We start from the raw sequence: 284,002 nt of genomic DNA, 5'->3' as shown, positions 1-284,002 counted from the left end.
TAGGTTAGGGGTTAGGGTTCGGGTACGCGTTAGGGTTAGGGTAGTTATTAAACCTATCCCACTCTCTAGATTCCCCTTAGCACGTAAAGGAATATTATTTGGGGGTCCAGCCATGGAGAAGAGTTTAGACACTAGGATAAGATAAGGAACACACCCATTATAAAGAAATCACATTAGGATTCTCTTTTTAAGCTGTTCCTTAAAACAATAGTGCTTAGGAAATCTATTGGAGGCAGAAGCAATCAAGGGTAGCCTAGGGTTAGGGTTAGGCTTAGGGTTAGGGTTAGGGTACGGCTTAGGGTACGGGTTCGGGGAGGGGTGTGGGTACGGCGTAGTGTATGGGTTAGGGTTAGGGTTAGGGTTAGTGTTAGGGTTAGGGCTCGGTTTAGGGTACGGGTTAGGATTAGGGTACGTGTTAGGGTTAGGGTAGGGGTTAGGGTTAGGGTTAGGGTACGCGTTAGGGTTAGGGTAGTTATTAAACCTATCCCACTCTCTAGATACCCCTTATCACGTAAGGGAATATTATTTGGGAGTCCAGCCATGGAGAAGAGTTTAGACACTAGGATAAGATAAGGAACACACCCATTATAAAGAAATCACATTAGGATTCTCTTTTTAAGCTGTTCCTTAAAACACTACTGCTTAGGAAATCAGTTGGAGGCAGAAGCAGTCAAGGGTAGCCTAGGGTTAGGGTTAGGCTTAGGGTTAGGCTTAGGGTACGGTTTAGGGTACGGGTTCGGGGAGGGGTTCGGGTACGGCGTAGGGTATGGGTTAGGGTTAGGGTTAGGGTTAGTGTTAGGGTTAGGGCTCGGTTTAGGGTACGGGTTCGGATTAGGGTACGTGTTAGGGTTAGGGTAGGGGTTACGGTTAGGGTACGCGTTAGGGTTAGGGTAGTTATTAAACCTATCGCACTCTCTAGATACCCCTTAGCACGTAAAGGAATATTATTGGGGGTCCAGGCATGGAGAAGAGTCTAGACACTAGGATAAGATAAGGAACACACCCATTATAAAGAAATCACATTAGGATTCTCTTTTTAAGCTGTTCCTTAAAACACTAGTACTTAGGAAATCTATTGGAGGCAGAAGCAGTCAAGGGTAGCCTAGGGTTAGGGTTAGGCTTAGGGTTAGGGTTAGGGTACGGCTTAGGGTACGGGTTTGGGGAGGGGTTCGGGTACGGCGTAGGGTATGGGTTAGGGTTAGGGTTAGGGTTAGTGTTAGGGTTAGGGCTCGGTTTAGGGTATGGGTTAGGATTAGGGTACGTGTTAGGGTTAGGGTAGGGGTTAGGGTTAGGGTACGCGTTAGGGTTAGGGTAGTTATTAAACCTATCCCACTCTCTAGATACCCCTTAGCACGTAAGTGAATATTATTTGGGGGTCCAGCCATGGAGAAGAGTTTAGACACTAGGATAAGATTAGGAACACACCCATTATAAAGAAATCACATTAGGATACTCTTTTTAAGCTGTTCCTTAAAACACTAGTGCTTAGATCTATTGGAGGCAGAAACAGTCAAGGGTAGCCTAGGGTTAGGGTTAGGCTTAGTGTTAGGCTTAGGGTACGGCTTAGGGTACGGGTTCGGGGAGGGGTGCGGGTACGGCGTAGTGTATAGGTTAGGGTTAGGGTTAGGGTTAGTGTTAGGGTTAGGGCTCGGTTTAGGGTACGGGTTAGGATTAGGGTACGTGTTAGGGTTAGGGTAGGGGTTAGGGTTAGGGTACGCGTTAGGTTTAGGGTAGTTATTAAACCTATTCCACTCTCTAGATACCCCTTAGCACGTAAGGGAATATTATTTGGGGGTCCAGCCATGGAGAAGAGTTTAGACACTAGGATAAATAAGGAACACACCCATTATAAAGAAATCACATTAGGATTCTCTTTTTAAGCTGTTCCTTAAAACACTACTGCTTAGGAAATCTATTGGAGGCAGAAGCAATCAAGGGTAGACTAGGGTAAGGGTTAGGCTTAGGGTACGGCTTAGGGTACGGCTTAGGGTACGGGTTCGGGGAGGGGTTCGGGTACGGCGTAGGGTATGGGTTAGGGTTAGGGTTAGTGTTAGGGTTAGGGCTCGGTTTAGGTTATGGGTTAGGATTAGGGTACGTGTTAATGTTAGGGTAGGGGTTAGGGTTAGGGTACGCGTTAGGGTTAGGGTAGTTATTAAACCTATCCCACTCTCTAGATACCCCTTAGCACGTAAAGGAATATTATTTGGGGGTCCAGCCATGGAGAAGAGTTTAGACACTAGGATAAGATAAGGAACACACCCATTATAAAGAAATCACACAAGGATTCTCTTTTTAAGCTGTTCCTTAAAACACTAGTTCTTAGGAAATCTATTGGAAGCAGAAGCAGTCAAGGGTAGCCTAGGGTTAGGCTCAGGCTTAGGGTTAGGCTTAGGGGACGGCTTAGGGTACGGGTTTGGGGTAGGGGTTCGGGTACGGCGTAGGGTATGGGTTAGGGTTAGGGTTAGGGTTAGGGTTAGGGCTCGGTTTAGGGTACGGCTTAGGATTAGGGTACGTGTTAGGGTTAGGGTAGGGGTTAGGGTTAGGGTACACTTTAGGGTTAGGGTAGTTATTAAACCTATCCCACTCTCTAGATACCCCTTAGCACATAAAGGAATATTATTTGGGGGTCCAGCCATGGAGAAGAGTTTAGACACTAGGATAAGATAAGGAAGACACCCAGTATTAAGAAATCACATTAGGATTCTCTTTTTAAGCTGTTCCTTAAAACACTAGTGCTTAGGAAATCTATTGGAGGCAGAAGCAGTCAAGGGTAGCCTAGGGTTAGGGTTAGGCTTAGGGTTAGGCTTAGGGTACGGCTTAGGGTACGGGTTCGGGGAGGGGTGCGGGTACGGCGTAGGGTATGGGTTAGGGTTAGGGTTAGGGTTAGTGTTAGGGTTAGGGCTCGGTTTAGGGTACGGGTTAGGATTAGGGTTCATGTTAGGGTTAGGGTAGGGGTTAGGGTTAGGGTACGCGTTAGGGTTAGGGTAGTTATTAAACCTATCCCACTCTCTACACACCCCTTAGCACGTAAAGGAATATTATTTGGGGGTTCAGCCATGGAGAAGAGTTTACACACTGGGATAAGATAAGGAACACACCCATTATAAAGAAATCACATTAGGATTCTCTTTTTAAGCTGTTCCTTAAAACACTAGTGCTTAGGAAATCTATTGGAGGCAGAAGCAGTCAAGGGTAGCCTAGGGTTAGGGTTAGGCTCAGGGTTAGGCTTAGGGTACGGCCTAGGGTACGGGTTCGGGAAGAGGTTCGGGTACGGCGTAGGGTATGGGTTAGGGTTAGGGTTAGGGTTAGTGTTAGGGTTAGGGCTCGGTTTAGGGTACGGGTTAGGATTAGGGTACGTGTTAGGGTTAGGGTAGGGGTTAGGGTTAGGGTACGCGTTAGGGTTAGGGTAGTTATTAAACCTATCCCACTCTCTAGATACCCCTTAGCACGTAAAGGAATATTATTTGGGGGTCCAGCCATGGAGAAGAGTTTAGACACTAGGATAAGATAAGGAACACACCCATTATAAAGAAATCACATTAGGATTCTCTTTTTAAGCTGTTCCTTAAAACACTAGTGCTTAGGAAATCTATTGGAGGCAGAAGCAGTCAAGGGTAGCCTAGGGTTAGGGTTATGCTTAGGGTTAGGGTCAGGGTACGGCTTAGGGTACGGGTTCGGGGAGGGGTGCGGGTACGGCGTAGGGTATGGGTTAGGGTTAGGGTTAGGGTTAGTGTTAGGGTTAGGGCTCGGTTTACGGTACGGGTTAGGAATAGGGTACGTGTTAGGGTTAGGTTAGGGGTTAGGGTTAGGGTACGCGTTAGGGTTAGGGTAGTTATTAAACCTATCCCACTCTCTAGATACCCCTTAGCACGTAAAGGAATATTATTTGGGGGTCCAGCCATGGAGAAGAGTTTACACACTGGGATAAGATAAGGAACACACCCATTATAAAGAAATCACATTAGGATTCTCTTTTAAAGCTGTTCCTTAAAACACTAGTGCTTAGGAAATCTATTGGAGGCAGAATTAGTCAAGGGTAGCCTAGGGTTAGGGTTAGGCTTAGGGTTAGGCTTAGGGTACGGCTTAGGGTACGGGTTCGGGGAGGGGTGCGGGTACGGCGTAGGGTATGGGTTAGGGTTAGGGTTAGGGTTAGTGTTAGGGTTAGGGCTCAGTTTAGGGTACGGGTTAGGATTAGGCTACGTGTTAGGGTTAGGGTAGGGGTTAGGGTTAGGGTACGCGTTAGGGTTAGGGTAGTTATTAAACCTATCCCACTCTCTAGATACCCCTTAGCACGTAAAGGAATATTATTTGGGGGTCCAGCCATGGAGAAGAGTTTAGACACTAGGATAAGATAAGGAACACACCCATTATAAAGAAATCACATTAGGATTCTCTTTTTAAGCTGTTCCTTAAAACACTAGTGCTTAGGAAATCTATTGGAGGCAGAAGCAGTCAAGGGTAGCCTAGGGTTAGGGTTAGGCTTAGGGTTAGGGTCAGGGTACGGCTTAGGGTACGGGTTCGGGGAGGGGTGCGGGTACGGCGTAGGGTATGGGTTAGGGTTAGTGTTAGGGTTAGGGCTCGTTTTACGGTACGGGTTAGGAATAGGGTACGTGTTAGGGTTAGGGTAGGGGTTAGGGTTAGGGTACGCGTTAGGGTTAGGGTAGTTATTAAACCTATCCCACTCTCTAGATACCCCTTAGCACGTAAAGGAATATTATTTGGGGGTCCAGCCATGGAGAAGAGTTTAGACACTGGGATAAGATAAGGAACACACCCATTATAAAGAAATCACATTAGGATTCTCTTTTAAAGCTGTTCCTTAAAACACTAGTGCTTAGGAAATCTATTGGAGGCAGAAGCAGTCAAGGGTAGCCTAGGGTTAGGTTTAGGCTTAGGGTTAGGCTTAGGGTACGGCTTAGGGTACGGGTTCGGGGAGGGGTGCGGGTACGGCGTAGGGTATCGGTTAGGGTTAGGGTTAGTGTTAGGGTTAGGGCTCAGTTTAGGGTACGGGTTAGGATTAGGGTACTTGTTAGGGTTAGGGTAGGGGTTAGGGTTAGGGTACGCGTTCGGGTTAGGGTAGTTATTAAACCTATCCCACTCTCTAGATACCCCTTAGCACGTAAAGGAATATTATTTGGGGGTCCAGCCATGGAGAAGAGTTTAGACACTAGGATAAGATAAGGAACACACCCATTATAAAGAAATCACATTAGGATTCTCTTTTTAAGCTGTTCCTTAAAACACTAGTGCTTAGGAAAACTATTGGAGGCACAAGCAGTCAAGGGTAGCCTAGGGTTAGGGTTAGGCTCAGGGTTAGGCTTAGGTTACGGCGTAGGGTACGGGTTCGGGGAGGGGTTCGGGTACGGTGTAGGGTATGGGTTAGGGTTAGGGTTAGGGTTAGTGTTAGGGTTAGGGCTCGTTTTAGGGTACGGGTTAGGATTAGGGTACGTGTTAGGGTTAGGGTAGGGGTTAGGGTTAGGGTACGCGTTAGGGTTAGGGTAGTTATTAAACCTATCCCACTCTATAGATACCCTTTAGCACGTAAAGGAATATTATTTGGGGGTCCAGCCATGGAGAAGAGATTAGACACTAGGATAAGATAAGGAACACACCCATTATAAAGAAATCACATTAGGATTCTCTTTTTAAGCTGTTCCTTAAAACACTAGTGCTTAGGAAATCTATTGGAGGCAGAAGCAGTCAAGGGCAGCCTAGGGTTAGGGTTAGGCTTAGGGTTAGGCTTAGGGTACGGCTTAGGGTACGGGTTCGGGGAAGGGTGCGGGTACGGCGTAGGGTATGGGTTAGGGTTAGGGTTAGGGTTAGGGCTCGGTTTAGGGTACGGGTTAGTATTAGGGTACGTGTTAGGGTTAGGGTAGGGGTTAGGGTTAGGGTACGCATTAGGGTTAGGGTAGTTATTAAACCTATCCCACTCTCTAGATACCCCTTAGCACGTAAAGGAATATTATTTGGGGGTCCAGCCATGGAGAAGAGTTTAGACACTAGTATAAGATAAGGAACACACCCATTATAAAGAAATCACATTAGGATTCTCTTTTTAAGCTGTTCCTTAAAACACTAGTGCTTAGGAAATCTATTGGAGGCAGAAGCATTCAAGGGTAGCCAAGGGTTAGGGTTAGGCTTAGGGTTACGGTTAGGGTATGGCTTAGGGTACGGGTTCGGGGAGGGGTGCGGGTACGGCGTAGGGTATGGGTTAGGGTTAGGGTTAGGGTTAGTGTTAGGGTTAGGTCTCGGTTTAGGGTACGGGTTAGGAATAGGGTACGTGTTAGGGTTAGTGTAGGGGTTAGGGTTAGGGTACGCGTTAGGGTTAGGGTAGTTATTAAACCTATCCCACTCTCTAGACACCCCTTAGCACGTAAAGGAATATTATTTGGGGGTTCAGCCATGGAGAAGAGTTTAGACACTGGGATAAGATAAGGAACACACCCATTATAAAGAAATCACATTAGGATTCTCTTTTTAAGCTGTTCCTTAAAACAGTAGTGCTTAGGAAATCTCTTGGAGGCAGAAGCAGTCAAGGGTAGCCTAGGGTTAGGGTTAGGCTTAGAGTTAGGCTTAGGGTACGGCTTAGGGTACGGGTTCGGGGAGGGGTGCGGGTACGGCATAGGGTATGGGTTAGGGTTAGGGTTAGTGTTAGGGTTAGGGCTCGGTTTAGGGTACGGGTTAGGATTAGGGTACGTGTTAGGGTTAGGGTAGGGGTTAGGGTTAGGGTACGCGTTAGGGTTAGGGTAGATAGTAAACCTATCCCACTCTCTAGATACCCCTTAGCACGTAAAGGAATATTATTTGGTGGTCCAGCCATGGAGAAGAGTTTAGACACTAGGATAAGATAAGGAACACACCCATTATAAAGAAATCACATTAGGATTCTCTTTTTAAGCTGTTCCTTAAAACACTAGTGCTTAGGAAATCTATTGGAGGCAGAAGCAGTCAAGGGTAGCCTAGGGTTAGGGTTAGGCTTAGGGTTAGGGTCAGGGTACCGCTTAGGGTACGGGTTCGGGGAGGGGTGCGGGTACGGCGTAGGGTATGGGTTAGGGTTAGGGTTAGGGTTAGTGTTAGGGTTAGGGCTCGGTTTAGGGTACGGGTTGGGAATAGGGTACGTGTTAGGGTTAGGGTAGGGGTTAGGGTTAGGGTACGCGTTAGGGTTAGGGTAGTTATTAAACCTATCCCACTCTCTAGATACCCCTTAGCACGTAAAGGAATATTATTTGGGGGTCCAGCCATGGAGAAGAGTTTAGAAACTAGGATAAGATAAGGAACACACCCATTATAAAGAAATCACATTAGGATTCTCTTTTTAAGCTGTTCCTTAAAACACTAGTGGTTAGGAAATCTATTGGAGGCAGAAGCAGTCAAGGGTAGCCTAGGGTTAGGGTTAGGCTTAGGGTTAGGCTTAGGGTACGGCTTAGGGTACGGGTTCGGGGAGGGGTGCGGGTACGGCGTAGGGTATGGGTTGGGGTTAGGGTTAGGGTTAGTGTTAGGGTTAGGGCTCGGTTTAGGGTACGGGTTAGGATTAGGGTACGTGTTAGGGTTAGGGTAGGGGTTAGGGTAAGGGTACGCGTTAGGGTTAGGGTAGTTATTAAACCTATCCCACTCTCTAGATACCCGTTAGCACGTAAAGGAATATTATTTGGGGGTCCAGCCATGGAGAAGAGTTTAGACACTAGGATAACATAAGGAACACACCCATTATAAAGAAATCACATTAGGATTCTCTTTTTAAGCTGTTCCTTAAAACACTAGTGCTTAGGAAATCTATTGGAGGCAGAAGCAGTCAAGGGTAGCCTAGGGTTAGGGTTAGGCTTAGGGTTAGGCTTAGGGTACGGCTTAGGGTACGGGTTCGGGGAGGGGTGCGGGTACGGCGTAGGGTATGGGTTAGGGTTAGGGTTAGGGTTAGTGTTAGGGTTAGGGCTCGGTTTAGGGTACGGGTTAGGATTAGGGTACGTGTTAGGGTTAGGGTAGGGGTTAGGGTTAGGGTACGCGTTAGGGTTAGGGTAGTTATTAAACCTATCCCACTCTCTAGATACCCGTTAGCACGTAAAGGAATATTATTTGGGGGTCCAGCCATGGAGAAGAGTTTGGACACTAGGATAAGATAAGGAACACACCCATTATAAAGAAATCACATTAGGATTCTCTTTTTAAGCTGTTCCTTAAAACACTAGTGCTTAGGAAATCTATTGGAGGCAGAAGCAGTCAAGGGTAGCCTAGGGTTAGGGTTAGGCTTAGGGTTAGGCTTAGGGTACGGTTTAGGGTACGGGTTCGGGTACGGCGTAGGGTATGGGTTAGGGTTAGGGTTAGGGTTAGTGTTAGGGTTAGGGCTCGGTTTAGGGTACGGGTTCGGATTAGTGTACGTGTTAGGGTTAGGGTAGGGGTTACGGTTAGGGTACGCGTTAGGGTTAGGGTAGTTATTAAACCTATCGCACTCTCTAGATACCCCTTAGCACGTAAAGGAATATTATTAGGGGTCCAGGCATGGAGAAGAGTCTAGACACTAGGATAAGATAAGGAACACACCCATTATAAAGAAATCACATTAGGATTCTCTTTTTAAGCTGTTCCTTAAAACACCAGTACTTAGGAAATCTATTGGAGGCAGAAGCAGTCAAGGGTAGCCTAGGGTTAGGGTTAGGCTTAGGGTTAGGCTTAGGGTACGGCTTAGGATACGGGTTCGGGGAGGGGTGCGGGTACGGCGTAGGGTGTGGGTTAGGGTTAGGGTTAGGGTTAGTGTTAGGGTTAGGGCTCCGTTTAGGGTATGGGTTAGGATTAGGGTACGTGTTAGGGTTAGGGTAGGGGTTAGGGTTAGGGTTAGGGTACGCGTTAGGGTTAGGGTAGTTATTAAACCTATCCCACTCTCTAGATACCCCTTATCACGTAAGGGAATATTATTTGGGGGTCCAGCCATGGAGAAGAGTTTAGACACTAGGATAAGATAAGGAACACACCCATTATAAAGAAATCACATTAGGATTCTCTTTTTAAGCTGTTCCTTAAAACACTACTGCTTAGGAAATCTATTGGAGGCAGAAGCAGTCAAGGTTAGCCTAGGGTTAGGGTTAGGCTTAGGGTTAGGCTTAGGGTACGGTTTAGGGTACGGGTTCGGGGAGGGGTTCGGGTACGGCGTAGGGTATGGGTTAGGGTTAGGGTTAGGGTTAGTGTTAGGGTTAGGGCTCGGTTTAGGGTACGGGTTCGGATTAGGGTACGTGTTAGGGTTAGGGTAGGGGTTACGGTTAGGGTACGCGTTAGGGTTAGGGTAGTTATTAAACCTATCGCACTCTCTAGATACCCCTTAGCACGTAAAGGAATATTATTGGGGGTCCAGGCATGGAGAAGAGTCTAGACACTAGGATAAGATAAGGAACACACCCATTATAAAGAAATCACATTAGGATTCTCTTTTTAAGCTGTTCCTTAAAACACTAGTACTTAGGAAATCTATTGGAGGCAGAAGCAGTCAAGGGTAGCCTAGGGTTACGGTTAGGCTTAGGGTTAGGGTTAGGGTACGGCTTAGGGTACGGGTTCGGGGAGGGGTTCGGGTACGGCGTAGGGTATGGGTTAGGGTTAGGGTTAGGGTTAGTGTTAGGTTTAGGGCTCGGTTTAGGGTACGGGTTAGGATTAGGGTACGTGTTAGGGTTAGGGTAGGGGTTAGGGTTAGGGTACGCGTTAGGGTTAGGGTAGTTATTAAACCTATCCCACTCTCTAGATACCTCTTAGCACGTAAGTGAATATTATTTGGGGGTCCAGCCATGGAGAAGAGTTTAGACACTAGGATAAGATTAGGAACACACCCATTATAAAGAAATCACATTAGGATACTCTTTTTAAGCTGTTCCTTAAAACACTAGTGCTTAGATCTATTGGAGGCAGAAACAGTCAAGGGTAGCCTAGGGTTAGGGTTAGGCTTAGGATTAGGCTTAGGGTACGGCTTAGGGTACGGGTTCGGGGAGGGGTGCGGGTACGGCGTAGGGTATAGGTTAGGGTTAGGGTTAGGGTTAGTGTTAGGGTTAGGGCTCGGTTTAGGGTACGGGTTAGGATTAGGGTACGTGTTAGGGTTAGGGTAGGGGTTAGGGTTAGGGTACGCGTTAGGGTTAGGGTAGTTATTAAACCTATCCCACTCTCTAGATACCCCTTAGCACGTAAGGGAATATTATTTGGGGGTCCAGCCATGGAGAAGAGTTTAGACACTAGGATAAGATAAGGAACACACCCATTATAAAGAAATCACATTAGGATTCTCTTTTTAAGCTGTTCCTTAAAGCACTAGTGCTTAGGAAATCTATTGGAGGCAGAAGCAGTCAAGGGTAGCCTAGGGTTAGGGTTAGGCTTAGGGTTAGGGTTAGGGTACGGTTTAGGGTACGGGTTCGGGGAGGGGTTCGGGTACGGCGTAGGGTATGGGTTAGGGTTAGGGTTAGGGTTAGTGTTAGGGTTAGGGCTCGGTTTAGGGTACGGGTTCGGATTAGGGTACATGTTAGGGTTAGGGTAGTAGTTACGGTTACGGTACGCGTTAGGATTAGGTTAGGGGTTAGGGTTAGGGTACGCGTTAGGGTTAGGGTAGTTATTAAACCTATCCCACTCTCTAGATACCCCTTAGCACGTAAAGGAATATTATTTGGGGGTTCAGCCATAGAGAAGAGTTTAGACACTAGGATAAGATAAGGAACACACCCATTATAAAGAAATCACATTAGGATTCTCTTTTTAAGCTGTTCCTTAAAACACTACTGCTTAGGAAATCTATTGGAGGCAGAAGCAGACAAGGGTAGCCTAGGGTTAGGGTTAGGCTTAGTGTTAGGCTTAGGGTACGGGTTAGGGTACGGGTTCGGGGAGGGGTGCGGGTACGTCGTAGGGTATGGGTTAGGGTTAGGGTTAGGGCTCGGTTTAGGGTACGGGTTCGGATTAGGGTACGTGTTAGGGTTAGGGTAGGGGTTACGGTTAGGGTACGCGTTAGGGTTAGGGTAGTTATTAAACCTATCGCACTCTCTAGATACCCCTTAGCACGTAAAGGAATATTATTTGGGGGTCCAGCCATGGAGAAGAGTTTAGACACTAGGATAAGATAAGGAACACACCCATTATAAAGAAATCACATTAGGATTCTCTTTTTAAGCTGTTCCTTAAAGCACTAGTGCTTAGGAAATCTATTGGAGGCAGAAGCAGTCAAGGGTAGCCTAGGGTTACGGTTAGGCTTAGGGTTAGGCTTAGGGTACGGCTTAGGGTACGGGTTCGGGGAGGGGTGCGGGTACGGCGTAGGGTATAGGTTAGGGTTAGGGTTAGGGTTAATGTTAGGGTTAGGGCTCGGTTTAGGGTACGAGTTAGGATTAGGGTACGTGTTAGGGTTAGGTTAGGGGTTAGGGTTCGGGTACGCGTTAGGGTTAGGGTAGTTATTAAACCTATCCCACTCTCTAGATTCCCCTTAGCACGTAAAGGAATATTATTTGGGGGTCCAGCCATGGAGAAGAGTTTAGACACTAGGATAAGATAAGGAACACACCCATTATAAAGAAATCACATTAGGATTCTCTTTTTAAGCTGTTCCTTAAAACAATAGTGCTTAGGAAATCTATTGGAGGCAGAAGCAATCAAGGGTAGCCTAGGGTTAGGGTTAGGCTTAGGGTTAGGGTTAGGGTACGGCTTAGGGTACGGGTTCGGGGAGGGGTGTGGGTACGGCGTAGTGTATGGGTTAGGGTTAGGGTTAGGGTTAGTGTTAGGGTTAGGGCTCGGTTTAGGGTACGGGTTAGGATTAGGGTACGTGTTAGGGTTAGGGTAGGGGTTAGGGTTAGGGTTAGGGTACGCGTTAGGGTTAGGGTAGTTATTAAACCTATCCCACTCTCTAGATACCCCTTATCACGTAAGGGAATATTATTTGGGAGTCCAGCCATGGAGAAGAGTTTAGACACTAGGATAAGATAAGGAACACACCCATTATAAAGAAATCACATTAGGATTCTCTTTTTAAGCTGTTCCTTAAAACACTACTGCTTAGGAAATCAGTTGGAGGCAGAAGCAGTCAAGGGTAGCCTAGGGTTAGGGTTAGGCTTAGGGTTAGGCTTAGGGTACGGTTTAGGGTACGGGTTCGGGGAGGGGTTCGGGTACGGCGTAGGGTATGGGTTAGGGTTAGGGTTAGGGTTAGTGTTAGGGTTAGGGCTCGGTTTAGGGTACGGGTTCGGATTAGGGTACGTGTTAGGGTTAGGGTAGGGGTTACGGTTAGGGTACGCGTTAGGGTTAGGGTAGTTATTAAACCTATCGCACTCTCTAGATACCCCTTAGCACGTAAAGGAATATTATTGGGGGTCCAGGCATGGAGAAGAGTCTAGACACTAGGATAAGATAAGGAACACACCCATTATAAAGAAATCACATTAGGATTCTCTTTTTAAGCTGTTCCTTAAAACACTAGTACTTAGGAAATCTATTGGAGGCAGAAGCAGTCAAGGGTAGCCTAGGGTTAGGGTTAGGCTTAGGGTTAGGGTTAGGGTACGGCTTAGGGTACGGGTTTGGGGAGGGGTTCGGGTACGGCGTAGGGTATGGGTTAGGGTTAGGGTTAGGGTTAGTGTTAGGGTTAGGGCTCGGTTTAGGGTATGGGTTAGGATTAGGGTACGTGTTAGGGTTAGGGTAGGGGTTAGGGTTAGGGTACGCGTTAGGGTTAGGGTAGTTATTAAACCTATCCCACTCTCTAGATACCCCTTAGCACGTAAGTGAATATTATTTGGGGGTCCAGCCATGGAGAAGAGTTTAGACACTAGGATAAGATTAGGAACACACCCATTATAAAGAAATCACATTAGGATACTCTTTTTAAGCTGTTCCTTAAAACACTAGTGCTTAGATCTATTGGAGGCAGAAACAGTCAAGGGTAGCCTAGGGTTAGGGTTAGGCTTAGTGTTAGGCTTAGGGTACGGCTTAGGGTACGGGTTCGGGGAGGGGTGCGGGTACGGCGTAGTGTATAGGTTAGGGTTAGGGTTAGGGTTAGTGTTAGGGTTAGGGCTCGGTTTAGGGTACGGGTTAGGATTAGGGTACGTGTTAGGGTTAGGGTAGGGGTTAGGGTTAGGGTACGCGTTAGGTTTAGGGTAGTTATTAAACCTATTCCACTCTCTAGATACCCCTTAGCACGTAAGGGAATATTATTTGGGGGTCCAGCCATGGAGAAGAGTTTAGACACTAGGATAAATAAGGAACACACCCATTATAAAGAAATCACATTAGGATTCTCTTTTTAAGCTGTTCCTTAAAACACTACTGCTTAGGAAATCTATTGGAGGCAGAAGCAATCAAGGGTAGACTAGGGTAAGGGTTAGGCTTAGGGTACGGCTTAGGGTACGGCTTAGGGTACGGGTTCGGGGAGGGGTTCGGGTACGGCGTAGGGTATGGGTTAGGGTTAGGGTTAGTGTTAGGGTTAGGGCTCGGTTTAGGTTATGGGTTAGGATTAGGGTACGTGTTAATGTTAGGGTAGGGGTTAGGGTTAGGGTACGCGTTAGGGTTAGGGTAGTTATTAAACCTATCCCACTCTCTAGATACCCCTTAGCACGTAAAGGAATATTATTTGGGGGTTCAGCCATGGAGAAGAGTTTAGACACTAGGATAAGATAAGGAACACACCCATTATAAAGAAATCACATTAGGATTCTCTTTTTAAGCTGTTCCTTAAAACACTAGTGCTTAGGAAATCTATTGGAGGCAGAAGCAGTCAAGGGTAGCCTAGGGTTAGGGTTAAGCTTAGGGTTAGGCTTAGGGTACGGGTTAGGGTACGGGTTCGGGGAGGGGTGCGGGTACGGCGTAGGGTATGGGTTAGGGTTAGGGTTAGGGTTAGTGTTAGGGTTAGGGCTCGGTTTAGGGTACGGGTTAGGATTAGGGTACGTGTTAGGGTTAGGTTAGGGGTTAGGGTTAGGGTACGCGTTAGGGTTAGGGTAGTTATTAAACCTATCCCACTCTCTAGATACCCCTTAGCACGTAAGTGAATATTATTTGGGCATCCAGCCATGGAGAAGAGTTTCGACACTAGGATAAGATAAGGAACACACCCATTATAAAGAAATCACATTAGGATTCTCTTTTTAAGCTGTTCCTTAAAACACTACTGCTTAGGAAATCTATTGGAGGCAGAAGCAGTCAAGGGTAGCCTAGGGTTAGGGTTAGGCTTAGGGTTAGGCTTAGGGTACGGTTTAGGGTACGGGTTCGGGGAGGGGTTCGGGTACGGCGTAGGGTATGGGTTAGGGTTAGGGTTAGGGTTAGTGTTAGGGTTAGGGCTCGGTTTAGGGTACGGGTACGGATTAGTGTACGTGTTAGGGTTAGGGTAGGGGTTACGGTTAGGGTACGCGTTAGGGTTAGGGTTAGGCTTAGGGTTAGGCTTAGGGTACGGCTTAGAATACGGGTTCGGGGAGGGGTGCGGGTACGGCGTAGGGTATGGGTTAGGGTTAGGGTTAGGGTTAGTGTTAGGGTTAGGGCTCGGTTTAGGGTACGGGTTCGGATTAGTGTACGTGTTAGGGTTAGGGTAGGGGTTACGGTTAGGGTACGCGTTAGGGTTAGGGTAGTTATTAAACCTATCGCACTCTCTAGATACCCCTTAGCACGTAAAGGAATATTATTAGGGGTCCAGGCATGGAGAAGAGTCTAGACACTAGGATAAGATAAGGAACACACCCATTATAAAGAAATCACATTAGGATTCTCTTTTTAAGCTGTTCCTTAAAACACCAGTACTTAGGAAATCTATTGGAGGCAGAAGCAGTCAAGGGTAGCCTAGGGTTAGGGTTAGGCTTAGGGTTAGGCTTAGGGTACGGCTTAGGATACGGGTTCGGGGAGGGGTGCGGGTACGGCGTAGGGTGTGGGTTAGGGTTAGGGTTAGGGTTAGTGTTAGGGTTAGGGCTCCGTTTAGGGTATGGGTTAGGATTAGGGTACGTGTTAGGGTTAGGGTAGGGGTTAGGGTTAGGGTTAGGGTACGCGTTAGGGTTAGGGTAGTTATTAAACCTATCCCACTCTCTAGATACCCCTTATCACGTAAGGGAATATTATTTGGGGGTCCAGCCATGGAGAAGAGTTTAGACACTAGGATAAGATAAGGAACACACCCATTATAAAGAAATCACATTAGGATTCTCTTTTTAAGCTGTTCCTTAAAACACTACTGCTTAGGAAATCTATTGGAGGCAGAAGCAGTCAAGGTTAGCCTAGGGTTAGGGTTAGGCTTAGGGTTAGGCTTAGGGTACGGTTTAGGGTACGGGTTCGGGGAGGGGTTCGGGTACGGCGTAGGGTATGGGTTAGGGTTAGGGTTAGGGTTAGTGTTAGGGTTAGGGCTCGGTTTAGGGTACGGGTTCGGATTAGGGTACGTGTTAGGGTTAGGGTAGGGGTTACGGTTAGGGTACGCGTTAGGGTTAGGGTAGTTATTAAACCTATCGCACTCTCTAGATACCCCTTAGCACGTAAAGGAATATTATTGGGGGTCCAGGCATGGAGAAGAGTCTAGACACTAGGATAAGATAAGGAACACACCCATTATAAAGAAATCACATTAGGATTCTCTTTTTAAGCTGTTCCTTAAAACACTAGTACTTAGGAAATCTATTGGAGGCAGAAGCAGTCAAGGGTAGCCTAGGGTTACGGTTAGGCTTAGGGTTAGGGTTAGGGTACGGCTTAGGGTACGGGTTCGGGGAGGGGTTCGGGTACGGCGTAGGGTATGGGTTAGGGTTAGGGTTAGGGTTAGTGTTAGGTTTAGGGCTCGGTTTAGGGTACGGGTTAGGATTAGGGTACGTGTTAGGGTTAGGGTAGGGGTTAGGGTTAGGGTACGCGTTAGGGTTAGGGTAGTTATTAAACCTATCCCACTCTCTAGATACCTCTTAGCACGTAAGTGAATATTATTTGGGGGTCCAGCCATGGAGAAGAGTTTAGACACTAGGATAAGATTAGGAACACACCCATTATAAAGAAATCACATTAGGATACTCTTTTTAAGCTGTTCCTTAAAACACTAGTGCTTAGATCTATTGGAGGCAGAAACAGTCAAGGGTAGCCTAGGGTTAGGGTTAGGCTTAGGATTAGGCTTAGGGTACGGCTTAGGGTACGGGTTCGGGGAGGGGTGCGGGTACGGCGTAGGGTATAGGTTAGGGTTAGGGTTAGGGTTAGTGTTAGGGTTAGGGCTCGGTTTAGGGTACGGGTTAGGATTAGGGTACGTGTTAGGGTTAGGGTAGGGGTTAGGGTTAGGGTACGCGTTAGGGTTAGGGTAGTTATTAAACCTATCCCACTCTCTAGATACCCCTTAGCACGTAAGGGAATATTATTTGGGGGTCCAGCCATGGAGAAGAGTTTAGACACTAGGATAAGATAAGGAACACACCCATTATAAAGAAATCACATTAGGATTCTCTTTTTAAGCTGTTCCTTAAAGCACTAGTGCTTAGGAAATCTATTGGAGGCAGAAGCAGTCAAGGGTAGCCTAGGGTTAGGGTTAGGCTTAGGGTTAGGGTTAGGGTACGGTTTAGGGTACGGGTTCGGGGAGGGGTTCGGGTACGGCGTAGGGTATGGGTTAGGGTTAGGGTTAGGGTTAGTGTTAGGGTTAGGGCTCGGTTTAGGGTACGGGTTCGGATTAGGGTACATGTTAGGGTTAGGGTAGTAGTTACGGTTACGGTACGCGTTAGGATTAGGTTAGGGGTTAGGGTTAGGGTACGCGTTAGGGTTAGGGTAGTTATTAAACCTATCCCACTCTCTAGATACCCCTTAGCACGTAAGGGAATATTATTTGGGGGTCCAGCCATGGAGAAGAGTTTAGACACTAGGATAAGATAAGGAACACACCCATTATAAAGAAATCACATTAGGATTCTCTTTTTAAGCTGTTCCTTAAAACACTACTGCTTAGGAAATCTATTGGAGGCAGAAGCAGTCAAGGGTAGCCTAGGGTTAGGGTTAGGCTTAGGGTTAGGCTTAGGGTACGGTTTAGGGTACGGGTTCGGGGAGGGGTTCGGGTACGGCGTAGGGTATGGGTTAGGGTTAGGGTTAGGGTTAGTGTTAGGGTTAGGGCTCGGTTTAGGGTACGGGTACGGATTAGTGTACGTGTTAGGGTTAGGGTAGGGGTTACGGTTAGGGTACGCGTTAGGGTTAGGGTAGTTATTAAACCTATCGCACTCTCTAGATACCCCTTAGGACGTAAAGGAATATTATTAGGGGTCCAGGCATGGAGAAGAGTCTAGACACTAGGATAAGATAAGGAACACACCCATTATAAAGAAATCACATTAGGATTCTCTTTTTAAGCTGTTCCTTAAAACACTAGTACTTAGGAAATCTATTGGAGGCAGAAGCAGTCAAGGGTAGCCTAGGGTTAGGGTTAGGCTTAGGGTTAGGCTTAGGGTACGGCTTAGGATACGGGTTCGGGGAGGGGTGCGGGTACGGCGTAGGGTATGGGTTAGGGTTAGGGTTAGGGTTAGTGTTAGGGTTAGGGCTCGGGTTAGGGTACAGGTTAGGATTAGGGTACGTGTTAGGGTTAAAGTAGGGGTTAGGGTTAGGGTACGCGTTTGGGTTAGGGTAGTTATTAAACCTATCCCACTCTCTAGATACCCCTTAGCACGTAAAGGAATATTATTTGGGGGTCCAACCATGGAGAAGAGTTTAGACACTAGGATAAATAAGGAACACACCCATTATAAAGAAATCACATTAGGATTCTCTTTTTAAGCTGTTCCTTAAAACACTACTGCTTAGGAAATCTATTGGAGGCAAAAGCAGTCAAGGGTAGCCTAGTGTTAGGGTGAGGCTTAGGGTTAGGCTTAGGGTACGGCTTAGGGTACGGGTTTGGGGAGGGGTTAGGGTTAGGGTTAGGGTTAGTGTTAGGGTTAGGGCTCGGTTTAGGGTACGGGTACGGATTAGTGTACGTGTTAGGGTTAGGGTAGGGGTTAGGGTTAGGGTACGCGTTAGGGTTAGGGTAGTTATTAAACCTATCCCACTCTCTAGATACCCCTTAGCACGTAAGTGAATATTATTTGGGGGTCCAGCCATGGAGAAGAGTTTAGACACTAGGATAAGATAAGGAACACACCCATTATAAAGAAATCACATTAGGATACTCTTTTTAAGCTGTTCCTTAAAACACTAATGCTTATATCTATTGGAGGCAGAAGCAGTCAAGGGTAGCCTAGGGTTAGGGTTAGGCTTAGGGTTAGGCTTAGGGTACGGCTTAGGGTACGGGTTCGGGGAGGGATGCGGGTACGGCGTAGGGTATAGGTTAGGGTTAGGGTTAGGGTTAGTGTTAGGGTTAGGACTCGGTTTAGGGTACGGGTTAGGATTAGGGTACGTGTTAGGGTTAGGTTAGGGGTTAGGGTTAGGGTACGCGTTAGGGTTAGGGTAGTTATTAAACCTATCCCACTCTCTAGATACCCCTTAGCACGTAAAGGAATATTATATGGGGGTCCAGCCATGGAGAAGAGTTTAGACACTAGGATAAGATAAGGAACACACCCATTATAAAGAAATCACATTAGGATTCTCTTTTTAAGCTGTTCCTTAAAACACTAATGCTTAGGAAATCTATTGGAGGCAGAAGCAGTCAAGGGTAGCCTAGGGGTAGGGTTAGGCTTAGGGTTAGGGTTAGGGTACGGCTTAGGGTACGGGTTCGGGGAGGGGTGCGGGTATGGCGTAGGGTATGGGTTAGGGTTAGGGTTAGGGTTAGTGTTAGGGTTAGGGCTCGGTTTAGGGTACGGGTTAGGATTAGGGTACGTGTTAGGGTTAGGGTAGGGGTTAGGGTTAGGGTACGCGTTAGGGTTAGGGTAGTTATTAAACCTATCCCACTCTCTAGATACCCCTTAGCACGTAAGGGAATATTATTTGGGGGTCCAGCCATGGAGAAGAGTTTAGACACTAGGATAAGATAAGGAACACACCCATTATAAAGAAATCACATTAGGATTCTCTTTTTAAGCTGTTCCTTAAAGCACTAGTGCTTAGGAAATCTATTGGAGGCAGAAGCAGTCAAGGGTAGCCTAGGGTTAGGGTTAGGCTTAGGGTTAGGGTTAGGGTACGGTTTAGGGTACGGGTTCGGGGAGGGGTTCGGGTACGGCGTAGGGTATGGGTTAGGGTTAGGGTTAGTGTTAGGGTTAGGGCTCGGTTTAGGGTACGGGTTCGGATTAGGGTACGTGTTAGGTTTAGGGTAGGGATTACGGTTAGGGTACGCGTTAGGGTTAGGTTAGGGGTTACGGATAGGGTACGCGTTAGGGTTAGGGTAGTTATTAAACCTATCCCACTCTCTAGATACCCCTTAGCACGTAAGTGAATATTATTTGGGGGTCCAGCCATGGAGAAGAGTTTAGACAATACGATAAGATAAGGAACACACCCATTATAAAGAAATCACATTAGGATTCTCTTTTTAAGCTGTTCCTTAAAACACTAGTGCTCAGGAAATCTATTGGAGGCAGAAGCAGTCAAGGGTAGCCTAGGGTTAGGGTTAGGCTTAGGGTTAGGCTTAGGGTACGGCTTAGGGTACGGGTTCGGGAAGGGGTGCGGGTACGGCGTAGGGTATGGGTTAGGGTTAGGGTTAGGGTTAGTGTTAGGGTTAGGGCTCGGTTTAGGGTACGGGTTAGGATTAGGGTACGTGTTAGGGTTAGGGTAGGGGTTAGGGTTAGGGTACGCGTTAGGGTTAGGGTAGTTATTAAACCAATTCCACTCTCTAGATACCCCTTAGCACGTAAAGGAATATTATTTGGGCGTCTAGCCATGGAGAAGAGTTTAGACACTAGGATAAGATAAGGAACACACCCATCATAAAGAAATCACATTAGGATTCTCTTTTTAAGCTGTTCCTTAAAACACTGGTGCTTAGGAAATCTATTGGAGGCAGAAGCAGTCAAGGGTAGCCTAGGGTTAGGGTTAGGCGTAGGGTTAGGCTTAGGGTACTGCTTAGGGTACGGGTTCGGGGAGGGGTGCGGGTACGGCGTAGGGTATGGGTTAGGGTTAGGGTTAGTGTTAGGGTTAGGGTTAGGGCTCGGTTTAGGGTACGGGTTAGGATTAGGGTACGTGTTAGGGTTAGGGTAGGGGTTAGGGTTAGGGTACGCGTTAGGGTTAGGGTAGTTATTAAACCTATCCCACTCTCTAGATACCCCTTAGCACGTAAGTGAATATTATTTGGGGGTCCAGCCATGGAGAAGAGTTTAGACACTAGGATAAGATAAGGAACACACCCATTATAAAGAAATCACATTAGGATACTCTTTTTAAGCTGTTCCTTAAAACACTAGTGCTTATATCTATTGGAGGCAGAAGCAGTCAAGGGTAGCCTAGGGTTAGGGTTAGGCTTAGGGTTAGGCTTAGGGTACGGCTTAGGGTACGGGTTCGGGGAGGGATGCGGGTACGGCGTAGGGTATAGGTTAGGGTTAGGGTTACTGGTAGGGTTAGGGCTCGGTTTAGGGTACGGTTTAGGATTAGGGTACGTGTTAGGGTTAGGGTAGGGGTTAGGGTTCGGGAACGCGTTAGGGTTATGGTAGTTATTAAACCTATCCCACTCTCTAGATACCCCTTAGCACGTAAGGGAATATTATTAGGGGGTCCAGCCATGGAGAAGAGTTTAGACACTAGGATAAGATAAGGAACACACCCATTATAAAGAAATCACATTAGGATTCTCTTTTTAAGCTGTTCCTTAAAACACTACTGCTTAGGAAATCTATTGGAGGCAGAAGCAGTCAAGGGTAGCCTAGGGTTAGGGTTAGGCTTAGGGTTAGGCTTAGGGTACGGTTTAGGGTACGGGTTCGGGGAGGGGTTCAGGTACGGCGTAGGGTATGGGTTAGGGTTAGGGTTAGGGTTAGTGTTAGGGTTAGGGCTCGGTTTAGGGTACGGGTACGGATTAGTGTACGTGTTAGGGTTAGGGTAGGGGTTACGGTTAGGGTACGCGTTAGGGTTAGGGTAGTTATTAAACCTATCGCACTCTCTAGATACCCCTTAGCACGTAAAGGAATATTATTACGGGTCCAGGCATGGAGAAGAGTCTAGACACTAGGATAAGATAAGGAACACACCCATTATAAAGAAATCACATTAGGATTCTCTTTTTAAGCTGTTCCTTAAAACACTAGTACTTAGGAAATCTATTGGAGGCAGAAGCAGTCAAGGGTAGCCTAGGGTTAGGGTTAGGCTTAGGGTTAGGCTTAGGGTACGGCTTAGGGTACGGGTTTGGGGAGGGGTTCGGGTACGGCGTAGGGTATGGGTTAGGGTTAGGGTTAGGGTTAGTGTTAGGGTTAGGGCTCGGTTTAGGGTATGGGTTAGGATTAGGGTACGTGTTAGGGTTAGGGTAGGGGTTAGGGTTAGGGTACGCGTTAGGGTTAGGGTAGTTATTAAACCTATCCCACTCTCTAGATACCCCTTAGCACGTAAGTGAATATTATTTGGGGGTCCAGCCATGGAGAAGAGTTTAGACACTAGGATAAGATTAGGAACACACCCATTATAAAGAAATCACATTAGGATACTCTTTTTAAGCTGTTCCTTAAAACACTAGTGCTTAGATCTATTGGAGGCAGAAACAGTCAAGGGTAGCCTAGGGTTAGGGTTAGGCTTAGTGTTAGGCTTAGGGTACGGCTTAGGGTACGGGTTCGGGGAGGGGTGCGGGTACGGCGTAGTGTATAGGTTAGGGTTAGGGTTAGGGTTAGTGTTAGGGTTAGGGCTCGGTTTAGGGTACGGGTTAGGATTAGGGTACGTGTTAGGGTTAGGGTAGGGGTTAGGGTTAGGGTACGCGTTAGGTTTAGGGTAGTTATTAAACCTATTCCACTCTCTAGATACCCCTTAGCACGTAAGGGAATATTATTTGGGGGTCCAGCCATGGAGAAGAGTTTAGACACTAGGATAAATAAGGAACACACCCATTATAAAGAAATCACATTAGGATTCTCTTTTTAAGCTGTTCCTTAAAACACTACTGCTTAGGAAATCTATTGGAGGCAGAAGCAATCAAGGGTAGACTAGGGTAAGGGTTAGGCTTAGGGTACGGCTTAGGGTACGGCTTAGGGTACGGGTTCGGGGAGGGGTTCGGGTACGGCGTAGGGTATGGGTTAGGGTTAGGGTTAGTGTTAGGGTTAGGGCTCGGTTTAGGTTATGGGTTAGGATTAGGGTACGTGTTAATGTTAGGGTAGGGGTTAGGGTTAGGGTACGCGTTAGGGTTAGGGTAGTTATTAAACCTATCCCACTCTCTAGATACCCCTTAGCACGTAAAGGAATATTATTTGGGGGTTCAGCCATGGAGAAGAGTTTAGACACTAGGATAAGATAAGGAACACACCCATTATAAAGAAATCACATTAGGATTCTCTTTTTAAGCTGTTCCTTAAAACACTAGTGCTTAGGAAATCTATTGGAGGCAGAAGCAGTCAAGGGTAGCCTAGGGTTAGGGTTAGGCTTAGGGTTAGGCTTAGGGTACGGGTTAGGGTACGGGTTCGGGGAGGGGTGCGGGTACGGCGTAGGGTATGGGTTAGGGTTAGGGTTAGGGTTAGTGTTAGGGTTAGGGCTCGGTTTAGGGTACGGGTTAGGATTAGGGTACGTGTTAGGGTTAGGTTAGGGGTTAGGGTTAGGGTACGCGTTAGGGTTAGGGTAGTTATTAAACCTATCCCACTCTCTAGATACCCCTTAGCACGTAAGTGAATATTATTTGGGGATCCAGCCATGGAGAAGAGTTTCGACACTAGGATAAGATAAGGAACACACCCATTATAAAGAAATCACATTAGGATTCTCTTTTTAAGCTGTTCCTTAAAACACTAGTGCTTAGGAAATCTATTGGAGGCAGAAGCAGTCAAGGGTAGCCTAGGGTTAGGGTTAGGCTTAGGGTTAGGCTTAGGGTACGGCTTAGGGTACGGGTTCGGGGAGGGGTGCGGGTACGGCGTAGGGTATAGGTTAGGGTTAGGGTTAGGGTTAGTGTTAGGGTTAGGGCTCGGTTTAGGGTACGAGTTAGGATTATGGTACGTGTTAGGGTTAGGTTAGGGGTTAGGGTTCGGGTACGCGTTAGGGTTAGGGTAGTTATTAAACCTATCCCACTCTCTAGATACCCCTTAGCACGTAAAGGAATATTATTTGGGGGTCCAGCCATGGAGAAGAGTTTAGACACTAGGATAAGATAAGGAACACACCCATTATAAAGAAATCACATTAGGATTCTCTTTTTAAGCTGTTCCTTAAAACAATAGTGCTTAGGAAATCTATTGGAGGCAGAAGCAATCAAGGGTAGCCTAGGGTTAGGGTTAGGCTTAGGGTTAGGGTTAGGGTACGGCTTAGGGTACGGGTTCGGGGAGGGGTGTGGGTACGGCGTAGGTTATGGGTTAGGGTTAGGGTTAGGGTTAGTGTTAGGGTTAGGGCTCGGTTTAGGGTACGGGTTAGGATTAGGGTACGTGTTAGGGTTAGGGTAGGGGTTAGGGTTAGGGTACGCATTAGGGTTAGGGTAGTTATTAAACCTATCCCACTCTCTAGATACCCCTTATCACGTAAGGGAATATTATTTGGGGGTCCAGCCATGGAGAAGAGTTTAGACACTAGGATAAGATAAGGAACACACCCATTATAAAGAAATCACATTAGGATTCTCTTTTTAAGCTGTTCCTTAAAACACTACTGCTTAGGAAATCTATTGGAGGCAGAAGCAGTCAAGGGTAGCCTAGGGTTAGGGTTAGGCTTAGGGTTAGGCTTAGGGTACGGTTTAGGGTACGGGTTCGGGTACGGCGTAGGGTATGGGTTAGGGTTAGGGTTAGGGTTAGTGTTAGGGTTAGGGCTCGGTTTAGGGTACGGGTTCGGATTAGTGTACGTGTTAGGGTTAGGGTAGGGGTTACGGTTAGGGTACGCGTTAGGGTTAGGGTAGTTATTAAACCTATCGCACTCTCTAGATACCCCTTAGCACGTAAAGGAATATTATTAGGGGTCCAGGCATGGAGAAGAGTCTAGACACTAGGATAAGATAAGGAACACACCCATTATAAAGAAATCACATTAGGATTCTCTTTTTAAGCTGTTCCTTAAAACACTAGTACTTAGGAAATCTATTGGAGGCAGAAGCAGTCAAGGGTAGCCTAGGGTTAGGGTTAGGCTTAGGGTTAGGCTTAGGGTACGGCTTAGGATACGGGTTCGGGGAGGGGTGCGGGTACGGCGTAGGGTATGGGTTAGGGTTAGGGTTAGGGTTAGTGTTAGGGTTAGGGCTCCGTTTAGGGTATGGGTTAGGATTAGGGTACGTGTTAGGGTTAGGGTAGGGGTTAGGGTTAGGGTTAGGGTACGCGTTAGGGTTAGGGTAGTTATTAAACCTATCCCACTCTCTAGATACCCCTTAGCACGTAAGTGAATATTATTTGGGCATCCAGCCATGGAGAAGAGTTTCGACACTAGGATAAGATAAGGAACACACCCATTATAAAGAAATCACATTAGGATTCTCTTTTTAAGCTGTTCCTTAAAACACTACTGCTTAGGAAATCTATTGGAGGCAGAAGCAGTCAAGGGTAGCCTAGGGTTAGGGTTAGGCTTAGGGTTAGGCTTAGGGTACGGTTTAGGGTACGGGTTCGGGGAGGGGTTCGGGTACGGCGTAGGGTATGGGTTAGGGTTAGGGTTAGGGTTAGTGTTAGGGTTAGGGCTCGGTTTAGGGTACGGGTACGGATTAGTGTACGTGTTAGGGTTAGGGTAGGGGTTACGGTTAGGGTACGCGTTAGGGTTAGGGTTAGGCTTAGGGTTAGGCTTAGGGTACGGCTTAGAATACGGGTTCGGGGAGGGGTGCGGGTACGGCGTAGGGTATGGGTTAGGGTTAGGGTTAGGGTTAGTGTTAGGGTTAGGGCTCGGGTTAGGGTACAGGTTAGGATTAGGGTACGTGTTAGGGTTAAAGTAGGGGTTAGGGTTAGGGTACGCGTTAGGGTTAGGGTAGTTATTAAACCTATCCCACTCTCTAGATACCCCTTAGCACGTAAAGGAATATTATTTGGGGGTCCAACCATGGAGAAGAGTTTAGACACTAGGATAAATAAGGAACACACCCATTATAAAGAAATCACATTAGGATTCTCTTTTTAAGCTGTTCCTTAAAACACTACTGCTTAGGAAATCTATTGGAGGCAGAAGCAGTCAAGGGTAGCCTAGTGTTAGGGTGAGGCTTAGGGTTAGGCTTAGGGTACGGCTTAGGGTACGGGTTTGGGGAGGGGTTAGGGTTAGGGTTAGGGTTAGTGTTAGGGTTAGGGCTCGGTTTAGGGTACGGGTTAGGATTAGGGTACGTGTTAGGGTTAGGGTAGGGGTTAGGGTTCGGGAACGCGTTAGGGTTAGGGTAGTTATTAAACCTATCCCACTCTCTAGATACCCCTTAGCACGTAAGGGAATATTATTTGGGGGTCCAGCCATGGAGAAGAGTTTAGACACTAGGATAAGATAAGGAACACACCCATTATAAAGAAATCACATTAGGATTCTCTTTTTAAGCTGTTCCTTAAAACACTACTGCTTAGGAAATCTATTGGAGGCAGAAGCAGTCAAGGGTAGCCTAGGGTTAGGGTTAGGCTTAGGGTTAGGCTTAGGGTACGGTTTAGGGTACGGGTTCGGGGAGGGGTTCGGGTACGGCGTAGGGTATGGGTTAGGGTTAGGGTTAGGGTTAGTGTTAGGGTTAGGGCTCGGTTTAGGGTACGGGTACGGATTAGTGTACGTGTTAGGGTTAGGGTAGGGGTTACGGTTAGGGTACGCGTTAGGGTTAGGGTAGTTATTAAACCTATCGCACTCTCTAGATACCCCTTAGGACGTAAAGGAATATTATTAGGGGTCCAGGCATGGAGAAGAGTCTAGACACTAGGATAAGATAAGGAACACACCCATTATAAAGAAATCACATTAGGATTCTCTTTTTAAGCTGTTCCTTAAAACACTAGTACTTAGGAAATCTATTGGAGGCAGAAGCAGTCAAGGGTAGCCTAGGGTTAGGGTTAGGCTTAGGGTTAGGCTTAGGGTACGGCTTAGGATACGGGTTCGGGGAGGGGTGCGGGTACGGCGTAGGGTATGGGTTAGGGTTAGGGTTAGGGTTAGTGTTAGGGTTAGGGCTCGGGTTAGGGTACAGGTTAGGATTAGGGTACGTGTTAGGGTTAAAGTAGGGGTTAGGGTTAGGGTACGCGTTAGGGTTAGGGTAGTTATTAAACCTATCCCACTCTCTAGATACCCCTTAGCACGTAAAGGAATATTATTTGGGGGTCCAACCATGGAGAAGAGTTTAGACACTAGGATAAATAAGGAACACACCCATTATAAAGAAATCACATTAGGATTCTCTTTTTAAGCTGTTCCTTAAAACACTACTGCTTAGGAAATCTATTGGAGGCAAAAGCAGTCAAGGGTAGCCTAGTGTTAGGGTGAGGCTTAGGGTTAGGCTTAGGGTACGGCTTAGGGTACGGGTTTGGGGAGGGGTTAGGGTTAGGGTTAGGGTTAGTGTTAGGGTTAGGGCTCGGTTTAGGGTACGGGTTAGGATTAGGGTACGTGTTAGGGTTAGGGTAGGGGTTAGGGTTAGGGTACGCGTTAGGGTTAGGGTAGTTATTAAACCTATCCCACTCTCTAGATACCCCTTAGCACGTAAGTGAATATTATTTGGGGGTCCAGCCATGGAGAAGAGTTTAGACACTAGGATAAGATAAGGAACACACCCATTATAAAGAAATCACATTAGGATACTCTTTTTAAGCTGTTCCTTAAAACACTAATGCTTATATCTATTGGAGGCAGAAGCAGTCAAGGGTAGCCTAGGGTTAGGGTTAGGCTTAGGGTTAGGCTTAGGGTACGGCTTAGGGTACGGGTTCGGGGAGGGATGCGGGTACGGCGTAGGGTATAGGTTAGGGTTAGGGTTAGGGTTAGTGTTAGGGTTAGGACTCGGTTTAGGGTACGGGTTAGGATTAGGGTACGTGTTAGGGTTAGGTTAGGGGTTAGGGTTCGGGTACGCGTTAGGGTTAGGGTAGTTATTAAACCTATCCCACTCTCTAGATTCCCCTTAGCACGTAAAGGAATATTATTTGGGGGTCCAGCCATGGAGAAGAGTTTAGACACTAGGATAAGATAAGGAACACACCCATTATAAAGAAATCACATTAGGATTCTCTTTTTAAGCTGTTCCTTAAAACACTACTGCTTAGGAAATCTATTGGAGGCAGAAGCAGACAAGGGTAGCCTAGGGTTAGGGTTAGGCTTAGTGTTAGGCTTAGGGTACGGGTTAGGGTACGGGTTCGGGGAGGGGTGCGGGTACGTCGTAGGGTATGGGTTAGGGTTAGGGTTAGGGCTCGGTTTAGGGTACGGGTTCGGATTAGGGTACGTGTTAGGGTTAGGGTAGGGGTTACGGTTAGGGTACGCGTTAGGGTTAGGGTAGTTATTAAACCTATCGCACTCTCTAGATACCCCTTAGCACGTAAAGGAATATTATTTGGGGGTCCAGCCATGGAGAAGAGTTTAGACACTAGGATAAGATAAGGAACACACCCATTATAAAGAAATCACATTAGGATTCTCTTTTTAAGCTGTTCCTTAAAGCACTAGTGCTTAGGAAATCTATTGGAGGCAGAAGCAGTCAAGGGTAGCCTAGGGTTACGGTTAGGCTTAGGGTTAGGCTTAGGGTACGGCTTAGGGTACGGGTTCGGGGAGGGGTGCGGGTACGGCGTAGGGTATAGGTTAGGGTTAGGGTTAGGGTTAATGTTAGGGTTAGGGCTCGGTTTAGGGTACGAGTTAGGATTAGGGTACGTGTTAGGGTTAGGTTAGGGGTTAGGGTTCGGGTACGCGTTAGGGTTAGGGTAGTTATTAAACCTATCCCACTCTCTAGATTCCCCTTAGCACGTAAAGGAATATTATTTGGGGGTCCAGCCATGGAGAAGAGTTTAGACACTAGGATAAGATAAGGAACACACCCATTATAAAGAAATCACATTAGGATTCTCTTTTTAAGCTGTTCCTTAAAACAATAGTGCTTAGGAAATCTATTGGAGGCAGAAGCAATCAAGGGTAGCCTAGGGTTAGGGTTAGGCTTAGGGTTAGGGTTAGGGTACGGCTTAGGGTACGGGTTCGGGGAGGGGTGTGGGTACGGCGTAGTGTATGGGTTAGGGTTAGGGTTAGGGTTAGTGTTAGGGTTAGGGCTCGGTTTAGGGTACGGGTTAGGATTAGGGTACGTGTTAGGGTTAGGGTAGGGGTTAGGGTTAGGGTTAGGGTACGCGTTAGGGTTAGGGTAGTTATTAAACCTATCCCACTCTCTAGATACCCCTTATCACGTAAGGGAATATTATTTGGGAGTCCAGCCATGGAGAAGAGTTTAGACACTAGGATAAGATAAGGAACACACCCATTATAAAGAAATCACATTAGGATTCTCTTTTTAAGCTGTTCCTTAAAACACTACTGCTTAGGAAATCAGTTGGAGGCAGAAGCAGTCAAGGGTAGCCTAGGGTTAGGGTTAGGCTTAGGCTTAGGCTTAGGGTACGGTTTAGGGTACGGGTTCGGGGAGGGGTTCGGGTACGGCGTAGGGTATGGGTTAGGGTTAGGGTTAGGGTTAGTGTTAGGGTTAGGGCTCGGTTTAGGGTACGGGTTCGGATTAGGGTACGTGTTAGGGTTAGGGTAGGGGTTACGGTTAGGGTACGCGTTAGGGTTAGGGTAGTTATTAAACCTATCGCACTCTCTAGATACCCCTTAGCACGTAAAGGAATATTATTGGGGGTCCAGGCATGGAGAAGAGTCTAGACACTAGGATAAGATAAGGAACACACCCATTATAAAGAAATCACATTAGGATTCTCTTTTTAAGCTGTTCCTTAAAACACTAGTACTTAGGAAATCTATTGGAGGCAGAAGCAGTCAAGGGTAGCCTAGGGTTAGGGTTAGGCTTAGGGTTAGGGTTAGGGTACGGCTTAGGGTACGGGTTTGGGGAGGGGTTCGGGTACGGCGTAGGGTATGGGTTAGGGTTAGGGTTAGGGTTAGTGTTAGGGTTAGGGCTCGGTTTAGGGTATGGGTTAGGATTAGGGTACGTGTTAGGGTTAGGGTAGGGGTTAGGGTTAGGGTACGCGTTAGGGTTAGGGTAGTTATTAAACCTATCCCACTCTCTAGATACCCCTTAGCACGTAAGTGAATATTATTTGGGGGTCCAGCCATGGAGAAGAGTTTAGACACTAGGATAAGATTAGGAACACACCCATTATAAAGAAATCACATTAGGATACTCTTTTTAAGCTGTTCCTTAAAACACTAGTGCTTAGATCTATTGGAGGCAGAAACAGTCAAGGGTAGCCTAGGGTTAGGGTTAGGCTTAGTGTTAGGCTTAGGGTACGGCTTAGGGTACGGGTTCGGGGAGGGGTGCGGGTACGGCGTAGTGTATAGGTTAGGGTTAGGGTTAGGGTTAGTGTTAGGGTTAGGGCTCGGTTTAGGGTACGGGTTAGGATTAGGGTACGTGTTAGGGTTAGGGTAGGGGTTAGGGTTAGGGTACGCGTTAGGTTTAGGGTAGTTATTAAACCTATTCCACTCTCTAGATACCCCTTAGCACGTAAGGGAATATTATTTGGGGGTCCAGCCATGGAGAAGAGTTTAGACACTAGGATAAATAAGGAACACACCCATTATAAAGAAATCACATTAGGATTCTCTTTTTAAGCTGTTCCTTAAAACACTACTGCTTAGGAAATCTATTGGAGGCAGAAGCAATCAAGGGTAGACTAGGGTAAGGGTTAGGCTTAGGGTACGGCTTAGGGTACGGCTTAGGGTACGGGTTCGGGGAGGGGTTCGGGTACGGCGTAGGGTATGGGTTAGGGTTAGGGTTAGTGTTAGGGTTAGGGCTCGGTTTAGGTTATGGGTTAGGATTAGGGTACGTGTTAATGTTAGGGTAGGGGTTAGGGTTAGGGTACGCGTTAGGGTTAGGGTAGTTATTAAACCTATCCCACTCTCTAGATACCCCTTAGCACGTAAAGGAATATTATTTGGGGGTTCAGCCATGGAGAAGAGTTTAGACACTAGGATAAGATAAGGAACACACCCATTATAAAGAAATCACATTAGGATTCTCTTTTTAAGCTGTTCCTTAAAACACTAGTGCTTAGGAAATCTATTGGAGGCAGAAGCAGTCAAGGGTAGCCTAGGGTTAGGGTTAAGCTTAGGGTTAGGCTTAGGGTACGGGTTAGGGTACGGGTTCGGGGAGGGGTGCGGGTACGGCGTAGGGTATGGGTTAGGGTTAGGGTTAGGGTTAGTGTTAGGGTTAGGGCTCGGTTTAGGGTACGGGTTAGGATTAGGGTACGTGTTAGGGTTAGGTTAGGGGTTAGGGTTAGGGTACGCGTTAGGGTTAGGGTAGTTATTAAACCTATCCCACTCTCTAGATACCCCTTAGCACGTAAGTGAATATTATTTGGGCATCCAGCCATGGAGAAGAGTTTCGACACTAGGATAAGATAAGGAACACACCCATTATAAAGAAATCACATTAGGATTCTCTTTTTAAGCTGTTCCTTAAAACACTACTGCTTAGGAAATCTATTGGAGGCAGAAGCAGTCAAGGGTAGCCTAGGGTTAGGGTTAGGCTTAGGGTTAGGCTTAGGGTACGGTTTAGGGTACGGGTTCGGGGAGGGGTTCGGGTACGGCGTAGGGTATGGGTTAGGGTTAGGGTTAGGGTTAGTGTTAGGGTTAGGGCTCGGTTTAGGGTACGGGTACGGATTAGTGTACGTGTTAGGGTTAGGGTAGGGGTTACGGTTAGGGTACGCGTTAGGGTTAGGGTTAGGCTTAGGGTTAGGCTTAGGGTACGGCTTAGAATACGGGTTCGGGGAGGGGTGCGGGTACGGCGTAGGGTATGGGTTAGGGTTAGGGTTAGGGTTAGTGTTAGGGTTAGGGCTCGGTTTAGGGTACGGGTTCGGATTAGTGTACGTGTTAGGGTTAGGGTAGGGGTTACGGTTAGGGTACGCGTTAGGGTTAGGGTAGTTATTAAACCTATCGCACTCTCTAGATACCCCTTAGCACGTAAAGGAATATTATTAGGGGTCCAGGCATGGAGAAGAGTCTAGACACTAGGATAAGATAAGGAACACACCCATTATAAAGAAATCACATTAGGATTCTCTTTTTAAGCTGTTCCTTAAAACACCAGTACTTAGGAAATCTATTGGAGGCAGAAGCAGTCAAGGGTAGCCTAGGGTTAGGGTTAGGCTTAGGGTTAGGCTTAGGGTACGGCTTAGGATACGGGTTCGGGGAGGGGTGCGGGTACGGCGTAGGGTGTGGGTTAGGGTTAGGGTTAGGGTTAGTGTTAGGGTTAGGGCTCCGTTTAGGGTATGGGTTAGGATTAGGGTACGTGTTAGGGTTAGGGTAGGGGTTAGGGTTAGGGTTAGGGTACGCGTTAGGGTTAGGGTAGTTATTAAACCTATCCCACTCTCTAGATACCCCTTATCACGTAAGGGAATATTATTTGGGGGTCCAGCCATGGAGAAGAGTTTAGACACTAGGATAAGATAAGGAACACACCCATTATAAAGAAATCACATTAGGATTCTCTTTTTAAGCTGTTCCTTAAAACACTACTGCTTAGGAAATCTATTGGAGGCAGAAGCAGTCAAGGTTAGCCTAGGGTTAGGGTTAGGCTTAGGGTTAGGCTTAGGGTACGGTTTAGGGTACGGGTTCGGGGAGGGGTTCGGGTACGGCGTAGGGTATGGGTTAGGGTTAGGGTTAGGGTTAGTGTTAGGGTTAGGGCTCGGTTTAGGGTACGGGTTCGGATTAGGGTACGTGTTAGGGTTAGGGTAGGGGTTACGGTTAGGGTACGCGTTAGGGTTAGGGTAGTTATTAAACCTATCGCACTCTCTAGATACCCCTTAGCACGTAAAGGAATATTATTGGGGGTCCAGGCATGGAGAAGAGTCTAGACACTAGGATAAGATAAGGAACACACCCATTATAAAGAAATCACATTAGGATTCTCTTTTTAAGCTGTTCCTTAAAACACTAGTACTTAGGAAATCTATTGGAGGCAGAAGCAGTCAAGGGTAGCCTAGGGTTACGGTTAGGCTTAGGGTTAGGGTTAGGGTACGGCTTAGGGTACGGGTTCGGGGAGGGGTTCGGGTACGGCGTAGGGTATGGGTTAGGGTTAGGGTTAGGGTTAGTGTTAGGTTTAGGGCTCGGTTTAGGGTACGGGTTAGGATTAGGGTACGTGTTAGGGTTAGGGTAGGGGTTAGGGTTAGGGTACGCGTTAGGGTTAGGGTAGTTATTAAACCTATCCCACTCTCTAGATACCTCTTAGCACGTAAGTGAATATTATTTGGGGGTCCAGCCATGGAGAAGAGTTTAGACACTAGGATAAGATTAGGAACACACCCATTATAAAGAAATCACATTAGGATACTCTTTTTAAGCTGTTCCTTAAAACACTAGTGCTTAGATCTATTGGAGGCAGAAACAGTCAAGGGTAGCCTAGGGTTAGGGTTAGGCTTAGGATTAGGCTTAGGGTACGGCTTAGGGTACGGGTTCGGGGAGGGGTGCGGGTACGGCGTAGGGTATAGGTTAGGGTTAGGGTTAGGGTTAGTGTTAGGGTTAGGGCTCGGTTTAGGGTACGGGTTAGGATTAGGGTACGTGTTAGGGTTAGGGTAGGGGTTAGGGTTAGGGTACGCGTTAGGGTTAGGGTAGTTATTAAACCTATCCCACTCTCTAGATACCCCTTAGCACGTAAGGGAATATTATTTGGGGGTCCAGCCATGGAGAAGAGTTTAGACACTAGGATAAGATAAGGAACACACCCATTATAAAGAAATCACATTAGGATTCTCTTTTTAAGCTGTTCCTTAAAGCACTAGTGCTTAGGAAATCTATTGGAGGCAGAAGCAGTCAAGGGTAGCCTAGGGTTAGGGTTAGGCTTAGGGTTAGGGTTAGGGTACGGTTTAGGGTACGGGTTCGGGGAGGGGTTCGGGTACGGCGTAGGGTATGGGTTAGGGTTAGGGTTAGGGTTAGTGTTAGGGTTAGGGCTCGGTTTAGGGTACGGGTTCGGATTAGGGTACATGTTAGGGTTAGGGTAGTAGTTACGGTTACGGTACGCGTTAGGATTAGGTTAGGGGTTAGGGTTAGGGTACGCGTTAGGGTTAGGGTAGTTATTAAACCTATCCCACTCTCTAGATACCCCTTAGCACGTAAAGGAATATTATTTGGGGGTTCAGCCATAGAGAAGAGTTTAGACACTAGGATAAGATAAGGAACACACCCATTATAAAGAAATCACATTAGGATTCTCTTTTTAAGCTGTTCCTTAAAACACTACTGCTTAGGAAATCTATTGGAGGCAGAAGCAGACAAGGGTAGCCTAGGGTTAGGGTTAGGCTTAGTGTTAGGCTTAGGGTACGGGTTAGGGTACGGGTTTGGGGAGGGGTGCGGGTACGTCGTAGGGTATGGGTTAGGGTTAGGGTTAGGGCTCGGTTTAGGGTACGGGTTCGGATTAGGGTACGTGTTAGGGTTAGGGTAGGGGTTACGGTTAGGGTACGCGTTAGGGTTAGGGTAGTTATTAAACCTATCGCACTCTCTAGATACCCCTTAGCACGTAAAGGAATATTATTTGGGGGTCCAGCCATGGAGAAGAGTTTAGACACTAGGATAAGATAAGGAACACACCCATTATAAAGAAATCACATTAGGATTCTCTTTTTAAGCTGTTCCTTAAAGCACTAGTGCTTAGGAAATCTATTGGAGGCAGAAGCAGTCAAGGGTAGCCTAGGGTTACGGTTAGGCTTAGGGTTAGGCTTAGGGTACGGCTTAGGGTACGGGTTCGGGGAGGGGTGCGGGTACGGCGTAGGGTATAGGTTAGGGTTAGGGTTAGGGTTAATGTTAGGGTTAGGGCTCGGTTTAGGGTACGAGTTAGGATTAGGGTACGTGTTAGGGTTAGGTTAGGGGTTAGGGTTCGGGTACGCGTTAGGGTTAGGGTAGTTATTAAACCTATCCCACTCTCTAGATTCCCCTTAGCACGTAAAGGAATATTATTTGGGGGTCCAGCCATGGAGAAGAGTTTAGACACTAGGATAAGATAAGGAACACACCCATTATAAAGAAATCACATTAGGATTCTCTTTTTAAGCTGTTCCTTAAAACAATAGTGCTTAGGAAATCTATTGGAGGCAGAAGCAATCAAGGGTAGCCTAGGGTTAGGGTTAGGCTTAGGGTTAGGGTTAGGGTACGGCTTAGGGTACGGGTTCGGGGAGGGGTGTGGGTACGGCGTAGTGTATGGGTTAGGGTTAGGGTTAGGGTTAGTGTTAGGGTTAGGGCTCGGTTTAGGGTACGGGTTAGGATTAGGGTACGTGTTAGGGTTAGGGTAGGGGTTAGGGTTAGGGTTAGGGTACGCGTTAGGGTTAGGGTAGTTATTAAACCTATCCCACTCTCTAGATACCCCTTATCACGTAAGGGAATATTATTTGGGAGTCCAGCCATGGAGAAGAGTTTAGACACTAGGATAAGATAAGGAACACACCCATTATAAAGAAATCACATTAGGATTCTCTTTTTAAGCTGTTCCTTAAAACACTACTGCTTAGGAAATCAGTTGGAGGCAGAAGCAGTCAAGGGTAGCCTAGGGTTAGGGTTAGGCTTAGGGTTAGGCTTAGGGTACGGTTTAGGGTACGGGTTCGGGGAGGGGTTCGGGTACGGCGTAGGGTATGGGTTAGGGTTAGGGTTAGGGTTAGTGTTAGGGTTAGGGCTCGGTTTAGGGTACGGGTTCGGATTAGGGTACGTGTTAGGGTTAGGGTAGGGGTTACGGTTAGGGTACGCGTTAGGGTTAGGGTAGTTATTAAACCTATCGCACTCTCTAGATACCCCTTAGCACGTAAAGGAATATTATTGGGGGTCCAGGCATGGAGAAGAGTCTAGACACTAGGATAAGATAAGGAACACACCCATTATAAAGAAATCACATTAGGATTCTCTTTTTAAGCTGTTCCTTAAAACACTAGTACTTAGGAAATCTATTGGAGGCAGAAGCAGTCAAGGGTAGCCTAGGGTTAGGGTTAGGCTTAGGGTTAGGGTTAGGGTACGGCTTAGGGTACGGGTTTGGGGAGGGGTTCGGGTACGGCGTAGGGTATGGGTTAGGGTTAGGGTTAGGGTTAGTGTTAGGGTTAGGGCTCGGTTTAGGGTATGGGTTAGGATTAGGGTACGTGTTAGGGTTAGGGTAGGGGTTAGGGTTAGGGTACGCGTTAGGGTTAGGGTAGTTATTAAACCTATCCCACTCTCTAGATACCCCTTAGCACGTAAGTGAATATTATTTGGGGGTCCAGCCATGGAGAAGAGTTTAGACACTAGGATAAGATTAGGAACACACCCATTATAAAGAAATCACATTAGGATACTCTTTTTAAGCTGTTCCTTAAAACACTAGTGCTTAGATCTATTGGAGGCAGAAACAGTCAAGGGTAGCCTAGGGTTAGGGTTAGGCTTAGTGTTAGGCTTAGGGTACGGCTTAGGGTACGGGTTCGGGGAGGGGTGCGGGTACGGCGTAGTGTATAGGTTAGGGTTAGGGTTAGGGTTAGTGTTAGGGTTAGGGCTCGGTTTAGGGTACGGGTTAGGATTAGGGTACGTGTTAGGGTTAGGGTAGGGGTTAGGGTTAGGGTACGCGTTAGGTTTAGGGTAGTTATTAAACCTATTCCACTCTCTAGATACCCCTTAGCACGTAAGGGAATATTATTTGGGGGTCCAGCCATGGAGAAGAGTTTAGACACTAGGATAAATAAGGAACACACCCATTATAAAGAAATCACATTAGGATTCTCTTTTTAAGCTGTTCCTTAAAACACTACTGCTTAGGAAATCTATTGGAGGCAGAAGCAATCAAGGGTAGACTAGGGTAAGGGTTAGGCTTAGGGTACGGCTTAGGGTACGGCTTAGGGTACGGGTTCGGGGAGGGGTTCGGGTACGGCGTAGGGTATGGGTTAGGGTTAGGGTTAGTGTTAGGGTTAGGGCTCGGTTTAGGTTATGGGTTAGGATTAGGGTACGTGTTAATGTTAGGGTAGGGGTTAGGGTTAGGGTACGCGTTAGGGTTAGGGTAGTTATTAAACCTATCCCACTCTCTAGATACCCCTTAGCACGTAAAGGAATATTATTTGGGGGTCCAGCCATGGAGAAGAGTTTAGACACTAGGATAAGATAAGGAACACACCCATTATAAAGAAATCACACAAGGATTCTCTTTTTAAGCTGTTCCTTAAAACACTAGTTCTTAGGAAATCTATTGGAAGCAGAAGCAGTCAAGGGTAGCCTAGGGTTAGGCTCAGGCTTAGGGTTAGGCTTAGGGGACGGCTTAGGGTACGGGTTTGGGGTAGGGGTTCGGGTACGGCGTAGGGTATGGGTTAGGGTTAGGGTTAGGGTTAGGGTTAGGGCTCGGTTTAGGGTACGGCTTAGGATTAGGGTACGTGTTAGGGTTAGGGTAGGGGTTAGGGTTAGGGTACACTTTAGGGTTAGGGTAGTTATTAAACCTATCCCACTCTCTAGATACCCCTTAGCACATAAAGGAATATTATTTGGGGGTCCAGCCATGGAGAAGAGTTTAGACACTAGGATAAGATAAGGAAGACACCCAGTATTAAGAAATCACATTAGGATTCTCTTTTTAAGCTGTTCCTTAAAACACTAGTGCTTAGGAAATCTATTGGAGGCAGAAGCAGTCAAGGGTAGCCTAGGGTTAGGGTTAGGCTTAGGGTTAGGCTTAGGGTACGGCTTAGGGTACGGGTTCGGGGAGGGGTGCGGGTACGGCGTAGGGTATGGGTTAGGGTTAGGGTTAGGGTTAGTGTTAGGGTTAGGGCTCGGTTTAGGGTACGGGTTAGGATTAGGGTTCATGTTAGGGTTAGGGTAGGGGTTAGGGTTAGGGTACGCGTTAGGGTTAGGGTAGTTATTAAACCTATCCCACTCTCTACACACCCCTTAGCACGTAAAGGAATATTATTTGGGGGTTCAGCCATGGAGAAGAGTTTACACACTGGGATAAGATAAGGAACACACCCATTATAAAGAAATCACATTAGGATTCTCTTTTTAAGCTGTTCCTTAAAACACTAGTGCTTAGGAAATCTATTGGAGGCAGAAGCAGTCAAGGGTAGCCTAGGGTTAGGGTTAGGCTCAGGGTTAGGCTTAGGGTACGGCCTAGGGTACGGGTTCGGGAAGAGGTTCGGGTACGGCGTAGGGTATGGGTTAGGGTTAGGGTTAGGGTTAGTGTTAGGGTTAGGGCTCGGTTTAGGGTACGGGTTAGGATTAGGGTACGTGTTAGGGTTAGGGTAGGGGTTAGGGTTAGGGTACGCGTTAGGGTTAGGGTAGTTATTAAACCTATCCCACTCTCTAGATACCCCTTAGCACGTAAAGGAATATTATTTGGGGGTCCAGCCATGGAGAAGAGTTTAGACACTAGGATAAGATAAGGAACACACCCATTATAAAGAAATCACATTAGGATTCTCTTTTTAAGCTGTTCCTTAAAACACTAGTGCTTAGGAAATCTATTGGAGGCAGAAGCAGTCAAGGGTAGCCTAGGGTTAGGGTTATGCTTAGGGTTAGGGTCAGGGTACGGCTTAGGGTACGGGTTCGGGGAGGGGTGCGGGTACGGCGTAGGGTATGGGTTAGGGTTAGGGTTAGGGTTAGTGTTAGGGTTAGGGCTCGGTTTACGGTACGGGTTAGGAATAGGGTACGTGTTAGGGTTAGGTTAGGGGTTAGGGTTAGGGTACGCGTTAGGGTTAGGGTAGTTATTAAACCTATCCCACTCTCTAGATACCCCTTAGCACGTAAAGGAATATTATTTGGGGGTCCAGCCATGGAGAAGAGTTTACACACTGGGATAAGATAAGGAACACACCCATTATAAAGAAATCACATTAGGATTCTCTTTTAAAGCTGTTCCTTAAAACACTAGTGCTTAGGAAATCTATTGGAGGCAGAATTAGTCAAGGGTAGCCTAGGGTTAGGGTTAGGCTTAGGGTTAGGCTTAGGGTACGGCTTAGGGTACGGGTTCGGGGAGGGGTGCGGGTACGGCGTAGGGTATGGGTTAGGGTTAGGGTTAGGGTTAGTGTTAGGGTTAGGGCTCAGTTTAGGGTACGGGTTAGGATTAGGCTACGTGTTAGGGTTAGGGTAGGGGTTAGGGTTAGGGTACGCGTTAGGGTTAGGGTAGTTATTAAACCTATCCCACTCTCTAGATACCCCTTAGCACGTAAAGGAATATTATTTGGGGGTCCAGCCATGGAGAAGAGTTTAGACACTAGGATAAGATAAGGAACACACCCATTATAAAGAAATCACATTAGGATTCTCTTTTTAAGCTGTTCCTTAAAACACTAGTGCTTAGGAAATCTATTGGAGGCAGAAGCAGTCAAGGGTAGCCTAGGGTTAGGGTTAGGCTTAGGGTTAGGGTCAGGGTACGGCTTAGGGTACGGGTTCGGGGAGGGGTGCGGGTACGGCGTAGGGTATGGGTTAGGGTTAGTGTTAGGGTTAGGGCTCGTTTTACGGTACGGGTTAGGAATAGGGTACGTGTTAGGGTTAGGGTAGGGGTTAGGGTTAGGGTACGCGTTAGGGTTAGGGTAGTTATTAAACCTATCCCACTCTCTAGATACCCCTTAGCACGTAAAGGAATATTATTTGGGGGTCCAGCCATGGAGAAGAGTTTAGACACTGGGATAAGATAAGGAACACACCCATTATAAAGAAATCACATTAGGATTCTCTTTTAAAGCTGTTCCTTAAAACACTAGTGCTTAGGAAATCTATTGGAGGCAGAAGCAGTCAAGGGTAGCCTAGGGTTAGGTTTAGGCTTAGGGTTAGGCTTAGGGTACGGCTTAGGGTACGGGTTCGGGGAGGGGTGCGGGTACGGCGTAGGGTATCGGTTAGGGTTAGGGTTAGTGTTAGGGTTAGGGCTCAGTTTAGGGTACGGGTTAGGATTAGGGTACTTGTTAGGGTTAGGGTAGGGGTTAGGGTTAGGGTACGCGTTCGGGTTAGGGTAGTTATTAAACCTATCCCACTCTCTAGATACCCCTTAGCACGTAAAGGAATATTATTTGGGGGTCCAGCCATGGAGAAGAGTTTAGACACTAGGATAAGATAAGGAACACACCCATTATAAAGAAATCACATTAGGATTCTCTTTTTAAGCTGTTCCTTAAAACACTAGTGCTTAGGAAAACTATTGGAGGCACAAGCAGTCAAGGGTAGCCTAGGGTTAGGGTTAGGCTCAGGGTTAGGCTTAGGTTACGGCGTAGGGTACGGGTTCGGGGAGGGGTTCGGGTACGGTGTAGGGTATGGGTTAGGGTTAGGGTTAGGGTTAGTGTTAGGGTTAGGGCTCGTTTTAGGGTACGGGTTAGGATTAGGGTACGTGTTAGGGTTAGGGTAGGGGTTAGGGTTAGGGTACGCGTTAGGGTTAGGGTAGTTATTAAACCTATCCCACTCTATAGATACCCTTTAGCACGTAAAGGAATATTATTTGGGGGTCCAGCCATGGAGAAGAGATTAGACACTAGGATAAGATAAGGAACACACCCATTATAAAGAAATCACATTAGGATTCTCTTTTTAAGCTGTTCCTTAAAACACTAGTGCTTAGGAAATCTATTGGAGGCAGAAGCAGTCAAGGGCAGCCTAGGGTTAGGGTTAGGCTTAGGGTTAGGCTTAGGGTACGGCTTAGGGTACGGGTTCGGGGAAGGGTGCGGGTACGGCGTAGGGTATGGGTTAGGGTTAGGGTTAGGGTTAGGGCTCGGTTTAGGGTACGGGTTAGTATTAGGGTACGTGTTAGGGTTAGGGTAGGGGTTAGGGTTAGGGTACGCATTAGGGTTAGGGTAGTTATTAAACCTATCCCACTCTCTAGATACCCCTTAGCACGTAAAGGAATATTATTTGGGGGTCCAGCCATGGAGAAGAGTTTAGACACTAGTATAAGATAAGGAACACACCCATTATAAAGAAATCACATTAGGATTCTCTTTTTAAGCTGTTCCTTAAAACACTAGTGCTTAGGAAATCTATTGGAGGCAGAAGCATTCAAGGGTAGCCAAGGGTTAGGGTTAGGCTTAGGGTTACGGTTAGGGTATGGCTTAGGGTACGGGTTCGGGGAGGGGTGCGGGTACGGCGTAGGGTATGGGTTAGGGTTAGGGTTAGGGTTAGTGTTAGGGTTAGGTCTCGGTTTAGGGTACGGGTTAGGAATAGGGTACGTGTTAGGGTTAGTGTAGGGGTTAGGGTTAGGGTACGCGTTAGGGTTAGGGTAGTTATTAAACCTATCCCACTCTCTAGACACCCCTTAGCACGTAAAGGAATATTATTTGGGGGTTCAGCCATGGAGAAGAGTTTAGACACTGGGATAAGATAAGGAACACACCCATTATAAAGAAATCACATTAGGATTCTCTTTTTAAGCTGTTCCTTAAAACAGTAGTGCTTAGGAAATCTCTTGGAGGCAGAAGCAGTCAAGGGTAGCCTAGGGTTAGGGTTAGGCTTAGAGTTAGGCTTAGGGTACGGCTTAGGGTACGGGTTCGGGGAGGGGTGCGGGTACGGCATAGGGTATGGGTTAGGGTTAGGGTTAGTGTTAGGGTTAGGGCTCGGTTTAGGGTACGGGTTAGGATTAGGGTACGTGTTAGGGTTAGGGTAGGGGTTAGGGTTAGGGTACGCGTTAGGGTTAGGGTAGATAGTAAACCTATCCCACTCTCTAGATACCCCTTAGCACGTAAAGGAATATTATTTGGTGGTCCAGCCATGGAGAAGAGTTTAGACACTAGGATAAGATAAGGAACACACCCATTATAAAGAAATCACATTAGGATTCTCTTTTTAAGCTGTTCCTTAAAACACTAGTGCTTAGGAAATCTATTGGAGGCAGAAGCAGTCAAGGGTAGCCTAGGGTTAGGGTTAGGCTTAGGGTTAGGGTCAGGGTACCGCTTAGGGTACGGGTTCGGGGAGGGGTGCGGGTACGGCGTAGGGTATGGGTTAGGGTTAGGGTTAGGGTTAGTGTTAGGGTTAGGGCTCGGTTTAGGGTACGGGTTGGGAATAGGGTACGTGTTAGGGTTAGGGTAGGGGTTAGGGTTAGGGTACGCGTTAGGGTTAGGGTAGTTATTAAACCTATCCCACTCTCTAGATACCCCTTAGCACGTAAAGGAATATTATTTGGGGGTCCAGCCATGGAGAAGAGTTTAGAAACTAGGATAAGATAAGGAACACACCCATTATAAAGAAATCACATTAGGATTCTCTTTTTAAGCTGTTCCTTAAAACACTAGTGGTTAGGAAATCTATTGGAGGCAGAAGCAGTCAAGGGTAGCCTAGGGTTAGGGTTAGGCTTAGGGTTAGGCTTAGGGTACGGCTTAGGGTACGGGTTCGGGGAGGGGTGCGGGTACGGCGTAGGGTATGGGTTGGGGTTAGGGTTAGGGTTAGTGTTAGGGTTAGGGCTCGGTTTAGGGTACGGGTTAGGATTAGGGTACGTGTTAGGGTTAGGGTAGGGGTTAGGGTAAGGGTACGCGTTAGGGTTAGGGTAGTTATTAAACCTATCCCACTCTCTAGATACCCGTTAGCACGTAAAGGAATATTATTTGGGGGTCCAGCCATGGAGAAGAGTTTAGACACTAGGATAACATAAGGAACACACCCATTATAAAGAAATCACATTAGGATTCTCTTTTTAAGCTGTTCCTTAAAACACTAGTGCTTAGGAAATCTATTGGAGGCAGAAGCAGTCAAGGGTAGCCTAGGGTTAGGGTTAGGCTTAGGGTTAGGCTTAGGGTACGGCTTAGGGTACGGGTTCGGGGAGGGGTGCGGGTACGGCGTAGGGTATGGGTTAGGGTTAGGGTTAGGGTTAGTGTTAGGGTTAGGGCTCGGTTTAGGGTACGGGTTAGGATTAGGGTACGTGTTAGGGTTAGGGTAGGGGTTAGGGTTAGGGTACGCGTTAGGGTTAGGGTAGTTATTAAACCTATCCCACTCTCTAGATACCCGTTAGCACGTAAAGGAATATTATTTGGGGGTCCAGCCATGGAGAAGAGTTTGGACACTAGGATAAGATAAGGAACACACACATTATAAAGAAATCACATTAGGATTCTCTTTTTAAGCTGTTCCTTAAAACACTAGTGCTTAGGAAATCTATTGGAGGCAGAAGCAGTCAAGGGTAGCCTAGGGTTAGGGTTAGGCTTAGGGTTAGGCTTAGGGTACGGTTTAGGGTACGGGTTCGGGTACGGCGTAGGGTATGGGTTAGGGTTAGGGTTAGGGTTAGTGTTAGGGTTAGGGCTCGGTTTAGGGTACGGGTTCGGATTAGTGTACGTGTTAGGGTTAGGGTAGGGGTTACGGTTAGGGTACGCGTTAGGGTTAGGGTAGTTATTAAACCTATCGCACTCTCTAGATACCCCTTAGCACGTAAAGGAATATTATTAGGGGTCCAGGCATGGAGAAGAGTCTAGACACTAGGATAAGATAAGGAACACACCCATTATAAAGAAATCACATTAGGATTCTCTTTTTAAGCTGTTCCTTAAAACACCAGTACTTAGGAAATCTATTGGAGGCAGAAGCAGTCAAGGGTAGCCTAGGGTTAGGGTTAGGCTTAGGGTTAGGCTTAGGGTACGGCTTAGGATACGGGTTCGGGGAGGGGTGCGGGTACGGCGTAGGGTGTGGGTTAGGGTTAGGGTTAGGGTTAGTGTTAGGGTTAGGGCTCCGTTTAGGGTATGGGTTAGGATTAGGGTACGTGTTAGGGTTAGGGTAGGGGTTAGGGTTAGGGTTAGGGTACGCGTTAGGGTTAGGGTAGTTATTAAACCTATCCCACTCTCTAGATACCCCTTATCACGTAAGGGAATATTATTTGGGGGTCCAGCCATGGAGAAGAGTTTAGACACTAGGATAAGATAAGGAACACACCCATTATAAAGAAATCACATTAGGATTCTCTTTTTAAGCTGTTCCTTAAAACACTACTGCTTAGGAAATCTATTGGAGGCAGAAGCAGTCAAGGTTAGCCTAGGGTTAGGGTTAGGCTTAGGGTTAGGCTTAGGGTACGGTTTAGGGTACGGGTTCGGGGAGGGGTTCGGGTACGGCGTAGGGTATGGGTTAGGGTTAGGGTTAGGGTTAGTGTTAGGGTTAGGGCTCGGTTTAGGGTACGGGTTCGGATTAGGGTACGTGTTAGGGTTAGGGTAGGGGTTACGGTTAGGGTACGCGTTAGGGTTAGGGTAGTTATTAAACCTATCGCACTCTCTAGATACCCCTTAGCACGTAAAGGAATATTATTGGGGGTCCAGGCATGGAGAAGAGTCTAGACACTAGGATAAGATAAGGAACACACCCATTATAAAGAAATCACATTAGGATTCTCTTTTTAAGCTGTTCCTTAAAACACTAGTACTTAGGAAATCTATTGGAGGCAGAAGCAGTCAAGGGTAGCCTAGGGTTACGGTTAGGCTTAGGGTTAGGGTTAGGGTACGGCTTAGGGTACGGGTTCGGGGAGGGGTTCGGGTACGGCGTAGGGTATGGGTTAGGGTTAGGGTTAGGGTTAGTGTTAGGTTTAGGGCTCGGTTTAGGGTACGGGTTAGGATTAGGGTACGTGTTAGGGTTAGGGTAGGGGTTAGGGTTAGGGTACGCGTTAGGGTTAGGGTAGTTATTAAACCTATCCCACTCTCTAGATACCTCTTAGCACGTAAGTGAATATTATTTGGGGGTCCAGCCATGGAGAAGAGTTTAGACACTAGGATAAGATTAGGAACACACCCATTATAAAGAAATCACATTAGGATACTCTTTTTAAGCTGTTCCTTAAAACACTAGTGCTTAGATCTATTGGAGGCAGAAACAGTCAAGGGTAGCCTAGGGTTAGGGTTAGGCTTAGGATTAGGCTTAGGGTACGGCTTAGGGTACGGGTTCGGGGAGGGGTGCGGGTACGGCGTAGGGTATAGGTTAGGGTTAGGGTTAGGGTTAGTGTTAGGGTTAGGGCTCGGTTTAGGGTACGGGTTAGGATTAGGGTACGTGTTAGGGTTAGGGTAGGGGTTAGGGTTAGGGTACGCGTTAGGGTTAGGGTAGTTATTAAACCTATCCCACTCTCTAGATACCCCTTAGCACGTAAGGGAATATTATTTGGGGGTCCAGCCATGGAGAAGAGTTTAGACACTAGGATAAGATAAGGAACACACCCATTATAAAGAAATCACATTAGGATTCTCTTTTTAAGCTGTTCCTTAAAGCACTAGTGCTTAGGAAATCTATTGGAGGCAGAAGCAGTCAAGGGTAGCCTAGGGTTAGGGTTAGGCTTAGGGTTAGGGTTAGGGTACGGTTTAGGGTACGGGTTCGGGGAGGGGTTCGGGTACGGCGTAGGGTATGGGTTAGGGTTAGGGTTAGGGTTAGTGTTAGGGTTAGGGCTCGGTTTAGGGTACGGGTTCGGATTAGGGTACATGTTAGGGTTAGGGTAGTAGTTACGGTTACGGTACGCGTTAGGATTAGGTTAGGGGTTAGGGTTAGGGTACGCGTTAGGGTTAGGGTAGTTATTAAACCTATCCCACTCTCTAGATACCCCTTAGCACGTAAAGGAATATTATTTGGGGGTTCAGCCATAGAGAAGAGTTTAGACACTAGGATAAGATAAGGAACACACCCATTATAAAGAAATCACATTAGGATTCTCTTTTTAAGCTGTTCCTTAAAACACTACTGCTTAGGAAATCTATTGGAGGCAGAAGCAGACAAGGGTAGCCTAGGGTTAGGGTTAGGCTTAGTGTTAGGCTTAGGGTACGGGTTAGGGTACGGGTTCGGGGAGGGGTGCGGGTACGTCGTAGGGTATGGGTTAGGGTTAGGGTTAGGGCTCGGTTTAGGGTACGGGTTCGGATTAGGGTACGTGTTAGGGTTAGGGTAGGGGTTACGGTTAGGGTACGCGTTAGGGTTAGGGTAGTTATTAAACCTATCGCACTCTCTAGATACCCCTTAGCACGTAAAGGAATATTATTTGGGGGTCCAGCCATGGAGAAGAGTTTAGACACTAGGATAAGATAAGGAACACACCCATTATAAAGAAATCACATTAGGATTCTCTTTTTAAGCTGTTCCTTAAAGCACTAGTGCTTAGGAAATCTATTGGAGGCAGAAGCAGTCAAGGGTAGCCTAGGGTTACGGTTAGGCTTAGGGTTAGGCTTAGGGTACGGCTTAGGGTACGGGTTCGGGGAGGGGTGCGGGTACGGCGTAGGGTATAGGTTAGGGTTAGGGTTAGGGTTAATGTTAGGGTTAGGGCTCGGTTTAGGGTACGAGTTAGGATTAGGGTACGTGTTAGGGTTAGGTTAGGGGTTAGGGTTCGGGTACGCGTTAGGGTTAGGGTAGTTATTAAACCTATCCCACTCTCTAGATTCCCCTTAGCACGTAAAGGAATATTATTTGGGGGTCCAGCCATGGAGAAGAGTTTAGACACTAGGATAAGATAAGGAACACACCCATTATAAAGAAATCACATTAGGATTCTCTTTTTAAGCTGTTCCTTAAAACAATAGTGCTTAGGAAATCTATTGGAGGCAGAAGCAATCAAGGGTAGCCTAGGGTTAGGGTTAGGCTTAGGGTTAGGGTTAGGGTACGGCTTAGGGTACGGGTTCGGGGAGGGGTGTGGGTACGGCGTAGTGTATGGGTTAGGGTTAGGGTTAGGGTTAGTGTTAGGGTTAGGGCTCGGTTTAGGGTACGGGTTAGGATTAGGGTACGTGTTAGGGTTAGGGTAGGGGTTAGGGTTAGGGTTAGGGTACGCGTTAGGGTTAGGGTAGTTATTAAACCTATCCCACTCTCTAGATACCCCTTATCACGTAAGGGAATATTATTTGGGAGTCCAGCCATGGAGAAGAGTTTAGACACTAGGATAAGATAAGGAACACACCCATTATAAAGAAATCACATTAGGATTCTCTTTTTAAGCTGTTCCTTAAAACACTACTGCTTAGGAAATCAGTTGGAGGCAGAAGCAGTCAAGGGTAGCCTAGGGTTAGGGTTAGGCTTAGGGTTAGGCTTAGGGTACGGTTTAGGGTACGGGTTCGGGGAGGGGTTCGGGTACGGCGTAGGGTATGGGTTAGGGTTAGGGTTAGGGTTAGTGTTAGGGTTAGGGCTCGGTTTAGGGTACGGGTTCGGATTAGGGTACGTGTTAGGGTTAGGGTAGGGGTTACGGTTAGGGTACGCGTTAGGGTTAGGGTAGTTATTAAACCTATCGCACTCTCTAGATACCCCTTAGCACGTAAAGGAATATTATTGGGGGTCCAGGCATGGAGAAGAGTCTAGACACTAGGATAAGATAAGGAACACACCCATTATAAAGAAATCACATTAGGATTCTCTTTTTAAGCTGTTCCTTAAAACACTAGTACTTAGGAAATCTATTGGAGGCAGAAGCAGTCAAGGGTAGCCTAGGGTTAGGGTTAGGCTTAGGGTTAGGGTTAGGGTACGGCTTAGGGTACGGGTTTGGGGAGGGGTTCGGGTACGGCGTAGGGTATGGGTTAGGGTTAGGGTTAGGGTTAGTGTTAGGGTTAGGGCTCGGTTTAGGGTATGGGTTAGGATTAGGGTACGTGTTAGGGTTAGGGTAGGGGTTAGGGTTAGGGTACGCGTTAGGGTTAGGGTAGTTATTAAACCTATCCCACTCTCTAGATACCCCTTAGCACGTAAGTGAATATTATTTGGGGGTCCAGCCATGGAGAAGAGTTTAGACACTAGGATAAGATTAGGAACACACCCATTATAAAGAAATCACATTAGGATACTCTTTTTAAGCTGTTCCTTAAAACACTAGTGCTTAGATCTATTGGAGGCAGAAACAGTCAAGGGTAGCCTAGGGTTAGGGTTAGGCTTAGTGTTAGGCTTAGGGTACGGCTTAGGGTACGGGTTCGGGGAGGGGTGCGGGTACGGCGTAGTGTATAGGTTAGGGTTAGGGTTAGGGTTAGTGTTAGGGTTAGGGCTCGGTTTAGGGTACGGGTTAGGATTAGGGTACGTGTTAGGGTTAGGGTAGGGGTTAGGGTTAGGGTACGCGTTAGGTTTAGGGTAGTTATTAAACCTATTCCACTCTCTAGATACCCCTTAGCACGTAAGGGAATATTATTTGGGGGTCCAGCCATGGAGAAGAGTTTAGACACTAGGATAAATAAGGAACACACCCATTATAAAGAAATCACATTAGGATTCTCTTTTTAAGCTGTTCCTTAAAACACTACTGCTTAGGAAATCTATTGGAGGCAGAAGCAATCAAGGGTAGACTAGGGTAAGGGTTAGGCTTAGGGTACGGCTTAGGGTACGGCTTAGGGTACGGGTTCGGGGAGGGGTTCGGGTACGGCGTAGGGTATGGGTTAGGGTTAGGGTTAGTGTTAGGGTTAGGGCTCGGTTTAGGTTATGGGTTAGGATTAGGGTACGTGTTAATGTTAGGGTAGGGGTTAGGGTTAGGGTACGCGTTAGGGTTAGGGTAGTTATTAAACCTATCCCACTCTCTAGATACCCCTTAGCACGTAAAGGAATATTATTTGGGGGTTCAGCCATGGAGAAGAGTTTAGACACTAGGATAAGATAAGGAACACACCCATTATAAAGAAATCACATTAGGATTCTCTTTTTAAGCTGTTCCTTAAAACACTAGTGCTTAGGAAATCTATTGGAGGCAGAAGCAGTCAAGGGTAGCCTAGGGTTAGGGTTAAGCTTAGGGTTAGGCTTAGGGTACGGGTTAGGGTACGGGTTCGGGGAGGGGTGCGGGTACGGCGTAGGGTATGGGTTAGGGTTAGGGTTAGGGTTAGTGTTAGGGTTAGGGCTCGGTTTAGGGTACGGGTTAGGATTAGGGTACGTGTTAGGGTTAGGTTAGGGGTTAGGGTTAGGGTACGCGTTAGGGTTAGGGTAGTTATTAAACCTATCCCACTCTCTAGATACCCCTTAGCACGTAAGTGAATATTATTTGGGCATCCAGCCATGGAGAAGAGTTTCGACACTAGGATAAGATAAGGAACACACCCATTATAAAGAAATCACATTAGGATTCTCTTTTTAAGCTGTTCCTTAAAACACTACTGCTTAGGAAATCTATTGGAGGCAGAAGCAGTCAAGGGTAGCCTAGGGTTAGGGTTAGGCTTAGGGTTAGGCTTAGGGTACGGTTTAGGGTACGGGTTCGGGGAGGGGTTCGGGTACGGCGTAGGGTATGGGTTAGGGTTAGGGTTAGGGTTAGTGTTAGGGTTAGGGCTCGGTTTAGGGTACGGGTACGGATTAGTGTACGTGTTAGGGTTAGGGTAGGGGTTACGGTTAGGGTACGCGTTAGGGTTAGGGTTAGGCTTAGGGTTAGGCTTAGGGTACGGCTTAGAATACGGGTTCGGGGAGGGGTGCGGGTACGGCGTAGGGTATGGGTTAGGGTTAGGGTTAGGGTTAGTGTTAGGGTTAGGGCTCGGGTTAGGGTACAGGTTAGGATTAGGGTACGTGTTAGGGTTAAAGTAGGGGTTAGGGTTAGGGTACGCGTTAGGGTTAGGGTAGTTATTAAACCTATCCCACTCTCTAGATACCCCTTAGCACGTAAAGGAATATTATTTGGGGGTCCAACCATGGAGAAGAGTTTAGACACTAGGATAAATAAGGAACACACCCATTATAAAGAAATCACATTAGGATTCTCTTTTTAAGCTGTTCCTTAAAACACTACTGCTTAGGAAATCTATTGGAGGCAGAAGCAGTCAAGGGTAGCCTAGTGTTAGGGTGAGGCTTAGGGTTAGGCTTAGGGTACGGCTTAGGGTACGGGTTTGGGGAGGGGTTAGGGTTAGGGTTAGGGTTAGTGTTAGGGTTAGGGCTCGGTTTAGGGTACGGGTTAGGATTAGGGTACGTGTTAGGGTTAGGGTAGGGGTTAGGGTTCGGGAACGCGTTAGGGTTAGGGTAGTTATTAAACCTATCCCACTCTCTAGATACCCCTTAGCACGTAAGGGAATATTATTTGGGGGTCCAGCCATGGAGAAGAGTTTAGACACTAGGATAAGATAAGGAACACACCCATTATAAAGAAATCACATTAGGATTCTCTTTTTAAGCTGTTCCTTAAAACACTACTGCTTAGGAAATCTATTGGAGGCAGAAGCAGTCAAGGGTAGCCTAGGGTTAGGGTTAGGCTTAGGGTTAGGCTTAGGGTACGGTTTAGGGTACGGGTTCGGGGAGGGGTTCGGGTACGGCGTAGGGTATGGGTTAGGGTTAGGGTTAGGGTTAGTGTTAGGGTTAGGGCTCGGTTTAGGGTACGGGTACGGATTAGTGTACGTGTTAGGGTTAGGGTAGGGGTTACGGTTAGGGTACGCGTTAGGGTTAGGGTAGTTATTAAACCTATCGCACTCTCTAGATACCCCTTAGGACGTAAAGGAATATTATTAGGGGTCCAGGCATGGAGAAGAGTCTAGACACTAGGATAAGATAAGGAACACACCCATTATAAAGAAATCACATTAGGATTCTCTTTTTAAGCTGTTCCTTAAAACACTAGTACTTAGGAAATCTATTGGAGGCAGAAGCAGTCAAGGGTAGCCTAGGGTTAGGGTTAGGCTTAGGGTTAGGCTTAGGGTACGGCTTAGGATACGGGTTCGGGGAGGGGTGCGGGTACGGCGTAGGGTATGGGTTAGGGTTAGGGTTAGGGTTAGTGTTAGGGTTAGGGCTCGGGTTAGGGTACAGGTTAGGATTAGGGTACGTGTTAGGGTTAAAGTAGGGGTTAGGGTTAGGGTACGCGTTTGGGTTAGGGTAGTTATTAAACCTATCCCACTCTCTAGATACCCCTTAGCACGTAAAGGAATATTATTTGGGGGTCCAACCATGGAGAAGAGTTTAGACACTAGGATAAATAAGGAACACACCCATTATAAAGAAATCACATTAGGATTCTCTTTTTAAGCTGTTCCTTAAAACACTACTGCTTAGGAAATCTATTGGAGGCAAAAGCAGTCAAGGGTAGCCTAGTGTTAGGGTGAGGCTTAGGGTTAGGCTTAGGGTACGGCTTAGGGTACGGGTTTGGGGAGGGGTTAGGGTTAGGGTTAGGGTTAGTGTTAGGGTTAGGGCTCGGTTTAGGGTACGGGTACGGATTAGTGTACGTGTTAGGGTTAGGGTAGGGGTTAGGGTTAGGGTACGCGTTAGGGTTAGGGTAGTTATTAAACCTATCCCACTCTCTAGATACCCCTTAGCACGTAAGTGAATATTATTTGGGGGTCCAGCCATGGAGAAGAGTTTAGACACTAGGATAAGATAAGGAACACACCCATTATAAAGAAATCACATTAGGATACTCTTTTTAAGCTGTTCCTTAAAACACTAATGCTTATATCTATTGGAGGCAGAAGCAGTCAAGGGTAGCCTAGGGTTAGGGTTAGGCTTAGGGTTAGGCTTAGGGTACGGCTTAGGGTACGGGTTCGGGGAGGGATGCGGGTACGGCGTAGGGTATAGGTTAGGGTTAGGGTTAGGGTTAGTGTTAGGGTTAGGACTCGGTTTAGGGTACGGGTTAGGATTAGGGTACGTGTTAGGGTTAGGTTAGGGGTTAGGGTTAGGGTACGCGTTAGGGTTAGGGTAGTTATTAAACCTATCCCACTCTCTAGATACCCCTTAGCACGTAAAGGAATATTATATGGGGGTCCAGCCATGGAGAAGAGTTTAGACACTAGGATAAGATAAGGAACACACCCATTATAAAGAAATCACATTAGGATTCTCTTTTTAAGCTGTTCCTTAAAACACTAATGCTTAGGAAATCTATTGGAGGCAGAAGCAGTCAAGGGTAGCCTAGGGGTAGGGTTAGGCTTAGGGTTAGGGTTAGGGTACGGCTTAGGGTACGGGTTCGGGGAGGGGTGCGGGTATGGCGTAGGGTATGGGTTAGGGTTAGGGTTAGGGTTAGTGTTAGGGTTAGGGCTCGGTTTAGGGTACGGGTTAGGATTAGGGTACGTGTTAGGGTTAGGGTAGGGGTTAGGGTTAGGGTACGCGTTAGGGTTAGGGTAGTTATTAAACCTATCCCACTCTCTAGATACCCCTTAGCACGTAAGGGAATATTATTTGGGGGTCCAGCCATGGAGAAGAGTTTAGACACTAGGATAAGATAAGGAACACACCCATTATAAAGAAATCACATTAGGATTCTCTTTTTAAGCTGTTCCTTAAAGCACTAGTGCTTAGGAAATCTATTGGAGGCAGAAGCAGTCAAGGGTAGCCTAGGGTTAGGGTTAGGCTTAGGGTTAGGGTTAGGGTACGGTTTAGGGTACGGGTTCGGGGAGGGGTTCGGGTACGGCGTAGGGTATGGGTTAGGGTTAGGGTTAGTGTTAGGGTTAGGGCTCGGTTTAGGGTACGGGTTCGGATTAGGGTACGTGTTAGGTTTAGGGTAGGGATTACGGTTAGGGTACGCGTTAGGGTTAGGTTAGGGGTTACGGATAGGGTACGCGTTAGGGTTAGGGTAGTTATTAAACCTATCCCACTCTCTAGATACCCCTTAGCACGTAAGTGAATATTATTTGGGGGTCCAGCCATGGAGAAGAGTTTAGACAATACGATAAGATAAGGAACACACCCATTATAAAGAAATCACATTAGGATTCTCTTTTTAAGCTGTTCCTTAAAACACTAGTGCTCAGGAAATCTATTGGAGGCAGAAGCAGTCAAGGGTAGCCTAGGGTTAGGGTTAGGCTTAGGGTTAGGCTTAGGGTACGGCTTAGGGTACGGGTTCGGGAAGGGGTGCGGGTACGGCGTAGGGTATGGGTTAGGGTTAGGGTTAGGGTTAGTGTTAGGGTTAGGGCTCGGTTTAGGGTACGGGTTAGGATTAGGGTACGTGTTAGGGTTAGGGTAGGGGTTAGGGTTAGGGTAGTTATTAAACCAATTCCACTCTCTAGATACCCCTTAGCACGTAAAGGAATATTATTTGGGCGTCTAGCCATGGAGAAGAGTTTAGACACTAGGATAAGATAAGGAACACACCCATCATAAAGAAATCACATTAGGATTCTCTTTTTAAGCTGTTCCTTAAAACACTGGTGCTTAGGAAATCTATTGGAGGCAGAAGCAGTCAAGGGTAGCCTAGGGTTAGGGTTAGGCGTAGGGTTAGGCTTAGGGTACTGCTTAGGGTACGGGTTCGGGGAGGGGTGCGGGTACGGCGTAGGGTATGGGTTAGGGTTAGGGTTAGTGTTAGGGTTAGGGTTAGGGCTCGGTTTAGGGTACCGGTTAGGATTAGGGTACGTGTTAGGGTTAGGGTAGGGGTTAGGGTTAGGGTACGCGTTAGGGTTAGGGTAGTTATTAAACCTATCCCACTCTCTAGATACCCCTTAGCACGTAAGTGAATATTATTTGGGGGTCCAGCCATGGAGAAGAGTTTAGACACTAGGATAAGATAAGGAACACACCCATTATAAAGAAATCACATTAGGATACTCTTTTTAAGCTGTTCCTTAAAACACTAGTGCTTATATCTATTGGAGGCAGAAGCAGTCAAGGGGAGCCTAGGGTTAGGGTTAGGCTTAGGGTTAGGCTTAGGGTACGGCTTAGGGTACGGGTTCGGGGAGGGATGCGGGTACGGCGTAGGGTATAGGTTAGGGTTAGGGTTACTGGTAGGGTTAGGGCTCGGTTTAGGGTACGGGTTAGGATTAGGGTACGTGTTAGGGTTAGGGTAGGGGTTAGGGTTCGGGAACGCGTTAGGGTTATGGTAGTTATTAAACCTATCCCACTCTCTAGATACCCCTTAGCACGTAAGGGAATATTATTAGGGGGTCCAGCCATGGAGAAGAGTTTAGACACTAGGATAAGATAAGGAACACACCCATTATAAAGAAATCACATTAGGATTCTCTTTTTAAGCTGTTCCTTAAAACACTACTGCTTAGGAAATCTATTGGAGGCAGAAGCAGTCAAGGGTAGCCTAGGGTTAGGGTTAGGCTTAGGGTTAGGCTTAGGGTACGGTTTAGGGTACGGGTTCGGGGAGGGGTTCAGGTACGGCGTAGGGTATGGGTTAGGGTTAGGGTTAGGGTTAGTGTTAGGGTTAGGGCTCGGTTTAGGGTACGGGTACGGATTAGTGTACGTGTTAGGGTTAGGGTAGGGGTTACGGTTAGGGTACGCGTTAGGGTTAGGGTAGTTATTAAACCTATCGCACTCTCTAGATACCCCTTAGCACGTAAAGGAATATTATTACGGGTCCAGGCATGGAGAAGAGTCTAGACACTAGGATAAGATAAGGAACACACCCATTATAAAGAAATCACATTAGGATTCTCTTTTTAAGCTGTTCCTTAAAACACTAGTACTTAGGAAATCTATTGGAGGCAGAAGCAGTCAAGGGTAGCCTAGGGTTAGGGTTAGGCTTAGGGTTAGGCTTAGGGTACGGCTTAGGGTACGGGTTTGGGGAGGGGTTCGGGTACGGCGTAGGGTATGGGTTAGGGTTAGGGTTAGGGTTAGTGTTAGGGTTAGGGCTCGGTTTAGGGTATGGGTTAGGATTAGGGTACGTGTTAGGGTTAGGGTAGGGGTTAGGGTTAGGGTACGCGTTAGGGTTAGGGTAGTTATTAAACCTATCCCACTCTCTAGATACCCCTTAGCACGTAAGTGAATATTATTTGGGGGTCCAGCCATGGAGAAGAGTTTAGACACTAGGATAAGATTAGGAACACACCCATTATAAAGAAATCACATTAGGATACTCTTTTTAAGCTGTTCCTTAAAACACTAGTGCTTAGATCTATTGGAGGCAGAAACAGTCAAGGGTAGCCTAGGGTTAGGGTTAGGCTTAGTGTTAGGCTTAGGGTACGGCTTAGGGTACGGGTTCGGGGAGGGGTGCGGGTACGGCGTAGTGTATAGGTTAGGGTTAGGGTTAGGGTTAGTGTTAGGGTTAGGGCTCGGTTTAGGGTACGGGTTAGGATTAGGGTACGTGTTAGGGTTAGGGTAGGGGTTAGGGTTAGGGTACGCGTTAGGTTTAGGGTAGTTATTAAACCTATTCCACTCTCTAGATACCCCTTAGCACGTAAGGGAATATTATTTGGGGGTCCAGCCATGGAGAAGAGTTTAGACACTAGGATAAATAAGGAACACACCCATTATAAAGAAATCACATTAGGATTCTCTTTTTAAGCTGTTCCTTAAAACACTACTGCTTAGGAAATCTATTGGAGGCAGAAGCAATCAAGGGTAGACTAGGGTAAGGGTTAGGCTTAGGGTACGGCTTAGGGTACGGCTTAGGGTACGGGTTCGGGGAGGGGTTCGGGTACGGCGTAGGGTATGGGTTAGGGTTAGGGTTAGTGTTAGGGTTAGGGCTCGGTTTAGGTTATGGGTTAGGATTAGGGTACGTGTTAATGTTAGGGTAGGGGTTAGGGTTAGGGTACGCGTTAGGGTTAGGGTAGTTATTAAACCTATCCCACTCTCTAGATACCCCTTAGCACGTAAAGGAATATTATTTGGGGGTTCAGCCATGGAGAAGAGTTTAGACACTAGGATAAGATAAGGAACACACCCATTATAAAGAAATCACATTAGGATTCTCTTTTTAAGCTGTTCCTTAAAACACTAGTGCTTAGGAAATCTATTGGAGGCAGAAGCAGTCAAGGGTAGCCTAGGGTTAGGGTTAGGCTTAGGGTTAGGCTTAGGGTACGGGTTAGGGTACGGGTTCGGGGAGGGGTGCGGGTACGGCGTAGGGTATGGGTTAGGGTTAGGGTTAGGGTTAGTGTTAGGGTTAGGGCTCGGTTTAGGGTACGGGTTAGGATTAGGGTACGTGTTAGGGTTAGGTTAGGGGTTAGGGTTAGGGTACGCGTTAGGGTTAGGGTAGTTATTAAACCTATCCCACTCTCTAGATACCCCTTAGCACGTAAGTGAATATTATTTGGGGATCCAGCCATGGAGAAGAGTTTCGACACTAGGATAAGATAAGGAACACACCCATTATAAAGAAATCACATTAGGATTCTCTTTTTAAGCTGTTCCTTAAAACACTAGTGCTTAGGAAATCTATTGGAGGCAGAAGCAGTCAAGGGTAGCCTAGGGTTAGGGTTAGGCTTAGGGTTAGGCTTAGGGTACGGCTTAGGGTACGGGTTCGGGGAGGGGTGCGGGTACGGCGTAGGGTATAGGTTAGGGTTAGGGTTAGGGTTAGTGTTAGGGTTAGGGCTCGGTTTAGGGTACGAGTTAGGATTATGGTACGTGTTAGGGTTAGGTTAGGGGTTAGGGTTCGGGTACGCGTTAGGGTTAGGGTAGTTATTAAACCTATCCCACTCTCTAGATACCCCTTAGCACGTAAAGGAATATTATTTGGGGGTCCAGCCATGGAGAAGAGTTTAGACACTAGGATAAGATAAGGAACACACCCATTATAAAGAAATCACATTAGGATTCTCTTTTTAAGCTGTTCCTTAAAACAATAGTGCTTAGGAAATCTATTGGAGGCAGAAGCAATCAAGGGTAGCCTAGGGTTAGGGTTAGGCTTAGGGTTAGGGTTAGGGTACGGCTTAGGGTACGGGTTCGGGGAGGGGTGTGGGTACGGCGTAGGTTATGGGTTAGGGTTAGGGTTAGGGTTAGTGTTAGGGTTAGGGCTCGGTTTAGGGTACGGGTTAGGATTAGGGTACGTGTTAGGGTTAGGGTAGGGGTTAGGGTTAGGGTACGCATTAGGGTTAGGGTAGTTATTAAACCTATCCCACTCTCTAGATACCCCTTATCACGTAAGGGAATATTATTTGGGGGTCCAGCCATGGAGAAGAGTTTAGACACTAGGATAAGATAAGGAACACACCCATTATAAAGAAATCACATTAGGATTCTCTTTTTAAGCTGTTCCTTAAAACACTACTGCTTAGGAAATCTATTGGAGGCAGAAGCAGTCAAGGGTAGCCTAGGGTTAGGGTTAGGCTTAGGGTTAGGCTTAGGGTACGGTTTAGGGTACGGGTTCGGGTACGGCGTAGGGTATGGGTTAGGGTTAGGGTTAGGGTTAGTGTTAGGGTTAGGGCTCGGTTTAGGGTACGGGTTCGGATTAGTGTACGTGTTAGGGTTAGGGTAGGGGTTACGGTTAGGGTACGCGTTAGGGTTAGGGTAGTTATTAAACCTATCGCACTCTCTAGATACCCCTTAGCACGTAAAGGAATATTATTAGGGGTCCAGGCATGGAGAAGAGTCTAGACACTAGGATAAGATAAGGAACACACCCATTATAAAGAAATCACATTAGGATTCTCTTTTTAAGCTGTTCCTTAAAACACTAGTACTTAGGAAATCTATTGGAGGCAGAAGCAGTCAAGGGTAGCCTAGGGTTAGGGTTAGGCTTAGGGTTAGGCTTAGGGTACGGCTTAGGATACGGGTTCGGGGAGGGGTGCGGGTACGGCGTAGGGTATGGGTTAGGGTTAGGGTTAGGGTTAGTGTTAGGGTTAGGGCTCCGTTTAGGGTATGGGTTAGGATTAGGGTACGTGTTAGGGTTAGGGTAGGGGTTAGGGTTAGGGTTAGGGTACGCGTTAGGGTTAGGGTAGTTATTAAACCTATCCCACTCTCTAGATACCCCTTAGCACGTAAGTGAATATTATTTGGGCATCCAGCCATGGAGAAGAGTTTCGACACTAGGATAAGATAAGGAACACACCCATTATAAAGAAATCACATTAGGATTCTCTTTTTAAGCTGTTCCTTAAAACACTACTGCTTAGGAAATCTATTGGAGGCAGAAGCAGTCAAGGGTAGCCTAGGGTTAGGGTTAGGCTTAGGGTTAGGCTTAGGGTACGGTTTAGGGTACGGGTTCGGGGAGGGGTTCGGGTACGGCGTAGGGTATGGGTTAGGGTTAGGGTTAGGGTTAGTGTTAGGGTTAGGGCTCGGTTTAGGGTACGGGTACGGATTAGTGTACGTGTTAGGGTTAGGGTAGGGGTTACGGTTAGGGTACGCGTTAGGGTTAGGGTTAGGCTTAGGGTTAGGCTTAGGGTACGGCTTAGAATACGGGTTCGGGGAGGGGTGCGGGTACGGCGTAGGGTATGGGTTAGGGTTAGGGTTAGGGTTAGTGTTAGGGTTAGGGCTCGGGTTAGGGTACAGGTTAGGATTAGGGTACGTGTTAGGGTTAAAGTAGGGGTTAGGGTTAGGGTACGCGTTAGGGTTAGGGTAGTTATTAAACCTATCCCACTCTCTAGATACCCCTTAGCACGTAAAGGAATATTATTTGGGGGTCCAACCATGGAGAAGAGTTTAGACACTAGGATAAATAAGGAACACACCCATTATAAAGAAATCACATTAGGATTCTCTTTTTAAGCTGTTCCTTAAAACACTACTGCTTAGGAAATCTATTGGAGGCAGAAGCAGTCAAGGGTAGCCTAGTGTTAGGGTGAGGCTTAGGGTTAGGCTTAGGGTACGGCTTAGGGTACGGGTTTGGGGAGGGGTTAGGGTTAGGGTTAGGGTTAGTGTTAGGGTTAGGGCTCGGTTTAGGGTACGGGTTAGGATTAGGGTACGTGTTAGGGTTAGGGTAGGGGTTAGGGTTCGGGAACGCGTTAGGGTTAGGGTAGTTATTAAACCTATCCCACTCTCTAGATACCCCTTAGCACGTAAGGGAATATTATTTGGGGGTCCAGCCATGGAGAAGAGTTTAGACACTAGGATAAGATAAGGAACACACCCATTATAAAGAAATCACATTAGGATTCTCTTTTTAAGCTGTTCCTTAAAACACTACTGCTTAGGAAATCTATTGGAGGCAGAAGCAGTCAAGGGTAGCCTAGGGTTAGGGTTAGGCTTAGGGTTAGGCTTAGGGTACGGTTTAGGGTACGGGTTCGGGGAGGGGTTCGGGTACGGCGTAGGGTATGGGTTAGGGTTAGGGTTAGGGTTAGTGTTAGGGTTAGGGCTCGGTTTAGGGTACGGGTACGGATTAGTGTACGTGTTAGGGTTAGGGTAGGGGTTACGGTTAGGGTACGCGTTAGGGTTAGGGTAGTTATTAAACCTATCGCACTCTCTAGATACCCCTTAGGACGTAAAGGAATATTATTAGGGGTCCAGGCATGGAGAAGAGTCTAGACACTAGGATAAGATAAGGAACACACCCATTATAAAGAAATCACATTAGGATTCTCTTTTTAAGCTGTTCCTTAAAACACTAGTACTTAGGAAATCTATTGGAGGCAGAAGCAGTCAAGGGTAGCCTAGGGTTAGGGTTAGGCTTAGGGTTAGGCTTAGGGTACGGCTTAGGATACGGGTTCGGGGAGGGGTGCGGGTACGGCGTAGGGTATGGGTTAGGGTTAGGGTTAGGGTTAGTGTTAGGGTTAGGGCTCGGGTTAGGGTACAGGTTAGGATTAGGGTACGTGTTAGGGTTAAAGTAGGGGTTAGGGTTAGGGTACGCGTTAGGGTTAGGGTAGTTATTAAACCTATCCCACTCTCTAGATACCCCTTAGCACGTAAAGGAATATTATTTGGGGGTCCAACCATGGAGAAGAGTTTAGACACTAGGATAAATAAGGAACACACCCATTATAAAGAAATCACATTAGGATTCTCTTTTTAAGCTGTTCCTTAAAACACTACTGCTTAGGAAATCTATTGGAGGCAAAAGCAGTCAAGGGTAGCCTAGTGTTAGGGTGAGGCTTAGGGTTAGGCTTAGGGTACGGCTTAGGGTACGGGTTTGGGGAGGGGTTAGGGTTAGGGTTAGGGTTAGTGTTAGGGTTAGGGCTCGGTTTAGGGTACGGGTTAGGATTAGGGTACGTGTTAGGGTTAGGGTAGGGGTTAGGGTTAGGGTACGCGTTAGGGTTAGGGTAGTTATTAAACCTATCCCACTCTCTAGATACCCCTTAGCACGTAAGTGAATATTATTTGGGGGTCCAGCCATGGAGAAGAGTTTAGACACTAGGATAAGATTAGGAACACACCCATTATAAAGAAATCACATTAGGATACTCTTTTTAAGCTGTTCCTTAAAACACTAATGCTTATATCTATTGGAGGCAGAAGCAGTCAAGGGTAGCCTAGGGTTAGGGTTAGGCTTAGGGTTAGGCTTAGGGTACGGCTTAGGGTACGGGTTCGGGGAGGGATGCGGGTACGGCGTAGGGTATAGGTTAGGGTTAGGGTTAGGGTTAGTGTTAGGGTTAGGACTCGGTTTAGGGTACGGGTTAGGATTAGGGTACGTGTTAGGGTTAGGTTAGGGGTTAGGGTTAGGGTACGCGTTAGGGTTAGGGTAGTTATTAAACCTATCCCACTCTCTAGATACCCCTTAGCACGTAAAGGAATATTATATGGGGGTCCAGCCATGGAGAAGAGTTTAGACACTAGGATAAGATAAGGAACACACCCATTATAAAGAAATCACATTAGGATTCTCTTTTTAAGCTGTTCCTTAAAACACTAATGCTTAGGAAATCTATTGGAGGCAGAAGCAGTCAAGGGTAGCCTAGGGGTAGGGTTAGGCTTAGGGTTAGGGTTAGGGTACGGCTTAGGGTACGGGTTCGGGGAGGGGTGCGGGTATGGCGTAGGGTATGGGTTAGGGTTAGGGTTAGGGTTAGTGTTAGGGTTAGGGCTCGGTTTAGGGTACGGGTTAGGATTAGGGTACGTGTTAGGGTTAGGGTAGGGGTTAGGGTTAGGGTACGCGTTAGGGTTAGGGTAGTTATTAAACCTATCCCACTCTCTAGATACCCCTTAGCACGTAAGGGAATATTATTTGGGGGTCCAGCCATGGAGAAGAGTTTAGACACTAGGATAAGATAAGGAACACACCCATTATAAAGAAATCACATTAGGATTCTCTTTTTAAGCTGTTCCTTAAAGCACTAGTGCTTAGGAAATCTATTGGAGGCAGAAGCAGTCAAGGGTAGCCTAGGGTTAGGGTTAGGCTTAGGGTTAGGGTTAGGGTACGGTTTAGGGTACGGGTTCGGGGAGGGGTTCGGGTACGGCGTAGGGTATGGGTTAGGGTTAGGGTTAGTGTTAGGGTTAGGGCTCGGTTTAGGGTACGGGTTCGGATTAGGGTACGTGTTAGGTTTAGGGTAGGGATTACGGTTAGGGTACGCGTTAGGGTTAGGTTAGGGGTTACGGATAGGGTACGCGTTAGGGTTAGGGTAGTTATTAAACCTATCCCACTCTCTAGATACCCCTTAGCACGTAAGTGAATATTATTTGGGGGTCCAGCCATGGAGAAGAGTTTAGACAATACGATAAGATAAGGAACACACCCATTATAAAGAAATCACATTAGGATTCTCTTTTTAAGCTGTTCCTTAAAACACTAGTGCTCAGGAAATCTATTGGAGGCAGAAGCAGTCAAGGGTAGCCTAGGGTTAGGGTTAGGCTTAGGGTTAGGCTTAGGGTACGGCTTAGGGTACGGGTTCGGGAAGGGGTGCGGGTACGGCGTAGGGTATGGGTTAGGGTTAGGGTTAGGGTTAGTGTTAGGGTTAGGGCTCGGTTTAGGGTACGGGTTAGGATTAGGGTACGTGTTAGGGTTAGGGTAGGGGTTAGGGTTAGGGTACGCGTTAGGGTTAGGGTAGTTATTAAACCAATTCCACTCTCTAGATACCCCTTAGCACGTAAAGGAATATTATTTGGGCGTCTAGCCATGGAGAAGAGTTTAGACACTAGGATAAGATAAGGAACACACCCATCATAAAGAAATCACATTAGGATTCTCTTTTTAAGCTGTTCCTTAAAACACTGGTGCTTAGGAAATCTATTGGAGGCAGAAGCAGTCAAGGGTAGCCTAGGGTTAGGGTTAGGCGTAGGGTTAGGCTTAGGGTACTGCTTAGGGTACGGGTTCGGGGAGGGGTGCGGGTACGGCGTAGGGTATGGGTTAGGGTTAGGGTTAGTGTTAGGGTTAGGGTTAGGGCTCGGTTTAGGGTACGGGTTAGGATTAGGGTACGTGTTAGGGTTAGGGTAGGGGTTAGGGTTAGGGTACGCGTTAGGGTTAGGGTAGTTATTAAACCTATCCCACTCTCTAGATACCCCTTAGCACGTAAGTGAATATTATTTGGGGGTCCAGCCATGGAGAAGAGTTTAGACACTAGGATAAGATAAGGAACACACCCATTATAAAGAAATCACATTAGGATACTCTTTTTAAGCTGTTCCTTAAAACACTAGTGCTTATATCTATTGGAGGCAGAAGCAGTCAAGGGTAGCCTAGGGTTAGGGTTAGGCTTAGGGTTAGGCTTAGGGTACGGCTTAGGGTACGGGTTCGGGGAGGGATGCGGGTACGGCGTAGGGTATAGGTTAGGGTTAGGGTTACTGGTAGGGTTAGGGCTCGGTTTAGGGTACGGGTTAGGATTAGGGTACGTGTTAGGGTTAGGTTAGGGGTTAGGGTTAGGGTACGTGTTAGGGTTAGGGTAGTTATTAAACCTATCCCACTCTCTAGATACCCCTTAGCACGTAAAGGAATATTATATGGGGGTCCAGCCATGGAGAAGAGTTTAGACACTAGGATAAGATAAGGAACACACCCATTATAAAGAAATCACATTAGGATTCTGTTTTTAAGCTGTTCCTTAAAACACTAGTGCTTAGGAAATCTATTGGAGGCAGAAGCAGTCAAGGGTAGCCTAGGGGTAGGGTTAGGCTTAGGGATAGGGTTAGGGTACGGCTTAGGGTACGGGTTCGGGGAGGGGTGCGGGTATGGCGTAGGGTATGGGTTAGGGTTAGGGTTAGGGTTAGTGTTAGGGTTAGGGCTCGGTTTAGGGTACGGGTTAGGATTAGGGTACGTGTTAGGGTTAGGGTAGGGGTTAGGGTTCGGGAACGCGTTAGGGTTAGGGTAGTTATTAAACCTATCCCACTCTCTAGATACCCCTTAGCACGTAAGGGAATATTATTAGGGGGTCCAGCCATGGAGAAGAGTTTAGACACTAGGATAAGATAAGGAACACACCCATTATAAAGAAATCACATTAGGATTCTCTTTTTAAGCTGTTCCTTAAAACACTACTGCTTAGGAAATCTATTGGAGGCAGAAGCAGTCAAGGGTAGCCTAGGGTTAGGGTTAGGCTTAGGGTTAGGCTTAGGGTACGGTTTAGGGTACGGGTTCGGGGAGGGGTTCAGGTACGGCGTAGGGTATGGGTTAGGGTTAGGGTTAGGGTTAGTGTTAGGGTTAGGGCTCGGTTTAGGGTACGGGTACGGATTAGTGTACGTGTTAGGGTTAGGGTAGGGGTTACGGTTAGGGTACGCGTTAGGGTTAGGGTAGTTATTAAACCTATCGCACTCTCTAGATACCCCTTAGCACGTAAAGGAATATTATTACGGGTCCAGGCATGGAGAAGAGTCTAGACACTAGGATAAGATAAGGAACACACCCATTATAAAGAAATCACATTAGGATTCTCTTTTTAAGCTGTTCCTTAAAACACTAGTACTTAGGAAATCTATTGGAGGCAGAAGCAGTCAAGGGTAGCCTAGGGTTAGGGTTAGGCTTAGGGTTAGGCTTAGGGTACGGCTTAGGATACGGGTTTGGGGAGGGGTTCGGGTACGGCGTAGGGTATGGGTTAGGGTTAGGGTTAGGGTTAGTGTTAGGGTTAGGGCTCGGTTTAGGGTATGGGTTAGGATTAGGGTACGTGTTAGGGTTAGGGTAGGGGTTAGGGTTAGGGTACGCGTTAGGGTTAGGGTAGTTATTAAACCTATCCCACTCTCTAGATACCCCTTAGCACGTAAGTGAATATTATTTGGGGGTCCAGCCATGGAGAAGAGTTTAGACACTAGGATAAGATTAGGAACACACCCATTATAAAGAAATCACATTAGGATACTCTTTTTAAGCTGTTCCTTAAAACACTAGTGCTTAGATCTATTGGAGGCAGAAACAGTCAAGGGTAGCCTAGGGTTAGGGTTAGGCTTAGTGTTAGGCTTAGGGTACGGCTTAGGGTACGGGTTCGGGGAGGGGTGCGGGTACGGCGTAGTGTATAGGTTAGGGTTAGGGTTAGGGTTAGTGTTAGGGTTAGGGCTCGGTTTAGGGTACGGGTTAGGATTAGGGTACGTGTTAGGGTTAGGGTAGGGGTTAGGGTTAGGGTACGCGTTAGGTTTAGGGTAGTTATTAAACCTATTCCACTCTCTAGATACCCCTTAGCACGTAAGGGAATATTATTTGGGGGTCCAGCCATGGAGAAGAGTTTAGACACTAGGATAAATAAGGAACACACCCATTATAAAGAAATCACATTAGGATTCTCTTTTTAAGCTGTTCCTTAAAACACTACTGCTTAGGAAATCTATTGGAGGCAGAAGCAATCAAGGGTAGACTAGGGTAAGGGTTAGGCTTAGGGTACGGCTTAGGGTACGGCTTAGGGTACGGGTTCGGGGAGGGGTTCGGGTACGGCGTAGGGTATGGGTTAGGGTTAGGGTTAGTGTTAGGGTTAGGGCTCGGTTTAGGTTATGGGTTAGGATTAGGGTACGTGTTAATGTTAGGGTAGGGGTTAGGGTTAGGGTACGCGTTAGGGTTAGGGTAGTTATTAAACCTATCCCACTCTCTAGATACCCCTTAGCACGTAAAGGAATATTATTTGGGGGTTCAGCCATGGAGAAGAGTTTAGACACTAGGATAAGATAAGGAACACACCCATTATAAAGAAATCACATTAGGATTCTCTTTTTAAGCTGTTCCTTAAAACACTAGTGCTTAGGAAATCTATTGGAGGCAGAAGCAGTCAAGGGTAGCCTAGGGTTAGGGTTAGGCTTAGGGTTAGGCTTAGGGTACGGGTTAGGGTACGGGTTCGGGGAGGGGTGCGGGTACGGCGTAGGGTATGGGTTAGGGTTAGGGTTAGGGTTAGTGTTAGGGTTAGGGCTCGGTTTAGGGTACGGGTTAGGATTAGGGTACGTGTTAGGGTTAGGTTAGGGGTTAGGGTTAGGGTACGCGTTAGGGTTAGGGTAGTTATTAAACCTATCCCACTCTCTAGATACCCCTTAGCACGTAAGTGAATATTATTTGGGGATCCAGCCATGGAGAAGAGTTTCGACACTAGGATAAGATAAGGAACACACCCATTATAAAGAAATCACATTAGGATTCTCTTTTTAAGCTGTTCCTTAAAACACTAGTGCTTAGGAAATCTATTGGAGGCAGAAGCAGTCAAGGGTAGCCTAGGGTTAGGGTTAGGCTTAGGGTTAGGCTTAGGGTACGGCTTAGGGTACGGGTTCGGGGAGGGGTGCGGGTACGGCGTAGGGTATAGGTTAGGGTTAGGGTTAGGGTTAGTGTTAGGGTTAGGGCTCGGTTTAGGGTACGAGTTAGGATTATGGTACGTGTTAGGGTTAGGTTAGGGGTTAGGGTTCGGGTACGCGTTAGGGTTAGGGTAGTTATTAAACCTATCCCACTCTCTAGATACCCCTTAGCACGTAAAGGAATATTATTTGGGGGTCCAGCCATGGAGAAGAGTTTAGACACTAGGATAAGATAAGGAACACACCCATTATAAAGAAATCACATTAGGATTCTCTTTTTAAGCTGTTCCTTAAAACAATAGTGCTTAGGAAATCTATTGGAGGCAGAAGCAATCAAGGGTAGCCTAGGGTTAGGGTTAGGCTTAGGGTTAGGGTTAGGGTACGGCTTAGGGTACGGGTTCGGGGAGGGGTGTGGGTACGGCGTAGGTTATGGGTTAGGGTTAGGGTTAGGGTTAGTGTTAGGGTTAGGGCTCGGTTTAGGGTACGGGTTAGGATTAGGGTACGTGTTAGGGTTAGGGTAGGGGTTAGGGTTAGGGTACGCATTAGGGTTAGGGTAGTTATTAAACCTATCCCACTCTCTAGATACCCCTTATCACGTAAGGGAATATTATTTGGGGGTCCAGCCATGGAGAAGAGTTTAGACACTAGGATAAGATAAGGAACACACCCATTATAAAGAAATCACATTAGGATTCTCTTTTTAAGCTGTTCCTTAAAACACTACTGCTTAGGAAATCTATTGGAGGCAGAAGCAGTCAAGGGTAGCCTAGGGTTAGGGTTAGGCTTAGGGTTAGGCTTAGGGTACGGTTTAGGGTACGGGTTCGGGTACGGCGTAGGGTATGGGTTAGGGTTAGGGTTAGGGTTAGTGTTAGGGTTAGGGCTCGGTTTAGGGTACGGGTTCGGATTAGTGTACGTGTTAGGGTTAGGGTAGGGGTTACGGTTAGGGTACGCGTTAGGGTTAGGGTAGTTATTAAACCTATCGCACTCTCTAGATACCCCTTAGCACGTAAAGGAATATTATTAGGGGTCCAGGCATGGAGAAGAGTCTAGACACTAGGATAAGATAAGGAACACACCCATTATAAAGAAATCACATTAGGATTCTCTTTTTAAGCTGTTCCTTAAAACACTAGTACTTAGGAAATCTATTGGAGGCAGAAGCAGTCAAGGGTAGCCTAGGGTTAGGGTTAGGCTTAGGGTTAGGCTTAGGGTACGGCTTAGGATACGGGTTCGGGGAGGGGTGCGGGTACGGCGTAGGGTATGGGTTAGGGTTAGGGTTAGGGTTAGTGTTAGGGTTAGGGCTCCGTTTAGGGTATGGGTTAGGATTAGGGTACGTGTTAGGGTTAGGGTAGGGGTTAGGGTTAGGGTTAGGGTACGCGTTAGGGTTAGGGTAGTTATTAAACCTATCCCACTCTCTAGATACCCCTTATCACGTAAGGGAATATTATTTGGGGGTCCAGCCATGGAGAAGAGTTTAGACACTAGGATAAGATAAGGAACACACCCATTATAAAGAAATCACATTAGGATTCTCTTTTTAAGCTGTTCCTTAAAACACTACTGCTTAGGAAATCTATTGGAGGCAGAAGCAGTCAAGGTTAGCCTAGGGTTAGGGTTAGGCTTAGGGTTAGGCTTAGGGTACGGTTTAGGGTACGGGTTCGGGGAGGGGTTCGGGTACGGCGTAGGGTATGGGTTAGGGTTAGGGTTAGGGTTAGTGTTAGGGTTAGGGCTCGGTTTAGGGTACGGGTTCGGATTAGGGTACGTGTTAGGGTTAGGGTAGGGGTTACGGTTAGGGTACGCGTTAGGGTTAGGGTAGTTATTAAACCTATCGCACTCTCTAGATACCCCTTAGCACGTAAAGGAATATTATTGGGGGTCCAGGCATGGAGAAGAGTCTAGACACTAGGATAAGATAAGGAACACACCCATTATAAAGAAATCACATTAGGATTCTCTTTTTAAGCTGTTCCTTAAAACACTAGTACTTAGGAAATCTATTGGAGGCAGAAGCAGTCAAGGGTAGCCTAGGGTTACGGTTAGGCTTAGGGTTAGGGTTAGGGTACGGCTTAGGGTACGGGTTCGGGGAGGGGTTCGGGTACGGCGTAGGGTATGGGTTAGGGTTAGGGTTAGGGTTAGTGTTAGGTTTAGGGCTCGGTTTAGGGTACGGGTTAGGATTAGGGTACGTGTTAGGGTTAGGGTAGGGGTTAGGGTTAGGGTACGCGTTAGGGTTAGGGTAGTTATTAAACCTATCCCACTCTCTAGATACCTCTTAGCACGTAAGTGAATATTATTTGGGGGTCCAGCCATGGAGAAGAGTTTAGACACTAGGATAAGATTAGGAACACACCCATTATAAAGAAATCACATTAGGATACTCTTTTTAAGCTGTTCCTTAAAACACTAGTGCTTAGATCTATTGGAGGCAGAAACAGTCAAGGGTAGCCTAGGGTTAGGGTTAGGCTTAGGATTAGGCTTAGGGTACGGCTTAGGGTACGGGTTCGGGGAGGGGTGCGGGTACGGCGTAGGGTATAGGTTAGGGTTAGGGTTAGGGTTAGTGTTAGGGTTAGGGCTCGGTTTAGGGTACGGGTTAGGATTAGGGTACGTGTTAGGGTTAGGGTAGGGGTTAGGGTTAGGGTACGCGTTAGGGTTAGGGTAGTTATTAAACCTATCCCACTCTCTAGATACCCCTTAGCACGTAAGGGAATATTATTTGGGGGTCCAGCCATGGAGAAGAGTTTAGACACTAGGATAAGATAAGGAACACACCCATTATAAAGAAATCACATTAGGATTCTCTTTTTAAGCTGTTCCTTAAAGCACTAGTGCTTAGGAAATCTATTGGAGGCAGAAGCAGTCAAGGGTAGCCTAGGGTTAGGGTTAGGCTTAGGGTTAGGGTTAGGGTACGGTTTAGGGTACGGGTTCGGGGAGGGGTTCGGGTACGGCGTAGGGTATGGGTTAGGGTTAGGGTTAGGGTTAGTGTTAGGGTTAGGGCTCGGTTTAGGGTACGGGTTCGGATTAGGGTACATGTTAGGGTTAGGGTAGTGGTTACGGTTACGGTACGCGTTAGGATTAGGTTAGGGGTTAGGGTTAGGGTACGCGTTAGGGTTAGGGTAGTTATTAAACCTATCCCACTCTCTAGATACCCCTTAGCACGTAAAGGAATATTATTTGGGGGTTCAGCCATAGAGAAGAGTTTAGACACTAGGATAAGATAAGGAACACACCCATTATAAAGAAATCACATTAGGATTCTCTTTTTAAGCTGTTCCTTAAAACACTACTGCTTAGGAAATCTATTGGAGGCAGAAGCAGACAAGGGTAGCCTAGGGTTAGGGTTAGGCTTAGTGTTAGGCTTAGGGTACGGGTTAGGGTACGGGTTCGGGGAGGGGTGCGGGTACGTCGTAGGGTATGGGTTAGGGTTAGGGTTAGGGCTCGGTTTAGGGTACGGGTTCGGATTAGGGTACGTGTTAGGGTTAGGGTAGGGGTTACGGTTAGGGTACGCGTTAGGGTTAGGGTAGTTATTAAACCTATCGCACTCTCTAGATACCCCTTAGCACGTAAAGGAATATTATTTGGGGGTCCAGCCATGGAGAAGAGTTTAGACACTAGGATAAGATAAGGAACACACCCATTATAAAGAAATCACATTAGGATTCTCTTTTTAAGCTGTTCCTTAAAGCACTAGTGCTTAGGAAATCTATTGGAGGCAGAAGCAGTCAAGGGTAGCCTAGGGTTACGGTTAGGCTTAGGGTTAGGCTTAGGGTACGGCTTAGGGTACGGGTTCGGGGAGGGGTGCGGGTACGGCGTAGGGTATAGGTTAGGGTTAGGGTTAGGGTTAATGTTAGGGTTAGGGCTCGGTTTAGGGTACGAGTTAGGATTAGGGTACGTGTTAGGGTTAGGTTAGGGGTTAGGGTTCGGGTACGCGTTAGGGTTAGGGTAGTTATTAAACCTATCCCACTCTCTAGATTCCCCTTAGCACGTAAAGGAATATTATTTGGGGGTCCAGCCATGGAGAAGAGTTTAGACACTAGGATAAGATAAGGAACACACCCATTATAAAGAAATCACATTAGGATTCTCTTTTTAAGCTGTTCCTTAAAACAATAGTGCTTAGGAAATCTATTGGAGGCAGAAGCAATCAAGGGTAGCCTAGGGTTAGGGTTAGGCTTAGGGTTAGGGTTAGGGTACGGCTTAGGGTACGGGTTCGGGGAGGGGTGTGGGTACGGCGTAGTGTATGGGTTAGGGTTAGGGTTAGGGTTAGTGTTAGGGTTAGGGCTCGGTTTAGGGTACGGGTTAGGATTAGGGTACGTGTTAGGGTTAGGGTAGGGGTTAGGGTTAGGGTTAGGGTACGCGTTAGGGTTAGGGTAGTTATTAAACCTATCCCACTCTCTAGATACCCCTTATCACGTAAGGGAATATTATTTGGGAGTCCAGCCATGGAGAAGAGTTTAGACACTAGGATAAGATAAGGAACACACCCATTATAAAGAAATCACATTAGGATTCTCTTTTTAAGCTGTTCCTTAAAACACTACTGCTTAGGAAATCAGTTGGAGGCAGAAGCAGTCAAGGGTAGCCTAGGGTTAGGGTTAGGCTTAGGGTTAGGCTTAGGGTACGGTTTAGGGTACGGGTTCGGGGAGGGGTTCGGGTACGGCGTAGGGTATGGGTTAGGGTTAGGGTTAGGGTTAGTGTTAGGGTTAGGGCTCGGTTTAGGGTACGGGTTCGGATTAGGGTACGTGTTAGGGTTAGGGTAGGGGTTACGGTTAGGGTACGCGTTAGGGTTAGGGTAGTTATTAAACCTATCGCACTCTCTAGATACCCCTTAGCACGTAAAGGAATATTATTGGGGGTCCAGGCATGGAGAAGAGTCTAGACACTAGGATAAGATAAGGAACACACCCATTATAAAGAAATCACATTAGGATTCTCTTTTTAAGCTGTTCCTTAAAACACTAGTACTTAGGAAATCTATTGGAGGCAGAAGCAGTCAAGGGTAGCCTAGGGTTAGGGTTAGGCTTAGGGTTAGGGTTAGGGTACGGCTTAGGGTACGGGTTTGGGGAGGGGTTCGGGTACGGCGTAGGGTATGGGTTAGGGTTAGGGTTAGGGTTAGTGTTAGGGTTAGGGCTCGGTTTAGGGTATGGGTTAGGATTAGGGTACGTGTTAGGGTTAGGGTAGGGGTTAGGGTTAGGGTACGCGTTAGGGTTAGGGTAGTTATTAAACCTATCCCACTCTCTAGATACCCCTTAGCACGTAAGTGAATATTATTTGGGGGTCCAGCCATGGAGAAGAGTTTAGACACTAGGATAAGATTAGGAACACACCCATTATAAAGAAATCACATTACGATACTCTTTTTAAGCTGTTCCTTAAAACACTAGTGCTTAGATCTATTGGAGGCAGAAACAGTCAAGGGTAGCCTAGGGTTAGGGTTAGGCTTAGTGTTAGGCTTAGGGTACGGCTTAGGGTACGGGTTCGGGGAGGGGTGCGGGTACGGCGTAGTGTATAGGTTAGGGTTAGGGTTAGGGTTAGTGTTAGGGTTAGGGCTCGGTTTAGGGTACGGGTTAGGATTAGGGTACGTGTTAGGGTTAGGGTAGGGGTTAGGGTTAGGGTACGCGTTAGGTTTAGGGTAGTTATTAAACCTATTCCACTCTCTAGATACCCCTTAGCACGTAAGGGAATATTATTTGGGGGTCCAGCAATGGAGAAGAGTTTAGACACTAGGATAAATAAGGAACACACCCATTATAAAGAAATCACATTAGGATTCTCTTTTTAAGCTGTTCCTTAAAACACTACTGCTTAGGAAATCTATTGGAGGCAGAAGCAATCAAGGGTAGACTAGGGTAAGGGTTAGGCTTAGGGTACGGCTTAGGGTACGGCTTAGGGTACGGGTTCGGGGAGGGGTTCGGGTACGGCGTAGGGTATGGGTTAGGGTTAGGGTTAGTGTTAGGGTTAGGGCTCGGTTTAGGTTATGGGTTAGGATTAGGGTACGTGTTAATGTTAGGGTAGGGGTTAGGGTTAGGGTACGCGTTAGGGTTAGGGTAGTTATTAAACCTATCCCACTCTCTAGATACCCCTTAGCACGTAAAGGAATATTATTTGGGGGTTCAGCCATGGAGAAGAGTTTAGACACTAGGATAAGATAAGGAACACACCCATTATAAAGAAATCACATTAGGATTCTCTTTTTAAGCTGTTCCTTAAAACACTAGTGCTTAGGAAATCTATTGGAGGCAGAAGCAGTCAAGGGTAGCCTAGGGTTAGGGTTAAGCTTAGGGTTAGGCTTAGGGTACGGGTTAGGGTACGGGTTCGGGGAGGGGTGCGGGTACGGCGTAGGGTATGGGTTAGGGTTAGGGTTAGGGTTAGTGTTAGGGTTAGGGCTCGGTTTAGGGTACGGGTTAGGATTAGGGTACGTGTTAGGGTTAGGTTAGGGGTTAGGGTTAGGGTACGCGTTAGGGTTAGGGTAGTTATTAAACCTATCCCACTCTCTAGATACCCCTTAGCACGTAAGTGAATATTATTTGGGGATCCAGCCATGGAGAAGAGTTTCGACACTAGGATAAGATAAGGAACACACCCATTATAAAGAAATCACATTAGGATTCTCTTTTTAAGCTGTTCCTTAAAACACTAGTGCTTAGGAAATCTATTGGAGGCAGAAGCAGTCAAGGGTAGCCTAGGGTTAGGGTTAGGCTTAGGGTTAGGCTTAGGGTACGGCTTAGGGTACGGGTTCGGGGAGGGGTGCGGGTACGGCGTAGGGTATAGGTTAGGGTTAGGGTTAGGGTTAGTGTTAGGGTTAGGGCTCGGTTTAGGGTACGAGTTAGGATTATGGTACGTGTTAGGGTTAGGTTAGGGGTTAGGGTTCGGGTACGCGTTAGGGTTAGGGTAGTTATTAAACCTATCCCACTCTCTAGATACCCCTTAGCACGTAAAGGAATATTATTTGGGGGTCCAGCCATGGAGAAGAGTTTAGACACTAGGATAAGATAAGGAACACACCCATTATAAAGAAATCACATTAGGATTCTCTTTTTAAGCTGTTCCTTAAAACAATAGTGCTTAGGAAATCTATTGGAGGCAGAAGCAATCAAGGGTAGCCTAGGGTTAGGGTTAGGCTTAGGGTTAGGGTTAGGGTACGGCTTAGGGTACGGGTTCGGGGAGGGGTGTGGGTACGGCGTAGGTTATGGGTTAGGGTTAGGGTTAGGGTTAGTGTTAGGGTTAGGGCTCGGTTTAGGGTACGGGTTAGGATTAGGGTACGTGTTAGGGTTAGGGTAGGGGTTAGGGTTAGGGTACGCATTAGGGTTAGGGTAGTTATTAAACCTATCCCACTCTCTAGATACCCCTTATCACGTAAGGGAATATTATTTGGGGGTCCAGCCATGGAGAAGAGTTTAGACACTAGGATAAGATAAGGAACACACCCATTACAAAGAAATCACATTAGGATTCTCTTTTTAAGCTGTTCCTTAAAACACTACTGCTTAGGAAATCTATTGGAGGCAGAAGCAGTCAAGGGTAGCCTAGGGTTAGGGTTAGGCTTAGGGTTAGGCTTAGGGTACGGTTTAGGGTACGGGTTCGGGTACGGCGTAGGGTATGGGTTAGGGTTAGGGTTAGGGTTAGTGTTAGGGTTAGGGCTCGGTTTAGGGTACGGGTTCGGATTAGTGTACGTGTTAGGGTTAGGGTAGGGGTTACGGTTAGGGTACGCGTTAGGGTTAGGGTAGTTATTAAACCTATCGCACTCTCTAGATACCCCTTAGCACGTAAAGGAATATTATTAGGGGTCCAGGCATGGAGAAGAGTCTAGACACTAGGATAAGATAAGGAACACACCCATTATAAAGAAATCACATTAGGATTCTCTTTTTAAGCTGTTCCTTAAAACACTAGTACTTAGGAAATCTATTGGAGGCAGAAGCAGTCAAGGGTAGCCTAGGGTTAGGGTTAGGCTTAGGGTTAGGCTTAGGGTACGGCTTAGGATACGGGTTCGGGGAGGGGTTAGGGTTAGGGTTAGGGTTAGTGTTAGGGTTAGGGCTCGGTTTAGGGTACGGGTTAGGATTAGGGTACGTGTTAGGGTTAGGGTAGGGGTTAGGGTTAGGGTACGCGTTAGGGTTAGGGTAGTTATTAAACCTATCCCACTCTCTAGATACCCCTTAGCACGTAAGTGAATATTATTTGGGGGTCCAGCCATGGAGAAGAGTTTAGACACTAGGATAAGATAAGGAACACACCCATTATAAAGAAATCACATTAGGATACTCTTTTTAAGCTGTTCCTTAAAACACTAGTGCTTATATCTATTGGAGGCAGAAGCAGTCAAGGGTAGCCTAGGGTTAGGGTTAGGCTTAGGGTTAGGCTTAGGGTACGGTTTAGGGTACGGGTTCGGGGAGGGATGCGGGTACGGCGTAGGGTATAGGTTAGGGTTAGGGTTACTGTTAGGGTTAGGGCTCGGTTTAGGGTACAGGTTAGGATTAGGGTACGTGTTAGGGTTAGGTTAGGGGTTAGGGTTAGGGTACGCGTTAGGGTTAGGGTAGTTATTAAACCTATCCCACTCTCTAGATACCCCTTAGCACGTAAAGGAATATTATATGGGGGTCCAGCCATGGAGAAGAGTTTAGACACTAGGATAAGATAAGGAACACACCCATTATAAAGAAATCACATTAGGATTCTCTTTTTAAGCTGTTCCTTAAAACACTAATGCTTAGGAAATCTATTGGAGGCAGAAGCAGTCAAGGGTAGCCTAGGGGTAGGGTTAGGCTTAGGGTTAGGGTTAGGGTACGGCTTAGGGTACGGGTTCGGGGAGGGGTGCGGGTATGGCGTAGGGTATGGGTTAGGGTTAGGGTTAGGGTTAGTGTTAGGGTTAGGGCTCGGTTTAGGGTACGGGTTAGGATTAGGGTACGTGTTAGGGTTAGGGTAGGGGTTAGGGTTAGGGTACGCGTTAGGGTTAGGGTAGTTATTAAACCTATCCCACTCTCTAGATACCCCTTAGCACGTAAGGGAATATTATTTGGGGGTCCAGCCATGGAGAAGAGTTTAGACACTAGGATAAGATAAGGAACACACCCATTATAAAGAAATCACATTAGGATTCTCTTTTTAAGCTGTTCCTTAAAGCACTAGTGCTTAGGAAATCTATTGGAGGCAGAAGCAGTCAAGGGTAGCCTAGGGTTAGGGTTAGGCTTAGGGTTAGGGTTAGGGTACGGTTTAGGGTACGGGTTCGGGGAGGGGTTCGGGTACGGCGTAGGGTATGGGTTAGGGTTAGGGTTAGGGTTAGTGTTAGGGTTAGGGCTCGGTTTAGGGTACGGGTTCGGATTAGGGTACGTGTTAGGTTTAGGGTAGGGATTACGGTTAGGGTACGCGTTAGGGTTAGGTTAGGGGTTAGGGTTAGGGTACGCGTTAGGGTTAGGGTAGTTATTAAACCTATCCCACTCTCTAGATACCCCTTAGCACGTAAGTGAATATTATTTGGGGGTCCAGCCATGGAGAAGAGTTTAGACAATACGATAAGATAAGGAACACACCCATTATAAAGAAATCACATTAGGATTCTCTTTTTAAGCTGTTCCTTAAAACACTAGTGCTCAGGAAATCTATTGGAGGCAGAAGCAGTCAAGGGTAGCCTAGGGTTAGGGTTAGGCTTAGGGTTAGGCTTAGGGTACGGCTTAGGGTACGGGTTCGGGAAGGGGTGCGGGTACGGCGTAGGGTATGGGTTAGGGTTAGGGTTAGGGTTAGTGTTAGGGTTAGGGCTCGGTTTAGGGTACGGGTTAGGATTAGGGTACGTGTTAGGGTTAGGGTAGGGGTTAGGGTTAGGGTACGCGTTAGGGTTAGGGTAGTTATTAAACCAATTCCACTCTCTAGATACCCCTTAGCACGTAAAGGAATATTATTTGGGCGTCTAGCCATGGAGAAGAGTTTAGACACTAGGATAAGATAAGGAACACACCCATCATAAAAATATCACATTAGGATTCTCTTTTTAAGCTGTTCCTTAAAACACTGGTGCTTAGGAAATCTATTGGAGGCAGAAGCAGTCAAGGGTAGCCTAGGGTTAGGGTTAGGCGTAGGGTTAGGCTTAGGGTACTGCTTAGGGTATGGGTTCGGGGAGGGGTGCGGGTACGGCGTAGGGTATGGGTTAGGGTTAGGGTTAGTGTTAGGGTTAGGGCTCGGTTTAGGGTACGGGTTAGGATTAGGGTACGTGTTAGGGTTAGGGTAGGTGTTAGGGTTAGGGTACGCGTTAGGGTTAGGGTAGTTATTAAACCTATCCCACTCTCTAGATACCCCTTAGCACGTAAAGGAATATTATTTGGGGGTCCAGCCATGGAGAAGAGTTTAGACACTAGGATAAGATAAGGAACACACCCATTATAAAGAAATCACTTTAGGATTCTCTTTTTAAGCTGTTCCTTAAAACACTAGTGCTTAGGAAATCTATTGGAGGAAGAAGCAGTCAAGGGTAGCCTAGGGTTAGGGTTAGGCTTAGGGTTAGGCTTAGGGTACGGCTTAGGGTACGGGTTCGGGGAGGGGTTCGGGTACGGCGTAGGGTATGGGTTAGGGTTAGGGTTAGTGTTAGGGTTAGGGCTCGGTTTAGGGTACGGGTTAGGATTAGGGTACGTGTTAGGGTTAGGGTAGGGTTTAGGGTTAGGGTACGCGTTAGGGTTAGGGTAGTTATTAAACCTATCCCACTCTCTAGATACCCCTTAGCACGTAAGTGAATATTATTTGGGGGTCCAGCCATGGAGAAGAGTTTAGACACTAGGATAAGATAAGGAACACACCCATTATAAAGAAATCACATTAGGATACTCTTTTTAAGCTGTTCCTTAAAACACTAGTGCTTATATCTATTGGAGGCAGAAGCAGTCAAGGGTAGCCTAGGGTTAGGGTTAGGCTTAGGGTTAGGCTTAGGGTACGGCTTAGGGTACGGGTTCGGGGAGGGATGCGGGTACGGCGTAGGGTATACGTTAGGGTTAGGGTTACTGTTAGGGTTAGGGCTCGGTTTAGGGTACGGGTTAGGATTAGGGTACGTGTTAGGGTTAGGTTAGGGGTTAGGGTTAGGGTACGTGTTAGGGTTAGGGTAGTTATTAAACCTATCCCACTCTCTAGATACCCCTTAGCACGTAAAGGAATATTATTTGGGCGTCTAGCCATGGAGAAGAGTTTAGACACTAGGATAAGATAAGGAACACACCCATCATAAAAATATCACATTAGGATTCTCTTTTTAAGCTGTTCCTTAAAACACTGGTGCTTAGGAAATCTATTGGAGGCAGAAGCAGTCAAGGGTAGCCTAGGGTTAGGGTTAGGCGTAGGGTTAGGCTTAGGGAACTGCTTAGGGTATGGGTTCGGGGAGGGGTGCGGGTACGGCGTAGGGTATGGGTTAGGGTTAGGGTTAGGGTTAGTGTTAGGGTTAGGGCTCGGTTTAGGGTACGGGTTAGGATTAGGGTACGTGTTAGGGTTAGGGTAGGTGTTAGGGTTAGGGTACGCGTTAGGGTTAGGGTAGTTATTAAACCTATCCCACTCTCTAGATACCCCTTAGCACGTAAAGGAATATTATTTGGGGGTCCAGCCATGGAGAAGAGTTTAGACACTAGGATAAGATAAGGAACACACCCATTATAAAGAAATCACTTTAGGATTCTCTTTTTAAGCTGTTCCTTAAAACACTAGTGCTTAGGAAATCTATTGGAGGAAGAAGCAGACAAGGGTAGCCTAGGGTTAGGGTTAGGCTTAGGGTTAGGCTTAGGGTACGGCTTAGGGTACGGGTTCGGGGAGGGGTTCGGGTACGGCGTAGGGTATGGGTTAGGGTTAGGGTTAGGGTTAGTGTTAGGGTTAGGGCTCGGTTTAGGGTACGGGTTAGGATTAGGGTACGTGTTAGGGTTAGGGTAGGGGTTAGGGTTAGGGTACGCGTTAGGGTTAGGGTAATTATTAAACCTATCCCACTCTCTAGATACCCCTTAGCACGTAAAGGAATATTAGTTGGAGGTCCACCCGTGGAGAAGAGTTTAGACACTAGGATAAGATAAGGAACACACCTATTATAAAGAAATCACATTAGGATTCCCTTTTTAAGCTGTTCCTTAAAACACTAGTGCTTAGGAAATCTATTGGAGGCAGAAGCAGTCAAGGGTAGCCTAAGGCTAGTGTTAGGCTTAGGGTTAGGGTTAGGGTACGGCTTAGTGTACAGGTTCGGGTTAGGGTTAGGGTTAGGGTTAGGGTTAGTGTTAGGGTTAGGGCTCGGTTTAGGGTACGGGTTAGGATAAGGGTACGTGTTAGGGTTAGGGTAGGGGTTAGGGTTAGGGTACGCGTTAGGATTAGGGTAGTTATTAAACCTATCCCACTCTCTAGATACCCCTTAGCACGTAAGTGAATATTATTTGGGGGTCCAGCCATGGAGAAGAGTTTAGACACTAGGATAAGATAAGGAACACACCCATTATAAAGAAATCACATTAGGATACTCTTTTTAAGCTGTTCCTTAAAACACTAGTGCTTATATCTATTGGAGGCAGAAGCAGTCAAGGGTAGCCTAGGGTTAGGGTTAGGCTTAGGGTTAGGCTTAGGGTACGGCTTAGGGTACGGGTTCGGGGAGGGATGCGGGTACGGCGTAGGGTATAGGTTAGGGTTAGGGTTACTGTTAGGGTTAGGGCTCGGTTTAGGGTACGGGTTAGGATTAGGGTACGTGTTAGGGTTAGGTTAGGGGTTAGGGTTAGGGTACGTGTTAGGGTTAGGGTAGTTATTAAACCTATCCCACTCTCTAGATACCCCTTAGCACGTAAAGGAATATTATATGGGGGTCCAGCCATGGAGAAGAGTTTAGACACTAGGATAAGATAAGGAACACACCCATTATAAAGAAATCACATTAGGATTCTCTTTTTAAGCTGTTCCTTAAAACACTAGTGCTTAGGAAATCTATTGGAGGCAGAAGCAGTCAAGGGTAGCCTAGGGGTAGGGTTAGGCTTAGGGATAGGGTTAGGGTACGGCTTAGGGTACGGGTTCGGGGAGGGGTGCGGGGATGGCGTAGGGTATGGGTTAGGGTTAGGGTTAGGGTTAGTGTTAGGGTTAGGGCTCGGTTTAGGGTACGGGTTAGGATTAGGGTACGTGTTAGGGTTAGGGTAGGGGTTAGGGTTCGGGAACGCGTTAGGGTTAGGGTAGTTATTAAACCTATCCCACTCTCTAGATACCCCTTAGCACGTAAGGGAATATTATTTGGGGGTCCAGCCATGGAGAAGAGTTTAGACACTAGGATAAGATAAGGAACACACCCATTATAAAGAAATCACATTAGGATTCTCTTTTTAAGCTGTTCCTTAAAACACTACTGCTTAGGAAATCTATTGGAGGCAGAAGCAGTCAAGGGTAGCCTAGGGTTAGGGTTAGGCTTAGGGTTAGGCTTAGGGTACGGTTTAGGGTACGGGTTCGGGGAGGGGTTCGGGTACGGCATAGGGTATGGGTTAGGGTTAGGGTTAGGGTTAGTGTTAGGGTTAGGGCTCGGTTTAGGGTACGGGTACGGATTAGTGTACGTGTTAGGGTTAGGGTAGGGGTTACGGTTAGGGTACGCGTTAGGGTTAGGGTTAGGCTTAGGGTTAGGCTTAGGGTACGGCTTAGAATACGGGTTCGGGGAGGGGTGCGGGTACGGCGTAGGGTATGGGTTAGGGTTAGGGTTAGGGTTAGTGTTAGGGTTAGGGCTCGGGTTAGGGTACAGGTTAGGATTAGGGTACGTGTTAGGGTTAAAGTAGGGGTTAGGGTTAGGGTACGCGTTAGAGTTAGGGTAGTTATTAAACCTATCCCACTCTCTAGATACCCCTTAGCACGTAAAGGAATATTATTTGGGGGTCCAACCATGGAGAAGAGTTTAGACACTAGGATAAATAAGGAACACACCCATTATAAAGAAATCACATTAGGATTCTCTTTTTAAGCTGTTCCTTAAAACACTACTGCTTAGGAAATCTATTGGAGGCAGAAGCAGTCAAGGGTAGCCTAGTGTTAGGGTGAGGCTTAGGGTTAGGCTTAGGGTACGGCTTAGGGTACGGGTTTGGGGAGGGGTTAGGGTTAGGGTTAGGGTTAGTGTTAGGGTTAGGGCTCGGTTTAGGGTACGGGTTAGGATTAGGGTACGTGTTAGGGTTAGGGTAGGGGTTAGGGTTCGGGAACGCGTTAGGGTTAGGGTAGTTATTAAACCTATCCCACTCTCTAGATACCCCTTAGCACGTAAGGGAATATTATTTGGGGGTCCAGCCATGGAGAAGAGTTTAGACACTAGGATAAGATAAGGAACACACCCATTATAAAGAAATCACATTAGGATTCTCTTTTTAAGCTGTTCCTTAAAACACTACTGCTTAGGAAATCTATTGGAGGCAGAAGCAGTCAAGGGTAGCCTAGGGTTAGGGTTAGGCTTAGGGTTAGGCTTAGGGTACGGTTTAGGGTACGGGTTCGGGGAGGGGTTCGGGTACGGCGTAGGGTATGGGTTAGGGTTAGGGTTAGGGTTAGTGTTAGGGTTAGGGCTCGGTTTAGGGTACGGGTACGGATTAGTGTACGTGTTAGGGTTAGGGTAGGGGTTACGGTTAGGGTACGCGTTAGGGTTAGGGTAGTTATTAAACCTATCGCACTCTCTAGATACCCCTTAGGACGTAAAGGAATATTATTAGGGGTCCAGGCATGGAGAAGAGTCTAGACACTAGGATAAGATAAGGAACACACCCATTATAAAGAAATCACATTAGGATTCTCTTTTTAAGCTGTTCCTTAAAACACTAGTACTTAGGAAATCTATTGGAGGCAGAAGCAGTCAAGGGTAGCCTAGGGTTAGGGTTAGGCTTAGGGTTAGGCTTAGGGTACGGCTTAGGATACGGGTTCGGGGAGGGGTGCGGGTACGGCGTAGGGTATGGGTTAGGGTTAGGGTTAGGGTTAGTGTTAGGGTTAGGGCTCGGGTTAGGGTACAGGTTAGGATTAGGGTACGTGTTAGGGTTAAAGTAGGGGTTAGGGTTAGGGTACGCGTTAGGGTTAGGGTAGTTATTAAACCTATCCCACTCTCTAGATACCCCTTAGCACGTAAAGGAATATTATTTGGGGGTCCAACCATGGAGAAGAGTTTAGACACTAGGATAAATAAGGAACACACCCATTATAAAGAAATCACATTAGGATTCTCTTTTTAAGCTGTTCCTTAAAACACTACTGCTTAGGAAATCTATTGGAGGCAAAAGCAGTCAAGGGTAGCCTAGTGTTAGGGTGAGGCTTAGGGTTAGGCTTAGGGTACGGCTTAGGGTACGGGTTTGGGGAGGGGTTAGGGTTAGGGTTAGGGTTAGTGTTAGGGTTAGGGCTCGGTTTAGGGTACGGGTTAGGATTAGGGTACGTGTTAGCGTTAGGGTAGGGGTTAGGGTTAGGGTACGCGTTAGGGTTAGGGTAGTTATTAAACCTATCCCACTCTCTAGATACCCCTTAGCACGTAAGTGAATATTATTTGGGGGTCCAGCCATGGAGAAGAGTTTAGACACTAGGATAAGATAAGGAACACACCCATTATAAAGAAATCACATTAGGATACTCTTTTTAAGCTGTTCCTTAAAACACTAATGCTTATATCTATTGGAGGCAGAAGCAGTCAAGGGTAGCCTAGGGTTAGGGTTAGGCTTAGGGTTAGGCTTAGGGTACGGCTTAGGGTACGGGTTCGGGGAGGGATGCGGGTACGGCGTAGGGTATAGGTTAGGGTTAGGGTTAGGGTTAGTGTTAGGGTTAGGACTCGGTTTAGGGTACGGGTTAGGATTAGGGTACGTGTTAGGGTTAGGTTAGGGGTTAGGGTTAGGGTACGCGTTAGGGTTAGGGTAGTTATTAAACCTATCCCACTCTCTAGATACCCCTTAGCACGTAAAGGAATATTATATGGGGGTCCAGCCATGGAGAAGAGTTTAGACACTAGGATAAGATAAGGAACACACCCATTATAAAGAAATCACATTAGGATTCTCTTTTTAAGCTGTTCCTTAAAACACTAATGCTTAGGAAATCTATTGGAGGCAGAAGCAGTCAAGGGTAGCCTAGGGGTAGGGTTAGGCTTAGGGTTAGGGTTAGGGTACGGCTTAGGGTACGGGTTCGGGGAGGGGTGCGGGTATGGCGTAGGGTATGGGTTAGGGTTAGGGTTAGGGTTAGTGTTAGGGTTAGGGCTCGGTTTAGGGTACGGGTTACGATTAGGGTACGTGTTAGGGTTAGGGTAGGGGTTAGGGTTAGGGTACGCGTTAGGGTTAGGGTAGTTATTAAACCTATCCCACTCTCTAGATACCCCTTAGCACGTAAGGGAATATTATTTGGGGGTCCAGCCATGGAGAAGAGTTTAGACACTAGGATAAGATAAGGAACACACCCATTATAAAGAAATCACATTAGGATTCTCTTTTTAAGCTGTTCCTTAAAGCACTAGTGCTTAGGAAATCTATTGGAGGCAGAAGCAGTCAAGGGTAGCCTAGGGTTAGGGTTAGGCTTAGGGTTAGGCTTAGGGTACGGTTTAGGGTACGGGTTCGGGGAGGGGTTCGGGTACGGCGTAGGGTATGGGTTAGGGTTAGGGTTAGTGTTAGGGTTAGGGCTCGGTTTAGGGTACGGGTTCGGATTAGGGTACGTGTTAGGTTTAGGGTAGGGATTACGGTTAGGGTACGCGTTAGGGTTAGGTTAGGGGTTACGGATAGGGTACGCGTTAGGGTTAGGGTAGTTATTAAACCTATCCCACTCTCTAGATACCCCTTAGCACGTAAGTGAATATTATTTGGGGGTCCAGCCATGGAGAAGAGTTTAGACAATACGATAAGATAAGGAACACACCCATTATAAAGAAATCACATTAGGATTCTCTTTTTAAGCTGTTCCTTAAAACACTAGTGCTCAGGAAATCTATTGGAGGCAGAAGCAGTCAAGGGTAGCCTAGGGTTAGGGTTAGGCTTAGGGTTAGGCTTAGGGTACGGCTTAGGGTACGGGTTCGGGAAGGGGTGCGGGTACGGCGTAGGGTATGGGTTAGGGTTAGGGTTAGGGTTAGTGTTAGGGTTAGGGCTCGGTTTAGGGTACGGGTTAGGATTAGGGTACGTGTTAGGGTTAGGGTAGGGGTTAGGGTTAGGGTACGCGTTAGGGTTAGGGTAGTTATTAAACCAATTCCACTCTCTAGATACCCCTTAGCACGTAAAGGAATATTATTTGGGCGTCTAGCCATGGAGAAGAGTTTAGACACTAGGATAAGATAAGGAACACACCCATCATAAAGAAATCACATTAGGATTCTCTTTTTAAGCTGTTCCTTAAAACACTGGTGCTTAGGAAATCTATTGGAGGCAGAAGCAGTCAAGGGTAGCCTAGGGTTAGGGTTAGGCGTAGGGTTAGGCTTAGGGTACTGCTTAGGGTACGGGTTCGGGGAGGGGTGCGGGTACGGCGTAGGGTATGGGTTAGGGTTAGGGTTAGTGTTAGGGTTAGGGTTAGGGCTCGGTTTAGGGTACGGGTTAGGATTAGGGTACGTGTTAGGGTTAGGGTAGGGGTTAGGGTTAGGGTACGAGTTAGGGTTAGGGTAGTTATTAAACCTATCCCACTCTCTAGATACCCCTTAGCACGTAAGTGAATATTATTTGGGGGTCCAGCCATGGAGAAGAGTTTAGACACTAGGATAAGATAAGGAACACACCCATTATAAAGAAATCACATTAGGATTCTCTTTTTAAGCTGTTCCTTAAAACACTACTGCTTAGGAAATCAGTTGGAGGCAGAAGCAGTCAAGGGTAGCCTAGGGTTAGGGTTAGGCTTAGGGTTAGGCTTAGGGTACGGTTTAGGGTACGGGTTCGGGGAGGGGTTCGGGTACGGCGTAGGGTATGGGTTAGGGTTAGGGTTAGGGTTAGTGTTAGGGTTAGGGCTCGGTTTAGGGTACGGGTTCGGATTAGGGTACGTGTTAGGGTTAGGGTAGGGGTTACGGTTAGGGTACGCGTTAGGGTTAGGGTAGTTATTAAACCTATCGCACTCTCTAGATACCCCTTAGCACGTAAAGGAATATTATTGGGGGTCCAGGCATGGAGAAGAGTCTAGACACTAGGATAAGGTAAGGAACACACCCATTATAAAGAAATCACATTAGGATTCTCTTTTTAAGCTGTTCCTTAAAACACTAGTACTTAGGAAATCTATTGGAGGCAGAAGCAGTCAAGGGTAGCCTAGGGTTAGGGTTAGGCTTAGGGTTAGGGTTAGGGTACGGCTTAGGGTACGGGTTTGGGGAGGGGTTCGGGTACGGCGTAGGGTATGGGTTAGGGTTAGGGTTAGGGTTAGTGTTAGGGTTAGGGCTCGGTTTAGGGTATGGGTTAGGATTAGGGTACGTGTTAGGGTTAGGGTAGGGGTTAGGGTTAGGGTACGCGTTAGGGTTAGGGTAGTTATTAAACCTATCCCACTCTCTAGATACCCCTTAGCACGTAAGTGAATATTATTTGGGGGTCCAGCCATGGAGAAGAGTTTAGACACTAGGATAAGATTAGGAACACACCCATTATAAAGAAATCACATTAGGATACTCTTTTTAAGCTGTTCCTTAAAACACTAGTGCTTAGATCTATTGGAGGCAGAAACAGTCAAGGGTAGCCTAGGGTTAGGGTTAGGCTTAGTGTTAGGCTTAGGGTACGGCTTAGGGTACGGGTTCGGGGAGGGGTGCGGGTACGGCGTAGTGTATAGGTTAGGGTTAGGGTTAGGGTTAGTGTTAGGGTTAGGGCTCGGTTTAGGGTACGGGTTAGGATTAGGGTACGTGTTAGGGTTAGGGTAGGGGTTAGGGTTAGGGTACGCGTTAGGTTTAGGGTAGTTATTAAACCTATTCCACTCTCTAGATACCCCTTAGCACGTAAGGGAATATTATTTGGGGGTCCAGCCATGGAGAAGAGTTTAGACACTAGGATAAATAAGGAACACACCCATTATAAAGAAATCACATTAGGATTCTCTTTTTAAGCTGTTCCTTAAAACACTACTGCTTAGGAAATCTATTGGAGGCAGAAGCAATCAAGGGTAGACTAGGGTAAGGGTTAGGCTTAGGGTACGGCTTAGGGTACGGCTTAGGGTACGGGTTCGGGGAGGGGTTCGGGTACGGCGTAGGGTATGGGTTAGGGTTAGGGTTAGTGTTAGGGTTAGGGCTCGGTTTAGGTTATGGGTTAGGATTAGGGTACGTGTTAATGTTAGGGTAGGGGTTAGGGTTAGGGTACGCGTTAGGGTTAGGGTAGTTATTAAACCTATCCCACTCTCTAGATACCCCTTAGCACGTAAAGGAATATTATTTGGGGGTTCAGCCATGGAGAAGAGTTTAGACACTAGGATAAGATAAGGAACACACCCATTATAAAGAAATCACATTAGGATTCTCTTTTTAAGCTGTTCCTTAAAACACTAGTGCTTAGGAAATCTATTGGAGGCAGAAGCAGTCAAGGGTAGCCTAGGGTTAGGGTTAAGCTTAGGGTTAGGCTTAGGGTACGGGTTAGGGTACGGGTTCGGGGAGGGGTGCGGGTACGGCGTAGGGTATGGGTTAGGGTTAGGGTTAGGGTTAGTGTTAGGGTTAGGGCTCGGTTTAGGGTACGGGTTAGGATTAGGGTACGTGTTAGGGTTAGGTTAGGGGTTAGGGTTAGGGTACGCGTTAGGGTTAGGGTAGTTATTAAACCTATCCCACTCTCTAGATACCCCTTAGCACGTAAGTGAATATTATTTGGGGATCCAGCCATGGAGAAGAGTTTCGACACTAGGATAAGATAAGGAACACACCCATTATAAAGAAATCACATTAGGATTCTCTTTTTAAGCTGTTCCTTAAAACACTACTGCTTAGGAAATCTATTGGAGGCAGAAGCAGTCAAGGGTAGCCTAGGGTTAGGGTTAGGCTTAGGGTTAGGCTTAGGGTACGGTTTAGGGTACGGGTTCGGGGAGGGGTTCGGGTACGGCGTAGGGTATGGGTTAGGGTTAGGGTTAGGGTTAGTGTTAGGGTTAGGGCTCGGTTTAGGGTACGGGTACGGATTAGTGTACGTGTTAGGGTTAGGGTAGTGGTTACGGTTAGGGTACGCGTTAGGGTTAGGGTTAGGCTTAGGGTTAGGCTTAGGGTACGGCTTAGAATACGGGTTCGGGGAGGGGTGCGGGTACGGCGTAGGGTATGGGTTAGGGTTAGGGTTAGGGTTAGTGTTAGGGTTAGGGCTCGGGTTAGGGTACAGGTTAGGATTAGGGTACGTGTTAGGGTTAAAGTAGGGGTTAGGGTTAGGGTACGCGTTAGGGTTAGGGTAGTTATTAAACCTATCCCACTCTCTAGATACCCCTTAGCACGTAAAGGAATATTATTTGGGGGTCCAACCATGGAGAAGAGTTTAGACACTAGGATAAATAAGGAACACACCCATTATAAAGAAATCACATTAGGATTCTCTTTTTAAGCTGTTCCTTAAAACACTACTGCTTAGGAAATCTATTGGAGGCAGAAGCAGTCAAGGGTAGCCTAGTGTTAGGGTGAGGCTTAGGGTTAGGCTTAGGGTACGGCTTAGGGTACGGGTTTGGGGAGGGGTTAGGGTTAGGGTTAGGGTTAGTGTTAGGGTTAGGGCTCGGTTTAGGGTACGGGTTAGGATTAGGGTACGTGTTAGGGTTAGGGTAGGGGTTAGGGTTCGGGAACGCGTTAGGGTTAGGGTAGTTATTAAACCTATCCCACTCTCTAGATACCCCTTAGCACGTAAGGGAATATTATTTGGGGGTCCAGCCATGGAGAAGAGTTTAGACACTAGGATAAGATAAGGAACACACCCATTATAAAGAAATCACATTAGGATTCTCTTTTTAAGCTGTTCCTTAAAACACTACTGCTTAGGAAATCTATTGGAGGCAGAAGCAGTCAAGGGTAGCCTAGGGTTAGGGTTAGGCTTAGGGTTAGGCTTAGGGTACGGTTTAGGGTACGGGTTCGGGGAGGGGTTCGGGTACGGCGTAGGGTATGGGTTAGGGTTAGGGTTAGGGTTAGTGTTAGGGTTAGGGCTCGGTTTAGGGTACGGGTACGGATTAGTGTACGTGTTAGGGTTAGGGTAGGGGTTACGGTTAGGGTACGCGTTAGGGTTAGGGTAGTTATTAAACCTATCGCACTCTCTAGATACCCCTTAGGACGTAAAGGAATATTATTAGGGGTCCAGGCATGGAGAAGAGTCTAGACACTAGGATAAGATAAGGAACACACCCATTATAAAGAAATCACATTAGGATTCTCTTTTTAAGCTGTTCCTTAAAACACTAGTACTTAGGAAATCTATTGGAGGCAGAAGCAGTCAAGGGTAGCCTAGGGTTAGGGTTAGGCTTAGGGTTAGGCTTAGGGTACGGCTTAGGATACGGGTTCGGGGAGGGGTGCGGGTACGGCGTAGGGTATGGGTTAGGGTTAGGGTTAGGGTTAGTGTTAGGGTTAGGGCTCGGGTTAGGGTACAGGTTAGGATTAGGGTACGTGTTAGGGTTAAAGTAGGGGTTAGGGTTAGGGTACGCGTTAGGGTTAGGGTAGTTATTAAACCTATCCCACTCTCTAGATACCCCTTAGCACGTAAAGGAATATTATTTGGGGGTCCAACCATGGAGAAGAGTTTAGACACTAGGATAAATAAGGAACACACCCATTATAAAGAAATCACATTAGGATTCTCTTTTTAAGCTGTTCCTTAAAACACTACTGCTTAGGAAATCTATTGGAGGCAAAAGCAGTCAAGGGTAGCCTAGTGTTAGGGTGAGGCTTAGGGTTAGGCTTAGGGTACGGCTTAGGGTACGGGTTTGGGGAGGGGTTAGGGTTAGGGTTAGGGTTAGTGTTAGGGTTAGGGCTCGGTTTAGGGTACGGGTTAGGATTAGGGTACGTGTTAGGGTTAGGGTAGGGGTTAGGGTTAGGGTACGCGTTAGGGTTAGGGTAGTTATTAAACCTATCCCAATCTCTAGATACCCCTTAGCACGTAAGTGAATATTATTTGGGGGTCCAGCCATGGAGAAGAGTTTAGACACTAGGATAAGATAAGGAACACACCCATTATAAAGAAATCACATTAGGATACTCTTTTTAAGCTGTTCCTTAAAACACTAATGCTTATATCTATTGGAGGCAGAAGCAGTCAAGGGTAGCCTAGGGTTAGGGTTAGGCTTAGGGTTAGGCTTAGGGTACGGCTTAGGGTACGGGTTCGGGGAGGGATGCGGGTACGGCGTAGGGTATAGGTTAGGGTTAGGGTTAGGGTTAGTGTTAGGGTTAGGACTCGGTTTAGGGTACGGGTTAGGATTAGGGTACGTGTTAGGGTTAGGTTAGGGGTTAGGGTTAGGGTACGCGTTAGGGTTAGGGTAGTTATTAAACCTATCCCACTCTCTAGATACCCCTTAGCACGTAAAGGAATATTATATGGGGGTCCAGCCATGGAGAAGAGTTTAGACACTAGGATAAGATAAGGAACACACCCATTATAAAGAAATCACATTAGGATTCTCTTTTTAAGCTGTTCCTTAAAACACTAATGCTTAGGAAATCTATTGGAGGCAGAAGCAGTCAAGGGTAGCCTAGGGGTAGGGTTAGGCTTAGGGTTAGGGTTAGGGTACGGCTTAGGGTACGGGTTCGGGGAGGGGTGCGGGTATGGCGTAGGGTATGGGTTAGGGTTAGGGTTAGGGTTAGTGTTAGGGTTAGGGCTCGGTTTAGGGTACGGGTTAGGATTAGGGTACGTGTTAGGGTTAGGGTAGGGGTTAGGGTTAGGGTACGCGTTAGGGTTAGGGTAGTTATTAAACCTATCCCACTCTCTAGATACCCCTTAGCACGTAAGGGAATATTATTTGGGGGTCCAGCCATGGAGAAGAGTTTAGACACTAGGATAAGATAAGGAACACACCCATTATAAAGAAATCACATTAGGATTCTCTTTTTAAGCTGTTCCTTAAAGCACTAGTGCTTAGGAAATCTATTGGAGGCAGAAGCAGTCAAGGGTAGCCTAGGGTTAGGGTTAGGCTTAGGGTTAGGGTTAGGGTACGGTTTAGGGTACGGGTTCGGGGAGGGGTTCGGGTACGGCGTAGGGTATGGGTTAGGGTTAGGGTTAGTGTTAGGGTTAGGGCTCGGTTTAGGGTACGGGTTCGGATTAGGGTACGTGTTAGGTTTAGGGTAGGGATTACGGTTAGGGTACGCGTTAGGGTTAGGTTAGGGGTTACGGATAGGGTACGCGTTAGGGTTAGGGTAGTTATTAAACCTATCCCACTCTCTAGATACCCCTTAGCACGTAAGTGAATATTATTTGGGGGTCCAGCCATGGAGAAGAGTTTAGACAATACGATAAGATAAGGAACACACCCATTATAAAGAAATCACATTAGGATTCTCTTTTTAAGCTGTTCCTTAAAACACTAGTGCTCAGGAAATCTATTGGAGGCAGAAGCAGTCAAGGGTAGCCTAGGGTTAGGGTTAGGCTTAGGGTTAGGCTTAGGGTACGGCTTAGGGTACGGGTTCGGGAAGGGGTGCGGGTACGGCGTAGGGTATGGGTTAGGGTTAGGGTTAGGGTTAGTGTTAGGGTTAGGGCTCGGTTTAGGGTACGGGTTAGGATTAGGGTACGTGTTAGGGTTAGGGTAGGGGTTAGGGTTAGGGTACGCGTTAGGGTTAGGGTAGTTATTAAACCAATTCCACTCTCTAGATACCCCTTAGCACGTAAAGGAATATTATTTGGGCGTCTAGCCATGGAGAAGAGTTTAGACACTAGGATAAGATAAGGAACACACCCATCATAAAGAAATCACATTAGGATTCTCTTTTTAAGCTGTTCCTTAAAACACTGGTGCTTAGGAAATCTATTGGAGGCAGAAGCAGTCAAGGGTAGCCTAGGGTTAGGGTTAGGCGTAGGGTTAGGCTTAGGGTACTGCTTAGGGTACGGGTTCGGGGAGGGGTGCGGGTACGGCGTAGGGTATGGGTTAGGGTTAGGGTTAGTGTTAGGGTTAGGGTTAGGGCTCGGTTTAGGGTACGGGTTAGGATTAGGGTACGTGTTAGGGTTAGGGTAGGGGTTAGGGTTAGGGTAGGCGTTAGGGTTAGGGTAGTTATTAAACCTATCCCACTCTCTAGATACCCCTTAGCACGTAAGTGAATATTATTTGGGGGTCCAGCCATGGAGAAGAGTTTAGACACTAGGATAAGATAAGGAACACACCCATTATAAAGAAATCACATTAGGATACTCTTTTTAAGCTGTTCCTTAAAACACTAGTGCTTATATCTATTGGAGGCAGAAGCAGTCAAGGGTAGCCTAGGGTTAGGGTTAGGCTTAGGGTTAGGCTTAGGGTACGGCTTAGGGTACGGGTTCGGGGAGGGATGCGGGTACGGCGTAGGGTATAGGTTAGGGTTAGGGTTACTGGTAGGGTTAGGGCTCGGTTTAGGGTACGGGTTAGGATTAGGGTACGTGTTAGGGTTAGGTTAGGGGTTAGGGTTAGGGTACGTGTTAGGGTTAGGGTAGTTATTAAACCTATCCCACTCTCTAGATACCCCTTAGCACGTAAAGGAATATTATATGGGGGTCCAGCCATGGAGAAGAGTTTAGACACTAGGATAAGATAAGGAACACACCCATTATAAAGAAATCACATTAGGATTCTCTTTTTAAGCTGTTCCTTAAAACACTAGTGCTTAGGAAATCTATTGGAGGCAGAAGCAGTCAAGGGTAGCCTAGGGGTAGGGTTAGGCTTAGGGATAGGGTTAGGGTACGGCTTAGGGTACGGGTTCGGGGAGGGGTGCGGGTATGGCGTAGGGTATGGGTTAGGGTTAGGGTTAGGGTTAGTGTTAGGGTTAGGGCTCGGTTTAGGGTACGGGTTAGGATTAGGGTACGTGTTAGGGTTAGGGTAGGGGTTAGGGTTCGGGAACGCGTTAGGGTTAGGGTAGTTATTAAACCTATCCCACTCTCTAGATACCCCTTAGCACGTAAGGGAATATTATTAGGGGGTCCAGCCATGGAGAAGAGTTTAGACACTAGGATAAGATAAGGAACACACCCATTATAAAGAAATCACATTAGGATTCTCTTTTTAAGCTGTTCCTTAAAACACTACTGCTTAGGAAATCTATTGGAGGCAGAAGCAGTCAAGGGTAGCCTAGGGTTAGGGTTAGGCTTAGGGTTAGGCTTAGGGTACGGTTTAGGGTACGGGTTCGGGGAGGGGTTCAGGTACGGCGTAGGGTATGGGTTAGGGTTAGGGTTAGGGTTAGTGTTAGGGTTAGGGCTCGGTTTAGGGTACGGGTACGGATTAGTGTACGTGTTAGGGTTAGGGTAGGGGTTACGGTTAGGGTACGCGTTAGGGTTAGGGTAGTTATTAAACCTATCGCACTCTCTAGATACCCCTTAGCACGTAAAGGAATATTATTACGGGTCCAGGCATGGAGAAGAGTCTAGACACTAGGATAAGATAAGGAACACACCCATTATAAAGAAATCACATTAGGATTCTCTTTTTAAGCTGTTCCTTAAAACACTAGTACTTAGGAAATCTATTGGAGGCAGAAGCAGTCAAGGGTAGCCTAGGGTTAGGGTTAGGCTTAGGGTTAGGCTTAGGGTACGGCTTAGGGTACGGGTTTGGGGAGGGGTTCGGGTACGGCGTAGGGTATGGGTTAGGGTTAGGGTTAGGGTTAGTGTTAGGGTTAGGGCTCGGTTTAGGGTATGGGTTAGGATTAGGGTACGTGTTAGGGTTAGGGTAGGGGTTAGGGTTAGGGTACGCGTTAGGGTTAGGGTAGTTATTAAACCTATCCCACTCTCTAGATACCCCTTAGCACGTAAGTGAATATTATTTGGGGGTCCAGCCATGGAGAAGAGTTTAGACACTAGGATAAGATTAGGAACACACCCATTATAAAGAAATCACATTAGGATACTCTTTTTAAGCTGTTCCTTAAAACACTAGTGCTTAGATCTATTGGAGGCAGAAACAGTCAAGGGTAGCCTAGGGTTAGGGTTAGGCTTAGTGTTAGGCTTAGGGTACGGCTTAGGGTACGGGTTCGGGGAGGGGTGCGGGTACGGCGTAGTGTATAGGTTAGGGTTAGGGTTAGGGTTAGTGTTAGGGTTAGGGCTCGGTTTAGGGTACGGGTTAGGATTAGGGTACGTGTTAGGGTTAGGGTAGGGGTTAGGGTTAGGGTACGCGTTAGGTTTAGGGTAGTTATTAAACCTATTCCACTCTCTAGATACCCCTTAGCACGTAAGGGAATATTATTTGGGGGTCCAGCCATGGAGAAGAGTTTAGACACTAGGATAAATAAGGAACACACCCATTATAAAGAAATCACATTAGGATTCTCTTTTTAAGCTGTTCCTTAAAACACTACTGCTTAGGAAATCTATTGGAGGCAGAAGCAATCAAGGGTAGACTAGGGTAAGGGTTAGGCTTAGGGTACGGCTTAGGGTACGGCTTAGGGTACGGGTTCGGGGAGGGGTTCGGGTACGGCGTAGGGTATGGGTTAGGGTTAGGGTTAGTGTTAGGGTTAGGGCTCGGTTTAGGTTATGGGTTAGGATTAGGGTACGTGTTAATGTTAGGGTAGGGGTTAGGGTTAGGGTACGCGTTAGGGTTAGGGTAGTTATTAAACCTATCCCACTCTCTAGATACCCCTTAGCACGTAAAGGAATATTATTTGGGGGTTCAGCCATGGAGAAGAGTTTAGACACTAGGATAAGATAAGGAACACACCCATTATAAAGAAATCACATTAGGATTATCTTTTTAAGCTGTTCCTTAAAACACTAGTGCTTAGGAAATCTATTGGAGGCAGAAGCAGTCAAGGGTAGCCTAGGGTTAGGGTTAGGCTTAGGGTTAGGCTTAGGGTACGGGTTAGGGTACGGGTTCGGGGAGGGGTGCGGGTACGGCGTAGGGTATGGGTTAGGGTTAGGGTTAGGGTTAGTGTTAGGGTTAGGGCTCGGTTTAGGGTACGGGTTAGGATTAGGGTACGTGTTAGGGTTAGGTTAGGGGTTAGGGTTAGGGTACGCGTTAGGGTTAGGGTAGTTATTAAACCTATCCCACTCTCTAGATACCCCTTAGCACGTAAGTGAATATTATTTGGGGATCCAGCCATGGAGAAGAGTTTCGACACTAGGATAAGATAAGGAACACACCCATTATAAAGAAATCACATTAGGATTCTCTTTTTAAGCTGTTCCTTAAAACACTAGTGCTTAGGAAATCTATTGGAGGCAGAAGCAGTCAAGGGTAGCCTAGGGTTAGGGTTAGGCTTAGGGTTAGGCTTAGGGTACGGCTTAGGGTACGGGTTCGGGGAGGGGTGCGGGTACGGCGTAGGGTATAGGTTAGGGTTAGGGTTAGGGTTAGTGTTAGGGTTAGGGCTCGGTTTAGGGTACGAGTTAGGATTATGGTACGTGTTAGGGTTAGGTTAGGGGTTAGGGTTCGGGTACGCGTTAGGGTTAGGTTAGTTATTAAACCTATCCCACTCTCTAGATACCCCTTAGCACGTAAAGGAATATTATTTGGGGGTCCAGCCATGGAGAAGAGTTTAGACACTAGGATAAGATAAGGAACACACCCATTATAAAGAAATCACATTAGGATTCTCTTTTTAAGCTGTTCCTTAAAACAATAGTGCTTAGGAAATCTATTGGAGGCAGAAGCAATCAAGGGTAGCCTAGGGTTAGGGTTAGGCTTAGGGTTAGGGTTAGGGTACGGCTTAGGGTACGGGTTCGGGGAGGGGTGTGGGTACGGCGTAGGTTATGGGTTAGGGTTAGGGTTAGGGTTAGTGTTAGGGTTAGGGCTCGGTTTAGGGTACGGGTTAGGATTAGGGTACGTGTTAGGGTTAGGGTAGGGGTTAGGGTTAGGGTACGCATTAGGGTTAGGGTAGTTATTAAACCTATCCCACTCTCTACATACCCCTTATCACGTAAGGGAATATTATTTGGGGGTCCAGCCATGGAGAAGAGTTTAGACACTAGGATAAGATAAGGAACACACCCATTATAAAGAAATCACATTAGGATTCTCTTTTTAAGCTGTTCCTTAAAACACTACTGCTTAGGAAATCTATTGGAGGCAGAAGCAGTCAAGGGTAGCCTAGGGTTAGGGTTAGGCTTAGGGTTAGGCTTAGGGTACGGTTTAGGGTACGGGTTCGGGTACGGCGTAGGGTATGGGTTAGGGTTAGGGTTAGGGTTAGTGTTAGGGTTAGGGCTCGGTTTAGGGTACGGGTTCGGATTAGTGTACGTGTTAGGGTTAGGGTAGGGGTTACGGTTAGGGTACGCGTTAGGGTTAGGGTAGTTATTAAACCTATCGCACTCTCTAGATACCCCTTAGCACGTAAAGGAATATTATTAGGGGTCCAGGCATGGAGAAGAGTCTAGACACTAGGATAAGATAAGGAACACACCCATTATAAAGAAATCACATTAGGATTCTCTTTTTAAGCTGTTCCTTAAAACACTAGTACTTAGGAAATCTATTGGAGGCAGAAGCAGTCAAGGGTAGCCTAGGGTTAGGGTTAGGCTTAGGGTTAGGCTTAGGGTACGGCTTAGGATACGGGTTCGGGGAGGGGTGCGGGTACGGCGTAGGGTATGGGTTAGGGTTAGGGTTAGGGTTAGTGTTAGGGTTAGGGCTCCGTTTAGGGTATGGGTTAGGATTAGGGTACGTGTTAGGGTTAGGGTAGGGGTTAGGGTTAGGGTTAGGGTACGCGTTAGGGTTAGGGTAGTTATTAAACCTATCCCACTCTCTAGATACCCCTTATCACGTAAGGGAATATTATTTGGGGGTCCAGCCATGGAGAAGAGTTTAGACACTAGGATAAGATAAGGAACACACCCATTATAAAGAAATCACATTAGGATTCTCTTTTTAAGCTGTTCCTTAAAACACTACTGCTTAGGAAATCTATTGGAGGCAGAAGCAGTCAAGGTTAGCCTAGGGTTAGGGTTAGGCTTAGGGTTAGGCTTAGGGTACGGTTTAGGGTACGGGTTCGGGGAGGGGTTCGGGTACGGCGTAGGGTATGGGTTAGGGTTAGGGTTAGGGTTAGTGTTAGGGTTAGGGCTCGGTTTAGGGTACGGGTTCGGATTAGGGTACGTGTTAGGGTTAGGGTAGGGGTTACGGTTAGGGTACGCGTTAGGGTTAGGGTAGTTATTAAACCTATCGCACTCTCTAGATACCCCTTAGCACGTAAAGGAATATTATTGGGGGTCCAGGCATGGAGAAGAGTCTAGACACTAGGATAAGATAAGGAACACACCCATTATAAAGAAATCACATTAGGATTCTCTTTTTAAGCTGTTCCTTAAAACACTAGTACTTAGGAAATCTATTGGAGGCAGAAGCAGTCAAGGGTAGCCTAGGGTTACGGTTAGGCTTAGGGTTAGGGTTAGGGTACGGCTTAGGGTACGGGTTCGGGGAGGGGTTCGGGTACGGCGTAGGGTATGGGTTAGGGTTAGGGTTAGGGTTAGTGTTAGGTTTAGGGCTCGGTTTAGGGTACGGGTTAGGATTAGGGTACGTGTTAGGGTTAGGGTAGGGGTTAGGGTTAGGGTACGCGTTAGGGTTAGGGTAGTTATTAAACCTATCCCACTCTCTAGATACCTCTTAGCACGTAAGTGAATATTATTTGGGGGTCCAGCCATGGAGAAGAGTTTAGACACTAGGATAAGATTAGGAACACACCCATTATAAAGAAATCACATTAGGATACTCTTTTTAAGCTGTTCCTTAAAACACTAGTGCTTAGATCTATTGGAGGCAGAAACAGTCAAGGGTAGCCTAGGGTTAGGGTTAGGCTTAGGATTAGGCTTAGGGTACGGCTTAGGGTACGGGTTCGGGGAGGGGTGCGGGTACGGCGTAGGGTATAGGTTAGGGTTAGGGTTAGGGTTAGTGTTAGGGTTAGGGCTCGGTTTAGGGTACGGGTTAGGATTAGGGTACGTGTTAGGGTTAGGGTAGGGGTTAGGGTTAGGGTACGCGTTAGGGTTAGGGTAGTTATTAAACCTATCCCACTCTCTAGATACCCCTTAGCACGTAAGGGAATATTATTTGGGGGTCCAGCCATGGAGAAGAGTTTAGACACTAGGATAAGATAAGGAACACACCCATTATAAAGAAATCACATTAGGATTCTCTTTTTAAGCTGTTCCTTAAAGCACTAGTGCTTAGGAAATCTATTGGAGGCAGAAGCAGTCAAGGGTAGCCTAGGGTTAGGGTTAGGCTTAGGGTTAGGGTTAGGGTACGGTTTAGGGTACGGGTTCGGGGAGGGGTTCGGGTACGGCGTAGGGTATGGGTTAGGGTTAGGGTTAGGGTTAGTGTTAGGGTTAGGGCTCGGTTTAGGGTACGGGTTCGGATTAGGGTACATGTTAGGGTTAGGGTAGTGGTTACGGTTACGGTACGCGTTAGGATTAGGTTAGGGGTTAGGGTTAGGGTACGCGTTAGGGTTAGGGTAGTTATTAAACCTATCCCACTCTCTAGATACCCCTTAGCACGTAAAGGAATATTATTTGGGGGTTCAGCCATAGAGAAGAGTTTAGACACTAGGATAAGATAAGGAACACACCCATTATAAAGAAATCACATTAGGATTCTCTTTTTAAGCTGTTCCTTAAAACACTACTGCTTAGGAAATCTATTGGAGGCAGAAGCAGACAAGGGTAGCCTAGGGTTAGGGTTAGGCTTAGTGTTAGGCTTAGGGTACGGGTTAGGGTACGGGTTCGGGGAGGGGTGCGGGTACGTCGTAGGGTATGGGTTAGGGTTAGGGTTAGGGCTCGGTTTAGGGTACGGGTTCGGATTAGGGTACGTGTTAGGGTTAGGGTAGGGGTTACGGTTAGGGTACGCGTTAGGGTTAGGGTAGTTATTAAACCTATCGCACTCTCTAGATACCCCTTAGCACGTAAAGGAATATTATTTGGGGGTCCAGCCATGGAGAAGAGTTTAGACACTAGGATAAGATAAGGAACACACCCATTATAAAGAAATCACATTAGGATTCTCTTTTTAAGCTGTTCCTTAAAGCACTAGTGCTTAGGAAATCTATTGGAGGCAGAAGCAGTCAAGGGTAGCCTAGGGTTACGGTTAGGCTTAGGGTTAGGCTTAGGGTACGGCTTAGGGTACGGGTTCGGGGAGGGGTGCGGGTACGGCGTAGGGTATAGGTTAGGGTTAGGGTTAGGGTTAATGTTAGGGTTAGGGCTCGGTTTAGGGTACGAGTTAGGATTAGGGTACGTGTTAGGGTTAGGTTAGGGGTTAGGGTTCGGGTACGCGTTAGGGTTAGGGTAGTTATTAAACCTATCCCACTCTCTAGATTCCCCTTAGCACGTAAAGGAATATTATTTGGGGGTCCAGCCATGGAGAAGAGTTTAGACACTAGGATAAGATAAGGAACACACCCATTATAAAGAAATCACATTAGGATTCTCTTTTTAAGCTGTTCCTTAAAACAATAGTGCTTAGGAAATCTATTGGAGGCAGAAGCAATCAAGGGTAGCCTAGGGTTAGGGTTAGGCTTAGGGTTAGGGTTAGGGTACGGCTTAGGGTACGGGTTCGGGGAGGGGTGTGGGTACGGCGTAGTGTATGGGTTAGGGTTAGGGTTAGGGTTAGTGTTAGGGTTAGGGCTCGGTTTAGGGTACGGGTTAGGATTAGGGTACGTGTTAGGGTTAGGGTAGGGGTTAGGGTTAGGGTTAGGGTACGCGTTAGGGTTAGGGTAGTTATTAAACCTATCCCACTCTCTAGATACCCCTTATCACGTAAGGGAATATTATTTGGGAGTCCAGCCATGGAGAAGAGTTTAGACACTAGGATAAGATAAGGAACACACCCATTATAAAGAAATCACATTAGGATTCTCTTTTTAAGCTGTTCCTTAAAACACTACTGCTTAGGAAATCAGTTGGAGGCAGAAGCAGTCAAGGGTAGCCTAGGGTTAGGGTTAGGCTTAGGGTTAGGCTTAGGGTACGGTTTAGGGTACGGGTTCGGGGAGGGGTTCGGGTACGGCGTAGGGTATGGGTTAGGGTTAGGGTTAGGGTTAGTGTTAGGGTTAGGGCTCGGTTTAGGGTACGGGTTCGGATTAGGGTACGTGTTAGGGTTAGGGTAGGGGTTACGGTTAGGGTACGCGTTAGGGTTAGGGTAGTTATTAAACCTATCGCACTCTCTAGATACCCCTTAGCACGTAAAGGAATATTATTGGGGGTCCAGGCATGGAGAAGAGTCTAGACACTAGGATAAGATAAGGAACACACCCATTATAAAGAAATCACATTAGGATTCTCTTTTTAAGCTGTTCCTTAAAACACTAGTACTTAGGAAATCTATTGGAGGCAGAAGCAGTCAAGGGTAGCCTAGGGTTAGGGTTAGGCTTAGGGTTAGGGTTAGGGTACGGCTTAGGGTACGGGTTTGGGGAGGGGTTCGGGTACGGCGTAGGGTATGGGTTAGGGTTAGGGTTAGGGTTAGTGTTAGGGTTAGGGCTCGGTTTAGGGTATGGGTTAGGATTAGGGTACGTGTTAGGGTTAGGGTAGGGGTTAGGGTTAGGGTACGCGTTAGGGTTAGGGTAGTTATTAAACCTATCCCACTCTCTAGATACCCCTTAGCACGTAAGTGAATATTATTTGGGGGTCCAGCCATGGAGAAGAGTTTAGACACTAGGATAAGATTAGGAACACACCCATTATAAAGAAATCACATTACGATACTCTTTTTAAGCTGTTCCTTAAAACACTAGTGCTTAGATCTATTGGAGGCAGAAACAGTCAAGGGTAGCCTAGGGTTAGGGTTAGGCTTAGTGTTAGGCTTAGGGTACGGCTTAGGGTACGGGTTCGGGGAGGGGTGCGGGTACGGCGTAGTGTATAGGTTAGGGTTAGGGTTAGGGTTAGTGTTAGGGTTAGGGCTCGGTTTAGGGTACGGGTTAGGATTAGGGTACGTGTTAGGGTTAGGGTAGGGGTTAGGGTTAGGGTACGCGTTAGGTTTAGGGTAGTTATTAAACCTATTCCACTCTCTAGATACCCCTTAGCACGTAAGGGAATATTATTTGGGGGTCCAGCCATGGAGAAGAGTTTAGACACTAGGATAAATAAGGAACACACCCATTATAAAGAAATCACATTAGGATTCTCTTTTTAAGCTGTTCCTTAAAACACTACTGCTTAGGAAATCTATTGGAGGCAGAAGCAATCAAGGGTAGACTAGGGTAAGGGTTAGGCTTAGGGTACGGCTTAGGGTACGGCTTAGGGTACGGGTTCGGGGAGGGGTTCGGGTACGGCGTAGGGTATGGGTTAGGGTTAGGGTTAGTGTTAGGGTTAGGGCTCGGTTTAGGTTATGGGTTAGGATTAGGGTACGTGTTAATGTTAGGGTAGGGGTTAGGGTTAGGGTACGCGTTAGGGTTAGGGTAGTTATTAAACCTATCCCACTCTCTAGATACCCCTTAGCACGTAAAGGAATATTATTTGGGGGTTCAGCCATGGAGAAGAGTTTAGACACTAGGATAAGATAAGGAACACACCCATTATAAAGAAATCACATTAGGATTCTCTTTTTAAGCTGTTCCTTAAAACACTAGTGCTTAGGAAATCTATTGGAGGCAGAAGCAGTCAAGGGTAGCCTAGGGTTAGGGTTAAGCTTAGGGTTAGGCTTAGGGTACGGGTTAGGGTACGGGTTCGGGGAGGGGTGCGGGTACGGCGTAGGGTATGGGTTAGGGTTAGGGTTAGGGTTAGTGTTAGGGTTAGGGCTCGGTTTAGGGTACGGGTTAGGATTAGGGTACGTGTTAGGGTTAGGTTAGGGGTTAGGGTTAGGGTACGCGTTAGGGTTAGGGTAGTTATTAAACCTATCCCACTCTCTAGATACCCCTTAGCACGTAAGTGAATATTATTTGGGGATCCAGCCATGGAGAAGAGTTTCGACACTAGGATAAGATAAGGAACACACCCATTATAAAGAAATCACATTAGGATTCTCTTTTTAAGCTGTTCCTTAAAACACTAGTGCTTAGGAAATCTATTGGAGGCAGAAGCAGTCAAGGGTAGCCTAGGGTTAGGGTTAGGCTTAGGGTTAGGCTTAGGGTACGGCTTAGGGTACGGGTTCGGGGAGGGGTGCGGGTACGGCGTAGGGTATAGGTTAGGGTTAGGGTTAGGGTTAGTGTTAGGGTTAGGGCTCGGTTTAGGGTACGAGTTAGGATTATGGTACGTGTTAGGGTTAGGTTAGGGGTTAGGGTTCGGGTACGCGTTAGGGTTAGGGTAGTTATTAAACCTATCCCACTCTCTAGATACCCCTTAGCACGTAAAGGAATATTATTTGGGGGTCCAGCCATGGAGAAGAGTTTAGACACTAGGATAAGATAAGGAACACACCCATTATAAAGAAATCACATTAGGATTCTCTTTTTAAGCTGTTCCTTAAAACAATAGTGCTTAGGAAATCTATTGGAGGCAGAAGCAATCAAGGGTAGCCTAGGGTTAGGGTTAGGCTTAGGGTTAGGGTTAGGGTACGGCTTAGGGTACGGGTTCGGGGAGGGGTGTGGGTACGGCGTAGGTTATGGGTTAGGGTTAGGGTTAGGGTTAGTGTTAGGGTTAGGGCTCGGTTTAGGGTACGGGTTAGGATTAGGGTACGTGTTAGGGTTAGGGTAGGGGTTAGGGTTAGGGTACGCATTAGGGTTAGGGTAGTTATTAAACCTATCCCACTCTCTAGATACCCCTTATCACGTAAGGGAATATTATTTGGGGGTCCAGCCATGGAGAAGAGTTTAGACACTAGGATAAGATAAGGAACACACCCATTATAAAGAAATCACATTAGGATTCTCTTTTTAAGCTGTTCCTTAAAACACTACTGCTTAGGAAATCTATTGGAGGCAGAAGCAGTCAAGGGTAGCCTAGGGTTAGGGTTAGGCTTAGGGTTAGGCTTAGGGTACGGTTTCGGGTACGGGTTCGGGTACGGCGTAGGGTATGGGTTAGGGTTAGGGTTAGGGTTAGTGTTAGGGTTAGGGCTCGGTTTAGGGTACGGGTTCGGATTAGTGTACGTGTTAGGGTTAGGGTAGGGGTTACGGTTAGGGTACGCGTTAGGGTTAGGGTAGTTATTAAACCTATCGCACTCTCTAGATACCCCTTAGCACGTAAAGGAATATTATTAGGGGTCCAGGCATGGAGAAGAGTCTAGACACTAGGATAAGATAAGGAACACACCCATTATAAAGAAATCACATTAGGATTCTCTTTTTAAGCTGTTCCTTAAAACACTAGTACTTAGGAAATCTATTGGAGGCAGAAGCAGTCAAGGGTAGCCTAGGGTTAGGGTTAGGCTTAGGGTTAGGCTTAGGGTACGGCTTAGGATACGGGTTCGGGGAGGGGTTAGGGTTAGGGTTAGGGTTAGTGTTAGGGTTAGGGCTCGGTTTAGGGTACGGGTTAGGATTAGGGTACGTGTTAGGGTTAGGGTAGGGGTTAGGGTTAGGGTACGCGTTAGGGTTAGGGTAGTTATTAAACCTATCCCACTCTCTAGATACCCCTTAGCACGTAAGTGAATATTATTTGGGGGTCCAGCCATGGAGAAGAGTTTAGACACTAGGATAAGATAAGGAACACACCCATTATAAAGAAATCACATTAGGATACTCTTTTTAAGCTGTTCCTTAAAACACTAGTGCTTATATCTATTGGAGGCAGAAGCAGTCAAGGGTAGCCTAGGGTTAGGGTTAGGCTTAGGGTTAGGCTTAGGGTACGGTTTAGGGTACGGGTTCGGGGAGGGATGCGGGTACGGCGTAGGGTATAGGTTAGGGTTAGGGTTACTGTTAGGGTTAGGGCTCGGTTTAGGGTACGGGTTAGGATTAGGGTACGTGTTAGGGTTAGGTTAGGGGTTAGGGTTAGGGTACGTGTTAGGGTTAGGGTAGTTATTAAACCTATCCCACTCTCTAGATACCCCTTAGCACGTAAAGGAATATTATATGGGGGTCCAGCCATGGAGAAGAGTTTAGACACTAGGATAAGATAAGGAACACACCCATTATAAAGAAATCACATTAGGATTCTCTTTTTAAGCTGTTCCTTAAAACACTAGTGCTTAGGAAATCTATTGGAGGCAGAAGCAGTCAAGGGTAGCCTAGGGGTAGGGTTAGGCTTAGGGATAGGGTTAGGGTACGGCTTAGGGTACGGGTTCGGGGAGGGGTGCGGGGATGGCGTAGGGTATGGGTTAGGGTTAGGGTTAGGGTTAGTGTTAGGGTTAGGGCTCGGTTTAGGGTACGGGTTAGGATTAGGGTACGTGTTAGGGTTAGGGTAGGGGTTAGGGTTCGGGAACGCGTTAGGGTTAGGGTAGTTATTAAACCTATCCCACTCTCTAGATACCCCTTAGCACGTAAGGGAATATTATTTGGGGGTCCAGCCATGGAGAAGAGTTTAGACACTAGGATAAGATAAGGAACACACCCATTATAAAGAAATCACATTAGGATTCTCTTTTTAAGCTGTTCCTTAAAGCACTAGTGCTTAGGAAATCTATTGGAGGCAGAAGCAGTCAAGGGTAGCCTAGGGTTAGGGTTAGGCTTAGGGTTAGGGTTAGGGTACGGTTTAGGGTACGGGTTCGGGGAGGGGTTCGGGTACGGCGTAGGGTATGGGTTAGGGTTAGGGTTAGGGTTAGTGTTAGGGTTAGGGCTCGGTTTAGGGTACGGGTTCGGATTAGGGTACATGTTAGGGTTAGGGTAGTGGTTACGGTTACGGTACGCGTTAGGATTAGGTTAGGGGTTAGGGTTAGGGTACGCGTTAGGGTTAGGGTAGTTATTAAACCTATCCCACTCTCTAGATACCCCTTAGCACGTAAAGGAATATTATTTGGGGGTTCAGCCATAGAGAAGAGTTTAGACACTAGGATAAGATAAGGAACACACCCATTATAAAGAAATCACATTAGGATTCTCTTTTTAAGCTGTTCCTTAAAACACTACTGCTTAGGAAATCTATTGGAGGCAGAAGCAGACAAGGGTAGCCTAGGGTTAGGGTTAGGCTTAGTGTTAGGCTTAGGGTACGGGTTAGGGTACGGGTTCGGGGAGGGGTGCGGGTACGTCGTAGGGTATGGGTTAGGGTTAGGGTTAGGGCTCGGTTTAGGGTACGGGTTCGGATTAGGGTACGTGTTAGGGTTAGGGTAGGGGTTACGGTTAGGGTACGCGTTAGGGTTAGGGTAGTTATTAAACCTATCGCACTCTCTAGATACCCCTTAGCACGTAAAGGAATATTATTTGGGGGTCCAGCCATGGAGAAGAGTTTAGACACTAGGATAAGATAAGGAACACACCCATTATAAAGAAATCACATTAGGATTCTCTTTTTAAGCTGTTCCTTAAAGCACTAGTGCTTAGGAAATCTATTGGAGGCAGAAGCAGTCAAGGGTAGCCTAGGGTTACGGTTAGGCTTAGGGTTAGGCTTAGGGTACGGCTTAGGGTACGGGTTCGGGGAGGGGTGCGGGTACGGCGTAGGGTATAGGTTAGGGTTAGGGTTAGGGTTAATGTTAGGGTTAGGGCTCGGTTTAGGGTACGAGTTAGGATTAGGGTACGTGTTAGGGTTAGGTTAGGGGTTAGGGTTCGGGTACGCGTTAGGGTTAGGGTAGTTATTAAACCTATCCCACTCTCTAGATTCCCCTTAGCACGTAAAGGAATATTATTTGGGGGTCCAGCCATGGAGAAGAGTTTAGACACTAGGATAAGATAAGGAACACACCCATTATAAAGAAATCACATTAGGATTCTCTTTTTAAGCTGTTCCTTAAAACAATAGTGCTTAGGAAATCTATTGGAGGCAGAAGCAATCAAGGGTAGCCTAGGGTTAGGGTTAGGCTTAGGGTTAGGGTTAGGGTACGGCTTAGGGTACGGGTTCGGGGAGGGGTGTGGGTACGGCGTAGTGTATGGGTTAGGGTTAGGGTTAGGGTTAGTGTTAGGGTTAGGGCTCGGTTTAGGGTACGGGTTAGGATTAGGGTACGTGTTAGGGTTAGGGTAGGGGTTAGGGTTAGGGTTAGGGTACGCGTTAGGGTTAGGGTAGTTATTAAACCTATCCCACTCTCTAGATACCCCTTATCACGTAAGGGAATATTATTTGGGAGTCCAGCCATGGAGAAGAGTTTAGACACTAGGATAAGATAAGGAACACACCCATTATAAAGAAATCACATTAGGATTCTCTTTTTAAGCTGTTCCTTAAAACACTACTGCTTAGGAAATCAGTTGGAGGCAGAAGCAGTCAAGGGTAGCCTAGGGTTAGGGTTAGGCTTAGGGTTAGGCTTAGGGTACGGTTTAGGGTACGGGTTCGGGGAGGGGTTCGGGTACGGCGTAGGGTATGGGTTAGGGTTAGGGTTAGGGTTAGTGTTAGGGTTAGGGCTCGGTTTAGGGTACGGGTTCGGATTAGGGTACGTGTTAGGGTTAGGGTAGGGGTTACGGTTAGGGTACGCGTTAGGGTTAGGGTAGTTATTAAACCTATCGCACTCTCTAGATACCCCTTAGCACGTAAAGGAATATTATTGGGGGTCCAGGCATGGAGAAGAGTCTAGACACTAGGATAAGATAAGGAACACACCCATTATAAAGAAATCACATTAGGATTCTCTTTTTAAGCTGTTCCTTAAAACACTAGTACTTAGGAAATCTATTGGAGGCAGAAGCAGTCAAGGGTAGCCTAGGGTTAGGGTTAGGCTTAGGGTTAGGGTTAGGGTACGGCTTAGGGTACGGGTTTGGGGAGGGGTTCGGGTACGGCGTAGGGTATGGGTTAGGGTTAGGGTTAGGGTTAGTGTTAGGGTTAGGGCTCGGTTTAGGGTATGGGTTAGGATTAGGGTACGTGTTAGGGTTAGGGTAGGGGTTAGGGTTAGGGTACGCGTTAGGGTTAGGGTAGTTATTAAACCTATCCCACTCTCTAGATACCCCTTAGCACGTAAGTGAATATTATTTGGGGGTCCAGCCATGGAGAAGAGTTTAGACACTAGGATAAGATTAGGAACACACCCATTATAAAGAAATCACATTACGATACTCTTTTTAAGCTGTTCCTTAAAACACTAGTGCTTAGATCTATTGGAGGCAGAAACAGTCAAGGGTAGCCTAGGGTTAGGGTTAGGCTTAGTGTTAGGCTTAGGGTACGGCTTAGGGTACGGGTTCGGGGAGGGGTGCGGGTACGGCGTAGTGTATAGGTTAGGGTTAGGGTTAGGGTTAGTGTTAGGGTTAGGGCTCGGTTTAGGGTACGGGTTAGGATTAGGGTACGTGTTAGGGTTAGGGTAGGGGTTAGGGTTAGGGTACGCGTTAGGTTTAGGGTAGTTATTAAACCTATTCCACTCTCTAGATACCCCTTAGCACGTAAGGGAATATTATTTGGGGGTCCAGCCATGGAGAAGAGTTTAGACACTAGGATAAATAAGGAACACACCCATTATAAAGAAATCACATTAGGATTCTCTTTTTAAGCTGTTCCTTAAAACACTACTGCTTAGGAAATCTATTGGAGGCAGAAGCAATCAAGGGTAGACTAGGGTAAGGGTTAGGCTTAGGGTACGGCTTAGGGTACGGCTTAGGGTACGGGTTCGGGGAGGGGTTCGGGTACGGCGTAGGGTATGGGTTAGGGTTAGGGTTAGTGTTAGGGTTAGGGCTCGGTTTAGGTTATGGGTTAGGATTAGGGTACGTGTTAATGTTAGGGTAGGGGTTAGGGTTAGGGTACGCGTTAGGGTTAGGGTAGTTATTAAACCTATCCCACTCTCTAGATACCCCTTAGCACGTAAAGGAATATTATTTGGGGGTTCAGCCATGGAGAAGAGTTTAGACACTAGGATAAGATAAGGAACACACCCATTATAAAGAAATCACATTAGGATTCTCTTTTTAAGCTGTTCCTTAAAACACTAGTGCTTAGGAAATCTATTGGAGGCAGAAGCAGTCAAGGGTAGCCTAGGGTTAGGGTTAAGCTTAGGGTTAGGCTTAGGGTACGGGTTAGGGTACGGGTTCGGGGAGGGGTGCGGGTACGGCGTAGGGTATGGGTTAGGGTTAGGGTTAGGGTTAGTGTTAGGGTTAGGGCTCGGTTTAGGGTACGGGTTAGGATTAGGGTACGTGTTAGGGTTAGGTTAGGGGTTAGGGTTAGGGTACGCGTTAGGGTTAGGGTAGTTATTAAACCTATCCCACTCTCTAGATACCCCTTAGCACGTAAGTGAATATTATTTGGGGATCCAGCCATGGAGAAGAGTTTCGACACTAGGATAAGATAAGGAACACACCCATTATAAAGAAATCACATTAGGATTCTCTTTTTAAGCTGTTCCTTAAAACACTAGTGCTTAGGAAATCTATTGGAGGCAGAAGCAGTCAAGGGTAGCCTAGGGTTAGGGTTAGGCTTAGGGTTAGGCTTAGGGTACGGCTTAGGGTACGGGTTCGGGGAGGGGTGCGGGTACGGCGTAGGGTATAGGTTAGGGTTAGGGTTAGGGTTAGTGTTAGGGTTAGGGCTCGGTTTAGGGTACGAGTTAGGATTATGGTACGTGTTAGGGTTAGGTTAGGGGTTAGGGTTCGGGTACGCGTTAGGGTTAGGGTAGTTATTAAACCTATCCCACTCTCTAGATACCCCTTAGCACGTAAAGGAATATTATTTGGGGGTCCAGCCATGGAGAAGAGTTTAGACACTAGGATAAGATAAGGAACACACCCATTATAAAGAAATCACATTAGGATTCTCTTTTTAAGCTGTTCCTTAAAACAATAGTGCTTAGGAAATCTATTGGAGGCAGAAGCAATCAAGGGTAGCCTAGGGTTAGGGTTAGGCTTAGGGTTAGGGTTAGGGTACGGCTTAGGGTACGGGTTCGGGGAGGGGTGTGGGTACGGCGTAGGTTATGGGTTAGGGTTAGGGTTAGGGTTAGTGTTAGGGTTAGGGCTCGGTTTAGGGTACGGGTTAGGATTAGGGTACGTGTTAGGGTTAGGGTAGGGGTTAGGGTTAGGGTACGCATTAGGGTTAGGGTAGTTATTAAACCTATCCCACTCTCTAGATACCCCTTATCACGTAAGGGAATATTATTTGGGGGTCCAGCCATGGAGAAGAGTTTAGACACTAGGATAAGATAAGGAACACACCCATTATAAAGAAATCACATTAGGATTCTCTTTTTAAGCTGTTCCTTAAAACACTACTGCTTAGGAAATCTATTGGAGGCAGAAGCAGTCAAGGGTAGCCTAGGGTTAGGGTTAGGCTTAGGGTTAGGCTTAGGGTACGGTTTCGGGTACGGGTTCGGGTACGGCGTAGGGTATGGGTTAGGGTTAGGGTTAGGGTTAGTGTTAGGGTTAGGGCTCGGTTTAGGGTACGGGTTCGGATTAGTGTACGTGTTAGGGTTAGGGTAGGGGTTACGGTTAGGGTACGCGTTAGGGTTAGGGTAGTTATTAAACCTATCGCACTCTCTAGATACCCCTTAGCACGTAAAGGAATATTATTAGGGGTCCAGGCATGGAGAAGAGTCTAGACACTAGGATAAGATAAGGAACACACCCATTATAAAGAAATCACATTAGGATTCTCTTTTTAAGCTGTTCCTTAAAACACTAGTACTTAGGAAATCTATTGGAGGCAGAAGCAGTCAAGGGTAGCCTAGGGTTAGGGTTAGGCTTAGGGTTAGGCTTAGGGTACGGCTTAGGATACGGGTTCGGGGAGGGGTTAGGGTTAGGGTTAGGGTTAGTGTTAGGGTTAGGGCTCGGTTTAGGGTACGGGTTAGGATTAGGGTACGTGTTAGGGTTAGGGTAGGGGTTAGGGTTAGGGTACGCGTTAGGGTTAGGGTAGTTATTAAACCTATCCCACTCTCTAGATACCCCTTAGCACGTAAGTGAATATTATTTGGGGGTCCAGCCATGGAGAAGAGTTTAGACACTAGGATAAGATAAGGAACACACCCATTATAAAGAAATCACATTAGGATACTCTTTTTAAGCTGTTCCTTAAAACACTAGTGCTTATATCTATTGGAGGCAGAAGCAGTCAAGGGTAGCCTAGGGTTAGGGTTAGGCTTAGGGTTAGGCTTAGGGTACGGTTTAGGGTACGGGTTCGGGGAGGGATGCGGGTACGGCGTAGGGTATAGGTTAGGGTTAGGGTTACTGTTAGGGTTAGGGCTCGGTTTAGGGTACGGGTTAGGATTAGGGTACGTGTTAGGGTTAGGTTAGGGGTTAGGGTTAGGGTACGTGTTAGGGTTAGGGTAGTTATTAAACCTATCCCACTCTCTAGATACCCCTTAGCACGTAAAGGAATATTATATGGGGGTCCAGCCATGGAGAAGAGTTTAGACACTAGGATAAGATAAGGAACACACCCATTATAAAGAAATCACATTAGGATTCTCTTTTTAAGCTGTTCCTTAAAACACTAGTGCTTAGGAAATCTATTGGAGGCAGAAGCAGTCAAGGGTAGCCTAGGGGTAGGGTTAGGCTTAGGGATAGGGTTAGGGTACGGCTTAGGGTACGGGTTCGGGGAGGGGTGCGGGGATGGCGTAGGGTATGGGTTAGGGTTAGGGTTAGGGTTAGTGTTAGGGTTAGGGCTCGGTTTAGGGTACGGGTTAGGATTAGGGTACGTGTTAGGGTTAGGGTAGGGGTTAGGGTTCGGGAACGCGTTAGGGTTAGGGTAGTTATTAAACCTATCCCACTCTCTAGATACCCCTTAGCACGTAAGGGAATATTATTTGGGGGTCCAGCCATGGAGAAGAGTTTAGACACTAGGATAAGATAAGGAACACACCCATTATAAAGAAATCACATTAGGATTCTCTTTTTAAGCTGTTCCTTAAAACACTACTGCTTAGGAAATCTATTGGAGGCAGAAGCAGTCAAGGGTAGCCTAGGGTTAGGGTTAGGCTTAGGGTTAGGCTTAGGGTACGGTTTAGGGTATGGGTTCGGGTACGGCGTAGGGTATGGGTTAGGGTTAGGGTTAGGGTTAGTGTTAGGGTTAGGGTTCGGTTTAGGGTACGGGTTCGGATTAGTGTACGTGTTAGGGTTAGGGTAGGGGTTACGGTTAGGGTACGCGTTAGGGTTAGGGTAGTTATTAAACCTATCGCACTCTCTAGATACCCCTTAGCACGTAAAGGAATATTATTAGGGGTCCAGGCATGGAGAAGAGTCTAGACACTAGGATAAGATAAGGAACACACCCATTATAAAGAAATCACATTAGGATTCTCTTTTTAAGCTGTTCCTTAAAACACTAGTACTTAGGAAATCTATTGGAGGCAGAAGCAGTCAAGGGTAGCCTAGGGTTAGGGTTAGGCTTAGGGTTAGGCTTAGGGTACGGCTTAGGATACGGGTTCGGGGAGGGGTGCGGGTACGGCGTAGGGTATGGGTTAGGGTTAGGGTTAGGGTTAGTGTTAGGGTTAGGGCTCGGGTTAGGGTACAGGTTAGGATTAGGGTACGTGTTAGGGTTAAAGTAGGGGTTAGGGTTAGGGTACGCGTTAGGGTTAGGGTAGTTATTAAACCTATCCCACTCTCTAGATACCCTTTAGCACGTAAAGGAATATTATATGGGGGTCCAGCCATGGAGAAGAGTTTAGACACTAGGATAAGATAAGGAACACACCCATTATAAAGAAATCACATTAGGATTCTCTTTTTAAGCTGTTCCTTAAAACACTAATGCTTAGGAAATCTATTGGAGGCAGAAGCAGTCAAGGGTAGCCTAGTGTTAGGGTGAGGCTTAGGGTTAGGCTTAGGGTACGGCTTAGGGTACGGGTTTGGGGAGGGGTTAGGGTTAGGGTTAGGGTTAGTGTTAGGGTTAGGGCTCGGTTTAGGGTACGGGTTTGGATTAGGGTACGTGTTAGGGTTAGGGTAGGGGTTAGGGTTAGGGCACGCGTTAGGGTTAGGGTAGTTATTAAACCTATCCCACTCTCTAGATACCCCTTAGCACGTAAGTGAATATTATTTGGGGGTCCAGCCATGGAGAAGAGTTTAGACACTAGGATAAGATAAGGAACACACCCATTATAAAGAAATCACATTAGGATACTCTTTTTAAGCTGTTCCTTAAAACACTAATGCTTATATCTATTGGAGGCAGAAGCAGTCAAGGGTAGCCTAGGGTTAGGGTTAGGCTTAGGGTTAGGCTTAGGGTACGGCTTAGGGTACGGGTTCGGGGAGGGATGCGGGTACGGCGTAGGGTATAGGTTAGGGTTAGGGTTAGGGTTAGTGTTAGGGTTAGGACTCGGTTTAGGGTACGGGTTAGGATTAGGGTACGTGTTAGGGTTAGGTTAGGGGTTAGGGTTAGGGTACGCGTTAGGGTTAGGGTAGTTATTAAACCTATCCCACTCTCTAGATACCCCTTAGCACGTAAAGGAATATTATATGGGGGTCCAGCCATGGAGAAGAGTTTAGACACTAGGATAAGATAAGGAACACACCCATTATAAAGAAATCACATTAGGATTCTCTTTTTAAGCTGTTCCTTAAAACACTAATGCTTAGGAAATCTATTGGAGGCAGAAGCAGTCAAGGGTAGCCTAGGGGTAGGGTTAGGCTTAGGGTTAGGGTTAGGGTTAGGGTACGGCTTAGGGTACGGGTTCGGGGAGGGGTGCGGGTATGGCGTAGGGTATGGGTTAGGGTTAGGGTTAGGGTTAGTGTTAGGGTTAGGGCTCGGTTTAGGGTACGGGTTAGGATTAGGGTACGTGTTAGGGTTAGGGTAGGGGTTAGGGTTAGGGTACGCGTTAGGGTTAGGGTAGTTATTAAACCTATCCCACTCTCTAGATACCCCTTAGCACGTAAGGGAATATTATTTGGGGGTCCAGCCATGGAGAAGAGTTTAGACACTAGGATAAGATAAGGAACACACCCATTATAAAGAAATCACATTAGGATTCTCTTTTTAAGCTGTTCCTTAAAGCACTAGTGCTTAGGAAATCTATTGGAGGCAGAAGCAGTCAAGGGTAGCCTAGGGTTAGGGTTAGGCTTAGGGTTAGGGTTAGGGTACGGTTTAGGGTACGGGTTCGGGGAGGGGTTCGGGTACGGCGTAGGGTATGGGTTAGGGTTAGGGTTAGGGTTAGTGTTAGGGTTAGGGCTCGGTTTAGGGTACGGGTTCGGATTAGGGTACGTGTTAGGTTTAGGGTAGGGATTACGGTTAGGGTACGCGTTAGGGTTAGGTTAGGGGTTAGGGTTAGGGTACGCGTTAGGGTTAGGGTAGTTATTAAACCTATCCCACTCTCTAGATACCCCTTAGCACGTAAGTGAATATTATTTGGGGGTCCAGCCATGGAGAAGAGTTTAGACAATACGATAAGATAAGGAACACACCCATTATAAAGAAATCACATTAGGATTCTCTTTTTAAGCTGTTCCTTAAAACACTAGTGCTCAGGAAATCTATTGGAGGCAAAAGCAGTCAAGGGTAGCCTAGGGTTAGGGTTAGGCTTAGGGTTAGGCTTAGGGTACGGCTTAGGGTACGGGTTCGGGAAGGGGTGCGGGTACGGCGTAGGGTATGGGTTAGGGTTAGGGTTAGGGTTAGTGTTAGGGTTAGGGCTCGGTTTAGGGTACGGGTTAGGATTAGGGTACGTGTTAGGGTTAGGGTAGGGGTTAGGGTTAGGGTACGCGTTAGGGTTAGGGTAGTTATTAAACCTATCCCACTCTCTAGATACCCCTTAGCACGTAGAGGAATATTATTTGGGGGTCCAGCCATGGAGAAGAGTTTAGACACTAGGATAAGATAAGGAACACACCCATTATAAAGAAATCACTTTAGGATTATCTTTTTAAGCTGTTCCTTAAAACACTAGTGCTTAGGAAATCTATTGGAGGAAGAAGCAGTCAAGGGTAGCCTAGGGTTAGGGTTAGGCTTAGGGTTAGGCTTAGGGTACGGCTTAGGGTACGGGTTCGGGGAGGGGTTCGGGTACGGCGTAGGGTATGGGTTAGGGTTAGGGTTAGTGTTAGGGTTAGGGCTCGGTTTAGGGTACGGGTTAGGATTAGGGTACGTGTTAGGGTTAGGGTAGGGGTTAGGGTTAGGGTACGCGTTAGGGTTAGGGTAGTTATTAAACCTATCCCACTCTCTAGATACCCCTTAGCACGTAAGTGAATATTATTCAGGGGTCCAGCCATGGAGAAGAGTTTAGACACTAGGATAAGATAAGGAACACACCCATTATAAAGAAATCACATTAGGATACTCTTTTTAAGCTGTTCCTTAAAACACTAGTGCTTATATCTATTGGAGGCAGAAGCAGTCAAGGGTAGCCTAGGGTTAGGGTTAGGCTTAGGGTTAGGCTTAGGGTACGGCTTAGGGTACGGGTTCGGGGAGGGATGCGGGTACGGCGTAGGGTATAGGTTAGGGTTAGGGTTAGTGTTAGGGTTAGGGCTCGGTTTAGGGTACGGGTTAGGATTAGGGTACGTGTTAGGGTTAGGTTAGGGGTTAGGGTTAGGGTACGCGTTAGGGTTAGGGTAGTTATTAAACCTATCCCACTCTCTAGATACCCCTTAGCACGTAAAGGGATATTATATGGGGGTCCAGCCATGGAGAAGAGTTTAGACACTAGGATAAGATAAGGAACACACCCATTATAAAGAAATCACATTAGGATTCTCTTTTTAAGCTGTTCCTTAAAACACTAGTGCTTAGGAAAACTATTGGAGGCACAAGCAGTCAAGGGTAGCCTAGGGTTAGGGTTAGGCTCAGGGTTAGGCTTAGGTTACGGCGTAGGGTACGGGTTCGGGGAGGGGTTCGGGTACGGTGTAGGGTATGGGTTAGGGTTAGGGTTAGGGTTAGTGTTAGGGTTAGGGCTCGTTTTAGGGTACGGGTTAGGATTAGGGTACGTGTTAGGGTTAGGGTAGGGGTTAGGGTTAGGGTACGCGTTAGGGTTAGGGTAGTTATTAAACCTATCCCACTCTATAGATACCCTTTAGCACGTAAAGGAATATTATTTGGGGGTCCAGCCATGGAGAAGAGATTAGACACTAGGATAAGATAAGGAACACACCCATTATAAAGAAATCACATTAGGATTCTCTTTTTAAGCTGTTCCTTAAAACACTAGTGCTTAGGAAATCTATTGGAGGCAGAAGCAGTCAAGGGCAGCCTAGGGTTAGGGTTAGGCTTAGGGTTAGGCTTAGGGTACGGCTTAGGGTACGGGTTCGGGGAAGGGTGCGGGTACGGCGTAGGGTATGGGTTAGGGTTAGGGTTAGGGTTAGTGTTAGGGTTAGGGCTCGGTTTAGGGTATGGTTAGGAATAGGGTACGTGTTAGGGTTAGGGTAGGGGTTAGGGTACGCGTTAGGGTTAGGGTAGTTATTAAACCTATCCCACTCTCTAGATACCCCTTAGCACGTAAAGGAATATTATTTGGGGGTCCAGCCATGGAGAAGAGTTTAGACAGTAGGATAAGATAAGGAACACACCCATTATAAAGAAATCACACAAGGATTCTCTTTTTAAGCTGTTCCTTAAAACACTAGTGCTTAGGAAATCTATTGGAAGCAGAAGCAGTCAAGGGTAGCCTAGGGTTAGGGTCAGGCTTAGGGTTAGGCTTAGGGGACGGCTTAGGGTACGGGTTTGGGGTAGGGGTTCGGGTACGGCGTAGGGTATGGGTTAGGGTTAGGGTTAGGGTTAGTGTTAGGGTTAGGGCTCGGTTTAGGGTACGGCTTAGGATTAGGGTACGTGTTAGGGTTAGGGTAGGGGTTAGGGTTAGGGTACACGTTAGGGTTAGGGTAGTTATTAAACCTATCCCACTCTCTAGATACCCCTTAGCACGTAAAGGAATATTATTTGGGGGTCCAGCCATGGAGAAGAGTTTAGACACTAGGATAAGATAAGGAACACACCCATTATAAAGAAATCACATTAGGATTCTCTTTTTAAGCTGTTCCTTAAAACACTAGTGCTTAGGAAATCTATTGGAGGCAGAAGCAGTCAAGGGTAGCCTAGGGTTAGGGTTAGGCTTAGGGTACGGCTTAGGGTACGGGTTCGGGGAGGGGTTCGGGTACGGCGTAGGGTATGGGTTAGGGTTATTGTTAGGGTTAGTATTAGGGTTAGGGCTCGGTTTAGGGTACGGGTTAGGATTAGGGTACGTGTCAGGGTTATGGTAGGGGTTAGGGTTAGGGTACGCGTTAGTGTTAGGGTAGTTATTAAACCTATCCCACTCTCTAGATACCCGTTAGCACGTAAAGGAATATTATTTGGGGGTCCAGCCATGGAGAAGAGTTTAGACACTAGGATAAGATAAGGAACACACCCATTATAAAGAAATCACATTAGGATTCTCTTTTTAAGCTGTTCCTTAAAACACTAGTGCTTAGGAAATCTATTGGAGGCAGAAGCAGTCAAGGGTAGCCTAGGGTTAGGGTTAGGCTTAGGGTTAGGCTTAGTGTACGGCTTAGGGTACGGGTTCAGGGAGGGGTTCGGGTACGGCGTAGGGTATGGGTTAGGGTTAAGGTTAGGGTTAGTGTTACGGTTAGGGCTCGGTTTAGGGTACGGTTTAGGATTAGGGTACGTGTTAGGGTTAGGGTAGGGGTTAGGGTTAGGGTACGCGTTAGGGTTAGGGTAGTCATTAAAACTACTCCACTCTCTACATACCCCTTAGCACGTAAAGGAATATTATTTGGGGGTCCAGCCATGGAGAAGAGTTTAGACACTAGGATAAGATAAGGAAGACACCCAGTATTAAGAAATCACATTAGGATTCTCTTTTTAAGCTGTTCCTTAAAACACTAGTGCTTAGGAAATCTATTGGAGGCAGAAGCAGTCAAGGGTAGCCTAGGGTTAGGGTTAGGCTTAGGGTTAGGCTTAGGGTACGGCTTAGGGTACGGGTTCGGGGAGGGGTGCGGGTACGGCGTAGGGTATGGGTTAGGGTTAGGGTTAGGGTTAGTGTTAGGGTTAGGGCTCGGTTTAGGGTACGGGTTAGGATTAGGGTTCATGTTAGGGTTAGGGTAGGGGTTAGGGTTAGGGTACGCGTTAGGGTTAGGGTTGTTATTAAACCTATCCCACTCTCTACACACCCCTTAGCACGTAAAGGAATATTATTTGGGGGTTCAGCCATGGAGAAGAGTTTACACACTGGGATAAGATAAGGAACACACCCATTATAAAGAAATCACATTAGGATTCTCTTTTTAAGCTGTTCCTTAAAACACTAGTGCTTAGGAAATCTATTGGAGGCAGAAGCAGTCAAGGGTAGCCTAGGGTTAGGGTTAGGCTCAGGGTTAGGCTTAGGGTACGGCCTAGGGTACGGGTTCGGGAAGAGGTTCGGGTACGGCGTAGGGTATGGGTTAGGGTTAGGGTTAGGGTTAGTGTTAGGGTTAGGGCTCGGTTTAGGGTACGGGTTAGGATTAGGGTACGTGTTAGGGTTAGGGTAGGGGTTAGGGTTAGGGTACGCGTTAGGGTTAGGGTAGTTATTAAACCTATCCCACTCTCTAGATACCCCTTAGCACGTAAAGGAATATTATTTGGGGGTCCAGCCATGGAGAAGAGTTTAGACACTAGGATAAGATAAGGAACACACCCATTATAAAGAAATCACATTAGGATTCTCTTTTTAAGCTGTTCCTTAAAACACTAGTGCTTAGGAAATCTATTGGAGGCAGAAGCAGTCAAGGGTAGCCTAGGGTTAGGGTTAGGCTTAGGGTTAGGGTCAGGGTACGGCTTAGGGTACGGGTTCGGGGAGGGGTGCGGGTACGGCGTAGGGTATGGGTTAGGGTTAGTGTTAGGGTTAGGGCTCGTTTTACGGTACGGGTTAGGAATAGGGTACGTGTTAGGGTTAGGGTAGGGGTTAGGGTTAGGGTACGCGTTAGGGTTAGGGTAGTTATTAAACCTATCCCACTCTCTAGATACCCCTTAGCACGTAAAGGAATATTATTTGGGGGTCCAGCCATGGAGAAGAGTTTAGACACTGGGATAAGATAAGGAACACACCCATTATAAAGAAATCACATTAGGATTCTCTTTTAAAGCTGTTCCTTAAAACACTAGTGCTTAGGAAATCTATTGGAGGCAGAAGCAGTCAAGGGTAGCCTAGGGTTAGGTTTAGGCTTAGGGTTAGGCTTAGGGTACGGCTTAGGGTACGGGTTCGGGGAGGGGTGCGGGTACGGCGTAGGGTATCGGTTAGGGTTAGGGTTAGGGTTAGTGTTAGGGTTAGGGCTCAGTTTAGGGTACGGGTTAGGATTAGGGTACTTGTTAGGGTTAGGGTAGGGGTTAGGGTTAGGGTACGCGTTAGGGTTAGGGTAGTTATTAAACCTATCCCACTCTCTAGATACCCCTTAGCACGTAAAGGAATATTATTTGGGGGTCCAGCCATGGAGAAGAGTTTAGACACTAGGATAAGATAAGGAACACACCCATTATAAAGAAATCACATTAGGATTCTCTTTTTAAGCTGTTCCTTAAAACACTAGTGCTTAGGAAAACTATTGGAGGCACAAGCAGTCAAGGGTAGCCTAGGGTTAGGGTTAGGCTCAGGGTTAGGCTTAGGTTACGGCGTAGGGTACGGGTTCGGGGAGGGGTTCGGGTACGGTGTAGGGTATGGGTTAGGGTTAGGGTTAGGGTTAGTGTTAGGGTTAGGGCTCGTTTTAGGGTACGGGTTAGGATTAGGGTACGTGTTAGGGTTAGGGTAGGGGTTAGGGTTAGGGTACGCGTTAGGGTTAGGGTAGTTATTAAACCTATCCCACTCTCTAGATACCCTTTAGCACGTAAAGGAATATTATTTGGGGGTCCAGCCATGGAGAAGAGATTAGACACTAGGATAAGATAAGGAACACACCCATTATAAAGAAATCACATTAGGATTCTCTTTTTAAGCTGTTCCTTAAAACACTAGTGCTTAGGAAATCTATTGGAGGCAGAAGCAGTCAAGGGCAGCCTAGGGTTAGGGTTAGGCTTAGGGTTAGGCTTAGGGTACGGCTTAGGGTACGGGTTCGGGGAAGGGTGCGGGTACGGCGTAGGGTATGGGTTAGGGTTAGGGTTAGGGTTAGGGCTCGGTTTAGGGTACGGGTTAGGATTAGGGTACGTGTTAGGGTTAGGGTAGGGGTTAGGGTTAGGGTACGCATTAGGGTTAGGGTAGTTATTAAACCTATCCCACTCTCTAGATACCCCTTAGCACGTAAAGGAATATTATTTGGGGGTCCAGCCATGGAGAAGAGTTTAGACACTAGTATAAGATAAGGAACACACCCATTATAAAGAAATCACATTAGGATTCTCTTTTTAAGCTGTTCCTTAAAACACTAGTGCTTAGGAAATCTATTGGAGGCAGAAGCATTCAAGGGTAGCCAAGGGTTAGGGTTAGGCTTAGGGTTACGGTTAGGGTATGGCTTAGGGTACGGGTTCGGGGAGGGGTGCGGGTACGGCGTAGGGTATGGGTTAGGGTTAGGGTTAGGGTTAGTGTTAGGGTTAGGTCTCGGTTTAGGGTACGGGTTAGGAATAGGGTACGTGTTAGGGTTAGTGTAGGGGTTAGGGTTAGGGTACGCGTTAGGGTTAGGGTAGTTATTAAACCTATCCCACTCTCTAGACACCCCTTAGCACGTAAAGGAATATTATTTGGGGGTTCAGCCATGGAGAAGAGTTTAGACACTGGGATAAGATAAGGAACACACCCATTATAAAGAAATCACATTAGGATTCTCTTTTTAAGCTGTTCCTTAAAACAGTAGTGCTTAGGAAATCTCTTGGAGGCAAAAGCAGTCAAGGGTAGCCTAGGGTTAGGGTTAGGCTTAGGGTTAGGCTTAGGGTACGGCTTAGGGTACGGGTTCGGGGAGGGGTGCGGGTACGGCATAGGGTATGGGTTAGGGTTAGGGTTAGTGTTAGGGTTAGGGCTCGGTTTAGGGTACGGTTTAGGATTAGGGTACGTGTTAGGGTTAGGGTAGGGGTTAGGGTTAGGGTACGCGTTAGGGTTAGGGTAGATAGTAAACCTATCCCACTCTCTAGATACCCCTTAGCACGTAAAGGAATATTATTTGGTGGTCCAGCCATGGAGAAGAGTTTAGACACTAGGATAAGATAAGGAACACACCCATTATAAAGAAATCACATTAGGATTCTCTTTTTAAGCTGTTCCTTAAAACACTAGTGCTTAGGAAATCTATTGGAGGCAGAAGCAGTCAAGGGTAGCCTAGGGTTAGGGTTAGGCTTAGGGTTAGGGTCAGGGTACCGCTTAGGGTACGGGTTCGGGGAGGGGTGCGGGTACGGCGTAGGGTATGGGTTAGGGTTAGGGTTAGGGTTAGTGTTAGGGTTAGGGCTCGGTTTAGGGTACGGGTTGGGAATAGGGTACGTGTTAGGGTTAGGGTAGGGGTTAGGGTTAGGGTACGCGTTAGGGTTAGGGTAGTTATTAAACCTATCCCACTCTCTAGATACCCCTTAGCACGTAAAGGAATATTATTTGGGGGTCCAGCCATGGAGAAGAGTTTAGAAACTAGGATAAGATAAGGAACACACCCATTATAAAGAAATCACATTAGGATTCTCTTTTTAAGCTGTTCCTTAAAACACTAGTGCTTAGGAAATCTATTGGAGGCAGAAGCAGTCAAGGGTAGCCTAGGGTTAGGGTTAGGCTTAGGGTTAGGCTTAGGGTACGGCTTAGGGTACGGGTTCGGGGAGGGGTGCGGGTACGGCGTAGGGTATGGGTTAGGGTTAGGGTTAGGGTTAGTGTTAGGGTTAGGGCTCGGTTTAGGGTACGGGTTAGGATTAGGGTACGTGTTAGGGTTAGGGTAGGGGTTAGGGTTAGGGTACGCGTTAGGGTTAGGGTAGTTATTAAACCTATCCCACTCTCTAGATACCCGTTAGCACGTAAAGGAATATTATTTGGGGGTCCAGCCATGGAGAAGAGTTTGGACACTAGGATAAGATAAGGAACACACCCATTATAAAGAAATCACATTAGGATTCTCTTTTTAAGCTGTTCCTTAAAACACTAGTGCTTAGGAAATCTATTGGAGGCAGAAGCAGTCAAGGGTAGCCTAGGGTTAGGGTTAGGCTTAGGGTTAGGCTTAGGGTACGGCTTAGGGTACGGGTTCGGGGAGGGGTGCGGGTACGGCGTAGGGTATGGGTTAGGGTTAGGGTTAAGGTTAGTGTTAGGGTTAGGGCTCGGTTTAGGGTACGGGTTAGGATTAGGGTACGTGTTAGGGTTAGGGTAGGGGTTAGGGTTAGGGTACGCGTTAGGGTTAGGGTAGTTATTAAACCTATCCCACTCTCTAGATACCCCTTAGCACGTAAAGGAATATTATTTGGGGGTCCAGCCATGGAGAAGAGTTTAGACACTGGGATAAGATAAGGAACACACCCATTATAAAGAAATCACATTAGGATTCTCTTTTTAAGCTGTTCCTTAAAACACTAGTGCTTAGGAAATCTATTGGAGGCAGAAGCAGTCAAGGGTAGCCTAGGGTTAGGGTTAGGCTCAGGGTTAGGCTTAGGGTACGGCCTAGGGTACGGGTTCGGGAAGAGGTTCGGGTACGGCGTAGGGTATGGGTTAGGGTTAGGGTTAGGGTTAGTGTTAGGGTTAGGGCTCGGTTTAGGGTACGGGTTAGGATTAGGGTACGTGTTAGGGTTAGGGTAGGGGTTAGGGTTAGGGTACGCGTTAGGGTTAGGGTAGTTATTAAACCTATCCCACTCTCTAGATACCCCTTAGCACGTAAAGGAATATTATTTGGGGGTCCAGCCATGGAGAAGAGTTTAGACACTAGGATAAGATAAGGAACACACCCATTATAAAGAAATCACATTAGGATTCTCTTTTTAAGCTGTTCCTTAAAACACTAGTGCTTAGGAAATCTATTGGAGGCAGAAGCAGTCAAGGGTAGCCTAGGGTTAGGGTTAGGCTTAGGGTTAGGGTCAGGGTACGGCTTAGGGTACGGGTTCGGGGAGGGGTGCGGGTACGGCGTAGGGTATGGGTTAGGGTTAGTGTTAGGGTTAGGGCTCGTTTTACGGTACGGGTTAGGAATAGGGTACGTGTTAGGGTTAGGGTAGGGGTTAGGGTTAGGGTACGCGTTAGGGTTAGGGTAGTTATTAAACCTATCCCACTCTCTAGATACCCCTTAGCACGTAAAGGAATATTATTTGGGGGTCCAGCCATGGAGAAGAGTTTAGACACTGGGATAAGATAAGGAACACACCCATTATAAAGAAATCACATTAGGATTCTCTTTTAAAGCTGTTCCTTAAAACACTAGTGCTTAGGAAATCTATTGGAGGCAGAAGCAGTCAAGGGTAGCCTAGGGTTAGGTTTAGGCTTAGGGTTAGGCTTAGGGTACGGCTTAGGGTACGGGTTCGGGGAGGGGTGCGGGTACGGCGTAGGGTATCGGTTAGGGTTAGGGTTAGGGTTAGTGTTAGGGTTAGGGCTCAGTTTAGGGTACGGGTTAGGATTAGGGTACTTGTTAGGGTTAGGGTAGGGGTTAGGGTTAGGGTACGCGTTAGGGTTAGGGTAGTTATTAAACCTATCCCACTCTCTAGATACCCCTTAGCACGTAAAGGAATATTATTTGGGGGTCCAGCCATGGAGAAGAGTTTAGACACTAGGATAAGATAAGGAACACACCCATTATAAAGAAATCACATTAGGATTCTCTTTTTAAGCTGTTCCTTAAAACACTAGTGCTTAGGAAAACTATTGGAGGCACAAGCAGTCAAGGGTAGCCTAGGGTTAGGGTTAGGCTCAGGGTTAGGCTTAGGTTACGGCGTAGGGTACGGGTTCGGGGAGGGGTTCGGGTACGGTGTAGGGTATGGGTTAGGGTTAGGGTTAGGGTTAGTGTTAGGGTTAGGGCTCGTTTTAGGGTACGGGTTAGGATTAGGGTACGTGTTAGGGTTAGGGTAGGGGTTAGGGTTAGGGTACGCGTTAGGGTTAGGGTAGTTATTAAACCTATCCCACTCTCTAGATACCCTTTAGCACGTAAAGGAATATTATTTGGGGGTCCAGCCATGGAGAAGAGATTAGACACTAGGATAAGATAAGGAACACACCCATTATAAAGAAATCACATTAGGATTCTCTTTTTAAGCTGTTCCTTAAAACACTAGTGCTTAGGAAATCTATTGGAGGCAGAAGCAGTCAAGGGCAGCCTAGGGTTAGGGTTAGGCTTAGGGTTAGGCTTAGGGTACGGCTTAGGGTACGGGTTCGGGGAAGGGTGCGGGTACGGCGTAGGGTATGGGTTAGGGTTAGGGTTAGGGTTAGGGCTCGGTTTAGGGTACGGGTTAGGATTAGGGTACGTGTTAGGGTTAGGGTAGGGGTTAGGGTTAGGGTACGCATTAGGGTTAGGGTAGTTATTAAACCTATCCCACTCTCTAGATACCCCTTAGCACGTAAAGGAATATTATTTGGGGGTCCAGCCATGGAGAAGAGTTTAGACACTAGTATAAGATAAGGAACACACCCATTATAAAGAAATCACATTAGGATTCTCTTTTTAAGCTGTTCCTTAAAACACTAGTGCTTAGGAAATCTATTGGAGGCAGAAGCATTCAAGGGTAGCCAAGGGTTAGGGTTAGGCTTAGGGTTACGGTTAGGGTATGGCTTAGGGTACGGGTTCGGGGAGGGGTGCGGGTACGGCGTAGGGTATGGGTTAGGGTTAGGGTTAGGGTTAGTGTTAGGGTTAGGTCTCGGTTTAGGGTACGGGTTAGGAATAGGGTACGTGTTAGGGTTAGTGTAGGGGTTAGGGTTAGGGTACGCGTTAGGGTTAGGGTAGTTATTAAACCTATCCCACTCTCTAGACACCCCTTAGCACGTAAAGGAATATTATTTGGGGGTTCAGCCATGGAGAAGAGTTTAGACACTGGGATAAGATAAGGAACACACCCATTATAAAGAAATCACATTAGGATTCTCTTTTTAAGCTGTTCCTTAAAACAGTAGTGCTTAGGAAATCTCTTGGAGGCAGAAGCAGTCAAGGGTAGCCTAGGGTTAGGGTTAGGCTTAGGGTTAGGCTTAGGGTACGGCTTAGGGTACGGGTTCGGGGAGGGGTGCGGGTACGGCATAGGGTATGGGTTAGGGTTAGGGTTAGTGTTAGGGTTAGGGCTCGGTTTAGGGTACGGGTTAGGATTAGGGTACGTGTTAGGGTTAGGGTAGGGGTTAGGGTTAGGGTACGCGTTAGGGTTAGGGTAGATAGTAAACCTATCCCACTCTCTAGATACCCCTTAGCACGTAAAGGAATATTATTTGGTGGTCCAGCCATGGAGAAGAGTTTAGACACTAGGATAAGATAAGGAACACACCCATTATAAAGAAATCACATTAGGATTCTCTTTTTAAGCTGTTCCTTAAAACACTAGTGCTTAGGAAATCTATTGGAGGCAGAAGCAGTCAAGGGTAGCCTAGGGTTAGGGTTAGGCTTAGGGTTAGGGTCAGGGTACCGCTTAGGGTACGGGTTCGGGGAGGGGTGCGGGTACGGCGTAGGGTATGGGTTAGGGTTAGGGTTAGGGTTAGTGTTAGGGTTAGGGCTCGGTTTAGGGTACGGGTTGGGAATAGGGTACGTGTTAGGGTTAGGGTAGGGGTTAGGGTTAGGGTACGCGTTAGGGTTAGGGTAGTTATTAAACCTATCCCACTCTCTAGATACCCCTTAGCACGTAAAGGAATATTATTTGGGGGTCCAGCCATGGAGAAGAGTTTAGAAACTAGGATAAGATAAGGAACACACCCATTATAAAGAAATCACATTAGGATTCTCTTTTTAAGCTGTTCCTTAAAACACTAGTGCTTAGGAAATCTATTGGAGGCAGAAGCAGTCAAGGGTAGCCTAGGGTTAGGGTTAGGCTTAGGGTTAGGCTTAGGGTACGGCTTAGGGTACGGGTTCGGGGAGGGGTGCGGGTACGGCGTAGGGTATGGGTTAGGGTTAGGGTTAGGGTTAGTGTTAGGGTTAGGGCTCGGTTTAGGGTACGGGTTAGGATTAGGGTACGTGTTAGGGTTAGGGTAGGGGTTAGGGTTAGGGTACGCGTTAGGGTTAGGGTAGTTATTAAACCTATCCCACTCTCTAGATACCCGTTAGCAAGTAAAGGAATATTATTTGGGGGTCCAGCCATGGAGAAGAGTTTGGACACTAGGATAAGATAAGGAACACACCCATTATAAAGAAATCACATTAGGATTCTCTTTTTAAGCTGTTCCTTAAAACACTAGTGCTTAGGAAATCTATTGGAGGCAGAAGCAGTCAAGGGTAGCCTAGGGTTAGGGTTAGGCTTAGGGTTAGGCTTAGGGTACGGCTTAGGGTACGGGTTCGGGGAGGGGTGCGGGTACGGCGTAGGGTATGGGTTAGGGTTAGGGTTAAGGTTAGTGTTAGGGTTAGGGCTCGGTTTAGGGTACGGGTTAGGATTAGGGTACGTGTTAGGGTTAGGGTAGGGGTTAGGGTTAGGGTACGCGTTAGGGTTAGGGTAGTTATTAAACCTATCCCACTCTCTAGATACCCCTTAGCACGTAAAGGAATATTATTTGGGGGTCCAGCCATGGAGAAGAGTTTAGACACTGGGATAAGATAAGGAACACACCCATTATAAAGAAATCACATTAGGATTCTCTTTTTAAGCTGTTCCTTAAAACACTAGTGCTTAGGAAATCTATTGGAGGCAGAAGCAGTCAAGGGTAGCCTAGGGTTAGGGTTAGGCTCAGGGTTAGGGTTAGGGTACGGATTAGGGTACGGGTTCGGGGAGGGGTGCGGGTATGGCGTAGGGTATGGGTTAGGGTTAGGGTTAGGGTTAGTGTTAGGGTTAGGGCTCGGTTTAGGGTACGGGTTAGGAATAGGGTACGTGTTAGGGTTAGGGTAGGGGTTAGGGTTAGGGTACACGTTAGGGTTAGAGTAGTTATTAAACCTATCCCACTCTCTAGACACCCCTTAGCACGTAAAGGAATATTATTTGGGGGTCCAGCCATGGAGAAGAGTTTACACACTGGGATAAGATAAGGAACACACCCATTATAAAGAAATCACATTAGGATTCTCTTTTAAAGCTGTTCCTTAAAACACTAGTGCTTAGGAAATCTATTGGAGGCAGAATTAGTCAAGGGTAGCCTAGGGTTAGGGTTAGGCTTAGGGTTAGGCTTAGGGTACGGCTTAGGGTACGGGTTCGGGGAGGGGTGCGGGTACGGCGTAGGGTATGGGTTAGGGTTAGGGTTAGGGTTAGTGTTAGGGTTAGGGCTCGGTTTAGGGTACGGGTTAGGATTAGGCTACGTGTTAGGGTTAGGGTAGGGGTTAGGGTTAGGGTACGCGTTAGGGTTAGGGTAGTTATTAAACCTATCCCACTCTCTAGATACCCCTTAGCACGTAAAGGAATATTATTTGGGGGTCCAGCCATGGAGAAGAGTTTAGACACTAGGATAAGATAAGGAACACACCCATTATAAAGAAATCACATTAGGATTCTCTTTTTAAGCTGTTCCTTAAAACACTAGTGCTTAGGAAATCTATTGGAGGCAGAAGCAGTCAAGGGTAGCCTAGGGTTAGGGTTAGGCTTAGGGTTAGGGTCAGGGTACGGCTTAGGGTACGGGTTCGGGGAGGGGTGCGGGTACGGCGTAGGGTATGGGTTAGGGTTAGTGTTAGGGTTAGGGCTCGTTTTACGGTACGGGTTAGGAATAGGGTACGTGTTAGGGTTAGGGTAGGGGTTAGGGTTAGGGTACGCGTTAGGGTTAGGGTAGTTATTAAACCTATCCCACTCTCTAGATACCCCTTAGCACGTAAAGGAATATTATTTGGGGGTCCAGCCATGGAGAAGAGTTTAGACACTGGGATAAGATAAGGAACACACCCATTATAAAGAAATCACATTAGGATTCTCTTTTAAAGCTGTTCCTTAAAACACTAGTGCTTAGGAAATCTATTGGAGGCAGAAGCAGTCAAGGGTAGCCTAGGGTTAGGTTTAGGCTTAGGGTTAGGCTTATGGTACGGCTTAGGGTACGGGTTCGGGGAGGGGTGCGGGTACGGCGTAGGGTATGGGTTAGGGTTAGGGTTAGGGTTAGTGTTAGGGTTAGGGCTCAGTTTAGGGTACGGGTTAGGATTAGGGTACTTGTTAGGGTTAGGGTAGGGGTTAGGGTTAGGGTACGCGTTAGGGTTAGGGTAGTTATTAAACCTATCCCACTCTCTAGATACCCCTTAGCACGTAAAGGAATATTATTTGGGGGTCCAGCCATGGAGAAGAGTTTAGACACTAGGATAAGATAAGGAACACACCCATTATAAAGAAATCACATTAGGATTCTCTTTTTAAGCTGTTCCTTAAAACACTAGTGCTTAGGAAAACTATTGGAGGCACAAGCAGTCAAGGGTAGCCTAGGGTTAGGGTTAGGCTCAGGGTTAGGCTTAGGTTACGGCGTAGGGTACGGGTTCGGGGAGGGGTTCGGATACGGTGTAGGGTATGGGTTAGGGTTAGGGTTAGGGTTAGTGTTAGGGTTAGGGCTCGTTTTAGGGTACGGGTTAGGATTAGGGTACGTGTTAGGGTTAGGGTAGGGGTTAGGGTTAGGGTACGCGTTAGGGTTAGGGTAGTTATTAAACCTATCCCACTCTCTAGATACCCTTTAGCACGTAAAGGAATATTATTTGGGGGTCCAGCCATGGAGAAGAGATTAGACACTAGGATAAGATAAGGAACACACCCATTATAAAGAAATCACATTAGGATTCTCTTTTTAAGCTGTTCCTTAAAACACTAGTGCTTAGGAAATCTATTGGAGGCAGAAGCAGTCAAGGGTAGCCTAGGGTTAGGGTTAGGCATAGGGTTAGGCTTAGGGTACGGCTTAGGGTACGGGTTCGGGGAAGGGTGCGGGTACGGCGTAGGGTATGGGTTAGGGTTAGGGTTAGGGTTAGTGTTAGGGTTAGGTCTCGGTTTAGGGTACGGGTTAGGAATAGGGTACGTGTTAGGGTTAGTGTAGGGGTTAGGGTTAGGGTACGCGTTAGGGTTAGGGTAGTTATTAAACCTATCCCACTCTCTAGACACCCCTTAGCACGTAAAGGAATATTATTTGGGGGTTCAGCCATGGAGAAGAGTTTAGACACTGGGATAAGATAAGGAACACACCCATTATAAAGAAATCACATTAGGATTCTCTTTTTAAGCTGTTCCTTAAAACAGTAGTGCTTAGGAAATCTCTTGGAGGCAGAAGCAGTCAAGGGTAGCCTAGGGTTAGGGTTAGGCTTAGGGTTAGGCTTAGGGTACGGCTTAGGGTACGGGTTCGGGGAGGGGTGCGGGTACGGCATAGGGTATGGGTTAGGGTTAGGGTTAGTGTTAGGGTTAGGGCTCGGTTTAGGGTACGGGTTAGGATTAGGGTACGTGTTAGGGTTAGGGTAGGGGTTAGGGTTAGGGTACGCGTTAGGGTTAGGGTAGATAGTAAACCTATCCCACTCTCTAGATACCCCTTAGCACGTAAAGGAATATTATTTGGTGGTCCAGCCATGGAGAAGAGTTTAGACACTAGGATAAGATAAGGAACACACCCATTATAAAGAAATCACATTAGGATTCTCTTTTTAAGCTGTTCCTTAAAACACTAGTGCTTAGGAAATCTATTGGAGGCAGAAGCAGTCAAGGGTAGCCTAGGGTTAGGGTTAGGCTTAGGGTTAGGGTCAGGGTACCGCTTAGGGTACGGGTTCGGGGAGGGGTGCGGGTACGGCGTAGGGTATGGGTTAGGGTTAGGGTTAGGGTTAGTGTTAGGGTTAGGGCTCGGTTTAGGGTACGGGTTGGGAATAGGGTACGTGTTAGGGTTAGGGTAGGGGTTAGGGTTAGGGTACGCGTTAGGGTTAGGGTAGTTATTAAACCTATCCCACTCTCTAGATACCCCTTAGCACGTAAAGGAATATTATTTGGGGGTCCAGCCATGGAGAAGAGTTTAGAAACTAGGATAAGATAAGGAACACACCCATTATAAAGAAATCACATTAGGATTCTCTTTTTAAGCTGTTCCTTAAAACACTAGTGGTTAGGAAATCTATTGGAGGCAGAAGCAGTGAAGGGTAGCCTAGGGTTAGGGTTAGGCTTAGGGTTAGGCTTAGGGTACGGCTTAGGGTACGGGTTCGGGGAGGGGTGCGGGTACGGCGTAGGGTATGGGTTGGGGTTAGGGTTAGGGTTAGTGTTAGGGTTAGGGCTCGGTTTAGGGTACGGGTTAGGATTAGGGTACGTGTTAGGGTTAGGGTAGGGGTTAGGGTAAGGGTACGCGTTAGGGTTAGGGTAGTTATTAAACCTATCCCACTCTCTAGATACCCGTTAGCACGTAAAGGAATATTATTTGGGGGTCCAGCCATGGAGAAGAGTTTAGACACTAGGATAACATAAGGAACACACCCATTATAAAGAAATCACATTAGGATTCTCTTTTTAAGCTGTTCCTTAAAACACTAGTGCTTAGGAAATCTATTGGAGGCAGAAGCAGTCAAGGGTAGCCTAGGGTTAGGGTTAGGCTTAGGGTTAGGCTTAGGGTACGGCTTAGGGTACGGGTTCGGGGAGGGGTGCGGGTACGGCGTAGGGTATGGGTTAGGGTTAGGGTTAGGGTTAGTGTTAGGGTTAGGGCTCGGTTTAGGGTACGGGTTAGGATTAGGGTACGTGTTAGGGTTAGGGTAGGGGTTAGGGTTAGGGTACGCGTTAGGGTTAGGGTAGTTATTAAACCTATCCCACTCTCTAGATACCCGTTAGCACGTAAAGGAATATTATTTGGGGGTCCAGCCATGGAGAAGAGTTTGGACACTAGGATAAGATAAGGAACACACCCATTATAAAGAAATCACATTAGGATTCTCTTTTTAAGCTGTTCCTTAAAACACTAGTGCTTAGGAAATCTATTGGAGGCAGAAGCAATCAAGGGTAGCCTAGGGTTAGGGTTAGGCTTAGGGTTAGGCTTAGGGTACGGCTTAGGGTACGGGTTCGGGGAGGGGTGCGGGTACGGCGTAGGGTATGGGTTAGGGTTAGGGTTAAGGTTAGTGTTAGGGTTAGGGCTCGGTTTAGGGTACGGGTTAGGATTAGGGTACGTGTTAGGGTTAGGGTAGGGGTTAGGGTTAGGGTACGCGTTAGGGTTAGGGTAGTTATTAAACCTATCCCACTCTCTAGATACCCCTTAGCACGTAAAGGAATATTATTTGGGGGTCCAGCCATGGAGAAGAGTTTAGACACTGGGATAAGATAAGGAACACACCCATTATAAAGAAATCACATTAGGATTCTCTTTTTAAGCTGTTCCTTAAAACACTAGTGCTTAGGAAATCTATTGGAGGCAGAAGCAGTCAAGGGTAGCCTAGGGTTAGGGTTAGGCTCAGGGTTAGGGTTAGGGTACGGATTAGGGTACGGGTTCGGGGAGGGGTGCGGGTATGGCGTAGGGTATGGGTTAGGGTTAGGGTTAGGGTTAGTGTTAGGGTTAGGGCTCGGTTTAGGGTACGGGTTAGGAATAGGGTACGTGTTAGGGTTAGGGTAGGGGTTAGGGTTAGGGTACACGTTAGGGTTAGAGTAGTTATTAAACCTATCCCACTCTCTAGACACCCCTTAGCACGTAAAGGAATATTATTTGGGGGTCCTGCCATGGAGAAGAATTTAGACACTAGGATAAGATAAGGAACACACCCATTATAAAGAAATCACATTAGGATTCTCTTTTTAAGTTGTTCCTTAAAACACTAGTGCTTAGGAAATCTATTGGAGGCAGAAGCAGTCAAGGGTAGCCTAGGGTTAGGGTTAGGCTTAGGTTTAGGGTTAGGGTACGGCTTAGGGTACGGGTTCGGGGAGGGGTGCGGGTACGGCGTAGGGTATGGGTTAGGGTTAGGGTTAGGGTTAGTGTTAGGGTTAGGGCTCGGTTTAGGGTACGGGTTAGGATTAGGGTACGTGTTAGGGTTAGGGTAGGGGTTAGGGATAGGGTACGCGTTAGGGTTAGGGTAGGGGTTAGGTTTAGGGTACGCGTTAGGGTTAGGGTAGTTATTAAACCTATCCCACTCTCTAGATACCCGTTAGCACGTAAAGGAATATTATTTGGGGGTCCAGCCATGGAGAAGAGTTTGGACACTAGGATAAGATAAGGAACACACCCATTATAAAGAAATCACATTAGGATTCTCTTTTTAAGCTGTTCCTTAAAACACTAGTGCTTAGGAAATCTATTGGAGGCAGAAGCAGTCAAGGGTAGCCTAGGGTTAGGGTTAGGCTTAGGGTTAGGCTTAGGGTACGGCTTAGGGTACGGTTTCGGGGAGGGGTTCGAGTACAGCGTAGGGTATGGGTTAGGGTTAGGGTTAGGGTTAGTGTTAGGGTTAGGGCTCGGTTTATGGTACGGGTTAGGATTAGGGTACGTGTTAGGGTTAGGGTAGGGGTTAGGGTTAGGGTACGCGTTAGGGTTAGGGTAGTTATTAAACCTATCCCACTCTCTAGATACCCCTTAGCACGTAAAGGAATATTATTTGGGGGTCCAGCCATGGAGAAGAGTTTAGACGCTATGATAAGATAAGGAACACACCCATTATAAAGAAATCACATTAGGATTCTCTTTTTAAGCTGTTCCTTAAAACACTAGTGCTTAGGAAATCTATTGGAGGCAGAAGCAGTCAAGGGTAGCCTAGGGTTAGGGTTAGGCTTAGGTTTAGGGTTAGGGTACGGCTTAGGGTACGGTTTCGGGGAGGGGTGCGGGTACGGCGTAGGGTATGGGTTAGGGTTAGGGTTAGGGTTAGTGTTAGGGTTAGGGCTCGGTTTAGGGTATGGGTTAGGAATAGGGTACGTGTTAGGGTTAGGGTAGGGGTTAGGGTTAGGGTACGCGTTAGGGTTAGGGTAGTTATTAAACCTATCCCACTCTCTAGATACCCCTTAGCACGTAAAGGAATATTATTTGGGGGTCCAGCCATGGAGAAGAGTTTAGACACTAGGATAAGAAAAGGAACACACCCATTATAAAGAAATCACATTAGGATTCTCTTTTTAAGCTGTTCCTTAAAACACTAGTGCTTAGGAAATCTATTGGAGGCAGAAGCAGTCAAGGGTAGCCTAGGGTTAGGGTTAGGCTTAGGGTTAGGCTTACGGTACGGCTTAGGGTACGGGTTCATGGAGGGGTGCGGGTACGGCGTAGGGCATGGGTTAGGGTTAGGGTTAGGGTTAGTGTTAGGGTTAGGGCTCGGTTTAGGGTACTGGTTAGGAATAGGGTACGTGTTAGGGTTAGGATAGGGGTTAGGGTTAGGGTACGCGTTAGGGTTAGAGTAGTTATTAAACCTATCCCACTCTCTAGATACCGCTTAGCACGTAAAGGAATATTATTTGGGGGTCCAGCCATGGAGAAGAGTTTAGACAGTAGGATAAGATAAGGAACACACCCATTATAAAGAAATCACACAAGGATTCTCTTTTTAAGCTGTTCCTTAAAACACTAGTGCTTAGGAAATCTATTGGAAGCAGAAGCAGTCAAGGGTAGCCTAGGGTTAGGGTCAGGCTTAGGGTTAGGCTTAGGGGACGGCTTAGGGTACGGGTTTGGGGTAGGGGTTCGGGTACGGCGTAGGGTATGGGTTAGGGTTAGGGTTAGGGTTAGTGTTAGGGTTAGGGCTCGGTTTAGGGTACGGGTTAGGATTAGGGTACGTGTCAGGGTTATGGTAGGGGTTAGGGTTAGGGTACGCGTTAGTGTTAGGGTAGTTATTAAACCTATCCCACTCTCTAGATACCCGTTAGCACATAAAGGAATATTATTTGGGGGTCCAGCCATGGAGAAGAGTTTAGACACTAGGATAAGATAAGGAACACACCCATTATAAAGAAATCACATTAGGATTCTCTTTTTAAGCTGTTCCTTAAAACACTAGTGCTTAGGAAATCTATTGGAGGCAGAAGCAGTCAAGGGTAGCCTAGGGTTAGGGTTAGGCTTAGGGTTAGGGTCAGGGTACGGCTTAGGGTACGGGTTCGGGGAGGGGTGCGGGTACGGCGTAGGGTATGGGTTAGGGTTAGTGTTAGGGTTAGGGCTCGTTTTACGGTACGGGTTAGGAATAGGGTACGTGTTAGGGTTAGGGTAGGGGTTAGGGTTAGGGTACGCGTTAGGGTTAGGGTAGTTATTAAACCTATCCCACTCTCTAGATACCCCTTAGCACGTAAAGGAATATTATTTGGGGGTCCAGCCATGGAGAAGAGTTTAGACACTGGGATAAGATAAGGAACACACCCATTATAAAGAAATCACATTAGGATTCTCTTTTAAAGCTGTTCCTTAAAACACTAGTGCTTAGGAAATCTATTGGAGGCAGAAGCAGTCAAGGGTAGCCTAGGGTTAGGTTTAGGCTTAGGGTTAGGCTTAGGGTACGGCTTAGGGTACGGGTTCGGGGAGGGGTGCGGGTACGGCGTAGGGTATGGGTTAGGGTTAGGGTTAGGGTTAGTGTTAGGGTTAGGGCTCGGTTTAGGGTACGGGTTAGGATTAGGGTACGTGTTAGGGTTAGGGTAGGGGTTAGGGTTAGGGTACGCATTAGGGTTAGGGTAGTTATTAAACCTATCCCACTCTCTAGATACCCCTTATCACGTAAGGGAATATTATTTGGGGGTCCAGCCATGGAGAAGAGTTTAGACACTAGGATAAGATAAGGAACACACCCATTATAAAGAAATCACATTAGGATTCTCTTTTTAAGCTGTTCCTTAAAACACTACTGCTTAGGAAATCTATTGGAGGCAGAAGCAGTCAAGGGTAGCCTAGGGTTAGGGTTAGGCTTAGGGTTAGGCTTAGGGTACGGTTTAGGGTACGGGTTCGGGTACGGCGTAGGGTATGGGTTAGGGTTAGGGTTAGGGTTAGTGTTAGGGTTAGGGCTCGGTTTAGGGTACGGGTTCGGATTAGTGTACGTGTTAGGGTTAGGGTAGGGGTTACGGTTAGGGTACGCGTTAGGGTTAGGGTAGTTATTAAACCTATCGCACTCTCTAGATACCCCTTAGCACGTAAAGGAATATTATTAGGGGTCCAGGCATGGAGAAGAGTCTAGACACTAGGATAAGATAAGGAACACACCCATTATAAAGAAATCACATTAGGATTCTCTTTTTAAGCTGTTCCTTAAAACACTAGTACTTAGGAAATCTATTGGAGGCAGAAGCAGTCAAGGGTAGCCTAGGGTTAGGGTTAGGCTTAGGGTTAGGCTTAGGGTACGGCTTAGGATACGGGTTCGGGGAGGGGTGCGGGTACGGCGTAGGGTATGGGTTAGGGTTAGGGTTAGGGTTAGTGTTAGGGTTAGGGCTCCGTTTAGGGTATGGGTTAGGATTAGGGTACGTGTTAGGGTTAGGGTAGGGGTTAGGGTTAGGGTTAGGGTACGCGTTAGGGTTAGGGTAGTTATTAAACCTATCCCACTCTCTAGATACCCCTTAGCACGTAAGTGAATATTATTTGGGCATCCAGCCATGGAGAAGAGTTTCGACACTAGGATAAGATAAGGAACACACCCATTATAAAGAAATCACATTAGGATTCTCTTTTTAAGCTGTTCCTTAAAACACTACTGCTTAGGAAATCTATTGGAGGCAGAAGCAGTCAAGGGTAGCCTAGGGTTAGGGTTAGGCTTAGGGTTAGGCTTAGGGTACGGTTTAGGGTACGGGTTCGGGGAGGGGTTCGGGTACGGCGTAGGGTATGGGTTAGGGTTAGGGTTAGGGTTAGTGTTAGGGTTAGGGCTCGGTTTAGGGTACGGGTACGGATTAGTGTACGTGTTAGGGTTAGGGTAGGGGTTACGGTTAGGGTACGCGTTAGGGTTAGGGTTAGGCTTAGGGTTAGGCTTAGGGTACGGCTTAGAATACGGGTTCGGGGAGGGGTGCGGGTACGGCGTAGGGTATGGGTTAGGGTTAGGGTTAGGGTTAGTGTTAGGGTTAGGGCTCGGGTTAGGGTACAGGTTAGGATTAGGGTACGTGTTAGGGTTAAAGTAGGGGTTAGGGTTAGGGTACGCGTTAGGGTTAGGGTAGTTATTAAACCTATCCCACTCTCTAGATACCCCTTAGCACGTAAAGGAATATTATTTGGGGGTCCAACCATGGAGAAGAGTTTAGACACTAGGATAAATAAGGAACACACCCATTATAAAGAAATCACATTAGGATTCTCTTTTTAAGCTGTTCCTTAAAACACTACTGCTTAGGAAATCTATTGGAGGCAGAAGCAGTCAAGGGTAGCCTAGTGTTAGGGTGAGGCTTAGGGTTAGGCTTAGGGTACGGCTTAGGGTACGGGTTTGGGGAGGGGTTAGGGTTAGGGTTAGGGTTAGTGTTAGGGTTAGGGCTCGGTTTAGGGTACGGGTTAGGATTAGGGTACGTGTTAGGGTTAGGGTAGGGGTTAGGGTTCGGGAACGCGTTAGGGTTAGGGTAGTTATTAAACCTATCCCACTCTCTAGATACCCCTTAGCACGTAAGGGAATATTATTTGGGGGTCCAGCCATGGAGAAGAGTTTAGACACTAGGATAAGATAAGGAACACACCCATTATAAAGAAATCACATTAGGATTCTCTTTTTAAGCTGTTCCTTAAAACACTACTGCTTAGGAAATCTATTGGAGGCAGAAGCAGTCAAGGGTAGCCTAGGGTTAGGGTTAGGCTTAGGGTTAGGCTTAGGGTACGGTTTAGGGTACGGGTTCGGGGAGGGGTTCGGGTACGGCGTAGGGTATGGGTTAGGGTTAGGGTTAGGGTTAGTGTTAGGGTTAGGGCTCGGTTTAGGGTACGGGTACGGATTAGTGTACGTGTTAGGGTTAGGGTAGGGGTTACGGTTAGGGTACGCGTTAGGGTTAGGGTAGTTATTAAACCTATCGCACTCTCTAGATACCCCTTAGGACGTAAAGGAATATTATTAGGGGTCCAGGCATGGAGAAGAGTCTAGACACTAGGATAAGATAAGGAACACACCCATTATAAAGAAATCACATTAGGATTCTCTTTTTAAGCTGTTCCTTAAAACACTAGTACTTAGGAAATCTATTGGAGGCAGAAGCAGTCAAGGGTAGCCTAGGGTTAGGGTTAGGCTTAGGGTTAGGCTTAGGGTACGGCTTAGGATACGGGTTCGGGGAGGGGTGCGGGTACGGCGTAGGGTATGGGTTAGGGTTAGGGTTAGGGTTAGTGTTAGGGTTAGGGCTCGGGTTAGGGTACAGGTTAGGATTAGGGTACGTGTTAGGGTTAAAGTAGGGGTTAGGGTTAGGGTACGCGTTAGGGTTAGGGTAGTTATTAAACCTATCCCACTCTCTAGATACCCCTTAGCACGTAAAGGAATATTATTTGGGGGTCCAACCATGGAGAAGAGTTTAGACACTAGGATAAATAAGGAACACACCCATTATAAAGAAATCACATTAGGATTCTCTTTTTAAGCTGTTCCTTAAAACACTACTGCTTAGGAAATCTATTGGAGGCAAAAGCAGTCAAGGGTAGCCTAGTGTTAGGGTGAGGCTTAGGGTTAGGCTTAGGGTACGGCTTAGGGTACGGGTTTGGGGAGGGGTTAGGGTTAGGGTTAGGGTTAGTGTTAGGGTTAGGGCTCGGTTTAGGGTACGGGTTAGGATTAGGGTACGTGTTAGGGTTAGGGTAGGGGTTAGGGTTAGGGTACGCGTTAGGGTTAGGGTAGTTATTAAACCTATCCCACTCTCTAGATACCCCTTAGCACGTAAGTGAATATTATTTGGGGGTCCAGCCATGGAGAAGAGTTTAGACACTAGGATAAGATAAGGAACACACCCATTATAAAGAAATCACATTAGGATACTCTTTTTAAGCTGTTCCTTAAAACACTAATGCTTATATCTATTGGAGGCAGAAGCAGTCAAGGGTAGCCTAGGGTTAGGGTTAGGCTTAGGGTTAGGCTTAGGGTACGGCTTAGGGTACGGGTTCGGGGAGGGATGCGGGTACGGCGTAGGGTATAGGTTAGGGTTAGGGTTAGGGTTAGTGTTAGGGTTAGGACTCGGTTTAGGGTACGGGTTAGGATTAGGGTACGTGTTAGGGTTAGGTTAGGGGTTAGGGTTAGGGTACGCGTTAGGGTTAGGGTAGTTATTAAACCTATCCCACTCTCTAGATACCCCTTAGCACGTAAAGGAATATTATATGGGGGTCCAGCCATGGAGAAGAGTTTAGACACTAGGATAAGATAAGGAACACACCCATTATAAAGAAATCACATTAGGATTCTCTTTTTAAGCTGTTCCTTAAAACACTAATGCTTAGGAAATCTATTGGAGGCAGAAGCAGTCAAGGGTAGCCTAGGGGTAGGGTTAGGCTTAGGGTTAGGGTTAGGGTACGGCTTAGGGTACGGGTTCGGGGAGGGGTGCGGGTATGGCGTAGGGTATGGGTTAGGGTTAGGGTTAGGGTTAGTGTTAGGGTTAGGGCTCGGTTTAGGGTACGGGTTAGGATTAGGGTACGTGTTAGGGTTAGGGTAGGGGTTAGGGTTAGGGTACGCGTTAGGGTTAGGGTAGTTATTAAACCTATCCCACTCTCTAGATACCCCTTAGCACGTAAGGGAATATTATTTGGGGGTCCAGCCATGGAGAAGAGTTTAGACACTAGGATAAGATAAGGAACACACCCATTATAAAGAAATCACATTAGGATTCTCTTTTTAAGCTGTTCCTTAAAGCACTAGTGCTTAGGAAATCTATTGGAGGCAGAAGCAGTCAAGGGTAGCCTAGGGTTAGGGTTAGGCTTAGGGTTAGGGTTAGGGTACGGTTTAGGGTACGGGTTCGGGGAGGGGTTCGGGTACGGCGTAGGGTATGGGTTAGGGTTAGGGTTAGTGTTAGGGTTAGGGCTCGGTTTAGGGTACGGGTTCGGATTAGGGTACGTGTTAGGTTTAGGGTAGGGATTACGGTTAGGGTACGCGTTAGGGTTAGGTTAGGGGTTACGGATAGGGTACGCGTTAGGGTTAGGGTAGTTATTAAACCTATCCCACTCTCTAGATACCCCTTAGCACGTAAGTGAATATTATTTGGGGGTCCAGCCATGGAGAAGAGTTTAGACAATACGATAAGATAAGGAACACACCCATTATAAAGAAATCACATTAGGATTCTCTTTTTAAGCTGTTCCTTAAAACACTAGTGCTCAGGAAATCTATTGGAGGCAGAAGCAGTCAAGGGTAGCCTAGGGTTAGGGTTAGGCTTAGGGTTAGGCTTAGGGTACGGCTTAGGGTACGGGTTCGGGAAGGGGTGTGGGTACGGCGTAGGGTATGGGTTAGGGTTAGGGTTAGGGTTAGTGTTAGGGTTAGGGCTCGGTTTAGGGTACGGGTTAGGATTAGGGTACGTGTTAGGGTTAGGGTAGGGGTTAGGGTTAGGGTACGCGTTAGGGTTAGGGTAGTTATTAAACCAATTCCACTCTCTAGATACCCCTTAGCACGTAAAGGAATATTATTTGGGCGTCTAGCCATGGAGAAGAGTTTAGACACTAGGATAAGATAAGGAACACACCCATCATAAAGAAATCACATTAGGATTCTCTTTTTAAGCTGTTCCTTAAAACACTGGTGCTTAGGAAATCTATTGGAGGCAGAAGCAGTCAAGGGTAGCCTAGGGTTAGGGTTAGGCGTAGGGTTAGGCTTAGGGTACTGCTTAGGGTACGGGTTCGGGGAGGGGTGCGGGTACGGCGTAGGGTATGGGTTAGGGTTAGGGTTAGTGTTAGGGTTAGGGTTAGGGCTCGGTTTAGGGTACGGGTTAGGATTAGGGTACGTGTTAGGGTTAGGGTAGGGGTTAGGGTTAGGGTACGCGTTAGGGTTAGGGTAGTTATTAAACCTATCCCACTCTCTAGATACCCCTTAGCACGTAAGTGAATATTATTTGGGGGTCCAGCCATGGAGAAGAGTTTAGACACTAGGATAAGATAAGGAACACACCCATTATAAAGAAATCACATTAGGATACTCTTTTTAAGCTGTTCCTTAAAACACTAGTGCTTATATCTATTGGAGGCAGAAGCAGTCAAGGGTAGCCTAGGGTTAGGGTTAGGCTTAGGGTTAGGCTTAGGGTACGGCTTAGGGTACGGGTTCGGGGAGGGATGCGGGTACGGCGTAGGGTATAGGTTAGGGTTAGGGTTACTGGTAGGGTTAGGGCTCGGTTTAGGGTACGGGTTAGGATTAGGGTACGTGTTAGGGTTAGGTTAGGGGTTAGGGTTAGGGTACGTGTTAGGGTTAGGGTAGTTATTAAACCTATCCCACTCTCTAGATACCCCTTAGCACGTAAAGGAATATTATATGGGGGTCCAGCCATGGAGAAGAGTTTAGACACTAGGATAAGATAAGGAACACACCCATTATAAAGAAATCACATTAGGATTCTGTTTTTAAGCTGTTCCTTAAAACACTAGTGCTTAGGAAATCTATTGGAGGCAGAAGCAGTCAAGGGTAGCCTAGGGGTAGGGTTAGGCTTAGGGATAGGGTTAGGGTACGGCTTAGGGTACGGGTTCGGGGAGGGGTGCGGGTATGGCGTAGGGTATGGGTTAGGGTTAGGGTTAGGGTTAGTGTTAGGGTTAGGGCTCGGTTTAGGGTACGGGTTAGGATTAGGGTACGTGTTAGGGTTAGGGTAGGGGTTAGGGTTCGGGAACGCGTTAGGGTTAGGGTAGTTATTAAACCTATCCCACTCTCTAGATACCCCTTAGCACGTAAGGGAATATTATTAGGGGGTCCAGCCATGGAGAAGAGTTTAGACACTAGGATAAGATAAGGAACACACCCATTATAAAGAAATCACATTAGGATTCTCTTTTTAAGCTGTTCCTTAAAACACTACTGCTTAGGAAATCTATTGGAGGCAGAAGCAGTCAAGGGTAGCCTAGGGTTAGGGTTAGGCTTAGGGTTAGGCTTAGGGTACGGTTTAGGGTACGGGTTCGGGGAGGGGTTCAGGTACGGCGTAGGGTATGGGTTAGGGTTAGGGTTAGGGTTAGTGTTAGGGTTAGGGCTCGGTTTAGGGTACGGGTACGGATTAGTGTACGTGTTAGGGTTAGGGTAGGGGTTACGGTTAGGGTACGCGTTAGGGTTAGGGTAGTTATTAAACCTATCGCACTCTCTAGATACCCCTTAGCACGTAAAGGAATATTATTACGGGTCCAGGCATGGAGAAGAGTCTAGACACTAGGATAAGATAAGGAACACACCCATTATAAAGAAATCACATTAGGATTCTCTTTTTAAGCTGTTCCTTAAAACACTAGTACTTAGGAAATCTATTGGAGGCAGAAGCAGTCAAGGGTAGCCTAGGGTTAGGGTTAGGCTTAGGGTTAGGCTTAGGGTACGGCTTAGGATACGGGTTTGGGGAGGGGTTCGGGTACGGCGTAGGGTATGGGTTAGGGTTAGGGTTAGGGTTAGTGTTAGGGTTAGGGCTCGGTTTAGGGTATGGGTTAGGATTAGGGTACGTGTTAGGGTTAGGGTAGGGGTTAGGGTTAGGGTACGCGTTAGGGTTAGGGTAGTTATTAAACCTATCCCACTCTCTAGATACCCCTTAGCACGTAAGTGAATATTATTTGGGGGTCCAGCCATGGAGAAGAGTTTAGACACTAGGATAAGATTAGGAACACACCCATTATAAAGAAATCACATTAGGATACTCTTTTTAAGCTGTTCCTTAAAACACTAGTGCTTAGATCTATTGGAGGCAGAAACAGTCAAGGGTAGCCTAGGGTTAGGGTTAGGCTTAGTGTTAGGCTTAGGGTACGGCTTAGGGTACGGGTTCGGGGAGGGGTGCGGGTACGGCGTAGTGTATAGGTTAGGGTTAGGGTTAGGGTTAGTGTTAGGGTTAGGGCTCGGTTTAGGGTACGGGTTAGGATTAGGGTACGTGTTAGGGTTAGGGTAGGGGTTAGGGTTAGGGTACGCGTTAGGTTTAGGGTAGTTATTAAACCTATTCCACTCTCTAGATACCCCTTAGCACGTAAGGGAATATTATTTGGGGGTCCAGCCATGGAGAAGAGTTTAGACACTAGGATAAATAAGGAACACACCCATTATAAAGAAATCACATTAGGATTCTCTTTTTAAGCTGTTCCTTAAAACACTACTGCTTAGGAAATCTATTGGAGGCAGAAGCAATCAAGGGTAGACTAGGGTAAGGGTTAGGCTTAGGGTACGGCTTAGGGTACGGCTTAGGGTACGGGTTCGGGGAGGGGTTCGGGTACGGCGTAGGGTATGGGTTAGGGTTAGGGTTAGTGTTAGGGTTAGGGCTCGGTTTAGGTTATGGGTTAGGATTAGGGTACGTGTTAATGTTAGGGTAGGGGTTAGGGTTAGGGTACGCGTTAGGGTTAGGGTAGTTATTAAACCTATCCCACTCTCTAGATACCCCTTAGCACGTAAAGGAATATTATTTGGGGGTTCAGCCATGGAGAAGAGTTTAGACACTAGGATAAGATAAGGAACACACCCATTATAAAGAAATCACATTAGGATTCTCTTTTTAAGCTGTTCCTTAAAACACTAGTGCTTAGGAAATCTATTGGAGGCAGAAGCAGTCAAGGGTAGCCTAGGGTTAGGGTTAGGCTTAGGGTTAGGCTTAGGGTACGGGTTAGGGTACGGGTTCGGGGAGGGGTGCGGGTACGGCGTAGGGTATGGGTTAGGGTTAGGGTTAGGGTTAGTGTTAGGGTTAGGGCTCGGTTTAGGGTACGGGTTAGGATTAGGGTACGTGTTAGGGTTAGGTTAGGGGTTAGGGTTAGGGTACGCGTTAGGGTTAGGGTAGTTATTAAACCTATCCCACTCTCTAGATACCCCTTAGCACGTAAGTGAATATTATTTGGGGATCCAGCCATGGAGAAGAGTTTCGACACTAGGATAAGATAAGGAACACACCCATTATAAAGAAATCACATTAGGATTCTCTTTTTAAGCTGTTCCTTAAAACACTAGTGCTTAGGAAATCTATTGGAGGCAGAAGCAGTCAAGGGTAGCCTAGGGTTAGGGTTAGGCTTAGGGTTAGGCTTAGGGTACGGCTTAGGGTACGGGTTCGGGGAGGGGTGCGGGTACGGCGTAGGGTATAGGTTAGGGTTAGGGTTAGGGTTAGTGTTAGGGTTAGGGCTCGGTTTAGGGTACGAGTTAGGATTATGGTACGTGTTAGGGTTAGGTTAGGGGTTAGGGTTCGGGTACGCGTTAGGGTTAGGGTAGTTATTAAACCTATCCCACTCTCTAGATACCCCTTAGCACGTAAAGGAATATTATTTGGGGGTCCAGCCATGGAGAAGAGTTTAGACACTAGGATAAGATAAGGAACACACCCATTATAAAGAAATCACATTAGGATTCTCTTTTTAAGCTGTTCCTTAAAACAATAGTGCTTAGGAAATCTATTGGAGGCAGAAGCAATCAAGGGTAGCCTAGGGTTAGGGTTAGGCTTAGGGTTAGGGTTAGGGTACGGCTTAGGGTACGGGTTCGGGGAGGGGTGTGGGTACGGCGTAGGTTATGGGTTAGGGTTAGGGTTAGGGTTAGTGTTAGGGTTAGGGCTCGGTTTAGGGTACGGGTTAGGATTAGGGTACGTGTTAGGGTTAGGGTAGGGGTTAGGGTTAGGGTACGCATTAGGGTTAGGGTAGTTATTAAACCTATCCCACTCTCTAGATACCCCTTATCACGTAAGGGAATATTATTTGGGGGTCCAGCCATGGAGAAGAGTTTAGACACTAGGATAAGATAAGGAACACACCCATTATAAAGAAATCACATTAGGATTCTCTTTTTAAGCTGTTCCTTAAAACACTACTGCTTAGGAAATCTATTGGAGGCAGAAGCAGTCAAGGGTAGCCTAGGGTTAGGGTTAGGCTTAGGGTTAGGCTTAGGGTACGGTTTAGGGTACGGGTTCGGGTACGGCGTAGGGTATGGGTTAGGGTTAGGGTTAGGGTTAGTGTTAGGGTTAGGGCTCGGTTTAGGGTACGGGTTCGGATTAGTGTACGTGTTAGGGTTAGGGTAGGGGTTACGGTTAGGGTACGCGTTAGGGTTAGGGTAGTTATTAAACCTATCGCACTCTCTAGATACCCCTTAGCACGTAAAGGAATATTATTAGGGGTCCAGGCATGGAGAAGAGTCTAGACACTAGGATAAGATAAGGAACACACCCATTATAAAGAAATCACATTAGGATTCTCTTTTTAAGCTGTTCCTTAAAACACTAGTACTTAGGAAATCTATTGGAGGCAGAAGCAGTCAAGGGTAGCCTAGGGTTAGGGTTAGGCTTAGGGTTAGGCTTAGGGTACGGCTTAGGATACGGGTTCGGGGAGGGGTGCGGGTACGGCGTAGGGTATGGGTTAGGGTTAGGGTTAGGGTTAGTGTTAGGGTTAGGGCTCCGTTTAGGGTATGGGTTAGGATTAGGGTACGTGTTAGGGTTAGGGTAGGGGTTAGGGTTAGGGTTAGGGTACGCGTTAGGGTTAGGGTAGTTATTAAACCTATCCCACTCTCTAGATACCCCTTATCACGTAAGGGAATATTATTTGGGGGTCCAGCCATGGAGAAGAGTTTAGACACTAGGATAAGATAAGGAACACACCCATTATAAAGAAATCACATTAGGATTCTCTTTTTAAGCTGTTCCTTAAAACACTAGTGCTTAGGAAATCTATTGGAGGCAGAAGCAGTCAAGGTTAGCCTAGGGTTAGGGTTAGGCTTAGGGTTAGGCTTAGGGTACGGTTTAGGGTACGGGTTCGGGGAGGGGTTCGGGTACGGCGTAGGGTATGGGTTAGGGTTAGGGTTAGGGTTAGTGTTAGGGTTAGGGCTCGGTTTAGGGTACGGGTTCGGATTAGGGTACGTGTTAGGGTTAGGGTAGGGGTTACGGTTAGGGTACGCGTTAGGGTTAGGGTAGTTATTAAACCTATCGCACTCTCTAGATACCCCTTAGCACGTAAAGGAATATTATTGGGGGTCCAGGCATGGAGAAGAGTCTAGACACTAGGATAAGATAAGGAACACACCCATTATAAAGAAATCACATTAGGATTCTCTTTTTAAGCTGTTCCTTAAAACACTAGTACTTAGGAAATCTATTGGAGGCAGAAGCAGTCAAGGGTAGCCTAGGGTTACGGTTAGGCTTAGGGTTAGGGTTAGGGTACGGCTTAGGGTACGGGTTCGGGGAGGGGTTCGGGTACGGCGTAGGGTATGGGTTAGGGTTAGGGTTAGGGTTAGTGTTAGGTTTAGGGCTCGGTTTAGGGTACGGGTTAGGATTAGGGTACGTGTTAGGGTTAGGGTAGGGGTTAGGGTTAGGGTACGCGTTAGGGTTAGGGTAGTTATTAAACCTATCCCACTCTCTAGATACCTCTTAGCACGTAAGTGAATATTATTTGGGGGTCCAGCCATGGAGAAGAGTTTAGACACTAGGATAAGATTAGGAACACACCCATTATAAAGAAATCACATTAGGATACTCTTTTTAAGCTGTTCCTTAAAACACTAGTGCTTAGATCTATTGGAGGCAGAAACAGTCAAGGGTAGCCTAGGGTTAGGGTTAGGCTTAGGATTAGGCTTAGGGTACGGCTTAGGGTACGGGTTCGGGGAGGGGTGCGGGTACGGCGTAGGGTATAGGTTAGGGTTAGGGTTAGGGTTAGTGTTAGGGTTAGGGCTCGGTTTAGGGTACGGGTTAGGATTAGGGTACGTGTTAGGGTTAGGGTAGGGGTTAGGGTTAGGGTACGCGTTAGGGTTAGGGTAGTTATTAAACCTATCCCACTCTCTAGATACCCCTTAGCACGTAAGGGAATATTATTTGGGGGTCCAGCCATGGAGAAGAGTTTAGACACTAGGATAAGATAAGGAACACACCCATTATAAAGAAATCACATTAGGATTCTCTTTTTAAGCTGTTCCTTAAAGCACTAGTGCTTAGGAAATCTATTGGAGGCAGAAGCAGTCAAGGGTAGCCTAGGGTTAGGGTTAGGCTTAGGGTTAGGGTTAGGGTACGGTTTAGGGTACGGGTTCGGGGAGGGGTTCGGGTACGGCGTAGGGTATGGGTTAGGGTTAGGGTTAGGGTTAGTGTTAGGGTTAGGGCTCGGTTTAGGGTACGGGTTCGGATTAGGGTACATGTTAGGGTTAGGGTAGTGGTTACGGTTACGGTACGCGTTAGGATTAGGTTAGGGGTTAGGGTTAGGGTACGCGTTAGGGTTAGGGTAGTTATTAAACCTATCCCACTCTCTAGATACCCCTTAGCACGTAAAGGAATATTATTTGGGGGTTCAGCCATAGAGAAGAGTTTAGACACTAGGATAAGATAAGGAACACACCCATTATAAAGAAATCACATTAGGATTCTCTTTTTAAGCTGTTCCTTAAAACACTACTGCTTAGGAAATCTATTGGAGGCAGAAGCAGACAAGGGTAGCCTAGGGTTAGGGTTAGGCTTAGTGTTAGGCTTAGGGTACGGGTTAGGGTACGGGTTCGGGGAGGGGTGCGGGTACGTCGTAGGGTATGGGTTAGGGTTAGGGTTAGGGCTCGGTTTAGGGTACGGGTTCGGATTAGGGTACGTGTTAGGGTTAGGGTAGGGGTTACGGTTAGGGTACGCGTTAGGGTTAGGGTAGTTATTAAACCTATCGCACTCTCTAGATACCCCTTAGCACGTAAAGGAATATTATTTGGGGGTCCAGCCATGGAGAAGAGTTTAGACACTAGGATAAGATAAGGAACACACCCATTATAAAGAAATCACATTAGGATTCTCTTTTTAAGCTGTTCCTTAAAGCACTAGTGCTTAGGAAATCTATTGGAGGCAGAAGCAGTCAAGGGTAGCCTAGGGTTACGGTTAGGCTTAGGGTTAGGCTTAGGGTACGGCTTAGGGTACGGGTTCGGGGAGGGGTGCGGGTACGGCGTAGGGTATAGGTTAGGGTTAGGGTTAGGGTTAATGTTAGGGTTAGGGCTCGGTTTAGGGTACGAGTTAGGATTAGGGTACGTGTTAGGGTTAGGTTAGGGGTTAGGGTTCGGGTACGCGTTAGGGTTAGGGTAGTTATTAAACCTATCCCACTCTCTAGATTCCCCTTAGCACGTAAAGGAATATTATTTGGGGGTCCAGCCATGGAGAAGAGTTTAGACACTAGGATAAGATAAGGAACACACCCATTATAAAGAAATCACATTAGGATTCTCTTTTTAAGCTGTTCCTTAAAACAATAGTGCTTAGGAAATCTATTGGAGGCAGAAGCAATCAAGGGTAGCCTAGGGTTAGGGTTAGGCTTAGGGTTAGGGTTAGGGTACGGCTTAGGGTACGGGTTCGGGGAGGGGTGTGGGTACGGCGTAGTGTATGGGTTAGGGTTAGGGTTAGGGTTAGTGTTAGGGTTAGGGCTCGGTTTAGGGTACGGGTTAGGATTAGGGTACGTGTTAGGGTTAGGGTAGGGGTTAGGGTTAGGGTTAGGGTACGCGTTAGGGTTAGGGTAGTTATTAAACCTATCCCACTCTCTAGATACCCCTTATCACGTAAGGGAATATTATTTGGGAGTCCAGCCATGGAGAAGAGTTTAGACACTAGGATAAGATAAGGAACACACCCATTATAAAGAAATCACATTAGGATTCTCTTTTTAAGCTGTTCCTTAAAACACTACTGCTTAGGAAATCAGTTGGAGGCAGAAGCAGTCAAGGGTAGCCTAGGGTTAGGGTTAGGCTTAGGGTTAGGCTTAGGGTACGGTTTAGGGTACGGGTTCGGGGAGGGGTTCGGGTACGGCGTAGGGTATGGGTTAGGGTTAGGGTTAGGGTTAGTGTTAGGGTTAGGGCTCGGTTTAGGGTACGGGTTCGGATTAGGGTACGTGTTAGGGTTAGGGTAGGGGTTACGGTTAGGGTACGCGTTAGGGTTAGGGTAGTTATTAAACCTATCGCACTCTCTAGATACCCCTTAGCACGTAAAGGAATATTATTGGGGGTCCAGGCATGGAGAAGAGTCTAGACACTAGGATAAGATAAGGAACACACCCATTATAAAGAAATCACATTAGGATTCTCTTTTTAAGCTGTTCCTTAAAACACTAGTACTTAGGAAATCTATTGGAGGCAGAAGCAGTCAAGGGTAGCCTAGGGTTAGGGTTAGGCTTAGGGTTAGGGTTAGGGTACGGCTTAGGGTACGGGTTTGGGGAGGGGTTCGGGTACGGCGTAGGGTATGGGTTAGGGTTAGGGTTAGGGTTAGTGTTAGGGTTAGGGCTCGGTTTAGGGTATGGGTTAGGATTAGGGTACGTGTTAGGGTTAGGGTAGGGGTTAGGGTTAGGGTACGCGTTAGGGTTAGGGTAGTTATTAAACCTATCCCACTCTCTAGATACCCCTTAGCACGTAAGTGAATATTATTTGGGGGTCCAGCCATGGAGAAGAGTTTAGACACTAGGATAAGATTAGGAACACACCCATTATAAAGAAATCACATTACGATACTCTTTTTAAGCTGTTCCTTAAAACACTAGTGCTTAGATCTATTGGAGGCAGAAACAGTCAAGGGTAGCCTAGGGTTAGGGTTAGGCTTAGTGTTAGGCTTAGGGTACGGCTTAGGGTACGGGTTCGGGGAGGGGTGCGGGTACGGCGTAGTGTATAGGTTAGGGTTAGGGTTAGGGTTAGTGTTAGGGTTAGGGCTCGGTTTAGGGTACGGGTTAGGATTAGGGTACGTGTTAGGGTTAGGGTAGGGGTTAGGGTTAGGGTACGCGTTAGGTTTAGGGTAGTTATTAAACCTATTCCACTCTCTAGATACCCCTTAGCACGTAAGGGAATATTATTTGGGGGTCCAGCAATGGAGAAGAGTTTAGACACTAGGATAAATAAGGAACACACCCATTATAAAGAAATCACATTAGGATTCTCTTTTTAAGCTGTTCCTTAAAACACTACTGCTTAGGAAATCTATTGGAGGCAGAAGCAATCAAGGGTAGACTAGGGTAAGGGTTAGGCTTAGGGTACGGCTTAGGGTACGGCTTAGGGTACGGGTTCGGGGAGGGGTTCGGGTACGGCGTAGGGTATGGGTTAGGGTTAGGGTTAGTGTTAGGGTTAGGGCTCGGTTTAGGTTATGGGTTAGGATTAGGGTACGTGTTAATGTTAGGGTAGGGGTTAGGGTTAGGGTACGCGTTAGGGTTAGGGTAGTTATTAAACCTATCCCACTCTCTAGATACCCCTTAGCACGTAAAGGAATATTATTTGGGGGTTCAGCCATGGAGAAGAGTTTAGACACTAGGATAAGATAAGGAACACACCCATTATAAAGAAATCACATTAGGATTCTCTTTTTAAGCTGTTCCTTAAAACACTAGTGCTTAGGAAATCTATTGGAGGCAGAAGCAGTCAAGGGTAGCCTAGGGTTAGGGTTAAGCTTAGGGTTAGGCTTAGGGTACGGGTTAGGGTACGGGTTCGGGGAGGGGTGCGGGTACGGCGTAGGGTATGGGTTAGGGTTAGGGTTAGGGTTAGTGTTAGGGTTAGGGCTCGGTTTAGGGTACGGGTTAGGATTAGGGTACGTGTTAGGGTTAGGTTAGGGGTTAGGGTTAGGGTACGCGTTAGGGTTAGGGTAGTTATTAAACCTATCCCACTCTCTAGATACCCCTTAGCACGTAAGTGAATATTATTTGGGGATCCAGCCATGGAGAAGAGTTTCGACACTAGGATAAGATAAGGAACACACCCATTATAAAGAAATCACATTAGGATTCTCTTTTTAAGCTGTTCCTTAAAACACTAGTGCTTAGGAAATCTATTGGAGGCAGAAGCAGTCAAGGGTAGCCTAGGGTTAGGGTTAGGCTTAGGGTTAGGCTTAGGGTACGGCTTAGGGTACGGGTTCGGGGAGGGGTGCGGGTACGGCGTAGGGTATAGGTTAGGGTTAGGGTTAGGGTTAGTGTTAGGGTTAGGGCTCGGTTTAGGGTACGAGTTAGGATTATGGTACGTGTTAGGGTTAGGTTAGGGGTTAGGGTTCGGGTACGCGTTAGGGTTAGGGTAGTTATTAAACCTATCCCACTCTCTAGATACCCCTTAGCACGTAAAGGAATATTATTTGGGGGTCCAGCCATGGAGAAGAGTTTAGACACTAGGATAAGATAAGGAACACACCCATTATAAAGAAATCACATTAGGATTCTCTTTTTAAGCTGTTCCTTAAAACAATAGTGCTTAGGAAATCTATTGGAGGCAGAAGCAATCAAGGGTAGCCTAGGGTTAGGGTTAGGCTTAGGGTTAGGGTTAGGGTACGGCTTAGGGTACGGGTTCGGGGAGGGGTGTGGGTACGGCGTAGGTTATGGGTTAGGGTTAGGGTTAGGGTTAGTGTTAGGGTTAGGGCTCGGTTTAGGGTACGGGTTAGGATTAGGGTACGTGTTAGGGTTAGGGTAGGGGTTAGGGTTAGGGTACGCATTAGGGTTAGGGTAGTTATTAAACCTATCCCACTCTCTAGATACCCCTTATCACGTAAGGGAATATTATTTGGGGGTCCAGCCATGGAGAAGAGTTTAGACACTAGGATAAGATAAGGAACACACCCATTACAAAGAAATCACATTAGGATTCTCTTTTTAAGCTGTTCCTTAAAACACTACTGCTTAGGAAATCTATTGGAGGCAGAAGCAGTCAAGGGTAGCCTAGGGTTAGGGTTAGGCTTAGGGTTAGGCTTAGGGTACGGTTTAGGGTACGGGTTCGGGTACGGCGTAGGGTATGGGTTAGGGTTAGGGTTAGGGTTAGTGTTAGGGTTAGGGCTCGGTTTAGGGTACGGGTTCGGATTAGTGTACGTGTTAGGGTTAGGGTAGGGGTTACGGTTAGGGTACGCGTTAGGGTTAGGGTAGTTATTAAACCTATCGCACTCTCTAGATACCCCTTAGCACGTAAAGGAATATTATTAGGGGTCCAGGCATGGAGAAGAGTCTAGACACTAGGATAAGATAAGGAACACACCCATTATAAAGAAATCACATTAGGATTCTCTTTTTAAGCTGTTCCTTAAAACACTAGTACTTAGGAAATCTATTGGAGGCAGAAGCAGTCAAGGGTAGCCTAGGGTTAGGGTTAGGCTTAGGGTTAGGCTTAGGGTACGGCTTAGGATACGGGTTCGGGGAGGGGTTAGGGTTAGGGTTAGGGTTAGTGTTAGGGTTAGGGCTCGGTTTAGGGTACGGGTTAGGATTAGGGTACGTGTTAGGGTTAGGGTAGGGGTTAGGGTTAGGGTACGCGTTAGGGTTAGGGTAGTTATTAAACCTATCCCACTCTCTAGATACCCCTTAGCACGTAAGTGAATATTATTTGGGGGTCCAGCCATGGAGAAGAGTTTAGACACTAGGATAAGATAAGGAACACACCCATTATAAAGAAATCACATTAGGATACTCTTTTTAAGCTGTTCCTTAAAACACTAGTGCTTATATCTATTGGAGGCAGAAGCAGTCAAGGGTAGCCTAGGGTTAGGGTTAGGCTTAGGGTTAGGCTTAGGGTACGGTTTAGGGTACGGGTTCGGGGAGGGATGCGGGTACGGCGTAGGGTATAGGTTAGGGTTAGGGTTACTGTTAGGGTTAGGGCTCGGTTTAGGGTACGGGTTAGGATTAGGGTACGTGTTAGGGTTAGGTTAGGGGTTAGGGTTAGGGTACGTGTTAGGGTTAGGGTAGTTATTAAACCTATCCCACTCTCTAGATACCCCTTAGCACGTAAAGGAATATTATATGGGGGTCCAGCCATGGAGAAGAGTTTAGACACTAGGATAAGATAAGGAACACACCCATTATAAAGAAATCACATTAGGATTCTCTTTTTAAGCTGTTCCTTAAAACACTAGTGCTTAGGAAATCTATTGGAGGCAGAAGCAGTCAAGGGTAGCCTAGGGGTAGGGTTAGGCTTAGGGATAGGGTTAGGGTACGGCTTAGGGTACGGGTTCGGGGAGGGGTGCGGGGATGGCGTAGGGTATGGGTTAGGGTTAGGGTTAGGGTTAGTGTTAGGGTTAGGGCTCGGTTTAGGGTACGGGTTAGGATTAGGGTACGTGTTAGGGTTAGGGTAGGGGTTAGGGTTCGGGAACGCGTTAGGGTTAGGGTAGTTATTAAACCTATCCCACTCTCTAGATACCCCTTAGCACGTAAGGGAATATTATTTGGGGGTCCAGCCATGGAGAAGAGTTTAGACACTAGGATAAGATAAGGAACACACCCATTATAAAGAAATCACATTAGGATTCTCTTTTTAAGCTGTTCCTTAAAACACTACTGCTTAGGAAATCTATTGGAGGCAGAAGCAGTCAAGGGTAGCCTAGGGTTAGGGTTAGGCTTAGGGTTAGGCTTAGGGTACGGTTTAGGGTACGGGTTCGGGTACGGCGTAGGGTATGGGTTAGGGTTAGGGTTAGGGTTAGTGTTAGGGTTAGGGTTCGGTTTAGGGTACGGGTTCGGATTAGTGTACGTGTTAGGGTTAGGGTAGGGGTTACGGTTAGGGTACGCGTTAGGGTTAGGGTAGTTATTAAACCTATCGCACTCTCTAGATACCCCTTAGCACGTAAAGGAATATTATTAGGGGTCCAGGCATGGAGAAGAGTCTAGACACTAGGATAAGATAAGGAACACACCCATTATAAAGAAATCACATTAGGATTCTCTTTTTAAGCTGTTCCTTAAAACACTAGTACTTAGGAAATCTATTGGAGGCAGAAGCAGTCAAGGGTAGCCTAGGGTTAGGGTTAGGCTTAGGGTTAGGCTTAGGGTACGGCTTAGGATACGGGTTCGGGGAGGGGTGCGGGTACGGCGTAGGGTATGGGTTAGGGTTAGGGTTAGGGTTAGTGTTAGGGTTAGGGCTCGGGTTAGGGTACAGGTTAGGATTAGGGTACGTGTTAGGGTTAAAGTAGGGGTTAGGGTTAGGGTACGCGTTAGGGTTAGGGTAGTTATTAAACCTATCCCACTCTCTATATACCCCTTAGCACGTAAAGGAATATTATTTGGGGGTCCAACCATGGAGAAGAGTTTAGACACTAGGATAAGATAAGGAACACACCCATTATAAAGAAATCACATTAGGATTCTCTTTTTAAGCTGTTCCTTAAAACACTACTGCTTAGGAAATCTATTGGAGGCAGAAGCAGTCAAGGGTAGCCTAGTGTTAGGGTGAGGCTTAGGGTTAGGCTTAGGGTACGGCTTAGGGTACGGGTTTGGGGAGGGGTTAGGGTTAGGGTTAGGGTTAGTGTTAGGGTTAGGGCTCGGTTTAGGGTACGGGTTAGGATTAGGGTACGTGTTAGGGTTAGGGTAGGGGTTAGGGTTAGGGCACGCGTTAGGGTTAGGGTAGTTATTAAACCTATCCCACTCTCTAGATACCCCTTAGCACGTAAGTGAATATTATTTGGGGGTCCAGCCATGGAGAAGAGTTTAGACACTAGGATAAGATAAGGAACACACCCATTATAAAGAAATCACATTAGGATACTCTTTTTAAGCTGTTCCTTAAAACACTAATGCTTATATCTATTGGAGGCAGAAGCAGTCAAGGGTAGCCTAGGGTTAGGGTTAGGCTTAGGGTTAGGCTTAGGGTACGGCTTAGGGTACGGGTTCGGGGAGGGATGCGGGTACGGCGTAGGGTATAGGTTAGGGTTAGGGTTAGGGTTAGTGTTAGGGTTAGGACTCGGTTTAGGGTACGGGTTAGGATTAGGGTACGTGTTAGGGTTAGGTTAGGGGTTAGGGTTAGGGTACGCGTTAGGGTTAGGGTAGTTATTAAACCTATCCCACTCTCTAGATACCCCTTAGCACGTAAAGGAATATTATATGGGGGTCCAGCCATGGAGAAGAGTTTAGACACTAGGATAAGATAAGGAACACACCCATTATAAAGAAATCACATTAGGATTCTCTTTTTAAGCTGTTCCTTAAAACACTAATGCTTAGGAAATCTATTGGAGGCAGAAGCAGTCAAGGGTAGCCTAGGGGTAGGGTTAGGCTTAGGGTTAGGGTTAGGGTACGGCTTAGGGTACGGGTTCGGGGAGGGGTGCGGGTATGGCGTAGGGTATGGGTTAGGGTTAGGGTTAGGGTTAGTGTTAGGGTTAGGGCTCGGTTTAGGGTACGGGTTAGGATTAGGGTACGTGTTAGGGTTAGGGTAGGGGTTAGGGTTAGGGTACGCGTTAGGGTTAGGGTAGTTATTAAACCTATCCCACTCTCTAGATACCCCTTAGCACGTAAGGGAATATTATTTGGGGGTCCAGCCATGGAGAAGAGTTTAGACACTAGGATAAGATAAGGAACACACCCATTATAAAGAAATCACATTAGGATTCTCTTTTTAAGCTGTTCCTTAAAGCACTAGTGCTTAGGAAATCTATTGGAGGCAGAAGCAGTCAAGGGTAGCCTAGGGTTAGGGTTAGGCTTAGGGTTAGGGTTAGGGTACGGTTTAGGGTACGGGTTCGGGGAGGGGTTCGGGTACGGCGTAGGGTATGGGTTAGGGTTAGGGTTAGGGTTAGTGTTAGGGTTAGGGCTCGGTTTAGGGTACGGGTTCGGATTAGGGTACGTGTTAGGTTTAGGGTAGGGATTACGGTTAGGGTACGCGTTAGGGTTAGGTTAGGGGTTAGGGTTAGGGTACGCGTTAGGGTTAGGGTAGTTATTAAACCTATCCCACTCTCTAGATACCCCTTAGCACGTAAGTGAATATTATTTGGGGGTCCAGCCATGGAGAAGAGTTTAGACAATACGATAAGATAAGGAACACACCCATTATAAAGAAATCACATTAGGATTCTCTTTTTAAGCTGTTCCTTAAAACACTAGTGCTCAGGAAATCTATTGGAGGCAGAAGCAGTCAAGGGTAGCCTAGGGTTAGGGTTAGGCTTAGGGTTAGGCTTAGGGTACGGCTTAGGGTACGGGTTCGGGAAGGGGTGCGGGTACGGCGTAGGGTATGGGTTAGGGTTAGGGTTAGGGTTAGTGTTAGGGTTAGGGCTCGGTTTAGGGTACGGGTTAGGATTAGGGTACGTGTTAGGGTTAGGGTAGGGGTTAGGGTTAGGGTACGCGTTAGGGTTAGGGTAGTTATTAAACCAATTCCACTCTCTAGATACCCCTTAGCACGTAAAGGAATATTATTTGGGCGTCTAGCCATGGAGAAGAGTTTAGACACTAGGATAAGATAAGGAACACACCCATCATAAAAATATCACATTAGGATTCTCTTTTTAAGCTGTTCCTTAAAACACTGGTGCTTAGGAAATCTATTGGAGGCAGAAGCAGTCAAGGGTAGCCTAGGGTTAGGGTTAGGCGTAGGGTTAGGCTTAGGGTACTGCTTAGGGTATGGGTTCGGGGAGGGGTGCGGGTACGGCGTAGGGTATGGGTTAGGGTTAGGGTTAGTGTTAGGGTTAGGGCTCGGTTTAGGGTACGGGTTAGGATTAGGGTACGTGTTAGGGTTAGGGTAGGTGTTAGGGTTAGGGTACGCGTTAGGGTTAGGGTAGTTATTAAACCTATCCCACTCTCTAGATACCCCTTAGCACGTAAAGGAATATTATTTGGGGGTCCAGCCATGGAGAAGAGTTTAGACACTAGGATAAGATAAGGAACACACCCATTATAAAGAAATCACTTTAGGATTCTCTTTTTAAGCTGTTCCTTAAAACACTAGTGCTTAGGAAATCTATTGGAGGAAGAAGCATTCAAGGGTAGCCTAGGGTTAGGGTTAGGCTTAGGGTTAGGCTTAGGGTACGGCTTAGGGTACGGGTTCGGGGAGGGGTTCGGGTACGGCGTAGGGTATGGGTTAGGGTTAGGGTTAGTGTTAGGGTTAGGGCTCGGTTTAGGGTACGGGTTAGGATTAGGGTACGTGTTAGGGTTAGGGTAGGGTTTAGGGTTAGGGTACGCGTTAGGGTTAGGGTAGTTATTAAACCTATCCCACTCTCTAGATACCCCTTAGCACGTAAGTGAATATTATTTGGGGGTCCAGCCATGGAGAAGAGTTTAGACACTAGGATAAGATAAGGAACACACCCATTATAAAGAAATCACATTAGGATACTCTTTTTAAGCTGTTCCTTAAAACACTAGTGCTTATATCTATTGGAGGCAGAAGCAGTCAAGGGTAGCCTAGGGTTAGGGTTAGGCTTAGGGTTAGGCTTAGGGTACGGCTTAGGGTACGGATTCGGGGAGGGATGCGGGTACGGCGTAGGGTATACGTTAGGGTTAGGGTTACTGTTAGGGTTAGGGCTCGGTTTAGGGTACGGGTTAGGATTAGGGTACGTGTTAGGGTTAGGTTAGGGGTTAGGGTTAGGGTACGTGTTAGGGTTAGGGTAGTTATTAAACCTATCCCACTCTCTAGATACCCCTTAGCACGTAAAGGAATATTATTTGGGCGTCTAGCCATGGAGAAGAGTTTAGACACTAGGATAAGATAAGGAACACACCCATCATAAAAATATCACATTAGGATTCTCTTTTTAAGCTGTTCCTTAAAACACTGGTGCTTAGGAAATCTATTGGAGGCAGAAGCAGTCAAGGGTAGCCTAGGGTTAGGGTTAGGCGTAGGGTTAGGCTTAGGGAACTGCTTAGGGTATGGGTTCGGGGAGGGGTGCGGGTACGGCGTAGGGTATGGGTTAGGGTTAGGGTTAGGGTTAGTGTTAGGGTTAGGGCTCGGTTTAGGGTACGGGTTAGGATTAGGGTACGTGTTAGGGTTAGGGTAGGTGTTAGGGTTAGGGTACGCGTTAGGGTTAGGGTAGTTATTAAACCTATCCCACTCTCTAGATACCCCTTAGCACGTAAAGGAATATTATTTGGGGGTCCAGCCATGGAGAAGAGTTTAGACACTAGGATAAGATAAGGAACACACCCATTATAAAGAAATCACTTTAGGATTCTCTTTTTAAGCTGTTCCTTAAAACACTAGTGCTTAGGAAATCTATTGGAGGAAGAAGCAGACAAGGGTAGCCTAGGGTTAGGGTTAGGCTTAGGGTTAGGCTTAGGGTACGGCTTAGGGTACGGGTTCGGGGAGGGGTTCGGGTACGGCGTAGGGTATGGGTTAGGGTTAGGGTTAGGGTTAGTGTTAGGGTTAGGGCTCGGTTTAGGGTACGGGTTAGGATTAGGGTACGTGTTAGGGTTAGGGTAGGGGTTAGGGTTAGGGTACGCGTTAGGGTTAGGGTAATTATTAAACCTATCCCACTCTCTAGATACCCCTTAGCACGTAAAGGAATATTAGTTGGAGGTCCACCCGTGGAGAAGAGTTTAGACACTAGGATAAGATAAGGAACACACCTATTATAAAGAAATCACATTAGGATTCCCTTTTTAAGCTGTTCCTTAAAACACTAGTGCTTAGGAAATCTATTGGAGGCAGAAGCAGTCAAGGGTAGCCTAAGGCTAGTGTTAGGCTTAGGGTTAGGGTTAGGGTACGGCTTAGTGTACAGGTTCGGGTTAGGGTTAGGGTTAGGGTTAGGGTTAGTGTTAGGGTTAGGGCTCGGTTTAGGGTACGGGTTAGGATAAGGGTACGTGTTAGGGTTAGGGTAGGGGTTAGGGTTAGGGTACGCGTTAGGATTAGGGTAGTTATTAAACCTATCCCACTCTCTAGATACCCCTTAGCACGTAAGTGAATATTATTTGGGGGTCCAGCCATGGAGAAGAGTTTAGACACTAGGATAAGATAAGGAACACACCCATTATAAAGAAATCACATTAGGATACTCTTTTTAAGCTGTTCCTTAAAACACTAGTGCTTATATCTATTGGAGGCAGAAGCAGTCAAGGGTAGCCTAGGGTTAGGGTTAGGCTTAGGGTTAGGCTTAGGGTACGGCTTAGGGTACGGGTTCGGGGAGGGATGCGGGTACGGCGTAGGGTATAGGTTAGGGTTAGGGTTACTGTTAGGGTTAGGGCTCGGTTTAGGGTACGGGTTAGGATTAGGGTACGTGTTAGGGTTAGGTTAGGGGTTAGGGTTAGGGTACGTGTTAGGGTTAGGGTAGTTATTAAACCTATCCCACTCTCTAGATACCCCTTAGCACGTAAAGGAATATTATATGGGGGTCCAGCCATGGAGAAGAGTTTAGACACTAGGATAAGATAAGGAACACACCCATTATAAAGAAATCACATTAGGATTCTCTTTTTAAGCTGTTCCTTAAAACACTAGTGCTTAGGAAATCTATTGGAGGCAGAAGCAGTCAAGGGTAGCCTAGGGGTAGGGTTAGGCTTAGGGATAGGGTTAGGGTACGGCTTAGGGTACGGGTTCGGGGAGGGGTGCGGGGATGGCGTAGGGTATGGGTTAGGGTTAGGGTTAGGGTTAGTGTTAGGGTTAGGGCTCGGTTTAGGGTACGGGTTAGGATTAGGGTACGTGTTAGGGTTAGGGTAGGGGTTAGGGTTCGGGAACGCGTTAGGGTTAGGGTAGTTATTAAACCTATCCCACTCTCTAGATACCCCTTAGCACGTAAGGGAATATTATTTGGGGGTCCAGCCATGGAGAAGAGTTTAGACACTAGGATAAGATAAGGAACACACCCATTATAAAGAAATCACATTAGGATTCTCTTTTTAAGCTGTTCCTTAAAACACTACTGCTTAGGAAATCTATTGGAGGCAGAAGCAGTCAAGGGTAGCCTAGGGTTAGGGTTAGGCTTAGGGTTAGGCTTAGGGTACGGTTTAGGGTACGGGTTCGGGGAGGGGTTCGGGTACGGCATAGGGTATGGGTTAGGGTTAGGGTTAGGGTTAGTGTTAGGGTTAGGGCTCGGTTTAGGGTACGGGTACGGATTAGTGTACGTGTTAGGGTTAGGGTAGGGGTTACGGTTAGGGTACGCGTTAGGGTTAGGGTTAGGCTTAGGGTTAGGCTTAGGGTACGGCTTAGAATACGGGTTCGGGGAGGGGTGCGGGTACGGCGTAGGGTATGGGTTAGGGTTAGGGTTAGGGTTAGTGTTAGGGTTAGGGCTCGGGTTAGGGTACAGGTTAGGATTAGGGTACGTGTTAGGGTTAAAGTAGGGGTTAGGGTTAGGGTACGCGTTAGAGTTAGGGTAGTTATTAAACCTATCCCACTCTCTAGATACCCCTTAGCACGTAAAGGAATATTATTTGGGGGTCCAACCATGGAGAAGAGTTTAGACACTAGGATAAATAAGGAACACACCCATTATAAAGAAATCACATTAGGATTCTCTTTTTAAGCTGTTCCTTAAAACACTACTGCTTAGGAAATCTATTGGAGGCAGAAGCAGTCAAGGGTAGCCTAGTGTTAGGGTGAGGCTTAGGGTTAGGCTTAGGGTACGGCTTAGGGTACGGGTTTGGGGAGGGGTTAGGGTTAGGGTTAGGGTTAGTGTTAGGGTTAGGGCTCGGTTTAGGGTACGGGTTAGGATTAGGGTACGTGTTAGGGTTAGGGTAGGGGTTAGGGTTCGGGAACGCGTTAGGGTTAGGGTAGTTATTAAACCTATCCCACTCTCTAGATACCCCTTAGCACGTAAGGGAATATTATTTGGGGGTCCAGCCATGGAGAAGAGTTTAGACACTAGGATAAGATAAGGAACACACCCATTATAAAGAAATCACATTAGGATTCTCTTTTTAAGCTGTTCCTTAAAACACTACTGCTTAGGAAATCTATTGGAGGCAGAAGCAGTCAAGGGTAGCCTAGGGTTAGGGTTAGGCTTAGGGTTAGGCTTAGGGTACGGTTTAGGGTACGGGTTCGGGGAGGGGTTCGGGTACGGCGTAGGGTATGGGTTAGGGTTAGGGTTAGGGTTAGTGTTAGGGTTAGGGCTCGGTTTAGGGTACGGGTACGGATTAGTGTACGTGTTAGGGTTAGGGTAGGGGTTACGGTTAGGGTACGCGTTAGGGTTAGGGTAGTTATTAAACCTATCGCACTCTCTAGATACCCCTTAGGACGTAAAGGAATATTATTAGGGGTCCAGGCATGGAGAAGAGTCTAGACACTAGGATAAGATAAGGAACACACCCATTATAAAGAAATCACATTAGGATTCTCTTTTTAAGCTGTTCCTTAAAACACTAGTACTTAGGAAATCTATTGGAGGCAGAAGCAGTCAAGGGTAGCCTAGGGTTAGGGTTAGGCTTAGGGTTAGGCTTAGGGTACGGCTTAGGATACGGGTTCGGGGAGGGGTGCGGGTACGGCGTAGGGTATGGGTTAGGGTTAGGGTTAGGGTTAGTGTTAGGGTTAGGGCTCGGGTTAGGGTACAGGTTAGGATTAGGGTACGTGTTAGGGTTAAAGTAGGGGTTAGGGTTAGGGTACGCGTTAGGGTTAGGGTAGTTATTAAACCTATCCCACTCTCTAGATACCCCTTAGCACGTAAAGGAATATTATTTGGGGGTCCAACCATGGAGAAGAGTTTAGACACTAGGATAAATAAGGAACACACCCATTATAAAGAAATCACATTAGGATTCTCTTTTTAAGCTGTTCCTTAAAACACTACTGCTTAGGAAATCTATTGGAGGCAAAAGCAGTCAAGGGTAGCCTAGTGTTAGGGTGAGGCTTAGGGTTAGGCTTAGGGTACGGCTTAGGGTACGGGTTTGGGGAGGGGTTAGGGTTAGGGTTAGGGTTAGTGTTAGGGTTAGGGCTCGGTTTAGGGTACGGGTTAGGATTAGGGTACGTGTTAGCGTTAGGGTAGGGGTTAGGGTTAGGGTACGCGTTAGGGTTAGGGTAGTTATTAAACCTATCCCACTCTCTAGATACCCCTTAGCACGTAAGTGAATATTATTTGGGGGTCCAGCCATGGAGAAGAGTTTAGACACTAGGATAAGATAAGGAACACACCCATTATAAAGAAATCACATTAGGATACTCTTTTTAAGCTGTTCCTTAAAACACTAATGCTTATATCTATTGGAGGCAGAAGCAGTCAAGGGTAGCCTAGGGTTAGGGTTAGGCTTAGGGTTAGGCTTAGGGTACGGCTTAGGGTACGGGTTCGGGGAGGGATGCGGGTACGGCGTAGGGTATAGGTTAGGGTTAGGGTTAGGGTTAGTGTTAGGGTTAGGACTCGGTTTAGGGTACGGGTTAGGATTAGGGTACGTGTTAGGGTTAGGTTAGGGGTTAGGGTTAGGGTACGCGTTAGGGTTAGGGTAGTTATTAAACCTATCCCACTCTCTAGATACCCCTTAGCACGTAAAGGAATATTATATGGGGGTCCAGCCATGGAGAAGAGTTTAGACACTAGGATAAGATAAGGAACACACCCATTATAAAGAAATCACATTAGGATTCTCTTTTTAAGCTGTTCCTTAAAACACTAATGCTTAGGAAATCTATTGGAGGCAGAAGCAGTCAAGGGTAGCCTAGGGGTAGGGTTAGGCTTAGGGTTAGGGTTAGGGTACGGCTTAGGGTACGGGTTCGGGGAGGGGTGCGGGTATGGCGTAGGGTATGGGTTAGGGTTAGGGTTAGGGTTAGTGTTAGGGTTAGGGCTCGGTTTAGGGTACGGGTTACGATTAGGGTACGTGTTAGGGTTAGGGTAGGGGTTAGGGTTAGGGTACGCGTTAGGGTTAGGGTAGTTATTAAACCTATCCCACTCTCTAGATACCCCTTAGCACGTAAGGGAATATTATTTGGGGGTCCAGCCATGGAGAAGAGTTTAGACACTAGGATAAGATAAGGAACACACCCATTATAAAGAAATCACATTAGGATTCTCTTTTTAAGCTGTTCCTTAAAGCACTAGTGCTTAGGAAATCTATTGGAGGCAGAAGCAGTCAAGGGTAGCCTAGGGTTAGGGTTAGGCTTAGGGTTAGGCTTAGGGTACGGTTTAGGGTACGGGTTCGGGGAGGGGTTCGGGTACGGCGTAGGGTATGGGTTAGGGTTAGGGTTAGTGTTAGGGTTAGGGCTCGGTTTAGGGTACGGGTTCGGATTAGGGTACGTGTTAGGTTTAGGGTAGGGATTACGGTTAGGGTACGCGTTAGGGTTAGGTTAGGGGTTACGGATAGGGTACGCGTTAGGGTTAGGGTAGTTATTAAACCTATCCCACTCTCTAGATACCCCTTAGCACGTAAGTGAATATTATTTGGGGGTCCAGCCATGGAGAAGAGTTTAGACAATACGATAAGATAAGGAACACACCCATTATAAAGAAATCACATTAGGATTCTCTTTTTAAGCTGTTCCTTAAAACACTAGTGCTCAGGAAATCTATTGGAGGCAGAAGCAGTCAAGGGTAGCCTAGGGTTAGGGTTAGGCTTAGGGTTAGGCTTAGGGTACGGCTTAGGGTACGGGTTCGGGAAGGGGTGCGGGTACGGCGTAGGGTATGGGTTAGGGTTAGGGTTAGGGTTAGTGTTAGGGTTAGGGCTCGGTTTAGGGTACGGGTTAGGATTAGGGTACGTGTTAGGGTTAGGGTAGGGGTTAGGGTTAGGGTACGCGTTAGGGTTAGGGTAGTTATTAAACCAATTCCACTCTCTAGATACCCCTTAGCACGTAAAGGAATATTATTTGGGCGTCTAGCCATGGAGAAGAGTTTAGACACTAGGATAAGATAAGGAACACACCCATCATAAAGAAATCACATTAGGATTCTCTTTTTAAGCTGTTCCTTAAAACACTGGTGCTTAGGAAATCTATTGGAGGCAGAAGCAGTCAAGGGTAGCCTAGGGTTAGGGTTAGGCGTAGGGTTAGGCTTAGGGTACTGCTTAGGGTACGGGTTCGGGGAGGGGTGCGGGTACGGCGTAGGGTATGGGTTAGGGTTAGGGTTAGTGTTAGGGTTAGGGTTAGGGCTCGGTTTAGGGTACGGGTTAGGATTAGGGTACGTGTTAGGGTTAGGGTAGGGGTTAGGGTTAGGGTACGAGTTAGGGTTAGGGTAGTTATTAAACCTATCCCACTCTCTAGATACCCCTTAGCACGTAAGTGAATATTATTTGGGGGTCCAGCCATGGAGAAGAGTTTAGACACTAGGATAAGATAAGGAACACACCCATTATAAAGAAATCACATTAGGATTCTCTTTTTAAGCTGTTCCTTAAAACACTACTGCTTAGGAAATCAGTTGGAGGCAGAAGCAGTCAAGGGTAGCCTAGGGTTAGGGTTAGGCTTAGGGTTAGGCTTAGGGTACGGTTTAGGGTACGGGTTCGGGGAGGGGTTCGGGTACGGCGTAGGGTATGGGTTAGGGTTAGGGTTAGGGTTAGTGTTAGGGTTAGGGCTCGGTTTAGGGTACGGGTTCGGATTAGGGTACGTGTTAGGGTTAGGGTAGGGGTTACGGTTAGGGTACGCGTTAGGGTTAGGGTAGTTATTAAACCTATCGCACTCTCTAGATACCCCTTAGCACGTAAAGGAATATTATTGGGGGTCCAGGCATGGAGAAGAGTCTAGACACTAGGATAAGGTAAGGAACACACCCATTATAAAGAAATCACATTAGGATTCTCTTTTTAAGCTGTTCCTTAAAACACTAGTACTTAGGAAATCTATTGGAGGCAGAAGCAGTCAAGGGTAGCCTAGGGTTAGGGTTAGGCTTAGGGTTAGGGTTAGGGTACGGCTTAGGGTACGGGTTTGGGGAGGGGTTCGGGTACGGCGTAGGGTATGGGTTAGGGTTAGGGTTAGGGTTAGTGTTAGGGTTAGGGCTCGGTTTAGGGTATGGGTTAGGATTAGGGTACGTGTTAGGGTTAGGGTAGGGGTTAGGGTTAGGGTACGCGTTAGGGTTAGGGTAGTTATTAAACCTATCCCACTCTCTAGATACCCCTTAGCACGTAAGTGAATATTATTTGGGGGTCCAGCCATGGAGAAGAGTTTAGACACTAGGATAAGATTAGGAACACACCCATTATAAAGAAATCACATTAGGATACTCTTTTTAAGCTGTTCCTTAAAACACTAGTGCTTAGATCTATTGGAGGCAGAAACAGTCAAGGGTAGCCTAGGGTTAGGGTTAGGCTTAGTGTTAGGCTTAGGGTACGGCTTAGGGTACGGGTTCGGGGAGGGGTGCGGGTACGGCGTAGTGTATAGGTTAGGGTTAGGGTTAGGGTTAGTGTTAGGGTTAGGGCTCGGTTTAGGGTACGGGTTAGGATTAGGGTACGTGTTAGGGTTAGGGTAGGGGTTAGGGTTAGGGTACGCGTTAGGTTTAGGGTAGTTATTAAACCTATTCCACTCTCTAGATACCCCTTAGCACGTAAGGGAATATTATTTGGGGGTCCAGCCATGGAGAAGAGTTTAGACACTAGGATAAATAAGGAACACACCCATTATAAAGAAATCACATTAGGATTCTCTTTTTAAGCTGTTCCTTAAAACACTACTGCTTAGGAAATCTATTGGAGGCAGAAGCAATCAAGGGTAGACTAGGGTAAGGGTTAGGCTTAGGGTACGGCTTAGGGTACGGCTTAGGGTACGGGTTCGGGGAGGGGTTCGGGTACGGCGTAGGGTATGGGTTAGGGTTAGGGTTAGTGTTAGGGTTAGGGCTCGGTTTAGGTTATGGGTTAGGATTAGGGTACGTGTTAATGTTAGGGTAGGGGTTAGGGTTAGGGTACGCGTTAGGGTTAGGGTAGTTATTAAACCTATCCCACTCTCTAGATACCCCTTAGCACGTAAAGGAATATTATTTGGGGGTTCAGCCATGGAGAAGAGTTTAGACACTAGGATAAGATAAGGAACACACCCATTATAAAGAAATCACATTAGGATTCTCTTTTTAAGCTGTTCCTTAAAACACTAGTGCTTAGGAAATCTATTGGAGGCAGAAGCAGTCAAGGGTAGCCTAGGGTTAGGGTTAAGCTTAGGGTTAGGCTTAGGGTACGGGTTAGGGTACGGGTTCGGGGAGGGGTGCGGGTACGGCGTAGGGTATGGGTTAGGGTTAGGGTTAGGGTTAGTGTTAGGGTTAGGGCTCGGTTTAGGGTACGGGTTAGGATTAGGGTACGTGTTAGGGTTAGGTTAGGGGTTAGGGTTAGGGTACGCGTTAGGGTTAGGGTAGTTATTAAACCTATCCCACTCTCTAGATACCCCTTAGCACGTAAGTGAATATTATTTGGGGATCCAGCCATGGAGAAGAGTTTCGACACTAGGATAAGATAAGGAACACACCCATTATAAAGAAATCACATTAGGATTCTCTTTTTAAGCTGTTCCTTAAAACACTACTGCTTAGGAAATCTATTGGAGGCAGAAGCAGTCAAGGGTAGCCTAGGGTTAGGGTTAGGCTTAGGGTTAGGCTTAGGGTACGGTTTAGGGTACGGGTTCGGGGAGGGGTTCGGGTACGGCGTAGGGTATGGGTTAGGGTTAGGGTTAGGGTTAGTGTTAGGGTTAGGGCTCGGTTTAGGGTACGGGTACGGATTAGTGTACGTGTTAGGGTTAGGGTAGTGGTTACGGTTAGGGTACGCGTTAGGGTTAGGGTTAGGCTTAGGGTTAGGCTTAGGGTACGGCTTAGAATACGGGTTCGGGGAGGGGTGCGGGTACGGCGTAGGGTATGGGTTAGGGTTAGGGTTAGGGTTAGTGTTAGGGTTAGGGCTCGGGTTAGGGTACAGGTTAGGATTAGGGTACGTGTTAGGGTTAAAGTAGGGGTTAGGGTTAGGGTACGCGTTAGGGTTAGGGTAGTTATTAAACCTATCCCACTCTCTAGATACCCCTTAGCACGTAAAGGAATATTATTTGGGGGTCCAACCATGGAGAAGAGTTTAGACACTAGGATAAATAAGGAACACACCCATTATAAAGAAATCACATTAGGATTCTCTTTTTAAGCTGTTCCTTAAAACACTACTGCTTAGGAAATCTATTGGAGGCAGAAGCAGTCAAGGGTAGCCTAGTGTTAGGGTGAGGCTTAGGGTTAGGCTTAGGGTACGGCTTAGGGTACGGGTTTGGGGAGGGGTTAGGGTTAGGGTTAGGGTTAGTGTTAGGGTTAGGGCTCGGTTTAGGGTACGGGTTAGGATTAGGGTACGTGTTAGGGTTAGGGTAGGGGTTAGGGTTCGGGAACGCGTTAGGGTTAGGGTAGTTATTAAACCTATCCCACTCTCTAGATACCCCTTAGCACGTAAGGGAATATTATTTGGGGGTCCAGCCATGGAGAAGAGTTTAGACACTAGGATAAGATAAGGAACACACCCATTATAAAGAAATCACATTAGGATTCTCTTTTTAAGCTGTTCCTTAAAACACTACTGCTTAGGAAATCTATTGGAGGCAGAAGCAGTCAAGGGTAGCCTAGGGTTAGGGTTAGGCTTAGGGTTAGGCTTAGGGTACGGTTTAGGGTACGGGTTCGGGGAGGGGTTCGGGTACGGCGTAGGGTATGGGTTAGGGTTAGGGTTAGGGTTAGTGTTAGGGTTAGGGCTCGGTTTAGGGTACGGGTACGGATTAGTGTACGTGTTAGGGTTAGGGTAGGGGTTACGGTTAGGGTACGCGTTAGGGTTAGGGTAGTTATTAAACCTATCGCACTCTCTAGATACCCCTTAGGACGTAAAGGAATATTATTAGGGGTCCAGGCATGGAGAAGAGTCTAGACACTAGGATAAGATAAGGAACACACCCATTATAAAGAAATCACATTAGGATTCTCTTTTTAAGCTGTTCCTTAAAACACTAGTACTTAGGAAATCTATTGGAGGCAGAAGCAGTCAAGGGTAGCCTAGGGTTAGGGTTAGGCTTAGGGTTAGGCTTAGGGTACGGCTTAGGATACGGGTTCGGGGAGGGGTGCGGGTACGGCGTAGGGTATGGGTTAGGGTTAGGGTTAGGGTTAGTGTTAGGGTTAGGGCTCGGGTTAGGGTACAGGTTAGGATTAGGGTACGTGTTAGGGTTAAAGTAGGGGTTAGGGTTAGGGTACGCGTTAGGGTTAGGGTAGTTATTAAACCTATCCCACTCTCTAGATACCCCTTAGCACGTAAAGGAATATTATTTGGGGGTCCAACCATGGAGAAGAGTTTAGACACTAGGATAAATAAGGAACACACCCATTATAAAGAAATCACATTAGGATTCTCTTTTTAAGCTGTTCCTTAAAACACTACTGCTTAGGAAATCTATTGGAGGCAAAAGCAGTCAAGGGTAGCCTAGTGTTAGGGTGAGGCTTAGGGTTAGGCTTAGGGTACGGCTTAGGGTACGGGTTTGGGGAGGGGTTAGGGTTAGGGTTAGGGTTAGTGTTAGGGTTAGGGCTCGGTTTAGGGTACGGGTTAGGATTAGGGTACGTGTTAGGGTTAGGGTAGGGGTTAGGGTTAGGGTACGCGTTAGGGTTAGGGTAGTTATTAAACCTATCCCAATCTCTAGATACCCCTTAGCACGTAAGTGAATATTATTTGGGGGTCCAGCCATGGAGAAGAGTTTAGACACTAGGATAAGATAAGGAACACACCCATTATAAAGAAATCACATTAGGATACTCTTTTTAAGCTGTTCCTTAAAACACTAATGCTTATATCTATTGGAGGCAGAAGCAGTCAAGGGTAGCCTAGGGTTAGGGTTAGGCTTAGGGTTAGGCTTAGGGTACGGCTTAGGGTACGGGTTCGGGGAGGGATGCGGGTACGGCGTAGGGTATAGGTTAGGGTTAGGGTTAGGGTTAGTGTTAGGGTTAGGACTCGGTTTAGGGTACGGGTTAGGATTAGGGTACGTGTTAGGGTTAGGTTAGGGGTTAGGGTTAGGGTACGCGTTAGGGTTAGGGTAGTTATTAAACCTATCCCACTCTCTAGATACCCCTTAGCACGTAAAGGAATATTATATGGGGGTCCAGCCATGGAGAAGAGTTTAGACACTAGGATAAGATAAGGAACACACCCATTATAAAGAAATCACATTAGGATTCTCTTTTTAAGCTGTTCCTTAAAACACTAATGCTTAGGAAATCTATTGGAGGCAGAAGCAGTCAAGGGTAGCCTAGGGGTAGGGTTAGGCTTAGGGTTAGGGTTAGGGTACGGCTTAGGGTACGGGTTCGGGGAGGGGTGCGGGTATGGCGTAGGGTATGGGTTAGGGTTAGGGTTAGGGTTAGTGTTAGGGTTAGGGCTCGGTTTAGGGTACGGGTTAGGATTAGGGTACGTGTTAGGGTTAGGGTAGGGGTTAGGGTTAGGGTACGCGTTAGGGTTAGGGTAGTTATTAAACCTATCCCACTCTCTAGATACCCCTTAGCACGTAAGGGAATATTATTTGGGGGTCCAGCCATGGAGAAGAGTTTAGACACTAGGATAAGATAAGGAACACACCCATTATAAAGAAATCACATTAGGATTCTCTTTTTAAGCTGTTCCTTAAAGCACTAGTGCTTAGGAAATCTATTGGAGGCAGAAGCAGTCAAGGGTAGCCTAGGGTTAGGGTTAGGCTTAGGGTTAGGGTTAGGGTACGGTTTAGGGTACGGGTTCGGGGAGGGGTTCGGGTACGGCGTAGGGTATGGGTTAGGGTTAGGGTTAGTGTTAGGGTTAGGGCTCGGTTTAGGGTACGGGTTCGGATTAGGGTACGTGTTAGGTTTAGGGTAGGGATTACGGTTAGGGTACGCGTTAGGGTTAGGTTAGGGGTTACGGATAGGGTACGCGTTAGGGTTAGGGTAGTTATTAAACCTATCCCACTCTCTAGATACCCCTTAGCACGTAAGTGAATATTATTTGGGGGTCCAGCCATGGAGAAGAGTTTAGACAATACGATAAGATAAGGAACACACCCATTATAAAGAAATCACATTAGGATTCTCTTTTTAAGCTGTTCCTTAAAACACTAGTGCTCAGGAAATCTATTGGAGGCAGAAGCAGTCAAGGGTAGCCTAGGGTTAGGGTTAGGCTTAGGGTTAGGCTTAGGGTACGGCTTAGGGTACGGGTTCGGGAAGGGGTGCGGGTACGGCGTAGGGTATGGGTTAGGGTTAGGGTTAGGGTTAGTGTTAGGGTTAGGGCTCGGTTTAGGGTACGGGTTAGGATTAGGGTACGTGTTAGGGTTAGGGTAGGGGTTAGGGTTAGGGTACGCGTTAGGGTTAGGGTAGTTATTAAACCAATTCCACTCTCTAGATACCCCTTAGCACGTAAAGGAATATTATTTGGGCGTCTAGCCATGGAGAAGAGTTTAGACACTAGGATAAGATAAGGAACACACCCATCATAAAGAAATCACATTAGGATTCTCTTTTTAAGCTGTTCCTTAAAACACTGGTGCTTAGGAAATCTATTGGAGGCAGAAGCAGTCAAGGGTAGCCTAGGGTTAGGGTTAGGCGTAGGGTTAGGCTTAGGGTACTGCTTAGGGTACGGGTTCGGGGAGGGGTGCGGGTACGGCGTAGGGTATGGGTTAGGGTTAGGGTTAGTGTTAGGGTTAGGGTTAGGGCTCGGTTTAGGGTACGGGTTAGGATTAGGGTACGTGTTAGGGTTAGGGTAGGGGTTAGGGTTAGGGTACGCGTTAGGGTTAGGGTAGTTATTAAACCTATCCCACTCTCTAGATACCCCTTAGCACGTAAGTGAATATTATTTGGGGGTCCAGCCATGGAGAAGAGTTTAGACACTAGGATAAGATAAGGAACACACCCATTATAAAGAAATCACATTAGGATACTCTTTTTAAGCTGTTCCTTAAAACACTAGTGCTTATGTCTATTGGAGGCAGAAGCAGTCAAGGGTAGCCTAGGGTTAGGGTTAGGCTTAGGGTTAGGCTTAGGGTACGGCTTAGGGTACGGGTTCGGGGAGGGATGCGGGTACGGCGTAGGGTATAGGTTAGGGTTAGGGTTACTGGTAGGGTTAGGGCTCGGTTTAGGGTACGGGTTAGGATTAGGGTACGTGTTAGGGTTAGGTTAGGGGTTAGGGTTAGGGTACGTGTTAGGGTTAGGGTAGTTATTAAACCTATCCCACTCTCTAGATACCCCTTAGCACGTAAAGGAATATTATATGGGGGTCCAGCCATGGAGAAGAGTTTAGACACTAGGATAAGATAAGGAACACACCCATTATAAAGAAATCACATTAGGATTCTCTTTTTAAGCTGTTCCTTAAAACACTAGTGCTTAGGAAATCTATTGGAGGCAGAAGCAGTCAAGGGTAGCCTAGGGGTAGGGTTAGGCTTAGGGATAGGGTTAGGGTACGGCTTAGGGTACGGGTTCGGGGAGGGGTGCGGGTATGGCGTAGGGTATGGGTTAGGGTTAGGGTTAGGGTTAGTGTTAGGGTTAGGGCTCGGTTTAGGGTACGGGTTAGGATTAGGGTACGTGTTAGGGTTAGGGTAGGGGTTAGGGTTCGGGAACGCGTTAGGGTTAGGGTAGTTATTAAACCTATCCCACTCTCTAGATACCCCTTAGCACGTAAGGGAATATTATTAGGGGGTCCAGCCATGGAGAAGAGTTTAGACACTAGGATAAGATAAGGAACACACCCATTATAAAGAAATCACATTAGGATTCTCTTTTTAAGCTGTTCCTTAAAACACTACTGCTTAGGAAATCTATTGGAGGCAGAAGCAGTCAAGGGTAGCCTAGGGTTAGGGTTAGGCTTAGGGTTAGGCTTAGGGTACGGTTTAGGGTACGGGTTCGGGGAGGGGTTCAGGTACGGCGTAGGGTATGGGTTAGGGTTAGGGTTAGGGTTAGTGTTAGGGTTAGGGCTCGGTTTAGGGTACGGGTACGGATTAGTGTACGTGTTAGGGTTAGGGTAGGGGTTACGGTTAGGGTACGCGTTAGGGTTAGGGTAGTTATTAAACCTATCGCACTCTCTAGATACCCCTTAGCACGTAAAGGAATATTATTACGGGTCCAGGCATGGAGAAGAGTCTAGACACTAGGATAAGATAAGGAACACACCCATTATAAAGAAATCACATTAGGATTCTCTTTTTAAGCTGTTCCTTAAAACACTAGTACTTAGGAAATCTATTGGAGGCAGAAGCAGTCAAGGGTAGCCTAGGGTTAGGGTTAGGCTTAGGGTTAGGCTTAGGGTACGGCTTAGGGTACGGGTTTGGGGAGGGGTTCGGGTACGGCGTAGGGTATGGGTTAGGGTTAGGGTTAGGGTTAGTGTTAGGGTTAGGGCTCGGTTTAGGGTATGGGTTAGGATTAGGGTACGTGTTAGGGTTAGGGTAGGGGTTAGGGTTAGGGTACGCGTTAGGGTTAGGGTAGTTATTAAACCTATCCCACTCTCTAGATACCCCTTAGCACGTAAGTGAATATTATTTGGGGGTCCAGCCATGGAGAAGAGTTTAGACACTAGGATAAGATTAGGAACACACCCATTATAAAGAAATCACATTAGGATACTCTTTTTAAGCTGTTCCTTAAAACACTAGTGCTTAGATCTATTGGAGGCAGAAACAGTCAAGGGTAGCCTAGGGTTAGGGTTAGGCTTAGTGTTAGGCTTAGGGTACGGCTTAGGGTACGGGTTCGGGGAGGGGTGCGGGTACGGCGTAGTGTATAGGTTAGGGTTAGGGTTAGGGTTAGTGTTAGGGTTAGGGCTCGGTTTAGGGTACGGGTTAGGATTAGGGTACGTGTTAGGGTTAGGGTAGGGGTTAGGGTTAGGGTACGCGTTAGGTTTAGGGTAGTTATTAAACCTATTCCACTCTCTAGATACCCCTTAGCACGTAAGGGAATATTATTTGGGGGTCCAGCCATGGAGAAGAGTTTAGACACTAGGATAAATAAGGAACACACCCATTATAAAGAAATCACATTAGGATTCTCTTTTTAAGCTGTTCCTTAAAACACTACTGCTTAGGAAATCTATTGGAGGCAGAAGCAATCAAGGGTAGACTAGGGTAAGGGTTAGGCTTAGGGTACGGCTTAGGGTACGGCTTAGGGTACGGGTTCGGGGAGGGGTTCGGGTACGGCGTAGGGTATGGGTTAGGGTTAGGGTTAGTGTTAGGGTTAGGGCTCGGTTTAGGTTATGGGTTAGGATTAGGGTACGTGTTAATGTTAGGGTAGGGGTTAGGGTTAGGGTACGCGTTAGGGTTAGGGTAGTTATTAAACCTATCCCACTCTCTAGATACCCCTTAGCACGTAAAGGAATATTATTTGGGGGTTCAGCCATGGAGAAGAGTTTAGACACTAGGATAAGATAAGGAACACACCCATTATAAAGAAATCACATTAGGATTATCTTTTTAAGCTGTTCCTTAAAACACTAGTGCTTAGGAAATCTATTGGAGGCAGAAGCAGTCAAGGGTAGCCTAGGGTTAGGGTTAGGCTTAGGGTTAGGCTTAGGGTACGGGTTAGGGTACGGGTTCGGGGAGGGGTGCGGGTACGGCGTAGGGTATGGGTTAGGGTTAGGGTTAGGGTTAGTGTTAGGGTTAGGGCTCGGTTTAGGGTACGGGTTAGGATTAGGGTACGTGTTAGGGTTAGGTTAGGGGTTAGGGTTAGGGTACGCGTTAGGGTTAGGGTAGTTATTAAACCTATCCCACTCTCTAGATACCCCTTAGCACGTAAGTGAATATTATTTGGGGATCCAGCCATGGAGAAGAGTTTCGACACTAGGATAAGATAAGGAACACACCCATTATAAAGAAATCACATTAGGATTCTCTTTTTAAGCTGTTCCTTAAAACACTAGTGCTTAGGAAATCTATTGGAGGCAGAAGCAGTCAAGGGTAGCCTAGGGTTAGGGTTAGGCTTAGGGTTAGGCTTAGGGTACGGCTTAGGGTACGGGTTCGGGGAGGGGTGCGGGTACGGCGTAGGGTATAGGTTAGGGTTAGGGTTAGGGTTAGTGTTAGGGTTAGGGCTCGGTTTAGGGTACGAGTTAGGATTATGGTACGTGTTAGGGTTAGGTTAGGGGTTAGGGTTCGGGTACGCGTTAGGGTTAGGTTAGTTATTAAACCTATCCCACTCTCTAGATACCCCTTAGCACGTAAAGGAATATTATTTGGGGGTCCAGCCATGGAGAAGAGTTTAGACACTAGGATAAGATAAGGAACACACCCATTATAAAGAAATCACATTAGGATTCTCTTTTTAAGCTGTTCCTTAAAACAATAGTGCTTAGGAAATCTATTGGAGGCAGAAGCAATCAAGGGTAGCCTAGGGTTAGGGTTAGGCTTAGGGTTAGGGTTAGGGTACGGCTTAGGGTACGGGTTCGGGGAGGGGTGTGGGTACGGCGTAGGTTATGGGTTAGGGTTAGGGTTAGGGTTAGTGTTAGGGTTAGGGCTCGGTTTAGGGTACGGGTTAGGATTAGGGTACGTGTTAGGGTTAGGGTAGGGGTTAGGGTTAGGGTACGCATTAGGGTTAGGGTAGTTATTAAACCTATCCCACTCTCTACATACCCCTTATCACGTAAGGGAATATTATTTGGGGGTCCAGCCATGGAGAAGAGTTTAGACACTAGGATAAGATAAGGAACACACCCATTATAAAGAAATCACATTAGGATTCTCTTTTTAAGCTGTTCCTTAAAACACTACTGCTTAGGAAATCTATTGGAGGCAGAAGCAGTCAAGGGTAGCCTAGGGTTAGGGTTAGGCTTAGGGTTAGGCTTAGGGTACGGTTTAGGGTACGGGTTCGGGTACGGCGTAGGGTATGGGTTAGGGTTAGGGTTAGGGTTAGTGTTAGGGTTAGGGCTCGGTTTAGGGTACGGGTTCGGATTAGTGTACGTGTTAGGGTTAGGGTAGGGGTTACGGTTAGGGTACGCGTTAGGGTTAGGGTAGTTATTAAACCTATCGCACTCTCTAGATACCCCTTAGCACGTAAAGGAATATTATTAGGGGTCCAGGCATGGAGAAGAGTCTAGACACTAGGATAAGATAAGGAACACACCCATTATAAAGAAATCACATTAGGATTCTCTTTTTAAGCTGTTCCTTAAAACACTAGTACTTAGGAAATCTATTGGAGGCAGAAGCAGTCAAGGGTAGCCTAGGGTTAGGGTTAGGCTTAGGGTTAGGCTTAGGGTACGGCTTAGGATACGGGTTCGGGGAGGGGTGCGGGTACGGCGTAGGGTATGGGTTAGGGTTAGGGTTAGGGTTAGTGTTAGGGTTAGGGCTCCGTTTAGGGTATGGGTTAGGATTAGGGTACGTGTTAGGGTTAGGGTAGGGGTTAGGGTTAGGGTTAGGGTACGCGTTAGGGTTAGGGTAGTTATTAAACCTATCCCACTCTCTAGATACCCCTTATCACGTAAGGGAATATTATTTGGGGGTCCAGCCATGGAGAAGAGTTTAGACACTAGGATAAGATAAGGAACACACCCATTATAAAGAAATCACATTAGGATTCTCTTTTTAAGCTGTTCCTTAAAACACTACTGCTTAGGAAATCTATTGGAGGCAGAAGCAGTCAAGGTTAGCCTAGGGTTAGGGTTAGGCTTAGGGTTAGGCTTAGGGTACGGTTTAGGGTACGGGTTCGGGGAGGGGTTCGGGTACGGCGTAGGGTATGGGTTAGGGTTAGGGTTAGGGTTAGTGTTAGGGTTAGGGCTCGGTTTAGGGTACGGGTTCGGATTAGGGTACGTGTTAGGGTTAGGGTAGGGGTTACGGTTAGGGTACGCGTTAGGGTTAGGGTAGTTATTAAACCTATCGCACTCTCTAGATACCCCTTAGCACGTAAAGGAATATTATTGGGGGTCCAGGCATGGAGAAGATTCTAGACACTAGGATAAGATAAGGAACACACCCATTATAAAGAAATCACATTAGGATTCTCTTTTTAAGCTGTTCCTTAAAACACTAGTACTTAGGAAATCTATTGGAGGCAGAAGCAGTCAAGGGTAGCCTAGGGTTACGGTTAGGCTTAGGGTTAGGGTTAGGGTACGGCTTAGGGTACGGGTTCGGGGAGGGGTTCGGGTACGGCGTAGGGTATGGGTTAGGGTTAGGGTTAGGGTTAGTGTTAGGTTTAGGGCTCGGTTTAGGGTACGGGTTAGGATTAGGGTACGTGTTAGGGTTAGGGTAGGGGTTAGGGTTAGGGTACGCGTTAGGGTTAGGGTAGTTATTAAACCTATCCCACTCTCTAGATACCTCTTAGCACGTAAGTGAATATTATTTGGGGGTCCAGCCATGGAGAAGAGTTTAGACACTAGGATAAGATTAGGAACACACCCATTATAAAGAAATCACATTAGGATACTCTTTTTAAGCTGTTCCTTAAAACACTAGTGCTTAGATCTATTGGAGGCAGAAACAGTCAAGGGTAGCCTAGGGTTAGGGTTAGGCTTAGGATTAGGCTTAGGGTACGGCTTAGGGTACGGGTTCGGGGAGGGGTGCGGGTACGGCGTAGGGTATAGGTTAGGGTTAGGGTTAGGGTTAGTGTTAGGGTTAGGGCTCGGTTTAGGGTACGGGTTAGGATTAGGGTACGTGTTAGGGTTAGGGTAGGGGTTAGGGTTAGGGTACGCGTTAGGGTTAGGGTAGTTATTAAACCTATCCCACTCTCTAGATACCCCTTAGCACGTAAGGGAATATTATTTGGGGGTCCAGCCATGGAGAAGAGTTTAGACACTAGGATAAGATAAGGAACACACCCATTATAAAGAAATCACATTAGGATTCTCTTTTTAAGCTGTTCCTTAAAGCACTAGTGCTTAGGAAATCTATTGGAGGCAGAAGCAGTCAAGGGTAGCCTAGGGTTAGGGTTAGGCTTAGGGTTAGGGTTAGGGTACGGTTTAGGGTACGGGTTCGGGGAGGGGTTCGGGTACGGCGTAGGGTATGGGTTAGGGTTAGGGTTAGGGTTAGTGTTAGGGTTAGGGCTCGGTTTAGGGTACGGGTTCGGATTAGGGTACATGTTAGGGTTAGGGTAGTGGTTACGGTTACGGTACGCGTTAGGATTAGGTTAGGGGTTAGGGTTAGGGTACGCGTTAGGGTTAGGGTAGTTATTAAACCTATCCCACTCTCTAGATACCCCTTAGCACGTAAAGGAATATTATTTGGGGGTTCAGCCATAGAGAAGAGTTTAGACACTAGGATAAGATAAGGAACACACCCATTATAAAGAAATCACATTAGGATTCTCTTTTTAAGCTGTTCCTTAAAACACTACTGCTTAGGAAATCTATTGGAGGCAGAAGCAGACAAGGGTAGCCTAGGGTTAGGGTTAGGCTTAGTGTTAGGCTTAGGGTACGGGTTAGGGTACGGGTTCGGGGAGGGGTGCGGGTACGTCGTAGGGTATGGGTTAGGGTTAGGGTTAGGGCTCGGTTTAGGGTACGGGTTCGGATTAGGGTACGTGTTAGGGTTAGGGTAGGGGTTACGGTTAGGGTACGCGTTAGGGTTAGGGTAGTTATTAAACCTATCGCACTCTCTAGATACCCCTTAGCACGTAAAGGAATATTATTTGGGGGTCCAGCCATGGAGAAGAGTTTAGACACTAGGATAAGATAAGGAACACACCCATTATAAAGAAATCACATTAGGATTCTCTTTTTAAGCTGTTCCTTAAAGCACTAGTGCTTAGGAAATCTATTGGAGGCAGAAGCAGTCAAGGGTAGCCTAGGGTTACGGTTAGGCTTAGGGTTAGGCTTAGGGTACGGCTTAGGGTACGGGTTCGGGGAGGGGTGCGGGTACGGCGTAGGGTATAGGTTAGGGTTAGGGTTAGGGTTAATGTTAGGGTTAGGGCTCGGTTTAGGGTACGAGTTAGGATTAGGGTACGTGTTAGGGTTAGGTTAGGGGTTAGGGTTCGGGTACGCGTTAGGGTTAGGGTAGTTATTAAACCTATCCCACTCTCTAGATTCCCCTTAGCACGTAAAGGAATATTATTTGGGGGTCCAGCCATGGAGAAGAGTTTAGACACTAGGATAAGATAAGGAACACACCCATTATAAAGAAATCACATTAGGATTCTCTTTTTAAGCTGTTCCTTAAAACAATAGTGCTTAGGAAATCTATTGGAGGCAGAAGCAATCAAGGGTAGCCTAGGGTTAGGGTTAGGCTTAGGGTTAGGGTTAGGGTACGGCTTAGGGTACGGGTTCGGGGAGGGGTGTGGGTACGGCGTAGTGTATGGGTTAGGGTTAGGGTTAGGGTTAGTGTTAGGGTTAGGGCTCGGTTTAGGGTACGGGTTAGGATTAGGGTACGTGTTAGGGTTAGGGTAGGGGTTAGGGTTAGGGTTAGGGTACGCGTTAGGGTTAGGGTAGTTATTAAACCTATCCCACTCTCTAGATACCCCTTATCACGTAAGGGAATATTATTTGGGAGTCCAGCCATGGAGAAGAGTTTAGACACTAGGATAAGATAAGGAACACACCCATTATAAAGAAATCACATTAGGATTCTCTTTTTAAGCTGTTCCTTAAAACACTACTGCTTAGGAAATCAGTTGGAGGCAGAAGCAGTCAAGGGTAGCCTAGGGTTAGGGTTAGGCTTAGGGTTAGGCTTAGGGTACGGTTTAGGGTACGGGTTCGGGGAGGGGTTCGGGTACGGCGTAGGGTATGGGTTAGGGTTAGGGTTAGGGTTAGTGTTAGGGTTAGGGCTCGGTTTAGGGTACGGGTTCGGATTAGGGTACGTGTTAGGGTTAGGGTAGGGGTTACGGTTAGGGTACGCGTTAGGGTTAGGGTAGTTATTAAACCTATCGCACTCTCTAGATACCCCTTAGCACGTAAAGGAATATTATTGGGGGTCCAGGCATGGAGAAGAGTCTAGACACTAGGATAAGATAAGGAACACACCCATTATAAAGAAATCACATTAGGATTCTCTTTTTAAGCTGTTCCTTAAAACACTAGTACTTAGGAAATCTATTGGAGGCAGAAGCAGTCAAGGGTAGCCTAGGGTTAGGGTTAGGCTTAGGGTTAGGGTTAGGGTACGGCTTAGGGTACGGGTTTGGGGAGGGGTTCGGGTACGGCGTAGGGTATGGGTTAGGGTTAGGGTTAGGGTTAGTGTTAGGGTTAGGGCTCGGTTTAGGGTATGGGTTAGGATTAGGGTACGTGTTAGGGTTAGGGTAGGGGTTAGGGTTAGGGTACGCGTTAGGGTTAGGGTAGTTATTAAACCTATCCCACTCTCTAGATACCCCTTAGCACGTAAGTGAATATTATTTGGGGGTCCAGCCATGGAGAAGAGTTTAGACACTAGGATAAGATTAGGAACACACCCATTATAAAGAAATCACATTACGATACTCTTTTTAAGCTGTTCCTTAAAACACTAGTGCTTAGATCTATTGGAGGCAGAAACAGTCAAGGGTAGCCTAGGGTTAGGGTTAGGCTTAGTGTTAGGCTTAGGGTACGGCTTAGGGTACGGGTTCGGGGAGGGGTGCGGGTACGGCGTAGTGTATAGGTTAGGGTTAGGGTTAGGGTTAGTGTTAGGGTTAGGGCTCGGTTTAGGGTACGGGTTAGGATTAGGGTACGTGTTAGGGTTAGGGTAGGGGTTAGGGTTAGGGTACGCGTTAGGTTTAGGGTAGTTATTAAACCTATTCCACTCTCTAGATACCCCTTAGCACGTAAGGGAATATTATTTGGGGGTCCAGCCATGGAGAAGAGTTTAGACACTAGGATAAATAAGGAACACACCCATTATAAAGAAATCACATTAGGATTCTCTTTTTAAGCTGTTCCTTAAAACACTACTGCTTAGGAAATCTATTGGAGGCAGAAGCAATCAAGGGTAGACTAGGGTAAGGGTTAGGCTTAGGGTACGGCTTAGGGTACGGCTTAGGGTACGGGTTCGGGGAGGGGTTCGGGTACGGCGTAGGGTATGGGTTAGGGTTAGGGTTAGTGTTAGGGTTAGGGCTCGGTTTAGGTTATGGGTTAGGAATAGGGTACGTGTTAATGTTAGGGTAGGGGTTAGGGTTAGGGTACGCGTTAGGGTTAGGGTAGTTATTAAACCTATCCCACTCTCTAGATACCCCTTAGCACGTAAAGGAATATTATTTGGGGGTTCAGCCATGGAGAAGAGTTTAGACACTAGGATAAGATAAGGAACACACCCATTATAAAGAAATCACATTAGGATTCTCTTTTTAAGCTGTTCCTTAAAACACTAGTGCTTAGGAAATCTATTGGAGGCAGAAGCAGTCAAGGGTAGCCTAGGGTTAGGGTTAAGCTTAGGGTTAGGCTTAGGGTACGGGTTAGGGTACGGGTTCGGGGAGGGGTGCGGGTACGGCGTAGGGTATGGGTTAGGGTTAGGGTTAGGGTTAGTGTTAGGGTTAGGGCTCGGTTTAGGGTACGGGTTAGGATTAGGGTACGTGTTAGGGTTAGGTTAGGGGTTAGGGTTAGGGTACGCGTTAGGGTTAGGGTAGTTATTAAACCTATCCCACTCTCTAGATACCCCTTAGCACGTAAGTGAATATTATTTGGGGATCCAGCCATGGAGAAGAGTTTCGACACTAGGATAAGATAAGGAACACACCCATTATAAAGAAATCACATTAGGATTCTCTTTTTAAGCTGTTCCTTAAAACACTAGTGCTTAGGAAATCTATTGGAGGCAGAAGCAGTCAAGGGTAGCCTAGGGTTAGGGTTAGGCTTAGGGTTAGGCTTAGGGTACGGCTTAGGGTACGGGTTCGGGGAGGGGTGCGGGTACGGCGTAGGGTATAGGTTAGGGTTAGGGTTAGGGTTAGTGTTAGGGTTAGGGCTCGGTTTAGGGTACGAGTTAGGATTATGGTACGTGTTAGGGTTAGGTTAGGGGTTAGGGTTCGGGTACGCGTTAGGGTTAGGGTAGTTATTAAACCTATCCCACTCTCTAGATACCCCTTAGCACGTAAAGGAATATTATTTGGGGGTCCAGCCATGGAGAAGAGTTTAGACACTAGGATAAGATAAGGAACACACCCATTATAAAGAAATCACATTAGGATTCTCTTTTTAAGCTGTTCCTTAAAACAATAGTGCTTAGGAAATCTATTGGAGGCAGAAGCAATCAAGGGTAGCCTAGGGTTAGGGTTAGGCTTAGGGTTAGGGTTAGGGTACGGCTTAGGGTACGGGTTCGGGGAGGGGTGTGGGTACGGCGTAGGTTATGGGTTAGGGTTAGGGTTAGGGTTAGTGTTAGGGTTAGGGCTCGGTTTAGGGTACGGGTTAGGATTAGGGTACGTGTTAGGGTTAGGGTAGGGGTTAGGGTTAGGGTACGCATTAGGGTTAGGGTAGTTATTAAACCTATCCCACTCTCTAGATACCCCTTATCACGTAAGGGAATATTATTTGGGGGTCCAGCCATGGAGAAGAGTTTAGACACTAGGATAAGATAAGGAACACACCCATTATAAAGAAATCACATTAGGATTCTCTTTTTAAGCTGTTCCTTAAAACACTACTGCTTAGGAAATCTATTGGAGGCAGAAGCAGTCAAGGGTAGCCTAGGGTTAGGGTTAGGCTTAGGGTTAGGCTTAGGGTACGGTTTCGGGTACGGGTTCGGGTACGGCGTAGGGTATGGGTTAGGGTTAGGGTTAGGGTTAGTGTTAGGGTTAGGGCTCGGTTTAGGGTACGGGTTCGGATTAGTGTACGTGTTAGGGTTAGGGTAGGGGTTACGGTTAGGGTACGCGTTAGGGTTAGGGTAGTTATTAAACCTATCGCACTCTCTAGATACCCCTTAGCACGTAAAGGAATATTATTAGGGGTCCAGGCATGGAGAAGAGTCTAGACACTAGGATAAGATAAGGAACACACCCATTATAAAGAAATCACATTAGGATTCTCTTTTTAAGCTGTTCCTTAAAACACTAGTACTTAGGAAATCTATTGGAGGCAGAAGCAGTCAAGGGTAGCCTAGGGTTAGGGTTAGGCTTAGGGTTAGGCTTAGGGTACGGCTTAGGATACGGGTTCGGGGAGGGGTTAGGGTTAGGGTTAGGGTTAGTGTTAGGGTTAGGGCTCGGTTTAGGGTACGGGTTAGGATTAGGGTACGTGTTAGGGTTAGGGTAGGGGTTAGGGTTAGGGTACGCGTTAGGGTTAGGGTAGTTATTAAACCTATCCCACTCTCTAGATACCCCTTAGCACGTAAGTGAATATTATTTGGGGGTCCAGCCATGGAGAAGAGTTTAGACACTAGGATAAGATAAGGAACACACCCATTATAAAGAAATCACATTAGGATACTCTTTTTAAGCTGTTCCTTAAAACACTAGTGCTTATATCTATTGGAGGCAGAAGCAGTCAAGGGTAGCCTAGGGTTAGGGTTAGGCTTAGGGTTAGGCTTAGGGTACGGTTTAGGGTACGGGTTCGGGGAGGGATGCGGGTACGGCGTAGGGTATAGGTTAGGGTTAGGGTTACTGTTAGGGTTAGGGCTCGGTTTAGGGTACGGGTTAGGATTAGGGTACGTGTTAGGGTTAGGTTAGGGGTTAGGGTTAGGGTACGTGTTAGGGTTAGGGTAGTTATTAAACCTATCCCACTCTCTAGATACCCCTTAGCACGTAAAGGAATATTATATGGGGGTCCAGCCATGGAGAAGAGTTTAGACACTAGGATAAGATAAGGAACACACCCATTATAAAGAAATCACATTAGGATTCTCTTTTTAAGCTGTTCCTTAAAACACTAGTGCTTAGGAAATCTATTGGAGGCAGAAGCAGTCAAGGGTAGCCTAGGGGTAGGGTTAGGCTTAGGGATAGGGTTAGGGTACGGCTTAGGGTACGGGTTCGGGGAGGGGTGCGGGGATGGCGTAGGGTATGGGTTAGGGTTAGGGTTAGGGTTAGTGTTAGGGTTAGGGCTCGGTTTAGGGTACGGGTTAGGATTAGGGTACGTGTTAGGGTTAGGGTAGGGGTTAGGGTTCGGGAACGCGTTAGGGTTAGGGTAGTTATTAAACCTATCCCACTCTCTAGATACCCCTTAGCACGTAAGGGAATATTATTTGGGGGTCCAGCCATGGAGAAGAGTTTAGACACTAGGATAAGATAAGGAACACACCCATTATAAAGAAATCACATTAGGATTCTCTTTTTAAGCTGTTCCTTAAAGCACTAGTGCTTAGGAAATCTATTGGAGGCAGAAGCAGTCAAGGGTAGCCTAGGGTTAGGGTTAGGCTTAGGGTTAGGGTTAGGGTACGGTTTAGGGTACGGGTTCGGGGAGGGGTTCGGGTACGGCGTAGGGTATGGGTTAGGGTTAGGGTTAGGGTTAGTGTTAGGGTTAGGGCTCGGTTTAGGGTACGGGTTCGGATTAGGGTACATGTTAGGGTTAGGGTAGTGGTTACGGTTACGGTACGCGTTAGGATTAGGTTAGGGGTTAGGGTTAGGGTACGCGTTAGGGTTAGGGTAGTTATTAAACCTATCCCACTCTCTAGATACCCCTTAGCACGTAAAGGAATATTATTTGGGGGTTCAGCCATAGAGAAGAGTTTAGACACTAGGATAAGATAAGGAACACACCCATTATAAAGAAATCACATTAGGATTCTCTTTTTAAGCTGTTCCTTAAAACACTACTGCTTAGGAAATCTATTGGAGGCAGAAGCAGACAAGGGTAGCCTAGGGTTAGGGTTAGGCTTAGTGTTAGGCTTAGGGTACGGGTTAGGGTACGGGTTCGGGGAGGGGTGCGGGTACGTCGTAGGTTATGGGTTAGGGTTAGGGTTAGGGCTCGGTTTAGGGTACGGGTTCGGATTAGGGTACGTGTTAGGGTTAGGGTAGGGGTTACGGTTAGGGTACGCGTTAGGGTTAGGGTAGTTATTAAACCTATCGCACTCTCTAGATACCCCTTAGCACGTAAAGGAATATTATTTGGGGGTCCAGCCATGGAGAAGAGTTTAGACACTAGGATAAGATAAGGAACACACCCATTATAAAGAAATCACATTAGGATTCTCTTTTTAAGCTGTTCCTTAAAGCACTAGTGCTTAGGAAATCTATTGGAGGCAGAAGCAGTCAAGGGTAGCCTAGGGTTACGGTTAGGCTTAGGGTTAGGCTTAGGGTACGGCTTAGGGTACGGGTTCGGGGAGGGGTGCGGGTACGGCGTAGGGTATAGGTTAGGGTTAGGGTTAGGGTTAATGTTAGGGTTAGGGCTCGGTTTAGGGTACGAGTTAGGATTAGGGTACGTGTTAGGGTTAGGTTAGGGGTTAGGGTTCGGGTACGCGTTAGGGTTAGGGTAGTTATTAAACCTATCCCACTCTCTAGATTCCCCTTAGCACGTAAAGGAATATTATTTGGGGGTCCAGCCATGGAGAAGAGTTTAGACACTAGGATAAGATAAGGAACACACCCATTATAAAGAAATCACATTAGGATTCTCTTTTTAAGCTGTTCCTTAAAACAATAGTGCTTAGGAAATCTATTGGAGGCAGAAGCAATCAAGGGTAGCCTAGGGTTAGGGTTAGGCTTAGGGTTAGGGTTAGGGTACGGCTTAGGGTACGGGTTCGGGGAGGGGTGTGGGTACGGCGTAGTGTATGGGTTAGGGTTAGGGTTAGGGTTAGTGTTAGGGTTAGGGCTCGGTTTAGGGTACGGGTTAGGATTAGGGTACGTGTTAGGGTTAGGGTAGGGGTTAGGGTTAGGGTTAGGGTACGCGTTAGGGTTAGGGTAGTTATTAAACCTATCCCACTCTCTAGATACCCCTTATCACGTAAGGGAATATTATTTGGGAGTCCAGCCATGGAGAAGAGTTTAGACACTAGGATAAGATAAGGAACACACCCATTATAAAGAAATCACATTAGGATTCTCTTTTTAAGCTGTTCCTTAAAACACTACTGCTTAGGAAATCAGTTGGAGGCAGAAGCAGTCAAGGGTAGCCTAGGGTTAGGGTTAGGCTTAGGGTTAGGCTTAGGGTACGGTTTAGGGTACGGGTTCGGGGAGGGGTTCGGGTACGGCGTAGGGTATGGGTTAGGGTTAGGGTTAGGGTTAGTGTTAGGGTTAGGGCTCGGTTTAGGGTACGGGTTCGGATTAGGGTACGTGTTAGGGTTAGGGTAGGGGTTACGGTTAGGGTACGCGTTAGGGTTAGGGTAGTTATTAAACCTATCGCACTCTCTAGATACCCCTTAGCACGTAAAGGAATATTATTGGGGGTCCAGGCATGGAGAAGAGTCTAGACACTAGGATAAGATAAGGAACACACCCATTATAAAGAAATCACATTAGGATTCTCTTTTTAAGCTGTTCCTTAAAACACTAGTACTTAGGAAATCTATTGGAGGCAGAAGCAGTCAAGGGTAGCCTAGGGTTAGGGTTAGGCTTAGGGTTAGGGTTAGGGTACGGCTTAGGGTACGGGTTTGGGGAGGGGTTCGGGTACGGCGTAGGGTATGGGTTAGGGTTAGGGTTAGGGTTAGTGTTAGGGTTAGGGCTCGGTTTAGGGTATGGGTTAGGATTAGGGTACGTGTTAGGGTTAGGGTAGGGGTTAGGGTTAGGGTACGCGTTAGGGTTAGGGTAGTTATTAAACCTATCCCACTCTCTAGATACCCCTTAGCACGTAAGTGAATATTATTTGGGGGTCCAGCCATGGAGAAGAGTTTAGACACTAGGATAAGATTAGGAACACACCCATTATAAAGAAATCACATTACGATACTCTTTTTAAGCTGTTCCTTAAAACACTAGTGCTTAGATCTATTGGAGGCAGAAACAGTCAAGGGTAGCCTAGGGTTAGGGTTAGGCTTAGTGTTAGGCTTAGGGTACGGCTTAGGGTACGGGTTCGGGGAGGGGTGCGGGTACGGCGTAGTGTATAGGTTAGGGTTAGGGTTAGGGTTAGTGTTAGGGTTAGGGCTCGGTTTAGGGTACGGGTTAGGATTAGGGTACGTGTTAGGGTTAGGGTAGGGGTTAGGGTTAGGGTACGCGTTAGGTTTAGGGTAGTTATTAAACCTATTCCACTCTCTAGATACCCCTTAGCACGTAAGGGAATATTATTTGGGGGTCCAGCCATGGAGAAGAGTTTAGACACTAGGATAAATAAGGAACACACCCATTATAAAGAAATCACATTAGGATTCTCTTTTTAAGCTGTTCCTTAAAACACTACTGCTTAGGAAATCTATTGGAGGCAGAAGCAATCAAGGGTAGACTAGGGTAAGGGTTAGGCTTAGGGTACGGCTTAGGGTACGGCTTAGGGTACGGGTTCGGGGAGGGGTTCGGGTACGGCGTAGGGTATGGGTTAGGGTTAGGGTTAGTGTTAGGGTTAGGGCTCGGTTTAGGTTATGGGTTAGGATTAGGGTACGTGTTAATGTTAGGGTAGGGGTTAGGGTTAGGGTACGCGTTAGGGTTAGGGTAGTTATTAAACCTATCCCACTCTCTAGATACCCCTTAGCACGTAAAGGAATATTATTTGGGGGTTCAGCCATGGAGAAGAGTTTAGACACTAGGATAAGATAAGGAACACACCCATTATAAAGAAATCACATTAGGATTCTCTTTTTAAGCTGTTCCTTAAAACACTAGTGCTTAGGAAATCTATTGGAGGCAGAAGCAGTCAAGGGTAGCCTAGGGTTAGGGTTAAGCTTAGGGTTAGGCTTAGGGTACGGGTTAGGGTACGGGTTCGGGGAGGGGTGCGGGTACGGCGTAGGGTATGGGTTAGGGTTAGGGTTAGGGTTAGTGTTAGGGTTAGGGCTCGGTTTAGGGTACGGGTTAGGATTAGGGTACGTGTTAGGGTTAGGTTAGGGGTTAGGGTTAGGGTACGCGTTAGGGTTAGGGTAGTTATTAAACCTATCCCACTCTCTAGATACCCCTTAGCACGTAAGTGAATATTATTTGGGGATCCAGCCATGGAGAAGAGTTTCGACACTAGGATAAGATAAGGAACACACCCATTATAAAGAAATCACATTAGGATTCTCTTTTTAAGCTGTTCCTTAAAACACTAGTGCTTAGGAAATCTATTGGAGGCAGAAGCAGTCAAGGGTAGCCTAGGGTTAGGGTTAGGCTTAGGGTTAGGCTTAGGGTACGGCTTAGGGTACGGGTTCGGGGAGGGGTGCGGGTACGGCGTAGGGTATAGGTTAGGGTTAGGGTTAGGGTTAGTGTTAGGGTTAGGGCTCGGTTTAGGGTACGAGTTAGGATTATGGTACGTGTTAGGGTTAGGTTAGGGGTTAGGGTTCGGGTACGCGTTAGGGTTAGGGTAGTTATTAAACCTATCCCACTCTCTAGATACCCCTTAGCACGTAAAGGAATATTATTTGGGGGTCCAGCCATGGAGAAGAGTTTAGACACTAGGATAAGATAAGGAACACACCCATTATAAAGAAATCACATTAGGATTCTCTTTTTAAGCTGTTCCTTAAAACAATAGTGCTTAGGAAATCTATTGGAGGCAGAAGCAATCAAGGGTAGCCTAGGGTTAGGGTTAGGCTTAGGGTTAGGGTTAGGGTACGGCTTAGGGTACGGGTTCGGGGAGGGGTGTGGGTACGGCGTAGGTTATGGGTTAGGGTTAGGGTTAGGGTTAGTGTTAGGGTTAGGGCTCGGTTTAGGGTACGGGTTAGGATTAGGGTACGTGTTAGGGTTAGGGTAGGGGTTAGGGTTAGGGTACGCATTAGGGTTAGGGTAGTTATTAAACCTATCCCACTCTCTAGATACCCCTTATCACGTAAGGGAATATTATTTGGGGGTCCAGCCATGGAGAAGAGTTTAGACACTAGGATAAGATAAGGAACACACCCATTATAAAGAAATCACATTAGGATTCTCTTTTTAAGCTGTTCCTTAAAACACTACTGCTTAGGAAATCTATTGGAGGCAGAAGCAGTCAAGGGTAGCCTAGGGTTAGGGTTAGGCTTAGGGTTAGGCTTAGGGTACGGTTTCGGGTACGGGTTCGGGTACGGCGTAGGGTATGGGTTAGGGTTAGGGTTAGGGTTAGTGTTAGGGTTAGGGCTCGGTTTAGGGTACGGGTTCGGATTAGTGTACGTGTTAGGGTTAGGGTAGGGGTTACGGTTAGGGTACGCGTTAGGGTTAGGGTAGTTATTAAACCTATCGCACTCTCTAGATACCCCTTAGCACGTAAAGGAATATTATTAGGGGTCCAGGCATGGAGAAGAGTCTAGACACTAGGATAAGATAAGGAACACACCCATTATAAAGAAATCACATTAGGATTCTCTTTTTAAGCTGTTCCTTAAAACACTAGTACTTAGGAAATCTATTGGAGGCAGAAGCAGTCAAGGGTAGCCTAGGGTTAGGGTTAGGCTTAGGGTTAGGCTTAGGGTACGGCTTAGGATACGGGTTCGGGGAGGGGTTAGGGTTAGGGTTAGGGTTAGTGTTAGGGTTAGGGCTCGGTTTAGGGTACGGGTTAGGATTAGGGTACGTGTTAGGGTTAGGGTAGGGGTTAGGGTTAGGGTACGCGTTAGGGTTAGGGTAGTTATTAAACCTATCCCACTCTCTAGATACCCCTTAGCACGTAAGTGAATATTATTTGGGGGTCCAGCCATGGAGAAGAGTTTAGACACTAGGATAAGATAAGGAACACACCCATTATAAAGAAATCACATTAGGATACTCTTTTTAAGCTGTTCCTTAAAACACTAGTGCTTATATCTATTGGAGGCAGAAGCAGTCAAGGGTAGCCTAGGGTTAGGGTTAGGCTTAGGGTTAGGCTTAGGGTACGGTTTAGGGTACGGGTTCGGGGAGGGATGCGGGTACGGCGTAGGGTATAGGTTAGGGTTAGGGTTACTGTTAGGGTTAGGGCTCGGTTTAGGGTACGGGTTAGGATTAGGGTACGTGTTAGGGTTAGGTTAGGGGTTAGGGTTAGGGTACGTGTTAGGGTTAGGGTAGTTATTAAACCTATCCCACTCTCTAGATACCCCTTAGCACGTAAAGGAATATTATATGGGGGTCCAGCCATGGAGAAGAGTTTAGACACTAGGATAAGATAAGGAACACACCCATTATAAAGAAATCACATTAGGATTCTCTTTTTAAGCTGTTCCTTAAAACACTAGTGCTTAGGAAATCTATTGGAGGCAGAAGCAGTCAAGGGTAGCCTAGGGGTAGGGTTAGGCTTAGGGATAGGGTTAGGGTACGGCTTAGGGTACGGGTTCGGGGAGGGGTGCGGGGATGGCGTAGGGTATGGGTTAGGGTTAGGGTTAGGGTTAGTGTTAGGGTTAGGGCTCGGTTTAGGGTACGGGTTAGGATTAGGGTACGTGTTAGGGTTAGGGTAGGGGTTAGGGTTCGGGAACGCGTTAGGGTTAGGGTAGTTATTAAACCTATCCCACTCTCTAGATACCCCTTAGCACGTAAGGGAATATTATTTGGGGGTCCAGCCATGGAGAAGAGTTTAGACACTAGGATAAGATAAGGAACACACCCATTATAAAGAAATCACATTAGGATTCTCTTTTTAAGCTGTTCCTTAAAACACTACTGCTTAGGAAATCTATTGGAGGCAGAAGCAGTCAAGGGTAGCCTAGGGTTAGGGTTAGGCTTAGGGTTAGGCTTAGGGTACGGTTTAGGGTATGGGTTCGGGTACGGCGTAGGGTATGGGTTAGGGTTAGGGTTAGGGTTAGTGTTAGGGTTAGGGTTCGGTTTAGGGTACGGGTTCGGATTAGTGTACGTGTTAGGGTTAGGGTAGGGGTTACGGTTAGGGTACGCGTTAGGGTTAGGGTAGTTATTAAACCTATCGCACTCTCTAGATACCCCTTAGCACGTAAAGGAATATTATTAGGGGTCCAGGCATGGAGAAGAGTCTAGACACTAGGATAAGATAAGGAACACACCCATTATAAAGAAATCACATTAGGATTCTCTTTTTAAGCTGTTCCTTAAAACACTAGTACTTAGGAAATCTATTGGAGGCAGAAGCAGTCAAGGGTAGCCTAGGGTTAGGGTTAGGCTTAGGGTTAGGCTTAGGGTACGGCTTAGGATACGGGTTCGGGGAGGGGTGCGGGTACGGCGTAGGGTATGGGTTAGGGTTAGGGTTAGGGTTAGTGTTAGGGTTAGGGCTCGGGTTAGGGTACAGGTTAGGATTAGGGTACGTGTTAGGGTTAAAGTAGGGGTTAGGGTTAGGGTACGCGTTAGGGTTAGGGTAGTTATTAAACCTATCCCACTCTCTAGATACCCTTTAGCACGTAAAGGAATATTATATGGGGGTCCAGCCATGGAGAAGAGTTTAGACACTAGGATAAGATAAGGAACACACCCATTATAAAGAAATCACATTAGGATTCTCTTTTTAAGCTGTTCCTTAAAACACTAATGCTTAGGAAATCTATTGGAGGCAGAAGCAGTCAAGGGTAGCCTAGTGTTAGGGTGAGGCTTAGGGTTAGGCTTAGGGTACGGCTTAGGGTACGGGTTTGGGGAGGGGTTAGGGTTAGGGTTAGGGTTAGTGTTAGGGTTAGGGCTCGGTTTAGGGTACGGGTTTGGATTAGGGTACGTGTTAGGGTTAGGGTAGGGGTTAGGGTTAGGGCACGCGTTAGGGTTAGGGTAGTTATTAAACCTATCCCACTCTCTAGATACCCCTTAGCACGTAAGTGAATATTATTTGGGGGTCCAGCCATGGAGAAGAGTTTAGACACTAGGATAAGATAAGGAACACACCCATTATAAAGAAATCACATTAGGATACTCTTTTTAAGCTGTTCCTTAAAACACTAATGCTTATATCTATTGGAGGCAGAAGCAGTCAAGGGTAGCCTAGGGTTAGGGTTAGGCTTAGGGTTAGGCTTAGGGTACGGCTTAGGGTACGGGTTCGGGGAGGGATGCGGGTACGGCGTAGGGTATAGGTTAGGGTTAGGGTTAGGGTTAGTGTTAGGGTTAGGACTCGGTTTAGGGTACGGGTTAGGATTAGGGTACGTGTTAGGGTTAGGTTAGGGGTTAGGGTTAGGGTACGCGTTAGGGTTAGGGTAGTTATTAAACCTATCCCACTCTCTAGATACCCCTTAGCACGTAAAGGAATATTATATGGGGGTCCAGCCATGGAGAAGAGTTTAGACACTAGGATAAGATAAGGAACACACCCATTATAAAGAAATCACATTAGGATTCTCTTTTTAAGCTGTTCCTTAAAACACTAATGCTTAGGAAATCTATTGGAGGCAGAAGCAGTCAAGGGTAGCCTAGGGGTAGGGTTAGGCTTAGGGTTAGGGTTAGGGTTAGGGTACGGCTTAGGGTACGGGTTCGGGGAGGGGTGCGGGTATGGCGTAGGGTATGGGTTAGGGTTAGGGTTAGGGTTAGTGTTAGGGTTAGGGCTCGGTTTAGGGTACGGGTTAGGATTAGGGTACGTGTTAGGGTTAGGGTAGGGGTTAGGGTTAGGGTACGCGTTAGGGTTAGGGTAGTTATTAAACCTATCCCACTCTCTAGATACCCCTTAGCACGTAAGGGAATATTATTTGGGGGTCCAGCCATGGAGAAGAGTTTAGACACTAGGATAAGATAAGGAACACACCCATTATAAAGAAATCACATTAGGATTCTCTTTTTAAGCTGTTCCTTAAAGCACTAGTGCTTAGGAAATCTATTGGAGGCAGAAGCAGTCAAGGGTAGCCTAGGGTTAGGGTTAGGCTTAGGGTTAGGGTTAGGGTACGGTTTAGGGTACGGGTTCGGGGAGGGGTTCGGGTACGGCGTAGGGTATGGGTTAGGGTTAGGGTTAGGGTTAGTGTTAGGGTTAGGGCTCGGTTTAGGGTACGGGTTCGGATTAGGGTACGTGTTAGGTTTAGGGTAGGGATTACGGTTAGGGTACGCGTTAGGGTTAGGTTAGGGGTTAGGGTTAGGGTACGCGTTAGGGTTAGGGTAGTTATTAAACCTATCCCACTCTCTAGATACCCCTTAGCACGTAAGTGAATATTATTTGGGGGTCCAGCCATGGAGAAGAGTTTAGACAATACGATAAGATAAGGAACACACCCATTATAAAGAAATCACATTAGGATTCTCTTTTTAAGCTGTTCCTTAAAACACTAGTGCTCAGGAAATCTATTGGAGGCAGAAGCAGTCAAGGGTAGCCTAGGGTTAGGGTTAGGCTTAGGGTTAGGCTTAGGGTACGGCTTAGGGTACGGGTTCGGGAAGGGGTGCGGGTACGGCGTAGGGTATGGGTTAGGGTTAGGGTTAGGGTTAGTGTTAGGGTTAGGGCTCGGTTTAGGGTACGGGTTAGGATTAGGGTACGTGTTAGGGTTAGGGTAGGGGTTAGGGTTAGGGTACGCGTTAGGGTTAGGGTAGTTATTAAACCTATCCCACTCTCTAGATACCCCTTAGCACGTAGAGGAATATTATTTGGGGGTCCAGCCATGGAGAAGAGTTTAGACACTAGGATAAGATAAGGAACACACCCATTATAAAGAAATCACTTTAGGATTATCTTTTTAAGCTGTTCCTTAAAACACTAGTGCTTAGGAAATCTATTGGAGGAAGAAGCAGTCAAGGGTAGCCTAGGGTTAGGGTTAGGCTTAGGGTTAGGCTTAGGGTACGGCTTAGGGTACGGGTTCGGGGAGGGGTTCGGGTACGGCGTAGGGTATGGGTTAGGGTTAGGGTTAGTGTTAGGGTTAGGGCTCGGTTTAGGGTACGGGTTAGGATTAGGGTACGTGTTAGGGTTAGGGTAGGGGTTAGGGTTAGGGTACGCGTTAGGGTTAGGGTAGTTATTAAACCTATCCCACTCTCTAGATACCCCTTAGCACGTAAGTGAATATTATTCAGGGGTCCAGCCATGGAGAAGAGTTTAGACACTAGGATAAGATAAGGAACACACCCATTATAAAGAAATCACATTAGGATACTCTTTTTAAGCTGTTCCTTAAAACACTAGTGCTTATATCTATTGGAGGCAGAAGCAGTCAAGGGTAGCCTAGGGTTAGGGTTAGGCTTAGGGTTAGGCTTAGGGTACGGCTTAGGGTACGGGTTCGGGGAGGGATGCGGGTACGGCGTAGGGTATAGGTTAGGGTTAGGGTTAGTGTTAGGGTTAGGGCTCGGTTTAGGGTACGGGTTAGGATTAGGGTACGTGTTAGGGTTAGGTTAGGGGTTAGGGTTAGGGTACGCGTTAGGGTTAGGGTAGTTATTAAACCTATCCCACTCTCTAGATACCCCTTAGCACGTAAAGGAATATTATATGGGGGTCCAGCCATGGAGAAGAGTTTAGACACTAGGATAAGATAAGGAACACACCCATTATAAAGAAATCACATTAGGATTCTCTTTTTAAGCTGTTCCTTAAAACACTAGTGCTTAGGAAAACTATTGGAGGCACAAGCAGTCAAGGGTAGCCTAGGGTTAGGGTTAGGCTCAGGGTTAGGCTTAGGTTACGGCGTAGGGTACGGGTTCGGGGAGGGGTTCGGGTACGGTGTAGGGTATGGGTTAGGGTTAGGGTTAGGGTTAGTGTTAGGGTTAGGGCTCGTTTTAGGGTACGGGTTAGGATTAGGGTACGTGTTAGGGTTAGGGTAGGGGTTAGGGTTAGGGTACGCGTTAGGGTTAGGGTAGTTATTAAACCTATCCCACTCTATAGATACCCTTTAGCACGTAAAGGAATATTATTTGGGGGTCCAGCCATGGAGAAGAGATTAGACACTAGGATAAGATAAGGAACACACCCATTATAAAGAAATCACATTAGGATTCTCTTTTTAAGCTGTTCCTTAAAACACTAGTGCTTAGGAAATCTATTGGAGGCAGAAGCAGTCAAGGGCAGCCTAGGGTTAGGGTTAGGCTTAGGGTTAGGCTTAGGGTACGGCTTAGGGTACGGGTTCGGGGAAGGGTGCGGGTACGGCGTAGGGTATGGGTTAGGGTTAGGGTTAGGGTTAGTGTTAGGGTTAGGGCTCGGTTTAGGGTATGGTTAGGAATAGGGTACGTGTTAGGGTTAGGGTAGGGGTTAGGGTACGCGTTAGGGTTAGGGTAGTTATTAAACCTATCCCACTCTCTAGATACCCCTTAGCACGTAAAGGAATATTATTTGGGGGTCCAGCCATGGAGAAGAGTTTAGACAGTAGGATAAGATAAGGAACACACCCATTATAAAGAAATCACACAAGGATTCTCTTTTTAAGCTGTTCCTTAAAACACTAGTGCTTAGGAAATCTATTGGAAGCAGAAGCAGTCAAGGGTAGCCTAGGGTTAGGGTCAGGCTTAGGGTTAGGCTTAGGGGACGGCTTAGGGTACGGGTTTGGGGTAGGGGTTCGGGTACGGCGTAGGGTATGGGTTAGGGTTAGGGTTAGGGTTAGTGTTAGGGTTAGGGCTCGGTTTAGGGTACGGCTTAGGATTAGGGTACGTGTTAGGGTTAGGGTAGGGGTTAGGGTTAGGGTACACGTTAGGGTTAGGGTAGTTATTAAACCTATCCCACTCTCTAGATACCCCTTAGCACGTAAAGGAATATTATTTGGGGGTCCAGCCATGGAGAAGAGTTTAGACACTAGGATAAGATAAGGAACACACCCATTATAAAGAAATCACATTAGGATTCTCTTTTTAAGCTGTTCCTTAAAACACTAGTGCTTAGGAAATCTATTGGAGGCAGAAGCAGTCAAGGGTAGCCTAGGGTTAGGGTTAGGCTTAGGGTACGGCTTAGGGTACGGGTTCGGGGAGGGGTTCGGGTACGGCGTAGGGTATGGGTTAGGGTTAGGGTTAGGGTTAGTATTAGGGTTAGGGCTCGGTTTAGGGTACGGGTTAGGATTAGGGTACGTGTCAGGGTTATGGTAGGGGTTAGGGTTAGGGTACGCGTTAGTGTTAGGGTAGTTATTAAACCTATCCCACTCTCTAGATACCCGTTAGCACGTAAAGGAATATTATTTGGGGGTCCAGCCATGGAGAAGAGTTTAGACACTAGGATAAGATAAGGAACACACCCATTATAAAGAAATCACATTAGGATTCTCTTTTTAAGCTGTTCCTTAAAACACTAGTGCTTAGGAAATCTATTGGAGGCAGAAGCAGTCAAGGGTAGCCTAGGGTTAGGGTTAGGCTTAGGGTTAGGCTTAGTGTACGGCTTAGGGTACGGGTTCAGGGAGGGGTTCGGGTACGGCGTAGGGTATGGGTTAGGGTTAAGGTTAGGGTTAGTGTTACGGTTAGGGCTCGGTTTAGGGTACGGTTTAGGATTAGGGTACGTGTTAGGGTTAGGGTAGGGGTTAGGGTTAGGGTACGCGTTAGGGTTAGGGTAGTCATTAAAACTACTCCACTCTCTACATACCCCTTAGCACGTAAAGGAATATTATTTGGGGGTCCAGCCATGGAGAAGAGTTTAGACACTAGGATAAGATAAGGAAGACACCCAGTATTAAGAAATCACATTAGGATTCTCTTTTTAAGCTGTTCCTTAAAACACTAGTGCTTAGGAAATCTATTGGAGGCAGAAGCAGTCAAGGGTAGCCTAGGGTTAGGGTTAGGCTTAGGGTTAGGCTTAGGGTACGGCTTAGGGTACGGGTTCGGGGAGGGGTGCGGGTACGGCGTAGGGTATGGGTTAGGGTTAGGGTTAGGGTTAGTGTTAGGGTTAGGGCTCGGTTTAGGGTACGGGTTAGGATTAGGGTTCATGTTAGGGTTAGGGTAGTGGTTAGGGTTAGGGTACGCGTTAGGGTTAGGGTTGTTATTAAACCTATCCCACTCTCTACACACCCCTTAGCACGTAAAGGAATATTATTTGGGGGTTCAGCCATGGAGAAGAGTTTACACACTGGGATAAGATAAGGAACACACCCATTATAAAGAAATCACATTAGGATTCTCTTTTTAAGCTGTTCCTTAAAACACTAGTGCTTAGGAAATCTATTGGAGGCAGAAGCAGTCAAGGGTAGCCTAGGGTTAGGGTTAGGCTCAGGGTTAGGCTTAGGGTACGGCCTAGGGTACGGGTTCGGGAAGAGGTTCGGGTACGGCGTAGGGTATGGGTTAGGGTTAGGGTTAGGGTTAGTGTTAGGGTTAGGGCTCGGTTTAGGGTACGGGTTAGGATTAGGGTACGTGTTAGGGTTAGGGTAGGGGTTAGGGTTAGGGTACGCGTTAGGGTTAGGGTAGTTATTAAACCTATCCCACTCTCTAGATACCCCTTAGCACGTAAAGGAATATTATTTGGGGGTCCAGCCATGGAGAAGAGTTTAGACACTAGGATAAGATAAGGAACACACCCATTATAAAGAAATCACATTAGGATTCTCTTTTTAAGCTGTTCCTTAAAACACTAGTGCTTAGGAAATCTATTGGAGGCAGAAGCAGTCAAGGGTAGCCTAGGGTTAGGGTTAGGCTTAGGGTTAGGGTCAGGGTACGGCTTAGGGTACGGGTTCGGGGAGGGGTGCGGGTACGGCGTAGGGTATGGGTTAGGGTTAGTGTTAGGGTTAGGGCTCGTTTTACGGTACGGGTTAGGAATAGGGTACGTGTTAGGGTTAGGGTAGGGGTTAGGGTTAGGGTACGCGTTAGGGTTAGGGTAGTTATTAAACCTATCCCACTCTCTAGATACCCCTTAGCACGTAAAGGAATATTATTTGGGGGTCCAGCCATGGAGAAGAGTTTAGACACTGGGATAAGATAAGGAACACACCCATTATAAAGAAATCACATTAGGATTCTCTTTTAAAGCTGTTCCTTAAAACACTAGTGCTTAGGAAATCTATTGGAGGCAGAAGCAGTCAAGGGTAGCCTAGGGTTAGGTTTAGGCTTAGGGTTAGGCTTAGGGTACGGCTTAGGGTACGGGTTCGGGGAGGGGTGCGGGTACGGCGTAGGGTATCGGTTAGGGTTAGGGTTAGGGTTAGTGTTAGGGTTAGGGCTCAGTTTAGGGTACGGGTTAGGATTAGGGTACTTGTTAGGGTTAGGGTAGGGGTTAGGGTTAGGGTACGCGTTAGGGTTAGGGTAGTTATTAAACCTATCCCACTCTCTAGATACCCCTTAGCACGTAAAGGAATATTATTTGGGGGTCCAGCCATGGAGAAGAGTTTAGACACTAGGATAAGATAAGGAACACACCCATTATAAAGAAATCACATTAGGATTCTCTTTTTAAGCTGTTCCTTAAAACACTAGTGCTTAGGAAAACTATTGGAGGCACAAGCAGTCAAGGGTAGCCTAGGGTTAGGGTTAGGCTCAGGGTTAGGCTTAGGTTACGGCGTAGGGTACGGGTTCGGGGAGGGGTTCGGGTACGGTGTAGGGTATGGGTTAGGGTTAGGGTTAGGGTTAGTGTTAGGGTTAGGGCTCGTTTTAGGGTACGGGTTAGGATTAGGGTACGTGTTAGGGTTAGGGTAGGGGTTAGGGTTAGGGTACGCGTTAGGGTTAGGGTAGTTATTAAACCTATCCCACTCTCTAGATACCCTTTAGCACGTAAAGGAATATTATTTGGGGGTCCAGCCATGGAGAAGAGATTAGACACTAGGATAAGATAAGGAACACACCCATTATAAAGAAATCACATTAGGATTCTCTTTTTAAGCTGTTCCTTAAAACACTAGTGCTTAGGAAATCTATTGGAGGCAGAAGCAGTCAAGGGCAGCCTAGGGTTAGGGTTAGGCTTAGGGTTAGGCTTAGGGTACGGCTTAGGGTACGGGTTCGGGGAAGGGTGCGGGTACGGCGTAGGGTATGGGTTAGGGTTAGGGTTAGGGTTAGGGCTCGGTTTAGGGTACGGGTTAGGATTAGGGTACGTGTTAGGGTTAGGGTAGGGGTTAGGGTTAGGGTACGCATTAGGGTTAGGGTAGTTATTAAACCTATCCCACTCTCTAGATACCCCTTAGCACGTAAAGGAATATTATTTGGGGGTCCAGCCATGGAGAAGAGTTTAGACACTAGTATAAGATAAGGAACACACCCATTATAAAGAAATCACATTAGGATTCTCTTTTTAAGCTGTTCCTTAAAACACTAGTGCTTAGGAAATCTATTGGAGGCAGAAGCATTCAAGGGTAGCCAAGGGTTAGGGTTAGGCTTAGGGTTACGGTTAGGGTATGGCTTAGGGTACGGGTTCGGGGAGGGGTGCGGGTACGGCGTAGGGTATGGGTTAGGGTTAGGGTTAGGGTTAGTGTTAGGGTTAGGTCTCGGTTTAGGGTACGGGTTAGGAATAGGGTACGTGTTAGGGTTAGTGTAGGGGTTAGGGTTAGGGTACGCGTTAGGGTTAGGGTAGTTATTAAACCTATCCCACTCTCTAGACACCCCTTAGCACGTAAAGGAATATTATTTGGGGGTTCAGCCATGGAGAAGAGTTTAGACACTGGGATAAGATAAGGAACACACCCATTATAAAGAAATCACATTAGGATTCTCTTTTTAAGCTGTTCCTTAAAACAGTAGTGCTTAGGAAATCTCTTGGAGGCAAAAGCAGTCAAGGGTAGCCTAGGGTTAGGGTTAGGCTTAGGGTTAGGCTTAGGGTACGGCTTAGGGTACGGGTTCGGGGAGGGGTGCGGGTACGGCATAGGGTATGGGTTAGGGTTAGGGTTAGTGTTAGGGTTAGGGCTCGGTTTAGGGTACGGTTTAGGATTAGGGTACGTGTTAGGGTTAGGGTAGGGGTTAGGGTTAGGGTACGCGTTAGGGTTAGGGTAGATAGTAAACCTATCCCACTCTCTAGATACCCCTTAGCACGTAAAGGAATATTATTTGGTGGTCCAGCCATGGAGAAGAGTTTAGACACTAGGATAAGATAAGGAACACACCCATTATAAAGAAATCACATTAGGATTCTCTTTTTAAGCTGTTCCTTAAAACACTAGTGCTTAGGAAATCTATTGGAGGCAGAAGCAGTCAAGGGTAGCCTAGGGTTAGGGTTAGGCTTAGGGTTAGGGTCAGGGTACCGCTTAGGGTACGGGTTCGGGGAGGGGTGCGGGTACGGCGTAGGGTATGGGTTAGGGTTAGGGTTAGGGTTAGTGTTAGGGTTAGGGCTCGGTTTAGGGTACGGGTTGGGAATAGGGTACGTGTTAGGGTTAGGGTAGGGGTTAGGGTTAGGGTACGCGTTAGGGTTAGGGTAGTTATTAAACCTATCCCACTCTCTAGATACCCCTTAGCACGTAAAGGAATATTATTTGGGGGTCCAGCCATGGAGAAGAGTTTAGAAACTAGGATAAGATAAGGAACACACCCATTATAAAGAAATCACATTAGGATTCTCTTTTTAAGCTGTTCCTTAAAACACTAGTGCTTAGGAAATCTATTGGAGGCAGAAGCAGTCAAGGGTAGCCTAGGGTTAGGGTTAGGCTTAGGGTTAGGCTTAGGGTACGGCTTAGGGTACGGGTTCGGGGAGGGGTGCGGGTACGGCGTAGGGTATGGGTTAGGGTTAGGGTTAGGGTTAGTGTTAGGGTTAGGGCTCGGTTTAGGGTACGGGTTAGGATTAGGGTACGTGTTAGGGTTAGGGTAGGGGTTAGGGTTAGGGTACGCGTTAGGGTTAGGGTAGTTATTAAACCTATCCCACTCTCTAGATACCCGTTAGCACGTAAAGGAATATTATTTGGGGGTCCAGCCATGGAGAAGAGTTTGGACACTAGGATAAGATAAGGAACACACCCATTATAAAGAAATCACATTAGGATTCTCTTTTTAAGCTGTTCCTTAAAACACTAGTGCTTAGGAAATCTATTGGAGGCAGAAGCAGTCAAGGGTAGCCTAGGGTTAGGGTTAGGCTTAGGGTTAGGCTTAGGGTACGGCTTAGGGTACGGGTTCGGGGAGGGGTGCGGGTACGGCGTAGGGTATGGGTTAGGGTTAGGGTTAAGGTTAGTGTTAGGGTTAGGGCTCGGTTTAGGGTACGGGTTAGGATTAGGGTACGTGTTAGGGTTAGGGTAGGGGTTAGGGTTAGGGTACGCGTTAGGGTTAGGGTAGTTATTAAACCTATCCCACTCTCTAGATACCCCTTAGCACGTAAAGGAATATTATTTGGGGGTCCAGCCATGGAGAAGAGTTTAGACACTGGGATAAGATAAGGAACACACCCATTATAAAGAAATCACATTAGGATTCTCTTTTTAAGCTGTTCCTTAAAACACTAGTGCTTAGGAAATCTATTGGAGGCAGAAGCAGTCAAGGGTAGCCTAGGGTTAGGGTTAGGCTCAGGGTTAGGCTTAGGGTACGGCCTAGGGTACGGGTTCGGGAAGAGGTTCGGGTACGGCGTAGGGTATGGGTTAGGGTTAGGGTTAGGGTTAGTGTTAGGGTTAGGGCTCGGTTTAGGGTACGGGTTAGGATTAGGGTACGTGTTAGGGTTAGGGTAGGGGTTAGGGTTAGGGTACGCGTTAGGGTTAGGGTAGTTATTAAACCTATCCCACTCTCTAGATACCCCTTAGCACGTAAAGGAATATTATTTGGGGGTCCAGCCATGGAGAAGAGTTTAGACACTAGGATAAGATAAGGAACACACCCATTATAAAGAAATCACATTAGGATTCTCTTTTTAAGCTGTTCCTTAAAACACTAGTGCTTAGGAAATCTATTGGAGGCAGAAGCAGTCAAGGGTAGCCTAGGGTTAGGGTTAGGCTTAGGGTTAGGGTCAGGGTACGGCTTAGGGTACGGGTTCGGGGAGGGGTGCGGGTACGGCGTAGGGTATGGGTTAGGGTTAGTGTTAGGGTTAGGGCTCGTTTTACGGTACGGGTTAGGAATAGGGTACGTGTTAGGGTTAGGGTAGGGGTTAGGGTTAGGGTACGCGTTAGGGTTAGGGTAGTTATTAAACCTATCCCACTCTCTAGATACCCCTTAGCACGTAAAGGAATATTATTTGGGGGTCCAGCCATGGAGAAGAGTTTAGACACTGGGATAAGATAAGGAACACACCCATTATAAAGAAATCACATTAGGATTCTCTTTTAAAGCTGTTCCTTAAAACACTAGTGCTTAGGAAATCTATTGGAGGCAGAAGCAGTCAAGGGTAGCCTAGGGTTAGGTTTAGGCTTAGGGTTAGGCTTAGGGTACGGCTTAGGGTACGGGTTCGGGGAGGGGTGCGGGTACGGCGTAGGGTATCGGTTAGGGTTAGGGTTAGGGTTAGTGTTAGGGTTAGGGCTCAGTTTAGGGTACGGGTTAGGATTAGGGTACTTGTTAGGGTTAGGGTAGGGGTTAGGGTTAGGGTACGCGTTAGGGTTAGGGTAGTTATTAAACCTATCCCACTCTCTAGATACCCCTTAGCACGTAAAGGAATATTATTTGGGGGTCCAGCCATGGAGAAGAGTTTAGACACTAGGATAAGATAAGGAACACACCCATTATAAAGAAATCACATTAGGATTCTCTTTTTAAGCTGTTCCTTAAAACACTAGTGCTTAGGAAAACTATTGGAGGCACAAGCAGTCAAGGGTAGCCTAGGGTTAGGGTTAGGCTCAGGGTTAGGCTTAGGTTACGGCGTAGGGTACGGGTTCGGGGAGGGGTTCGGGTACGGTGTAGGGTATGGGTTAGGGTTAGGGTTAGGGTTAGTGTTAGGGTTAGGGCTCGTTTTAGGGTACGGGTTAGGATTAGGGTACGTGTTAGGGTTAGGGTAGGGGTTAGGGTTAGGGTACGCGTTAGGGTTAGGGTAGTTATTAAACCTATCCCACTCTCTAGATACCCTTTAGCACGTAAAGGAATATTATTTGGGGGTCCAGCCATGGAGAAGAGATTAGACACTAGGATAAGATAAGGAACACACCCATTATAAAGAAATCACATTAGGATTCTCTTTTTAAGCTGTTCCTTAAAACACTAGTGCTTAGGAAATCTATTGGAGGCAGAAGCAGTCAAGGGCAGCCTAGGGTTAGGGTTAGGCTTAGGGTTAGGCTTAGGGTACGGCTTAGGGTACGGGTTCGGGGAAGGGTGCGGGTACGGCGTAGGGTATGGGTTAGGGTTAGGGTTAGGGTTAGGGCTCGGTTTAGGGTACGGGTTAGGATTAGGGTACGTGTTAGGGTTAGGGTAGGGGTTAGGGTTAGGGTACGCATTAGGGTTAGGGTAGTTATTAAACCTATCCCACTCTCTAGATACCCCTTAGCACGTAAAGGAATATTATTTGGGGGTCCAGCCATGGAGAAGAGTTTAGACACTAGTATAAGATAAGGAACACACCCATTATAAAGAAATCACATTAGGATTCTCTTTTTAAGCTGTTCCTTAAAACACTAGTGCTTAGGAAATCTATTGGAGGCAGAAGCATTCAAGGGTAGCCAAGGGTTAGGGTTAGGCTTAGGGTTACGGTTAGGGTATGGCTTAGGGTACGGGTTCGGGGAGGGGTGCGGGTACGGCGTAGGGTATGGGTTAGGGTTAGGGTTAGGGTTAGTGTTAGGGTTAGGTCTCGGTTTAGGGTACGGGTTAGGAATAGGGTACGTGTTAGGGTTAGTGTAGGGGTTAGGGTTAGGGTACGCGTTAGGGTTAGGGTAGTTATTAAACCTATCCCACTCTCTAGACACCCCTTAGCACGTAAAGGAATATTATTTGGGGGTTCAGCCATGGAGAAGAGTTTAGACACTGGGATAAGATAAGGAACACACCCATTATAAAGAAATCACATTAGGATTCTCTTTTTAAGCTGTTCCTTAAAACAGTAGTGCTTAGGAAATCTCTTGGAGGCAGAAGCAGTCAAGGGTAGCCTAGGGTTAGGGTTAGGCTTAGGGTTAGGCTTAGGGTACGGCTTAGGGTACGGGTTCGGGGAGGGGTGCGGGTACGGCATAGGGTATGGGTTAGGGTTAGGGTTAGTGTTAGGGTTAGGGCTCGGTTTAGGGTACGGGTTAGGATTAGGGTACGTGTTAGGGTTAGGGTAGGGGTTAGGGTTAGGGTACGCGTTAGGGTTAGGGTAGATAGTAAACCTATCCCACTCTCTAGATACCCCTTAGCACGTAAAGGAATATTATTTGGTGGTCCAGCCATGGAGAAGAGTTTAGACACTAGGATAAGATAAGGAACACACCCATTATAAAGAAATCACATTAGGATTCTCTTTTTAAGCTGTTCCTTAAAACACTAGTGCTTAGGAAATCTATTGGAGGCAGAAGCAGTCAAGGGTAGCCTAGGGTTAGGGTTAGGCTTAGGGTTAGGGTCAGGGTACCGCTTAGGGTACGGGTTCGGGGAGGGGTGCGGGTACGGCGTAGGGTATGGGTTAGGGTTAGGGTTAGGGTTAGTGTTAGGGTTAGGGCTCGGTTTAGGGTACGGGTTGGGAATAGGGTACGTGTTAGGGTTAGGGTAGGGGTTAGGGTTAGGGTACGCGTTAGGGTTAGGGTAGTTATTAAACCTATCCCACTCTCTAGATACCCCTTAGCACGTAAAGGAATATTATTTGGGGGTCCAGCCATGGAGAAGAGTTTAGAAACTAGGATAAGATAAGGAACACACCCATTATAAAGAAATCACATTAGGATTCTCTTTTTAAGCTGTTCCTTAAAACACTAGTGCTTAGGAAATCTATTGGAGGCAGAAGCAGTCAAGGGTAGCCTAGGGTTAGGGTTAGGCTTAGGGTTAGGCTTAGGGTACGGCTTAGGGTACGGGTTCGGGGAGGGGTGCGGGTACGGCGTAGGGTATGGGTTAGGGTTAGGGTTAGGGTTAGTGTTAGGGTTAGGGCTCGGTTTAGGGTACGGGTTAGGATTAGGGTACGTGTTAGGGTTAGGGTAGGGGTTAGGGTTAGGGTACGCGTTAGGGTTAGGGTAGTTATTAAACCTATCCCACTCTCTAGATACCCGTTAGCAAGTAAAGGAATATTATTTGGGGGTCCAGCCATGGAGAAGAGTTTGGACACTAGGATAAGATAAGGAACACACCCATTATAAAGAAATCACATTAGGATTCTCTTTTTAAGCTGTTCCTTAAAACACTAGTGCTTAGGAAATCTATTGGAGGCAGAAGCAGTCAAGGGTAGCCTAGGGTTAGGGTTAGGCTTAGGGTTAGGCTTAGGGTACGGCTTAGGGTACGGGTTCGGGGAGGGGTGCGGGTACGGCGTAGGGTATGGGTTAGGGTTAGGGTTAAGGTTAGTGTTAGGGTTAGGGCTCGGTTTAGGGTACGGGTTAGGATTAGGGTACGTGTTAGGGTTAGGGTAGGGGTTAGGGTTAGGGTACGCGTTAGGGTTAGGGTAGTTATTAAACCTATCCCACTCTCTAGATACCCCTTAGCACGTAAAGGAATATTATTTGGGGGTCCAGCCATGGAGAAGAGTTTAGACACTGGGATAAGATAAGGAACACACCCATTATAAAGAAATCACATTAGGATTCTCTTTTTAAGCTGTTCCTTAAAACACTAGTGCTTAGGAAATCTATTGGAGGCAGAAGCAGTCAAGGGTAGCCTAGGGTTAGGGTTAGGCTCAGGGTTAGGGTTAGGGTACGGATTAGGGTACGGGTTCGGGGAGGGGTGCGGGTATGGCGTAGGGTATGGGTTAGGGTTAGGGTTAGGGTTAGTGTTAGGGTTAGGGCTCGGTTTAGGGTACGGGTTAGGAATAGGGTACGTGTTAGGGTTAGGGTAGGGGTTAGGGTTAGGGTACACGTTAGGGTTAGAGTAGTTATTAAACCTATCCCACTCTCTAGACACCCCTTAGCACGTAAAGGAATATTATTTGGGGGTCCAGCCATGGAGAAGAGTTTACACACTGGGATAAGATAAGGAACACACCCATTATAAAGAAATCACATTAGGATTCTCTTTTAAAGCTGTTCCTTAAAACACTAGTGCTTAGGAAATCTATTGGAGGCAGAATTAGTCAAGGGTAGCCTAGGGTTAGGGTTAGGCTTAGGGTTAGGCTTAGGGTACGGCTTAGGGTACGGGTTCGGGGAGGGGTGCGGGTACGGCGTAGGGTATGGGTTAGGGTTAGGGTTAGGGTTAGTGTTAGGGTTAGGGCTCGGTTTAGGGTACGGGTTAGGATTAGGCTACGTGTTAGGGTTAGGGTAGGGGTTAGGGTTAGGGTACGCGTTAGGGTTAGGGTAGTTATTAAACCTATCCCACTCTCTAGATACCCCTTAGCACGTAAAGGAATATTATTTGGGGGTCCAGCCATGGAGAAGAGTTTAGACACTAGGATAAGATAAGGAACACACCCATTATAAAGAAATCACATTAGGATTCTCTTTTTAAGCTGTTCCTTAAAACACTAGTGCTTAGGAAATCTATTGGAGGCAGAAGCAGTCAAGGGTAGCCTAGGGTTAGGGTTAGGCTTAGGGTTAGGGTCAGGGTACGGCTTAGGGTACGGGTTCGGGGAGGGGTGCGGGTACGGCGTAGGGTATGGGTTAGGGTTAGTGTTAGGGTTAGGGCTCGTTTTACGGTACGGGTTAGGAATAGGGTACGTGTTAGGGTTAGGGTAGGGGTTAGGGTTAGGGTACGCGTTAGGGTTAGGGTAGTTATTAAACCTATCCCACTCTCTAGATACCCCTTAGCACGTAAAGGAATATTATTTGGGGGTCCAGCCATGGAGAAGAGTTTAGACACTGGGATAAGATAAGGAACACACCCATTATAAAGAAATCACATTAGGATTCTCTTTTAAAGCTGTTCCTTAAAACACTAGTGCTTAGGAAATCTATTGGAGGCAGAAGCAGTCAAGGGTAGCCTAGGGTTAGGTTTAGGCTTAGGGTTAGGCTTATGGTACGGCTTAGGGTACGGGTTCGGGGAGGGGTGCGGGTACGGCGTAGGGTATGGGTTAGGGTTAGGGTTAGGGTTAGTGTTAGGGTTAGGGCTCAGTTTAGGGTACGGGTTAGGATTAGGGTACTTGTTAGGGTTAGGGTAGGGGTTAGGGTTAGGGTACGCGTTAGGGTTAGGGTAGTTATTAAACCTATCCCACTCTCTAGATACCCCTTAGCACGTAAAGGAATATTATTTGGGGGTCCAGCCATGGAGAAGAGTTTAGACACTAGGATAAGATAAGGAACACACCCATTATAAAGAAATCACATTAGGATTCTCTTTTTAAGCTGTTCCTTAAAACACTAGTGCTTAGGAAAACTATTGGAGGCACAAGCAGTCAAGGGTAGCCTAGGGTTAGGGTTAGGCTCAGGGTTAGGCTTAGGTTACGGCGTAGGGTACGGGTTCGGGGAGGGGTTCGGATACGGTGTAGGGTATGGGTTAGGGTTAGGGTTAGGGTTAGTGTTAGGGTTAGGGCTCGTTTTAGGGTACGGGTTAGGATTAGGGTACGTGTTAGGGTTAGGGTAGGGGTTAGGGTTAGGGTACGCGTTAGGGTTAGGGTAGTTATTAAACCTATCCCACTCTCTAGATACCCTTTAGCACGTAAAGGAATATTATTTGGGGGTCCAGCCATGGAGAAGAGATTAGACACTAGGATAAGATAAGGAACACACCCATTATAAAGAAATCACATTAGGATTCTCTTTTTAAGCTGTTCCTTAAAACACTAGTGCTTAGGAAATCTATTGGAGGCAGAAGCAGTCAAGGGTAGCCTAGGGTTAGGGTTAGGCATAGGGTTAGGCTTAGGGTACGGCTTAGGGTACGGGTTCGGGGAAGGGTGCGGGTACGGCGTAGGGTATGGGTTAGGGTTAGGGTTAGGGTTAGTGTTAGGGTTAGGTCTCGGTTTAGGGTACGGGTTAGGAATAGGGTACGTGTTAGGGTTAGTGTAGGGGTTAGGGTTAGGGTACGCGTTAGGGTTAGGGTAGTTATTAAACCTATCCCACTCTCTAGACACCCCTTAGCACGTAAAGGAATATTATTTGGGGGTTCAGCCATGGAGAAGAGTTTAGACACTGGGATAAGATAAGGAACACACCCATTATAAAGAAATCACATTAGGATTCTCTTTTTAAGCTGTTCCTTAAAACAGTAGTGCTTAGGAAATCTCTTGGAGGCAGAAGCAGTCAAGGGTAGCCTAGGGTTAGGGTTAGGCTTAGGGTTAGGCTTAGGGTACGGCTTAGGGTACGGGTTCGGGGAGGGGTGCGGGTACGGCATAGGGTATGGGTTAGGGTTAGGGTTAGTGTTAGGGTTAGGGCTCGGTTTAGGGTACGGGTTAGGATTAGGGTACGTGTTAGGGTTAGGGTAGGGGTTAGGGTTAGGGTACGCGTTAGGGTTAGGGTAGATAGTAAACCTATCCCACTCTCTAGATACCCCTTAGCACGTAAAGGAATATTATTTGGTGGTCCAGCCATGGAGAAGAGTTTAGACACTAGGATAAGATAAGGAACACACCCATTATAAAGAAATCACATTAGGATTCTCTTTTTAAGCTGTTCCTTAAAACACTAGTGCTTAGGAAATCTATTGGAGGCAGAAGCAGTCAAGGGTAGCCTAGGGTTAGGGTTAGGCTTAGGGTTAGGGTCAGGGTACCGCTTAGGGTACGGGTTCGGGGAGGGGTGCGGGTACGGCGTAGGGTATGGGTTAGGGTTAGGGTTAGGGTTAGTGTTAGGGTTAGGGCTCGGTTTAGGGTACGGGTTGGGAATAGGGTACGTGTTAGGGTTAGGTTAGGGGTTAGGGTTAGGGTACGCGTTAGGGTTAGGGTAGTTATTAAACCTATCCCACTCTCTAGATACCCCTTAGCACGTAAAGGAATATTATTTGGGGGTCCAGCCATGGAGAAGAGTTTAGAAACTAGGATAAGATAAGGAACACACCCATTATAAAGAAATCACATTAGGATTCTCTTTTTAAGCTGTTCCTTAAAACACTAGTGGTTAGGAAATCTATTGGAGGCAGAAGCAGTGAAGGGTAGCCTAGGGTTAGGGTTAGGCTTAGGGTTAGGCTTAGGGTACGGCTTAGGGTACGGGTTCGGGGAGGGGTGCGGGTACGGCGTAGGGTATGGGTTGGGGTTAGGGTTAGGGTTAGTGTTAGGGTTAGGGCTCGGTTTAGGGTACGGGTTAGGATTAGGGTACGTGTTAGGGTTAGGGTAGGGGTTAGGGTAAGGGTACGCGTTAGGGTTAGGGTAGTTATTAAACCTATCCCACTCTCTAGATACCCGTTAGCACGTAAAGGAATATTATTTGGGGGTCCAGCCATGGAGAAGAGTTTAGACACTAGGATAACATAAGGAACACACCCATTATAAAGAAATCACATTAGGATTCTCTTTTTAAGCTGTTCCTTAAAACACTAGTGCTTAGGAAATCTATTGGAGGCAGAAGCAGTCAAGGGTAGCCTAGGGTTAGGGTTAGGCTTAGGGTTAGGCTTAGGGTACGGCTTAGGGTACGGGTTCGGGGAGGGGTGCGGGTACGGCGTAGGGTATGGGTTAGGGTTAGGGTTAGGGTTAGTGTTAGGGTTAGGGCTCGGTTTAGGGTACGGGTTAGGATTAGGGTACGTGTTAGGGTTAGGGTAGGGGTTAGGGTTAGGGTACGCGTTAGGGTTAGGGTAGTTATTAAACCTATCCCACTCTCTAGATACCCGTTAGCACGTAAAGGAATATTATTTGGGGGTCCAGCCATGGAGAAGAGTTTGGACACTAGGATAAGATAAGGAACACACCCATTATAAAGAAATCACATTAGGATTCTCTTTTTAAGCTGTTCCTTAAAACACTAGTGCTTAGGAAATCTATTGGAGGCAGAAGCAATCAAGGGTAGCCTAGGGTTAGGGTTAGGCTTAGGGTTAGGCTTAGGGTACGGCTTAGGGTACGGGTTCGGGGAGGGGTGCGGGTACGGCGTAGGGTATGGGTTAGGGTTAGGGTTAAGGTTAGTGTTAGGGTTAGGGCTCGGTTTAGGGTACGGGTTAGGATTAGGGTACGTGTTAGGGTTAGGGTAGGGGTTAGGGTTAGGGTACGCGTTAGGGTTAGGGTAGTTATTAAACCTATCCCACTCTCTAGATACCCCTTAGCACGTAAAGGAATATTATTTGGGGGTCCAGCCATGGAGAAGAGTTTAGACACTGGGATAAGATAAGGAACACACCCATTATAAAGAAATCACATTAGGATTCTCTTTTTAAGCTGTTCCTTAAAACACTAGTGCTTAGGAAATCTATTGGAGGCAGAAGCAGTCAAGGGTAGCCTAGGGTTAGGGTTAGGCTCAGGGTTAGGGTTAGGGTACGGATTAGGGTACGGGTTCGGGGAGGGGTGCGGGTATGGCGTAGGGTATGGGTTAGGGTTAGGGTTAGGGTTAGTGTTAGGGTTAGGGCTCGGTTTAGGGTACGGGTTAGGAATAGGGTACGTGTTAGGGTTAGGGTAGGGGTTAGGGTTAGGGTACACGTTAGGGTTAGAGTAGTTATTAAACCTATCCCACTCTCTAGACACCCCTTAGCACGTAAAGGAATATTATTTGGGGGTCCTGCCATGGAGAAGAATTTAGACACTAGGATAAGATAAGGAACACACCCATTATAAAGAAATCACATTAGGATTCTCTTTTTAAGTTGTTCCTTAAAACACTAGTGCTTAGGAAATCTATTGGAGGCAGAAGCAGTCAAGGGTAGCCTAGGGTTAGGGTTAGGCTTAGGTTTAGGGTTAGGGTACGGCTTAGGGTACGGGTTCGGGGAGGGGTGCGGGTACGGCGTAGGGTATGGGTTAGGGTTAGGGTTAGGGTTAGTGTTAGGGTTAGGGCTCGGTTTAGGGTACGGGTTAGGATTAGGGTACGTGTTAGGGTTAGGGTAGGGGTTAGGGATAGGGTACGCGTTAGGGTTAGGGTAGGGGTTAGGTTTAGGGTACGCGTTAGGGTTAGGGTAGTTATTAAACCTATCCCACTCTCTAGATACCCGTTAGCACGTAAAGGAATATTATTTGGGGGTCCAGCCATGGAGAAGAGTTTGGACACTAGGATAAGATAAGGAACACACCCATTATAAAGAAATCACATTAGGATTCTCTTTTTAAGCTGTTCCTTAAAACACTAGTGCTTAGGAAATCTATTGGAGGCAGAAGCAGTCAAGGGTAGCCTAGGGTTAGGGTTAGGCTTAGGGTTAGGCTTAGGGTACGGCTTAGGGTACGGTTTCGGGGAGGGGTTCGAGTACAGCGTAGGGTATGGGTTAGGGTTAGGGTTAGGGTTAGTGTTAGGGTTAGGGCTCGGTTTATGGTACGGGTTAGGATTAGGGTACGTGTTAGGGTTAGGGTAGGGGTTAGGGTTAGGGTACGCGTTAGGGTTAGGGTAGTTATTAAACCTATCCCACTCTCTAGATACCCCTTAGCACGTAAAGGAATATTATTTGGGGGTCCAGCCATGGAGAAGAGTTTAGACGCTATGATAAGATAAGGAACACACCCATTATAAAGAAATCACATTAGGATTCTCTTTTTAAGCTGTTCCTTAAAACACTAGTGCTTAGGAAATCTATTGGAGGCAGAAGCAGTCAAGGGTAGCCTAGGGTTAGGGTTAGGCTTAGGTTTAGGGTTAGGGTACGGCTTAGGGTACGGTTTCGGGGAGGGGTGCGGGTACGGCGTAGGGTATGGGTTAGGGTTAGGGTTAGGGTTAGTGTTAGGGTTAGGGCTCGGTTTAGGGTATGGGTTAGGAATAGGGTACGTGTTAGGGTTAGGGTAGGGGTTAGGGTTAGGGTACGCGTTAGGGTTAGGGTAGTTATTAAACCTATCCCACTCTCTAGATACCCCTTAGCACGTAAAGGAATATTATTTGGGGGTCCAGCCATGGAGAAGAGTTTAGACACTAGGATAAGAAAAGGAACACACCCATTATAAAGAAATCACATTAGGATTCTCTTTTTAAGCTGTTCCTTAAAACACTAGTGCTTAGGAAATCTATTGGAGGCAGAAGCAGTCAAGGGTAGCCTAGGGTTAGGGTTAGGCTTAGGGTTAGGCTTAGGGTACGGCTTAGGGTACGGGTTCATGGAGGGGTGCGGGTACGGCGTAGGGCATGGGTTAGGGTTAGGGTTAGGGTTAGTGTTAGGGTTAGGGCTCGGTTTAGGGTACTGGTTAGGAATAGGGTACGTGTTAGGGTTAGGATAGGGGTTAGGGTTAGGGTACGCGTTAGGGTTAGAGTAGTTATTAAACCTATCCCACTCTCTAGATACCGCTTAGCACGTAAAGGAATATTATTTGGGGGTCCAGCCATGGAGAAGAGTTTAGACAGTAGGATAAGATAAGGAACACACCCATTATAAAGAAATCACACAAGGATTCTCTTTTTAAGCTGTTCCTTAAAACACTAGTGCTTAGGAAATCTATTGGAAGCAGAAGCAGTCAAGGGTAGCCTAGGGTTAGGGTCAGGCTTAGGGTTAGGCTTAGGGGACGGCTTAGGGTACGGGTTTGGGGTAGGGGTTCGGGTACGGCGTAGGGTATGGGTTAGGGTTAGGGTTAGGGTTAGTGTTAGGGTTAGGGCTCGGTTTAGGGTACGGGTTAGGATTAGGGTACGTGTCAGGGTTATGGTAGGGGTTAGGGTTAGGGTACGCGTTAGTGTTAGGGTAGTTATTAAACCTATCCCACTCTCTAGATACCCGTTAGCACATAAAGGAATATTATTTGGGGGTCCAGCCATGGAGAAGAGTTTAGACACTAGGATAAGATAAGGAACACACCCATTATAAAGAAATCACATTAGGATTCTCTTTTTAAGCTGTTCCTTAAAACACTAGTGCTTAGGAAATCTATTGGAGGCAGAAGCAGTCAAGGGTAGCCTAGGGTTAGGGTTAGGCTTAGGGTTAGGGTCAGGGTACGGCTTAGGGTACGGGTTCGGGGAGGGGTGCGGGTACGGCGTAGGGTATGGGTTAGGGTTAGTGTTAGGGTTAGGGCTCGTTTTACGGTACGGGTTAGGAATAGGGTACGTGTTAGGGTTAGGGTAGGGGTTAGGGTTAGGGTACGCGTTAGGGTTAGGGTAGTTATTAAACCTATCCCACTCTCTAGATACCCCTTAGCACGTAAAGGAATATTATTTGGGGGTCCAGCCATGGAGAAGAGTTTAGACACTGGGATAAGATAAGGAACACACCCATTATAAAGAAATCACATTAGGATTCTCTTTTAAAGCTGTTCCTTAAAACACTAGTGCTTAGGAAATCTATTGGAGGCAGAAGCAGTCAAGGGTAGCCTAGGGTTAGGTTTAGGCTTAGGGTTAGGCTTAGGGTACGGCTTAGGGTACGGGTTCGGGGAGGGGTGCGGGTACGGCGTAGGGTATGGGTTAGGGTTAGGGTTAGGGTTAGTGTTAGGGTTAGGGCTCAGTTTAGGGTACGGGTTAGGATTAGGGTACTTGTTAGGGTTAGGGTAGGGGTTAGGGTTAGGGTACGCGTTAGGGTTAGGGTAGTTATTAAACCTATCCCACTCTCTAGATACCCCTTAGCACGTAAAGGAATATTATTTGGGGGTCCAGCCATGGAGAAGAGTTTAGACACTAGGATAAGATAAGGAACACACCCATTATAAAGAAATCACATTAGGATTCTCTTTTTAAGCTGTTCCTTAAAACACTAGTGCTTAGGAAATCTATTGGAGGCACAAGCAGTCAAGGGTAGCCTAGGGTTAGGGTTAGGCTCAGGGTTAGGCTTAGGTTACGGCGTAGGGTACGGGTTCGGGGAGGGGTTCGGGTACGGTGTAGGGTATGGGTTAGGGTTAGGGTTAGGGTTAGTGTTAGGGTTAGGGCTCGTTTTAGGGTACGGGTTAGGATTAGGGTACGTGTTAGGGTTAGGGTAGGGGTTAGGGTTAGGGTACGCGTTAGGGTTAGGGTAGTTATTAAACCTATCCCACTCTCTAGATACCCTTTAGCACGTAAAGGAATATTATTTGGGGGTCCAGCCATGGAGAAGAGATTAGACACTAGGATAAGATAAGGAACACACCCATTATAAAGAAATCACATTAGGATTCTCTTTTTAAGCTGTTCCTTAAAACACTAGTGCTTAGGAAATCTATTGGAGGCAGAAGCAGTCAAGGGTAGCCTAGGGTTAGGGTTAGGCTTAGGGTTAGGCTTAGGGTACGGCTTAGGGTACGGGTTCGGGGAAGGGTGCGGGTACGGCGTAGGGTATGGGTTAGGGTTAGGGTTAGGATTAGTGTTAGGGTTAGGGCTCGGTTTAGGGTACGGGTTAGGATTAGGGTACGTGTTAGGGTTAGGGTAGGGGTTAGGGTTAGGGTACGCATTAGGGTTAGGGTAGTTATTAAACCTATCCCACTCTCTAGATACCCCTTAGCACGTAAAGGAATATTATTTGGGGGTCCAGCCATGGAGAAGAGTTTAGACACTAGTATAAGATAAGGAACACACCCATTATAAAGAAATCCCATTAGGATTCTCTTTTTAAGCTGTTCCTTAAAACACTAGTGCTTACGAAATCTATTGGAGGCAGAAGCATTCAAGGGTAGCCAAGGGTTAGGGTTAGGCTTAGGGTTACGGTTAGGGTATGGCTTAGGGTACGGGTTCGGGGAGGGGTGCGGGTACGGCGTAGGGTATGGGTTAGGGTTAGGGTTAGGGTTAGTGTTAGGGTTAGGTCTCGGTTTAGGGTACGGGTTAGGAATAGGGTACGTGTTAGGGTTAGTGTAGGGGTTAGGGTTAGGGTACGCGTTAGGGTTAGGGTAGTTATTAAACCTATCCCACTCTCTAGATACCCTTTAGCACGTAAAGGAATATTATTTGGGGGTTCAGCCATGGAGAAGAGTTTAGACAGTGGGATAAGATAAGGAACACACCCATTATAAAGAAATCACATTAGGATTCTCTTTTTAAGCTGTTCCTTAAAACAGTAGTGCTTAGGAAATCTCTTGGAGGCAGAAGCAGTCAAGGGTAGCCTAGGGTTAGGGTTAGGCTTAGGGTTAGGCTTAGGGTACGGCTTAGGGTACGGGTTCGGGGAGGGGTGCGGGTACGGCATAGGGTATGGGTTAGGGTTAGGGTTAGTGTTAGGGTTAGGGCTCGGTTTAGGGTACGGGTTAGGATTAGGGTACGTGTTAGGGTTAGGGTAGGGGTTAGGGTTAGGGTACGCGTTAGGGTTAGGGTAGATATTAAACCTATCCCACTCTCTAGATACCCCTTAGCACGTAAAGGAATATTATTTGGGGGTCCAGCCATGGAGAAGAGTTTAGACACTAGGATAAGATAAGGAACACACCCATTATAAAGAAATCACATTAGGATTCTCTTTTTAAGCTGTTCCTTAAAACACTAGTGCTTAGGAAATCTATTGGAGGCAGAAGCAGTCAAGGGTAGCCTAGGGTTAGGGTTAGGCTTAGGGTTAGGGTCAGGGTACCGCTTAGGGTACGGGTTCGGGGAGGGGTGCGGGTACGGCGTAGGGTATGGGTTAGGGTTAGGGTTAGGGTTAGTGTTAGGGTTAGGGCTCGGTTTAGGGTACGGGTTGGGAATAGGGTACGTGTTAGGGTTAGGGTAGGGGTTAGGGTTAGGGTACGCGTTAGGGTTAGAGTAGTTATTAAACCTATCCCACTCTCTAGATACCCCTTAGCACGTAAAGGAATATTATTTGGGGGTCCAGCCATGGAGAAGAGTTTAGAAACTAGGATAAGATAAGGAACACACCCATTATAAAGAAATCACATTAGGATTCTCTTTTTAAGCTGTTCCTTAAAACACTAGTGGTTAGGAAATCTATTGGAGGCAGAAGCAGTCAAGGGTAGCCTAGGGTTAGGGTTAGGCTTAGGGTTAGGCTTAGGGTACGGCTTAGGGTACGGGTTCGGGGAGGGGTGCGGGTACGGCGTAGGGTATGGGTTGGGGTTAGGGTTAGGGTTAGTGTTAGGGTTAGGGCTCGGTTTAGGGTACGGCTTAGGATTAGGGTACGTGTTAGGGTTAGGGTATGGATTAGGGTAAGGGTACGCGTTAGGGTTAGGGTAGTTATTAAACCTATCCCACTCTCAAGATACCCCTTAGCACGTAAAGGAATATTATTTGGGGGTCCAGCCATGGAGAAGAGTTTAGACACTAGGATAACATAAGGAACACACCCATTATAAAGAAATCACATTAGGATTCTCTTTTTAAGCTGTTCCTTAAAACACTAGTGCTTAGGAAATCTATTGGAGGCAGAAGCAGTCAAGGGTAGCCTAGGGTTAGGGTTAGGCTTAGGGTTAGGCTTAGGGTACGGCTTAGGGTACGGGTTCGGGGAGGGGTGCGGGTACGGCGTAGGGTATGGGTTAGGGTTAGGGTTAGGGTTAGTGTTAGGGTTAGGGCTCGGTTTAGGGTACGGGTTAGGATTAGGGTACGTGTTAGGGTTAGGGTAGGGGTTAGGGTTAGGGTACGCGTTAGGGTTAGGGTAGTTATTAAACCTATCCCACTCTCTAGATACCCGTTAGCACGTAAAGGAATATTATTTGGGGGTCCAGCCATGGAGAAGAGTTTGGACACTAGGATAAGATAAGGAACACACCCATTATAAAGAAATCACATTAGGATTCTCTTTTTAAGCTGTTGCTTAAAACACTAGTGCTTAGGAAATCTATTGGAGGCAGAAGCAGTCAAGGGTAGCCTAGGGTTAGTGTTAGGCTTAGGGTTAGGCTTAGGGTACGGCTTAGGGTACGGGTTCGGGGAGGGGTGCGGGTACGGCGTAGGGTATGGGTTAGGGTTAGGGTTAAGGTTAGTGTTAGGGTTAGGGCTCGGTTTAGGGTACGGGTTAGGATTAGGGTACGTGTTAGGGTTAGGGTAGGGGTTAGGGTTAGGGTACGCGTTAGGGTTAGGGTAGTTATTAAACCTATCCCACTCTCTAGATACCCCTTAGCACGTAAAGGAATATTATTTGGGGGTCCAGCCATGGAGAAGAGTTTAGACACTGGGATAAGATAAGGAACACACCCATTATAAAGAAATCACATTAGGATTCTCTTTTTAAGCTGTTCCTTAAAACACTAGTGCTTAGGAAATCTATTGGAGGCAGAAGCAGTCAAGGGTAGCCTAGGGTTAGGGTTAGGCTCAGGGTTAGGGTTAGGGTACGGATTAGGGTACGGGTTCGGGGAGGGGTGCGGGTATGGCGTAGGGTATGGGTTAGGGTTAGGGTTAGGGTTAGTGTTAGGGTTAGGGCTCGGTTTAGGGTACGGGTTAGGAATAGGGTACGTGTTAGGGTTAGGGTAGTGGTTAGGGTTAGGGTACACGTTAGGGTTAGAGTAGTTATTAAACCTATCCCACTCTCTAGATACCCCTTAGCACGTAAAGGAATATTATTTGGGGGTCCAGCCATGGAGAAGAGTTTAGACACTAGGATAAGATAAGGAACACACCCATTATAAAGAAATCACATTAGGATTCTCTTTTTAAGTTGTTCCTTAAAACACTAGTGCTTAGGAAATCTATTGGAGGCAGAAGCAGTCAAGGGTAGCCTAGGGTTAGGGTTAGGCTTAGGTTTAGGGTTAGGGTACGGCTTAGGGTACGGGTTCGGGGAGGGGTGCGGGTACGGCGTAGGGTATGGGTTAGGGTTAGGGTTAGGGTTAGTGTTAGGGTTAGGGCTCGGTTTAGGGTACGGGTTAGGATTAGGGTACGTGTTAGGGTTAGGGTAGGGGTTAGGGATAGGGTACGCGTTAGGGTTAGGGTAGGGGTTAGGTTTAGGGTACGCGTTAGGGTTAGGGTAGTTATTAAACCTATCCCACTCTCTAGATACCCGTTAGCACGTAAAGGAATATTATTTGGGGGTCCAGCCATGGAGAAGAGTTTGGACACTAGGATAAGATAAGGAACACACCCATTATAAAGAAATCACATTAGGATTCTCTTTTTAAGCTGTTCCTTAAAACACTAGTGCTTAGGAAATCTATTGGAGGCAGAAGCAGTCAAGGGTAGCCTAGGGTTAGGGTTAGGCTTAGGGTTAGGCTTAGGGTACGGCTTAGGGTACGGGTTCGGGGAGGGGTGCGGGTATGGCGTAGGGTATGGGTTAGGGTTAGGGTTAGGGTTAGTGTTAGGGTTAGGACTCGGTTTAGGGTACGGGTTAGGAATAGGGTACGTGTTAGGGTTAGGGTAGGGGTTAGGGTTAGGGTACACGTTAGGGTTAGAGTAGTTATTAAACCTATCCCACTCTCTAGATACCCCTTAGCACGTAAAGGAATATTATTTGGGGGTCCAGCCATGGAGAAGAGTTTAGACACTAGGATAAGATAAGGAACACACCCATTATAAAGAAATCACATTAGGATTCTCTTTTTAAGCTGTTCTTTAAAACACTAGTGCTTAGGAAATGTATTGGAGGCAGAAGCAGTCAAGGGTAGCCTAGGGTTAGGGTTAGGCTTAGGGTTAGGCTTAGGATACGGCTTAGGGTACGGGTTCGGGGAGGGGTTCGAGTACGGCGTATGGTATGGGTTAGGGTTAAGGTTAGGGTTAGTGTTAGGGTTAGGGCTCGGTTTATGGTACGGGTTAGGATTAGGGTACGTGTTAGGGTTAGGGTAGGGGTTAGGGTTAGGGTACGCGTTAGGGTTAGGGTAGTTATTAAACCTATCCCACTCTCTAGATACCCCTTAGCACGTAAAGGAATATTATTTGGGGGTCCAGCCATGGAGAAGAGTTTAGACACTAGGATAAGATAAGGAACACACCCATTATAAAGAAATCACATTAGGATTCTCTTTTTAAGCTGTTCCTTAAAACACTAGTGCTTAGGAAATCTATTGGAGGCAGAAGCAGTCAAGGGTAGCCTAGGGTTAGGGTTAGGCTTAGGTTTAGGGTTAGGGTACGGCTTAGGGTACGGTTTCGGGGAGGGGTGCGGGTACGGCGTAGGGTATGGGTTAGGGTTAGGGTTAGGGTTAGTGTTAGGGTTAGGGCTCGGTTTAGGGTATGGGTTAGGAATAGGGTACGTGTTAGGGTTAGGATAGGGGTTACGGTTAGGGTACGCGTTAGGGTTAGAGTAGTTATTAAACCTATCCCACTCTCTAGACACCCCTTAGCACGTAAAGGAATATTATTTGGGGGTTCAGCCATGGAGAAGAGTTTACACACTGGGATAAGATAAGGAACACACCCATTATAAAGAAATCACATTAGGATTCTCTTTTTAAGCTGTTCCTTAAAACACTAGTGCTTAGGAAATCTATTGGAGGCAGAAGCAGTCAAGGGTAGCCTAGGGTTAGGGTTAGGCTCAGGGTTAGGCTTAGGGTACGGCCTAGGGTACGGGTTCGGGGAGGGGTTCGGTTATGGCGTAGGGTATGGGTTAGGGTTAGGGTTAGGGCTAGTGTTAGGGTTAGGGCTCGGTTTAGGGTACGGGTTAGGATTAGGGTACGTGTTAGGGTTAGGGTAGTGGTTAGGGATAGGGTACGCGTTAGGGTTAGGGTAGGGGTTAGGGTTAGGGTACGCGTTAGGTTTAGGGTAGTTATTAAACCTATCCCACTCTCTAGATACCCCTTAGCACGTAAAGGAATATTATTTGGGGGTCCAGCCATGGAGAAGAGTTTAGACACTAGGATAAGATAAGGAACACACCCATTATAAAGAAATCACATTAGGATTCTCTTTTTAAGCTGTTCCTTAAAACACTAGTGCTTAGGAAATCTATTGGAGGCAGAAGCAGTCAAGGGTAGCCTAGGGTTAGGGTTAGGCTTAGGGTTAGGCTTAGGGTACGGCTTAGGGTACGGGTTCGGGGAGAGGTGCGGGTACGGCGTAGGGTATGGGTTGGGGTTAGGGTTAGGGTTAGTGTTAGGGTTAGGGCTCGGTTTAGGGTACGGATTAGGATTAGGGTACGTGTTAGGGTTAGGGTATGGATTAGGGTAAGGGTACGCGTTAGGGTTAGGGTAGTTATTAAACCTATCCCACTCTCTAGATACCCCTTAGCACGTAAAGGAATATTATTTGGGGGTCCAGCCATGGAGAAGAGTTTAGACACTAGGATAACATAAGGAACACACCCATTATAAAGAAATCACATTAGGATTCTCTTTTTAAGCTGTTCCTTAAAACACTAGTGCTTAGGAAATCTATTGGATGCAGAAGCAGTCAAGGGTAGCCTAAGGTTAGGGTTAGGCTTAGGGTACGGCTTAGGGTACGGCTTAGGGTACGGGTTCGGGGAGGGGTGCGGGTACGGCGTAGGGTATGGGTTAGGGTTAGGGTTAGGGTTAGTGTTAGGGTTAGAGCTCGGTTTAGGGTACGGGTTAGGATTAGGGTACGTGTTAGGGTTAGGGTAGGGGTTAGGGTTAGGGTACGCGTTAGGGTTAGGGTAGTTATTAAACCTATCCCACTCTCTAGATACCCCTTAGCACGTAAAGGAATATTATTTGGGGGTCCAGCCATGGAGAAGAGTTTAGACACTGGGATAAGATAAGGAACACACCCATTATAAAGAAATCACATTAGCATTCTCTTTTTAAGCTGTTCCTTAAAACACTAGTGCTTAGGAAATCTATTGGAGGCAGAAGCAGTCAAGGGTAGCCTAGGGTTAGGGTTAGGCTCAGGGTTAGGGTTAGGGTACGGATTAGGGTACGGGTTCGGGGAGGGGTGCGGGTATGGCGTAGGGTATGGGTTAGGGTTAGGGTTAGGGTTAGGGTTAGTGTTAGGGTTAGGGCTCGGTTTAGGGTACGGGTTAGGAATAGGGTACGTGTTAGGGTTAGGGTAGGGGTTAGGGTTAGGGTACACGTTAGGGTTAGAGTAGTTATTAAACCTATCCCACTCTCTAGATACCCCTTAGCACGTAAAGGAATATTATTTGGGGGTCCAGCCATGGAGAAGAGTTTAGACGCTATGATAAGATAAGGAACACACCCATTATAAAGAAATCACATTAGGATTCTCTTTTTAAGCTGTTCCTTAAAACACTAGTGCTTAGGAAATCTATTGGAGGCAGAAGCAGTCAAGGGTAGCCTAGGGTTAGCGTTAGGCTTAGGTTTAGGGTTAGGGTACGGCTTAGGGTACGGTTTCGGGGAGGGGTGCGGGTACGGCGTAGGGTATGGGTTAGGGTTAGGGTTAGGGTTAGTGTTAGGGTTAGGGCTCGGTTTAGGGTATGGGTTAGGAATAGGGTACGTGTTAGGGTTAGGGTAGGGGTTAGGGTTAGGGTACGCGTTAGGGTTAGGGTAGTTATTAAACCTATCCCACTCTCTAGATACCCCTTAGCACGTAAAGGAATATTATTTGGGGGTCCAGCCATGGAGAAGAGTTTAGACACTAGGATAAGAAAAGGAACACACCCATTATAAAGAAATCACATTAGGATTCTCTTTTTAAGCTGTTCCTTAAAACACTAGTGCTTAGGAAATCTATTGGAGGCAGAAGCAGTCAAGGGTAGCCTAGGGTTAGGGTTAGGCTTAGGGTTAGGCTTAGGGTACGGCTTAGGGTACGGGTTCATGGAGGGGTGCGGGTACGGCGTAGGGCATGGGTTAGGGTTAGGGTTAGGGTTAGTGTTAGGGTTAGGGCTCGGTTTAGGGTACTGGTTAGGAATAGGGTACGTGTTAGGGTTAGGATAGGGGTTAGGGTTAGGGTACGCGTTAGGGTTAGAGTAGTTATTAAACCTATCCCACTCTCTAGATACCGCTTAGCACGTAAAGGAATATTATTTGGGGGTCCAGCCATGGAGAAGAGTTTAGACAGTAGGATAAGATAAGGAACACACCCATTATAAAGAAATCACACAAGGATTCTCTTTTTAAGCTGTTCCTTAAAACACTAGTGCTTAGGAAATCTATTGGAAGCAGAAGCAGTCAAGGGTAGCCTAGGGTTAGGGTCAGGCTTAGGGTTAGGCTTAGGGGACGGCTTAGGGTACGGGTTTGGGGTAGGGGTTCGGGTACGGCGTAGGGTATGGGTTAGGGTTAGGGTTAGGGTTAGTGTTAGGGTTAGGGCTCGGTTTAGGGTACGGGTTAGGATTAGGGTACGTGTCAGGGTTATGGTAGGGGTTAGGGTTAGGGTACGCGTTAGTGTTAGGGTAGTTATTAAACCTATCCCACTCTCTAGATACCCGTTAGCACATAAAGGAATATTATTTGGGGGTCCAGCCATGGAGAAGAGTTTAGACACTAGGATAAGATAAGGAACACACCCATTATAAAGAAATCACATTAGGATTCTCTTTTTAAGCTGTTCCTTAAAACACTAGTGCTTAGGAAATCTATTGGAGGCAGAAGCAGTCAAGGGTAGCCTAGGGTTAGGGTTAGGCTTAGGGTTAGGGTCAGGGTACGGCTTAGGGTACGGGTTCGGGGAGGGGTGCGGGTACGGCGTAGGGTATGGGTTAGGGTTAGTGTTAGGGTTAGGGCTCGTTTTACGGTACGGGTTAGGAATAGGGTACGTGTTAGGGTTAGGGTAGGGGTTAGGGTTAGGGTACGCGTTAGGGTTAGGGTAGTTATTAAACCTATCCCACTCTCTAGATACCCCTTAGCACGTAAAGGAATATTATTTGGGGGTCCAGCCATGGAGAAGAGTTTAGACACTGGGATAAGATAAGGAACACACCCATTATAAAGAAATCACATTAGGATTCTCTTTTAAAGCTGTTCCTTAAAACACTAGTGCTTAGGAAATCTATTGGAGGCAGAAGCAGTCAAGGGTAGCCTAGGGTTAGGTTTAGGCTTAGGGTTAGGCTTAGGGTACGGCTTAGGGTACGGGTTCGGGGAGGGGTGCGGGTACGGCGTAGGGTATGGGTTAGGGTTAGGGTTAGGGTTAGTGTTAGGGTTAGGGCTCAGTTTAGGGTACGGGTTAGGATTAGGGTACTTGTTAGGGTTAGGGTAGGGGTTAGGGTTAGGGTACGCGTTAGGGTTAGGGTAGTTATTAAACCTATCCCACTCTCTAGATACCCCTTAGCACGTAAAGGAATATTATTTGGGGGTCCAGCCATGGAGAAGAGTTTAGACACTAGGATAAGATAAGGAACACACCCATTATAAAGAAATCACATTAGGATTCTCTTTTTAAGCTGTTCCTTAAAACACTAGTGCTTAGGAAATCTATTGGAGGCACAAGCAGTCAAGGGTAGCCTAGGGTTAGGGTTAGGCTCAGGGTTAGGCTTAGGTTACGGCGTAGGGTACGGGTTCGGGGAGGGGTTCGGGTACGGTGTAGGGTATGGGTTAGGGTTAGGGTTAGGGTTAGTGTTAGGGTTAGGGCTCGTTTTAGGGTACGGGTTAGGATTAGGGTACGTGTTAGGGTTAGGGTAGGGGTTAGGGTTAGGGTACGCGTTAGGGTTAGGGTAGTTATTAAACCTATCCCACTCTCTAGATACCCTTTAGCACGTAAAGGAATATTATTTGGGGGTCCAGCCATGGAGAAGAGATTAGACACTAGGATAAGATAAGGAACACACCCATTATAAAGAAATCACATTAGGATTCTCTTTTTAAGCTGTTCCTTAAAACACTAGTGCTTAGGAAATCTATTGGAGGCAGAAGCAGTCAAGGGTAGCCTAGGGTTAGGGTTAGGCTTAGGGTTAGGCTTAGGGTACGGCTTAGGGTACGGGTTCGGGGAAGGGTGCGGGTACGGCGTAGGGTATGGGTTAGGGTTAGGGTTAGGATTAGTGTTAGGGTTAGGGCTCGGTTTAGGGTACGGGTTAGGATTAGGGTACGTGTTAGGGTTAGGGTAGGGGTTAGGGTTAGGGTACGCATTAGGGTTAGGGTAGTTATTAAACCTATCCCACTCTCTAGATACCCCTTAGCACGTAAAGGAATATTATTTGGGGGTCCAGCCATGGAGAAGAGTTTAGACACTAGTATAAGATAAGGAACACACCCATTATAAAGAAATCCCATTAGGATTCTCTTTTTAAGCTGTTCCTTAAAACACTAGTGCTTACGAAATCTATTGGAGGCAGAAGCATTCAAGGGTAGCCAAGGGTTAGGGTTAGGCTTAGGGTTACGGTTAGGGTATGGCTTAGGGTACGGGTTCGGGGAGGGGTGCGGGTACGGCGTAGGGTATGGGTTAGGGTTAGGGTTAGGGTTAGTGTTAGGGTTAGGTCTCGGTTTAGGGTACGGGTTAGGAATAGGGTACGTGTTAGGGTTAGTGTAGGGGTTAGGGTTAGGGTACGCGTTAGGGTTAGGGTAGTTATTAAACCTATCCCACTCTCTAGATACCCTTTAGCACGTAAAGGAATATTATTTGGGGGTTCAGCCATGGAGAAGAGTTTAGACAGTGGGATAAGATAAGGAACACACCCATTATAAAGAAATCACATTAGGATTCTCTTTTTAAGCTGTTCCTTAAAACAGTAGTGCTTAGGAAATCTCTTGGAGGCAGAAGCAGTCAAGGGTAGCCTAGGGTTAGGGTTAGGCTTAGGGTTAGGCTTAGGGTACGGCTTAGGGTACGGGTTCGGGGAGGGGTGCGGGTACGGCATAGGGTATGGGTTAGGGTTAGGGTTAGTGTTAGGGTTAGGGCTCGGTTTAGGGTACGGGTTAGGATTAGGGTACGTGTTAGGGTTAGGGTAGGGGTTAGGGTTAGGGTACGCGTTAGGGTTAGGGTAGATATTAAACCTATCCCACTCTCTAGATACCCCTTAGCACGTAAAGGAATATTATTTGGGGGTCCAGCCATGGAGAAGAGTTTAGACACTAGGATAAGATAAGGAACACACCCATTATAAAGAAATCACATTAGGATTCTCTTTTTAAGCTGTTCCTTAAAACACTAGTGCTTAGGAAATCTATTGGAGGCAGAAGCAGTCAAGGGTAGCCTAGGGTTAGGGTTAGGCTTAGGGTTAGGGTCAGGGTACCGCTTAGGGTACGGGTTCGGGGAGGGGTGCGGGTACGGCGTAGGGTATGGGTTAGGGTTAGGGTTAGGGTTAGTGTTAGGGTTAGGGCTCGGTTTAGGGTACGGGTTGGGAATAGGGTACGTGTTAGGGTTAGGGTAGGGGTTAGGGTTAGGGTACGCGTTAGGGTTAGAGTAGTTATTAAACCTATCCCACTCTCTAGATACCCCTTAGCACGTAAAGGAATATTATTTGGGGGTCCAGCCATGGAGAAGAGTTTAGAAACTAGGATAAGATAAGGAACACACCCATTATAAAGAAATCACATTAGGATTCTCTTTTTAAGCTGTTCCTTAAAACACTAGTGGTTAGGAAATCTATTGGAGGCAGAAGCAGTCAAGGGTAGCCTAGGGTTAGGGTTAGGCTTAGGGTTAGGCTTAGGGTACGGCTTAGGGTACGGGTTCGGGGAGGGGTGCGGGTACGGCGTAGGGTATGGGTTGGGGTTAGGGTTAGGGTTAGTGTTAGGGTTAGGGCTCGGTTTAGGGTACGGCTTAGGATTAGGGTACGTGTTAGGGTTAGGGTATGGATTAGGGTAAGGGTACGCGTTAGGGTTAGGGTAGTTATTAAACCTATCCCACTCTCAAGATACCCCTTAGCACGTAAAGGAATATTATTTGGGGGTCCAGCCATGGAGAAGAGTTTAGACACTAGGATAACATAAGGAACACACCCATTATAAAGAAATCACATTAGGATTCTCTTTTTAAGCTGTTCCTTAAAACACTAGTGCTTAGGAAATCTATTGGAGGCAGAAGCAGTCAAGGGTAGCCTAGGGTTAGGGTTAGGCTTAGGGTTAGGCTTAGGGTACGGCTTAGGGTACGGGTTCGGGGAGGGGTGCGGGTACGGCGTAGGGTATGGGTTAGGGTTAGGGTTAGGGTTAGTGTTAGGGTTAGGGCTCGGTTTAGGGTACGGGTTAGGATTAGGGTACGTGTTAGGGTTAGGGTAGGGGTTAGGGTTAGGGTACGCGTTAGGGTTAGGGTAGTTATTAAACCTATCCCACTCTCTAGATACCCGTTAGCACGTAAAGGAATATTATTTGGGGGTCCAGCCATGGAGAAGAGTTTGGACACTAGGATAAGATAAGGAACACACCCATTATAAAGAAATCACATTAGGATTCTCTTTTTAAGCTGTTGCTTAAAACACTAGTGCTTAGGAAATCTATTGGAGGCAGAAGCAGTCAAGGGTAGCCTAGGGTTAGTGTTAGGCTTAGGGTTAGGCTTAGGGTACGGCTTAGGGTACGGGTTCGGGGAGGGGTGCGGGTACGGCGTAGGGTATGGGTTAGGGTTAGGGTTAAGGTTAGTGTTAGGGTTAGGGCTCGGTTTAGGGTACGGGTTAGGATTAGGGTACGTGTTAGGGTTAGGGTAGGGGTTAGGGTTAGGGTACGCGTTAGGGTTAGGGTAGTTATTAAACCTATCCCACTCTCTAGATACCCCTTAGCACGTAAAGGAATATTATTTGGGGGTCCAGCCATGGAGAAGAGTTTAGACACTGGGATAAGATAAGGAACACACCCATTATAAAGAAATCACATTAGGATTCTCTTTTTAAGCTGTTCCTTAAAACACTAGTGCTTAGGAAATCTATTGGAGGCAGAAGCAGTCAAGGGTAGCCTAGGGTTAGGGTTAGGCTCAGGGTTAGGGTTAGGGTACGGATTAGGGTACGGGTTCGGGGAGGGGTGCGGGTATGGCGTAGGGTATGGGTTAGGGTTAGGGTTAGGGTTAGTGTTAGGGTTAGGGCTCGGTTTAGGGTACGGGTTAGGAATAGGGTACGTGTTAGGGTTAGGGTAGTGGTTAGGGTTAGGGTACACGTTAGGGTTAGAGTAGTTATTAAACCTATCCCACTCTCTAGATACCCCTTAGCACGTAAAGGAATATTATTTGGGGGTCCAGCCATGGAGAAGAGTTTAGACACTAGGATAAGATAAGGAACACACCCATTATAAAGAAATCACATTAGGATTCTCTTTTTAAGTTGTTCCTTAAAACACTAGTGCTTAGGAAATCTATTGGAGGCAGAAGCAGTCAAGGGTAGCCTAGGGTTAGGGTTAGGCTTAGGTTTAGGGTTAGGGTACGGCTTAGGGTACGGGTTCGGGGAGGGGTGCGGGTACGGCGTAGGGTATGGGTTAGGGTTAGGGTTAGGGTTAGTGTTAGGGTTAGGGCTCGGTTTAGGGTACGGGTTAGGATTAGGGTACGTGTTAGGGTTAGGGTAGGGGTTAGGGATAGGGTACGCGTTAGGGTTAGGGTAGGGGTTAGGTTTAGGGTACGCGTTAGGGTTAGGGTAGTTATTAAACCTATCCCACTCTCTAGATACCCGTTAGCACGTAAAGGAATATTATTTGGGGGTCCAGCCATGGAGAAGAGTTTGGACACTAGGATAAGATAAGGAACACACCCATTATAAAGAAATCACATTAGGATTCTCTTTTTAAGCTGTTCCTTAAAACACTAGTGCTTAGGAAATCTATTGGAGGCAGAAGCAGTCAAGGGTAGCCTAGGGTTAGGGTTAGGCTTAGGGTTAGGCTTAGGGTACGGCTTAGGGTACGGGTTCGGGGAGGGGTGCGGGTATGGCGTAGGGTATGGGTTAGGGTTAGGGTTAGGGTTAGTGTTAGGGTTAGGACTCGGTTTAGGGTACGGGTTAGGAATAGGGTACGTGTTAGGGTTAGGGTAGGGGTTAGGGTTAGGGTACACGTTAGGGTTAGAGTAGTTATTAAACCTATCCCACTCTCTAGATACCCCTTAGCACGTAAAGGAATATTATTTGGGGGTCCAGCCATGGAGAAGAGTTTAGACACTAGGATAAGATAAGGAACACACCCATTATAAAGAAATCACATTAGGATTCTCTTTTTAAGCTGTTCTTTAAAACACTAGTGCTTAGGAAATGTATTGGAGGCAGAAGCAGTCAAGGGTAGCCTAGGGTTAGGGTTAGGCTTAGGGTTAGGCTTAGGATACGGCTTAGGGTACGGGTTCGGGGAGGGGTTCGAGTACGGCGTATGGTATGGGTTAGGGTTAAGGTTAGGGTTAGTGTTAGGGTTAGGGCTCGGTTTATGGTACGGGTTAGGATTAGGGTACGTGTTAGGGTTAGGGTAGGGGTTAGGGTTAGGGTACGCGTTAGGGTTAGGGTAGTTATTAAACCTATCCCACTCTCTAGATACCCCTTAGCACGTAAAGGAATATTATTTGGGGGTCCAGCCATGGAGAAGAGTTTAGACACTAGGATAAGATAAGGAACACACCCATTATAAAGAAATCACATTAGGATTCTCTTTTTAAGCTGTTCCTTAAAACACTAGTGCTTAGGAAATCTATTGGAGGCAGAAGCAGTCAAGGGTAGCCTAGGGTTAGGGTTAGGCTTAGGTTTAGGGTTAGGGTACGGCTTAGGGTACGGTTTCGGGGAGGGGTGCGGGTACGGCGTAGGGTATGGGTTAGGGTTAGGGTTAGGGTTAGTGTTAGGGTTAGGGCTCGGTTTAGGGTATGGGTTAGGAATAGGGTACGTGTTAGGGTTAGGGTAGGGGTTAGGGTTAGGGTACGCGTTAGGGTTAGGGTAGTTATTAAACCTATCCCACTCTCTAGATACCCCTTAGCACGTAAAGGAATATTATTTGGGGGTCCAGCCATGGAGAAGAGTTTAGACACTAGGATAAGAAAAGGAACACACCCATTATAAAGAAATCACATTAGGATTCTCTTTTTAAGCTGTTCCTTAAAACACTAGTGCTTAGGAAATCTATTGGAGGCAGAAGCAGTCAAGGGTAGCCTAGGGTTAGGGTTAGGCTTAGGGTTAGGCTTAGGGTACGGCTTAGGGTACGGGTTCATGGAGGGGTGCGGGTACGGCGTAGGGCATGGGTTAGGGTTATGGTTAGGGTTAGTGTTAGGGTTAGGGCTCGGTTTAGGGTACGGGTTAGGAATAGGGTACGTGTTAGGGTTAGGATAGGGGTTAGGGTTAGGGTACGCGTTAGGGTTAGAGTAGTTATTAAACCTATCCCACTCTCTAGACACCCCTTAGCACGTAAAGGAATATTATTTGGGGGTTCAGCCATGGAGAAGAGTTTACACACTGGGATAAGATAAGGAACACACCCATTATAAAGAAATCACATTAGGATTCTCTTTTTAAGCTGTTCCTTAAAACACTAGTGCTTAGGAAATCTATTGGAGGCAGAAGCAGTCAAGGGTAGCCTAGGGTTAGGGTTAGGCTCAGGGTTAGGCTTAGGGTACGGCCTAGGGTACGGGTTCGGGGAGGGGTTCGGTTATGGCGTAGGGTATGGGTTAGGGTTAGGGTTAGGGCTAGTGTTAGGGTTAGGGCTCGGTTTAGGGTACGGGTTAGGATTAGGGTACGTGTTAGGGTTAGGGTAGTGGTTAGGGATAGGGTACGCGTTAGGGTTAGGGTAGGGGTTAGGGTTAGGGTACGCGTTAGGTTTAGGGTAGTTATTAAACCTATCCCACTCTCTAGATACCCCTTAGCACGTAAAGGAATATTATTTGGGGGTCCAGCCATGGAGAAGAGTTTAGACACTAGGATAAGATAAGGAACACACCCATTATAAAGAAATCACATTAGGATTCTCTTTTTAAGCTGTTCCTTAAAACACTAGTGCTTAGGAAATCTATTGGAGGCAGAAGCAGTCAAGGGTAGCCTAGGGTTAGGGTTAGGCTTAGGGTTAGGCTTAGGGTACGGCTTAGGGTACGGGTTCGGGGAGAGGTGCGGGTACGGCGTAGGGTATGGGTTGGGGTTAGGGTTAGGGTTAGTGTTAGGGTTAGGGCTCGGTTTAGGGTACGGCTTAGGATTAGGGTACGTGTTAGGGTTAGGGTATGGATTAGGGTAAGGGTAGGCGTTAGGGTTAGGGTAGTTATTAAACCTATCCCACTCTCTAGATACCCCTTAGCACGTAAAGGAATATTATTTGGGGGTCCAGCCATGGAGAAGAGTTTAGACACTAGGATAACATAAGGAACACACCCATTATAAAGAAATCACATTAGGATTCTCTTTTTAAGCTGTTCCTTAAAACACTAGTGCTTAGGAAATCTATTGGATGCAGAAGCAGTCAAGGGTAGCCTAAGGTTAGGGTTAGGCTTAGGGTACGGCTTAGGGTACGGCTTAGGGTACGGGTTCGGGGAGGGGTGCGGGTACGGCGTAGCGTATGGGTTAGGGTTAGGGTTAGGGTTAGTGTTAGGGTTAGAGCTCGGTTTAGGGTACGGGTTAGGATTAGGGTACGTGTTAGGGTTAGGGTAGGGGTTAGGGTTAGGGTACGCGTTAGGGTTAGGGTAGTTATTAAACCTATCCCACTCTCTAGATACCCCTTAGCACGTAAAGGAATATTATTTGGGGGTCCAGCCATGGAGAAGAGTTTAGACACTGGGATAAGATAAGGAACACACCCATTATAAAGAAATCACATTAGCATTCTCTTTTTAAGCTGTTCCTTAAAACACTAGTGCTTAGGAAATCTATTGGAGGCAGAAGCAGTCAAGGGTAGCCTAGGGTTAGGGTTAGGCTCAGGGTTAGGGTTAGGGTACGGATTAGGGTACGGGTTCGGGGAGGGGTGCGGGTATGGCGTAGGGTATGGGTTAGGGTTAGGGTTAGGGTTAGGGTTAGTGTTAGGGTTAGGGCTCGGTTTAGGGTACGGGTTAGGAATAGGGTACGTGTTAGGGTTAGGGTAGGGGTTAGGGTTAGGGTACACGTTAGGGTTAGAGTAGTTATTAAACCTATCCCACTCTCTAGATACCCCTTAGCACGTAAAGGAATATTATTTGGGGGTCCAGCCATGGAGAAGAGTTTAGACACTAGGATAAGATAAGGAACACACCCATTATAAAGAAATCACATTAGGATTCTCTTTTTAAGCTGTTCTTTAAAACACTAGTGCTTAGGAAATGTATTGGAGGCAGAAGCAGTCAAGGGTAGCCTAGGGTTAGGGTTAGGCTTAGGGTTAGGCTTAGGATACGGCTTAGGGTACGGGTTCGGGGAGGGGTTCGAGTACAGCGTAGGGTATGGGTTAGGGTTAGGGTTAGGGTTAGTGTTAGGGTTAGGGCTCGGTTTAGGGTACGGCTTAGGATTAGGGTACGCGTTAGGGTTAGGGTAGGGGTTAGGGTTAGGGTACGCGTTAGGGTTAGGGTAGTTATTAAACCTATCCCACTCTCTAGATACCCCTTAGCACGTAAAGGAATATTATTTGGGGGTCCAGCCATGGAGAAGAGTTTAGACACTAGGATAAGATAAGGAACACACCCATTATAAAGAAATCACACAAGGATTCTCTTTTTAAGCTGTTCCTTAAAACACTAGTTCTTAGGAAATCTATTGGAAGCAGAAGCAGTCAAGGGTAGCCTAGGGTTAGGCTCAGGCTTAGGGTTAGGCTTAGGGGACGGCTTAGGGTACGGGTTTGGGGTAGGGGTTCGGGTACGGCGTAGGGTATGGGTTAGGGTTAGGGTTAGGGTTAGGGTTAGGGCTCGGTTTAGGGTACGGCTTAGGATTAGGGTACGTGTTAGGGTTAGGGTAGGGGTTAGGGTTAGGGTACACTTTAGGGTTAGGGTAGTTATTAAACCTATCCCACTCTCTAGATACCCCTTAGCACATAAAGGAATATTATTTGGGGGTCCAGCCATGGAGAAGAGTTTAGACACTAGGATAAGATAAGGAAGACACCCAGTATTAAGAAATCACATTAGGATTCTCTTTTTAAGCTGTTCCTTAAAACACTAGTGCTTAGGAAATCTATTGGAGGCAGAAGCAGTCAAGGGTAGCCTAGGGTTAGGGTTAGGCTTAGGGTTAGGCTTAGGGTACGGCTTAGGGTACGGGTTCGGGGAGGGGTGCGGGTACGGCGTAGGGTATGGGTTAGGGTTAGGGTTAGGGTTAGTGTTAGGGTTAGGGCTCGGTTTAGGGTACGGGTTAGGATTAGGGTTCATGTTAGGGTTAGGGTAGGGGTTAGGGTTAGGGTACGCGTTAGGGTTAGGGTAGTTATTAAACCTATCCCACTCTCTACACACCCCTTAGCACGTAAAGGAATATTATTTGGGGGTTCAGCCATGGAGAAGAGTTTACACACTGGGATAAGATAAGGAACACACCCATTATAAAGAAATCACATTAGGATTCTCTTTTTAAGCTGTTCCTTAAAACACTAGTGCTTAGGAAATCTATTGGAGGCAGAAGCAGTCAAGGGTAGCCTAGGGTTAGGGTTAGGCTCAGGGTTAGGCTTAGGGTACGGCCTAGGGTACGGGTTCGGGAAGAGGTTCGGGTACGGCGTAGGGTATGGGTTAGGGTTAGGGTTAGGGTTAGTGTTAGGGTTAGGGCTCGGTTTAGGGTACGGGTTAGGATTAGGGTACGTGTTAGGGTTAGGGTAGGGGTTAGGGTTAGGGTACGCGTTAGGGTTAGGGTAGTTATTAAACCTATCCCACTCTCTAGATACCCCTTAGCACGTAAAGGAATATTATTTGGGGGTCCAGCCATGGAGAAGAGTTTAGACACTAGGATAAGATAAGGAACACACCCATTATAAAGAAATCACATTAGGATTCTCTTTTTAAGCTGTTCCTTAAAACACTAGTGCTTAGGAAATCTATTGGAGGCAGAAGCAGTCAAGGGTAGCCTAGGGTTAGGGTTAGGCTTAGGGTTAGGGTCAGGGTACGGCTTAGGGTACGGGTTCGGGGAGGGGTGCGGGTACGGCGTAGGGTATGGGTTAGGGTTAGGGTTAGGGTTAGTGTTAGGGTTAGGGCTCGGTTTACGGTACGGGTTAGGAATAGGGTACGTGTTAGGGTTAGGTTAGGGGTTAGGGTTAGGGTACGCGTTAGGGTTAGGGTAGTTATTAAACCTATCCCACTCTCTAGATACCCCTTAGCACGTAAAGGAATATTATTTGGGGGTCCAGCCATGGAGAAGAGTTTACACACTGGGATAAGATAAGGAACACACCCATTATAAAGAAATCACATTAGGATTCTCTTTTAAAGCTGTTCCTTAAAACACTAGTGCTTAGGAAATCTATTGGAGGCAGAATTAGTCAAGGGTAGCCTAGGGTTAGGGTTAGGCTTAGGGTTAGGCTTAGGGTACGGCTTAGGGTACGGGTTCGGGGAGGGGTGCGGGTACGGCGTAGGGTATGGGTTAGGGTTAGGGTTAGGGTTAGTGTTAGGGTTAGGGCTCAGTTTAGGGTACGGGTTAGGATTAGGCTACGTGTTAGGGTTAGGGTAGGGGTTAGGGTTAGGGTACGCGTTAGGGTTAGGGTAGTTATTAAACCTATCCCACTCTCTAGATACCCCTTAGCACGTAAAGGAATATTATTTGGGGGTCCAGCCATGGAGAAGAGTTTAGACACTAGGATAAGATAAGGAACACACCCATTATAAAGAAATCACATTAGGATTCTCTTTTTAAGCTGTTCCTTAAAACACTAGTGCTTAGGAAATCTATTGGAGGCAGAAGCAGTCAAGGGTAGCCTAGGGTTAGGGTTAGGCTTAGGGTTAGGGTCAGGGTACGGCTTAGGGTACGGGTTCGGGGAGGGGTGCGGGTACGGCGTAGGGTATGGGTTAGGGTTAGTGTTAGGGTTAGGGCTCGTTTTACGGTACGGGTTAGGAATAGGGTACGTGTTAGGGTTAGGGTAGGGGTTAGGGTTAGGGTACGCGTTAGGGTTAGGGTAGTTATTAAACCTATCCCACTCTCTAGATACCCCTTAGCACGTAAAGGAATATTATTTGGGGGTCCAGCCATGGAGAAGAGTTTAGACACTGGGATAAGATAAGGAACACACCCATTATAAAGAAATCACATTAGGATTCTCTTTTAAAGCTGTTCCTTAAAACACTAGTGCTTAGGAAATCTATTGGAGGCAGAAGCAGTCAACGGTAGCCTAGGGTTAGGTTTAGGCTTAGGGTTAGGCTTAGGGTACGGCTTAGGGTACGGGTTCGGGGAGGGGTGCGGGTACGGCGTAGGGTATCGGTTAGGGTTAGGGTTAGGGTTAGTGTTAGGGTTAGGGCTCAGTTTAGGGTACGGGTTAGGATTAGGGTACTTGTTAGGGTTAGGGTAGGGGTTAGGGTTAGGGTACGCGTTAGGGTTAGGGTAGTTATTAAACCTATCCCACTCTCTAGATACCCCTTAGCACGTAAAGGAATATTATTTGGGGGTCCAGCCATGGAGAAGAGTTTAGACACTAGGATAAGATAAGGAACACACCCATTATAAAGAAATCACATTAGGATTCTCTTTTTAAGCTGTTCCTTAAAACACTAGTGCTTAGGAAAACTATTGGAGGCACAAGCAGTCAAGGGTAGCCTAGGGTTAGGGTTAGGCTCAGGGTTAGGCTTAGGTTACGGCGTAGGGTACGGGTTCGGGGAGGGGTTCGGGTACGGTGTAGGGTATGGGTTAGGGTTAGGGTTAGGGTTAGTGTTAGGGTTAGGGCTCGTTTTAGGGTACGGGTTAGGATTAGGGTACGTGTTAGGGTTAGGGTAGGGGTTAGGGTTAGGGTACGCGTTAGGGTTAGGGTAGTTATTAAACCTATCCCACTCTATAGATACCCTTTAGCACGTAAAGGAATATTATTTGGGGGTCCAGCCATGGAGAAGAGATTAGACACTAGGATAAGATAAGGAACACACCCATTATAAAGAAATCACATTAGGATTCTCTTTTTAAGCTGTTCCTTAAAACACTAGTGCTTAGGAAATCTATTGGAGGCAGAAGCAGTCAAGGGCAGCCTAGGGTTAGGGTTAGGCTTAGGGTTAGGCTTAGGGTACGGCTTAGGGTACGGGTTCGGGGAAGGGTGCGGGTACGGCGTAGGGTATGGGTTAGGGTTAGGGTTAGGGTTAGGGCTCGGTTTAGGGTACGGGTTAGGATTAGGGTACGTGTTAGGGTTAGGGTAGGGGTTAGGGTTAGGGTACGCATTAGGGTTAGGGTAGTTATTAAACCTATCCCACTCTCTAGATACCCCTTAGCACGTAAAGGAATATTATTTGGGGGTCCAGCCATGGAGAAGAGTTTAGACACTAGTATAAGATAAGGAACACACCCATTATAAAGAAATCACATTAGGATTCTCTTTTTAAGCTGTTCCTTAAAACACTAGTGCTTAGGAAATCTATTGGAGGCAGAAGCATTCAAGGGTAGCCAAGGGTTAGGGTTAGGCTTAGGGTTACGGTTAGGGTATGGCTTAGGGTACGGGTTCGGGGAGGGGTGCGGGTACGGCGTAGGGTATGGGTTAGGGTTAGGGTTAGGGTTAGTGTTAGGGTTAGGTCTCGGTTTAGGGTACGGGTTAGGAATAGGGTACGTGTTAGGGTTAGTGTAGGGGTTAGGGTTAGGGTACGCGTTAGGGTTAGGGTAGTTATTAAACCTATCCCACTCTCTAGACACCCCTTAGCACGTAAAGGAATATTATTTGGGGGTTCAGCCATGGAGAAGAGTTTAGACACTGGGATAAGATAAGGAACACACCCATTATAAAGAAATCACATTAGGATTCTCTTTTTAAGCTGTTCCTTAAAACAGTAGTGCTTAGGAAATCTCTTGGAGGCAGAAGCAGTCAAGGGTAGCCTAGGGTTAGGGTTAGGCTTAGAGTTAGGCTTAGGGTACGGCTTAGGGTACGGGTTCGGGGAGGGGTGCGGGTACGGCATAGGGTATGGGTTAGGGTTAGGGTTAGTGTTAGGGTTAGGGCTCGGTTTAGGGTACGGGTTAGGATTAGGGTACGTGTTAGGGTTAGGGTAGGGGTTAGGGTTAGGGTACGCGTTAGGGTTAGGGTAGATAGTAAACCTATCCCACTCTCTAGATACCCCTTAGCACGTAAAGGAATATTATTTGGTGGTCCAGCCATGGAGAAGAGTTTAGACACTAGGATAAGATAAGGAACACACCCATTATAAAGAAATCACATTAGGATTCTCTTTTTAAGCTGTTCCTTAAAACACTAGTGCTTAGGAAATCTATTGGAGGCAGAAGCAGTCAAGGGTAGCCTAGGGTTAGGGTTAGGCTTAGGGTTAGGGTCAGGGTACCGCTTAGGGTACGGGTTCGGGGAGGGGTGCGGGTACGGCGTAGGGTATGGGTTAGGGTTAGGGTTAGGGTTAGTGTTAGGGTTAGGGCTCGGTTTAGGGTACGGGTTGGGAATAGGGTACGTGTTAGGGTTAGGGTAGGGGTTAGGGTTAGGGTACGCGTTAGGGTTAGGGTAGTTATTAAACCTATCCCACTCTCTAGATACCCCTTAGCACGTAAAGGAATATTATTTGGGGGTCCAGCCATGGAGAAGAGTTTAGAAACTAGGATAAGATAAGGAACACACCCATTATAAAGAAATCACATTAGGATTCTCTTTTTAAGCTGTTCCTTAAAACACTAGTGGTTAGGAAATCTATTGGAGGCAGAAGCAGTCAAGGGTAGCCTAGGGTTAGGGTTAGGCTTAGGGTTAGGCTTAGGGTACGGCTTAGGGTACGGGTTCGGGGAGGGGTGCGGGTACGGCGTAGGGTATGGGTTGGGGTTAGGGTTAGGGTTAGTGTTAGGGTTAGGGCTCGGTTTAGGGTACGGGTTAGGATTAGGGTACGTGTTAGGGTTAGGGTAGGGGTTAGGGTAAGGGTACGCGTTAGGGTTAGGGTAGTTATTAAACCTATCCCACTCTCTAGATACCCGTTAGCACGTAAAGGAATATTATTTGGGGGTCCAGCCATGGAGAAGAGTTTAGACACTAGGATAACATAAGGAACACACCCATTATAAAGAAATCACATTAGGATTCTCTTTTTAAGCTGTTCCTTAAAACACTAGTGCTTAGGAAATCTATTGGAGGCAGAAGCAGTCAAGGGTAGCCTAGGGTTAGGGTTAGGCTTAGGGTTAGGCTTAGGGTACGGCTTAGGGTACGGGTTCGGGGAGGGGTGCGGGTACGGCGTAGGGTATGGGTTAGGGTTAGGGTTAGGGTTAGTGTTAGGGTTAGGGCTCGGTTTAGGGTACGGGTTAGGATTAGGGTACGTGTTAGGGTTAGGGTAGGGGTTAGGGTTAGGGTACGCGTTAGGGTTAGGGTAGTTATTAAACCTATCCCACTCTCTAGATACCCGTTAGCACGTAAAGGAATATTATTTCGGGGTCCAGCCATGGAGAAGAGTTTGGACACTAGGATAAGATAAGGAACACACCCATTATAAAGAAATCACATTAGGATTCTCTTTTTAAGCTGTTCCTTAAAACACTAGTGCTTAGGAAATCTATTGGAGGCAGAAGCAGTCAAGGGTAGCCTAGGGTTAGGGTTAGGCTTAGGGTTAGGCTTAGGGTACGGATAGGGTACGGGTTCGGGGAGGGGTGCGGGTACGGCGTAGGGTATGGGTTAGGGTTAGGGTTAAGGTTAGTGTTAGGGTTAGGGCTCGGTTTAGGGTACGGGTTAGGATTAGGGTACGTGTTAGGGTTAGGGTAGGGGTTAGGGTTAGGGTACGCGTTAGGGTTAGGGTAGTTATTAAACCTATCCCACTCTCTAGATACCCCTTAGCACGTAAAGGAATATTATTTGGGGGTCCAGCCATGGAGAAGAGTTTAGACACTGGGATAAGATAAGGAACACACCCATTATAAAGAAATCACATTAGGATTCTCTTTTTAAGCTGTTCCTTAAAACACTAGTGCTTAGGAAATCTATTGGAGGCAGAAGCAGTCAAGGGTAGCCTAGGGTTAGGGTTAGGCTCAGGGTTAGGGTTAGGGTACGGATTAGGGTACGGGTTCGGGGAGGGGTGCGGGTATGGCGTAGGGTATGGGTTAGGGTTAGGGTTAGGGTTAGTGTTAGGGTTAGGGCTCGGTTTAGGGTACGGGTTAGGAATAGGGTACGTGTTAGGGTTAGGGTAGGGGTTAGGGTTAGGGTACACGTTAGGGTTAGAGTAGTTATTAAACCTATCCCACTCTCTAGACACCCCTTAGCACGTAAAGGAATATTATTTGGGGGTCCAGCCATGGAGAAGAGTTTACACACTGGGATAAGATAAGGAACACACCCATTATAAAGAAATCACATTAGGATTCTCTTTTAAAGCTGTTCCTTAAAACACTAGTGCTTAGGAAATCTATTGGAGGCAGAATTAGTCAAGGGTAGCCTAGGGTTAGGGTTAGGCTTAGGGTTAGGCTTAGGGTACGGCTTAGGGTACGGGTTCGGGGAGGGGTGCGGGTACGGCGTAGGGTATGGGTTAGGGTTAGGGTTAGGGTTAGTGTTAGGGTTAGGGCTCGGTTTAGGGTACGGGTTAGGATTAGGCTACGTGTTAGGGTTAGGGTAGGGGTTAGGGTTAGGGTACGCGTTAGGGTTAGGGTAGTTATTAAACCTATCCCACTCTCTAGATACCCCTTAGCACGTAAAGGAATATTATTTGGGGGTCCAGCCATGGAGAAGAGTTTGGACACTAGGATAAGATAAGGAACACACCCATTATAAAGAAATCACCTTAGGATTCTCTTTTTAAGCTGTTCCTTAAAACACTAGTGCTTAGGAAATCTATTGGAGGCAGAAGCAGTCAAGGGTAGCCTAGGGTTAGGGTTAGGCTTAGGGTTAGGGTCAGGGTACGGCTTAGGGTACGGGTTCGGGGAGGGGTGCGGGTACGGCGTAGGGTATGGGTTAGGGGTAGTGTTAGGGTTAGGGCTCGTTTTACGGTACGGGTTAGGAATAGGGTACGTGTTAGGGTTAGGGTAGGGGTTAGGGTTAGGGTACGCGTTAGGGTTAGGGTAGTTATTAAACCTATCCCACTCTCTAGATACCCCTTAGCACGTAAAGGAATATTATTTGGGGGTCCAGCCATGGAGAAGAGTTTAGACACTGGGATAAGATAAGGAACACACCCATTATAAAGAAATCACATTAGGATTCTCTTTTAAAGCTGTTCCTTAAAACACTAGTGCTTAGGAAATCTATTGGAGGCAGAAGCAGTCAAGGGTAGCCTAGGGTTAGGTTTAGGCTTAGGGTTAGGCTTAGGGTACGGCTTAGGGTACGGGTTCGGGGAGGGGTGCGGGTACGGCGTAGGGTATGGGTTAGGGTTAGGGTTAGGGTTAGTGTTAGGGTTAGGGCTCAGTTTAGGGTACGGGTTAGGATTAGGGTACTTGTTAGGGTTAGGGTAGGGGTTAGGGTTAGGGTACGCGTTAGGGTTAGGGTAGTTATTAAACCTATCCCACTCTCTAGATACCCCTTAGCACGTAAAGGAATATTATTTGGGGGTCCAGCCATGGAGAAGAGTTTAGACACTAGGATAAGATAAGGAACACACCCATTATAAAGAAATCACATTAGGATTCTCTTTTTAAGCTGTTCCTTAAAACACTAGTGCTTAGGAAATCTATTGGAGGCAGAAGCAGTCAAGGGTAGCCTAGGGTTAGGGTTAGGCTTAGGGTTAGGCTTAGGGTACAGCTTAGGGTACGGGTTCGGGGAAGGGTGCGGGTACGGCGTAGGGTATGGGTTAGGGTTAGGGTTAGGGTTAGGGCTCGGTTTAGGGTACGGGTTAGGATTAGGGTACGTGTTAGGGTTAGGGTAGGGGTTAGGGTTAGGGTACGCATTAGGGTTAGGGTAGTTATTAAACCTATCCCACTCTCTAGATACCCCGTAGCACGTAAAGGAATATTATTTGGGGGTCCAGCCATGGAGAAGAGTTTAGACACTAGTATAAGATAAGGAACACACCCATTATAAAGAAATCACATTAGGATTCTCTTTTTAAGCTGTTCCTTAAAACACTAGTGCTTAGGAAATCTATTGGAGGCAGAAGCATTCAAGGGTAGCCAAGGGTTAGGGTTAGGCTTAGGGTTACGGTTAGGGTATGGCTTAGGGTACGGGTTCGGGGAGGGGTGCGGGTACGGCGTAGGGTATGGGTTAGGGTTAGGGTTAGGGTTAGTGTTAGGGTTAGGTCTCGGTTTAGGGTACGGGTTAGGAATAGGGTACGTGTTAGGGTTAGTGTAGGGGTTAGGGTTAGGGTACGCGTTAGGGTTAGGGTAGTTATTAAACCTATCCCACTCTCTAGACACCCCTTAGCACGTAAAGGAATATTATTTGGGGGTTCAGCCATGGAGAAGAGTTTAGACACTGGGATAAGATAAGGAACACACCCATTATAAAGAAATCACATTAGGATTCTCTTTTTAAGCTGTTCCTTAAAACAGTAGTGCTTAGGAAATCTCTTGGAGGCAGAAGCAGTCAAGGGTAGCCTAGGGTTAGGGTTAGGCTTAGGGTTAGGCTTAGGGTACGGCTTAGGGTACGGGTTCGGGGAGGGGTGCGGGTACGGCATAGGGTATGGGTTAGGGTTAGGGTTAGTGTTAGGGTTAGGGCTCGGTTTAGGGTACGGGTTAGGATTAGGGTACGTGTTAGGGTTAGGGTAGGGGTTAGGGTTAGGGTACGCGTTAGGGTTAGGGTAGATAGTAAACCTATCCCACTCTCTAGATACCCCTTAGCACGTAAAGGAATATTATTTGGTGGTCCAGCCATGGAGAAGAGTTTAGACACTAGGATAAGATAAGGAACACACCCATTATAAAGAAATCACATTAGGATTCTCTTTTTAAGCTGTTCCTTAAAACACTAGTGCTTAGGAAATCTATTGGAGGCAGAAGCAGTCAAGGGTAGCCTAGGGTTAGGGTTAGGCTTAGGGTTAGGGTCAGGGTACCGCTTAGGGTACGGGTTCGGGGAGGGGTGCGGGTACGGCGTAGGGTATGGGTTAGGGTTAGGGTTAGGGTTAGTGTTAGGGTTAGGGCTCGGTTTAGGGTACGGGTTGGGAATAGGGTACGTGTTAGGGTTAGGGTAGGGGTTAGGGTTAGGGTACGCGTTAGGGTTAGGGTAGTTATTAAACCTATCCCACTCTCTAGATACCCCTTAGCACGTAAAGGAATATTATTTGGGGGTCCAGCCATGGAGAAGAGTTTAGAAACTAGGATAAGATAAGGAACACACCCATTATAAAGAAATCACATTAGGATTCTCTTTTTAAGCTGTTCCTTAAAACACTAGTGGTTAGGAAATCTATTGGAGGCAGAAGCAGTCAAGGGTAGCCTAGGGTTAGGGTTAGGCTTAGGGTTAGGCTTAGGGTACGGCTTAGGGTACGGGTTCGGGGAGGGGTGCGGGTACGGCGTAGGGTATGGGTTGGGGTTAGGGTTAGGGTTAGTGTTAGGGTTAGGGCTCGGTTTAGGGTACGGGTTAGGATTAGGGTACGTGTTAGGGTTATGGTAGGGGTTAGGGTAAGGGTACGCGTTAGGGTTAGGGTAGTTATTAAACCTATCCCACTCTCTAGATACCCGTTAGCACGTAAAGGAATATTATTTGGGGGTCCAGCCATGGAGAAGAGTTTAGACACTAGGATAACATAAGGAACACACCCATTATAAAGAAATCACATTAGGATTCTCTTTTTAAGCTGTTCCTTAAAACACTAGTGCTTAGGAAATCTATTGGAGGCAGAAGCAGTCAAGGGTAGCCTAGGGTTAGGGTTAGGCTTAGGGTTAGGCTTAGGGTACGGCTTAGGGTACGGGTTCGGGGAGGGGTGCGGGTACGGCGTAGGGTATGGGTTAGGGTTAGGGTTAGGGTTAGTGTTAGGGTTAGGGCTCGGTTTAGGGTACGGGTTAGGATTAGGGTACGTGTTAGGGTTAGGGTAGGGGTTAGGGTTAGGGTACGCGTTAGGGTTAGGGTAGTTATTAAACCTATCCCACTCTCTAGATACCCCTTAGCACGTAAAGGAATATTATTTGGGGGTCCAGCCATGGAGAAGAGTTTAGACACTGGGATAAGATAAGGAACACACCCATTATAAAGAAATCACATTAGGATTCTCTTTTTAAGCTGTTCCTTAAAACACTAGTGCTTAGGAAATCTATTGGAGGCAGAAGCAGTCAAGGGTAGCCTAGGGTTAGGGTTAGGCTCAGGGTTAGGGTTAGGGTACGGATTAGGGTACGGGTTCGGGGAGGGGTGCGGGTATGGCGTAGGGTATGGGTTAGGGTTAGGGTTAGGGTTAGTGTTAGGGTTAGGGCTCGGTTTAGGGTACGGGTTAGGAATAGGGTACGTGTTAGGGTTAGGGTAGGGGTTGGGGTTAGGGTACACGTTAGGGTTAGAGTAGTTATTAAACCTATCCCACTCTCTAGACACCCCTTAGCACATAAAGGAATATTATTTGGGGGTCCAGCCATGGAGAAGAATTTAGACACTAGGATAAGATAAGGAACACACCCATTATAAAGAAATCACATTAGGATTCTCTTTTTAAGTTGTTCCTTAAAACACTAGTGCTTAGGAAATCTATTGGAGGCAGAAGCAGTCAAGGGTAGCCTAGGGTTAGGGTTAGGCTTAGGTTTAGGGTTAGGGTACGGCTTAGGGTACGGGTTCGGGGAGGGGTGCGGGTACGGCGTAGGGTATGGGTTAGGGTTAGGGTTAGGGTTAGTGTTAGGATTAGGGCTCGGTTTAGGGTACGGGTTAGGATTAGGGTACGTGTTAGGGTTAGGGTAGGGGTTAGGGATAGGGTACGCGTTAGGGTTAGGGTAGGGGTTAGGTTTAGGGTACGCGTTAGGGTTAGGGTAGTTATTAAACCTATCCCACTCTCTAGATACCCGTTAGCACGTAAAGGAATATTATTTGGGGGTCCAGCCATGGAGAAGAGTTTGGACACTAGGATAAGATAAGGAACACACCCATTATAAAGAAATCACATTAGGATTCTCTTTTTAAGCTGTTCCTTAAAACACTAGTGCTTAGGAAATCTATTGGAGGCAGAAGCAGTCAAGGGTAGCCTAGGGTTAGGGTTAGGCTTAGGGTTAGGCTTAGGGTACGGCTTAGGGTACGGTTTCGGGGAGGGGTTCGAGTACAGCGTAGGGTATGGGTTAGGGTTAGGGTTAGGGTTAGTGTTAGGGTTAGGGCTCGGTTTATGGTACGGGTTAGGATTAGGGTACGTGTTAGGGTTAGGGTAGGGGTTAGGGTTAGGGTACGCGTTAGGGTTAGGGTAGTTATTAAACCTATTCCACTCTCTACATACCCCTTAGCACGTAAAGGAATATTATTTGGGGGTCCAGCCATGGAGAAGAGTTTAGACGCTATGATAAGATAAGGAACACACCCATTATAAAGAAATCACATTAGGATTCTCTTTTTAAGCTGTTCCTTAAAACACTAGTGCTTAGTAAATCTATTGGAGGCAGAAGCAGTCAAGGGTAGCCTAGGGTTAGGGTTAGGCTTAGGTTTAGGGTTAGGGTACGGCTTAGGGTACGGTTTCGGGGAGGGGTGCGGGTACGGCGTAGGGTATGGGTTAGGGTTAGGGTTAGGGTTAGTGTTAGGGTTAGGGCTCGGTTTACGGTATGGGTTAGGAATAGGGTACGTGTTAGGGTTAGGGTAGGGGTTAGGGTTAGGGTACGCGTTAGGGTTAGGGTAGTTATTAAACCTATCCCACTCTCTAGATACCCCTTAGCACGTAAAGGAATATTATTTGGGGGTCCAGCCATGGAGAAGAGTTTAGACACTAGGATAAGAAAAGGAACACACCCATTATAAAGAAATCACATTAGGATTCTCTTTTTAAGCTGTTCCTTAAAACACTAGTGCTTAGGAAATCTATTGGAGGCAGAAGCAGTCAAGGGTAGCCTAGGGTTAGGGTTAGGCTTAGGGTTAGGCTTAGGGTACGGCTTAGGGTACGGGTTCATGGAGGGGTGCGGGTACGGCGTAGGGCATGGGTTAGGGTTAGGGTTAGGGTTAGTGTTAGGGTTAGGGCTCGGTTTAGGGTACTGGTTAGGAATAGGGTACGTGTTAGGGTTAGGATAGGGGTTAGGGTTAGGGTACGCGTTAGGGTTAGAGTAGTTATTAAACCTATCCCACTCTCTAGATACCCCTTAGCACGTAAAGGAATATTATTTGGGGTTCCAGCCATGGAGAAGAGTTTAGACAGTAGGATAAGATAAGGAACACACCCATTATAAAGAAATCACACAAGGATTCTCTTTTTAAGCTGTTCCTTAAAACACTAGTGCTTAGGAAATCTATTGGAAGCAGAAGCAGTCAAGGGTAGCCTAGGGTTAGGGTCAGGCTTAGGGTTAGGCTTAGGGGACGGCTTAGGGTACGGGTTTGGGGTAGGGGTTCGGGTACGGCGTAGGGTATGGGTTAGGGTTAGGGTTAGGGTTAGTGTTAGGGTTAGGGCTCGGTTTAGGGTACGGCTTAGGATTAGGGTACGTGTTAGGGTTAGGGTAGGGGTTAGGGTTAGGGTACACGTTAGGGTTAGGGTAGTTATTAAACCTATCCCACTCTCTAGATACCCCTTAGCACGTAAAGGAATATTATTTGGGGGTCCAGCCATGGAGAAGAGTTTAGACACTAGGATAAGATAAGGAACACACCCATTATAAAGAAATCACATTAGGATTCTCTTTTTAAGCTGTTCCTTAAACCACTAGTGCTTAGGAAATCTATTGGAGGCAGAAGCAGTCAAGGGTAGCCTAGGGTTAGGGTTAGGCTTAGGGTTAGGCTTAGGGTACGGCTTAGGGTACGGGTTCGGGGAGGGGTTCGGGTACGGCGTAGGGTATGGGTTAGGGTTAGGGTTAGGGTTAGTATTAGGGTTAGGGCTCGGTTTAGGGTACGGGTTAGGATTAGGGTACGTGTCAGGGTTATGGTAGGGGTTAGGGTTAGGGTACGCGTTAGTGTTAGGGTAGATATTAAACCTATCCCACTCTCTAGATACCCGTTAGCACATAAAGGAATATTATTTGGGGGTCCAGCCATGGAGAAGAGTTTAGACACTAGGATAAGATAAGGAACACACCCATTATAAAGAAATCACATTAGGATTCTCTTTTTAAGCTGTTCCTTAAAACACTAGTGCTTAGGAAATCTATTGGAGGCAGAAGCAGTCAAGGGTAGCCTAGGGTTAGGGTTAGGCTTAGGGTTAGGGTCAGGGTACGGCTTAGGGTACGGGTTCGGGGAGGGGTGCGGGTACGGCGTAGGGTATGGGTTAGGGTTAGTGTTAGGGTTAGGGCTCGTTTTACGGTACGGGTTAGGAATAGGGTACGTGTTAGGGTTAGGGTAGGGGTTAGGGTTAGGGTACGCGTTAGGGTTAGGGTAGTTATTAAACCTATCCCACTCTCTAGATACCCGTTAGCACGTAAAGGAATATTATTTGGGGGTCCAGCCATGGAGAAGAGTTTAGACACTGGGATAAGATAAGGAACACACCCATTATAAAGAAATCACATTAGGATTCTCTTTTAAAGCTGTTCCTTAAAACACTAGTGCTTAGGAAATCTATTGGAGGCAGAAGCAGTCAAGGGTAGCCTAGGGTTAGGTTTAGGCTTAGGGTTAGGCTTAGGGTACGGCTTAGGGTACGGGTTCGGGGAGGGGTGCGGGTACGGCGTAGGGTATGGGTTAGGGTTAGGGTTAGGGTTAGTGTTAGGGTTAGGGCTCAGTTTAGGGTACGGGTTAGGATTAGGGTACTTGTTAGGGTTAGGGTAGGGGTTAGGGTTAGGGTACGCGTTAGGGTTAGGGTAGTTATTAAACCTATGCCACTCTCTAGATACCCCTTAGCACGTAAAGGAATATTATTTGGGGGTCCAGCCATGGAGAAGAGTTTAGACACTAGGATAAGATAAGGAACACACCCATTATAAAGAAATCACATTAGGATTCTCTTTTTAAGCTGTTCCTTAAAACACTAGTGCTTAGGAAATCTATTGGAGGCACAAGCAGTCAAGGGTAGCCTAGGGTTAGGGTTAGGCTCAGGGTTAGGCTTAGGTTACGGCGTAGGGTACGGGTTCGGGGAGGGGTTCGGGTACGGTGTAGGGTATGGGTTAGGGTTAGGGTTAGGGTTAGTGTTAGGGTTAGGGCTCGTTTTAGGGTACGGGTTAGGATTAGGGTACGTGTTAGGGTTAGGGTAGGGGTTAGGGTTAGGGTACGCGTTAGGGTTAGGGTAGTTATTAAACCTATCCCACTCTCTAGATACCCTTTAGCACGTAAAGGAATATTATTTGGGGGTCCAGCCATGGAGAAGAGATTAGACACTAGGATAAGATAAGGAACACACCCATTATAAAGAAATCACATTAGGATTCTCTTTTTAAGCTGTTCCTTAAAACACTAGTGCTTAGGAAATCTATTGGAGGCAGAAGCAGTCAAGGGTAGCCTAGGGTTAGGGTTAGGCTTAGGGTTAGGCTTAGGGTACGGCTTAGGGTACGGGTTCGGGGAAGGGTGCGGGTACGGCGTAGGGTATGGGTTAGGGTTAGGGTTAGGATTAGTGTTAGGGTTAGGGCTCGGTTTAGGGTACGGGTTAGGATTAGGGTACGTGTTAGGGTTAGGGTAGGGGTTAGGGTTAGGGTACGCATTAGGGTTAGGGTAGTTATTAAACCTATCCCACTCTCTAGATACCCCTTAGCACGTAAAGGAATATTATTTGGGGGTCCAGCCATGGAGAAGAGTTTAGACACTAGTATAAGATAAGGAACACACCCATTATAAAGAAATCCCATTAGGATTCTCTTTTTAAGCTGTTCCTTAAAACACTAGTGCTTACGAAATCTATTGGAGGCAGAAGCATTCAAGGGTAGCCAAGGTTTAGGGTTAGGCTTAGGGTTACGGTTAGGGTATGGCTTAGGGTACGGGTTCGGGGAGGGGTGCGGGTACGGCGTAGGGTATGGGTTAGGGTTAGGGTTAGGGTTAGTGTTAGGGTTAGGTCTCGGTTTAGGTTACGGGTTAGGAATAGGGTACGTGTTAGGGTCAGTGTAGGGGTTAGGGTTAGGGTACGCGTTAGGGTTAGGGTAGTTATTAAACCTATCCCACTCTCTAGATACCCTTTAGCACGTAAAGGAATATTATTTGGGGGTTCAGCCATGGAGAAGAGTTTAGACAGTGGGATAAGATAAGGAACACACCCATTATAAAGAAATCACATTAGGATTCTCTTTTTAAGCTGTTCCTTAAAACAGTAGTGCTTAGGAAATCTCTTGGAGGCAGAAGCAGTCAAGGGTAGCCTAGGGTTAGGGTTAGGCTTAGGGTTAGGCTTAGGGTACGGCTTAGGGTACGGGTTCGGGGAGGGGTGCGGGTACGGCATAGGGTATGGGTTAGGGTTAGGGTTAGTGTTAGGGTTAGGGCTCGGTTTAGGGTACGGGTTAGGATTAGGGTACGTGTTAGGGTTAGGGTAGGGGTTAGGGTTAGGGTACGCGTTAGGGTTAGGGTAGATATTAAACCTATCCCACTCTCTAGATACCCCTTAGCACGTAAAGGAATATTATTTGGGGGTCCAGCCATGGAGAAGAGTTTAGACACTAGGATAAGATAAGGAACACACCCATTATAAAGAAATCACATTAGGATTCTCTTTTTAAGCTGTTCCTTAAAACACTAGTGCTTAGGAAATCTATTGGAGGCAGAAGCAGTCAAGGGTAGCCTAGGGTTAGGGTTAGGCTTAGGGTTAGGGTCAGGGTACCGCTTAGTGTACGGGTTCGGGGAGGGGTGCGGGTACGGCGTAGGGTATGGGTTAGGGTTAGGGTTAGGGTTAGTGTTAGGGTTAGGGCTCGGTTTAGGGTACGGGTTGGGAATAGGGTACGTGTTAGGGTTAGGGTAGGGGTTAGGGTTAGGGTACGCGTTAGGGTTAGGGTAGTTATTAAACCTATCCCACTCTCTAGATACCCCTTAGCACGTAAAGGAATATTATTTGGGGGTCCAGCCATGGAGAAGAGTTTAGAAACTAGGATAAGATAAGGAACACACCCATTATAAAGAAATCACATTAGGATTCTCTTTTTAAGCTGTTCCTTAAAACACTAGTGGTTAGGAAATCTATTGGAGGCAGAAGCAGTCAAGGGTAGCCTAGGGTTAGGGTTAGGCTTAGGGTTAGGCTTAGGGTACGGCTTAGGGTACGGGTTCGGGGAGGGGTGCGGGTACGGCGTAGGGTATGGGTTGGGGTTAGGGTTAGGGTTAGTGTTAGGGTTAGGGCTCGGTTTAGGGTACGGCTTAGGATTAGGGTACGTGTTAGGGTTAGGGTATGGATTAGGGTAAGGGTACGCGTTAGGGTTAGGGTAGTTATTAAACCTATCCCACTCTCAAGATACCCCTTAGCACGTAAAGGAATATTATTTGGGGGTCCAGCCATGGAGAAGAGTTTAGACACTAGGATAACATAAGGAACACACCCATTATAAAGAAATCACATTAGGATTCTCTTTTTAAGCTGTTCCTTAAAACACTAGTGCTTAGGAAATCTATTGGAGGCAGAAGCAGTCAAGGGTAGCCTAGGGTTAGGGTTAGGCTTAGGGTTAGGCTTAGGGTACGGCTTAGGGTACGGGTTCGGGGAGGGGTGCGGGTACGGCGTAGGGTATGGGTTAGGGTTAGGGTTAGGGTTAGTGTTAGGGTTAGGGCTCGGTTTAGGGTACGGGTTAGGATTAGGGTACGTGTTAGGGTTAGGGTAGGGGTTAGGGTTAGGGTACGCGTTAGGGTTAGGGTAGTTATTAAACCTATCCCACTCTCTAGATACCCGTTAGCACGTAAAGGAATATTATTTGGGGGTCCAGCCATGGAGAAGAGTTTGGACACTAGGATAAGATAAGGAACACACCCATTATAAAGAAATCACATTAGGATTCTCTTTTTAAGCTGTTCCTTAAAACACTAGTGCTTAGGAAATCTATTGGAGGCAGAAGCAGTCAAGGGTAGCCTAGGGTTAGGGTTAGGCTTAGGTTTAGGGTTAGGGTACGGCTTAGGGTACGGGTTCGGGGAGGGGTGCGGGTACGGCGTAGGGTATGGGTTAGGGTTAGGGTTAGGGTTAGTGTTAGGGTTAGGGCTCGGTTTAGGGTACGGGTTAGGATTAGGGTACGTGTTAGGGTTAGGGTAGGGGTTAGGGATAGGGTACGCGTTAGGGTTAGGGTAGGGGTTAGGTTTAGGGTACGCGTTAGGGTTAGGGTAGTTATTAAACCTATCCCACTCTCTAGATACCCGTTAGCACGTAAAGGAATATTATTTGGGGGTCCAGCCATGGAGAAGAGTTTGGACACTAGGATAAGATAAGGAACACACCCATTATAAAGAAATCACATTAGGATTCTCTTTTTAAGCTGTTCCTTAAAACACTAGTGGTTAGGAAATCTATTGGAGGCAGAAGCAGTCAAGGGTAGCCTAGGGTTAGGGTTAGGCTTAGGGTTAGGCTTAGGGTACGGCTTAGGGTACGGGTTCGGGGAGGGGTGCGGGTACGGCGTAGGGTATGGGTTGGGGTTAGGGTTAGGGTTAGTGTTAGGGTTAGGGCTCGGTTTAGGGTACGGGTTAGGATTAGGGTACGTGTTAGGGTTAGGGTAGGGGTTAGGGTAAGGGTACGCGTTAGGGTTAGGGTAGTTATTAAACCTATCCCACTCTCTAGATACCCGTTAGCACGTAAAGGAATATTATTTGGGGGTCCAGCCATGGAGAAGAGTTTAGACACTAGGATAACATAAGGAACACACCCATTATAAAGAAATCACATTAGGATTCTCTTTTTAAGCTGTTCCTTAAAACACTAGTGCTTAGGAAATCTATTGGAGGCAGAAGCAGTCAAGGGTAGCCTAGGGTTAGGGTTAGGCTTAGGGTTAGGCTTAGGGTACGGCTTAGGGTACGGGTTCGGGGAGGGGTGCGGGTACGGCGTAGGGTATGGGTTAGGGTTAGGGTTAGGGTTAGTGTTAGGGTTAGGGCTCGGTTTAGGGTACGGGTTAGGATTAGGGTACGTGTTAGGGTTAGGGTAGGGGTTAGGGTTAGGGTACGCGTTAGGGTTAGGGTAGTTATTAAACCTATCCCACTCTCTAGATACCCGTTAGCACGTAAAGGAATATTATTTGGGGGTCCAGCCATGGAGAAGAGTTTGGACACTAGGATAAGATAAGGAACACACCCATTATAAAGAAATCACATTAGGATTCTCTTTTTAAGCTGTTCCTTAAAACACTAGTGCTTAGGAAATCTATTGGAGGCAGAAGCAGTCAAGGGTAGCCTAGGGTTAGGGTTAGGCTTAGGGTTAGGCTTAGGGTACGGCTTAGGGTACGGGTTCGGTGAGGGGTGCGGGTACGGCGTAGGGTATGGGTTAGGGTTAGGGTTAAGGTTAGTGTTAGGGTTAGGGCTCGGTTTAGGGTACGGGTTAGGATTAGGGTACGTGTTAGGGTTAGGGTAGGGGTTAGGGTTAGGGTACGCGTTAGGGTTAGGGTAGTTATTAAACCTATCCCACTCTCTAGATACCCCTTAGCACGTAAAGGAATATTATTTGGGGGTCCAGCCATGGAGAAGAGTTTAGACACTGGGATAAGATAAGGAACACACCCATTATAAAGAAATCACATTAGGATTCTCTTTTTAAGCTGTTCCTTAAAACACTAGTGCTTAGGAAATCTATTGGAGGCAGAAGCAGTCAAGGGTAGCCTAGGGTTAGGGTTAGGCTCAGGGTTAGGGTTAGGGTACGGATTAGGGTACGGGTTCGGGGAGGGGTGCGGGTATGGCGTAGGGTATGGGTTAGGGTTAGGGTTAGGGTTAGTGTTAGGGTTAGGGCTCGGTTTAGGGTACGGGTTAGGAATAGGGTACGTGTTAGGGTTAGGGTAGGGGTTAGGGTTAGGGTACACGTTAGGGTTAGAGTAGTTATTAAACCTATCCCACTCTCTAGACACCCCTTAGCACGTAAAGGAATATTATTTGGGGGTCCAGCCATGGAGAAGAGTTTACACACTGGGATAAGATAAGGAACACACCCATTATAAAGAAATCACATTAGGATTCTCTTTTAAAGCTGTTCCTTAAAACACTAGTGCTTAGGAAATCTATTGGAGGCAGAATTAGTCAAGGGTAGCCTAGGGTTAGGGTTAGGCTTAGGGTTAGGCTTAGGGTACGGCTTAGGGTACGGGTTCGGGGAGGGGTGCGGGTACGGCGTAGGGTATGGGTTAGGGTTAGGGTTAGGGTTAGTGTTAGGGTTAGGGCTCGGTTTAGGGTACGGGTTAGGATTAGGCTACGTGTTAGGGTTAGGGTAGGGGTTAGGGTTAGGGTACGCGTTAGGGTTAGGGTAGTTATTAAACCTATCCCACTCTCTAGATACCCCTTAGCACGTAAAGGAATATTATTTGGGGGTCCAGCCATGGAGAAGAGTTTAGACACTAGGATAAGATAAGGAACACACCCATTATAAAGAAATCACATTAGGATTCTCTTTTTAAGCTGTTCCTTAAAACACTAGTGCTTAGGAAATCTATTGGAGGCAGAAGCAGTCAAGGGTAGCCTAGGGTTAGGGTTAGGCTTAGGGTTAGGGTCAGGGTACGGCTTAGGGTACGGGTTCGGGGAGGGGTGCGGGTACGGCGTAGGGTATGGGTTAGGGGTAGTGTTAGGGTTAGGGCTCGTTTTACGGTACGGGTTAGGAATAGGGTACGTGTTAGGGTTAGGGTAGGGGTTAGGGTTAGGGTACGCGTTAGGGTTAGGGTAGTTATTAAACCTATCCCACTCTCTAGATACCCCTTAGCACGTAAAGGAATGTTATTTGGGGGTCCAGCCATGGAGAAGAGTTTAGACACTGGGATAAGATAAGGAACACACCCATTATAAAGAAATCACATTAGGATTCTCTTTTAAAGCTGTTCCTTAAAACACTAGTGCTTAGGAAATCTATTGGAGGCAGAAGCAGTCAAGGGTAGCCTAGGGTTAGGTTTAGGCTTAGGGTTAGGCTTAGGGTACGGCTTAGGGTACGGGTTCGGGGAGGGGTGCGGGTACGGCGTAGGGTATGGGTTAGGGTTAGGGTTAGGGTTAGTGTTAGGGTTAGGGCTCAGTTTAGGGTACGGGTTAGGATTAGGGTACTTGTTAGGGTTAGGGTAGGGGTTAGGGTTAGGGTAAGCGTTAGGGTTAGGGTAGTTATTAAACCTATCCCACTCTCTAGATACCCCTTAGCACGTAAAGGAATATTATTTGGGGGTCCAGCCATGGAGAAGAGTTTAGACACTAGGATAAGATAAGGAACACACCCATTATAAAGAAATCACATTAGGATTCTCTTTTTAAGCTGTTCCTTAAAACACTAGTGCTTAGGAAATCTATTGGAGGCAGAAGCAGTCAAGGGTAGCCTAGGGTTAGGGTTAGGCTTAGGGTTAGGCTTAGGGTACGGCTTAGGGTACGGGTTCGGGGAAGGGTGCGGGTACGGCGTAGGGTATGGGTTAGGGTTAGGGTTAGGGTTAGGGCTCGGTTTAGGGTACGGGTTAGGATTAGGGTACGTGTTAGGGTTAGGGTAGGGGTTAGGGTTAGGGTACGCATTAGGGTTAGGGTAGTTATTAAACCTATCCCACTCTCTAGATACCCCGTAGCACGTAAAGGAATATTATTTGGGGGTCCAGCCATGGAGAAGAGTTTAGACACTAGTATAAGATAAGGAACACACCCATTATAAAGAAATCACATTAGGATTCTCTTTTTAAGCTGTTCCTTAAAACACTAGTGCTTAGGAAATCTATTGGAGGCAGAAGCATTCAAGGGTAGCCAAGGGTTAGGGTTAGGCTTAGGGTTACGGTTAGGGTATGGCTTAGGGTACGGGTTCGGGGAGGGGTGCGGGTACGGCGTAGGGTATGGGTTAGGGTTAGGGTTAGGGTTAGTGTTAGGGTTAGGTCTCGGTTTAGGGTACGGGTTAGGAATAGGGTACGTGTTAGGGTTAGTGTAGGGGTTAGGGTTAGGGTACGCGTTAGGGTTAGGGTAGTTATTAAACCTATCCCACTCTCTAGACACCCCTTAGCACGTAAAGGAATATTATTTGGGGGTTCAGCCATGGAGAAGAGTTTAGACACTGGGATAAGATAAGGAACACACCCATTATAAAGAAATCACATTAGGATTCTCTTTTTAAGCTGTTCCTTAAAACAGTAGTGCTTAGGAAATCTCTTGGAGGCAGAAGCAGTCAAGGGTAGCCTAGGGTTAGGGTTAGGCTTAGGGTTAGGCTTAGGGTACGGCTTAGGGTACGGGTTCGGGGAGGGGTGCGGGTACGGCATAGGGTATGGGTTAGGGTTAGGGTTAGTGTTAGGGTTAGGGCTCGGTTTAGGGTACGGGTTAGGATTAGGGTACGTGTTAGGGTTAGGGTAGGGGTTAGGGTTAGGGTACGCGTTAGGGTTAGGGTAGATAGTAAACCTATCCCACTCTCTAGATACCCCTTAGCACGTAAAGGAATATTATTTGGTGGTCCAGCCATGGAGAAGAGTTTAGACACTAGGATAAGATAAGGAACACACCCATTATAAAGAAATCACATTAGGATTCTCTTTTTAAGCTGTTCCTTAAAACACTAGTGCTTAGGAAATCTATTGGAGGCAGAAGCAGTCAAGGGTAGCCTAGGGTTAGGGTTAGGCTTAGGGTTAGGGTCAGGGTACCGCTTAGGGTACGGGTTCGGGGAGGGGTGCGGGTACGGCGTAGGGTATGGGTTAGGGTTAGGGTTAGGGTTAGTGTTAGGGTTAGGGCTCGGTTTAGGGTACGGGTTGGGAATAGGGTACGTGTTAGGGTTAGGGTAGGGGTTAGGGTTAGGGTACGCGTTAGGGTTAGGGTAGTTATTAAACCTATCCCACTCTCTAGATACCCCTTAGCACGTAAAGGAATATTATTTGGGGGTCCAGCCATGGAGAAGAGTTTAGAAACTAGGATAAGATAAGGAACACACCCATTATAAAGAAATCACATTAGGATTCTCTTTTTAAGCTGTTCCTTAAAACACTAGTGGTTAGGAAATCTATTGGAGGCAGAAGCAGTCAAGGGTAGCCTAGGGTTAGGGTTAGGCTTAGGGTTAGGCTTAGGGTACGGCTTAGGGTACGGGTTCGGGGAGGGGTGCGGGTACGGCGTAGGGTATGGGTTGGGGTTAGGGTTAGGGTTAGTGTTAGGGTTAGGGCTCGGTTTAGGGTACGGGTTAGGATTAGGGTACGTGTTAGGGTTAGGGTAGGGGTTAGGGTAAGGGTACGCGTTAGGGTTAGGGTAGTTATTAAACCTATCCCACTCTCTAGATACCCGTTAGCACGTAAAGGAATATTATTTGGGGGTCCAGCCATGGAGAAGAGTTTAGACACTAGGATAACATAAGGAACACACCCATTATAAAGAAATCACATTAGGATTCTCTTTTTAAGCTGTTCCTTAAAACACTAGTGCTTAGGAAATCTATTGGAGGCAGAAGCAGTCAAGGGTAGCCTAGGGTTAGGGTTAGGCTTAGGGTTAGGCTTAGGGTACGGCTTAGGGTACGGGTTCGGGGAGGGGTGCGGGTACGGCGTAGGGTATGGGTTAGGGTTAGGGTTAGGGTTAGTGTTAGGGTTAGGGCTCGGTTTAGGGTACGGGTTAGGATTAGGGTACGTGTTAGGGTTAGGGTAGGGGTTAGGGTTAGGGTACGCGTTAGGGTTAGGGTAGTTATTAAACCTATCCCACTCTCTAGATACCCGTTAGCACGTAAAGGAATATTATTTGGGGGTCCAGCCATGGAGAAGAGTTTGGACACTAGGATAAGATAAGGAACACACCCATTATAAAGAAATCACATTAGGATTCTCTTTTTAAGCTGTTCCTTAAAACACTAGTGCTTAGGAAATCTATTGGAGGCAGAAGCAGTCAAGGGTAGCCTAGGGTTAGGGTTAGGCTTAGGGTTAGGCTTAGGGTACGGCTTAGGGTACGGGTTCGGGGAGGGGTGCGGGTACGGCGTAGGGTATGGGTTAGGGTTAGGGTTAAGGTTAGTGTTAGGGTTAGGGCTCGGTTTAGGGTACGGGTTAGGATTAGGGTACGTGTTAGGGTTAGGGTAGGGGTTAGGGTTAGGGTACGCGTTAGGGTTAGGGTAGTTATTAAACCTATCCCACTCTCTAGATACCCCTTAGCACGTAAAGGAATATTATTTGGGGGTCCAGCCATGGAGAAGAGTTTAGACACTGGGATAAGATAAGGAACACACCCATTATAAAGAAATCACATTAGGATTCTCTTTTTAAGCTGTTCCTTAAAACACTAGTGCTTAGGAAATCTATTGGAGGCAGAAGCAGTCAAGGGTAGCCTAGGGTTAGGGTTAGGCTCAGGGTTAGGGTTAGGGTACGGATTAGGGTACGGGTTCGGGGAGGGGTGCGGGTATGGCGTAGGGTATGGGTTAGGGTTAGGGTTAGGGTTAGTGTTAGGGTTAGGGCTCGGTTTAGGGTACGGGTTAGGAATAGGGTACGTGTTAGGGTTAGGGTAGGGGTTGGGGTTAGGGTACACGTTAGGGTTAGAGTAGTTATTAAACCTATCCCACTCTCTAGACACCCCTTAGCACGTAAAGGAATATTATTTGGGGGTCCAGCCATGGAGAAGAATTTAGACACTAGGATAAGATAAGGAACACACCCATTATAAAGAAATCACATTAGGATTCTCTTTTTAAGTTGTTCCTTAAAACACTAGTGCTTAGGAAATCTATTGGAGGCAGAAGCAGTCAAGGGTAGCCTAGGGTTAGGGTAAGGCTTAGGTTTAGGGTTAGGGTACGGCTTAGGGTACGGGTTCGGGGAGGGGTGCGGGTACGGCGTAGGGTATGGGTTAGGGTTAGGGTTAGGGTTAGTGTTAGGGTTAGGGCTCGGTTTAGGGTACGGGTTAGGATTAGGGTACGTGTTAGGGTTAGGGTAGGGGTTAGGGATAGGGTACGCGTTAGGGTTAGGGTAGGGGTTAGGTTTAGGGTACGCGTTAGGGTTAGGGTAGTTATTAAACCTATCCCACTCTCTAGATACCCGTTAGCACGTAAAGGAATATTATTTGGGGGTCCAGCCATGGAGAAGAGTTTGGACACTAGGATAAGATAAGGAACACACCCATTATAAAGAAATCACATTAGGATTCTCTTTTTAAGCTGTTCCTTAAAACACTAGTGCTTAGGAAATCTATTGGAGGCAGAAGCAGTCAAGGGTAGCCTAGGGTTAGGGTTAGGCTTAGGGTTAGGCTTAGGGTACGGCTTAGGGTACGGTTTCGGGGAGGGGTTCGAGTACAGCGTAGGGTATGGGTTAGGGTTAGGGTTAGGGTTAGTGTTAGGGTTAGGGCTCGGTTTATGGTACGGGTTAGGATTAGGGTACGTGTTAGGGTTAGGGTAGGGGTTAGGGTTAGGGTACGCGTTAGGGTTAGGGTAGTTATTAAACCTATCCCACTCTCTAGATACCCCTTAGCACGTAAAGGAATATTATTTGGGGGTCCAGCCATGGAGAAGAGTTTAGACGCTATGATAAGATAAGGAACACACCCATTATAAAGAAATCACATTAGGATTCTCTTTTTAAGCTGTTCCTTAAAACACTAGTGCTTAGGAAATCTATTGGAGGCAGAAGCAGTCAAGGGTAGCCTAGGGTTAGGGTTAGGCTTAGGTTTAGGGTTAGGGTACGGCTTAGGGTACGGTTTCGGGGAGGGGTGCGGGTACGGCGTAGGGTATGGGTTAGGGTTAGGGTTAGGGTTAGTGTTAGGGTTAGGGCTCGGTTTAGGGTATGGGTTAGGAATAGGGTACGTGTTAGGGTTAGGGTAGGGGTTAGGGTTAGGGTACGCGTTAGGGTTAGGGTAGTTATTAAACCTATCCCACTCTCTAGATACCCCTTAGCACGTAAAGGAATATTATTTGGGGGTCCAGCCATGGAGAAGAGTTTAGACACTAGGATAAGAAAAGGAACACACCCATTATAAAGAAATCACATTAGGATTCTCTTTTTAAGCTGTTCCTTAAAACACTAGTGCTTAGGAAATCTATTGGAGGCAGAAGCAGTCAAGGGTAGCCTAGGGTTAGGGTTAGGCTTAGGGTTAGGCTTAGGGTACGGCTTAGGGTACGGGTTCATGGAGGGGTGCGGGTACGGCGTAGGGCATGGGTTAGGGTTAGGGTTAGGGTTAGTGTTAGGGTTAGGGCTCGGTTTAGGGTACTGGTTAGGAATAGGGTACGTGTTAGGGTTAGGATAGGGGTTAGGGTTAGGGTACGCGTTAGGGTTAGAGTAGTTATTAAACCTATCCCACTCTCTAGATACCCCTTAGCACGTAAAGGAATATTATTTGGGGGTCCAGCCATGGAGAAGAGTTTAGACAGTAGGATAAGATAAGGAACACACCCATTATAAAGAAATCACACAAGGATTCTCTTTTTAAGCTGTTCCTTAAAACACTAGTGCTTAGGAAATCTATTGGAAGCAGAAGCAGTCAAGGGTAGCCTAGGGTTAGGGTCAGGCTTAGGGTTAGGCTTAGGGGACGGCTTAGGGTACGGGTTTGGGGTAGGGGTTCGGGTACGGCGTAGGGTATGGGTTAGGGTTAGGGTTAGGGTTAGTGTTAGGGTTAGGGCTCGGTTTAGGGTACGGGTTAGGATTAGGGTACGTGTCAGGGTTAGGGTAGGGGTTAGGGTTAGGGTACGCGTTAGGGTTAGGGTAGTTATTAAACCTATCCCACTCTCTAGATACCCCTTAGCACGTAAAGGAATATTATTTGGGGGTCCAGCCATGGAGAAGAGTTTAGACGCTATGATAAGATAAGGAACACACCCATTATAAAGAAATCACATTAGGATTCTCTTTTTAAGCTGTTCCTTAAAACACTAGTGCTTAGGAAATCTATTGGAGGCAGAAGCAGTCAAGGGTAGCCTAGGGTTAGGGTTAGGCTTAGGTTTAGGGTTAGGGTACGGCTTAGGGTACGGTTTCGGGGAGGGGTGCGGGTACGGCGTAGGGTATGGGTTAGGGTTAGGGTTAGGGTTAGTGTTAGGGTTAGGGCTCGGTTTAGGGTATGGGTTAGGAATAGGGTACGTGTTAGGGTTAGGGTAGGGGTTAGGGTTAGGGTACGCGTTAGGGTTAGGGTAGTTATTAAACCTATCCCACTCTCTAGATACCCCTTAGCACGTAAAGGAATATTATTTGGGGGTCCAGCCATGGAGAAGAGTTTAGACACTAGGATAAGAAAAGGAACACACCCATTATAAAGAAATCACATTAGGATTCTCTTTTTAAGCTGTTCCTTAAAACACTAGTGCTTAGGAAATCTATTGGAGGCAGAAGCAGTCAAGGGTAGCCTAGGGTTAGGGTTAGGCTTAGGGTTAGGCTTAGGGTACGGCTTAGGGTACGGGTTCATGGAGGGGTGCGGGTACGGCGTAGGGCATGGGTTAGGGTTAGGGTTAGGGTTAGTGTTAGGGTTAGGGCTCGGTTTAGGGTACTGGTTAGGAATAGGGTACGTGTTAGGGTTAGGATAGGGGTTAGGGTTAGGGTACGCGTTAGGGTTAGAGTAGTTATTAAACCTATCCCACTCTCTAGATACCCCTTAGCACGTAAAGGAATATTATTTGGGGGTCCAGCCATGGAGAAGAGTTTAGACAGTAGGATAAGATAAGGAACACACCCATTATAAAGAAATCACACAAGGATTCTCTTTTTAAGCTGTTCCTTAAAACACTAGTGCTTAGGAAATCTATTGGAAGCAGAAGCAGTCAAGGGTAGCCTAGGGTTAGGGTCAGGCTTAGGGTTAGGCTTAGGGGACGGCTTAGGGTACGGGTTTGGGGTAGGGGTTCGGGTACGGCGTAGGGTATGGGTTAGGGTTAGGGTTAGGGTTAGTGTTAGGGTTAGGGCTCGGTTTAGGGTACGGGTTAGGATTAGGGTACGTGTCAGGGTTAGGGTAGGGGTTAGGGTTAGGGTACGCGTTAGGGTTAGGGTAGTTATTAAACCTATCCCACTCTCTAGATACCCCTTAGCACGTAAAGGAATATTATTTGGGGGTCCAGCCATGGAGAAGAGTTTAGACACTAGGATAAGATAAGGAACACACCCATTATAAAGAAATCACATTAGGATTCTCTTTTTAAGCTGTTCCTTAAACCACTAGTGCTTAGGAAATCTATTGGAGGCAGAAGCAGTCAAGGGTAGCCTAGGGTTAGGGTTAGGCTTAGGGTTAGGCTTAGGGTACGGCTTAGGGTACGGGTTCGGGGAGGGGTTCGGGTACGGGGTAGGGTATGGGTTAGGGTTAGGGTTAGGGTTAGTATTAGGGTTAGGGCTCGGTTTAGGGTACGGGTTAGGATTAGGGTACGTGTCAGGGTTATGGTAGGGGTTAGGGTTAGGGTACGCGTTAGTGTTAGGGTAGATATTAAACCTATCCCACTCTCTAGATACCCGTTAGCACGTAAAGGAATATTATTTGGGGGTCCAGCCATGGAGAAGAGTTTAGACACTAGGATAAGATAAGGAACACACCCATTATAAAGAAATCACATTAGGATTCTCTTTTTAAGCTGTTCCTTAAAACACTAGTGCTTAGGAAATCTATTGGAGGCAGAAGCAGTCAAGGGTAGCCTAGGGTTAGGGTTAGGCTTAGGGTTAGGGTCAGGGTACGGCTTAGGGTACGGGTTCGGGGAGGGGTGCGGGTACGGCGTAGGGTATGGGTTAGGGTTAGTGTTAGGGTTAGGGCTCGTTTTACGGTACGGGTTAGGAATAGGGTACGTGTTAGGGTTAGGGTAGGGGTTAGGGTTAGGGTACGCGTTAGGGTTAGGGTAGTTATTAAACCTATCCCACTCTCTAGATACCCCTTAGCACGTAAAGGAATATTATTTGGGGGTCCAGCCATGGAGAAGAGTTTAGACACTGGGATAAGATAAGGAACACACCCATTATAAAGAAATCACATTAGGATTCTCTTTTAAAGCTGTTCCTTAAAACACTAGTGCTTAGGAAATCTATTGGAGGCAGAAGCAGTCAAGGGTAGCCTAGGGTTAGGTTTAGGCTTAGGGTTAGGCTTAGGGTACGGCTTAGGGTACGGGTTCGGGGAGGGGTGCGGGTACGGCGTAGGGTATGGGTTAGGGTTAGGGTTAGGGTTAGTGTTAGGGTTAGGGCTCAGTTTAGGGTACGGGTTAGGATTAGGGTACTTGTTAGGGTTAGGGTAGGGGTTAGGGTTAGGGTACGCGTTAGGGTTAGGGTAGTTATTAAACCTATCCCACTCTCTAGATACCCCTTAGCACGTAAAGGAATATTATTTGGGGGTCCAGCCATGGAGAAGAGTTTAGACACTAGGATAAGATAAGGAACACACCCATTATAAAGAAATCACATTAGGATTCTCTTTTTAAGCTGTTCCTTAAAACACTAGTGCTTAGGAAATCTATTGGAGGCAGAAGCAGTCAAGGGTAGCCTAGGGTTAGGGTTAGGCTCAGGGTTAGGCTTAGGTTACGGCGTAGGGTACGGGTTCGGGGAGGGGTTCGGGTACGGTGTAGGGTATGGGTTAGGGTTAGGGTTAGGGTTAGTGTTAGGGTTAGGGCTCGTTTTAGGGTACGGGTTAGGATTAGGGTACGTGTTAGGGTTAGGGTAGGGGTTAGGGTTAGGGTACGCGTTAGGGTTAGGGTAGTTATTAAACCTATCCCACTCTCTAGATACCCTTTAGCACGTAAAGGAATATTATTTGGGGGTCCAGCCATGGAGAAGAGATTAGACACTAGGATAAGATAAGGAACACACCCATTATAAAGAAATCACATTAGGATTCTCTTTTTAAGCTGTTCCTTAAAACACTAGTGCTTAGGAAATCTATTGGAGGCAGAAGCAGTCAAGGGTAGCCTAGGGTTAGGGTTAGGCTTAGGGTTAGGCTTAGGGTACGGCTTAGGGTACGGGTTCGGGGAAGGGTGCGGGTACGGCGTAGGGTATGGGTTAGGGTTAGGGTTAGGATTAGTGTTAGGGTTAGGGCTCGGTTTAGGGTACGGGTTAGGATTAGGGTACGTGTTAGGGTTAGGGTAGGGGTTAGGGTTAGGGTACGCATTAGGGTTAGGGTAGTTATTAAACCTATCCCACTCTCTAGATACCCCTTAGCACGTAAAGGAATATTATTTGGGGGTCCAGCCATGGAGAAGAGTTTAGACACTAGTATAAGATAAGGAACACACCCATTATAAAGAAATCCCATTAGGATTCTCTTTTTAAGCTGTTCCTTAAAACACTAGTGCTTACGAAATCTATTGGAGGCAGAAGCATTCAAGGGTAGCCAAGGGTTAGGGTTAGGCTTAGGGTTACGGTTAGGGTATGGCTTAGGGTACGGGTTCGGGGAGGGGTGCGGGTACGGCGTAGGGTATGGGTTAGGGTTAGGGTTAGGGTTAGTGTTAGGGTTAGGTCTCGGTTTAGGGTACGGGTTAGGAATAGGGTACGTGTTAGGGTTAGTGTAGGGGTTAGGGTTAGGGTACGCGTTAGGGTTAGGGTAGTTATTAAACCTATCCCACTCTCTAGACACCCCTTAGCACGTAAAGGAATATTATTTGGGGGTTCAGCCATGGAGAAGAGTTTAGACAGTGGGATAAGATAAGGAACACACCCATTATAAAGAAATCACATTAGGATTCTCTTTTTAAGCTGTTCCTTAAAACAGTAGTGCTTAGGAAATCTCTTGGAGGCAGAAGCAGTCAAGGGTAGCCTAGGGTTAGGGTTAGGCTTAGGGTTAGGCTTAGGGTACGGCTTAGGGTACGGGTTCGGGGAGGGGTGCGGGTACGGCATAGGGTATGGGTTAGGGTTAGGGTTAGTGTTAGGGTTAGGGCTCGGTTTAGGGTACGGGTTAGGATTAGGGTACGTGTTAGGGTTAGGGTAGGGGTTAGGGTTAGGGTACGCGTTAGGGTTAGGGTAGATATTAAACCTATCCCACTCTCTAGATACCCCTTAGCACGTAAAGGAATATTATTTGGGGGTCCAGCCATGGAGAAGAGTTTAGACACTAGGATAAGATAAGGAACACACCCATTATAAAGAAATCACATTAGGATTCTCTTTTTAAGCTGTTCCTTAAAACACTAGTGCTTAGGAAATCTATTGGAGGCAGAAGCAGTCAAGGGTAGCCTAGGGTTAGGGTTAGGCTTAGGGTTAGGGTCAGGGTACCGCTTAGGGTACGGGTTCGGGGAGGGGTGCGGGTACGGCGTAGGGTATGGGTTAGGGTTAGGGTTAGGGTTAGTGTTAGGGTTAGGGCTCGGTTTAGGGTACGGGTTGGGAATAGGGTACGTGTTAGGGTTAGGGTAGGGGTTAGGGTTAGGGTACGCGTTAGGGTTAGAGTAGTTATTAAACCTATCCCACTCTCTAGATACCCCTTAGCACGTAAAGGAATATTATTTGGGGGTCCAGCCATGGAGAAGAGTTTAGAAACTAGGATAAGATAAGGAACACACCCATTATAAAGAAATCACATTAGGATTCTCTTTTTAAGCTGTTCCTTAAAACACTAGTGGTTAGGAAATCTATTGGAGGCAGAAGCAGTCAAGGGTAGCCTAGGGTTAGGGTTAGGCTTAGGGTTAGGCTTAGGGTACGGCTTAGGGTACGGGTTCGGGGAGGGGTGCGGGTACGGCGTAGGGTATGGGTTGGGGTTAGGGTTAGGGTTAGTGTTAGGGTTAGGGCTCGGTTTAGGGTACGGCTTAGGATTAGGGTACGTGTTAGGGTTAGGGTATGGATTAGGGTAAGGGTACGCGTTAGGGTTAGGGTAGTTATTAAACCTATCCCACTCTCTAGACACCCCTTAGCACGTAAAGGAATATTATTTGGGGGTTCAGCCATGGAGAAGAGTTTAGACAGTGGGATAAGATAAGGAACACACCCATTATAAAGAAATCACATTAGGATTCTCTTTTTAAGCTGTTCCTTAAAACAGTAGTGCTTAGGAAATCTCTTGGAGGCAGAAGCAGTCAAGGGTAGCCTAGGGTTAGGGTTAGGCTTAGGGTTAGGCTTAGGGTACGGCTTAGGGTACGGGTTCGGGGAGGGGTGCGGGTACGGCATAGGGTATGGGTTAGGGTTAGGGTTAGTGTTAGGGTTAGGGCTCGGTTTAGGGTACGGGTTAGGATTAGGGTACGTGTTAGGGTTAGGGTAGGGGTTAGGGTTAGGGTACGCGTTAGGGTTAGGGTAGATATTAAACCTATCCCACTCTCTAGATACCCCTTAGCACGTAAAGGAATATTATTTGGGGGTCCAGCCATGGAGAAGAGTTTAGACACTAGGATAAGATAAGGAACACACCCATTATAAAGAAATCACATTAGGATTCTCTTTTTAAGCTGTTCCTTAAAACACTAGTGCTTAGGAAATCTATTGGAGGCAGAAGCAGTCAAGGGTAGCCTAGGGTTAGGGTTAGGCTTAGGGTTAGGGTCAGGGTACCGCTTAGGGTACGGGTTCGGGGAGGGGTGCGGGTACGGCGTAGGGTATGGGTTAGGGTTAGGGTTAGGGTTAGTGTTAGGGTTAGGGCTCGGTTTAGGGTACGGGTTGGGAATAGGGTACGTGTTAGGGTTAGGGTAGGGGTTAGGGTTAGGGTACGCGTTAGGGTTAGAGTAGTTATTAAACCTATCCCACTCTCTAGATACCCCTTAGCACGTAAAGGAATATTATTTGGGGGTCCAGCCATGGAGAAGAGTTTAGAAACTAGGATAAGATAAGGAACACACCCATTATAAAGAAATCACATTAGGATTCTCTTTTTAAGCTGTTCCTTAAAACACTAGTGGTTAGGAAATCTATTGGAGGCAGAAGCAGTCAAGGGTAGCCTAGGGTTAGGGTTAGGCTTAGGGTTAGGCTTAGGGTACGGCTTAGGGTACGGGTTCGGGGAGGGGTGCGGGTACGGCGTAGGGTATGGGTTGGGGTTAGGGTTAGGGTTAGTGTTAGGGTTAGGGCTCGGTTTAGGGTACGGCTTAGGATTAGGGTACGTGTTAGGGTTAGGGTATGGATTAGGGTAAGGGTACGCGTTAGGGTTAGGGTAGTTATTAAACCTATCCCACTCTCAAGATACCCCTTAGCACGTAAAGGAATATTATTTGGGGGTCCAGCCATGGAGAAGAGTTTAGACACTAGGATAACATAAGGAACACACCCATTATAAAGAAATCACATTAGGATTCTCTTTTTAAGCTGTTCCTTAAAACACTAGTGCTTAGGAAATCTATTGGAGGCAGAAGCAGTCAAGGGTAGCCTAGGGTTAGGGTTAGGCTTAGGGTTAGGCTTAGGGTACGGCTTAGGGTACGGGTTCGGGGAGGGGTGCGGGTACGGCGTAGGGTATGGGTTAGGGTTAGGGTTAGGGTTAGTGTTAGGGTTAGGGCTCGGTTTAGGGTACGGGTTAGGATTAGGGTACGTGTTAGGGTTAGGGTAGGGGTTAGGGTTAGGGTACGCGTTAGGGTTAGGGTAGTTATTAAACCTATCCCACTCTCTAGATACCCGTTAGCACGTAAAGGAATATTATTTGGGGGTCCAGCCATGGAGAAGAGTTTGGACACTAGGATAAGATAAGGAACACACCCATTATAAAGAAATCACATTAGGATTCTCCTTTTAAGCTGTTGCTTAAAACACTAGTGCTTAGGAAATCTATTGGAGGCAGAAGCAGTCAAGGGTAGCCTAGGGTTAGTGTTAGGCTTAGGGTTAGGCTTAGGGTACGGCTTAGGGTACGGGTTCGGGGAGGGGTGCGGGTACGGCGTAGGGTATGGGTTAGGGTTAGGGTTAGGGTTAGTGTTAGGGTTAGGGCTCGGTTTAGGGTACGGGTTAGGATTAGGGTACGTGTTAGGGTTAGGGTAGGGGTTAGGGTTAGGGTACGCGTTAGGGTTAGGGTAGTTATTAAACCTATCCCACTCTCTAGATACCCCTTAGCACGTAAAGGAATATTATTTGGGGGTCCAGCCATGGAGAAGAGTTTAGACACTGGGATAAGATAAGGAACACACCCATTATAAAGAAATCACATTAGGATTCTCTTTTTAAGCTGTTCCTTAAAACACTAGTGCTTAGGAAATCTATTGGAGGCAGAAGCAGTCAAGGGTAGCCTAGGGTTAGGGTTAGGCTCAGGGTTAGGGTTAGGGTACGGATTAGGGTACGGGTTCGGGGAGGGGTGCGGGTATGGCGTAGGGTATGGGTTAGGGTTAGGGTTAGGGTTAGTGTTAGGGTTAGGGCTCGGTTTAGGGTACGGGTTAGGAATAGGGTACGTGTTAGGGTTAGGGTAGTGGTTAGGGTTAGGGTACACGTTAGGGTTAGAGTAGTTATTAAACCTATCCCACTCTCTAGATACCCCTTAGCACGTAAAGGAATATTATTTGGGGGTCCAGCCATGGAGAAGAGTTTAGACACTAGGATAAGATAAGGAACACACCCATTATAAAGAAATCACATTAGGATTCTCTTTTTAAGTTGTTCCTTAAAACACTAGTGCTTAGGAAATCTATTGGAGGCAGAAGCAGTCAAGGGTAGCCTAGGGTTAGGGTTAGGCTTAGGTTTAGGGTTAGGGTACGGCTTAGGGTACGGGTTCGGGGAGGGGTGCGGGTATGGCGTAGGGTATGGGTTAGGGTTAGGGTTAGGGTTAGTGTTAGGGTTAGGGCTCGGTTTAGGGTACGGGTTAGGATTAGGGTACGTGTTAGGGTTAGGGTAGGGGTTAGGGATAGGGTACGCGTTAGGGTTAGGGTAGGGGTTAGGTTTAGGGTACGCGTTAGGGTTAGGGTAGTTATTAAACCTATCCCACTCTCTAGATACCCGTTAGCACGTAAAGGAATATTATTTGGGGGTCCAGCCATGGAGAAGAGTTTGGACACTAGGATAAGATAAGGAACACACCCATTATAAAGAAATCACATTAGGATTCTCTTTTTAAGCTGTTCCTTAAAACACTAGTGCTTAGGAAATCTATTGGAGGCAGAAGCAGTCAAGGGTAGCCTAGGGTTAGGGTTAGGCTTAGGGTTAGGCTTAGGGTACGGCTTAGGGTACGGGTTCGGGGAGGGGTGCGGGTATGGCGTAGGGTATGGGTTAGGGTTAGGGTTAGGGTTAGTGTTAGGGTTAGGACTCGGTTTAGGGTACGGGTTAGGAATAGGGTACGTGTTAGGGTTAGGGTAGGGGTTAGGGTTAGGGTACACGTTAGGGTTAGAGTAGTTATTAAACCTATCCCACTCTCTAGATACCCCTTAGCACGTAAAGGAATATTATTTGGGGGTCCAGCCATGGAGAAGAGTTTAGACACTAGGATAAGATAAGGAACACACCCATTATAAAGAAATCACATTAGGATTCTCTTTTTAAGCTGTTCTTTAAAACACTAGTGCTTAGGAAATGTATTGGAGGCAGAAGCAGTCAAGGGTAGCCTAGGGTTAGGGTTAGGCTTAGGGTTAGGCTTAGGATACGGCTTAGGGTACGGGTTCGGGGAGGGGTTCGAGTACGGCGTATGGTATGGGTTAGGGTTAAGGTTAGGGTTAGTGTTAGGGTTAGGGCTCGGTTTATGGTACGGGTTAGGATTAGGGTACGTGTTAGGGTTAGGGTAGGGGTTAGGGTTAGGGTACGCGTTAGGGTTAGGGTAGTTATTAAACCTATCCCACTCTCTAGATACCCCTTAGCACGTAAAGGAATATTATTTGGGGGTCCAGCCATGGAGAAGAGTTTAGACACTAGGATAAGATAAGGAACACACCCATTATAAAGAAATCACATTAGGATTCTCTTTTTAAGCTGTTCCTTAAAACACTAGTGCTTAGGAAATCTATTGGAGGCAGAAGCAGTCAAGGGTAGCCTAGGGTTAGGGTTAGGCTTAGGTTTAGGTTTAGGGTACGGCTTAGGGTACGGTTTCGGGGAGGGGTGCGGGTACGGCGTAGGGTATGGGTTAGGGTTAGGGTTAGGGTTAGTGTTAGGGTTAGGGCTCGGTTTAGGGTATGGGTTAGGAATAGGGTACGTGTTAGGGTTAGGGTAGGGGTTAGGGTTAGGGTACGCGTTAGGGTTAGGGTAGTTATTAAACCTATCCCACTCTCTAGATACCCCTTAGCACGTAAAGGAATATTATTTGGGGGTCCAGCCATGGAGAAGAGTTTAGACACTAGGATAAGAAAAGGAACACACCCATTATAAAGAAATCACATTAGGATTCTCTTTTTAAGCTGTTCCTTAAAACACTAGTGCTTAGGAAATCTATTGGAGGCAGAAGCAGTCAAGGGTAGCCTAGGGTTAGGGTTAGGCTTAGGGTTAGGCTTAGGGTACGGCTTAGGGTACGGGTTCATGGAGGGGTGCGGGTACGGCGTAGGGCATGGGTTAGGGTTATGGTTAGGGTTAGTGTTAGGGTTAGGGCTCGGTTTAGGGTACGGGTTAGGAATAGGGTACGTGTTAGGGTTAGGATAGGGGTTAGGGTTAGGGTACGCGTTAGGGTTAGAGTAGTTATTAAACCTATCCCACTCTCTAGACACCCCTTAGCACGTAAAGGAATATTATTTGGGGGTTCAGCCATGGAGAAGAGTTTACACACTGGGATAAGATAAGGAACACACCCATTATAAAGAAATCACATTAGGATTCTCTTTTTAAGCTGTTCCTTAAAACACTAGTGCTTAGGAAATCTATTGGAGGCAGAAGCAGTCAAGGGTAGCCTAGGGTTAGGGTTAGGCTCAGGGTTAGGCTTAGGGTACGGCCTAGGGTACGGGTTCGGGGAGGGGTTCGGTTATGGCGTAGGGTATGGGTTAGGGTTAGGGTTAGGGCTAGTGTTAGGGTTAGGGCTCGGTTTAGGGTACGGGTTAGGATTAGGGTACGTGTTAGGGTTAGGGTAGTGGTTAGGGATAGGGTACGCGTTAGGGTTAGGGTAGGGGTTAGGGTTAGGGTACGCGTTAGGTTTAGGGTAGTTATTAAACCTATCCCACTCTCTAGATACCCCTTAGCACGTAAAGGAATATTATTTGGGGGTCCAGCCATGGAGAAGAGTTTAGACACTAGGATAAGATAAGGAACACACCCATTATAAAGAAATCACATTAGGATTCTCTTTTTAAGCTGTTCCTTAAAACACTAGTGCTTAGGAAATCTATTGGAGGCAGAAGCAGTCAAGGGTAGCCTAGGGTTAGGGTTAGGCTTAGGGTTAGGCTTAGGGTACGGCTTAGGGTACGGGTTCGGGGAGAGGTGCGGGTACGGCGTAGGGTATGGGTTGGGGTTAGGGTTAGGGTTAGTGTTAGGGTTAGGGCTCGGTTTAGGGTACGGCTTAGGATTAGGGTACGTGTTAGGGTTAGGGTATGGATTAGGGTAAGGGTACGCGTTAGGGTTAGGGTAGTTATTAAACCTATCCCACTCTCAAGATACCCCTTAGCACGTAAAGGAATATTATTTGGGGGTCCAGCCATGGAGAAGAGTTTAGACACTAGGATAACATAAGGAACACACCCATTATAAAGAAATCACATTAGGATTCTCTTTTTAAGCTGTTCCTTAAAACACTAGTGCTTAGGAAATCTATTGGATGCAGAAGCAGTCAAGGGTAGCCTAAGGTTAGGGTTAGGCTTAGGGTACGGCTTAGGGTACGGCTTAGTGTACGGGTTCGGGGAGGGGTGCGGGTACGGCGTAGGGTATGGGTTAGGGTTAGGGTTAGGGTTAGTGTTAGGGTTAGAGCTCGGTTTAGGGTACGGGTTAGGATTAGGGTACGTGTTAGGGTTAGGGTAGGGGTTAGGGTTAGGGTACGCGTTAGGGTTAGGGTAGTTATTAAACCTATCCCACTCTCTAGATACCCCTTAGCACGTAAAGGAATATTATTTGGGGGTCCAGCCATGGAGAAGAGTTTAGACACTGGGATAAGATAAGGAACACACCCATTATAAAGAAATCACATTAGCATTCTCTTTTTAAGCTGTTCCTTAAAACACTAGTGCTTAGGAAATCTATTGGAGGCAGAAGCAGTCAAGGGTAGCCTAGGGTTAGGGTTAGGCTCAGGGTTAGGGTTAGGGTACGGATTAGGGTACGGGTTCGGGGAGGGGTGCGGGTATGGCGTAGGGTATGGGTTAGGGTTAGGGTTAGGGTTAGGGTTAGTGTTAGGGTTAGGGCTCGGTTTAGGGTATGGGTTAGGAATAGGGTACGTGTTAGGGTTAGGGTAGGGGTTAGGGTTAGGGTACACGTTAGGGTTAGAGTAGTTATTAAACCTATCCCACTCTCTAGATACCCCTTAGCACGTAAAGGAATATTATTTGGGGGTCCAGCCATGGAGAAGAGTTTAGACACTAGGATAAGATAAGGAACACACCCATTATAAAGAAATCACATTAGGATTCTCTTTTTAAGCTGTTCTTTAAAACACTAGTGCTTAGGAAATGTATTGGAGGCAGAAGCAGTCAAGGGTAGCCTAGGGTTAGGGTTAGGCTTAGGGTTAGGCTTAGGATACGGCTTAGGGTACGGGTTCGGGGAGGGGTTCGAGTACAGCGTAGGGTATGGGTTAGGGTTAGGGTTAGGGTTAGTGTTAGGGTTAGGGCTCGGTTTAGGGTACGGCTTAGGATTAGGGTACGCGTTAGGGTTAGGGTAGGGGTTAGGGTTAGGGTACGCGTTAGGGTTAGGGTAGTTATTAAACCTATCCCACTCTCTAGATACCCCTTAGCACGTAAAGGAATATTATTTGGGGGTCCAGCCATGGAGAAGAGTTTAGACACTAGGATAAGATAAGGAACACACCCATTATAAAGAAATCACACAAGGATTCTCTTTTTAAGCTGTTCCTTAAAACACTAGTTCTTAGGAAATCTATTGGAAGCAGAAGCAGTCAAGGGTAGCCTAGGGTTAGGCTCAGGCTTAGGGTTAGGCTTAGGGGACGGCTTAGGGTACGGGTTTGGGGTAGGGGTTCGGGTACGGCGTAGGGTATGGGTTAGGGTTAGGGTTAGGGTTAGGGTTAGGGCTCGGTTTAGGGTACGGCTTAGGATTAGGGTACGTGTTAGGGTTAGGGTAGGGGTTAGGGTTAGGGTACACTTTAGGGTTAGGGTAGTTATTAAACCTATCCCACTCTCTAGATACCCCTTAGCACATAAAGGAATATTATTTGGGGGTCCAGCCATGGAGAAGAGTTTAGACACTAGGATAAGATAAGGAAGACACCCAGTATTAAGAAATCACATTAGGATTCTCTTTTTAAGCTGTTCCTTAAAACACTAGTGCTTAGGAAATCTATTGGAGGCAGAAGCAGTCAAGGGTAGCCTAGGGTTAGGGTTAGGCTTAGGGTTAGGCTTAGGGTACGGCTTAGGGTACGGGTTCGGGGAGGGGTGCGGGTACGGCGTAGGGTATGGGTTAGGGTTAGGGTTAGGGTTAGTGTTAGGGTTAGGGCTCGGTTTAGGGTACGGGTTAGGATTAGGGTTCATGTTAGGGTTAGGGTAGGGGTTAGGGTTAGGGTACGCGTTAGGGTTAGGGTAGTTATTAAACCTATCCCACTCTCTACACACCCCTTAGCACGTAAAGGAATATTATTTGGGGGTTCAGCCATGGAGAAGAGTTTACACACTGGGATAAGATAAGGAACACACCCATTATAAAGAAATCACATTAGGATTCTCTTTTTAAGCTGTTCCTTAAAACACTAGTGCTTAGGAAATCTATTGGAGGCAGAAGCAGTCAAGGGTAGCCTAGGGTTAGGGTTAGGCTCAGGGTTAGGCTTAGGGTACGGCCTAGGGTACGGGTTCGGGAAGAGGTTCGGGTACGGCGTAGGGTATGGGTTAGGGTTAGGGTTAGGGTTAGTGTTAGGGTTAGGGCTCGGTTTAGGGTACGGGTTAGGATTAGGGTACGTGTTAGGGTTAGGGTAGGGGTTAGGGTTAGGGTACGCGTTAGGGTTAGGGTAGTTATTAAACCTATCCCACTCTCTAGATACCCCTTAGCACGTAAAGGAATATTATTTGGGGGTCCAGCCATGGAGAAGAGTTTAGACACTAGGATAAGATAAGGAACACACCCATTATAAAGAAATCACATTAGGATTCTCTTTTTAAGCTGTTCCTTAAAACACTAGTGCTTAGGAAATCTATTGGAGGCAGAAGCAGTCAAGGGTAGCCTAGGGTTAGGGTTATGCTTAGGGTTAGGGTCAGGGTACGGCTTAGGGTACGGGTTCGGGGAGGGGTGCGGGTACGGCGTAGGGTATGGGTTAGGGTTAGGGTTAGGGTTAGTGTTAGGGTTAGGGCTCGGTTTACGGTACGGGTTAGGAATAGGGTACGTGTTAGGGTTAGGTTAGGGGTTAGGGTTAGGGTACGCGTTAGGGTTAGGGTAGTTATTAAACCTATCCCACTCTCTAGATACCCCTTAGCACGTAAAGGAATATTATTTGGGGGTCCAGCCATGGAGAAGAGTTTACACACTGGGATAAGATAAGGAACACACCCATTATAAAGAAATCACATTAGGATTCTCTTTTAAAGCTGTTCCTTAAAACACTAGTGCTTAGGAAATCTATTGGAGGCAGAATTAGTCAAGGGTAGCCTAGGGTTAGGGTTAGGCTTAGGGTTAGGCTTAGGGTACGGCTTAGGGTACGGGTTCGGGGAGGGGTGCGGGTACGGCGTAGGGTATCGGTTAGGGTTAGGGTTAGGGTTAGTGTTAGGGTTAGGGCTCAGTTTAGGGTACGGGTTAGGATTAGGCTACGTGTTAGGGTTAGGGTAGGGGTTAGGGTTAGGGTACGCGTTAGGGTTAGGGTAGTTATTAAACCTATCCCACTCTCTAGATACCCCTTAGCACGTAAAGGAATATTATTTGGGGGTCCAGCCATGGAGAAGAGTTTAGACACTAGGATAAGATAAGGAACACACCCATTATAAAGAAATCACATTAGGATTCTCTTTTTAAGCTGTTCCTTAAAACACTAGTGCTTAGGAAATCTATTGGAGGCAGAAGCAGTCAAGGGTAGCCTAGGGTTAGGGTTAGGCTTAGGGTTAGGGTCAGGGTACGGCTTAGGGTACGGGTTCGGGGAGGGGTGCGGGTACGGCGTAGGGTATGGGTTAGGGTTAGTGTTAGGGTTAGGGCTCGTTTTACGGTACGGGTTAGGAATAGGGTACGTGTTAGGGTTAGGGTAGGGGTTAGGGTTAGGGTACGCGTTAGGGTTAGGGTAGTTATTAAACCTATCCCACTCTCTAGATACCCCTTAGCACGTAAAGGAATATTATTTGGGGGTCCAGCCATGGAGAAGAGTTTAGACACTGGGATAAGATAAGGAACACACCCATTATAAAGAAATCACATTAGGATTCTCTTTTAAAGCTGTTCCTTAAAACACTAGTGCTTAGGAAATCTATTGGAGGCAGAAGCAGTCAAGGGTAGCCTAGGGTTAGGTTTAGGCTTAGGGTTAGGCTTAGGGTACGGCTTAGGGTACGGGTTCGGGGAGGGGTGCGGGTACGGCGTAGGGTATCGGTTAGGGTTAGGGTTAGTGTTAGGGTTAGGGCTCAGTTTAGGGTACGGGTTAGGATTAGGGTACTTGTTAGGGTTAGGGTAGGGGTTAGGGTTAGGGTACGCGTTCGGGTTAGGGTAGTTATTAAACCTATCCCACTCTCTAGATACCCCTTAGCACGTAAAGGAATATTATTTGGGGGTCCAGCCATGGAGAAGAGTTTAGACACTAGGATAAGATAAGGAACACACCCATTATAAAGAAATCACATTAGGATTCTCTTTTTAAGCTGTTCCTTAAAACACTAGTGCTTAGGAAAACTATTGGAGGCACAAGCAGTCAAGGGTAGCCTAGGGTTAGGGTTAGGCTCAGGGTTAGGCTTAGGTTACGGCGTAGGGTACGGGTTCGGGGAGGGGTTCGGGTACGGTGTAGGGTATGGGTTAGGGTTAGGGTTAGGGTTAGTGTTAGGGTTAGGGCTCGTTTTAGGGTACGGGTTAGGATTAGGGTACGTGTTAGGGTTAGGGTAGGGGTTAGGGTTAGGGTACGCGTTAGGGTTAGGGTAGTTATTAAACCTATCCCACTCTATAGATACCCTTTAGCACGTAAAGGAATATTATTTGGGGGTCCAGCCATGGAGAAGAGATTAGACACTAGGATAAGATAAGGAACACACCCATTATAAAGAAATCACATTAGGATTCTCTTTTTAAGCTGTTCCTTAAAACACTAGTGCTTAGGAAATCTATTGGAGGCAGAAGCAGTCAAGGGCAGCCTAGGGTTAGGGTTAGGCTTAGGGTTAGGCTTAGGGTACGGCTTAGGGTACGGGTTCGGGGAAGGGTGCGGGTACGGCGTAGGGTATGGGTTAGGGTTAGGGTTAGGGTTAGGGCTCGGTTTAGGGTACGGGTTAGTATTAGGGTACGTGTTAGGGTTAGGGTAGGGGTTAGGGTTAGGGTACGCATTAGGGTTAGGGTAGTTATTAAACCTATCCCACTCTCTAGATACCCCTTAGCACGTAAAGGAATATTATTTGGGGGTCCAGCCATGGAGAAGAGTTTAGACACTAGTATAAGATAAGGAACACACCCATTATAAAGAAATCACATTAGGATTCTCTTTTTAAGCTGTTCCTTAAAACACTAGTGCTTAGGAAATCTATTGGAGGCAGAAGCATTCAAGGGTAGCCAAGGGTTAGGGTTAGGCTTAGGGTTACGGTTAGGGTATGGCTTAGGGTACGGGTTCGGGGAGGGGTGCGGGTACGGCGTAGGGTATGGGTTAGGGTTAGGGTTAGGGTTAGTGTTAGGGTTAGGTCTCGGTTTAGGGTACGGGTTAGGAATAGGGTACGTGTTAGGGTTAGTGTAGGGGTTAGGGTTAGGGTACGCGTTAGGGTTAGGGTAGTTATTAAACCTATCCCACTCTCTAGACACCCCTTAGCACGTAAAGGAATATTATTTGGGGGTTCAGCCATGGAGAAGAGTTTAGACACTGGGATAAGATAAGGAACACACCCATTATAAAGAAATCACATTAGGATTCTCTTTTTAAGCTGTTCCTTAAAACAGTAGTGCTTAGGAAATCTCTTGGAGGCAGAAGCAGTCAAGGGTAGCCTAGGGTTAGGGTTAGGCTTAGAGTTAGGCTTAGGGTACGGCTTAGGGTACGGGTTCGGGGAGGGGTGCGGGTACGGCATAGGGTATGGGTTAGGGTTAGGGTTAGTGTTAGGGTTAGGGCTCGGTTTAGGGTACGGGTTAGGATTAGGGTACGTGTTAGGGTTAGGGTAGGGGTTAGGGTTAGGGTACGCGTTAGGGTTAGGGTAGATAGTAAACCTATCCCACTCTCTAGATACCCCTTAGCACGTAAAGGAATATTATTTGGTGGTCCAGCCATGGAGAAGAGTTTAGACACTAGGATAAGATAAGGAACACACCCATTATAAAGAAATCACATTAGGATTCTCTTTTTAAGCTGTTCCTTAAAACACTAGTGCTTAGGAAATCTATTGGAGGCAGAAGCAGTCAAGGGTAGCCTAGGGTTAGGGTTAGGCTTAGGGTTAGGGTCAGGGTACCGCTTAGGGTACGGGTTCGGGGAGGGGTGCGGGTACGGCGTAGGGTATGGGTTAGGGTTAGGGTTAGGGTTAGTGTTAGGGTTAGGGCTCGGTTTAGGGTACGGGTTGGGAATAGGGTACGTGTTAGGGTTAGGGTAGGGGTTAGGGTTAGGGTACGCGTTAGGGTTAGGGTAGTTATTAAACCTATCCCACTCTCTAGATACCCCTTAGCACGTAAAGGAATATTATTTGGGGGTCCAGCCATGGAGAAGAGTTTAGAAACTAGGATAAGATAAGGAACACACCCATTATAAAGAAATCACATTAGGATTCTCTTTTTAAGCTGTTCCTTAAAACACTAGTGGTTAGGAAATCTATTGGAGGCAGAAGCAGTCAAGGGTAGCCTAGGGTTAGGGTTAGGCTTAGGGTTAGGCTTAGGGTACGGCTTAGGGTACGGGTTCGGGGAGGGGTGCGGGTACGGCGTAGGGTATGGGTTGGGGTTAGGGTTAGGGTTAGTGTTAGGGTTAGGGCTCGGTTTAGGGTACGGGTTAGGATTAGGGTACGTGTTAGGGTTAGGGTAGGGGTTAGGGTAAGGGTACGCGTTAGGGTTAGGGTAGTTATTAAACCTATCCCACTCTCTAGATACCCGTTAGCACGTAAAGGAATATTATTTGGGGGTCCAGCCATGGAGAAGAGTTTGGACACTAGGATAAGATAAGGAACACACCCATTATAAAGAAATCACATTAGGATTCTCTTTTTAAGCTGTTCCTTAAAACACTAGTGCTTAGGAAATCTATTGGAGGCAGAAGCAGTCAAGGGTAGCCTAGGGTTAGGGTTAGGCTTAGGGTTAGGCTTAGGGTACGGCTTAGGGTACGGGTTCGGGGAGGGGTGCGGGTACGGCGTAGGGTATGGGTTAGGGTTAGGGTTAAGGTTAGTGTTAGGGTTAGGGCTCGGTTTAGGGTACGGGTTAGGATTAGGGTACGTGTTAGGGTTAGGGTAGGGGTTAGGGTTAGGGTACGCGTTAGGGTTAGGGTAGTTATTAAACCTATCCCACTCTCTAGATACCCCTTAGCACGTAAAGGAATATTATTTGGGGGTCCAGCCATGGAGAAGAGTTTAGACACTGGGATAAGATAAGGAACACACCCATTATAAAGAAATCACATTAGGATTCTCTTTTTAAGCTGTTCCTTAAAACACTAGTGCTTAGGAAATCTATTGGAGGCAGAAGCAGTCAAGGGTAGCCTAGGGTTAGGGTTAGGCTCAGGGTTAGGGTTAGGGTACGGATTAGGGTACGGGTTCGGGGAGGGGTGCGGGTATGGCGTAGGGTATGGGTTAGGGTTAGGGTTAGGGTTAGTGTTAGGGTTAGGGCTCGGTTTAGGGTACGGGTTAGGAATAGGGTACGTGTTAGGGTTAGGGTAGGGGTTGGGGTTAGGGTACACGTTAGGGTTAGAGTAGTTATTAAACCTATCCCACTCTCTAGACACCCCTTAGCACGTAAAGGAATATTATTTGGGGGTCCAGCCATGGAGAAGAATTTAGACACTAGGATAAGATAAGGAACACACCCATTATAAAGAAATCACATTAGGATTCTCTTTTTAAGTTGTTCCTTAAAACACTAGTGCTTAGGAAATCTATTGGAGGCAGAAGCAGTCAAGGGTAGCCTAGGGTTAGGGTTAGGCTTAGGTTTAGGGTTAGGGTACGGCTTAGGGTACGGGTTCGGGGAGGGGTGCGGGTACGGCGTAGGGTATGGGTTAGGGTTAGGGTTAGGGTTAGTGTTAGGGTTAGGGCTCGGTTTAGGGTACGGGTTAGGATTAGGGTACGTGTTAGGGTTAGGGTAGGGGTTAGGGATAGGGTACGCGTTAGGGTTAGGGTAGGGGTTAGGTTTAGGGTACGCGTTAGGGTTAGGGTAGTTATTAAACCTATCCCACTCTCTAGATACCCGTTAGCACGTAAAGGAATATTATTTGGGGGTCCAGCCATGGAGAAGAGTTTGGACACTAGGATAAGATAAGGAACACACCCATTATAAAGAAATCACATTAGGATTCTCTTTTTAAGCTGTTCCTTAAAACACTAGTGCTTAGGAAATCTATTGGAGGCAGAAGCAGTCAAGGGTAGCCTAGGGTTAGGGTTAGGCTTAGGGTTAGGCTTAGGGTACGGCTTAGGGTACGGTTTCGGGGAGGGGTTCGAGTACAGCGTAGGGTATGGGTTAGGGTTAGGGTTAGGGTTAGTGTTAGGGTTAGGGCTCGGTTTATGGTACGGGTTAGGATTAGGGTACGTGTTAGGGTTAGGGTAGGGGTTAGGGTTAGGGTACGCGTTAGGGTTAGGGTAGTTATTAAACCTATCCCACTCTCTAGATACCCCTTAGCACGTAAAGGAATATTATTTGGGGGTCCAGCCATGGAGAAGAGTTTAGACGCTATGATAAGATAAGGAACACACCCATTATAAAGAAATCACATTAGGATTCTCTTTTTAAGCTGTTCCTTAAAACACTAGTGCTTAGGAAATCTATTGGAGGCAGAAGCAGTCAAGGGTAGCCTAGGGTTAGGGTTAGGCTTAGGTTTAGGGTTAGGGTACGGCTTAGGGTACGGTTTCGGGGAGGGGTGCGGGTACGGCGTAGGGTATGGGTTAGGGTTAGGGTTAGGGTTAGTGTTAGGGTTAGGGCTCGGTTTAGGGTATGGGTTAGGAATAGGGTACGTGTTAGGGTTAGGGTAGGGGTTAGGGTTAGGGTACGCGTTAGGGTTAGGGTAGTTATTAAACCTATCCCACTCTCTAGATACCCCTTAGCACGTAAAGGAATATTATTTGGGGGTCCAGCCATGGAGAAGAGTTTAGACACTAGGATAAGAAAAGGAACACACCCATTATAAAGAAATCACATTAGGATTCTCTTTTTAAGCTGTTCCTTAAAACACTAGTGCTTAGGAAATCTATTGGAGGCAGAAGCAGTCAAGGGTAGCCTAGGGTTAGGGTTAGGCTTAGGGTTAGGCTTAGGGTACGGCTTAGGGTACGGGTTCATGGAGGGGTGCGGGTACGGCGTAGGGCATGGGTTAGGGTTAGGGTTAGGGTTAGTGTTAGGGTTAGGGCTCGGTTTAGGGTACTGGTTAGGAATAGGGTACGTGTTAGGGTTAGGATAGGGGTTAGGGTTAGGGTACGCGTTAGGGTTAGAGTAGTTATTAAACCTATCCCACTCTCTAGATACCCCTTAGCACGTAAAGGAATATTATTTGGGGGTCCAGCCATGGAGAAGAGTTTAGACAGTAGGATAAGATAAGGAACACACCCATTATAAAGAAATCACACAAGGATTCTCTTTTTAAGCTGTTCCTTAAAACACTAGTGCTTAGGAAATCTATTGGAAGCAGAAGCAGTCAAGGGTAGCCTAGGGTTAGGGTCAGGCTTAGGGTTAGGCTTAGGGGACGGCTTAGGGTACGGGTTTGGGGTAGGGGTTCGGGTACGGCGTAGGGTATGGGTTAGGGTTAGGGTTAGGGTTAGTGTTAGGGTTAGGGCTCGGTTTAGGGTACGGGTTAGGATTAGGGTACGTGTCAGGGTTAGGGTAGGGGTTAGGGTTAGGGTACGCGTTAGGGTTAGGGTAGTTATTAAACCTATCCCACTCTCTAGATACCCCTTAGCACGTAAAGGAATATTATTTGGGGGTCCAGCCATGGAGAAGAGTTTAGACACTAGGATAAGATAAGGAACACACCCATTATAAAGAAATCACATTAGGATTCTCTTTTTAAGCTGTTCCTTAAACCACTAGTGCTTAGGAAATCTATTGGAGGCAGAAGCAGTCAAGGGTAGCCTAGGGTTAGGGTTAGGCTTAGGGTTAGGCTTAGGGTACGGCTTAGGGTACGGGTTCGGGGAGGGGTTCGGGTACGGCGTAGGGTATGGGTTAGGGTTAGGGTTAGGGTTAGTATTAGGGTTAGGGCTCGGTTTAGGGTACGGGTTAGGATTAGGGTACGTGTCAGGGTTATGGTAGGGGTTAGGGTTAGGGTACGCGTTAGTGTTAGGGTAGATATTAAACCTATCCCACTCTCTAGATACCCGTTAGCACGTAAAGGAATATTATTTGGGGGTCCAGCCATGGAGAAGAGTTTAGACACTAGGATAAGATAAGGAACACACCCATTATAAAGAAATCACATTAGGATTCTCTTTTTAAGCTGTTCCTTAAAACACTAGTGCTTAGGAAATCTATTGGAGGCAGAAGCAGTCAAGGGTAGCCTAGGGTTAGGGTTAGGCTTAGGGTTAGGGTCAGGGTACGGCTTAGGGTACGGGTTCGGGGAGGGGTGCGGGTACGGCGTAGGGTATGGGTTAGGGTTAGTGTTAGGGTTAGGGCTCGTTTTACGGTACGGGTTAGGAATAGGGTACGTGTTAGGGTTAGGGTAGGGGTTAGGGTTAGGGTACGCGTTAGGGTTAGGGTAGTTATTAAACCTATCCCACTCTCTAGATACCCCTTAGCACGTAAAGGAATATTATTTGGGGGTCCAGCCATGGAGAAGAGTTTAGACACTGGGATAAGATAAGGAACACACCCATTATAAAGAAATCACATTAGGATTCTCTTTTAAAGCTGTTCCTTAAAACACTAGTGCTTAGGAAATCTATTGGAGGCAGAAGCAGTCAAGGGTAGCCTAGGGTTAGGTTTAGGCTTAGGGTTAGGCTTAGGGTACGGCTTAGGGTACGGGTTCGGGGAGGGGTGCGGGTACGGCGTAGGGTATGGGTTAGGGTTAGGGTTAGGGTTAGTGTTAGGGTTAGGGCTCAGTTTAGGGTACGGGTTAGGATTAGGGTACTTGTTAGGGTTAGGGTAGGGGTTAGGGTTAGGGTACGCGTTAGGGTTAGGGTAGTTATTAAACCTATCCCACTCTCTAGATACCCCTTAGCACGTAAAGGAATATTATTTGGGGGTCCAGCCATGGAGAAGAGTTTAGACACTAGGATAAGATAAGGAACACACCCATTATAAAGAAATCACATTAGGATTCTCTTTTTAAGCTGTTCCTTAAAACACTAGTGCTTAGGAAATCTATTGGAGGCAGAAGCAGTCAAGGGTAGCCTAGGGTTAGGGTTAGGCTCAGGGTTAGGCTTAGGTTACGGCGTAGGGTACGGGTTCGGGGAGGGGTTCGGGTACGGTGTAGGGTATGGGTTAGGGTTAGGGTTAGGGTTAGTGTTAGGGTTAGGGCTCGTTTTAGGGTACGGGTTAGGATTAGGGTACGTGTTAGGGTTAGGGTAGGGGTTAGGGTTAGGGTACGCGTTAGGGTTAGGGTAGTTATTAAACCTATCCCACTCTCTAGATACCCTTTAGCACGTAAAGGAATATTATTTGGGGGTCCAGCCATGGAGAAGAGATTAGACACTAGGATAAGATAAGGAACACACCCATTATAAAGAAATCACATTAGGATTCTCTTTTTAAGCTGTTCCTTAAAACACTAGTGCTTAGGAAATCTATTGGAGGCAGAAGCAGTCAAGGGTAGCCTAGGGTTAGGGTTAGGCTTAGGGTTAGGCTTAGGGTACGGCTTAGGGTACGGGTTCGGGGAAGGGTGCGGGTACGGCGTAGGGTATGGGTTAGGGTTAGGGTTAGGATTAGTGTTAGGGTTAGGGCTCGGTTTAGGGTACGGGTTAGGATTAGGGTACGTGTTAGGGTTAGGGTAGGGGTTAGGGTTAGGGTACGCATTAGGGTTAGGGTAGTTATTAAACCTATCCCACTCTCTAGATACCCCTTAGCACGTAAAGGAATATTATTTGGGGGTCCAGCCATGGAGAAGAGTTTAGACACTAGTATAAGATAAGGAACACACCCATTATAAAGAAATCCCATTAGGATTCTCTTTTTAAGCTGTTCCTTAAAACACTAGTGCTTACGAAATCTATTGGAGGCAGAAGCAGTCAAGGGTAGCCTAGGGTTAGGGTTAGGCTTAGGTTTAGGGTTAGGGTACGGCTTAGGGTACGGGTTCGGGGAGGGGTGCGGGTACGGCGTAGGGTATGGGTTAGGGTTAGGGTTAGGGTTAGTGTTAGGGTTAGGGCTCGGTTTAGGGTACGGGTTAGGATTAGGGTACGTGTTAGGGTTAGGGTAGGGGTTAGGGATAGGGTACGCGTTAGGGTTAGGGTAGGGGTTAGGTTTAGGGTACGCGTTAGGGTTAGGGTAGTTATTAAACCTATCCCACTCTCTAGATACCCGTTAGCACGTAAAGGAATATTATTTGGGGGTCCAGCCATGGAGAAGAGTTTGGACACTAGGATAAGATAAGGAACACACCCATTATAAAGAAATCACATTAGGATTCTCTTTTTAAGCTGTTCCTTAAAACACTAGTGCTTAGGAAATCTATTGGAGGCAGAAGCAGTCAAGGGTAGCCTAGGGTTAGGGTTAGGCTTAGGGTTAGGCTTAGGGTACGGCTTAGGGTACGGTTTCGGGGAGGGGTTCGAGTACAGCGTAGGGTATGGGTTAGGGTTAGGGTTAGGGTTAGTGTTAGGGTTAGGGCTCGGTTTATGGTACGGGTTAGGATTAGGGTACGTGTTAGGGTTAGGGTAGGGGTTAGGGTTAGGGTACGCGTTAGGGTTAGGGTAGTTATTAAACCTATCCCACTCTCTAGATACCCCTTAGCACGTAAAGGAATATTATTTGGGGGTCCAGCCATGGAGAAGAGTTTAGACGCTATGATAAGATAAGGAACACACCCATTATAAAGAAATCACATTAGGATTCTCTTTTTAAGCTGTTCCTTAAAACACTAGTGCTTAGGAAATCTATTGGAGGCAGAAGCAGTCAAGGGTAGCCTAGGGTTAGGGTTAGGCTTAGGTTTAGGGTTAGGGTACGGCTTAGGGTACGGTTTCGGGGAGGGGTGCGGGTACGGCGTAGGGTATGGGTTAGGGTTAGGGTTAGGGTTAGTGTTAGGGTTAGGGCTCGGTTTAGGGTATGGGTTAGGAATAGGGTACGTGTTAGGGTTAGGGTAGGGGTTAGGGTTAGGGTACGCGTTAGGGTTAGGGTAGTTATTAAACCTATCCCACTCTCTAGATACCCCTTAGCACGTAAAGGAATATTATTTGGGGGTCCAGCCATGGAGAAGAGTTTAGACACTAGGATAAGAAAAGGAACACACCCATTATAAAGAAATCACATTAGGATTCTCTTTTTAAGCTGTTCCTTAAAACACTAGTGCTTAGGAAATCTATTGGAGGCAGAAGCAGTCAAGGGTAGCCTAGGGTTAGGGTTAGGCTTAGGGTTAGGCTTAGGGTACGGCTTAGGGTACGGGTTCATGGAGGGGTGCGGGTACGGCGTAGGGCATGGGTTAGGGTTAGGGTTAGGGTTAGTGTTAGGGTTAGGGCTCGGTTTAGGGTACTGGTTAGGAATAGGGTACGTGTTAGGGTTAGGATAGGGGTTAGGGTTAGGGTACGCGTTAGGGTTAGAGTAGTTATTAAACCTATCCCACTCTCTAGATACCGCTTAGCACGTAAAGGAATATTATTTGGGGGTCCAGCCATGGAGAAGAGTTTAGACAGTAGGATAAGATAAGGAACACACCCATTATAAAGAAATCACACAAGGATTCTCTTTTTAAGCTGTTCCTTAAAACACTAGTGCTTAGGAAATCTATTGGAAGCAGAAGCAGTCAAGGGTAGCCTAGGGTTAGGGTCAGGCTTAGGGTTAGGCTTAGGGGACGGCTTAGGGTACGGGTTTGGGGTAGGGGTTCGGGTACGGCGTAGGGTATGGGTTAGGGTTAGGGTTAGGGTTAGTGTTAGGGTTAGGGCTCGGTTTAGGGTACGGGTTAGGATTAGGGTACGTGTCAGGGTTATGGTAGGGGTTAGGGTTAGGGTACGCGTTAGTGTTAGGGTAGTTATTAAACCTATCCCACTCTCTAGATACCCGTTAGCACATAAAGGAATATTATTTGGGGGTCCAGCCATGGAGAAGAGTTTAGACACTAGGATAAGATAAGGAACACACCCATTATAAAGAAATCACATTAGGATTCTCTTTTTAAGCTGTTCCTTAAAACACTAGTGCTTAGGAAATCTATTGGAGGCAGAAGCAGTCAAGGGTAGCCTAGGGTTAGGGTTAGGCTTAGGGTTAGGGTCAGGGTACGGCTTAGGGTACGGGTTCGGGGAGGGGTGCGGGTACGGCGTAGGGTATGGGTTAGGGTTAGTGTTAGGGTTAGGGCTCGTTTTACGGTACGGGTTAGGAATAGGGTACGTGTTAGGGTTAGGGTAGGGGTTAGGGTTAGGGTACGCGTTAGGGTTAGGGTAGTTATTAAACCTATCCCACTCTCTAGATACCCCTTAGCACGTAAAGGAATATTATTTGGGGGTCCAGCCATGGAGAAGAGTTTAGACACTGGGATAAGATAAGGAACACACCCATTATAAAGAAATCACATTAGGATTCTCTTTTAAAGCTGTTCCTTAAAACACTAGTGCTTAGGAAATCTATTGGAGGCAGAAGCAGTCAAGGGTAGCCTAGGGTTAGGTTTAGGCTTAGGGTTAGGCTTAGGGTACGGCTTAGGGTACGGGTTCGGGGAGGGGTGCGGGTACGGCGTAGGGTATGGGTTAGGGTTAGGGTTAGGGTTAGTGTTAGGGTTAGGGCTCAGTTTAGGGTACGGGTTAGGATTAGGGTACTTGTTAGGGTTAGGGTAGGGGTTAGGGTTAGGGTACGCGTTAGGGTTAGGGTAGTTATTAAACCTATCCCACTCTCTAGATACCCCTTAGCACGTAAAGGAATATTATTTGGGGGTCCAGCCATGGAGAAGAGTTTAGACACTAGGATAAGATAAGGAACACACCCATTATAAAGAAATCACATTAGGATTCTCTTTTTAAGCTGTTCCTTAAAACACTAGTGCTTAGGAAATCTATTGGAGGCACAAGCAGTCAAGGGTAGCCTAGGGTTAGGGTTAGGCTCAGGGTTAGGCTTAGGTTACGGCGTAGGGTACGGGTTCGGGGAGGGGTTCGGGTACGGTGTAGGGTATGGGTTAGGGTTAGGGTTAGGGTTAGTGTTAGGGTTAGGGCTCGTTTTAGGGTACGGGTTAGGATTAGGGTACGTGTTAGGGTTAGGGTAGGGGTTAGGGTTAGGGTACGCGTTAGGGTTAGGGTAGTTATTAAACCTATCCCACTCTCTAGATACCCTTTAGCACGTAAAGGAATATTATTTGGGGGTCCAGCCATGGAGAAGAGATTAGACACTAGGATAAGATAAGGAACACACCCATTATAAAGAAATCACATTAGGATTCTCTTTTTAAGCTGTTCCTTAAAACACTAGTGCTTAGGAAATCTATTGGAGGCAGAAGCAGTCAAGGGTAGCCTAGGGTTAGGGTTAGGCTTAGGGTTAGGCTTAGGGTACGGCTTAGGGTACGGGTTCGGGGAAGGGTGCGGGTACGGCGTAGGGTATGGGTTAGGGTTAGGGTTAGGATTAGTGTTAGGGTTAGGGCTCGGTTTAGGGTACGGGTTAGGATTAGGGTACGTGTTAGGGTTAGGGTAGGGGTTAGGGTTAGGGTACGCATTAGGGTTAGGGTAGTTATTAAACCTATCCCACTCTCTAGATACCCCTTAGCACGTAAAGGAATATTATTTGGGGGTCCAGCCATGGAGAAGAGTTTAGACACTAGTATAAGATAAGGAACACACCCATTATAAAGAAATCCCATTAGGATTCTCTTTTTAAGCTGTTCCTTAAAACACTAGTGCTTACGAAATCTATTGGAGGCAGAAGCATTCAAGGGTAGCCAAGGGTTAGGGTTAGGCTTAGGGTTACGGTTAGGGTATGGCTTAGGGTACGGGTTCGGGGAGGGGTGCGGGTACGGCGTAGGGTATGGGTTAGGGTTAGGGTTAGGGTTAGTGTTAGGGTTAGGTCTCGGTTTAGGGTACGGGTTAGGAATAGGGTACGTGTTAGGGTTAGTGTAGGGGTTAGGGTTAGGGTACGCGTTAGGGTTAGGGTAGTTATTAAACCTATCCCACTCTCTAGATACCCTTTAGCACGTAAAGGAATATTATTTGGGGGTTCAGCCATGGAGAAGAGTTTAGACAGTGGGATAAGATAAGGAACACACCCATTATAAAGAAATCACATTAGGATTCTCTTTTTAAGCTGTTCCTTAAAACAGTAGTGCTTAGGAAATCTCTTGGAGGCAGAAGCAGTCAAGGGTAGCCTAGGGTTAGGGTTAGGCTTAGGGTTAGGCTTAGGGTACGGCTTAGGGTACGGGTTCGGGGAGGGGTGCGGGTACGGCATAGGGTATGGGTTAGGGTTAGGGTTAGTGTTAGGGTTAGGGCTCGGTTTAGGGTACGGGTTAGGATTAGGGTACGTGTTAGGGTTAGGGTAGGGGTTAGGGTTAGGGTACGCGTTAGGGTTAGGGTAGATATTAAACCTATCCCACTCTCTAGATACCCCTTAGCACGTAAAGGAATATTATTTGGGGGTCCAGCCATGGAGAAGAGTTTAGACACTAGGATAAGATAAGGAACACACCCATTATAAAGAAATCACATTAGGATTCTCTTTTTAAGCTGTTCCTTAAAACACTAGTGCTTAGGAAATCTATTGGAGGCAGAAGCAGTCAAGGGTAGCCTAGGGTTAGGGTTAGGCTTAGGGTTAGGGTCAGGGTACCGCTTAGGGTACGGGTTCGGGGAGGGGTGCGGGTACGGCGTAGGGTATGGGTTAGGGTTAGGGTTAGGGTTAGTGTTAGGGTTAGGGCTCGGTTTAGGGTACGGGTTGGGAATAGGGTACGTGTTAGGGTTAGGGTAGGGGTTAGGGTTAGGGTACGCGTTAGGGTTAGAGTAGTTATTAAACCTATCCCACTCTCTAGATACCCCTTAGCACGTAAAGGAATATTATTTGGGGGTCCAGCCATGGAGAAGAGTTTAGAAACTAGGATAAGATAAGGAACACACCCATTATAAAGAAATCACATTAGGATTCTCTTTTTAAGCTGTTCCTTAAAACACTAGTGGTTAGGAAATCTATTGGAGGCAGAAGCAGTCAAGGGTAGCCTAGGGTTAGGGTTAGGCTTAGGGTTAGGCTTAGGGTACGGCTTAGGGTACGGGTTCGGGGAGGGGTGCGGGTACGGCGTAGGGTATGGGTTGGGGTTAGGGTTAGGGTTAGTGTTAGGGTTAGGGCTCGGTTTAGGGTACGGCTTAGGATTAGGGTACGTGTTAGGGTTAGGGTATGGATTAGGGTAAGGGTACGCGTTAGGGTTAGGGTAGTTATTAAACCTATCCCACTCTCAAGATACCCCTTAGCACGTAAAGGAATATTATTTGGGGGTCCAGCCATGGAGAAGAGTTTAGACACTAGGATAACATAAGGAACACACCCATTATAAAGAAATCACATTAGGATTCTCTTTTTAAGCTGTTCCTTAAAACACTAGTGCTTAGGAAATCTATTGGAGGCAGAAGCAGTCAAGGGTAGCCTAGGGTTAGGGTTAGGCTTAGGGTTAGGCTTAGGGTACGGCTTAGGGTACGGGTTCGGGGAGGGGTGCGGGTACGGCGTAGGGTATGGGTTAGGGTTAGGGTTAGGGTTAGTGTTAGGGTTAGGGCTCGGTTTAGGGTACGGGTTAGGATTAGGGTACGTGTTAGGGTTAGGGTAGGGGTTAGGGTTAGGGTACGCGTTAGGGTTAGGGTAGTTATTAAACCTATCCCACTCTCTAGATACCCGTTAGCACGTAAAGGAATATTATTTGGGGGTCCAGCCATGGAGAAGAGTTTGGACACTAGGATAAGATAAGGAACACACCCATTATAAAGAAATCACATTAGGATTCTCTTTTTAAGCTGTTGCTTAAAACACTAGTGCTTAGGAAATCTATTGGAGGCAGAAGCAGTCAAGGGTAGCCTAGGGTTAGTGTTAGGCTTAGGGTTAGGCTTAGGGTACGGCTTAGGGTACGGGTTCGGGGAGGGGTGCGGGTACGGCGTAGGGTATGGGTTAGGGTTAGGGTTAAGGTTAGTGTTAGGGTTAGGGCTCGGTTTAGGGTACGGGTTAGGATTAGGGTACGTGTTAGGGTTAGGGTAGGGGTTAGGGTTAGGGTACGCGTTAGGGTTAGGGTAGTTATTAAACCTATCCCACTCTCTAGATACCCCTTAGCACGTAAAGGAATATTATTTGGGGGTCCAGCCATGGAGAAGAGTTTAGACACTGGGATAAGATAAGGAACACACCCATTATAAAGAAATCACATTAGGATTCTCTTTTTAAGCTGTTCCTTAAAACACTAGTGCTTAGGAAATCTATTGGAGGCAGAAGCAGTCAAGGGTAGCCTAGGGTTAGGGTTAGGCTCAGGGTTAGGGTTAGGGTACGGATTAGGGTACGGGTTCGGGGAGGGGTGCGGGTATGGCGTAGGGTATGGGTTAGGGTTAGGGTTAGGGTTAGTGTTAGGGTTAGGGCTCGGTTTAGGGTACGGGTTAGGAATAGGGTACGTGTTAGGGTTAGGGTAGTGGTTAGGGTTAGGGTACACGTTAGGGTTAGAGTAGTTATTAAACCTATCCCACTCTCTAGATACCCCTTAGCACGTAAAGGAATATTATTTGGGGGTCCAGCCATGGAGAAGAGTTTAGACACTAGGATAAGATAAGGAACACACCCATTATAAAGAAATCACATTAGGATTCTCTTTTTAAGTTGTTCCTTAAAACACTAGTGCTTAGGAAATCTATTGGAGGCAGAAGCAGTCAAGGGTAGCCTAGGGTTAGGGTTAGGCTTAGGTTTAGGGTTAGGGTACGGCTTAGGGTACGGGTTCGGGGAGGGGTGCGGGTACGGCGTAGGGTATGGGTTAGGGTTAGGGTTAGGGTTAGTGTTAGGGTTAGGGCTCGGTTTAGGGTACGGGTTAGGATTAGGGTACGTGTTAGGGTTAGGGTAGGGGTTAGGGATAGGGTACGCGTTAGGGTTAGGGTAGGGGTTAGGTTTAGGGTACGCGTTAGGGTTAGGGTAGTTATTAAACCTATCCCACTCTCTAGATACCCGTTAGCACGTAAAGGAATATTATTTGGGGGTCCAGCCATGGAGAAGAGTTTGGACACTAGGATAAGATAAGGAACACACCCATTATAAAGAAATCACATTAGGATTCTCTTTTTAAGCTGTTCCTTAAAACACTAGTGCTTAGGAAATCTATTGGAGGCAGAAGCAGTCAAGGGTAGCCTAGGGTTAGGGTTAGGCTTAGGGTTAGGCTTAGGGTACGGCTTAGGGTACGGGTTCGGGGAGGGGTGCGGGTATGGCGTAGGGTATGGGTTAGGGTTAGGGTTAGGGTTAGTGTTAGGGTTAGGACTCGGTTTAGGGTACGGGTTAGGAATAGGGTACGTGTTAGGGTTAGGGTAGGGGTTAGGGTTAGGGTACACGTTAGGGTTAGAGTAGTTATTAAACCTATCCCACTCTCTAGATACCCCTTAGCACGTAAAGGAATATTATTTGGGGGTCCAGCCATGGAGAAGAGTTTAGACACTAGGATAAGATAAGGAACACACCCATTATAAAGAAATCACATTAGGATTCTCTTTTTAAGCTGTTCTTTAAAACACTAGTGCTTAGGAAATGTATTGGAGGCAGAAGCAGTCAAGGGTAGCCTAGGGTTAGGGTTAGGCTTAGGGTTAGGCTTAGGATACGGCTTAGGGTACGGGTTCGGGGAGGGGTTCGAGTACGGCGTATGGTATGGGTTAGGGTTAAGGTTAGGGTTAGTGTTAGGGTTAGGGCTCGGTTTATGGTACGGGTTAGGATTAGGGTACGTGTTAGGGTTAGGGTAGGGGTTAGGGTTAGGGTACGCGTTAGGGTTAGGGTAGTTATTAAACCTATCCCACTCTCTAGATACCCCTTAGCACGTAAAGGAATATTATTTGGGGGTCCAGCCATGGAGAAGAGTTTAGACACTAGGATAAGATAAGGAACACACCCATTATAAAGAAATCACATTAGGATTCTCTTTTTAAGCTGTTCCTTAAAACACTAGTGCTTAGGAAATCTATTGGAGGCAGAAGCAGTCAAGGGTAGCCTAGGGTTAGGGTTAGGCTTAGGTTTAGGGTTAGGGTACGGCTTAGGGTACGGTTTCGGGGAGGGGTGCGGGTACGGCGTAGGGTATGGGTTAGGGTTAGGGTTAGGGTTAGTGTTAGGGTTAGGGCTCGGTTTAGGGTATGGGTTAGGAATAGGGTACGTGTTAGGGTTAGGGTAGGGGTTAGGGTTAGGGTACGCGTTAGGGTTAGGGTAGTTATTAAACCTATCCCACTCTCTAGATACCCCTTAGCACGTAAAGGAATATTATTTGGGGGTCCAGCCATGGAGAAGAGTTTAGACACTAGGATAAGAAAAGGAACACACCCATTATAAAGAAATCACATTAGGATTCTCTTTTTAAGCTGTTCCTTAAAACACTAGTGCTTAGGAAATCTATTGGAGGCAGAAGCAGTCAAGGGTAGCCTAGGGTTAGGGTTAGGCTTAGGGTTAGGCTTAGGGTACGGCTTAGGGTACGGGTTCATGGAGGGGTGCGGGTACGGCGTAGGGCATGGGTTAGGGTTATGGTTAGGGTTAGTGTTAGGGTTAGGGCTCGGTTTAGGGTACGGGTTAGGAATAGGGTACGTGTTAGGGTTAGGATAGGGGTTAGGGTTAGGGTACGCGTTAGGGTTAGAGTAGTTATTAAACCTATCCCACTCTCTAGACACCCCTTAGCACGTAAAGGAATATTATTTGGGGGTTCAGCCATGGAGAAGAGTTTACACACTGGGATAAGATAAGGAACACACCCATTATAAAGAAATCACATTAGGATTCTCTTTTTAAGCTGTTCCTTAAAACACTAGTGCTTAGGAAATCTATTGGAGGCAGAAGCAGTCAAGGGTAGCCTAGGGTTAGGGTTAGGCTCAGGGTTAGGCTTAGGGTACGGCCTAGGGTACGGGTTCGGGGAGGGGTTCGGTTATGGCGTAGGGTATGGGTTAGGGTTAGGGTTAGGGCTAGTGTTAGGGTTAGGGCTCGGTTTAGGGTACGGGTTAGGATTAGGGTACGTGTTAGGGTTAGGGTAGTGGTTAGGGATAGGGTACGCGTTAGGGTTAGGGTAGGGGTTAGGGTTAGGGTACGCGTTAGGTTTAGGGTAGTTATTAAACCTATCCCACTCTCTAGATACCCCTTAGCACGTAAAGGAATATTATTTGGGGGTCCAGCCATGGAGAAGAGTTTAGACACTAGGATAAGATAAGGAACACACCCATTATAAAGAAATCACATTAGGATTCTCTTTTTAAGCTGTTCCTTAAAACACTAGTGCTTAGGAAATCTATTGGAGGCAGAAGCAGTCAAGGGTAGCCTAGGGTTAGGGTTAGGCTTAGGGTTAGGCTTAGGGTACGGCTTAGGGTACGGGTTCGGGGAGAGGTGCGGGTACGGCGTAGGGTATGGGTTGGGGTTAGGGTTAGGGTTAGTGTTAGGGTTAGGGCTCGGTTTAGGGTACGGCTTAGGATTAGGGTACGTGTTAGGGTTAGGGTATGGATTAGGGTAAGGGTACGCGTTAGGGTTAGGGTAGTTATTAAACCTATCCCACTCTCTAGATACCCCTTAGCACGTAAAGGAATATTATTTGGGGGTCCAGCCATGGAGAAGAGTTTAGACACTAGGATAACATAAGGAACACACCCATTATAAAGAAATCACATTAGGATTCTCTTTTTAAGCTGTTCCTTAAAACACTAGTGCTTAGGAAATCTATTGGATGCAGAAGCAGTCAAGGGTAGCCTAAGGTTAGGGTTAGGCTTAGGGTACGGCTTAGGGTACGGCTTAGGGTACGGGTTCGGGGAGGGGTGCGGGTACGGCGTAGGGTATGGGTTAGGGTTAGGGTTAGGGTTAGTGTTAGGGTTAGAGCTCGGTTTAGGGTACGGGTTAGGATTAGGGTACGTGTTAGGGTTAGGGTAGGGGTTAGGGTTAGGGTACGCGTTAGGGTTAGGGTAGTTATTAAACCTATCCCACTCTCTAGATACCCCTTAGCACGTAAAGGAATATTATTTGGGGGTCCAGCCATGGAGAAGAGTTTAGACACTGGGATAAGATAAGGAACACACCCATTATAAAGAAATCACATTAGCATTCTCTTTTTAAGCTGTTCCTTAAAACACTAGTGCTTAGGAAATCTATTGGAGGCAGAAGCAGTCAAGGGTAGCCTAGGGTTAGGGTTAGGCTCAGGGTTAGGGTTAGGGTACGGATTAGGGTACGGGTTCGGGGAGGGGTGCGGGTATGGCGTAGGGTATGGGTTAGGGTTAGGGTTAGGGTTAGGGTTAGTGTTAGGGTTAGGGCTCGGTTTAGGGTACGGGTTAGGAATAGGGTACGTGTTAGGGTTAGGGTAGGGGTTAGGGTTAGGGTACACGTTAGGGTTAGAGTAGTTATTAAACCTATCCCACTCTCTAGATACCCCTTAGCACGTAAAGGAATATTATTTGGGGGTCCAGCCATGGAGAAGAGTTTAGACGCTATGATAAGATAAGGAACACACCCATTATAAAGAAATCACATTAGGATTCTCTTTTTAAGCTGTTCCTTAAAACACTAGTGCTTAGGAAATCTATTGGAGGCAGAAGCAGTCAAGGGTAGCCTAGGGTTAGGGTTAGGCTTAGGTTTAGGGTTAGGGTACGGCTTAGGGTACGGTTTCGGGGAGGGGTGCGGGTACGGCGTAGGGTATGGGTTAGGGTTAGGGTTAGGGTTAGTGTTAGGGTTAGGGCTCGGTTTAGGGTATGGGTTAGGAATAGGGTACGTGTTAGGGTTAGGGTAGGGGTTAGGGTTAGGGTACGCGTTAGGGTTAGGGTAGTTATTAAACCTATCCCACTCTCTAGATACCCCTTAGCACGTAAAGGAATATTATTTGGGGGTCCAGCCATGGAGAAGAGTTTAGACACTAGGATAAGAAAAGGAACACACCCATTATAAAGAAATCACATTAGGATTCTCTTTTTAAGCTGTTCCTTAAAACACTAGTGCTTAGGAAATCTATTGGAGGCAGAAGCAGTCAAGGGTAGCCTAGGGTTAGGGTTAGGCTTAGGGTTAGGCTTAGGGTACGGCTTAGGGTACGGGTTCATGGAGGGGTGCGGGTACGGCGTAGGGCATGGGTTAGGGTTAGGGTTAGGGTTAGTGTTAGGGTTAGGGCTCGGTTTAGGGTACTGGTTAGGAATAGGGTACGTGTTAGGGTTAGGATAGGGGTTAGGGTTAGGGTACGCGTTAGGGTTAGAGTAGTTATTAAACCTATCCCACTCTCTAGATACCGCTTAGCACGTAAAGGAATATTATTTGGGGGTCCAGCCATGGAGAAGAGTTTAGACAGTAGGATAAGATAAGGAACACACCCATTATAAAGAAATCACACAAGGATTCTCTTTTTAAGCTGTTCCTTAAAACACTAGTGCTTAGGAAATCTATTGGAAGCAGAAGCAGTCAAGGGTAGCCTAGGGTTAGGGTCAGGCTTAGGGTTAGGCTTAGGGGACGGCTTAGGGTACGGGTTTGGGGTAGGGGTTCGGGTACGGCGTAGGGTATGGGTTAGGGTTAGGGTTAGGGTTAGTGTTAGGGTTAGGGCTCGGTTTAGGGTACGGGTTAGGATTAGGGTACGTGTCAGGGTTATGGTAGGGGTTAGGGTTAGGGTACGCGTTAGTGTTAGGGTAGTTATTAAACCTATCCCACTCTCTAGATACCCGTTAGCACATAAAGGAATATTATTTGGGGGTCCAGCCATGGAGAAGAGTTTAGACACTAGGATAAGATAAGGAACACACCCATTATAAAGAAATCACATTAGGATTCTCTTTTTAAGCTGTTCCTTAAAACACTAGTGCTTAGGAAATCTATTGGAGGCAGAAGCAGTCAAGGGTAGCCTAGGGTTAGGGTTAGGCTTAGGGTTAGGGTCAGGGTACGGCTTAGGGTACGGGTTCGGGGAGGGGTGCGGGTACGGCGTAGGGTATGGGTTAGGGTTAGTGTTAGGGTTAGGGCTCGTTTTACGGTACGGGTTAGGAATAGGGTACGTGTTAGGGTTAGGGTAGGGGTTAGGGTTAGGGTACGCGTTAGGGTTAGGGTAGTTATTAAACCTATCCCACTCTCTAGATACCCCTTAGCACGTAAAGGAATATTATTTGGGGGTCCAGCCATGGAGAAGAGTTTAGACACTGGGATAAGATAAGGAACACACCCATTATAAAGAAATCACATTAGGATTCTCTTTTAAAGCTGTTCCTTAAAACACTAGTGCTTAGGAAATCTATTGGAGGCAGAAGCAGTCAAGGGTAGCCTAGGGTTAGGTTTAGGCTTAGGGTTAGGCTTAGGGTACGGCTTAGGGTACGGGTTCGGGGAGGGGTGCGGGTACGGCGTAGGGTATGGGTTAGGGTTAGGGTTAGGGTTAGTGTTAGGGTTAGGGCTCAGTTTAGGGTACGGGTTAGGATTAGGGTACTTGTTAGGGTTAGGGTAGGGGTTAGGGTTAGGGTACGCGTTAGGGTTAGGGTAGTTATTAAACCTATCCCACTCTCTAGATACCCCTTAGCACGTAAAGGAATATTATTTGGGGGTCCAGCCATGGAGAAGAGTTTAGACACTAGGATAAGATAAGGAACACACCCATTATAAAGAAATCACATTAGGATTCTCTTTTTAAGCTGTTCCTTAAAACACTAGTGCTTAGGAAATCTATTGGAGGCACAAGCAGTCAAGGGTAGCCTAGGGTTAGGGTTAGGCTCAGGGTTAGGCTTAGGTTACGGCGTAGGGTACGGGTTCGGGGAGGGGTTCGGGTACGGTGTAGGGTATGGGTTAGGGTTAGGGTTAGGGTTAGTGTTAGGGTTAGGGCTCGTTTTAGGGTA

This window comes from Balaenoptera borealis, assembly GCF_965194805.1.
Source record: "Balaenoptera borealis genome assembly, contig: HAP1_SCAFFOLD_137, whole genome shotgun sequence".
Classification (NCBI taxonomy): domain Eukaryota; kingdom Metazoa; phylum Chordata; class Mammalia; order Artiodactyla; family Balaenopteridae; genus Balaenoptera; species Balaenoptera borealis.
The sequence above is the reverse complement of the archived record's forward strand: the minus strand, read 5'-3'. Positions refer to the sequence as shown.